The sequence below is a fragment of the Chelonia mydas genome, chromosome 2, assembly GCF_015237465.2.
Source record: "Chelonia mydas isolate rCheMyd1 chromosome 2, rCheMyd1.pri.v2, whole genome shotgun sequence".
NCBI classification, from domain to species: Eukaryota; Metazoa; Chordata; order Testudines; family Cheloniidae; genus Chelonia; species Chelonia mydas.
The window spans coordinates 202656797-202935639 of NC_057850.1; the positions used below are offsets into that span (position 1 = coordinate 202656797).

The 278843-nt window shown below is 41.5% G+C and overlaps 4 protein-coding genes across 6 annotated transcripts; 1 reads left to right on the forward strand and 3 right to left on the reverse strand.

Annotated features, from left to right (window-relative positions):
* The first annotated feature begins 9226 nt into the window (after positions 1-9226).
* IGF2BP3 (insulin like growth factor 2 mRNA binding protein 3) lies at positions 9227-173026 on the forward strand. 2 transcript variants are annotated; one of them, XM_043541060.1, is made up of 16 exons: positions 9227-9534; positions 10144-10321; positions 12143-12203; positions 38167-38215; positions 98809-98860; positions 98960-99023; positions 110001-110285; positions 114847-114981; positions 115530-115652; positions 126568-126703; positions 130750-130881; positions 156531-156650; positions 161493-161567; positions 167310-167441; positions 168640-168753; positions 170475-173026. In XM_043541060.1, exons 2-16 carry the CDS (start codon positions 10147-10149, stop codon positions 170574-170576), a joined length of 1755 nt encoding a protein of 584 aa, XP_043396995.1. In that variant the 5' UTR covers positions 9227-9534; positions 10144-10146; the 3' UTR covers positions 170577-173026. The 2 variants fall into 2 exon arrangements, with proteins under 2 accessions (XP_043396995.1, XP_037746468.1); XM_037890540.2 differs by having other exon boundaries at positions 9228-9534; positions 10080-10321.
* A 5237-nt stretch (positions 173027-178263) lies between these two features.
* Positions 178264-189712, reverse strand: MALSU1 (mitochondrial assembly of ribosomal large subunit 1). The gene is made up of 4 exons (XM_027828455.3): positions 189487-189712; positions 185281-185459; positions 180396-180477; positions 178264-178505 (listed from the first exon to the last, which is right to left on the reverse strand). The coding sequence occupies exons 1-4, from the start codon at positions 189677-189679 to the stop codon at positions 178348-178350; spliced, it is 612 nt and encodes a 203-aa protein (XP_027684256.2). The 5' UTR covers positions 189680-189712; the 3' UTR covers positions 178264-178347.
* Positions 189713-195053: 5341 nt separating this feature from the next.
* On the reverse strand, positions 195054-225742 carry GPNMB (glycoprotein nmb). Of its 2 annotated transcripts, none has more exons than XM_027828470.3 (12): positions 225499-225742; positions 214147-214299; positions 212699-212842; positions 210694-210867; positions 209642-209800; positions 207815-208123; positions 206807-206866; positions 204670-204792; positions 204001-204103; positions 202813-203018; positions 200478-200571; positions 195054-198654 (listed from the first exon to the last, which is right to left on the reverse strand). In XM_027828470.3, the coding sequence occupies exons 1-12, from the start codon at positions 225572-225574 to the stop codon at positions 198501-198503; spliced, it is 1755 nt and encodes a 584-aa protein (XP_027684271.1). In that variant the 5' UTR covers positions 225575-225742; the 3' UTR covers positions 195054-198500. The 2 variants fall into 2 exon arrangements, with proteins under 2 accessions (XP_027684271.1, XP_027684272.1); XM_027828471.3 differs by having other exon boundaries at positions 200478-200565; positions 225499-225685.
* A 33029-nt stretch (positions 225743-258771) lies between these two features.
* Positions 258772-270814, reverse strand: NUP42 (nucleoporin 42). Its single transcript, XM_037890541.2, has 7 exons — positions 270518-270814; positions 267295-267544; positions 265440-265534; positions 264736-264812; positions 260768-260854; positions 259760-259844; positions 258772-259632 (listed from the first exon to the last, which is right to left on the reverse strand). The coding sequence occupies exons 1-7, from the start codon at positions 270627-270629 to the stop codon at positions 259064-259066; spliced, it is 1275 nt and encodes a 424-aa protein (XP_037746469.1). The 5' UTR covers positions 270630-270814; the 3' UTR covers positions 258772-259063.
* Between the last annotated feature and the right edge of the window lie 8029 nt (positions 270815-278843).

Below are 278843 nucleotides of genomic sequence, written 5' to 3' on the forward strand. Positions count from 1 at the left end.
GGGAGACAATGTCACTTAAATCTGAGAATAGTGAGCATTTAAAAATGCACATTAATAGCTATTGAGTAGAACCTCTTAGGCCAGAATGTGCTTTGGTGAGGAACTGAGCAGGCACCTGTTGGCCTTTGACTTACTTGAGCCTGTTTTCTCTAACAGTGAACACTTTTGTCCTATTCCCACTCCTTTCTCTGTTTACCTCCCCCCACCCCTTTTCTCTCTTTCAATAAAACAAAACAAAAAACAAACAAAAACCCCCAGCATCACCAAAAAACTCCTAACGCTCCAGGGAAATATATTCATATAAAAATTAGACTATACATTGTCAAAAGATTTAATGCAACATTAAGACCTCACAGCTAAAAATCACAAGATCAGGAAACGAAAGTTAAGATTCACAGAACTAGCTTAATTTGACCATGTTGTCAAATGTACTATTTTCTATTCCTATTTTTCTTAAATGTATAGCTTAATATATTTTGATATTGTTAAATCTTAGAAGCATGTGGATTTTGGCTACCTTTACACATCCCTGGGAACTCTAACCTGAGTTTCCTGATTTATGGTTTAATTAAGCAACTTTAACACTGAATTAAATTAAATTATTTTGCATTTTACTTAAGTTAGTACTGAAGTCAACATTTTAATTTCCTATTTTGAAAAAAAGATTAAAGATCTTATTTTGCCCATGATCTTATGTTTTTAGCTCAACATTTTGATTTTAGCTTTGACTATTATTATTTTAACATTGTAACCGAAGCAGATATGCATATACAAAAGACAGTGATATAAAAAATACACTTTTTGAACCTTCTTGAGGTTGTTACTGAATTTCAAAGAGTGATATCCAATGTTTCAACAGCATCATTCAAGGTCTCCCTTTAAAAAACAAAAACAAAACAAAGAACAAACATAAACCAAAGTATTGGTATGTCTTTGTAAAAATAAAGTTATTTTAGCAATGTTAAGTTACAGCAAATAATGTAGATGTTATTCTGCGCTTAAACTACTACATATATGAATGTGTCACGGAATGTTTACATATAGGTTGAAGTTTTATAACAGGTCTGATGCTACAAAGCTGATTTCTTTCCCCTGGCCTCTGTGACCCCTATTATACTATTTTAGTATGCCTTCAGTGACCTGAGTTTTTAAATGCATGAACCACAAACCTCATAGAAGTTCACCATAAAATAATAAAATAGAGTGAATTCAGTATTAAACTTTCAGGCTTATCTAAACATATTGTTTAGCTTTTCTCTGTATTTTATGGTTGCTCACAATTCCAACTTTAGTTCACAGGAGCCTTTACATGTGAAGGAGACACATGGGTAAGCTGTTTCATTACCTATACTTTAGAACATAGGATTTTCACTTATATTAGACATTTAAAAACAGTCTTTAAAAAAAAATTAATCTTAATATACAGAAACCAGTTATTTATCAATAGAAACATCCTATTAGCCCAAATTTTACCAAGGACAACAAAACTCAGATATAAATTAGGTATTTTAAAATCAGAATTAGTTTGGGAGTAGCAGTATTTTTCCTTGCCAAATTAACTTACATTTACATTTATTTCCACACATTATAATTATGATGATGCAGGATACTTTTTGGATTATGGGACTTTTTCTTCCAGGGACAAAGAATTATATTGTTGAAACAGTGGTTATCAGTCTAATAATAAAAAAAAAAAATCTTTGTATAAGTCCTAGTTACTTTGTTGTACCAGATGATGTTTTACAACATCTGGGAACATAAGTAAATTTGTTCAGACTACTTAACACTTGCAGTGCCATAACTGAGTAAAAAGGACGGTCTATGTATTTTCATTATATATATTATTGTGCAGATTATTTTAGGTTGACAGTGGTTACATGAATACATCATTGGTAGTTTGATTTTCTTAACAATATGTTAAGCTAACTAGTTACAGAAGAAACAGTTATATGGTTTGTATGATAAACATACAACTGCAGAGGATTTGTTTAAAACTAAGTAAAAATAACTGAAGTGACAAAATTACTAAGGGTATAAGCACTACTGTCTTCAGGAGGAACCAATCTCAGCTGTTCAGCTAAATTGAGGAAAGAACTGAAGAGCAACAAAACTGGATTGCAATTAACATTGCTACCTTATGATCTTGAGAAAAATAAAAAAGTAGCAAGCAATGAAACCCTAATGTGTTTGAAAATTTGCTTTAAAAAAAATTACTGACCAATCGTTTCAAGTATAAAATTGTAAGTAACTAATTTTATATTATAAGCAACTATTTTGATTATTTCCTGGAAATTTTAATATTTCAATCTAATGAAATACAATTTGTAAAAGAGAGAAAACAAAATCTAAACTAAACATTAATGAACTGAGTTACACATATCAACCTCAGCCTACAAAATAAGTTACTTTTAAGACATGGGACTAATTTAAAATATTTTATTTGTAAATCCTAGGAAACTTTCCAACACTAGCAAGTTTAACTTTTCTTTTGTTGACATCACAGAATAGAGTATTATTACAGCTGTAAGTCTTTCAGAGTTTTGTCAAAGACTGGCGCTACATCAGATTTTTCTTCACAAATCTTGAAATAAGGTAAATTTTGAAAATCTTCCCAACAGAAATGTAATCTATAGATGTTGGTTATTTAGAGAGAAAGGATAGACCAAGATCCAACCACAAAGCAGTATTAAAAAGCAAATTTAAGGCTCTCTTCCTGTAACCTACAGATATTAAAGAAAGGTTTGGGCTGTGTTCATCAGGTACCTATGATGTTGAATACTAGCTGAAAACATAAGAATATGTTTTGCTTTACTAATATTATAGTGGAGAGCAGCTTCTTATTGTTCTCTCCAGTGAGATTTCATGCTTGGGTTGCTGTTCCATTTTACTCCATTAGTTAATACATTTTTCCCCTTGGCAAGAGACCTGCTGGATCAAATGAGTAGCAAACAAGAAACATATTTTGACTTCTTCCAAATGCAAATATATACATATATAAGATAAATTATATTTAAATTAGGACAAGCATTTTTATTGTCTGTGAAATAACTACTTAATTTTCAGTTCTTGATTTCTTATAAAGGGTCCATAAATCCTTTGTATATAGAGGAAGCCATATAAACAATTACTACTGTCACTTTTTGAATTTTCCTGCTTTTTCACTAGATATGTTTTACATGAGGTTTATAATTTCAGAGATATATTTTCCATACAATAACCAGCTTTCCTCCTGTACAGTACTATAAATTATCTACAAAGTTTCAGATATTAATACACTAAATATTTGTAAGTCATTTTGAAGCTCAAACTTTAAATCCATTTATGCCATGCAAATTAATATTGTGCTGAATATCTGTTTTACATATAAACAATCTTAAAGGAGTTTAGGCTACATTTATCTAATGTAAACATACAAAAATAATCAGGTTTTCATTTTGCAAGAACTGTTTTGGGAACGTCTAACAATTAGAAACACAATAAATAGAGAAATCAGTTACTGCATAAGAATATTCTTCCATAAAATGTAAGAGCAAGTTATTTAATTTTCCACTAAAATATATAGCACCACGTATGCATTGCAGTTATTTCTCTTTCAGATTATAATGGAATATTTACATTTTGTTTCTACCATTATTTTCATTTTTATCTAAACTCTTTAACAACTCTTCTTAGCATTACAAATAAATAAAGCAAAAATAAATAACTTTTTTGGTAAATCAAGCCACAAAAGTTAACTTCTATATATTTTCTTAATTTTTTATTAAGTGAAAAAATTAAACAGATTTCTTTGTTACAATTATTTTTACCCCAACCACTAAAACTTGATATAGTTCTCATTTATGTGCCTCATTATTAGTAAGTATCTATAGCAAATAACTGCATACATATACACTATACTGTTTATGTTCATTCACTTACTGTTATGGATTCAAGATTAAAACTTCAATACAGTAATTGATAACTAATTGTTCTTCAGGAAATGGTCTGTAAAGAATTTCTATACTGTTGTAACTTTGCTAATAGCAAAAAACAATAAAAGTGTTACAACTGCTTTCATCCAAGTTCACTACACAAGTTATGAATAGTTTCTTATGTTTATCTGGATTTCATATTTATTTATTTGATTAATTTTAGATAATTTTCTTAAATGTTTTAAAAGTTATTTATACTAGTACAAAATACATAATGTAGGTCTCAATGGATGTTTTAATTCAGTCTTATTAGCAACACAAATCAGTATGACAGGTATTGGCTGGTGTAAGTGATTATTCCAGTTAAACCTGCAAAAAAAAGCTGTATGTGCTTATATGCTTGATAGTTTTTGAATGCAAACAGTAGCAATATTGATCAGATATTGGACTGCTATCATGTAATCGAGTGACAAAATGAACCGCAGCACCTTGGTGAATGCACTTTTTCAGTCTCTCTGCTGTTCATCTTGAAGACTCCTATTTCATTTGTTTTCAGTTTGTCTCTGAACTGGATTTGTTTTTGCCTTACCACCCCCCACCCCCAAATTTTTACATCTTCACAAAACTAGGCTGGATCAGCCATCCTAGAACTAGCTGTTCAGCCATAAAACTGCAACATCCTTACCTACCCTGTAGCTGTTTCAAACAAAAAGGTTTTTATGTATTTTGTCCATGGCAAAATAATTATGTACTGTTTTGTTAGTCTTTTTCGGTTTTTTAAAAAATGTATTTTAAGATTTAGCTTTGGAAACTCTGGGGAAAGCTACTAATGTAGTTTCTTTAGAATATTAGCAGTCATGTTACAAAAAAATAAGAGAAAATAAAGTATTCTCGCTACCTACAACGGATCTTAACGGCTAAGGCAGAGTCAGAGCGTGGAAAAGAAAGAGGCACACGAAAATGGTGAGAAGCTGCATTGCTCGTCCTGCAGCGTGGTACAAACTTACACGTTTACAAAGCATCAGCCCAGCAGAACCCTCCATCAGCCATTAGAGGGTGAACGAATCGCAGGAAGAACTACACATTGTATCGCTTCATCCTACCCAGTAACACTTTGTTTCCTTTTTTTAGGGGCCCAACAGAACAATCAGAGGAAAGAAACAAAAACACCCGAGAGAGGAAAGGGGGCTGTTTTCGCGCCATAACCACTCCAGCGGCAGGGAGTGCACGCAGGAGGCCAATGAATGGGGAGAAGAGCAAACAAATCAGGCAGGCCGTGGCCCCAGCACAAACGAGGCTGGGAGAGCTGGTAGGTGCAGCTCTGAGCCAATAGGAGGCAACGCTCACTCACAGCCTCCGAGTCATCGCTGTGAGCTCAATGCTCTGCTTACTACGATTACTACGGCGGCTCCCTCCCAGGCGCCCTGCGCTTGTTGCTAAACTGCAACCTTGCTCCTTTGCTCTACGTGCTGAGTTTGCTCAAATGGCTTTTGTAGGAGGAGGCGGGTAGTTTCCAGCTGGCAAAGAACTTCTGCACGATCCAATCCGTTGTCTTTACAATTGATTGGATCATGACAAAAAGGTTGTTTGATATTTATATAGCATAGATGACTTCTGCAGCCTGGTTAGTCTGTCTCCATGTTAATGTGGTGCCAGGGTGGGCAGCGTGTGGGTTGTTTATTTTCCCCTCCTTTCCTCCTTTGACTGTTTTTGGGGTGTCCTCTTCGTCTACGGTGTTAGCTTCGTGCATGAGTCAGTTTTGCATCCATGTTCAGGCCAATTAAAGGTCGCTGCAAGCTAGAGGAAGCTTTAGTTGAGGCAAAGACAAGGCAGGGCCTTGAAGGGCGGAGGGGTTTGGAAGGGGGAGGGGAGGATGAGAACGCACCAGAATGCTAAACAATTAATGATATTTCTAACATTTGCTAATCACGGGTCGTGTCAATACAACCTTCTTCCCCCTTCCCCTAAAATCGTATGCATCTCTCTTTCCTTGTTTTGGGCCTTAATACAGTGAAAAAGAGAATCCCCTTCAATGACCTTTCAATTCCTTCCATGATATAAGCAACTGTAATAGTCCTAAAACAAGTACAATGCATATTCTTCATGCAGATTATGGATGCCAGATCTCTGATGTATCCTAACCCTTATCTAATGCCAGTTGAACTCGGTCTAAACAGGTAAGAGTTTGCTAAATCATTCACAGGCCCTTCAAATACCTCTACCCTATAAGTATATTATGATTTCTATTTGTTGTTGTTTTTTATGGCAGAAAGACCAATGCATTCCTCCTCATTTTCCACCGTAATTATCACTTAAACAGAAACTTATAAAATATTAAATAATGTTCTAAAATATAATTATCTTCAGAACGTACTCACCTGTATCTTTTTTTAAAAAGAAATTAATTTTTACAACCGTGACAGAGCAGTATTAGTTAAAGAAATCCACATCTGGTGGCAAATACTATTGCTTCATATCAATCTATTGTGTGTACTAGTATTATGAGGAAAATAATTTATTCAACAGTCTCTCTTTCTCTTTTTTCCTTGACATCTGTAAAGGCAGCACATGTTTTGTCACTGGGGGGAGGGGAAGCTTTAGCTAAATGATTACACTTTCTATTACACAAGTGATAAAACTTTAGTAAACTTTACTTTTACCTTTAATTTTCCTATGAAAATGTTTTAAAAGGAAATTGAGCCAAATAAAGGTTAGTCTTGTTCAGCTTTCTCATATGGGATAAAATTCAGTAACTTTAATTTTTGCTGTACATATTTTTTCATATGTTAAAAGTAACAGCTCAAATGTTTTGAATTTGGTAAAACTGGATCCTCACATTTCTAGAATACGAGGCTTGCTAAATATCTAGTTAACTATAAAAGGATATATTGTAAATTATTTAATTTGGGCTTAAAATAAATTACATATCAAATTATAAATTTTATATAAAAAAAAAGATGGTCACCTAATTAAATTTTGGGTGTTAAATTAAATTTGTATATGGTAATCAGAAGAGCCCTATTTATCTAATAGCATAAACAGAATGTTTTATGTTAATATTTAGAATTTAATTTTGAAAACACTAGCTATATTCTTCTTCTTTACCTTACAAATAAAACAATACAATATAGTTCTGTATGAACCGACTAAGCAACACTTTTTCCCTTTGTTATAAAAATATATTTTCAGTATGTATGGCTGATGTTAACATGCAGGCTTCTTCCTCCCCTCTAACAGTGGACAATTAAATATCTGTAACTTCTTGTTGTTGGACAACTGATGTATGGTTTGACTTAAATTCCCACTTCTGACTTTTCTAAAGAAAAAAGTGGGTAGCAAAACAGATTAGCAAACTAAAACATTAAATAAAATGTATACAGTCTACATTTAACAGTGTAAAGAGAAAATATTTGCACAATGCTTTTTAGACCACACACGTAGAAAAGAGCACATGCAGATAGATTGATAAATTCAGTACAAATCAAAGTTAAAGAATAACGCTAGACACTTTTAGAGAACACTGTTTAAATCACTTTGCAGTTTTGACTAATAGATCATTTTAAAAAACTTAACATGCATGTGTTCTCTTTTAATCAGACTTTACAAGATATTACAATAAATAAAAGTTCATTTAAGAAAAATGTCTCATCCAGAGCAGACTGCTGTAAACTGGTACTGTTGAGTGAAGCTTATCTAAACTAAGGAACTATTTGCCCATTTTCTACAAAATAGAAGAAGTTGTGTTTAAGGTCTAAAGAGTAGAACACAATAATACCTTTTGTCTACTACAAGAAAAGTAATCAAACTGACATTAAACAATAGATTTAAATTATAGAGATTAGTTTCTTCATAAGCACTAGTAAAATTATACCTCCTGGTTTATGAAAAATTATGCCTCAAAAGTTAAACTGAAATGTTACAATCCATATGAGATTATTTCATATTAACTACGGTTCTTATTTTAAGGAATGCCACATTGAATTATACCACTCTGTGCTAAATCTTCAATAACTGTCTTTACTGTGCCTTTTGTAAACCACGTGTAATAGTACATTCAGTCTGTAGTGTCCAAAGTAAACAACAAAAGAACTTGTCAACATTCATCAACAACATCTTTTCAGGTTAAATTAAATTACATGTATTTACTTATTTAGTTTGTAGAAGTGAGGTACAAAACTGTAAACCTTAAGGTATTTCTGTTTATGCGTATTTCCATATAAAATACAGCACATGTGGAAATTCATTCATTAACTAATACACGTACTTAACTATTTTCCATGGAATACCTATTAAAATCTACCACAAAAAAATCGACCATGGAATAAATGAAACCTTCCACTAAAGTGAATTAAATTATTAAACAAAACCTACTAGATTGCTATATTAAATACAGTTCTGGCTTTCATTTCCGTATCCTTTCTTCATCTTCAGGCAACATTTTGTTTGCACTGGAAAGGCTCCACACACCCAAACCCCTCCCCCCTTGCCCCAAACCCACCATTGTACTCTTTACAAATGTTGAAAATTATGAATGATTCTTTAAACCAAAGGGGGGAGGGGGAAATATCTCAAAATTCCTGGGTGTGTTATTACCATCCTAGGGTAACGCTGGTTGGTTATTCTTCACATTTTCTAAGATGCGAGCTACCATTAACTAGATTAAAAGAAAGAAGGAAACATTTTTTTTTCTTTTGGGAGGAACTAGAAGAACACGTTATTCTCTCACTCTGGACTCTCCCACTTCTCAATCATTCCCCAACTGTCCTCCGTCCACCCCCACCCTCCGCCTCTTTGTCCTTTTTTCCATGCTGCTGCGTTCCAGAGACACTGCAACCCACGCTAATCGACCCGCCAGAAACATTACCAGACGGGGGGCTCCTTCGAGGCTGGAAAGACCCTCATTTCCCCCTTCCCGCTCCCCTCCCTCATTTAGTCCCTTGTCTTTCTGCAGCGCGCAGCCAATGGCAAACAAGAACCCGAAAGCCACCAAACATGAAATCACAGGCAAAGATGCTGCGCATAGAGAGATCGCTCAGGGCGCTGCTAATAAGAATATTACCCCAGCAGCACGCAGCCTTCCTAAGTACCCCTCCCCTCCCCTCCCCCCCGGTGACCCACCCACACAAAGTGCTCAAGCCATCTTGCCAGAAGAGCGGAGCTTGCACGAACTACCCCTATGAATAATACGGTGGCTTCGCATCACGGGGAGAGAGGAGGAGGGGGAGGCGTGGGCAGTATACGGCATGTTTTCCCTCCTTCCTGGAGTACCCTGGGCGATTGCACCCGCCCCGAGAGACAGCGCGTCCTCGCCTCCCCCCGCTGTTTGTGCACGCTTGCAGGGGAGCGAGCTCGCAGCGGCTGGCCCCAGAAAAGCGAGGCCGGGCGCTATTTGTGAGTGGGGGAGCGCTCGGCGAGAGGGTCCGAGCCGCTGTCAGCAACGGTGGTGAATCGGGGCAGAGAGGGGACGCGCGCTCAGGGCCGGCGCCCATCAAACTCCCGAGCTCCCTCTTTCTCGTCCCCAGCAGCAGCCGCTCTCTCTAAACTTGCCCCCGCGTGTTGTGTGCAGGCAGCCTCTCTCCTCCTCCCTGCCTGTCCCTCACCAGTCTCTCCTCCTCCTCCTCCGGTGAGTGTGTGTGTGTGAGAGAGAGCGAGCCGAGCTGCAGCTACTATCTAATTGAGGCGCTGGGATTCCTCACGTGAGAAGTTGATTTGTAGTTTGAACACGTGGCTCATTCAAAAAGCCGGAATATTCAAGTAATTTTCTTCCACTCCCCCCCACCCGGGTTTTTTTTTTTTTTTTAATTGAGAGGCGGCGCCAGCATGCACGCAGTGTGACATTTTCATAGCCCGCCCGCTGCTGCTGCCGCTGCCAAACGGGCTTGGGGGCAAGACAAAAAAAGTAGTTTCTCCCCTCCTTTCTCCGCCCGCCATCCTGGTCCCCAAGCTGGGTGTTTCCCCCCCTTTCTCCCCTCCGCGGCCGGATCACACAGCAAACGCTCCGGATTCCGATTTGGATACAGTTGGTTTTTTTTTTTTACCCCCTGAGAGAGGGTGGGAGGGACTCAGGCTGCAGATCTGATTTTTTTTTCACCTCGCTCTCGCTTTCTCTCTTTCTCTCTCCTCCATCGCATTTTATTTTACACCCCCACCACCACCTTATTTTGCAAGCCGAGGCTGTAAGTTGTTGGGCGTGTGTGGATTGTGGTTTTTTTTTTTTTTTTAAACGAACGAGACCATGAATAAGCTGTACATCGGCAACCTCGGCGAGACCGTGAGCCCGCTGGACCTGGAAAGTCTCTTTAAGGAGTCCAAGATCCCTTTCAGCGGCCAGTTTCTGGTGAAGACGGGATACGCGTTCGTCGACTGCCCCGATGAGAACTGGGCTATGAAGGCCATCGAAGCACTTTCAGGTGAGTCCCTCCAGGCGCTCTGCGGCCCCCCGCACCCTCCACGCCGGCCCCGGGCACCCACCCCCGCACTTCTCCCCCTCTGTTTCCTGCTCACACACAGACAAGCTCTCCTCCTGTCCCCCAGCTTCTCTCTCCCACCCACATGACTCCCCCCCCTTACCTCGTCGGTTCAGCCCGGGGGGGGACCCGAAATCTGCCTCGCTGCCCCTTTCCCTGCCAAGCGGGTGGGGGCGAAGCGAGAGCCGGCCCCCTCGGGGCTGTGTGCGCTCGGGCTGCAGGCGGCCGGGGCTGGGGGGCTGCTGCGGTGCCCGGCCGCGGGAGCCGGGGGGCTGCGGATCCCGGGCACGCCGGCAGGTAACGTGCGCCCTGGCGTTTGACATCCAGCCGCCTCCTGGCCTTCCCCGCGCCCGGGGGTTGCGCTGCAGCCATGCGGGCTGTGGGAGAGGGCCCGGGGGGCGCTAGGCTGGCTGGCTCCGGCGGCGGGGAAGGCGGCCAAGGAGGTGTTTCCACCCCCATCGCTCACAACAGGCCAGGGCAAGAGGCAGCAGCCTGGGCCCAGAAACCTAGCACGCTGTGGCTCCCCTATTCCCCCCCGCCCCCGACGGAAAATCCTGGCTTCTCTGCGGGCGTGCCGGGAATTGGGGGTGGGGGGAGTACTTGGGGTGGGGGGAGGCCATGCGATTTAATGTTTGCATGGTGCGAAGGCAAGCCTGGCGATGTGGAGGGGAAACTGAGCCCTGCTTCCGGCGTAACGTGCAGGGACGGCGGGGCGGACGAGCCTTGCTCTGTGCATACAGCGCGCACCTATAGGCGCTCTTGGCCCCGCATCTCCTGCCCAGCGTGTATCCCCGGCAGCCAGGCTACGGGCTTGGTAGAAGCCGCCTTCTGGGTGCACTTGGAAGGAGTTGTCTGGCGGAGCTCCCAGCCCCATGCGGGTTGTTGCACAGAGGGGACGCGTGCTGTAGCTTTCCCTACAGGGAAGGAGAGTAACCCAAACTTGAGAGGGAAAAGCCATCGCCCCCTCCCCACCCTGGCCAGAGGGGCTGGCAGGGCTCGGGCCCTAGAGGGCTGCATTCCTTTGGGATTATTTATTTCGCTTTCCCTTTGACTGCCTCTCCTGCACCCATCACCGCTTGCAGCAGCCAGGCCGCCTCTCTGCCTCTACATCCTGTTTTTGTGTAAAATGTAATGTTGCCTGTTTAATACGGTTTGCAGAGGCTTCAGGGGGGAGGCACCGGGGGCTGCAAAAGCCCTTCTGATATGCGCTCTCTTCACCCCCATCTCCCTCCAGAAAATGCCATGAAGTTTAATTTTGAGGCCTGTCGCCCTGCGGGACGCGTTGGAGGTAGCCGGGGGAGGGAGGGATGCCCTGCCCAGAATAGGCAAGTAGGGAAGACACAAGCATTTTCACACAACCCTGAAGTATTCCCAATCCCTCCTGTCTCCTCTCTCTGAGCTGTAGGGCCCTGATCAGCTCATCCGAGCGAAATTTGTGAATCTATATTACAGAGCCCTTGGAAAAAATGGCTCAAATAAAGGAAGAAGTCCACTTTAAAATAGCGTCATTCACTTACCTCTTCGGACAATTATTGGACTAAAAGGAATTGCTAAAAGTCAAGTCCCTTGTCTTGTGATAGCAACAGTATAGTGGCAAACTGCAACACCAGTTATTAATGAATAAGCTAACATGTTGCACTTTTAATTTCCTGTGCTGTTTTAAAACACCACAAATTCAATTTGGGAAGGGTGGGGAGATGTAAAAGAGGGAGGCATTCAAACACATTTAAAAACACTTCTCCCTAATTTTGTTTGTATTTACAGGTAAAGTGGAACTGCATGGTAAACTCATAGAAGTTGAACATTCAGTCCCTAAAAGACAAAGGTAAATACTTTTTTTTCTTGCCCTCGATGACCAGTCTACCACAATTTAAAAAAAAAAAACAAAGCTTAAATTATGTTTGCCTTTCTTGTGGATATCTTATCTACTTTATTAAACTAAAACCCCACTATGATAGAATAATTCCAGAATTGTACCCTTATATTTTGAATGTAATGTATTATCAGCCTGCACTGGATTTATGGAAACCAACCCTCTTCATGGAGGAAGTAGGTTGTGATTGAATGACAAATAATTATTAAAAAATTTAAATTCCTGAGAGGAGTTAAATTTTGTGCATTAGCAGGAAATGAAATGGGATGTTTTGAACTGTGTAACAGGCAAGCATGTGAGCTTTGCTCGGCAACAAAAAGCATCTTGTAAATATACTTGTATACATACAGTTTTTTGATCCTGCCATGCTGGAGGCTGCAGCATTTTATAGCTAAGTAGTGTAAGTTTCATCTAGATTTAAGGAGGAATTTTTCTTTACTGTTTTGATCTGGCATGTACAGACATATGAGGAAACTCTGATTTCTCTTTAGTGAAGACATGATTTATGGTTCCTTTATTTAAGTGTGTGTTTAATTTTTGCAAAGTGAGTACTTCAGGGCTCAGTAGCATGTAGTTTTGTGGGCCTGATGTGAAGAAACAATGCTCAGATTCTTGCAGCAAAGCAGACTAGTACTTCTGTACTGCCTAGAGCATTGTATTCTGCTTTTTTCACGAATGTTTAAATTATACTGCACTCTAGGTTTTCTAGAGAGTAATAACAAAATAGATCGAACTTTGCACTTACTTGTTCCTGCCCTCCATTATACAAACAGCCATACTTCCCAGATTAAATAACTTTATTTAAAAAGTGCTCCGAACACATCCCTTAGACTTGTACAAAAATACAGAATTTCCTCAAACAGTTGATTAGAAAGGTGTGTATAAATATTAGTTGCTTTATTGTTGGGAATCTGATTGTGGGATTAATCTTTGTTTAGCAGTGGAGGGAAGCTTCACTTGAGAAAGTATGGTTGTGGGATTTTTGTTGGTTTAATGCTAGTAGGAAAGTTTTTGAATGTGTATTTATAGTGTCTGGATAGTTTTGTTATTTGGAAACTAATGTAATATGCAGTCTTGTTTATTATGCAAGATGAATGTGTCAACTGCAAATTACAGTAGCATATATTCAACTTTTTGAATGTATAATATTGATTAAATACATTCTTGTATATTTAAAAGGTTATTAGGGTTAAATAGAAGAAAATGCAGTGGCAAATGTAGGAATTGATCAGTCTCAAAAGTACATTCCAGTCTTTGTAATATATGCCAATATAGCAACTAAGTTGTAAACAGAAATTTATTAATCTGAAGGACATACAAAAAGTGCACTGATACATACGCCATTCTAAACACATTAATTTTATAATCACAAATATAGTTTAGAAAAACTTCTGTACCATTTTTGATGTGTTTAAATGCGCATTTCCCTGTTTTTAATAGAGTTCAACTGAAAGTATAAAAACACATTGTTCTTCGTGTTGGGGTTAGGCATGTTTTCATATTTGTGTGTGAACTAGCACTTTCTCTTCTACAACTTCCTTTTTTTGTTTGTAATTCTGTAATTTATTGGAAGAAATGTTATATAAAACTTGAGGGTAAAGTTAAGTTTCCAAAATATATTGCAGGGATACAGGTATATACCCATATTTGTATTTTTATGAATATTTAGTTACCAAAATGTCAGTATTATTTCCCACTTCAAATCATGTTTATTAAACATTATTTAAACATGGTGTGTCTGATCAGAATATTTCTGGACTTTTTAAATAGAAAATTAAATTGCATTTCTCATAATTGAAAATAAAAATTCTCACCTGTAGAAATCTACTTCAAAATTAATTCAGTAATGTCCATACAAAAGTAGTTTTCCTTGCTTTCCTTTGAAAACTGTGTAGTACTTCCCTTGCACCAGCTCAACAAGTTTGATTATTTTTTTTCTCCTACCATGGATCTCTCTCTAAGTATTGCCTAGTTATGTTTCCAGAGTTACTAGATATCTTTAAAAGTTAAGCCTTTAAATGTAGAGCTAAATAAGTAATTTAGAAAGAAGAAGTTATTTACATGTGTTCAAAGTATGGCTGTGAAAGAGATGTATTTTAAAAAAGCCTGTATATCTGTACATAGTAAGTGTGGCAGATATAGTTGTTAATGAGGTAGTTAGTTACAGTTCTGTGGAGAATCCTGTGTGGTGTTATTCAAAAGACCCACCCAGTTTGTTAGTATGTTGAAAGTCTAGGGTTAGTTTTCCATGGAGCCCATCTTGTACCAGTGTGTTTTGTCTGGTTAAATAGATGTTACAGGAAAGAAAATTATGTGGAATATAGGTCATGTCCTCCTTTTAGCATGCATAGCTGTACAATTAACAGCATGATCAAATTATTGCTGCATAAGAATAACAGCAAAAGTTGTTTGTAGTGCATTTAAATTGTTCAGTGTATACTGTTGTATTAACCTCTGTCACTGTGTAGCTGCTGAGTGGGAAGTTCCTACTCAATTTTTAAAAATATGCATTTTTGCATTTGTCTGCATTTTCCCTCCACACCCCCAGAGGCTGGTGAGGTTGTGTATTGGGGTGAAGGTAGGGAGCTGGTAATTCATAACCTTACCATGGAAAGGAAGGTCAAGAGGTGGTGAGTCCAGAAGACTCATCATTGTGAAGTGTGGTTTGTTATTCAGAGTGAAATTTTAGACCCAGTACTCACTGTATTCTGAACTTTTCAGACTGGAATGTCCAATAGTGGGAACACCCACATTTGCCAAAATCACCTTTATACCTGCTGTGAAAGGCAGGTTGGGACTATGGTGCTGTGGAATGCCTACTGAAGCGTTAAGACAGATGGTGGGTACATTGCAACTGTAGCTGGGATGGGGGAGGGCTGGTAAAGGTTTACTTGCAAGAAGGGTGGAGATTTTTGGGTGGGAGGTGCCTACTGTTTCATAAGCCAAAAGTTTATTCCTGATTTACTACTGAAATCTCAAGGGAATGTGAAAGGGAAATGTGGAATTTTTGCATTCAGACCTTATGAATCATGGAAGACTATTGCAGTACTTCATAGAACTTTAAGTCACTTCATTCAAAATTTGGAGAAGGCGTTGTAACAATTTTGAGTGCTAGTCATGCTTCTGAAGAGAACACAGAGCATTGTTAGTTCTGATCAACCCTTCACATTAATTTTGTTTTGAGAAACAAAAATGGAGCAAGATTGATATATATGTACACTTGTGATGGAGCCCTTTAGGGACCCCTTTTCTGTGACTCAAGAGCAGCTGGTATCTAGTGGGGCAATGTACATACAGCAATCTGATTATTCAGATATCAGTGATGTCACTGGAGTGATGTGCAGTTTAGCTTAGTGGGGGGTGGGGGGAGAAGGGTTGGGAGCTGACACTGGCCACCTGAGGATTGCACATTGAGTCAGTCCTTTAACATTTCTGAGAACATTCTTAAATCCCTGTAAAAAGAAAAGGAGTACTTGTGGCACCTTAGAGATTAACAAATTTATTTGAGCATAAGCTTTCGTGAGCCACAGCTCACTTCATGAAAGCTTATGCTCAAATAAATTGGTTAGTTTCTAAGGTGCCACAAGTCCTCCTTTTCTTTTTGCGAATACAGACCAACACGGCTGCTACTCTGAAACCTTAAATCCCTGTAAAATTTATAGACCTTCAACTAAAATTAGATTTTTTTTTTTTTTGGCTTTAGGGGAAAACTTGCTGTGACTTTCTCTTTAGGAGCTTAAAATGGCTAGTTTACACTTACAACTCAGATATTATGGTACTAGTGAGGCATTTTTCTAGCTGGGAGGATAGATACTGTTCCACCTCTGACTCTCTTGCTTTGTTTTTAAAAACAAATTAAGAATCTGAATCTGATGCCCTTTTAAAATATATATATATATTTTGTGATAGTGGGGGGAGGAATGATGAGGTACGGCAGATAGGTCACAGTCAGTGGATTTTAAACAGTCAGTTCATTTTAACCAGTCATTTTGGCCACTAGTAACTCTGTTACAGGAAACCTAAATAAGATTTTAATCCTAATTAATCTCAATTAATGTGAAGTTTGGTTTGAGAAGAAATAGACCTTTTCAAAATAAAATTGTTTAGTGAGATGCATATGAGCTTCATGCTGTTAGTTGTGGATTAAAATTTGTGTATAATTTCAACATGAGGGTGGTATGTGTGTTGGGAGTGAGGGGATGAATGGTTTATGTCTGAAATGCTAAAGGGTGATTGAGCTGTAGTGGTGATTATATTCTAAGTGATCAGATTTTTAAATTAGGGACACAATACTTGTAGATTTTTGTTTTTGATATAGTATGTGACTATAAGGCCGGGGTAAGAACACCATGCTAATGGCACATGGGGTTAGTACACTGTACATAAGTACATAAAATTGCAAAGTACAGAGCAATTTTTTGTTTTATGACATATTAGTCTGTTCATTATGCTCAGTGTCTGTTACATGGAGGGGGTGGAGCACGTGTGACTGAATATCTCACATGGCTCAAAATGAGCAAGAATCTGTTGCAGGAATTAGTCAAAATTCTGCTTAGCAAGTCTGGTTCTTAGTAGCCTCATATCTACATTTGTTTTTGCAGATGTGAATAGTGTTGTGTTTTTTTGTTTTTTTTTTTTACGGGAAGCTAATTATTGTTAATGGTGGAAAACATAAATTTGGCCAGTTGTTGTGGCTCTCGTGCATGCAGTATGTAGTTGTAGTGAGTATAGATTATTATTTACCCAGTTTATGGAGAATTATATGTAGGAAATTGCATTTCTGTAGCTCCTAGACTAGCTTTCTCACAATAAGATAGCAGTGCACCCGTTTTGTAGCAGTCTCTTAAAGTGGGGTGAACTATAAAAAGCACATGGCTCTTTATTTAAATTTTAGGTTAAGCTTTAAATGTGTTTTTCCTCGCAGCATTGTAGACCCTCAACTCTACAGGCATGCTAAACTTGAACATTTTAAGTAAAGTATAATTAAAGGACTGTAAAACATGGTCAGGGAGTGGTTAATCAGATTTTTTTTTCTATACAGTAATTAAACCCCCTGAAAACTACAGCAGTGCTCTCTACATGGGGGTAGAGCTTGAGGCCTTCCAGAAGCTGAAATTATTGCAGAATCCAACTGCCTACTTCGTAAGTGGTACTTTGTGTAGAGAACACGTTACTCGAGTGCTCTAGAGTCTTTCCTTGCTTCTGATTAATTTCTGGGTGGAGTTTAGGAGGTTGGTTTTGACCTATAAATACTTACATGGTTTGGGACTTGGCTACCCAAGAGATAACTTCTCTTTTTTGTGATACCTCTCCTAGTTGCAATCAGCGGAGCGAATATACCCACAGTTTAGAGGGTATAGGGAGCGTGGTGGCAGAGTATTTTCTATGGTGGATCCTCAACTCTGGAAGTTGCTTCCCTTCTTGGTCCAAAGAGTATCTTTCTTTTTTTTTTCTTTTGGCCTTTTGATAAGGCAGTGTGTGACGGCATAGAAAGCGGATACACGTATTATGATTTGCTGTTTGGGCAAGTATGGCATGTCAGGTGCAGAAGACTATTGGGGTGCGTCTACACTGCAATAAACACCTCTGGCTGGCCTGTGTCAGCTAACTCAGGCTCATAGGGCTGTAAAATTGCGGTGTAGGCATTTGGGCTCAGGCTGAAGCTCAAGCTCTGGGACCTGCAAGCGGGGAGGGTCCTGGAGTCTGGGCTCCAGCCTGAACCTGGATGTTTACACCACAGTTTTACAGCCCTGCAGCCAAAGCCTTGTGAGCCTAAGTCAGCTGACATGGTCTAGCTGTGGGTGTTTAGTTGCAGTGTAGACGTATCTTTGGTATATTTTGTGTATTTAACACCTTGTGTTGTACGAGCCACATAGGCTCTGGGTTAGCCATTCTAAAAAATGGTAAAGAAATGAAAATACATTGAAATTGATTACAAAATATTAGATGTTATGAAGCAGAAATAAGGAAATTGCTTTTCATTTTTCTCTGAGAATAAGACATAGGAAGATTTGTACCCAGTGCAGGTATTTACAAAAAGTTGAAATAAAGTTCCATAATACTTTCCCAGAAAACCTCAATGTATTCTTTCAATTTTGTGCTTTCTAAATTTCTGTATGCATAAAAATCTATTCATGTATCTCTGAGTCAGTTAATTCTTTGATTGTCAAATCTGCTTAAAGTGGTACATAGTAAAAACTGTGAGTTAACCTCTGATGAAAACTGGTATACAAATGTCTTTTGTTCCTGCCTCACTTTTGAAGGAATCAATATTTTTTTTGAAGACTGGTTTTGTCAAGTGGAATATTCCGGAAGTACGTTTAAACCTGAGCCTAAAGAGTCAACTGGCAAAATACACAAGTAATCAAGCATATATATTTGTCTGGCCTTCTATCCTGCGGTTGTTTCTGTGTGTGAGCCTTCCTTTTCCTATCTAAATAGGGCAAAATATTTCAAAATGCTGCAGCATATAATAGACTGTCATATGGTCTTGCATTGAAGCTTGTGATGTGCTGGGATGGAGGTGGTAGTAAGTAGTTCCATGCTTACCTGGGTCTGTAATTTCCAATCCACCTGTCCACTTAAGCTGCCACTGAGGCAACTGCTATTTCCTTTTCTCAGTTCATGTACTGAAAGGACCATTTTGGCTTTTAAATATTGTCTGTACAGTAAAACTTCTTTTTTACTTTTGGCAGGTTAAGACAATTATCAAAGCTTTTAAAATCCATTTAATGACAGTCATCTTTTTTCTTTAACCTACTTTATTATCAAGTCAAGATGCAAACTAGTTTACATATGTTTATTACTTACTGTAAAGTTTAAGTAGCTGTGTATATTATGAATCAATTACTGTAGGCTGCTGGAAATAACCTGCATTATGGGTTTAACAAAACCTATAGTGCTTTAGTGTCAAATGAATAATGTTCCCCTGCAGAAGAGGATATTCATCATATGTTTACAGTAGAAAATCTATAGTATAAACTAAAATACAGCACGCTCTTCTGTTCTTGTCACTTTGCTAAAGCGAGTTCCCCTTCAAAATGGTTATTGTGAGAAAAATCTGAAATACAGAATGTAAGTTACCGTGTGTTCTGTGTAGTTTTCAATAGGAATCTTCCCTAGCCCCCTTTCTGTTTGCATACCAACTGCTGTTAGATGTTGCCTCTTTATTTTAGGTATAGTGGGATTGTACTCAACTAAAAAATGGCCTTCTGTAAAGATATATTTACAGTTACATTAAATTGCTCAAAATAAGATGCTCTCTTCAAAATGAAGAGTATTTGGTTCTAACACTTTGGGTGGAGAAGTAGTTGTGTATTTTAATCATTTGACTAGAGCATAAATTATGAAAATTATACAAAGAATAATTCCTTTTTTGATTTAGGAAGTGAAATATTAAAATGTTCAAACATATGAAAGGTGGGAAAGAACTTCAGTTTCTATTTTAATCTTTACATTTTGGTGTGAGGAGTGTTTGATCACAGTATTTCAAAACAATCAGACAATAATATGCAGAACAATGTTTCAGATAAAATGCCTTTTAATCAAGATTACATCACAATAAACTACTTGCTATGTAAGTAGAAAATGGCTTAGTGTCTAAAGAATTTTCTCAAAATAGTTAAATTTCCTTTCTTCAGTATTAGTACAACTGGAGTTGAATATTCACTTTTGAAAGATTAATTTTCGTGCTCAGCTGAACTTTTGGAATGCTATTTTAAGATATGTAAGTCTACCTTATGTGTCAAATACATCTTTTCCCTCTGGCAATAGCTGATTTTTATTGTTTTGGTAAATAGATGTTACTACCATATTGTGTATATGTAGGTAAAACTCAAAAGTGGTATTTGTTCATGGTGAACTCTTGAGTTCTAAAATATTCTAGTGCATTGTCAAGTGCAAATGGAAATTCTGGTTATAGCAAACCTGCACTTATGGCGTTCCATGAGCAACAAGGTTTCATTGTGTCACTGTATGTCTACAAAACTTGGTTTTTAGTTGTGTTCCGATGAAATGTTCAGAAAGGCATTTATCTGAAATGTTAGCCTAAATAATTTAGTTTTAAACTAAATCAGAATAAAGCTGAGCTTTTAATGTTTCACTGTAATCATTCTACATTTATGGTATCAAAAAGGAATTCTAACCTGTTTGGGTATAATAAGCAAGGCTAGAGGACCAGTTAAAAGAAAGAGATTGACACACAAACACTATAGAACAACTCTCTCATCATGGGATCTGATCTTACAAAACTTTTTTCACCTATGTAGTCTTCAAAAGTCACATGAAGGCTTTTAGGTGAGTATGAATTTTCAAAATTGGATCCTAACTTTGGGACTGTGACCTCACAAGAAACTTAAGGAAAAATAACCTGGGTTTAATTAGGTTTGGTCTAGTCCTCTTTCTTTCTTTCTTTCTTGTTTAAAGTGACATGGAAGTTTATTTTGAGGATGGGGTTGTTTGCTTACAAATCTTTGGTGTTTACATTGTGGGGGGGTTCTGGATGTGAAGACAACTTGAAGGGTTGCTCCTAGTTAATTAACATTTTCTTTTTCTTCTTTTTTAGAATAAGAAATATTCAAAATTAACATTATTTAAAAGGGAAGAATTTTTAGTCTGTTCACTAACTTTCTTTAGCTTCTAAATTTAAACCATGCTGATGTCAAACACTCTTGTTTTGTAATTGCCCTTCTTTACTCATGTGAGTATAGTTACTCACATGAGTAAAGAATGTAAGTATAATTCTGGTGGAAACTACTGGAGGAAATTTCCTGTAAAAGTTTGTTGACAATATGAATATATCATGGCGGCTGTTGCAGCACTGAAATGGCAGAAGGAAACTTAAAAAAATCTCTTGTCTTTTGGAATCATATTACTCACTTTGAAGTTGCCTTCCAAATGTCTAGTTGCTAATATCACATGTACTGTCCACAGTCTGACTTCTTGCTGTTTGTGGGCTCTGTTTCTTATGTGAATTAGTACAGTATAGAACACTTAAGTTTATATCATCTTTCTCTTCCACTGAGTTGATTCAGATATCTTGTCAATGATAATATGCAGACTGAGTGGTCTTAATTGAAAAATTTAATATTCCAGTGTGTGAAGAGAGCTCTCCAGTGTGTGTTCCTTTTGTTAGTGTAAATTTTGGTAAATTTTCTTAAAGCTAACAAGTGAAAACAATTCAATACTAAAAATATCTTGCAGCAATGCCAGTCAGTCTTACTGCTAGTCACTAAAAAGCAAGAAAACTTGTTAAACCAGTATATATGGCATGCTTCACAGAAGTGATTTTTAATGAATGTTAAGATATTTCCCCCAGTTATATAATTCAGTAACAAAAAGCTAAAATTTGCCTTAATCAAGCAAAATTCTATTGAAGTCATCAGGAGCTTTCTTGATTAAGAATGTCAGAATTTGGCCCTAAAAGAAGCCATTTTTATTTAGCAGTTGTATTTGATTATATTTCATCATATGTGCAGAAGTTCTTAACCCAGAATGTTTGTAAGAGAACCAGTAATGTTTCTGCCAGGTTGGACACTTAAGTAAACATGTATAGATTTAGATTTTTATTTCATTTGAATTGCGTGTTACCAGAAACTTAAGTGTGTAGTTGAACATACAGTCTGTATATTTGAGAACAATTAAAATGAGGGGATCTGGAAGTCTAAGACTATATAGCAGAAAGCGAAAGTTATAAACACTTAGTTTTATTATAACTCAGACAAGACAAATGGGAAGTACAACAAAGTATAAGCAGGTGGCTGCCTTTCTAATAGATACAATAATTTTTTTTATTAGTATATGTTCTGTCTGCCAAGCTGATGATTCTCTCAAAACTCCTGATGAGTTTAATCCCACTTCTCAAAGATTCAATAGCAGAGTGATGTAACAAGGTCTCATATTGTGAAGACTCACTTTTACAAAACAGACAAACATTTACTAGTATACTAAGTATTATAACCCCACCCCCCACTAATCTACAATTTTCTAAAGTAAATAAGTATGATATAGTACTTTAGTGTGTATTATTGGTTCATTTATTCACTAAATACCCAATTTTGGTGATCCTCAGAGGACTTCCTAGCCATTAATGCAAATTAGTAAGGTTCTGCTCTACTTCAATAACCTTATTTTAGATTGATTATTACGTGCATGTTGGCATAAATCTACCTAACTACAAAAAATATGCATTTTTGGTAGGTTTGACCAATACGCAGTTGCAGTAGTATTTGCACAGATTGTCTAAATATCTATGTTGGGGCATTTGGCCACTGTTTCAACCAAGAAACAGTGTTTATTTTGCTGCTTAAACACTCTGAAAACCTTGCATTTAGTATAGAAATGGAAAGTGCACTCTAGTATAACTTTTAACTTGTGTGCACACATACCCACGTAGCTACTGTATCGGTCCACGGTAGAGTGCCACTAAAATGGAGTCATTGTCCGCAATGTGGGATAGTACTGCTAAGAATGTTTCAAACACAGAACATTTGAATAAGCAACAGCAAATTGTTTGCCAAAATAATAATGGCAAAGGCTCTAGAACTAAGATTAGTATGTTGACCCCTTTAAGTACATAGATGTTGGCTCGTAAAGATAACTTTACATGTGTGGGTTTCTTTTTGGCTTGTTAGGAAAAAGACCCACAAACTAATACGTTTCTGTACTATTTTTCTTTGACTTTCACTCTTACAAATATTTTTAAATTAATGTACATTGCCTTTTGTCCCTGCCCCCCACATTTACATCACTATGTATACACAGTTCATTTATTGCAAGTCTTAATACTGCTGCGTGTGTGGGATTAAAACTAGTGATTTAGAATTCGGGACACTAGTTTTGAATGCATGATCAGTAGTAGAGGTCCATCTTACTGCTTAGAGCTACAGGCAGCTTTCTGCTCTATGCCAGTGCTATGTTTTGAACCACAGCTTTTCAGAATGGCTATTGAAATGAACGTTTAAGATATTTTGACTCTCTCTAACTGTTGCGGGTTGCTTGAAATTATGTGCAGGGTCATGTGTCAGTGAGGAGTTCTGTTGAATAACCCTGACTTGCATCATTATAATCATTTTGGGCAGGACCTTAGGAAAGTTGGGCATGTAAGATACTGTCAAAAATGTAGTGGCACTTCAGCATAGAAAGTCCCTGCAATCCTGAAAATTTAGTGGGGAAGGAATGGCTTAGAATGGGGTCTAGTTTTCTGAAGACCAATATGGGTGCCCTGTCGCAGCCAATATTCAGACTTAAACTAGATAAAGCTCTTGTAAATTTTCGGTTAAGGAAAACCTTGCCTGGTTCTAGGGGTTGATTAGAAGACCTGACCCTGTTTCTTCCATCTTTAACATACAGTTTTATGAATTTTACTTGCACTCGCTACATAACATGCATATGTTTGCGAACAGTGTTCTCTATTAAACTGCTTATGTTGGATCAGTTCTCTGTCTTGAGGTTCATAACTATAGTTCTACTAATTGCTGCTAATTTGATTTATATTGCCTTGTCCAGTACTTGGTAGGAGTAGGCTTTCACTGTTCTGAAATAAACTAAATATTTGCAATCTTTTTGTAATGCAAACTAATGTAGAAATTGGACAGTAACTTCTAATAAATAGAGATAATCTTATGCTTGGGTTTTGAACATTTGTTAGATTCTAATATAGGTTTCCTCATGATGATCTTGGGTAATCCTGTATTTTAGTGCTCTATTGCCTCTTTAATGAAGCTTGATTTTGGCTTCTAACCTGTTCATTTTAGGATGAATAGCTGATTTTTCAAGATTCTAAATGTTTTCTGTTTACATTATTAATCAAGTGCAAGTTTCTGTCTAATGGGAGATGGGTGGGGTTATACCTAGCGGTACAGAAAGTGAACAGTTTTATCACATTGCTATGGCAAATAACACATCTTTGTTCATAGTGGAACTACTAAAATTATCGTGATAAAACTGTATTGTGTAATCGTTGAAGAGAAATTATGTTCTCAGTGTGGTAATATAGTTCCATAGCTAGAAACAGATACATTTTTTAAGTTTTTGATTTTTTTTTTAAATTGGTTAGTTTTCTTAAGTGTGGGCAAATAGTCATTGCAATGAGTACGTTCTTTCCTTGAGTCTTTAAGTATCCAGCAAATAAAATGGAGTGCATTTAGTAGACCTACAAGTCAATAAATACAAACAACCTTAAACTGTTAACTATATTTCTAAGTTAACAGGTACCAGGATAATATATTTGGTTGTGCTATACTCTAGTGAGTCTCAAATAAGGTAAAATAAATAAAACCAATTTAATTTTACAATGTTCACTGTAATTGAAAATATGTAACAAGTTAAAATGTAATTGATGAAGCTAAGATCAATTTCAGTGTTCCTTTTATGTTTATCTATTGGGGACACACAGATATAAAGATATCATTACTTTGAATAGCATAGTCCACGGAATAGTAGAAACATACTGTAACTTCTGTTGTAGTTCTCTGATTATACAGTAGCTCGCATGTTCTAGGTTTACACTGTACTGTAACATGAAAACCGCTTACATTTTTACCAATGCAGTATGTGGCTTAAAAAAAAGGTTAATATTTGTTATAATATTGTCTTTTGTCTTCAAAACATATTTATTATTTTCAGGAAAATAGGAAAGGAAATAAGTTGTCTGAAAGATGGTGCTGGGAGCTAAATTAGCACTTAATCTGTGTGCCTAATAAACTCCCATGGTAATTTTTCCTAGTGTTGTGAAGCCAATGGATGAAAATCTTTACCTTGTTAAATAGAATTCACAACTACACCTCTACCCCGATATAACACGAATTCGGATATAAAGCGGTCAAGCAGCGCTCTGGGGGGCTGGGCTGTGTGCTCCGGCGGTTCAGCATGTCTGGCTCTGACACGTTGCTCTGAGCGGCGTGTTAAGGGTGCTGGGCCGGGGCCGAGGGGTTTGATAAGGGACAGAGGGTCTCCGGGGGCGTCAGGAGACGGAGCGGGGGTGTGTGGATGGTTCGGAGGTTCTGGGGGCGGGGCGGTCTGGGAATGGGGGCACTGGATAGGGCGTGGGAGTCCCGAGGGGCCTGTCGGAGGGCGGGGGTGTGGATAGGGGTCGGGGCAGTCAGGGGACAGGGAGCGGGTTGGGGGTTGGATGGGTCGGGGATTCTGAGGGGTCAGTCAGGGAGTGGGAAGTGACTCTTAACAGAAATGCTTGAGGCCAAAAGCAAGTTCGATATAACATGGTTTCACCTATAACGTGGTAAGATTTTTTTTGCTCCCGAGGGCTGTTATATTGGGGTAGAGGTGTATTGTGTAAAAAGGGAACTTACATATTTTTGTATACGTGTAACCTTACTTTAATATAAACTGCTTCTGAGGGATAGCTTAAAATATAATGTAAAACTAAGTATGACTGAAGTATTGTGGAGTTAAATTTGTGAGCAGCTGAACTTATTGTCAATGGAATGGAATAAATTCTGTTAGTGACACTTTTTGTAAGGCCTGATGCAAGTGTTCAATGAACATCTTTACAGTTTCTGTGAGTTACAGTATTTAAATTAGTGGGCTAAATAAAGCTTATGTGAATACAGCATAAAAGTAAAACATTAAGTTATGGTAACTTTTATTGAATGTCATATCTGAAAAATACTATGACTAAAAATAGTTTTACATGAGTACTGAAGTAAGCTACCTTAAAGAAATACACTTGGGGGGACATGATCTAAACACAAATTGTATAATTTAACTATTCCAGTATAGTTAGAGCAGTAAGATACACCCCTCCTGCCCCAGTGTAGGTGCAAAGTATAACTGTGTTTAGACTGGTTAAACCTTATTCCTATACGGGAAGGGGGAATAGTCTATACTGGTATAATTGAATCCACACTGGGGATTGTACTGGTATAGTGATTTTGGGGAAGTGTGTGGTGGGGGCTCCTTCTTGAAATATGCGCAACATATGCCTCAGGTGTTACATGACCAGGATTCATCACCAAATTTGGTCCTCTGGTTGGATCATTAGCTTCCCCGGCCCAGGCCGGATAGTGGCCAGGAGTGTGACGTGAACGCTGATTCATGCCCCCCAGTGGCTCCTAATCCAAATACGTAGTTACATTAATACAAAATCTTGTCTGAGGGCCAGGCGTTATTGCATAGAGATTTTGTACACCTCCCAGATATCTAGAACTATTAAATTGTTAGATATTGGTTATCTTGCTGAACATGAGGGTTCATTCTCTTATTATTAAGGTCGTAGGGGATTTATTTACAATCTGAAAGCTCTTGGTCTTTTGCCCCTTTTTGTAGGGAAATGAGAAGCAATTTTTTCAAATGGTACGCTTAAAATAATAGAGAGATTACAAGGTGTGGAATAAATTCCAGTAGACTGTTGCTAATCTGTCTTTCCCATAATTCACACACAGTCCACTTGAGATTTCTAACCATAGAGAAAACGTAATGTGCATTTAGGTTAAAAATCATACTATGATTCTGAAAACTTCTAAGCTACGTTGTTTTTCACATGTAATTCTTAACTATTGACAATATAAAACTTGGTCTAGAGAATTATTACTTTTGTTTGTTTTTCTACTCTGCTTTTGAGAGTATTCTGCATTTGGGGTTAGGGAAGAGACACAGTAATTTAAGTTGATTTAAAAAAAAAAAAAAAAGAATAGATTTCAATTTGGTAGTACAATTGAATTGGGCTCCTAAAAGGGAGCAATAAACTGATGCTGTTTCCTCTTACAGCTATTTAGACTTTAGTATTTCTGTAGTAATTTGCTACAGAACAATTACTAAAGCATTATCAACTAATACTAAATAAACTTGCCAAAATATATGAACCATTTATGAATGCATTGGCTTGTTTTAATTTTGTTCGCTTACTGAATTTTGTGAAGTAGCAAAAAATTTACAATAGTTCTTAGTGTGGATTTATACGGTTCTACTAGTTTGAACAGAGATTTCTTTGCACTCACTCAAACTTGTTTAAAAAAATTAAAAATCTGTTAATGGCAATCTGCCTGGTAAATTTACCAGGCAATCTCTGCTGTTGCAGGATAGGTGAAGTGTAAATTCTGTTAAATTTATTCCTGTTCAGAGTTCTAGAAGATCCACCAGTAGCCATCCTCATTCCTTACTTATTTTTAATTCTTGGAAGGTTAATGAGTATAGGGTGGGAAGGAAGGAGGATATTTAACTGGTTTTGTTATATTTGGTAATAGTTAATCTCTTTTTAGAAAGAAAATATTGTATAGAAATATTAAATTGTGACCTCTGTACAAATAGAGCTTGTAGAGCTTTAAGCTTATCTTGTTTAACCATTAAATCATTGACCTAATGCAGTATGTTTTTAAATGCACAGCTAGCAGAATTTAGTAAAAAGTTACTCTTGTCATTAAATAGGGAGGTTTTATATAAAAATTAAGGAACACAAACAACATGTGTACGTATATCCGTCCAACTATACTTCCACAGTGTGTCCCTGTTGGCTAAAACTTCCAGTTACCAGAGGTGGTTAAAAGCTAGCTAGAACCTAAAACATAGTCACTAATCATATGACAGTACCTTAAACACTGTGTTTGAAGAACTGAGTGCTCTTATAAATTCTGCTTTTAGTCTTTCTTTGTGGTTAATACTTCTGTGTTTAAAAAACGATATTCTGAGCATTAAAAGTATTAAGATTTTTGCCATCTAGTCAAAGAAAAGAATCTGAATCTGGAGTTGCCTAATCAAATTAGAACTTTTCACCCTTATCAGAGGTAAACATAACATTAATTACAGATCTTCCAAAATGTCATGGTAAACTCTCTTGTCTCACAAACGTGAATTTCAACGGAAAATTATGTTTTCCTGAATGTTCGCCCACTCTTGTTACAACACCTAAGATTTGTTTTAAGTTTAGTTTGTGCGTTTTCCAGCACTCAGTTTAATTGTCTTCCCTATGTAGTCAAGTAGAGTCTGGTGATCTTCCATCATGGAGCTCGTTCCAGGATCAGGGCCTTTATTTCCCATCTTTGTCAGGGTCTCTCATATAGCAACATGAGAGAGAGAGAGAGAGAGAGAGAACATTTTTTTTTTTCTGTAAAAGGAAAACAAGTTTATGTATAAAAGTGATACTCAGACCTCAGTGCTTCATTAGCCAAATTAGTGATCAGCATTACCCAAAAGAGCCACAGTAGCGTGAATTCATTGTTTCATTTACTATAGTACTATATATTCATATTTAAACAGTATGACGGGAAAAGTCTGGGGTGTGTGTGTGTGTGTGTCTATAATTATATATATATATATATATATATATAATTAATTATCTCAGCAAAATGACTCAAGTATTATTTTATCAACTACAATTGGTTATTAACATAGCAAAAGCATCCTAACTGGTTGTTAATTAAATCACACAGTGTTTTAATATCTTGTGCTGCAAAGAGCTGCAGAAATGCATTGAAAAGCTGCTTGCGGCTCCTGAGCTTCAGTCTGAGTATCACTGGTGTATTAAAACAAACAAATCTCCAAACACTCTGGCAGGGTGATGGGGGATTTTAGGGACAGGTACAATGTTAAACTACTTTAAACTCACTTTAAATAGACATTTGTTTCAACATGTAACATTAAAAGTTAGAATCAAATTTGTAATAGCAAAGGAGAGAGACCAGAGAAACCTTAATTGCTAAGTTCATGCTGTTGAGACTGAAGAGCAGAATGTACTGTGGCCAAGTATCACAATATCTATTTTTCTCAAAGCCCTGGATTCTGGCGTCACATGACTGTGTGAGAATCTAAGATCCCATTGTAAAAAGTTTTAGCCCCTATAATTGTGGCGAGAACCTTGAAAATGTGACATTAAAGGCTAGGAAACCAGAAGGCAAATGTATTTTAATTAAGCCAATTTCATGATTTTTGAACATATTGGGATTGGTAATACTTAGAATAGTAGGTTTAACTATAAACATTATTGCACTCATCGATTGTTTAAATTTAATCTTCAGGACAGTTTAGTGACTCGTCCTTCCTGGATTAAACCCACATCATCTCACCCTCCAAAAATTCCCCGCCCCCAGACTTTATAACCACTGTCAATGAGATAGATGAATACATATTTACATCAAGCTTCTAGCTGATGGGCACACAGGCAATAACTTCTCTGAGAATATCTGTGAAATAGATGTTTTGACTGTTTCTGTTCTTCAGCTGCTCTTCGAAGTGAAGTAACTTGTTGACTTTTTTAATTACAGGCATTAGTGCCTATATTTGCCTAAAAATGGCTTTAATATATACTTTAGATTACTTTTTTTCCTCTTGTAGTGTAAAAATAGCAGAACTTGCTAGTAAAGATTGTAAATGCCCCCTTTCCTTTCACACAGTCCCTCCAAACTGGCTACAGTTTGCAGCAGAGACCTTGTATGCAAGTTTCAGCTTGGAACTGCTTCTTATGGCTGATACAAATCTGTGAAAACTGGGTTTGTAATGGAAATGCTGATGGCCTCAACACCAGCAGCACTAGTAGGCACCACTAAAATATTTCAGGAGGTAGAAGAGCCTTTAATTATGTAGGTGTTTAAAAAAAGGGGAAAAAAAAGTTGGGGGGGAGGGAGAAGATTAGCATTGTGTGCTATTACTAAGGGATTAGAAGGCTGTGCAGCTAAGATGGTTCATAAACAATCCTATTACATATTTGTAAGTGTCTTTCTGCTTGCAAAAGGCATTGTGTTTGGTTTTTCATGTAGTCTTTAAGTGGACAACTTACAATGATCCAGATAGCAGTTGGTGGGGAGTGGGAGGAAAAGTGGCAAAAGCTGTATAATTTTAAAGCATTCGGTCAGCAAAATGAGTTGAGTTAGAGGTACGGTTGTTTGAAGAATACGGATCCTTCATCTGAGTGGGGGGTGGGGCAGGCAGAAACTAGCTTTCAATAAACATGCAGCCTCTTTAAAGGAGCGGGGTGGGGGGAATAAGGGGGACTGTGGAGTACCATTCACAGATCCATTGAAAAATCAGTGCCTGCAAAATTGAAGACCATGTTCTTACTGATGGATGGTAGAACTCACCACAGCATACGTATAGTGGTGTATCATTTTTTAAATAAGTTAAAACTCTTAAAACAGCATTTCATTATGGTAAAACTCCTGGAAAATGCAAGTATCTTTCTTTAAATAACTGCGGATTTAAATTGAAATATGGTAATAGTTGCAGTGTCTTTTAATTATTTTCCATATTAAATCTCTTTATGGTCCACACTTGGGAATTTACAAATAATGAATATAAGATTTTAGTCTAATTAGAAGTGTGAAAAATAGTCAAAATTATGTCTTGAAGTGGCCTTAGCTGAAAGCCTGTTTATCTAATTTATTTTTATAAATATAAGGACTACAGGCTATGATTTGACTACGCAGTGTGAGCTAATTTGGACATGCTGATCAATAATAGCCTTTAGGTTTCATGCATTCCAAAGCAACTCCCACCCTCAAAAATCTAGTCTGCAAAACAAAAGGGGGGAGAGAGAGACTTGGCCTTTCACACCAAAATATTTCTCTTTTAGAATATAAGCCTACCCTGAAACTAAATTGTTGCATTGGTATCAAGTAGCATGGCTCGTGGTTTGTGATATAAGAATGGAGATGTATGAAACATTGGCCACATATGTACTTCAGGGTTACTCTTAAAAATCTCTGGTAGAGAGATCCAAGCACACACATGTATTGTGTACATCTGGGGTGTGGGGGAAACAATTGATCATACCTTGACATTTTTTTTTTGTAAGCGAGAGCGGAAAGTTCCTTTGTGTGACAACATAAGGGCCACATTTTCATCTTGAGTGTTGCATATAGACGTATGCACCTCTCCAGAGCTGCTTCTGTGGTTGGGTTTGTATGTGCAAAAGGAAAATGAGACATGCATCATGTCTGAGATTAGAATCAGATCCTCAAATTTAAATCTAGCATGCTTTGAGTTTTGAGAGATCTTACTTTGTTGAAACTTTAAAACCTTTCCTGTTCTGCATGTAGTGACGCATGGTGTTCTTAAACTGGGGGAGGGGAAGAGCGGTGGCTGTGTAACACATAGCTTGTTACCTAAGCCTCCATTTGTGTGAGTAATAGTATTTTTAATCTGAATTGCAGCAGTAAGATTTGCAGTTCAAGGATGCCCCCTCCAGTAAAATAAAGATGCTATGGTGTATCTGTGTTTTAATGTTCGAGAAACTACTTGTAGTTAGCAACTATCTCTTCTTGTTGAGCAGTTTGATTAAACTTACTCATCTGGTATTTTGAGGGGAAAAAATACTTCATTGTTTCAGGAAAAAATCTTCATCTTAAATACTAACAATATGATAACGTTGACAACTTAAGTATTTGAAGCCTGTTCCCCAGTATTCCTTCTGCTGGCAAGCATTTTGGTTGGTTTTATGAGTTTATGGCCCAAATTGGGTAAAATATAGCAATTATTCCCCTTAATGTGTTCTATAGAAATACACATTAGAAGTTGCTTAGCTTTTTATAGAAATAATGTAAAACTTCACTAGCCATTTGTCAATTCTAAACATAGTTTCCAGGGTAACAATCTCGTGTGTGTGTGTATTTTTAAAAGCTATGCAGTGTAATTCTCCTTTTAGCAAAAGGATATGAAAACAAAACTTGGTTTTTAAGACATTTATCAGAATTGCTCATTAGGAGCAAATGAACTGATGGGGCCACAATATATGGAACTTGTAGGTAACTTAAAATAAGGAGCATTTATTCAATGTCTTTATTCAAAGGATTTTGTTTTTTGCTTATTTCTTGCATGCTTTTTTAAAAAGCGGAATTAAATTTTAACTACTGTATCTTCCCAGTCTTTCAAAATCACTTACCCAACTTAACTAGCAAGCAAATTGACTGTAATATTAATTACAGGAGAAGCTATTCCATTGCTAGCTTAAAAAAAAATCCCCCACTGTGATGTTACTTTAGTTGGTGCTTGGTGTGACCGCTTTATATTTGCTACACAGAGAATATCGTGCATTCTTGTGAATAATTTAATTTTTGTAACTGTAGAATGTGGGCCTGATTCCTCCCTCTCACTGGTACGAATCAGGAGTAACTCCGTTGTCACGGTGGCTGAAACTGTTGCGGGAAGAGCGTTAGGCACTGTATAGATAGAGGAGCTTTTAAAAACAAAAACAAACAAACCCCCTACAGAGTGGCATTAATAACCATTTTAATTTTTGTTTTATGGTTAAACGGTAGGTGTAATAAATAAATATAAATGTCATGTTTATTTTTCCTGCCACCAGCAAAATCATTTGAAGTTTGATTCATTAACAGGAATTTGCTGTATTGGTACAAGAATCTTTATTTTTACACTCAGTGTCTGGTTAATCCAGTTTGAATATCTGGACAGCTTTTTAGATACTCCAGTCCTTTATTAGACCATATACTATTTGTAGCAAATCTCAACTTTAAGTTTTAAAATACTATTGTTCTGTGGGTTTTTTGCCAGGTCCAGTTTCTTCAGGTGATTAGCCAGTATATTACGACATGGGTAGTTGCAGTTTATCAATTCCAAATAGGCATAACTGAAATGAATTACCGTTCTATTCTTTACAAAGTTCTTAACTGCATAAATCAAGACAGCTTATTTCCAACTTCGTATGAAGTTGAATCTCTTGCAGTTGATTTGAGGTAAAATTGTAGATGTTGAGAGAAGAGCTGACTGCTCGTGACCCTTTCAAATGTACAAAGTCATTTCATTTCTGTCCTGTGTGAGAACCATCTTGACTTAAAATGCCATGGTTTTATGCTGACATCTTTCCCTTGTAAGCTGGTAATTTTACTTGTATATTTTTATTCTGTATGGTTGTTTAAGTCAAATTGAATAGATGGGTATTGCACTACAGCTATAACCACACAACATAATTTACAAAACAGTTCTCATACAAACACTGTGGGGTAGGGAACTTGTCATTTTTTGATGGGAGGTGTTTGTAAAAGGCTTTGCGCACAACGGCAGTGCAGAAGCAAAATCTTTCAGTTGCTGTAAAATGCTGGATATAAAGATTAGGAACTCTGAGCAAAAGTTGGAGATATTTTTGGTATTCCTTGTAAACATATTTGCACAGAAACATCTTAATCTCCCCTCCCCCGAAAAAAACCAAATGTCTATGAATTTGCCTTGGCCAGATATAACCCAGTTCATCATGCAGGAATGAGAATGCTGAAATGTTTTTAAGCCAGAGATATGTGCATGGCCAGTGTTTGAGCATCTTCGCCCCAAAAGAAGTTCTTGGGAGGTGGGAGCAAATCATTTCAGTATTTCCTTTTATTTACAATCTCTGCTTAGTACTGTTCTAAACCTATAGGGTTCTCCTTGGCCACAGGCACTGTGGGTTCCAAAACATGTTTTGACTGTACACTTGTTCAGAAGTTCTTTCTAAGATATATAAAAATTGCTCTATTAGTTGACTAATCTGTGTTACGCTACTTTAAACATACCACTGTACAGTTACTTAGTAAAGAACTGCACTTTTCTCTGCCAATGAGCACAGTGAAATCTGTAAGCATATAAAACTGATGTGGGCACAGTATAAATCTGTTAATGCACTTCAAGTCACGGTTGATACTTGTATTTGGATCCAGTTTCCAACACTGCACCAAAAGTGCAATTGAAATAATAGTATTAGAGTTTATCCAGTTCTTTTCTTCAGTTGCAGCTTTGGAGCAAGCCTAATACAGGACCTAAAAATGTGTATTTCATCCTCTGTGGTAGAGGGCTGTTGTGTGTATTTTGAGAGAGAGAAATGAACATAGTTTACATACATCTAACTTTTGAAAAGTATCTGAACAGCACATTATTAAGATCAGATGCATATGTCTGATTTTAATAAGTAACTAACTGTATAACTCAAGGGAACCAGAGAAATTGGTCACACTGACTAGATTTATTACAAAGATCTATTAAGATGCCCACGCACTCTTAGGTATCAGGTTATCACCAAAATTTCATTCAAAAAGTAAAACCTTCATGAAGTTAAGAATGAATCAGTCATTTCTTTAAATCTTGGGTGATTGCAGTTGGCTTAATTTTTATAAATTAATTCATTAATAAATATTAATATAACAAAAGTGATTGAGCATGACCCAGGAGCACAATCACATTATAGTATTAAAACTAGCATACGATACCTTGCCAAAGAGAGCAACATCGTTTAGAAGGGATGTACATGAGCTGATGGTTACTGAAATAGAAAAATGTCTCTGGAATGAAATTTTGACTTCCGTCCCTCCAGGATTGAGGCATCTTTTTAAAATGAGAATTCCACACCTTAAGCACCCTAAGCATGTATTTTCTTGGAGAAAAATCCTGGTCTAATGAAAGCTAGATAGTGGTGTCTGTCTCACTGAAATCAATGACCAGGATTTGTTCCTTACTATGGACCATATTAACAGATTTTGCATGTGGTTTGATTCATGATGCTTTCTCAGTAGTCATTAAAGTAAAGTTGTGTGGTGATCCTGCATAGGTGTGTGTACACAGATCAGATGAACGTAATTCAATAATATTTTATTGGCACGACAAGCTGTTAAACAATGTTGCCAAAGTGTACAATAGCGGTGGAAGGTACAATCCTGTCCAAGTTTGAGCAGCTGAGAGCTTCATGCATTTATCATTGGTGTACATTCCTGATCCCTGGTGAGGCTGCTATATGGCATGATATGGTCTCACTCTCTCTTTTTCCCCCTCCTCCCCCTCATTACTTTTGGGTGAAAAGCCTTAAACCTTTTTATTTCAAAGATATATTTTTTGCTCTCTTTTCTAGAAAGTGTCTGTGGTCTCTCCTGTCACATTAGTTGCATGACGAATCTGGGTTTGGACTGAACTGTGCGTGTGTGTGTGTGTGTGTGTGTGTGTGTGTGTGTGTTAACTGCATCTACTACAATACAACAGTAATGTGAATGTCCGACCCCCCAGACCTTCCTACTTATATTTTTGTGATCTGCATAAGAAATACTAGATGATGTAAAAGCCTTGTTGGCGGACAACAGAGATATGCTGTTATGTTTGGAGCATGGCTACTGAATGGTACAGCTGATTGTCCAGACCTTACTTTAAACTTACAAGCAACAGTGTGAAGTGTTCATTTAAAAAATGTGACCTTTCACTTTCACATGGTATTAATAAGTGTTTCACTATTGCCATAAATTCGGAAGTGCACAATATGAAAGATACACCTTTTTGAGGCTAGCTTTCAGAAATCTTTCCACCCCCATAGTTTTCCCCCATCTCCACAAATGATAGGGGATCTGGTCATTTAGGAATATGATCTTTTTTATTTTTTTTAATTTTCACCCAAAATACTTATCTCTGTGTGCAAATAAACTGACTGGCCAAGTTAACTTTCATCAAGTTTTTTTTTGTCTTTAGTAGATTAAAAAAATTGAGACTGGTAAAAGAGGCATGAATAAAGGTCATAAAACTAGATTTATTATGTCTGTCCTGTGTTTTGAGGTAAAATTGAAGAAACACAGGGTTTTTGTGCTAGATGAAATGGGAGGAGAGAACTGTGTTTATGAAATTCACTAGCTGATATACCTTCAGAATAACTATTGTCTAGTTTACAAAAAGAAAAGGAGTACTTGTGGCACCTTAGAGACTAACAAATTTATTTGAGCATAAGCTTTCGTGGGCTACAGCTCACTTCATCGGATGCATCTTGCCTAGTTCTGTATCAAGGATTGAGCTCTTCTGGTTAGACTTGTTGTCATGTGGTATATCGTGTCAGTACATTTGGATCCTTCTATAGCAAGTTGTGACACACTCTCAGAACTCTTTAGTGAATTTTAATTGGAATCTACAAATAAGCAAGACTATAACAACATACCTCACTTTTTAAGCACATCAGACAACATTTAGATGACTGGTACTTTGCCTTGAAATGTTCTAATACTTTAAACTGTGATTACAGACTTGACTATAGAATATACATTCATCAATTCAGTTTTACTGTTGTGTTGATGAGTAAGAATATTTTGATAATGCAGGACAGTGTATCACAAATGTAGACTTTTTAACCTTATTATGAAAAGCCTTTAATAATAGTTGCCCAAGATTGCAAAGATTTCTCCAAATATTCAGACTTTTCACATTGCTCCATAGGCTGAAGTAGCTCCAGACTTTTGCCAGCAGGTTTTGTTCTATAAATCTCGGAAATTCAAAATTCAGGGGGTCAAGTTTATTATTTATTTATTTATTTATACTGGAGACCACTTTTATTCTGTCCACTTGATTGTGAACTCCACCATGAGGTGACCAAATGTGTGCGTTACCTATTTAAGTAAGTAGATATATATACAATACTTCTACAGTTACATTGCAGTTGGTATCCATTCGTCTTCAGAGTTCACTTTTTTGCGAAAATAGCTGCTATTTTAGTCAGTTTAGTTGCCCATTAAAAATAGATGATATGGAAGTGGGCTGTTTACACAGTACAGCTAGAATACTGGGCCTGGTAATTACCTTCTGAGGGGAACCTTCACACACCGAAAATGTTAAGGATACAACTGAAGTTCGGTTTAACACAAGAGGCCTTTTGAACAGAGTATTTCAAGATGTAAAAACTAACTGGAAAGGTGAATAAGTGAGGGTGAGAGAAGGAATCAATTCTAGAAGAAATTTGCATAGAGAAAAAGAATGCCTTCCATGCCAGTGAGCTGTAGCTCACGAAAGCTTATGCTCAAATAAATTTGTTAGTCTCTAAGGTACCCCAAGTACTCCTTTTCTTCTTCCATGTCATTGTTAGGCAAGACTATCCCTAGCAGTGAGCATTATCTACTTCGTCCTAAGATACTACTTGTCTGTACATGTTTGTTTGTTTGTTTGTTTGTTTGTTTGTTTTTTTATTTTTAAAAATCGTTTGTTACTTTTTTGCAACACCGCTAAACTTTGATACAGATCACTTTTAAAAGTTTAAAGTTTGTTTATAAACATTGGAAAGGAAAGTAGTATGTGTTTGAACCAACCGTTACGTATTCTGAGGCAAAAATGTTTCTTCAGCAATTCTTAGCCAGCTAAGACTTAGTTGTACCCCATATCCCTCCAAAGGGCTTTAAGTGATTATTTTTATGGTATAATGTTATCAATTTTCATGATTTCTTACAAGAATAGCTTAACTGGTCACATGCACGCACATAGAGTACCTGAGTACAGCTGGAGCTGTGTTAATCTACACATTCTTGAGAATCCCAGGGGCTATGTGGCATCTCTGGCATTTATTTGTTCTCTTGCCTTGGGGGAAGGGAGGAGACAAAGGATTTGGCATTGAATCTAGTCAGTTTTGCTGTTGTACTTCAAAATAAATATGTTGTTGACTAGATAAGTGACTGAATGCTAATATAAATTTGACGTGAAAATCTAATGAACTAATTTCATGATTTCTACTTTGGAGGCAAAGAATGTCAGGAATTCAGGTGTTAAAATGTGATCAATTAGGCAAGCCCCTTAATCTCAAACCAAATCTATTTATTCAGGGTTTTTGTTTTTCTTTTTGTAGGTGCGATAGAATGCAGTAAATATTTGAAGTTTCCTCTCGGAAACCTCCTGGTATAAATTTTTTTCTCAAAAAGAGCGAGGGGTGGAAAACTAGTATTTTGTATATGCTTTTGTATACAAAGAGCTAGATACCCGTGTCTTGCTTGAAAAGGTTTAATGAAAATAGCTTTCAAGCTACATACTTTTATGAAACATCACAGCTGCCACATGTAAAACAAATATTACTCTAACAGTTTGATGGACTTGGTCTTACACTGGTTTTGATCGAACTTCTTCCATTTGCACTTCATTGTTTTGTCTTTGTATACTGTGGATCTTTCTGCCTAGTTTATTAGAAAACATGCTTAAATGTACACTTTTTTCTATTAATGATGCTTTTTCTGTGTTTTAACTATTTTCTTTAATTCGTCTGCAGGAGTCGGAAACTTCAGATCAGAAATATCCCGCCTCACTTGCAATGGGAGGTAGGATTTCACATTTTAAAATTAAGACATCCGTATCTAAAGCTGTATATTTCTGTTTCTCTTCTCCTCCACGAGACTTCATGCCTTTCCCCTGCCCTCCACTGGCTTCACACATGCCCTATTCTGTTCTATATGTGGTGGGGGGAGGGGGAGAATCCTTTGAAAGTGTGAACAATAGAGCCTTCTAAGCAATTCAGATAACTGCCTTCATTTCTACTCTCTGAGTTAACATAAATAATGTTGAAATAGATTCTTGGGTGAATGCTGACTTCCTGATTCAGTCAGTCTCTTTGACAGAAGGTTTATCCCTTTCAGAATTTTCTGGTATATGAACTCAGTAATCTTATGGAAGTTCAGAGTTAAATTATTGGCAAAAAACCTTTCAACAGCAAAACTTTAATACTAGGCCTTTGTCTTTCAAATATTTTTTTTTTTCCTTTCCACGAGTGGTGACATTATGGTAATTCTAGAAATAGAAACTGGTTTTGCTCATACAGTACAATTAAATCATCAACTGTGTCACCAGCCATTTCCATAGCAATTGCATATGATGCCACAAATAAACGATTGTGATTTTTACAGTAGGTAGGAACAGGATGGGTTGTTATGAAGATAAATCTTTTCGTTTATAAGATACACACACATACGGTGGGAAACTGTAGTAAGTGTATTTTTCAAGGATCCCTCTAGCCTAGCCTAGCTGATGGTAAGTCATCATGCTGGCAGATGGAGATCTGAGGGGATAGAGAGTTAAGTTCTTGTAATGTCATTAATCTGATGAAGCAGGTTGGCCGAACCTGTTCAGTTGTCTTTCTGTCTGCAACTACTTCATCTGCAAAATATCTACTGGGTTTTGCCCTGTTCTGGATTAGAAGAACGGAGACCAGGCTCTCTCCAGTTCAGGCTCCCCATTTAGGGGTTTGTGTGCTATGAACACAGCCCTGTTCACCTACCCCCTCCTTCTGGTTTTCACTGTCAAATCTGGAAGTTGCAAAATAAGATACTGCACAACATTTTGATTATCAGTGATAATTTTATGTTTTGTTTTTTTTTTAAAGTTTGCAGATGACTCAAAAACTGGGGGAGTGGTAAATAGTGAGGAGGACGGGCCACTGATTCAGAGCGATCTGGACCTCTTGAGAGACTGGGTGCAAGCAAATAGTATGCATTTTAATGTAGCTAAGCGTAAATGTCTAGGAACAAGATGGGGGATTCTCTCTTAAGAAGAGTTCGGGGTCGTAATGGATATCAACTGAACCTGAGCTGCCAGTGTGATGCTGTGGCTAGAAAGGTTGGTGTGATCTGTGGGTGGATAAACAGGGGAATCTTCAGTAGGAATAGAGAGGTTATATTGGCACTGGTTTGGCTGCTACTGGAATACTGTCTGGCTCTGGTGTCCACAATTTAAGAAGTGTTACAAAATTGGAGAGGGTTCAGAGAAGAACCAGGAGAATGACTTAAGGATTGGAAAACCTGCCTTATAGCGATAGACTCAAAGAGCTCAATATATTTATTTTAACAAAGAGAAGGCTAAGGGGTGACTTGGTTACGGGCTGTAAGTACCTACATGGGAAACAGATACTTAATAATGGGCTCTTCAGTCTATTGAGTCTAGCAGAGAAAGGTTAACATAGTCCATTGGCTAGAAGTTGAAGCTAGACAAATTCAGACTAGAAATAAGCTGTAAATTTTTAACAGTAAGAGTAATTAACCATTGGAACAACTTTTCAAGGGTCCAGGTAGATTTTCCATTACTGGCCATTTTAAAATCAAGATCATAGAGGCTAGAATTAGGGGTTGAAGTGGTTTCCATACCCAGGGTTTACAGTTTGGTTCAGTGGCTCTCAGCACCCCCACTGTATGAATTGTTCCAGTGCTCCTGATCAAGGTTTGTATGTTTTTGTGAGATGCTCTCGGAATTACTTTCGGGGAAGCTCTATGGCCTGTGTAAATGCAGGAGGTCAGACTAGATGATCACAATGGTCCCTTCTGGCCATGGAGTCTGTGAATAAGAATATCCATCACAGGTCGCTCCTGGGTTTCCCCCCAGTTGGACAGTAGCCACCTGTATATCTTAGCGTTTTATACTGCCCCCATCATCATGGTGACTGAATGCCTTCCATGTAAAGTCAATAGCAATAGCGAAGTCTCTAGTGGACTTGGTGGATTCTCTGGGAATACTACTTATTTTGGGGGTAAAATCTCTGCCTGGGTGGGTAGGGTTTTTGGCTTTGGTTGTGTGTGGATGTTTTGAACTTTTTTTAATAGTTTTGTTTTTTGGCTGGTAAGGGCTTAATGGGTAACAGGTCGTGTCAGTGTTATGCCATTCTTCAGTAGCAAACTTTTCCCAGATTTCTGAACTTTATCTTGCTGGCTGTGCCCAGTTCCTTGAAATGCCTCTGTATACCTCAATCTGTTGGTCTGAGTCTGTCTCCTGCTAAAAGGGTATATCATTACCTTTATATTTCTGACCTCACTGGTAGATGTCTGTCCTGCTTTCCCTCAACTCCTAGTATAATTAATTCCCCAAAATGTTGTAACTGTTTTATGGTGACATTCTGGTTGCATTTCAGTGAAGGTGAGCGTCTTTCTGTGTGGGGTTCCTAAGGCCAGGTCTATACTACAGACTTATATTGGTATAACTGTGTTGCTCAGGGGTGTGAAAAATACACATACCTGAGCAGTGAAGTTATACCCCCCACATAGACAGCGCTATGTCGAGGGGAGAGCTTCTCCACTTGTCATAGGGACCACTTCTCAGGGAGGGGTTCTGCGAGGTACCTGCTTAGCACAAAGGTGGGATGAGTTCAGTCACATAAAAACGCTTCTAGCAAGTGCTGAAGAGGAACATGTTCACTATTAATGGTATAGAAAGGTATAAGAGAAGTGTCCTGAAATTACCTCTGCAGTATCTTTCTCCTAAATGATTCTGCTTCCACACACATAGCCAACTAGACATGAGGAACTTCAGGGTCTCAGTATGTGAATAAGATGTTAAAAAGGCAAGGTTTAAATTCATTAGACACTTTGGGATTGTCTTCATGTACTGCGCTACAGTTAGTGAAGATGATCCTACACCAATGGGAGAGCTTATCTCATCTGCGTAGTTACCACATCCTGGTGCTAAAAGCCCTTTCAAGAGCTGCCTTTGAACTCTCTGTTGGACAGGTCTTGGATTTGTCTTCCTTAAAACTGCCTTTCTTGTGGCCACTTGCTTGGTGGGGAGAGTAGGAAAACTTTAAACTCCTTGAGCAGGGATCCCTGCCCTGTCTCTTCATAAGAACAACCTCTTTGCCTGACCTTTCTCTGTAGGTAGCCCTGTATGCTGCAGCTGGCTACTGCCCCATGCCCCAAAGTACCCAGTGTTTCTACTGAAGATGGGCATTGCTATTCAGGTGCCCACTCTGTGGGCTGGCATAACGGATGATGGAACAATTTTACCTGTTAGTTTTCTTAGGGCAGGCCTTCACTACCTGCCGGATCAGCGGGTAGTGATCGATCCCTGAACACGCTCCCCATCGACTCCAGAACTCCAGCTTGCAAGAGGCGGAAGTGGAGTCGATGGGAGAGCGGCAGCAGTCGACTTGCCGCCGTCCTCACGGCCAGGTAAGTTGACCTAAGATACTCCCACTTCAGCTACGCATCTTCGGTTGAGCGCCCCCCTCCCCCGCCCCCGGCCGCAGTGTAGACCAGCGTTTATAGTCATTCTGTGCTAATCCATTTATTTTATGGTTCTTTTGTTGTATTGGTGGAGTTGGGGCTGTTTTTAATTCTTATGTATTGTTTTGAAAACATTACATTATATTGCTGGTGAAGTCTCTAACCAGTCAGCCCCTCATAGAGAGAAGGTGTCGATGTACAAAATCGTTGCTTTTTCCTGTCTCCATATGCTGGTGAGAGAACTCAGTTGACTGCTTGCACTGGCATAGAGGGACTTGGAGAAACCAGGTTACAAGGGAAGAAACTAATATTCGTGTATAAATTTGGTTTATTTCCAATACAGTTGTTTTAAGGAGGTTACCCAATATTGTTGTTTTCTGCACTAAAGTCCTCTTTCAGTTCCCTTGAAAGGAAGGAATTCTGAGGGGATTTTAAAAATAGGCTGCATTTTACATAAGGGAAACCAGACCAATCTATCACTATATTGAATGGTCAGTGAACACATGTTATATACTTGTGCCCTGTAGTTTGTTGGTAATTTTGTATTGTGGTGGTACCTAGAGGCCCCTGTCAAGGATCAGGGCCCATTGTATTAGGTGTCCTCTCGCACTCCCCTCCTCACACCAAATAGGTGCCCCAAAGAGCTTACAATCTTATTTTTTTAAATACAGGTCACTGTTTCACAAGGAGCTTGGTAATCTGTTTTGTGCTAGGGAGACTTGGAAGAAACCTATATGAATTTGTGCATTTAGGCAAACACTTGAAAATGGCTTAAATGAAGTTTATTGCCTTTCGTCTGAAAGCAGTGGAATTACATAGTTGGAGGCCACAATCTCCCAAAATCAGGTCCTGGCAGGCCAGATCCTAGTTTTGTCTCCTCACTATACCATACTGGTCATAGATCAGATTAGACATCTCAACAAAAATATGCAAATATTTAACCTGAATGTATGTGTGTTAGCATTAAACAACATTTACGTTGTGGTAGCGTCTTCAGACTTCAACAGATTGGGCACTGTTGTGCTAGGCGTTATACAAATCTCAGCTCACTCTGGAATCAAGGAAGGACAATGACTTGTGGCTGAGCTTTCGTTGTCTCAGTTGATGGATTAGTCTTGGAAGAGTAGGATAACAAATGTCTTTACTTACATTTATTTGAGCATAAGCTTTCGTGAGCTACAGCTCACTTCATCGGATGTTATGCTTATGCTCAAATAAATTGGTTAGTCTCTAAGGTGCCACAAGTACTCCTTTTCTTTTTGCGAATACAGACTAACATGGCTGTTACTCTGAAACCTTTACTTACATTGTAGCGTTTGAAATTAACTGAATTTTAAGATTTTTTTTGAGATTCTTGTTTTTATCATATGGTAGCATCATGCATAGTATTAAAGTCCCTGCCACATTGTCAACCTCTTCTCTTTATTTGGAGGCATTAAAATGAATAGTGAAGGATAAGAGCTGTCCCTGAGCTCTTACAGAAAATCACTTGCTGAGAGGCTGCTGCAGAACTCTCTGGTGATATCAGATGCTCTCGGAGGCAAAATGTGATTTTACAGTTATCGATCATTGTTTTTTGAATTGTCTGTTTTGCTCATGAGTGGCAAACAAGAGGCTCCCCTATGTATGTGGCGTCTAAGCCATAAAATTTCCATAGAAATTTTAAACTTGGATGTTATAAACAAGGTAACTTTTTTAAAATGTGAGCCGATGCAAACTTTTATGTTGTCTTCCAGACAACTTCGGTGCCTCTGTTTCTAGTAGCTTTACTAAGAAGCAGCAGAGACATTTCAAGTCCTTGGGCAGCTTGACTACTGCTTCTTAGATAGCAGTAGTGAAACAGTTAAGTGTTAGATCCATTTCACACAGCTTATTTGGGAGACCTATGAATAGGACCCCAAAAAGGAAGCTAAGAGAGGGACAGAATAAGGGATCCATTTCTTTTTACCCTTCCCTTTACAGCAGTCTAGATCAGGGAGAAGAGAGAACTCCTTGACCCTTCCCAGCATCTACTTTGTGGATTTTCATGTTACTGGACATCTACTAGTTTGGTTACAGGGTGATACAAAGACAGAGCTAGCCAGCAGAGTCCACACACCGCAGCTGGGTAGAAATCCAGTGCCTGCCCTCCTGGACATTACTTTTCTGCACATGTAGCAGGGATAGTTCAGAACTGCCAGTCACAAACTCCTGAATGTGGGGGAGCCCTTTCTCCCTTAGATTCCCTACTGGCAGGTCTGCCTCCTATGTGGAATGTTGTAACTCATTCTGCGGTCTCTGGAAAATTGTAATATAGTGGAATTCAAAGCAGAGAATTAACTCCTACGCATTAATCTCTTTTGGTTCAATTGTATAGTTTTCATCCAAAAAGCCACAGATACTTAATTTGTTGCCAGAGTGCTAACGTTAATGGCAGGCAAACAGACTTTGTGGCAAGAGCAAGAAATCTTCTAAGTCCTGGGGACAAGGCAGAGCCACCTTTTGTTGTTTGTTATAGGTTGCATCTGCACATTATGCAGGCAGGGTACTTTTAAGGGGAGAAGTGAGACTGAAACAAGAGTGTCAGAGACACCCCTCCAGCCAGAGTTGTGTTAGTTCTGCTTCCCTTAGTCATGCATGCATTGCTTCATTGCCTTTCAAGTCCAAGACGTATCACCCTTACTCTTGAAGTGTTGCCAGAGGTTTGCTGTGGGTAAGTGACAATATCATACCTATTTTTAAGAAAGGCGGGGAAATGATCTAGGAAACTACAAGCCCGCTAGTTTGAACTGAATTGTATGCAAGGTCTTGGAACAAATTTTGAAAGAGAAAGTAGTTAAGGACATAGAGGTAAATGGTAATTAGGATAAAATACAACATGGTTTTACAAAAGGTAAATTGTGCCAGACCAACCTGATCTTCTTTGAGAAGGTAACTTATTTTATTTTTTTTATTTTTATTTTTTAAAGACAAAGGTAATGTGGTAGATCTAGTCTACCTGGATTTCAGTAAGGTATTTGATATAGTTCCACATAGGAATTTATTAGTTAAATTGGAGAAGATGGCGATTAATATGAGAATTGAAAGGTGGATCAGGAAGGAGACCACAATGGGTCATGCTGAAAGATGAATTTTAAGGCTGGAAGGAGGTTACTAGTAGAATTCCTCAGGGATTGTTCTTGGGACCAACCTTATTTAACGTTTTCATTCACAACCTTTGACACAAAAAGTAGGAGTGCACTAATAAAATTTGTGGATGACACAAAGTTGGGAAGTATAGCCAATATGGAGTTGGATGGGAATATCATGCAAGAAGATCTGGAGGACCTTGAAAATTGGAGTAGTAGAAATGGGATGAAATTTAATAGTGTGAAGTGCAAGGTTTAATTCACCTAGGGACTAACAAAAAGGGTGTTTGCTATAAGCTGGGGATGTATCAGTTGGAAGGAACAGAGGAGGAGAAAGATCTGGGTGTATTGGCTGATCATAGGATGACTGAGCTGCCAATGTGATGTGACGGTGAAAGGCTAATGCAGTCCTAGGATGCATCAGACGAAGTATTTCCAGTAGAATAGGGAAATATTTTTACCGTTATACAAGGCACTGGTGAGACCTCATCTGGAATAGTGTGCAGTTGTGGTCTGCCATGTTTAAGAAAGATGAATTCAAACAGGAATAGGTGCAGAGAATGGCTACTAGGATGATCAGAGGAATGGAAAAACCTACCTTATGAGAGGAGACTTACGGAACTTGGTTTGTTTAGCTCAGTGGTTGTCAACCTATTTGTGGGCTGCATCCAATACTACCTACATGGGCCACAGCTCTGCTAATTGGGCCATAAGTGGCTCGCGGGACACAGGTTGAGAACCACTGGTTTAGCTGAACCAAATGAAGGCTGAAGTGAGATATAATTGCTTTCTATAAATACATCATATGGATAAATAATTTAAATAATGCCTCTCCCTTCCAGGTAAGTGCCAGTATTCACACAGGAACAAATGGCTCTAAACTGGCCATTAACAAGTGTAGGCTCACAATTAGGTGAAGGTTTCTAACCATCAGAGGAGCGAAGTCCTTGAACAGCCTTTCAGGGGGAGTGCAATGGGGGCAAAAAACCTAACTGGCTTCAAGACTGAGTTTGATAAGATGATGAAGGGGATGGTATGATGAGATTACTACTAAGGTGCCACAAATACTCCTTTTCTTTTTGCGGATACAGACTAACACGGCTGCTACTCTAAAACCTACAACAGTATGTGTCCCATTAGCAATAGCTAATGGCAAAAATCCCCAGTGGCCAGAGATAGGGCACTAGCTGGGGAGGGCTATTAGTTATTATAGAGTATTCTTTCCCAGGTCTCTGGCTGGTGGGTCTTGCAGACATGCTCAGGGTTCAACTGATCGCCATATTTGGGGTCAGATTGGCAGAGACCCTGAAGTTTTTTTTCTTTCCTCTGCATCATGGGCATATGGGTCACTTGCAGGTTTAAACTAGTGTAAATGGTGGATTCTCTGTAACTTGAAGTCTTGAAATCATGAATAGAGGACTTCAGTAACTCAGCCAGAGTTTATGGGTCTATTACAGGAGTGTGGCCTGCAAGGTGCAGGAGGTCAGACAAGATCAGGGATTCTCAAACTAGGGATCAGGACCCCTCAGGGGGTCACAAGTTTCTTACATGGGGGGTTGCAAACTGTCAGCCTCCACCCCAAACCCCAGTTTGCCTCCAGCATTTATAATGGTGTTAAATATATTAAAAGTGTTTTTAATTTATAAGGAGGGGTCGCACTCAGAGGCTTTCTATGTGAAAGGGGTCACCTGTACAAAAGTTTGAGAACCACTGGACAAGATGATCATGATGGTCCCTACTGGCCTTAAAATCTGAATTTATGAATGTATCTATTGGGTCAAAAAGAAAAGGAATAGTGGAACTGGATGACTGAGATCCTAGACTTTTCTTATGGCCCCATTTAAAGGATCATGTATTCTCAAAGCATGGGTAAACAACCACTAAAATGAGAAGAATGTGGACAGAAGTTACTTTTTAAAAAAATACTGTACCGCACTTTCTTGACTTCCTAAAACACCTGCTTCTACTGACTTCTCTTCATACTGCAAAAAACTCTTAAAATAGTACAAGTTACTGGTTGAAACTAAAGTCAGATATGTAGCTCCTCAGCATTTGGGGGAACTTACATACTCAGAGTAAATAAACTGAAACTAGGGTAGAGGGATTAGATGGCGCCATATAGAAATTTATTGGAATCATATTCAAGAGAGGAAAATACCCTTAGAGAGATGGTGGGGGGGAAACTTGGCAAAAAAAAGGTGTATTTTTGGCAGGTAAATGGGATAAAAATTGCTGTCTTCTTTCTTCCATTCATCTATGAAGATTATCTTCCTAGCAGAAAAAAGAAAATTTTCCAGACAAGTAATTGTGGATCAGCTGATTTTCTTTCTTAAATTTTAACAGTCCAAGCCAATTCTGGTTTGTTTCCAAGGGTGCTGTAGATTTGGTATCTAGCAGAAGCCATGATGTTCAGTGAAAAGGATTTCTTCACAATAAACCAAAACTGAAGGAAGAAATGTCGAGATGGTTCCTGTAGCTCTCTGGGCAATTATATAATATATTCTTTGCCAAAGCAGACCTGGCTTTGTGCAACCAACAGAGACAAAAAATTTAAAATTCATTCTTAAAATTGATGTTAATGACAATTTATACAAATACATCCACAGCCTTCTTCAAATTAATTCCACACTACTAAATGTTATCCTTTGCAAGTGGAAAGGAGGTAGCTTACTCAGAGAAGCTAGGAAAATTGTTTGCTTAGGAGCTGTAGATACCAGAGGAAGATTTTGGATCCACTCTGTGACAAGCAAATATTGGAACAATAGGACGAGATAATCCTCTTTCTTATTACACAGGTTTCAGAGTAGCAGCCATATTAGTCTGTATCCGCAAAAAGAAAAGGAGTACTTGTGGCACCTTAGAGACTATCAAATTTATTTGAGCATAAGCTTTCATGAGCTACAGCTCACTTCATCTGTATTTTCCACTGAATGCATCTGATGAAGTGAGCTGTAGCTCATGAAAGCTTATGCTCAAATAAATTTGTTAGTCTCTAAGGTGCCACAAGTCCTCCTTTTCTTCTTATTACGCAGTAGCTCTGGTTCCAATGCACAACTCTCCCTGACATCTCAATTGTTGGCATGTCTAGTGGTCAGGCTGATGTGCTTTGCCGCAGAATGGGAAAAATTCCACTTATGCCAGGTTAGTCCTAGACATAAGTCAAAGTTTAAATGCTGAAAATGAATCAAGAATTTCTTGCTGTTTTGGATCTGGACACTGCAGAAAATGCCCCCGCCATTAGAAATTGTCAAGTGTGGCAATGTTAGGGAGATGCTAGCTCTCAGAATTCACTAAATATTTGAGAAAGTTGAAGTTTCACACACAAACCCTGAAGCCACTTCATTGGGACAATTATTGACCTGAATTTGTCTGTGAGAGGGATATCTGTCTGTTGCAATAGCACCATGCCTCTGAACCTTTCTGCTGATTCTGCTCAAGTAATTGCCATTTTGGTTACCTGAAGTAAATGCTATTAACCAAACTACTAATTATTGTGGTAGAAGAGTTCAAGTCCCCTGGTGTATCCGCACTCCTATTTGGACAACCTGTTTTTATCGGTGTTGCTACAAAGCAATCAAGTTGGCACTACTGGCACCTGGGTTAATTCTCTTGCAAGAGTTGACCAAATTCAGCCCAGTCATTGGAATACAAGGGTTCAGAGTAACAGCCGTGTTAATCTGTATTCGCAAAAAGAAAAGGAGGACTTGTGGCACCTTAGAGACTAACCAATTTATTTGGTGCATCCGATGAGGTGAGCTGTAGCTCACGAAAGCTTATGCTCAAATAAATTGGTTAGTCTCTAAGGTGCCACAAGTACTTCTTTTCTTATTGGAATACAAGGAGTTGTAGGAAAAATTCAGAAAAGGACTCTCACAGGAAGAGCCTCCCCCATAAGGTCTAGGCCTACTCTCGATAATGCTTTAAATGTGAGAAGTTAGGAGATTCCTTCTGCGGTAATGCACTTGGACTTCTACCACCATGAGCAGGAAGCTGGAGAGGCACATTTGTCTCCATATACAACTTCCAGTCTCTTTGACGACAAGGGAAAAAACACATACTGGCATAGACACCTTGACTCCCCCTTGGGAAAATGTTTTTTTCATTGAAGACTCTCATGCAAGACACCTGGTGCCTACAAGAGAAGTTATTCCATATAGACTGCCTAGAATTGAGCAGGCAGCACAACTTGCCAAACGACGGGCAACATTGTGTATAATGCTTGATGCAGTATTTTCCTAACTAATCTTGCTAATTTACCTGAGTAGTGAGTCATTAAACCGTCTGTGTGGCTGGCTGAGTATTGGAAAAACGTATTCACAAATAATTTACCCAATTGATGGGTGAGAGGGGAAGTTATTGAATAAACTATTAAGGAATACTGCAACTTGCCACAGCAAGTTGGGCTCCGAATTGCCTCATCATAGTTCTGTAAGAATTCAGTTAGTATTTATTGCTTATCAGGTTGGGCCACTGGGGTGCACACACATAAACAGGGAGGGAAAATGTATTCCATGTTGCATCCTAAAGCCGGAGTGCTGATAGAGTGGGTGGAGAAGTACCTAGCATCTGTAAAAGGGATCTTAAACGCGAACAGATCAGGTCAGCAGAAAATCCCCATAGCAGACAATGTGTCAGGCTTTGTGCTAACACAAGCAGGCATGGTCTCTGTCCCAAAGAGCTTACCCTTGAAAGTTTATTTTTAATTACCTTTTAATACATCAAAGAACACTTGGCTAGATTAGACTTGTGCCTGATTTGCTCAGTTGTGTTACCTGAGCCTCTCTCTCCATTCCTTCTCACATCAATGGGGCATTTTTTGGCTGAGTCCTATAGGTTGTGCCTGTGTCTCATTTTCTTTGGATTAAAAGAATGTTCACGCTTTCTTCTAGCTGCTTTCCTGCTAGGGATGACTGTAACTGCTGTTCATGTACCTCCTCTCCATGTATGAGGGAAAAGTTCTTTTTTCTCAGTAAAGCAAAAGCTACAGGTGTTCTAAACTAGAACGTTTAATACAATTTAATGGTTGCAGAGAGTTACTGTAGAATATTGTTAAAACAGTACGTCACTTGTTTTTTCTCTTGGTACAGCACCACTCTCTTATCGGAGATCTAATCACTGCCATATTTCTGGCTCTTTTCCCTCCTCTTATTAACCATTTGGACTCTTGTATTCTGGATAGGGGGTATGCAGTGTAGGAAAAAGATGTTTTATCTGTTAACTTCTCAAATGTGTACATATCCCTTTCCTGGAGTGTCTTTCTCCTTTGACCTTTATTTTGTACTGGTGTACTTTTCAAGTTTCATTTGGCAAGGGTAGTTGTACCTTGCTGAGCTATATGTTGGGAAGGACAGTACAAAAATACTAGATGAGCTGTATGTCCTCCAATAGGAGGAGGATATATAAGTTATCAAATTTTATAAACAACTTGTCCCATTACAAATGGAATCCCTATATAGAAGAGTTTTCTATAAATAGTATGCGCTCCAAACTTCTTGGTGGGTGGATAGGTGGCAGGGGGAGAGCCATTAAACTGATGCTGTTTTTTTTCCAAATAATAAATGTCAAAATCCTGATTCCAGGCTAAGAACCTTAATGCTCCGTTTAAAGGACCTCACCCCAAGCCTTTCATATTCTCCACCAATAGCAGTCTTCCTTCCCATTTTGGGGATTGCAGGTTTGGCTTTAAGGATTTTTCAGCACAAAACATGTCTTGCCATCCCTTCCCAGCCTGCAGTCACTTGCACATTAAGAACATGCTAGACATTTGTGACCCCTAATTCTTGTCTGCCATAGACAGGCCCCTAATTCTTGTCTGTTCAGCTTATATGAGAAAACTGGGGGTACATTTGTAAGGCAACACTATCGGTCGTTTAAAAGAAGGGTTAAAGTAGTTTTAAAACCAAAACGTTTAGAATTTGCATTCTTAACACAGCACACTAAGAATCTGACTTCCTAAAGTGTGCCATGTTCCCTTGTTGGGGCCACCTGAAAAGTAACTATGATGTGAAGTGTGGTGTTGCTCTTGTAAAATGACACTCTTGCAAAAGCATTTCTAAACTAATTTCCTCAAAGTGTAAGATGCTTAGAGAAACTGCCTTTCAAAATATATTTTTGTGTAAATATAACAAAATGAAATTAAGTGTCAGAAAGTGGCTTCTAAACTCTCTGGGGGAAGTATTGGAAACCAGCTCTCATAGCTCAGTGGAAAGCCAGCAGCTGCTGTTCAGTTCTCTCTCCTCCGCTGCTGTCTTCCAGTTTCCTCACCAGCTTACATGGAGCAGATAAACAATCAATGGCAGTAATTAACTTTGTTGTTGCCAAGTGAAGCCTGCAAGCCTGTGCAGAATGAAGGAACCAGATTGACTGAGCAGAGAAACCAAGAGATGCACTGATGTGTAGAGATTCTCAGCCTGGGCTTGGTCCTGCGACTTGCTGGCTGATTTTGAAGAAAGAGGGTGGGGGCAAAAGATGAGGAAGGAGGCGTGAACTGGTATGCTTTCTGCAGGTGCAAGGATGTTGCCAAGTAGAGCTTAGACCCACTTGCCCCTCTCTGTGAAGAGGGCAGAAGTGTAAAGCTTCTCAGATATATTGGGTATTCTGGGGCTGTGCAGCCTGTTGTATTGAGTACTCTATGTGTAATGAAGAGGGGATAAATGCGGGTCTCTGGACTATGTCTGGAGGATGAAGGGGGCTTGTACTGTTGGATTTCTGGCCCATGTTGGAAGAGTGAAAATAGATCAAGCTCTTCTGTCCATAGCATAGAAAGGACTCCGTGTTTTCTTTACTTGTGAAGGAACTTAAAATTTGCCCTTGCTGTGGATGTTACTGAATTTCAATACACATGCGTGCCTGGTAGTGCTGGGGCCACATGCAGGTTTGTCAGAGGTTTCTAGCTTGAGAGATCACTTGTCAGAAAAACCAAACTGTGAGTTAGTCTCCCTTTCCAGTATTGTTTTATATTTAAGCAGTGTTAAAGCTAATCTTGCTGAGCAGTGCCTGTGAATTCTGCCGTTGTAATGTCTGAATATCAGAACGCTGGGGTGATGGGGTAATGGCTAGTGTTTGTTAAAATGTTAATACTTAACGTATTTTTAGCATAATACTTATGCTTTATATAATCCTAATTCATAAAGTGAGTTACAGAGGGAGGAAGAGCCAAAGTAAGAGGGGAAAATTGCAGTAAAAGGGATTTTAGGAGAAGGAAAATTCAATAGCAACGGAGTATTAAAACACAACAAAATAAATGACTTCTAAATGAGGCTTGAGCCGATAGCTCACAGCTTAATCCATTACTGTATTACTAAAAAGTATCCCACACAATGCTGAATTGTGCAGCAAAATGGAATGTCAGGTGCACACATGAAGTATTCTCTCATAGTCAGCCATTCTGTTTAGGCATGGAAAGACTTCCACCCTGTTCCTTCTAGCACAGGCCGCGCCTGGTTTGCGTCAGTTCAGTCCCAAACCAACTTAGCTTGCTTGTGCTCTGTGCGGGTGCGTGCTTGGTCCTGGGCTACTGGACCTTGTGGCATAACACCTGGCTGAAGCCTATGTAATCAGGGTTAAAACACATTCTCAACTATTGAGGAGCCAAATTAGTGAGCAACTGAATGCAAACCTAGTCGCACTGATTGTGCTCGCATTGATCTTCATGGCCCTAAGTAGTTTGAGTAGAGCATCATTCATGTATGTGCTTTACTCAGGTTCCAATGAGGCTTCTGAGTACCTAAGCGCGCTCTCTCTCTCCTTTCTACCATCCAAACATGCATTAGAAGGGATGTCTGCCTGGTTCTGATGGCAGTCCACTGAATGGTTTCAGAGTAACAGCCATGTTAGTCTGTATTCGCAAAAAGAAAAGGAGGACTTGTGGCACCTTAGAGACTAACCAATTTATTTGAGCATAAGCTTTCGTGAGCTACAGCTCACTTCATCGGATGCATACAGTGTGCATCCGATGAAGTGAGCTGTAGCTCACGAAAGCTTATGCTCAAATAAATTGGTTAGTCTCTAAGGTGCCACAAGTACTCCTTTTCTTTTAGTCCACTGAATGGTGCTCTGTAGCACCCTTTACCATTAGCCTGGTGAAACTACTGGGTTCACTAGCCACTTCCCCCAGTGTCCTCATATTCTAAAAGTACTAGCTGCAGGATTCACAGGCACTGCTCAGCAAGATTAGATTTAACGCTGCTTAAATATAAAACAAAATTGGAAAGGGAGACTTATTTTTAAATAATCAGCTGTCCAATATTTTGAGCTGTGCCTGTCTCACAGCATGAAGCGGGACTTAAATACTACGTGGGCAATAGTTAGGGGATAGTGTCCCTGTGATAGACTGTCCAGTTCTTTTTATACTCCAACGTTGTGATTTATCTTGGGGTTTTAATCACTCAGTTTAATTATGGGGATGATGATCATAGTGAAGGTGTATGTGAAGCAATAAACACCATTTGCAACTGGCTATAAGTGGAAAAAAATGGAGGTTCTTGAGTAAACATGTAATAAACACGTTTGAACATCTGGAAAGATGATTATTCATATAAATGTGATGAATGCAAGGCTCTTCCAAGCCTAGGTTTAGTGTTGCTATTGTGACACTGTAATTACACGAACAAGAAAAAGATCTAACAAGCAGGAATCTTCATTCCTTTTTTAGATTAAAAAAGTAAGGAAGTTTCTTCAAGCTTTGCCACAAATCCCCAAAGTAGCTGCTCTAAAATGATCAAAAGTCAATGTTTAATAGTTCATAGTGATACTCTTACCAACTGTTTATCCATCACCATTTGGATTGAGTTAGCATTGTCACTGGGAGCAGGTAAACCCACTCGTGTAGCTGGAGGCTTAGGAAGACAGCACTGCACTAGTTCACTTTTGGTAGATTATTCCTATTCCTTACTTGTATTACAGTTGTTTATAGAAGCTGAATTGTGCTGGGCACAATACCAACGAGATAAGGAGACAGCGTTGCAGCTCTGAAACCATAAGGACTAAAACATTTAATTTTTGGTTTCAGAGAAACCAAAGAGGCCACGAAAGAAGTGCTGGTATAGCTTGCTAAGTTTGTATGAAAACGTATTGCTTTGTCTCTTTCAGCAGGCATCGTTGCAGGCATAGGTGGGTGATAATTGTTTGAACAAGTGGTCTGTGTGGAAATAGGAATTGTATGATTGAAGTCACTAGATGCTGCATCCAGTGTCCGAGTAGATGAGTGTATTCTCTTGGCTGTGATTGGCTAAAATCTTAAAATAATTAGCGACTTATACGAAAGCTAAGCATAACTAAGACAAGTAAAGGCTATACATCTTGGAAAATCGTATGTATAGTCAATATTTTTCTTTTTCCTGACAGTATCCCCTTAAAGAAATAACTGTGTTTAGTGCTTAAAAAGTCATTTATGGCTCTATTTAATAAATTAGTAGTAATTAATAAGTATCTGATCCAGCTTTTTTCCATATTTGCTACATTGTCTTGTAACTGAGGTGATATGAAGATTCTCCTTCTATAACAAATTCTCAATCTTGCAAGATAAAGGAGGACACAACCCGTGATTTTCTAATTTTCATAAATATTTTCCTATTTAAATGGCTGCTACTGTAAAAGAGAATTTTGACCTTACAAACCTTATGTCACCTGACAACATTAAAACAAAATTTGTTGCCCATAAACCTGGAGTAATACGTTCAATTGATTCGTGGGGTTTCTTCATATGCAAAACAAAATGGACGAAAAAAGCGGAACCAACCGTGACTAGGGTTGCCAATTTTAGTGGGACGTATTCCTGGAAGTTTCATCATATGACAGTCTTTAATTTAGTGGAGACTGCAGGACAATCCTGGAGGGTTGGCAACCATAACCATGACTCCAACTCTTGAAAAATCCTCCTGGCTCAAAACTTTAGGGAAAGATACAAACAAACTTCAAATATTTAAGATTTTTTTTTCCCCCATCCCTTTCAGTATTTTCAATTGTAGAAAGGTGATTTGTAAAGATCTTTGTGTCCTTTCATGAGCTCAGTGGTCAACATTTCATACACTTCCGCTGTAACCTTTACCAAGGAGTTTTCTTTCCTACACATCAAACTATTTAGTCAGCATTGACAATCATCCTGTAGAGTGTCAAGTCTTTTCTTCATTGTAGCGTTATTATTGGAAATTAAGTTGAACTTGGAGTCTTTGCAAGTCTGTCACCTGCGTGAGTTGGAGTGAAAACATCTCTGGGAATAGTAGTGAATCTTTACAGATGATCATTTATTTTTAAGTTGCAAAGTGCTGTTAGCTGTGTTCCCTTGAGCATTATGTTAAACAAGTGATACTCGGGCCTCAGTGGTTCAGGAGTCAAATTCGTGATCAGCATTACCCAAAAGAGCCACAGTGGTATGAATTCATTGTTTCATTTATTACAGTACTGTCTATTCGTATTTGAACAGTGCGATGGGGAAATATTTCGTGTTTATATATAATTATTCTCACAGCAAAATGACCGAACAAGTTTTATTTTATCAACTACAATTGGTTAATAATGTAGTAAAAGCATCCTGATTGGTTCATAACTTAATTGGTTAATCGTTAAATTACACAATGTTTTCATGTCATGTGCTGCAGAGGGCGGCAGGAGACACATCAGAAAGCCATTTGCAGCTCGTGAGTCTTGGGCTTTGTCTACACTGGCACTTCGTTGGCAAAACTTTTGTTGTTCAGGGGTGTTTTTTTAAAAAGAACAACCACCTCCCCTCCCCTTTGAACGACAAAAGTTTTACTGAGGAAAAACACCGGTGTGAACAGCACTTTGTCAGCAGGAGGGCTCTCCTGCAGACAAAGCTGCTGCCGCTGGTGGGGATTGGAAGTTTTTTTGTCATCAGGAGAGCTCTCTCCTGCCGACAAACAGCAGCTACGCTGCATGCCTTTTAGTGGCATGGCTGTCTTGCTAAAAGCCTCCTAGTGTAGCCATAGCCTAAGTCTGAGTATCACTGCATTAAACTAATCCATCTTCACAACTGCAACCAGATGAGGAGGATAAACAAATCTGGGACTGACTAGTAAGGGTGGAGTGCTGGTGACCCACATTTTGACTGCCCCATGTGATCTACTTTTTCTTTCTTGCAATTTTTTTTGAGTCAAAGCTGCTACAAGTTTTCATGTAGTAGAAATTGTGGCTGCCAGAAATGCCCATAATTTTGGATGCAGCTCCACTTGGGCAAATTACAACAATTGAGGCTTCTGATAACACCACTTTTCTCAACTTATTAGAGCAGGGGTGGCCAACCTGTGGCTCCTTGTATGGGCACTGACTCTGGGCCTGGAGCTACAGGCACCAACTTTCCAGCGTGCTGGGGGTGCTCACTGCTCAACCCCTGGTTCTGCCATAGGCCCTGCCCCCACTCCATCCCTTCCCGTGCCCTCGCTCCCCCCCCCACCCCCCCACCCCCACCCCCAGCCTCCTGCACACCACAAAACAGCTGATTGGTAGGTGCAGGGAGCGAGGGGGAGGTGCTGATTGGCAGGACTGCTGGTGGGCAGGAGGCGCTGGGAGCGTGGGGGGAGCTGCTGATGTATTACTGTGGCTCTTTGGCAATGTACATTGGTAAATTCTGGCTCCTCAGGCTCAGGTTGGCCACCCTTGTATTAGAGTTTGTCATGTGATTTCTGTGGTATCATCAGATGCAGCATCTCTTCCACAGCAACTTAATATCCATCATTTCCACTGCTCTTCAGGGTGCTGGCCTGTTAATTTTTACTAATTTAGTTCGTATCTTGTTGAAATAAGGAGCCAATACAGGGTGAGTCTTGTTGGCATTGGGAGTTCTGTGAAAGTGTTGGCTAGATGCTGAGATTTCAGTCCACACATTCACGATGGAAGGAATTAGATGAAAATAAATTTGTGTGTCAAAGCGAATAATGTGTAAACCTACCACTGACCTAAAGCTACATGCTCTTTAAAAACCACTAAAACACTTAAAGTTGGTTATTTATAATGGTGATTGATATTCTGCTGCTTAAGAGAAGCTCTGAAATGTTCTTCTGGAGCATGTGACCTCAGAGGAAGGTATCACTTGCTAGACCTGTTTCAGAGTAGCAGCCGTGTTAGTCTGTATTTGGAAAAAGAAAAGGAGTACTTGTGGCACCTTAGAGACTAACAAATTTATTTGGGCATAAGCTTTCGTGAGCTACAGCTCACTTCATCGGATGCCTTTAAATTTCACCTGTGCCTTTAAATTTACAAGTCATATAACTTGAAATGAATTAATAGAGATTAATTGTAAATGGCTTGGTATTTTGGGCACAAATACAGCTAATCTGAGCTCTTGGTTCTGGTAACCAGAGGAATAGAAAAACATTGAGTTGTGCTAATGACTTTTAAAACTTTCTTGTGTAGTCTATGCAGTGAACTGCTGTGTAAATATAAACTGAAATATTGCACGCCTTTTGTCCTAAGATCTGTGTGTGTGTATGGCTGTTCAGTTTTGCTACTGGATAAGTTAGTGAGTGATTGTAACCACTACAATAAAACTGGTGAAAATCTAACTTTCTGATAATTGGGATGGACATGGTGCTTTTGTCTTATTAAGATCAACAGACAATCTAGGAAACATCTACATTATCAGTGGAGCAGACCCTCTCTGGACTTGGTGGTTACCAAGAAATGTTACACTTAGGACATGTGGTACACACAGGATTAACTTGCTTTGTGTGGTGAAAGAAAAATAAGGTATGCTTATTCCCATGGGTCTGACTTCATGTCGTGTTTTGTTTTGTTTTTTTTTGAAGAAGCCTGCATGCTTTTTAGTTCTTAAATAAAACCCAGGAGTCCTTTTTTAAAGTAACATTTTGGTACTAATGGATGAAGCAAAGCAGAAGGTGCCCTCTAGAAGTAGGCAGAGAACTATTTGAGCTGCAGTACTTCTCTGTGAATCGGTTGAATAAAACAATCAAATCAAATGCATAGTCCTTGTTCCTATGTTATAAAAATGTTGTATGAAAAGGATGTGCAAATTATTGAGAGTGCCATTAACTGGCAAACTAACAAATCTTGTAACTGGAACAGCATCTGACATTCTCACTTTTTAAATTTCTCACTTTAATGGAAGTAAACACAACAAAAGTGACCTGCAACTGTCCCCACAGCATTTGGATTACTTTCTAATGTTTATGCAACAGAGAACATATTCTGTCAGACTTTAAATTGCATTTAGCCAATATCAAATGATTGGGGTGAGAGGGAGAGGAAACAGCTGGTTTACCTGTAACAGAAGGTTGCATTGCTTCATCTCCAGCAGAGTTTTTTCCAACTGACAATAATACAGTTAATGCCTGTTCTTGTGGTTTGTGCACTGGTGGCTTTCTACCAAATCATTCCAATAGATTTCTATCACCTCATTTATTTGGTGCTGCTGGCTTTTCTTTTCTGGTTGGCTTATGATGGTTGGCAATTTGACGTGACTTTTTTTGTCATAGTCTTAGAACTATAAAAATGGAGGCTTTAATGCAGTTTTTCTAGTGTCCTTGAAAGGAAGTCCTTCACACAACTACCTCTGCTTTATTTTTTCTTGAGTGTTCCCTCTTTGAGGTAACCTGTAACTTCTTTATAACCAAGTGGTGGAATACCATTTTAATCATAGGTTTCAGGAAGGTGATGCCACTGAAGTCAAACTGTGACTAGTGTGTTAATGATAGATGTGTATACAGTAATTTGGTTTTTCATTTTTATATCTTAAACTTGGCTAAAGAAAACTCGTGGGTTATAAAATGATTGAAAACTAAAGCTTATAAGTCAGTTCTAACATCTCATGCACTTTCCTTACAGTTAGAAAATGCTTTAAAATATATTTCAAAAGTGCTCTTCTGGTAATAGTGGTGAATGGTCCAGAGTTTTTTTTAATATTAAAAAAAAATCAGACTTTTATTGTGAGATGAGCAGTTTTAAAGGTTTTAAACACCATCAAATTGTTTAGTCCTCAAATTTAGTCTTTAAAGAAGAAAAATATAATACAGACGTTTGAAGTTTTTTCTTTACATAATGTTGTGGTTTAAAACTTGTTAATGCATATTTTCAACTTAACGTTAACCCTGCTCTGAAAGAAATCCAGCGAAGTTGTATTCATTCACAAGAACCTTGAAGTGAAGTGATCTACCTAGGTCAGTCCAGTTTCACTGTCCAATATAAGTGAAGAGCAAAAAGTGAACCAACACATAAAATCCTTTACAGTATAATGAGGTGTTAAGGACCAGTAAGAAAATATTTAAAACATATATGTGCACAAATAATGTGTGTGTACAGCATATATAATCAATACATAGTTTGATTATATATATAGCATATATGCTTTGTTCATTATATAGTTTTAAAATCCAATTCTCATATTGATATTGGAACCAGTAGGAAAATAAATTGAACTTTCACACTTATCGAGGCTTTCTTGCTGTGTCTCTTGCACATTAAAAGTTATTGGTGATTACTTGTGAAATGGGAGGGAAGGATAGTGGATAATCTACAGAGTTGATGATATATAGAAATAGTGCTGACAGTTAAGCAATCACGGTAGGAATGGATCATGGGAAAGACTGTAAATACATTTGCACAGTTCTTCCACTAGAGTGAGTTAGAACTGCAGTCTACAAGAGCCATGGGGACATGAACTCTTGAATCTTAACAGCTTTTGATTTTAGATTTTGGTGTCTACCAGCCCAAAATTGCTTTTTTCCTTTGGACAGTCCTTGGGAAGCTAATAGCATCATGTTGACTGGCTCATTGGTACTCACTTAGAGGTTTCTCCATTAGTGGGTGTTGACAGTGCTGGTACTATTTTACTTGCTGGTAGTGCTAAGTTAATTGGTTCAATCAAAACATAATTTTATCTTATTCCTTGAAGCAAACCTTTTTTTTGTGTGCATCAACAACAGGATTCCATAATCCCCACCTTGCTTTGGTTACAACTCTTTCAGGGGGTGGGGAGGACCACTTTGTTCACTTCGTCTCCCATGCTCCAGTGGCAGCAGCTATGTGTGTGGGGGGGGTCCTAGTAATCCTCTTAACCCCCCACCCCCCATTTTCCAGTAAACACTTGGAGATTTCAGAGTTGTGTAGTTTACAGCTTTTCCAGTACTCAAACCTAAAATGGAAGAGCTGGAGCAGGTAACTCAATCAGGCCTTTCAAATTCTCCTCCTTTTGTCCAGAACAAGTCAATTCTGATCTGATATTTTGTAAATTTAACTGGAAGAACCCTAGCTTCTTCATAGGTCTAGAAAAAACTCAACTTCAGAACTAGATTTATGGTGAGCTCCAGAGGCCAATCCAAAGACCTAATGCCTTCCAAATAATTTGATTTTGATTTTCGGATTTCTTGTAAAGACACAAGCAGCTAGCTTCCTATGGTATGTCTAAAAACTGTGTAGAGGTTCCAGCTAAGACAGAAGTCAGGCTCTGAAGCTCAGGGAGGAGGGGGACAGTTTAGGACCTGAACTGGAATGTCTACACAGCAATTTTTAGTCAGAGCGGGAGACTGAATCTGTAGATCAGGGCTCTGCGACTCGCTGACACTCTTCCCCTTCCCCTCCAGTGTATACTTTACATCAGGGGTCTCAAACATGCTGTGGCCTGCGGAGTTATTTCCTGTGGCCCGCCATAGCTCCCCTAACCCCCTGCCCCCCCCCCTCCCGAGCGCGCCATGTCCCTGCTCCTCCGCCTACCTCCCAGCACTTCCTGCTGCCCAACAGCTGTTTGGCGGTGCTTAGGACTTTCCAGGAGGGAAGAGGGAGGAGTGGGGACACTGCCCTCTCAGAGGAGGAGGCGGAAAAGAGGCAGGGCAGGGCGGGGATTTGGGGAAGGGGTTGGAATGGGGGCAGGGGTGGAGCCTCATGAAAGGGGTTGAGTGGGGCAGGGACAGGGACTTTTGTATCTTTGTATGAAAAGGTGTCAGTGATGCGGCCTTCGGGCCAATGTACTAGTCCTCATGTGGCCCTTGTGGTGGTTTGTTTGAAATCCTTGTCCTACATCTAGTCTCAGTCCTTGGCTTCTTTAAAGGTGGGGTGGGGGTGTGTGTGTGTGTGTGTGTGTGTGTGTGTGTGTGTGTGTAAGAGGCTGCAAAATACCATAAATCCATCTCCAAAGATAGGTGGTTCATCTTTTCATGGGTGGGGTGGACTGTTTTTTTTTTCTTTGTAGTGGTCTCTGTCCCGCTGAACCTGCCTGCTTTTTCCATAAGGGCAAGATGGTTTTCAAGACCTCCCTCCCCCCAACTTCATAATGTTGCAGAAACTATGCAGTTGTTTGTATGAGCAAGAAGTATTTTATTTAAAGGAATATTGTGAACCTTTTTTTAAACTTCCACTAATAACACTTCAGATTATTAAAACTGATTTTTAAATATTTATCTTCTATTCCTGTTTTCACATATCACTCAGGTTGGACAGTGAAACTAGACTGGTCAGTTTTGCTTGTTAGCTCACATGTGCTGATTTCACAACATTGCTGGGGAGACAATATCTGTCCTTTCCATTGAAAGTAATACTATGTTAATGAAAACGGATGTACCCCTGTTTTCTGAAAAAGAACTGTTGAGCCTAAAAGTCAAGTTTTTAAAAAGAATGGAGTTTCATTCAGACATGCTTATACTTTATAATGCTATTTAATATTTAAGTAACTTTTCTGGATTGAATATGTATAAAGAAATGTTTTTCATGGGGTGGGCGGAGGGCAAGAAGGAAATTCTAGTTTTGATCCCTCAGTAAAAATATGCTTGTTTTGACCAGTGACAAATCAGTGCTATTCTCAATTAAATTATCTCCCTGATCTATTCAAATCCTGCCTTGAAGATTTCTTGTATTAAGGCCACTCTCATGATAATTGGAAACAGACTGTTTAAAAAGTTGCTGTTTTTATATTTGTAGTTACAGTTACTTGGATCTCATTTTAATGTTTGCAAAAGGCAACTTAAATTACCTAATTAAATATATTTTTGTCAGACCGTTAATTTAGATTTGAGTGAGCTCTGTTTCTACACTAGGATTTACTACAGTGTCTTGAAATACATATGAAGATTTTGGATATGTGGCTGACTTTAATCTTCAGACAGTTCTAAATACTAATCACATCCCTTTGAGAAACTTTGAAAATATTTTTCATGTAATCAGAGTTGAAAGGGTATAATTGAAACATTTTGGACCACAAGGACTAGCTATACTGTGAATAGTGAATTAGTGTTAGAAATAACTTCTTTGGTCAAAACATAACCTTGGTTTATTTCCATGCTGAGTAGTTAGCAAGCTGTAACTTCCATAAACTTCAGCATTTTTTTCTTTCATAACTGTGCATGCTTGATTCCTTGTGGGTTTAATGTATGTGTAATGCAATTACTAGGACTTACATTAATAATTGCCAGCTTTCTTCAAAAAGCTGCACTGAAATGTAAAATATCACAAGTATTAGTTTGCTTAGCAATTGACTTTCAGTGCCTCAGTTTCATCTTGACTGATTTATCAATAGGAATGTCTTCTCAATTCAGTTTCTAGTGGACAGTAAAAGCACCAGGTATAATAATACTCAGCTCTCTTTTGCCACTCTTCATCCATAGCTTTCAGTGCTTTCAGAGGAAATAAGTATCCTTATTCCCACTTTTACAGATTGGGAAACAAAGGGACAGATGGTCACTCAGCAGGCCAGTGGAAAAGTCAAGAATAGAATACAGTATAAATGGGTACCAGTTACATCCAGGAAACACATAGCCAGTACTTCCCTTTACTGTCATTAATCTGCTGTGAGTGGAAGCAGAGCTCTGTGAGAAATGTTAAGGATTCCTTGCTGTTTCTTGCTCTTCCTCTGGTCACCCACCTCTAGAGAAAAATGGCAAATGGACAACATCAAGTTTACCCTTCCATTTTAAGGGTGTTAAAGGCATTGCAAACCTCATTGGCAGTCAGAGGGCTGCCTGTCTCTAGTGCTACATCTCCACCTTGCCACTGGACTAACTCTCATCAGGCCATAACTTGTTCTAGGCCATCACCATGTCATGGGATGCCGGCATTTGTCTTTTGACTGTGTTGTACTGACTTTGGAACTGGCAGAACAGTGGTAACTAAGTGGCAATACCTGTTCTTCTCTTCTATCTTTGCTAAAAACTTTACTCACCCCTGAGCTGTCTTGTTTGCTTTTATGGCTTGTGGATATCTAGCAGCATCTTTTGTAGAGGTGTAGCTTTTCAACTCCTTCAGCGATCTACCCCTCCCTGCTGTTTATCCTCACCTTCCTTTTGCTGATGGAAATGCATACCAAGCAATTCTCGGTGGGAGGGGAAGGGGCTTATTCTCAGACGTAGGGTAGAAAGCAGGATGTTAAAGTTAGGTGGGAAGTGTAGGAGGCTAAAAACACGTATAAATGCATTTACAAATCAAAGATTTGTCTCTTATCTCCAGTGATTATTTGATCGAAATGGTGGCTAAGGAACCCAACTACACATCAGCTCATCAAAATATCTGACAGCAGCTATAAACTAGAAAGAGACTGCTATACTTAGAGAACGTTGGAGATCTAAATTGTGATTACACTGTAAAACTGTCTGAATCTGTGTTAATCTATTCTAGCATCTCTTTTTTTAAAGAAGTCCTGATCCTGCAATATGTTGTGTGGGGGTAAGAAGGATCTCTGTACCCACGCTGAGCCTCACTGAAATCAGTAGGGCTGTTTGTGTGTGCAAGATACTACCAGCAAGCAAAATTTTTCCTGTTTATGGCCTTGCTCATTTTTAGGGTGTGGTTTTTATGCGTGGCGCAACTTTTCATTCCTGAAGTATGGTGTGTGTTTGATTAGAGACCAGTGGTAGTTTAGTCATCTGTCACTCTTCAGTATATTTTGTTTACAACTCTCCAGTCATAATTTATTCTAGAACATTAAACAGTACATATATAGTCTTAAAAGCGCACTTATAATTCCATTTAATATGAAGAACTTTAGTTGTTTATATATAAAAATTATTTCAGCTAGTATTTACATAGTCCCTGATTATGCAGTTTATGGTGCGTAGGAAGACTTCGGTGTCCACACAGAGTCCCCACTGAAGTCAATGGGAGCTAGTCCACCTTTGCTTTGTAAATTGTACTGGGACTTCTCGCTGTAAACTCTTTGGAGCAGGGACTTTTTTTGGTGTGTACGATTCCAGCACATTGTGACCCTGAACCTTAACTAGGGCTTCTAAATGTCATTACAAGTCAAATCTAATGTCGTGAGACAGGAGAATTGGGCAGCAGGATCCTTCTTTTCTTTTTTTCTTTTCATAAAATAGTTTTTGATTTTTCATTTTGTCCTTAAAATTGCCTTAATTTCAGGTCATTTAACTTTTCTGATGTTGCCTAGTTTCCAATCATTCTATTATGTTGCTATGACATAACTTTACGTGTGTGCGTGATCTATGGGCTTTACCTCCAGGAATCTCTCCTCCCCCCCCCCCCCCCATTAAAAAATATGTTGTTGTCCCTGGAGGAACAAAGCATCATCTGTTGAAACACACTTATTTGTAGAAAGATCAAGTTTATTCAAACTGGCTAATGAATGTGAGAGAAGAAGCCTGTGTTTTAGTATTCAAGTTCATTCTACAGAAGGCTTTACTGCCTTATGTAGGCATGTTACAAATAATAAATGACAAAATCTACAAAAAATATACCACTAATTGTTTTCCATATTCTTCCTCTACACCATATTATGGTGTCTTGTTCCTGCGCCATTGCTTTTGGTGGGAAGGCCTTCTAGTGGAGAGGAAGACTTTTTGTATTGGCTACTTAAGGCTTTTTAGTTTTGCTTTCAGGAAGAACTTAAAATGTCAATGGTAAATTCATTAGCAAATGCATTCAGACCATTAAGGAGATTGGAAAGTACAATTTAAAAAAAAAAAAACAAAGAAACCCACAAACTAAGTTCCTACATACCTCTGATTAGCTTAAGGTTAAAACTTCATAGCTTGTGTTAGAAATGTATAAAAAGATTCCCCTTTATGAAGCCCAGTTTACTGTCTGCAACACTCCTTATAAAAGTAGTGTGAAATTTGATGTGATTTAGTTAATGATTTAAATGTATGTCTCCAAACTGAAATGTACACTTGCCCCTGATTCTCCAGTCAAACTTTATAGTTTTACACCAGTTGTCTATTAAAATCTTTTCTCTTTTCTGCTGCTCTGTGGAAGACCACACAAACAGGGGACTGCTGACTCCAGAGAAAAGTGAAACTCTCCATACAAAAAGTACAGTCAAATGCATAACTTAAAAAAAGAAAAAACAAAACAAAAAAAGCCCATGCCAGCTGGAGAGGGAAAAAGAGCTCTTGCCTGTCTTTCAGTGATGATAGTCTTAAGAGTTACTTGTGACAATAGGAGGTGCAATATTTTCAGATGATTTTAAGTTGATATCCCTTTAACTTCACATTGTGTGTTGTGTACTTGTTATGGGCTAAACTTTATTGGGTTGGCTGACTTGATGATGATAGTGTGTGTTTTAAAATAGTTTTAGCACACCTTTCCTTCTAGATGACCAATAATTCTCTGATCCAGAAAGAAACAATTCCCTACCCGTAGGTAGCAATATTAAAAATCGAAGCAGAGAAAGTAAGTCTTAAATTAGGGTTGCCACCATTTTTAATGGTTGGTAACTGGACCCCCGAGGCTCTGCCCTCTGCTCCACCTCTTCCCGCCCCCCCACCGATTTAAAAAAAATGGACATGAGGGCTTGTCAGATGGCACCCAGACTGTCTGGGTGAAAACCGGATGGGTGGCAACCCTGCCTTAAGTGCTACAGAAAGCACAGAATAGTTTAGATGTCTGGGTCTTTGTTTACATCTTCTGTAATCCAGTGCTGAGACACTTTCTCTTTTGGGTCATAGAATCACATGAGTCAGTCTAAATTTTACGGTTTGTCTGGCAGTTCAGTGTAAGCATTGGATTTTGAGTAGTTTTATTTTGGATTCATGTATGAATTAAAAGTTGCACTAAGCTTCTATCAATGCTTAAAAAACAAAGTTGACCAAACTACCTATTCATTTGATTAAGATGGGGTTTTAAAAAGTTTTAAATCCTAACTGCATGATTACAGTTGCTAAGGTTCAGTTGTAAGACTCCTGAGATGTTCTAGGTTTATGGACACATCTCAAAAGATTGGTCTTTCCATGTAACTGCCTCTATACGGTGTCAGAGAGGCAAGGTGAGTGAGGTAATAACTTTCATTGGATCAGTTTTTGTCCGTGAAAGAGACAAGTTTTCAAGATACACAGAGCTCTTCTTCAAATCTGGGAAAGGTACTCAGCATGTCACAGCTAAAAATGTATACTGTATGTACAATACAGGTTTTATCTTTAAAATAAAATACTAACCATTTAGTGCAGTTTTTTTCACAGAATATCTATTTATTTACCAGACCTATTTATTTACCAGAAAGCACTTTTTTCCCTCAAGAAAACATTCACAATAAATGTTGATATTTCATTCCAAAAAAAGTCACACTTCACTTTAAGATCCCATATAGAGCTTGTTTATAAAGGGTTAATAAATGACTAATAGATGTTATGAGCATGTTATAGCTATGAGGAGTATGTTATAGATCAGGGGCTTTCAACCTTCTTTCTGAGGCCCATCCCAACATGCTATAAAAACTCCACGGCCCACCTGTGCCACAACTACTGGTTTTCTGCATATAAAAGCGAGGGCAATTGCCTGGGGCCCCATGCCATAGGGGCCCCCACAAAGCTACCTTGCTCAGGCTTTGGCTTCAGCCCCAGGTGGCAGGACTCTGGGCCTTGGGCTTCAGCCCTATGCAGGGAGGCTTCAGCTCTCTGCCATGGGCCCCTGCGAATCTAACGCTCATTCTGCTTGGTGGACTCCCTGAAACCTGCCCATGGACCCCTAGGGGGCCCAGGACGAGAACCACTGTTATAGATGGTTATAAGCCAGGGATTGTGAACAGTTTATTGACATGTTGCACTATAACAATTGATAAATAAGTTAACATAAAATGGTTAAAACATTATTTATAAATGAAACCTGAATTCTATTCTACATATAAAGTGAGCCATAAAATATATATATTGTATAATACATACCCCTTCTTTAAGGAACAATCTTAACTTCTAAAAGCAGCAGCATTCTGAGATAAAAGTGAAGAATGATTGTTTGAGAACAGTTCTTTCTACTGACTATTTTTAATCAACGCTGTACATTCTTTTTTTCCTCTGTCCCTCTAATCTCTTGACTTTTTTTTTTAAACATTCTTGTCTTGTTCGCTCCTTTCTCGTCTCCTTCTGTGTCTCTCTACCAATTAGTGACGTTCAGGCCACTCTCCACCTGTGTCACTGTTCTGGCTGCTGCAGGGCATGGCAGACAGTACTCAGCCTATGGATTGCGGCTTTGAGCTGTGTGGTTTTTGATAGTAGTATGTCCAAGAGTTTAAGAGCCTGACTTGAAGAGCTGCATGTATGTGATTTGCTCATGAAACGGGCACACTCAGCTTTGCATTTCATTTGCCTGTACAGTTACAATGACAGTGCAGGCAAAGAAGCAACTGCATGTGAAATGTGATAATCTTTTAGACTTTCTAGAGGAGAAGCTGCCGTGTGAGGAATCTACACAGCTGCAGCCTTGAGTTATTTGAGGGCTTGTGGCAATTTACAGCGCTGCAACTTTCTTGTTCGTGGGTGTGAAAAAACATCCCCCTGAGTGCAGCAATTTGCAGTGCTGTAAACAGTGCCCCCGTGCTGGGAGCCACACCCCTTGTAGAGGTGGGGGTTTTATTTATTTATTTTTAGAGTCAGGAGAAACTTTAGTCCCAGCGCTGTGCCACAACCACACAAGGCAGCGGCACTTTAGCATTGCCAGTGTGGACTAGCCCTTGTTAAAACTAGCATACAAGAACATCCTGTAACTTCCAAACTGTTCTCTCTCTCTCTCTCGTCAGTTCTTGCAAGTTTACCATGAGTGTTGCGATATTTGCTAAATTTTTCTTATGGACACCTCCCCCCCCCCCCCCCCCCCCCCCCCCCCCCCAAATTCACTTGGAGTTAAGTGAGAATTTTAGCTTTCATTTTTTAAAAAAAAAGGACATTTCCAGCCCTCATGGTTGCAGAGAACAGCTTGAATATGTGAACCTTAAAGGCTTAAAACCCAGAAAGCAAATGAAACCCCAACATATTTGGCTTTAAAAATCTTGAGGTTTTCAAAAAAAAAATCTCATGATTTTTTTCTCTGTTGACTCGTAATTTTTGAATGTTTGGTGTCTACAGTATTGTGAGAGTATAAGGTAACCAAACATACTCCCTCCCAGGGTGTCACCGTGAGTGCCTCATACCTCTAAATGTTCGGTAGTGCGCTGTGTGGACCGTGTGCTCAGAGATGAATGCTGTAGATTTTCCAGGCACGATGCTTTACAGGCTCAAGCCTCCTGTAGGTTCCCATAAGCATTGACGCACTTTGAGTAGCCGAAGATTCCTTTAGTAGGGCATCCAGAAATAAAGAGGCAAATACCCTAGGTTTTGTATATGTCTACACTGGAGTTAGAGCTGTATAGTTTCCTGCAGGGGTGGATATACTCTCTGGTAGAGCTAGTGGACAAAAACTAGAAGTGTAGCTCTGGTAGCATGAGTGATGGGATGGGTTAGCTACCTAAGTACATACCTCGGGTTTCAAATGGGATTGTACTTGGGGTAGCTAGCCTGATCTTCTGCTTGCACTGCCATAGCTACACTTCAGTTTGTAGTGCACTAGCTCGATCAGATCTAGTGTGGGTATGTCTGCCTAAGCTGGAAATTACAACTCCAGCTTCAGTGTAAACGTAGCCTCAGTTGCTTTAATGGTTACTTTAAACTATCACAGTAGTTCCGAACCCAGCCTCTAGGTTAGGAGTCCAGTACAGGGGTAAAAAGAAAAGTGTCACTGTAAGGCTTCTGTGCTGTCCTGCCTGCCTCTCAGCCCTGTGTCTACTGCTGATCCACTGCAAGCAATAGCATGTGGCTTTGTCCAGCTCTCAGGCACTTGAGTCCTTCCTTCCAAGCTGCTTGTTAACTGGCCTTGTCATCTCACCCTTAATGTGTACAGCACTGGACAGAATTGTGACTGAATGAATAGTACCTGGGACCCATTTTTTGATCCCCATGGAAGTCTCTGACAAATACACAATTTACATAAGATGGCATGTGGTCTACTGGCAGCTTGTTTTAATTGTTGCTTATAAGCAGATGGTCAAAAGATCTTCTTTCAGGAGATCTATTAGAGAACAGAGGTTTCATCCAAAACCATTCAAACAGACTGACTAGAGCTGCTGTGGAAGGTTTCTCTGTGTGAATAAGTTGGTTAGTTTCTTTCCCGGAGTTCCCTTTTCTGACTTCATAGACTGCAGTCCTCTTAATGTTTGAACAAATATTTCATCCAAGGCATTGGTGGATAGATGCAGGGGGCCATGGTTAGTGTGTGATTCCTTTTAATATAATTGAAATTAGAGAAATTCATGAAGTTATATTGTGGACTGTTACCATTTTATCTTCGGTGGTGTACCAGTTCTTCATTGGCCTGTGCCAATGTTATAGATGACACACAAGATAGATAGCTTTTATGTAGGCATGGGTCAGAAGACACATTTGGTCATGGAAATGTTCCATAAAAGTTATATGTGCTAGCATGGTACCCTCTATCACTCTTGTTTCAGGCTCTCTTCCTGCTATAACTCTCATGATGGATTAATGCCTTGTTCACATTTGAACACACTGTACATCCTTTGGCCAACCTCTCAATCTAGCCAATCAGTTTTTGGCTATCAGACATAGCTTCTTGCCAAAGCATTCATTTTAACCATCCACAGATGGTCAAATACAACTCTTCCAGCACTTGTTGCTGCAGCTTCCTAGGGTTGGTTGTTTACTTGCCTCATCTTAAACATCCATCATAAAGGATTCTGGCTACAAAATGGAGGAGGAATAAACTTGTGTTCAGCCTTCCATCCTTTCAGAGAAGCCGTATACATCTGTCATAAAGGGAATCATTCCTAGTTCTCGGCATTGCACACGTTATTGGTAAAGTCTATGTGTGATCTGATCTACTACCACTGTATGGTGAAAAATTTGCTTTCAAAACAAAGTATTTAAAAGCTGAATTTTATATTCAGTTTTGTATTGATATCCATAAAAGAACAAAGTCTGATGTTGAACTTGAGCAGCAGCTTTTATGGGAATACCTTTTCTGGGTTGAATACAGATGATTGGTGGTCTGCTTTTAAAGTAGAGATGACTGTATGAATATTGGTAATCTTTTCCACTCTGTAAGCCAAATGGGGCCTCTCTTTGTGCATAATTATTATGGCTAGTGTGAATGAACAAGATGCATATGGTGACTGGTCTTTTGTAAGTTCTCTGGCCACTGCAGCTTGAGTGCAATGGGGTTATGCATTGCAAGTCAATCTCAAGGTAAAGGCTGGGTCGTGTGAGCACTACATCTGAAATTATAAACCTAATGGCTTCCTTAAATGCTGCTGCACAAGCTTTCATCCACAGCCACTTTATACGCTTTGAAGCAATTGATACTAAGGGTACTGGATGACTGAAAAGCTTGACCAAAAAAACTTTAGTAATTATATAGATCCCGAAATGGAAAACACCTGTGTGAACTTTTTGTAGGATACAGGAATTTCTTTATAACAGTTACTTTATCCTCGGACATTTGCAGGCCATTTTGTTTCTTATCACATGGGCATAATACTTAATTTTCTCTTGAAACAATTGAATTTGGTCTTTTTTTTTCCCTTTCAACCCATACTGTCCCAGCCTCGGTAATGCTCTTCTAAGGTAGACTGTGTTCTGCATGAGTTTTCCCCTGTTACGAAAGTTGCACTGAGTTCCAGGGATTCCTTGCAACATTTGTTCCCTTTCTCTTTGCCATATTAATAGATTCAGATTCCAAGGCCAGAAGGGATCATTGTGATAATCTAGTCTGACCTCCTGTATAACAGAGGCTATATCGTAGGAGCTAATGTTACCCTAAAGAGCAGCTTATTAAACTGATGAAACAGACTGTTTAGGTATCACTGTGAACAGTGCCTGAGATTCAGGGCTCATCTCCACCAGTAAATAAGCATGTGCTTTGTCCACTTTTCTGTCCTGCCTATTGCTAAAATAGGGATATTTGTTTTTAAGAACAGGATTAATTTAGTGTGAAATTGCCACACGTCCTGACACTCCAATTTGTCTTAAAATACCCACTGGCCTTTTTGTGTTTATGTCCAAAGATAGAATAGAGTACACAAATAAATCCAGATAACGTTTTGTGATCCTACCGGAAGAGAATTCATGCTGCAGACCCTGTGTCCTGTTGTATTGTTTAAGGGTTCCTATCCATTTGCAACTCTAGTCAATGGGTATCTGAGCTTCTCTACAGCTCGATTAGCAGAGGACCTCTTACGTGTGATTCCTAACTTCTTTATTCTCTATAAATTTGTCTTAATTGTGTTTACTATTACGTGTGCTGAAATTGTCCTTTTTTTTAAAAAAAAAAAGGCACTTCTGTCACACCTCTCCTTTGAAATGACTTATCTGTCTTGTTTGCCACAGTGAAAATATTTCAAATATAAGTTGCCAATTCTGATTCCTAGCTAATGTCACACTGATTTTTTTGTGAACAATACCTTTACCTTGGGACATTTCTCCCAAGTCTCCATTAATACACAACAACATCCACAATTCTGGAACATGTAATACCAAACCTCTGTTAGCAAACACTGCTGTTTGGCTTTGTATTTCTGATCCCACCCCAAATGATCCCTCAGAGCACCGTCTGAACTTGCTCCCAATTCAGTGTGTCTTTAACTTCAGTTCTGCCACATACACACTTACTATTTGGACTCAGAAGGCTGTTGGATCTGCTTACAGAACCAGAAACCATTCTGCTACAAAAAGGTTTTGAAAACAAGTGCTGTTTTGTTTTTTGTTTTAAACTAACTACCTTGATCTTAGAATCATAGAATATCAGGGTTGGAAGGGACCTCAGGAGGTCATCTAGTCCAACCCCCTGCTCAAAGCAGGACCAATCCCCAATTAAATCATCCCAGCCACGGCTTTGTCAAGCCTGACCTTAAAAATTTCTAAGGAAGCAGATTCTACCACCTCCCTAGGTAACACATTCCAGTGTTTCACCACCCTCCTTGTGAAAAAGTTTTTCCTAATATCCAACCTAAACCGCCTCCACTGCAACTTGAGACCATTACTCCTTGTCCTGTCGTCCACTACCACTGAGAATAGTCTAGATCCATCCTCTTTGGAACTCCCTTTCTGGTAGTTAAAAGCAGCTATCAAATCCCCCCTCATTCTTTTCTTCTGTAGACTAAACAATCCCAGTTCCCTCAGCCTCTCCTCATAAGTCATGTGTTCCAGTCCCCTAATCATTTTTGTTGCCCTCCACTGGACTCTCTCCAATTTTTCCACATCCTTCTTGTAGTGTGGGGCCCAAAACTGGACACAGTACTCCAGATGAGGAGTCGAATAGAGGGGAACGATCACGTCCCTCGATCTGCTGGCAATGCCCCTACTTATACATCCCAAAATGCCATTGGCCTTCTTGGCAACAAGGGCACACTGTTGACTCATATCCAGCTTCTCGTCCACTGTAACCCCTAGGTCCTTTTCTGCAGAACTGCTGCCTAGCCATTAAGTCCCTAGTCTGTAGCGGTGCATTGGATTCTTCCGTCCTAAGTGCAGGACTCTGCACTTGTCCTTGTTGAACCTCATCAGATTTCTTTTGACCCAATCCTCCAATTTGTCTAGGTCCCTCTGTATCCTGTCCCTACCCTTCAGCGTATCTACCACTCCTCCCAGTTTAGTGTCATCTGCAAACTTGCTGAGGGTGCAATCCACACCATCCTCCAGAACATTTGTGAAGATATTGAACAAAACCGGCCCGAGGACCGACCCTTGGGGCACTCTGCTTGATACCGGCTGCCAACTAGACATGGAGCCATTGATCACTACCCGTTGAGCCTGACAATCTAGCCAACTTTCTACCCACCTTATAGTCCATTCATCCAGCCCATACTTCTTTAACTTGCTGACAAGAATACTGTGAGAGACAGTGTCAAAAGCTTTGCTAAAGTCAAGGAACAACACGTCCACCGCTTTGTATCTTTTCTCTTTGTATAGCTTTTCTCTTTTGGCTTCAGTGGTGGTGTTGAGTGTATGCAACCACCCATTCAGATTTCTTAAAAAAACCCAAAAACCTCAATGCTCAAAAGTGATGGCACTATTTTCATTATTAATTTGTCCGCTAAGAAGATTTAAAAACAAACAACCAAACAACCTTACTGCGCACACCATCAATGTAGTCTTTCAGTCCTGGCAGGCTTCATCGCAGCCTGAGTCCTGGTTCAGAAAATCTTTTAAGTAGAATTCAGTATAAAGCTTCCCCCCATTTCTGATTGCCATGTTGTTAACACAGATCAGTTATCCAGGAATCCCGTCTTTGCAGTCCTGTCCAGTGTTGCACATCTTACATAATGGTCTTTTGTTCAGTTACCTGGTATGCAGTTGTGTGTGCAAAGTAGGCATGCAGTTGCATATATCTATATCCATGCAGTTGCACACATTTTAAAAAATCACCTAAAAGATTTGCTTTAGATTTGATCTTCCATATAGAAGGTTGATCTATATTAGCTTCCTCATTTAGCAGTTGACCATTACAAGATTCACAATGGGACCCAATAGAGGATTCAGGTCACAATTTTCAAACCCACGTACCTAAAATTTAGGCTCCTAAATTCATAGTTGGCAACTAAATAAAATTGGCCTGATTTCTCTTCCCCCCACCCCCCAAAGGTATTGGGCACTTGCTGCCCCGAATGATTACAGTGGAATTTATGGTGCTCAGCCCTTTAATTGCCTGTATGTGAATATTTAGGAGCCTAACTTTTTAGGCACCCAGACCTGAAAACGTTTTTGCTCCTAGTAGTATGGTAGCTTGCTACCATTATATTCTTGCAATTTGTACATCCATGTGGTATCTAGTAAAGAGAGGGATACATAATGCACTGGGTTTTTTTTTCTATTGTCTATGCTAGTATTGAAGAGTACTGTAGATGAGAAATGTTAGAAAGTGTAATCTTTCCTCCTTTAATGCCTAATTTACTGGTCAGAATCCTCAAATTATACTTCTAGCAAAACTTTTAGATGGTAGATACAGAAATTGAACTAGTTGTGTTCTTGTCCTTTAAAGTTTAGAAAATGTAATGCGTTTTTAAATGAAAGGGTTTAATGTCAGTATCCACACTCTCTCTCTCTCTCTCTCTCTCTCTCTCTCTCTCTCTCTCTCTCTCTCTCTCTCTCTGATATAGCCACTGCTATATTATTGTATGAACAGTCTTATCTGGGGTGGTTGTTGTTACAAAAAGCACCATTCAGTTGGTGACTTATGTGCTTAGAAAAGGGCATCCGTGCTGCTCTGAGGAGGCTTCTCGTGATTGCGCTTCAATGACCCTATAAATGTGAAGTCATAGGTCAGAGGTGGGCAAACTATGGCCCGCGGGACCATCCTGCCTGGCCCTTGAGCTCCTGGCTGGGGAGGCTAGTCCCTGGCCTCTCCCCCTCTGTTCCCCCTCTCATGTAGGTATGTTGCCGTGCGGGGCAGCAGGGTTGCGAGTTCCTGCCTCTCTGAGCGGCATGGTAAGGGGGCAGTGGCAGCATGTGCGCGGAGGTGGGGAGGGGGGTTGGGTAGGGGTTACTGGGGGGCAGTCACGGTACAGGGAGTGGTTGGATGGGGTGGAGATTCTGGGGTGGGGCGGTCGGGAACGGGAGCGTTGGATAGTGTGTGGGAGGCCTATTGGGGGATGGGGGAATAGTCAGGGGACAGGGAACAGGGGGGTTGGATGGGGGTGCAGTTTGGGGACAAGGAGTGGGTGGGTTGGATGGGTTGGGGATTCTGAGGGGGGGCAGGAGGGGGTGGGGGCCAGGCTGTTCGGGGGGCACAGCCTTCCTTACCTGGCCCTCCATACAATTTCGCACCCCCATGTGGCCCTCGGGCCAAAACGTTTGCCCACCCCATCCTAGGTCCATCCCAACTTTCTCCACCCTAGATTGTTTTGAGATGCTTTATTTTCCCGAGGATTTTTAATTGCTAAAGTTTGGGGATTTTTTCAGCCTCTATTGACTTAACAGAAAACTAGCTTAATTTTAAATGAAGTTGTACTCTAAGAATCTAAAAATTTTATTAAAACTAATGTTAAAAAAATTACATAATACATAGGCTGAGAAATGAGTGTCTGTACATCTGGGTGTAATGCTTAGATTATCCACAAATACAAAGTCATAAGATTACATGGGGTGCATAATCAGCAATAACCCAAATTTAGGTGAATGAATTCAAGAATACAGTTTAGATATTTAGCATCCGTGCATTAGGTACATTACTCATGAAAAAAGTTATACAGAGAGTTGGTGAAGGAAAGCAAAATATATCAGTGAGTGAAAACTGTCTACGTAGTAGATGAACAGTTTGTGGTCTCCTATTGTAATTTACTATTCCATAATGTGCTGAGTGTTTAACTCGATGGTTGATTCCCATGCCTGTTTTTAAAGACATGAGAAGGCGGGTGGGTGGGGTGTGGGAGGGATGAGGGGAAGTACGTTTGAAAAAATTCTCATTTGACTTCTCTCACTATAGCAGTTTCTGCTAAGTTTCTTGAAACCTGGTACCCATCATGTTTGTTTCCTTGTACTGCTATATATTTGCTTGCTGTTTTTTCTAGGAATAGCTGAATTTAATACCTTAGCAGAACAGAAGCATTTGCGGTTTTGTTTTAATTCAAGGAAAGAGATGTTTTTTTATGGGATTTCTTAAAGGTACTTCTCTTTCCCAATAAAATTGTTACTTGTAAAACATTTAACTGCGTGTGGATTTGCATAGCCGTTTCATTCAAGTATGTAACTTTTGCAGTATGTGTTGACAGTTATCCTAAAAAGGACAGGATAATGGATGGTGACATCCCAGTACTTTTTTCTTTGTTTCAGTATGCATTTCCATATAATCTCAAATTGAAACACCCATCTTTTTGAAAAATATAATGCAAATGCCCTATTTAGTAACACAGTTGTGCTAGATGGAATTTTCACAATAGTCCAGAATAGCAAAAACTGGGACAGAAAGATGTTTCTCATACACAATAGGATTTTAAAAATGCATATGATTGAAAATATAGTGAATTCAATATATAGCTTTGTCTTAATCCGAATCTGGCTAGAAATTGCTTTTTTAAAATGCTGTATAACTTGAACTTTATATTTGGCTGCGGGTGGGAATGAAACTATGGAGCTTGCAAAATTGCAGTTTTATTTCTAAAGCGATAGCCAATGTATTGTGAACTATAATGTGCTCAGTTTATGGATTCACTTTCTAGAGGATCTGTGATTTTTATGTGAACTTTATGCAAGGTTTTGGTGGCTACAGACTTCCAAAGAATTCCACCCAAAATTAACATTTGGCTTGTTGCCAGGATAAGTTGCAAACACTGATAGCTATTTGTTTTATAGTTAATGATCTTTGGTCACTAAAATTAACTTGGTAGATATAAAACATTAGCAAGTTTTGTTTTTTCTAACATTAAATTTAGTACATTGTACTATTTAGTTTCTAGTGGAAATATAGTTCTGTTTATACTTCACTTCTAGATACTACAATAAAATGTTAAGTTTGCTTGTGAAATCTGAATATGTAAGTCAGAAGAACAAAAGTTTGGAGACAAGGAATTTATTTCTTTGTCAACGTTATTGTCAAAGGAACATGTAATGCTAAGACAGACAATTTTAAGAAGACTTAATTAATGTATAAAATTAAACTTTAAATGTGTAAACAGTAAAGGGGACAGAACAAAAGGGGAACGGGGAGAAAAGGTGAAGATGATACCATGCAGCATAGTAGAGCAAGAGGCTGGCCAGTGATTTGGGTATGAATGTGAAAGATTCAGAGAAAGGAAGGTAGAGCCAGATTTTCAAAAGTATTCAGGCATTTGAAGATGCAGATAGAGCCTAGTGGGATTTTTAAAAGTGCCAAATGGCCTTTGAAAGGCTGGGCCATATTACCTTGAGAGAAGAACACCATGCAAAAATGAGAAGAGAAGTAAATACTGTGGAAATAGAGTAAGGATAAAAGGAAAGGATAAAGAAATCAAAGTTGGGAATAAGTGAGTAAAGAGACGGATCTGGCACATTATTTATGCTTTTTTTTTAAATGCTTCATGTTTTCCTTTGTTTTGAGCATTAGATTGGAGTTTGTACATTTATATTACATAAGTATTCCTGGCTATTTTGGATTCTACAAGTAAACAGCTAGAGAAAAACAGAACCTAAAATTCAAATGTGTACAAATCTCTGTGGGATTTGGGCAGAGTGGATTAATTTAAACTCCTTTGATTTAAATTATTGATTTTTAATTGTGTTTTGTATTTGTACTGTTTAGTTATTTTCCTAAAGAGAGGTTGATTCTTATTGGTTGGTAACCATTTAAAACATGTTGATTTTGCAACGAAGTATAGTCTTTACACTAAACTTTTTGCTAACCAGGAGGACTATACTTATGCATATTTATTTAGCTTAATATACATTTATTCAAATTACTAGTTTTACATTTTGTATGTAGAAAATGGTGACTGATGCATTTCTTATTTAGTCGACTATTAATATGTTACTTGTAATTTGTGCCAAGGTCTCTTTGGATGGAAATTCAAATTCAATTAAAAATGCACAAAAGCAGTAAATAAAACTACCTTAAATATGCTGGCAAGATGAGAAAAAATTATCAAAACATGTTTTGCATTTAAAACTAACAGACTTATTGAACAAAGGAAGTATTAACTGTAGATAGTTAATTGAACTGTGTGTTTCTGGTCACTGTATCCTTCAAGCTGCTGCTTTTCTTCTTTTTCGACTCCCAGTTGGTTTCTTAACTTTGAATGAACTAGTTATTAAACTGAACTAGTTGAATTACAGAAACAAAGAAGATATTCTCTCTGGATCTGCAGAAGAGGCTACTGTTGACAAAATCTGGTTAAGCACTTCAACAAACTCTGGTATGAGGTGTTTAGCCAGTGACTTCTCCCAGTTCAGTGATCCGGCTTTCTTCAAAATTTGGCAGTTAATATGTAATACTTAACACAATTATTTGTATTTAATTTAAATGCTATTACTAGATTATAATGTTGGCTTTAACATAGGCGGTCAGTTTCCGATTGGTTTATTTGTAAACAAAAAAACCCCTGTATTTAATTTAAATAAAAAAATTATGATTTAAATTTTAAAAAGTTCAGTTGTTAACAAAATCGTTGTTTTTTATCAACCCTAGATTTGGGGTCTCTAGCTTCTAAGGACACTTATTTGCTTTTTCTTTTCTTTTTTTTTTAATATTCACAATCATGCATAAATCCAAGTACAAGAAGCTGGACTCTGCTTCTAGCGGCAGTGGGGGTTGATCATAGTCTGAAGATATGGGGGGAATGTGAAGCATCTTCTCAGTGACCCTCTTGAAAATCTTAAGGCTGGATTTGCTAGTACTTATGTTGTTTAACTACTGAATCACAGGCTGCAGGGCTTCTTGAATCTTATTGCACCAGGTTTCTGTCCATACTTACTGATTATTCAAACTGCTACTACTGCAAAATATGGTAATATTTCCCGCATGCAAATTTGTTAATGTGCTTATTTCTCAAATGTGGTTAGACTACTTCCTTTTCATTCATTCTCATGCAAGATGACCTGAGGGTACCATGCTAGTATCTTCTGATAATACTCTTTTTTTTAAAGGCCTGATTCAGCAGTGCTTATTCCAGCAAAAATTCTATTGTACTTACTAGAGTCACAGAGAGAAGGGAGAAGATGTACTATAACAGATACCAGTGTGTCTTCTACCAGAGTAAAAAAGCATGAGAGGAAAAAGTACTACTTGTTAATTTAGGATGGATCTGCATATTCATATAATGCACACAAAGATCTTTGCCTACACTTTAAAACAAAGCTAAATCAAAGTGTTTGCAGTTTTCCCATTTAATTGTTGTTTAGCGTGCTACTGTTTCCTGACTACTTGGCTAAAAGTGTAAAAATACCATAAATATGGTTGTTTTTATGGTATTTCTAATGCAGCCAAAACAGTGAGTTACTTGAGGTCTCAGGACAATTGTTCTTGTGAGATCAAGTCTGAATCTTGCCCATATGCTCAGGGTTTAGCTGATCGCCATATTTGGGGTCGGGAAGGAATTTTCCTCCAGGGCAGATTGGAAGAGGCCCTGGAGGTTTTTCACCTTCCTCTGTAGCATGGGGTACGGGTCACTTGCTGGAGGATTCTCTGCTCCTTGAAGTCTTTAAACCATGATTTGATGACTTCAATAGCTCAGACATAGGTGAGAGGTTTTTCACAGGAGTGGGTGGGTGAAATTCTGTGGCCTGCATTGTATAGGAGGTCAGACTAGATGATCATAATGGTCCCTTCTGACCTTAGTATCTATGAATCTAATCCCATTTTCAGATGAATGTGAGCAGCAGCTTTTCGTATTTGTACAGAGGAGAGGATGCTGGTTCTATGAGCTAAGCTTTTTTTCTTAACAAAGGAAAAAAGTTGAATTAAATTTGAGTCGGTAACCAGATGTCATGTATCACCTCAACCACTCATGGCTGCCTGGCATTTACCCTTTTGACTTCCACACGTTCTATGCTCTTTTCGTTGTATAAGTATATTAAGCAGAGCTCTGTGCCCTGGGTTTTATATTCCAGACAAGGCAGGGGAAAAAATAGGACCGCTCTCAGTAACTGGATGAGGTTGAGGAAATAATTGTAAAACAGGTACAATCTGGCAAATCAATATTCGCAAAGCTGGATTTCTACCAGTCTAGAGATAGATCACTGTCTGGTTTAGTGGTTCTCACTTTGAACAGGGCGTGAAAAAAAAATAACTCTCAGCCTCTGAGCATACAGAAATGGAGGGTGTACTCAACCCTCCAGAAAAATCTGCATCAGTAGATCCTAATCTACTAAAAATCAGATACCAAAGACTGGAGAAGAAACCATCAGAAAAGAAAGCTGTGTGAAGTCTGTTTAGAAGTAAATAAAGCTTTAGTTGATATAACCTATAGTGTAAACCACAGTGCGGATGCTGTTTTATACCTGTAGGTTAAAAGAAATCCAGTATTAGTAAGAAAGCAAACAAACAAAACCTATCTAAATCTAATCAGTCTCCCTTCACGCTTCTGTCTGTGCTTATTGACAGTGAGGAGGATGTTATCAGAATGTTAACCTCTGGATGGTGATGTCTGTACTGAGATTGAGAAACCACCAAAGCAAGATAGTGTGAAGGCTCGAAAAAGAGCAAAGAGTCTGTCTTTATGATATATAATTATTATCAAACAAGGAAACTTCTTCCTAGTATTCTCGTGAAATTCCTTCTGCCTTAGGGCTTGTCTACAGTAGCACTTTACAGCGCTACAACTTTCTCGCTCAGGGGTGTGAAAAAACACCCCCCTGAGCGTTGCAAGTTTCTGTGCTCTAAAGTGCTAGTGAAGACGGTGCACCAACGCTGGGAGCTGTGCTTCCCGTGTGGAGGTGGTTTTTTAAGAGCGCTGGGAGATGCTGCGACTACACAAGCCATGTTAAAGTGCTACCAGTGAAGACGTGCCCTGAGTCAGGCTTCATCTTTATTGCAAGGCCACTTGGGAGATTGGGGGGACCGTTTTTTTGTCTTCTGGGGGGAAGAAAGGAACTATTTGTGTCTAGTGCATCCTTATGAGAGAGCTCCCTGGTTCAATTAATGTTGAATGCTGTAGCTTCACTGCCCAAAAGGTAACAGCAGATAATTTGGAACCCACAACTAAGATGAGAATTGTAGAGTGTCCATTTACAAATCAAATATTGGCCTGGCCTACTATGCTTTTTAGGTGGTATACTAGGCCTCTTGTAAAATGGCAGCATAGCAGAGTTTGTCTACAAAATTGAAAGAGGAGGCTGGGGGTGGAGGAATTCCATCTGTCCTGTACTGGGCTGGTCGGTTCTACAGCACGTACCGGTACTGTGTTGCTGGCATCAAGTACCTAGTACAATTACAACAACACATTGTGTACAATTAGATAAGAGCTCAACAATAAAATGGAAAAAATCCACTTTCCATTCATGAGGTTTTCCAGAAGGCTAAATACGACCAAAGTCATCTCTCCAAATTATAATCTGGAAAGCAACTCAAGGGGTTGCCCGGCATCTGCAGCCAGACTTCATAAAGTTTTGGTTTCCACAGATTGCTGTTGCACACTGAGCTATACTACTCCATCCCAAGCATAAAATTATTCTCTGCCGTTGCTGTACTTTACTTTTGATGATTGTTTGATCAAAGTAAGGCATGCTTTCAGGCAAGCAGAAGGAAAAGTAATTTTGCCATCACTGTGGATAAGCAGCCAAATGCTTGCACATGTTTCTCTTAACAGTGAGTTTTAATCCTAAGGAAAGGGTGCTCGCATTTCTAACACAGCTTCTGGGCCTGGCAGCAGCACTCTCAGGACTGCCATTAGGCACAGGCAGTAATATATACACAGAGCTGAGTAGGGTGTCTCGGCCTTGGAAGAGAGAGTGGGGTCCTTCTGGTCGTACCAGCCTTAACCTGCCACACTTAACAGATTCCTGTAATTGCTACAACCTATTCTAAAGACTTACAAAAGAAAGCCAATGCAACAGGCTCTGCCTTCGCTTGAAGGCAGTGGTTTTCAAACTTTTTAGGCTGTATGCCCCTTGCCAAATAATGTAGTCCACCATGTACCCCCATCTGAGATAAGGTCATTATATACCTATGGAAACAGGAAAAAAAGGGTCTGTAAGGGATAACACGATACGTTGTCTGCCATTACAGGATTTTTCTTGCATGTCCCTTGACAAGAGCTTGCGTACCGCAGCTTCAAAACCACTGCTTTAAGGTACTGAAGAATCTAAACAAAGCTGTCCACAACAAATGCTCATAACATTGTAACTTTGTTAGAATGATGTAAAGGTCTCTGGGCTGTACCCTTTGTAGCACTTCCAAGAGTTATGAATGACTATTCTGTAACTTTTGAGGAAGGTGTTCTGTGAGGTGTTTTTGTTTTTGAAAGTTCCAGTTTCCCTATTTAAAAATTCTGGTCACCTATTGTAAAGTTAATTCCTAGTCTCATAAGGAGAAATTTAAGTAATTTTTTTCTGGCATTTAAACACTTCTGATTTTGATTAAGTGGCATGCTGAGCTGCACACTTCTCATGTCCGTTATTTGCAAAAACAACTTGAGTCTTGTCTCAAAACAGCCTCAAAGGATCCCCAATCAGATTGAGCACAACTCCGTCACACCTTCATTAAAAGGTCTTTTCCGTTAAGCACCCAGTTTTAGTTGCTCTTTGATAGCCATGTGACAGATTCTGCTATGTTAACTTTCACTGTCACGTGGTTTACCTTTCCTAGCTTTAGAACTGGTCACACCCAGTCACCGCTACATGTACAAATGGTGCCATGTTCCTGATTTCAAGAGGGTGGGGTGGATGCCAAACCTTACTTGGCACTAGATAGCGCAGCTGCTGCGGCAGTTTACATGTGTACAATAATCACTCTGGTGCTGCTGTCACTGCTTGCCTCCCTCTCTCAATTACATTATTTTAACTTGATACCTTACGTTAAGAAATCACTATTGCGCACTTAAGTGCAGATGTTGGTTTGAAACTGTTTCTACCTCTACCCTGCTCAACAACTCACTACAGAACATTCTTTAGTCACTTGGTATTGCAAACTGAGTATGCTACAGTCAGGTATTTTCTCCAGTTTGCCTGTGAATATTTTGGTGTCACTTTTTTTTTTTAAAGGTCCCTGCCCTGGAAATGAGGAAAGATTTCCCTTACACAGGTGAAACCTTTCCTACTTCTTACTACTTGTCTGTTCTGACATATGAATAGCAAAACATTTAGGTGTTCAGTTTTTCAGTTCTTAAAAACCTGCTTCCCTGTATTTCACCGAGTCAGTGAAAAATCTGAATGACATGCACACTCAACAAAAACGCAACTGATGACTTTCATTCCCACTTCCCTTATCTTATGTTGTTGGGTAGATGGTTTCTTAATGTCAAAAATTTAACTTTAAAGGTGGCTGTATTGACAGGGGGAGGGAGGGAGGCTGCAGTTGCTTCTGTGATGTATTGTAGGACTGAAAAGCCTCTAAAATTTTTGATTCCCTCATGTTTTGCCCAACTCTAGTCTTAATGTACTGTTCCTGTAGGGGAGTTATTGACTGCAGTCCATAGGGACTATTGTTACAGAAAGGTAAGAAATATCATTTTAGCAGAGAGATTCTTCAGAAATGTTAGTGAAACAAAACCGTTCAATCCATTTATCTGAATGCTTGCAGTTTCTATTTCAAGACTATTGGACTAAAAACGAACACACAGCCAAAGCATTCTAAAAAGAAAGCTCCTTCCTGCACCCACCCCACCAAAAAGGAATACATGTTGGAATGGAACTTTGAGTTACAAAGTTCTCAGATGTTTGCAAAAGAGTGTCTTTATTATTTGAGGGACTCCCCAACTTTCTCTTCAGTTGGCAAAACCCGATGAGTTGAGCAGAACCAGTTATTTAATCAAATGAAAACTTGGCAATAAACATAAGGCCCAAAAGGAGAGGTTTAGTCAGTCTTTACCCTTTCTCTCTTCAAAACTAACTGAACTTCAGTGCTTGTGAAAAGTGACAGATCCTCTGTTTCCAGGGCTGCAAATCTATCTAGCCACTAAAATGTCATTGCCTCCGTCTTGTTCCAGTGGGATTGTTTTTGTGGATGGGAAAGTAGTCTAGACTCCATGTTCATTAAATACTTATAGTTTTCAGATGTTTGAAGGTTTTTGCACATTATTGTAAAGTGAGAGAAGCTTATTAGTGAAAACCATTAACAAATACATCTCTATGCAATCACAATTACATTATATTCTGTAAAACTGTGAATGATTAAACATAACTAGAAACAGGCATTTATTTTATTTCTAAAGTTAAGTTAGAGTGTGTAAATTTATTTTGATTTCAGCTTTCATTCTCAAATTGCAGCAATAAGCAGGTTAACTATTTCTCAAACAGTTTGGAATGATTTAAATTTTTGAATAATTTGTAGTCTGTAGGCTGTTTGCAAGTACTTGGTATTGAATTATTGGTTGTTTTTGACTGGATACTCAGGTCAAATGGTATTTGGGTAGTGTAACTCTTGGAATCAATTTTCTGGTGCGAAGATACTTGCATTTATAAATTCAGAAGTTGCTTTACTGTGACTGTTCTGTACTTCACTTAAATTTTGATCCCACAGACATTCATGTCAATGAATATATTGGCCAGAATACCTGCATTTTCAGCCCATACTTTAAATCCTTATGCATTTTGAGGTAAAATGGAGTAATACAGTTTGAAAATTGTGTCATTCCATTGAACTCTGGTTTGTCTTAAGTTACTTTTTTGATATCTCATTGATATCATTTTGACGTCTCCGCACTGGTTCCTTTGGTACTCTTGTTTTAAAATTTGAATATTTTTTGTCTTAGGTTTCAGCAGCAGCCCCAAGAAAAATATCTACTCGAGATCTAGGATTGTCTGGCGTATAGATAATTAGGATCTTTCTTTAACCGTAAAAAAAAATAGTTCTAATACCCATTTACAATCGCAGTAGGTTAACCTACAAAGGTACACGTTTATTGGTAGCCAGAGCTACAGATGCTCTTGGGGATAGCTTTTTTTTTTCCTTCTGTATCCCAAAAGTATTTTCTAGTCAAAAGTACTTCCAGTATTCCAGAGGGTCAGGTTTTCTTCCATTTGAAGACTTCATGTCAGCAGTGGATATTTTGTTTTTGTTTTCAAGGCCTTTGTCTCTGCTTTACTACGACCAGGCTTGTTCTTATTGCAGAAGACCTTTTTATAATTTGTTTCTGGTTCCAATCTGTTCTCCCAGCTCAAAATACTTCCAAGTACATGATTCACTTGTGCTAAAGGTGTTGGTCTTAATACAGCTTTTCTGATGGGAGTTACACTAAAATTCTGTTCAACAGCAGGATTGAATGCTTTGCTTCCCTGCCCCATCTTCTTCCTTCTCTCTCTTGGGGTTTAAACCATAATCATAATCCCCACAACAGAGAATCCTAGAATATCAGGGTTGGAAGGAACCTCAGGATACATTTTATTTTTTCCTACCCAATCAGCTGGGAGTAGTTGGGTGGGTACAGAACTTCTCTTCTCCAGCCATGAGGTTTGGAGTATAGACTGGACAACTAACAGACCTGTCCCACATGGCAGCACACACTATTACCAGTAGTGCTTCTTGTTGCCGCAGTGACAGGCAGGTTATCAAAGTCGGCAAAAATGGTAGGTTGGGTACAAGTGATCATAACTTGATTACATTTATAATGTTCAAACAGAGTAAAGTCCAGACCAATAATCTATATATACTTGGTGCTTTAAAAAAGGTCATTTTTGTAAAGCTGAAAACGATTATGAGTCAGATCAGCTGGGAGGAAAAGTTGAATCAGAAAAATGTGAATGAGAAGTGGGAATTGTTTAAGAACACTTTCCTATATGCCCAAAAAGTCACAACCCTACAATCAGGGAAGACAGCCATCTTGGTTAAAAAACAACCTGATGCAGAGGGGTAGTGAAGGCAGCTATATAAATAATACATAACACACGAATGAAAGGGGAAGTTGGTAGTGAGTATATATCAGAAGCTAGGAACTGCAGAAAAATTTTAAGGGAAGCAAAGGGACCAAAAAAAAAAAAAAAAATCTGTGGCTAACAAAATTAAGGACAATGAGAATTTTTATATTGGGAACAAAAAGAATCCTAACAGTGGTATTGGTCCAATACAAAATGGAAATGGTAGAATTATCAATAATAATGCAGAAAAGGTAGAACCATTCAATAAATATTTCTTTAAAAACAGAGTATGTAATCTTGTTATATGATGATGATAACACTTGTTCCATTCCACTAGTATCTGAAGAGAATTTTATACAGCAGCTAATACAGTTAGGCATTTTTAAATCAGAAGGTCCAGATAACTTGCATCCAAGAGTTTTTAAAGAGCTGGTTGAAGAGCACTCCAGACCACTAATGATGGTTTTCAGTAAGTCTCAGAACATTGGGGAGGTTCTGGAAGAAAGCTAACATGGCAAAATTTAGAAAGGATAAAGGAGATGACCTGGGTAATTATAGGCGTGTCCATCTGACATTGATCCTTGGCAAGAAGATGGAGCTGCTGATACAGGACTTGATTAATAAAAAATTAATGGAGGGTAATATAATTAATCCAAATCAACATCAGTTTATGAAAATAGATCCTGCCAAACTAACATATCTTTTATTGATGAGATTATACATTTTGTTGATTAAAAGTAATAGTGTTGATCTATTATATTTAGACTTCTGTAAGGTATTTCACTGGGTACCACATAATATTTTGACTTAAACTAGAAAGATATAAAATTAATGTAGCTATCTTTTAATCCATTTGATGTGTGCCAACTGATGAGTCTCAGAATGTCATTGTGACTCAGGAATCGTCACTGAGCAGGTGTGTTTCTGCTGAGTCCCCACAGGAATCTGTTCTTGGCCCTATGCTGTGCAACATTTTTTTGAATGCCCTGGAAGAAAACAGTAATCACTGATAAAGTTTGCAAATGACTCAAAAATTGGTGGAGTGGTAGATAATAAAGAGGACAGGTGATTGATAACAGAGAAATCTGGATCTCTTGGTAAGCTTGGCGCAAGCAAACAATATGCATTTTAATGTAGCTAAATGTATAAACCCAGAAACAAAGAATTTAAGATGTACTTTCCAAACCCTATGTTGGGAAGCAGCAACTCTGAAAAAGATTTTGGGATCATAGTGGATAATCTGCTGAACAGGAGCTCCCAGTGCGATGTGTGGCCAAAAGGACTAATGTGATCCTTGGATGCATGAACAGGGGAATCTTAAGTACAAGTAGAGCAGTTATTTTACCTCGGTATTTGGCACTGGTGCAATCCCTGCTGAAATACTGTATCCAGTTCTGGATAAATGTTGAAGAAAGATGTTGATAAATTGGAGAGGATTCGGAGAAGAGCCATGAGAATAATTAAAGGATTAGAAAACATGCCTTACAGTGATAGACTTGAGGAGCACAATTTATTTAGTGCAACAGAGTTAAGGAGAGACTTGATTAATCTATATAAGTACCTACATGGGGAACAAATATTTGATAATGGGCTCTTCCATCTAGCAGAGAATGGTATAACATGCTCCAGTAGCTGGAATTTGAAGCTAGACAAATTCAGACTGGAAATAAGGCATAAATTTATAAATAGTGAGAGTAAATTAACCATTGGAACAACTTACCAAGGGTGTTGTAGATTCTCCATCACTGGTAATTTTTAAATCAAGATTGGGTGTTTTTCTAAAAGATGTTCTCTAGGAATCATTCGGGGGAAATTCTATGGCCTGTGTTAATACAGAAGGTCAGACTAGATGTTCACTATGGTCCCTTATGGCCTTAGAATCTATGAATAAGTAATTTTACTAGACGTTTCATTTTCCTTAAGTCCTAGTAAAAGTGAAACACAAACTGAAGTTAAACCCTTGGGTTTGTGATTTTAAAAATATTTACTTAGTGACCCAGTGTGTGTGTGTGTGTGGGGGGTAGTTGGAGTCTCCTGTCAAACTCTAGCAGCCATTAAGGGACGGGAGCAAGGAGCCCAGATTCCATGGTGCGCAGTTGGGCAATGCGTTGCTCAGTCAAAGTAAGAATAATGCTGCAGTAGTGTCATTGATGTTAGAGCTCCAGGCTGGGGGTAGGGGAAGAAACTCTCTCTCTCTTTCTCGACTTTTTCAGACCCAGCTTCCTAACAATGACTGCTGCAGTCACAGAGGCTGTACACTGTCACAGCTGCTGCTTCTCCTCCCCCCATAGTGATAGTCCTGCACTATGCACTGAATGTGAGGCGCCCCACCCTCCCCAGGTCCCAGAGGCTCCGTGCTTTAAGGACGGACAGGAAGTGAAAGTGCACTTTACCCATATGTATCTCTGTTGTCTCTGCTGTTTTGCTCCAGTCATATGCTTGAGCTACGTACCTGAGACCATAGAGACTGAGTGGTGGTTGGTGGAGCATCTCAGCCCCAGTTCCTTATTAAGGCTCTTTGTTTTCTGGGAATTCATGCTCCTGAATGGGAGCCTGAGAGAGCACTTGGACTGGGAGCCTCCTGGGGAGAACAGACAGGAAGCATGGGCGAGTGGATAGGGTTTTCCAAATGCAAAAACGGGACACTTGCAGGAGCCCCGCCACGCTCAATGGCCCTGCCTCCTGCTCCTCCTCTTCCCTGCTAAGGCCCTACCCCCTGGCCAGACCGGAAGCCGGAGCCACCCCAGGAACCTGGAGGCTGTGGGGTGTGCCTCCCAGGGCAGGTGGAGAGTCCGGGGCTCCAGGGCACCCCACAGCAGCCTGGACTCCATAGGTGGCTCTTACTACTGCCCATCTCTGGGGCATCAGGGGGAAGAGGAGGAGGGGGTGGGGCCTTGTGGCGAGGGGGACTAAAGCCCACCTCAGCTCCCCTTCCTCTCAGAAGAGGCTGGTACTGTTCCTGAGCCTTAGGCAGGCACAGAGTGGCGCTGCAGGAAATCTGGGACAAATGCTGTCCTGGAGTCATTCAGCCCGAGACTTGAAATACACATTTTGGTTCTGTTCCACCCAATTAGGGATGGGTGGTCCCCCAAGATAGGATGCTGGACTGGGCCTTGAGAGACCTGGGGTGAGTTGCCGTGGAGGTGACCCAGAGCCTGCCTGTGACTTTGAGCAAGACACTCAATGTGGCTCTTACCTCCACTGTCCATCTGTAAAACGGGGATAATACTTTCTGACCAGGTGCTGTGAGGATAAAATCCACGAATGATTGTGGGGTGCTTGGATACTAGGTGATGAGCCAGTACCTGGACAGTCAGTTCTGTATGTACTGTAGCTTTGCACTACGGAAATGGGCAAACACAAAAGTCACTTGTGGAACCTCAGTGGATCGATTATTCCGAATGAGTTCTTTCCACCTGGTATAATACTCTACTCTCACCTGGTAAGTCACTCTCTCTAATGCTTATTTTTCCAATGTATCTTATGCCCAATCACACTGCGTCTCCCTGAGCTGTAAATCAGGAAGGAAACCGTGTACTCTCCATTTGGGAGATAAGCAGCTATCTGGAGGCCAAACATTCTCTAAACATCTGGCTAGACCTTAGCAATGCTTTCCATTGGGAGGGCAGCTTGTGAGTGAATGGAAAAAATGGATATTTTTGCAACCATGGCTGTCTCACTCAGCTAACAGTTTTTGCCATTGTGTGCCTAAAAGCCTCTGGATGCCTTAAATAAGACATGTATAAAGTCAAAATTGATATGTAAATACCCAAGCAAAAGATAAATCCAGTGCAGGAAGGAGAAATTTCCTCTCTCGCAATAAACCAGATTTGAAATTGACACACAGTAGAAAGATACTAGAATGGTGCTGTGGCAGATGTTCTTAGGGAGACACAGAATATCTAAATTGAAGTAATATTTTTGATCTGAAATATGCTCACATATCTTTATACTATAAAACTAGAGCAGGTCAAAATTTCAGGTTGATGAAAAATGGCTTTTTAAAATGGGAATTTTGTATTTCTTGACATTTTAAAGTTTTTGACAAACTGAAAATCAAAACCAGATTTTTTTTGTTTTCAGAAACTTCCATGGAAAAAGTTAGATAAACAAAATTTGGTGTTTTAAAAAAAATTGGGGCAGGGGGGGAATACATAACTTTTTCTGACCTGCTTTATATAGTGTTGAAAAGAGACCTGAGATTTGCCAAACTGGATCAAAGCAGCATTCTGTCTAAACCCTTGTCCTGTCTCTGACACTGACCAATGTTGAATGCCGCCTCCCTAAGAAGATGTTAAAATGTGATTCAATTACATAGCACTGTTAGGTGCTTTATTGGTAGTTTAAGTACAGCTATGTCAATAATGCAGAAAATACACATTTCATCACTCTAACAAACCCCCACAGAATTTGCCACCTCCCCCACACTTTGCACATTCTCTCACTAGGACAGCATAATTTGGGCAGTATGAGTAGCACATTTAGCATTGGATCCTAATGTTACATCTAGTTACATGTTGATATCTACAAGGATGAGGTGGTGGGAGCAGTAAATAGAGTTTGCACTTGGATTCTGTTCTTCCTCATGAGATCAGATGGATAGATGTGACTTTACAGTCATACTAATGCTTTCCACAACAGCCCAGCAACCCATCTGTCAGGTGATAACTCCTTTACCTGGACATACTTATCAAAAGTTAGAGACTAACAAATTTATTAGACCGTAAGCTTATTTATTAGATTAAATAATTTATTAAATTTGTTAGTTTCTAAGGTGCCACAGGTACTCCTGTTCTTTTTGTGGATACAGACTAACACGGCTGCTACTCTGAAACTTATCAAAACTTGGAGAAAGAGGTTCTGGGAAAATTGCTTCACCTTTAAAATAAATAAACACATTTGTGGGTTGTTTTTTTTTTTTTTTTTTTTTTTTTTTTTTTTTTTTTAAAGTAGGGTCCTGTCTGTGCTGCAATATTTTATGGTGAGTTCTTCTTAATCCCAGATGGTAATCTATTTGTGCACTGAATCATAGACATTGATAGCTGAAGGGGCGGGGAATTGACTATAAAGTAACACATATCCTGAGGCATTTAGTTGGACAGATCGTACATTGGATAAACACATATTTGCCTGGGTTTGTTTTAAATTAGCTTTCTTTTACTGTAGATAAAGGGTAAATGGAGCTGCCAATTTGGCCATCTGTACATCTCTTGTTCATTTGCTTTTAAATATCAATTTTAGACCTTTTAATCTCCACGTTATCTGGGAAAATTTCAATTTGTATCAGCATAGTGTGGATTGGGTCATTACTTTTAAAAAAAAATATCTAAACTTACCTTTCTGTCTTGCTTCTAACTGTTTTGGTTTTCACCAACACCCCCTCCGCCCCGCCAAATTGTGGTATCCAACCAAGGATATTCTTAAGCAGCTTCCATGCTGATGAATGGGTTTTAATTTCCTAATTTTATTCTCCACAGTACATCTAAGGTGTTAATGCTTTTCTTAAAAAAAAAAAAAAAAAAAAAAAAAAAACCAAAAAACCCCAACAATCCAGCAACCAACAATCCAGCAAGTTAACTTAAGTGCCTGTACACAAATGCAAGAAGTCTGGGAAACAAGCAGGGAGAACTGGAAGGCCTGGCACAGTCAAGGAATTATGATGTGATTGGAATAACAGAGACTTGGTGGGATAACTCGCATGACCGGAGTATTGTCTTGGATGGATATAAACTGTTCAGGAAGGACAAGCAGGGCAGAAGAGGTGGAGGAGTTGCATTGTATGTAAGAGAGCAGTATGACTGCTCAGAGCTCAAGTATGAAACTGCAGAAAAACCTGAGAGTCTCTGGATTAAGTTTAGAAGTGTGAGCAACAAGGGTGATGTTGTGATGGAAGTCTGCTCTCTATACCACCAGACCAGGGGAATGAGGTGGACAAGGCTTTCTTCCGGCAACTAACAGAAGTTACTAGCTCACAGGCTCTGGTTCTCATGGGGGACTTCAATCACCCCGATATCTACTGGGAGAGCAATACAGCAATGCACAGACAATCCAGGAAGTTTTTGGAAAGTGTAGGGGACAACTTCCTGGTGCAAGTGCTGGAAGAACCAACTAGGGGCAGAGCTCTTCTTGACCAGCTGCTCACAAACAGGGAAGAATTAGTAGGGGAAGCAAAAGTGGATGGGAACCTGGGAGGCAGTGACCATGAGATGGTCAAGTTCACGTTCCTGACACAAGGAAGAAAGGAGAGCAGCAGAATACGGACCCTGGACTTAAGAAAAGCAGACTTTGATTCCCTCAGGGAACTGATGGGCAGGATCCCTTGGGAGAATAACATGAAGGGGAAAGGAGTCCAGGAGAGCTGGCTGTTGCAGGAACAAACCATCCCGATGTGTAGAAAGACTAGCTGGCTGGCAGGCAACCATCTTGGCTTAACAGTGAAATCCTTGCTGATCCTAAACACGAAAAAGAAGCTTATAAGAAGTGGAAGATTGGACAAATGACCAGGGAGGAGTATAAAAATATTGCTCGGGCACGCAGGAGCGAAATCAAAAAGGCCAAATCACACTTGGAGTTGCAGCTAGCAAGGGATGTTAAGAGTAACAAGAAGGGTTTCTTTAGGTATGTTAGCAACAACAAGAAGAAGGTCAAGGAAAGTGTGGGCCCCTTACTGAATGAGGGAGGCAACTTAGTGACGAGGATGTGGAGAAAGCTAATGTACTCAATGCTTTTTTTTGCCTCTGTCTTCACGAACAAGGTCAGCTCCCAGACTACTGCAGTGGGCAGCACAGCATGGGGAGGAGGTGACCAGCCCTCTGTGGAGAAAAAAGTGGTTCAGGACTATTTAGGAAAGCTGGATGAGCACAAGTCCATGGGGCCGGATGCGTTGCATCCGAGAGTACTAAAGGAGTTCGCTGATGTGATTGCAGAGCCATTGGCCATTATCTCATGGCCATCGGGGAAGGTCCCAGATGACTGGAAAAAGGCTAATTTAGTGCCCTTCTTTAAAAAAGGGAAGGAGGAGGATCCGGGGAACTACAGGCCAGTCATCCTCATCTCAGTCCCTGGAAAAATCATGGAGCAGGTCCTCAAGGAATCAATTCTGAAGCACTTAGAGGAGAGGAAAGTGATCAGGAAGAGTCAGCATGGATTCACCAAGGGCAAGTCATGCCTGACTAATCTAATTGCCTTCTATGACGAGATAACTGGCTCTGTGGATGAGGGGAAAGCAGTGGATGTGTTATTCCTTGACTTTAGCAAAACTTTTGATACGGTCTCCGACAGTATTCTTGCCAGCAAGTTTAAAGAAGTATGGGCTGGATGAATGGACTGTAAGGTGGATAGAAAGCTGGCTAGATCATCGGGCTCAATGGGTAGTGATCAATGGCGCCATGTCTAGTTGGCAGTCGATATCAAGCGGAGTGCCCAAAGGTTCGGTTCTGGGGCTGGTTTTGTTCAATATCTTCATTAACGATCTGGAGGATGGCATGGATTGCACCCTCAGCAAGTTTGCAGATGACACTAAACTGGGAGGAGTGGTAGATACGCTGGAAGGTAGGGATAGGATACAGAGAGACCTAGACTAATTAGAGGATTGGGTCAAAAGAACTCTGATGAGGTTCAACAAGGACAAGTGTATATTCTTGCACTTAGGACGGAATCCCATGCACTAGTACAGACTAGGGACCGAGTGGCTAGGCAGCAGTTCTGCAGAAAAGGACCTAGGGGTTACGGTGGACGAGAAGCTGGATATGAGTCAACAGTGTGCCCTTGTTGCCCAGAAGGCTAACGGCATTTGGGCTGTATAAGTAGAAGCATTGCGAGCAAATGGAGGGACGTGATCGTTCCCCTCTATTCAGCATTGGTGAGGCCTCATCTGGAGTAGTGTCCAGTTTTGGGCCCCACACTACAAGAAGGATGAGGAAAAATTGGAAAGAGTCCAGAAGAGGGCAACAAAAATGATTAGGGGGCTGGAGCACAAGATTTATGAGGAGAGGCTGAGGGAACAGGGATTATTTAGTCTGCAGACGAGAAGAATGTGGGGGGGGATTTGATAGCTGCTTTCAACTACCTGAAAGGGGGTTCCAAAGAGGATGGATCTAGACTTTTCTCATTGGTACCAGATGACAGAACAAGGAGTAGTGGTCTCAAGTTGCAGTGGAGGCGGTTTAGGTTGGATATTAGGAAAAACTTTTTCACAAGGAGGGTGGTGAAGCATTGGAATGGTTTACCTAGGGAGGTAGTGGAATCTCCATCCTTAGAGGTTTTTAAGGTCAGGCTTGACAACGCCCTGGCTGGGATGATTTAGTTGGGGATTGGTTCTGCTTTGAGCAGGGGGTTGGACTAGATGACCTCCTGAGGTCCCTTTCAACCCTGATATTCTACGATTCTCTGATTCTAACCTAAAACCCTGCAAAGGTTGTATTATAGGACTACCTCTCATTATAATCTCCCTTTGAAGATACTGACTTTTTATATTATGTCTATTGTTTGTTACTAAGGCTTTGTCTGCACTTAAGTTTTGCCCATATAGCTATGCTGGAAAAGTCCTCCTAGATAGTCTCAGTTATAGTGCCAAAAGCACTTATTTACCACTATAACTTTGGCCACACTAGGCCTTTTGCAAAAGAGCTGTGTTTTAGAAGTTAAAAAAACCAAACATTCACAGCCCTGACTGACATTACTGTGCCAGCAGAATAGAAGTGTAGACCTGGCCTTAGGGGCTGAAGTGTGTTTACCTTGACCCAGTCTCTCCCTCACCTGTTTGTCTTCCCTTCCTCCCCAATCACCACCTCTTTCTCGCCTCACCAGCTTTCTTGTCAACTCCTTTTTCAACGACACATTACAAACAACTTCATTTTCCCCCTGATTGTTTTAAAAATCTCCTGGAATGTTTACAAAGTGTTTGGGAGGTTCCCTGGCTGAATTCTAACTCTAGACTAGATGATCACAATGATCCCTTTTGACCCTTGGAATCCCTCTATCTATTAAGAGCCTGCAACCAAAAAAAATAAAAAATCCCCAAATGGTCATACTGTATGACCCTCATCTTCCTTTCATCTGTGCTGACCTCATTGTTTGCTATTTTGGTTGTGTTGTAAGCATGTTTGTTAACAAATTCATGAAAGACATTTGGACAAATTAATCTAGTTGCTCTATGTGAGAAGAAAAGAATTCAGAAGTTAATGTTAGAATTCAGCTCATTGGTGGAAGAAATATGGTGTGGCTCTTTAATCCTCTTTTGCTTGTGGTCTTGACATCTTGAGGCTGATTTGCCTTGCCGTACCACAATACAAGGCCGAGAGCTAGAGCAATAAGAATTGTGTGAAATACCATGTTGCTCTGAAAGTGCCCAGTCCTATGTTCAGCTGAACAATTTAGTTAGTTAGAAGTAGAATCCTTTGAATGAAGAAATAGGCAAAACCTGCATGGGAAATGAAATATTTGTAAACTGTAAATTTGAGTTACACTGCTACTCAAGAGTGACGTTTTCTTGTCGAGCAGCCTATAAAGCAGTTATGATTGGGGCTCAGTTGGTGTATGGTAACAGTATTTATAATGAAGCTGGAGTTGGCTTTAGAGTCTGATGAATGAAAGCCCACAGTATAAGGCTTCAGCTTTTTGTGAGAGAGACATCTGTGCTATAACAAGAGAGGGAGACCCAGTTTAGACACATGCTGGAACTAGGGCTTTAGGAAAAGGAATGACTTTTTCTTTTAGCTTAGATTAAATATTTATACAAATGAACTTTTCTTTTCAGCCGCTCATCAGAATTGCGGCTGCACCACCAACTTGGCTTTGAATTTTGTTCTGATTGCCCAACAAGGCTGTACATGGAGAGAGTGTTGCAGAAGAGCAGCTTAAACAAAACATGTTTGTTTTACATCAGAACTAGAGGCTTTGGGTTTTCGGGATGAAAATTAAGGGGGGGAGGGAGAAGGTAAGGCAAAACAGAGAGTGGGAAGTAAATCTGGAAGAGGAAGGCTGGGAATAGAAACTAGAGTTGATATAAAAACATATGGTGGAGGGAAAACAAAACAAAGATGAGCGAAAAGTACAAGAGTGGAGTATGCTATCATGATGGCATGTTTCTTTGACCCAAAAAGATTACTACTATTTTCCTGAAAGTATGTTAGATCTGCTTCCAGTCCTTTGAGGGAACTTCTTAAATCTGTTTGGTAAAGCAATTCTTTTGAGAAAAAGGGAACTCAAGTTACTTGAGTGTGTTCAAACCACAACTGACTTTGTCCCTGTTTGTGGCAGCACAGAAGGGAAACAGGGATGAGTGGTGGTAAAGAGGAACCTGGGTGAAGAGGGTGGGATGCTGAATGTGCAGGATGGGTATCTTTATTAATCAGAAAAGTGTTGTGTGTTTCAGATGTGACTTCTTAGAATGAATAAGAAGCTCCTGTTGCGTGGGTTTTTTTTGTTTTGTTTTGTTTTTTTTAGTGTTGTGTAGGCAACATTCTGAAAAAAATGAAAGAGGAGTTTTTGGTTTTTCCCCTGAAGAATGCAGTATCAGTTATGTTTTGTTAGAATGAAATAAATTAACTATAACTCTGGAACATCATTTCCCCATCTCCTTCAGAGCTTTCCTTCCCCTCAAAAGCTGGTGGCATTTTCTGAATTGTGGTGTATATTGAAAAATCTTTGGGACAGGACACAAATTTAATACACACACCTATAACTAGTTTACAAAATATTGGAGAAATTTTATTCTGCAGAGCTGTACAGAACACTGGGAATTTCAGTCCTGTTCTTATAACAAATAGTTAAAATAAAAACAAAAATTCAAATGTAAGATGTTGCTGTTTTGGACCTGGGTGAACTTGACTTGGCTGATCATTACAGAGTTTAATTGTAACTTTAAATGTAAACTTGTGAAAAAACAGAATAGTACTATAAAATAATGTAACTATCAAGTCAGTAAAAAGAAAAGGAGGACTTGTGGCACCTTAGAGACTAACAAATTTATCTGAGCATAAGCTTTCGTGAGCTACAGCTCACTTCATCGGATGCATTGAATGCACTGAATGCATCTGATGAAGTGAGCTGTAGCTCACGAAAGCTTATGCTCAAATAACTTTGTTAGTCTCTAAGGTGCCACAAGTACTCTTTTTCTTTTTGCGAATACAGACTAACACGGCTGCTACTCTGAAATCTATCAAGTCAGTGACATTGCAGTGGTGTTGATGTAATATAGAAATGAAATTGCCTTATCAGACAGTGGACTTTCTAGTCTACTATCCTATCACAAGAAAAACACTTAGAGGGTTTTTGAAGCAAGGGCCTGCTTTGCTTTTGCATTTTGTACAGTGCCTAGTACAGTGGGACACTGAAGCTAATGGGTGCTCTGGATATTCCACTTATTTCTAATGTGGCAAAGTTATTGCATAAATTATCTAGGGGAGAAGTTTCTCTAATCCCAGGCAGAGAGTGAGTAGCTGGTTTGTGTCCTAAAGCATGTCGTCAGAAAATCCCATGACTCTTTCACATTTACTCTAGTTAATTAGTTAGTTAGTTTCCATATATATATTTCCTATATAAACGTCAGATCCCTTTTTTAACCCTCCTGAAGTCTTAGCATCAGTGATACCTAGTAGTAGTGTGTGTGTATTGAAAAAAAGTTAGTGTGAATCAGTTTTAAATTTTGGAACTTCAGATGGGTTTCAGAGAATTCTCCAATTTCTACAGGATTGTCCCAAAAGGAGCTTGCTTAAATTAATTGCACAGAGTAAACAAATTTCTAGTTGTATGAAGGAAGAGTTTAAACTTTTAACTATTGTGTAATGGACCAAGTGCTGTCAGAAAACTCTTTAATGGTTTCTAAATGAAGTAGAAGGGAAAATACTGCGGTTCAAGGTGGTGCTTCGTGACTAAATTTGGGGAACTCTGTACTGCCATTTATGTGTCTGGCTAGAAAAGTTACATTTCAAGTGTCTGCATACATTTCCTATGTAATAAATGGCAGAGGAAGGAATGAACTGCAGTTCAATTCAGAATTGTTTTTTACTTTGTACTAAATGTCTAAAGTACATCAATACATATTTTTCTTGGTACACTTTTAATTTCTCATTGAAACATACCATGTTTTGAAGTCTTCTTTATTTTATTTTAAAGACCAGTTATTTTGCATGTTTTCTTAGTTGTGGTTGTTAGAGGTTTATAGGAATTGTGAGCTGTGCTGTTCTGATGCATGTGGATTTTTTCTTCATACCACATGGTTTTCCTCCCCTCATCAGTATTATGCTACATATTTTGCATTAAGTGACTTTGTAGAGAAAATGGTGTATGTGACACCTCATAGGTTGCAGATTTAGTTTGTATTGCTCAATGTGAATTGTAGACTGCTTAGGCATTGCTTTAATTCCTTAACAGGACTTATGACTTGAGATAAAATGTTAAAATCTGATGAACTATAATAATGTGATTGCTTGCCTATACCAGTTACTGCTGTACAGTTGTTTCTATTATTCAACAAATTCTTAATGGGAAGAAAATTAAATTTTAAAACAATTTAGGTTTAGGAAAAGGTTAAAGGATTTTGATATGGAGGAAAATGGGATGAAAACTGAGACTTTTAACTTTACCAAATATATTTGAAAACTGGCTCTGACTGGAATATTTTATATTTTCTCACCCTTTTCTAAAATTATGACAATATTTTCCATTATGATTATAGAGAAGGTGATTGCTCGAAATTAAACTTTAGTTATTAGACAAGGAGCTAATTGGAATTGTGGTGGTTCTGCTTAATCTCTCTCCATACCTGTTTCTCCTCCTGCCCTTCTTCCAAAATACAAGGCCGCCATGACTTCTACATGGTTGTCAAGTGATTGCCGCTTCTGGGTCATCCATGGCTTGTCTACATGGGGAATTTGACCAGAATAGTTATTGCAGAATAGCTTATTATTTTTGTCAATCTCCTCATGTAGATGAGAGCTCAGGAAAAACCAAATATGAGATTTCAGATGCAGATCTTGAAGTTGGGAGGGTTGGAAGAAAGGAACAAACTGCATGCACCCTTCCATGAATATCTTCCATCCACAAGCCCAAAGTGGGAAGTTCTTTTGAATATTATGCATTCTACAATTTACAAGTTCTAGTGTATAGTGTAAAGACAGGTGGTGCCGTTTTGTCAAGTAATTTTGAAACTCAAATTTGTAACTTCTTTTCCCTTTGATAGGTGCTGGATAGTTTGTTAGCTCAATATGGAACAGTGGAGAACTGTGAGCAAGGTACACACGCTCTAAACTCAAATTGCTTTCAGATTTATAGAGGGTGAAGTGAGTGGGAAGTGAACTTAATTTTTTCTTCTGTTGCATTTTCCCCTCTAGTGAACACTGACACAGAGACTGCAGTAGTAAATGTAACATATGCCAATAAGGACCAGGCTAGACAGTAAGTATATTTTTGTTCACTTCGTTTTTATAGTTTAACTCATAAATCTGAACTCAGCGTATCTTGCTGTAAAGTAGTATGTATATTTTTGCTTCTGTTCAGTTGCACCTCAGGAAAGCTTCTCCTCTTTACCTCAATTTGCTGTCAGTTGTACACCAACTTTATCTCCTGCTTTTTTTAATATTTGAAATCCTGAAGACATGTAAATTCAGAATTGGGTAAAATTATTTACCACAAATCTCTCTTAGGAACTGATCAAAATCCCACTGACTCCAATAAATACCCTCATTTTCTGGCAGTGGGCTTTGTATCAGGCTTGTAAAAACATTGCTAAAAACCTAGAGGCCTGGTTTTGCCCTTGCATTTTCATTACTTCCTGAGGGTATACGCTCTCTTGATTTTTGCTAAATTTTGGTTAAAATCTCCCCTGTTTTGTCGGTTGGAAAGTTGCTGCCGCTTTTAAATAAATGCGTAACTTGAAATGATCCATTTGCCTTATTCTGATTATATGAATTATTCTGTCTTTTTTAACTTAGCATCCATTACCTGTTGATTTATTTGCTTGTATCTACGGTTTTTGGCATCTTTTAATCCACAGCTATCATATTTTAATCTTCTTAAATTTTTTTTTATAATTTCACTTACTGGAGAGGAGAAGATTGCCTTTGTATTAACATTTTGTATTACATTAGGCATATTAATGAATGTATAATTTTGCCTTTCCAAGATGGATGAGGGAGTGTCTTTCTTGAGACATCTCAGATATTCCGTTTTCGGATCTGGGGCATAGGCATGCTCTTTCACTCTCTGCTCTTAACCACAACAGTACAAAAAACATACAGAAATGTTGGGCTCTTTTTACTTTGAAATTCCTGCCACCTTGTGGCTAACTGTAAGCAGCAGTTGAGATGCACTCTTACTTCTTACAGTACATAGTGATATATTTGCACCAACCCATAATTCAGGAATTCCATTTTGCTCCCCAGAATTTAAGTGTTTCTGCTAATTAATGCAGTCTAAACTAATTTCACTTGTGGAACATGTGACATAAGCAGTTTTCCTTTAAGAGGAAGTGCATCAGGGATGCAGAGATTGAGTTGCTCCTCAAATTTGCTGTTTTAATTTTCTTTTCTTTTCAAAACTTCCATGTTTTAGGAGTCCATCTTGCCTTGAAATTCTGTCTTAATGATTTTGTAGTAAAATTTGTGAATGTTTAGCACCAAAAGAATAAAAGATATTGGACCCACATTTAAACTTTGTCACGTGTCAGAGCATGGCTTTGAGAATATTAGAACCAAGTGTCTCTGAAAAGACCCCATGGAATTGTATAATCCATGTTTTGGATCTAGAAATTGTGACATGACTTCTTGAATGTTTCATGTCTGTTGCTAACCTTAGAGGTGGGTGCAGCAACTGTCAACTGTCTTGCTGCTACTGTACTGCTATATATATTACTTATTAAAATACAGTTTTTAAAGTTAATCACAAATAGACACAATGATAAGACAGCCAGTCACTGGTCCATTGGGAACAAACTTTGTTATGCATGGGGAGAGGAAAACAAATAATTGAATATTGGATGCAACTTTTGAATAATGAAGGGTTGTGTGGAATTTGTAGTACACTCTAGCATAGCTGTCAGTACTTGTATTGGGTAGAAACCTAATGAACAGATGGATGTAGAGAATGTGTGTTGTGGATGTTAAAATGTGGACTCGCAGGTTACAAAGGGCAAGTTATGGTTCCTGATAGAAAGTGTGGTTAGGCCTTTAACTATGGTTGGGTAGTTGGATATGAACTCTCATCTTTTAGAGACCACAAACCGGAGAGGTAGCCAGGTGCGTGTGTATATATATTTAAAAAGAAAAGCTCTGTGAGGCCTCTGTCATGAAAATTAACTGTTGAAAGGGTACACGTGGCTTTTCTCTTTTATTGACTGATGTTGAGTTTCAGTTGTCTGGATTTCGAGGCACAGCTGAAGTTTGCTACTTGAAACAGGTTCAAGTGGTAAGTAATGGCTATAAAATTAATGAGCTCTGATTTCACTAAGATAGTGGTGGTCAGTCTGAACATGAATGAGAACTGGGTTTTATGAATCTGCTTATGGACAATTGGGACTCAACAACTGATATTGGTTTCATATTTAGGATATGTTTAGGATTAATAAAGCTCTAAGATTGCAAACTGCTTTGAGCAGAGACCATGTCTTCATGTGTATTTATAGAGTGCTTCTAACTGTGGGGCCTTGATCCTGATTGGGGCATCTGGGGGCTACTGTAATGCAACTAAATATAAAGCTAGCATTTAGTAGGGTTGGTTTACAAGCTATGGCTGATAGTAACATATAAAGCTGGCCACATCTCAGCTGCAGCACCATTTGCTTAAGCAGTAGTTGAATTTTATAGTGTATTGCCTTGTTGAAGTGTGCATTAGCAGAAATATATGACAGCATGTGTGTTGGTAATGCTGTAATACAAGACTGAGATGATATTAAACCTGTTTGCAGTTGTTTGGAATCTTGAAAAGCATTATTGTTTTGAAATAAAACGTCTTTGTTTTAGTTCAGAAATGAACTTCCGACACTGCATTTTGTGTCATCAAAACATGGGGGAAATTGCCAAGTTAGTTTTCTTCAGGTTGTGATCAAACAGCTCAGACGTGTATGCCTTGGTGTTCTTTGTATTTAATGTTGGCCTGCAGTCAGTGCTGAAAAAGGGCTGGTGCCTTTTTTTTCTGCCAGAAGAAAACTCTCTTTCAAGAAAGACAATGTTTTGAACTTTGAAAATAGTAGACTGAATAAATGCAGGACGTCAAATTCTGGATACAAGAGTGGATAGGGCTGCTGTCAGGGGGCTCATTCCTCCTTTGCTGTGTGCTCCCTGCGAGCTGTTTTGGGTGGGCCATTGCTGTTCATTCCTAAAGGTGGTGTCATTTGGAGTCCCACAGCATTCCATCTAGTCTCCTCTCTTGTTCCATGTTTATTTACAGTTGATGAGGATGCATGAGCTGTCCCTCAGCTCTGTATCCAGCTCAGCCTTTTTAGCCAGTGCTGTCAAATGCTTAGCCAGTATCTGGGTGAGACAGGGGGCATGGATGAGTTAGCGGGTGGAGATGATCCTTGCATTCTAAGGGAAGCATTCAGAAGACAGGCTGAGCCATTCTATCTGCCCTTCTGATTGAGGATTTGTCTGTTACTGATGTCGAATCCTCACTGGCTGTTACAGTGTAGCAGTAGTGACCAGAAATGAAGGGTGGTCCCTGTCTCTCCCCTCCTCTCCCTCTTCCCCCACACCTCCCAGTCTTCATCTGGCTAGAAAATTCTGACTGTTCCTTTCAGATGCTGCAAGCCTAGCTACCGTGATTGTGGTGTTTGCCATCTCAAGACAGGAGTCCTGTAACATATTGTAGCTGGGGCTACACATCTTAAATCAATCCAGATACTGATACGGAATGCTGCATCCCTCTTCAACAGCATATCTCAGTGGGAGCATATGAGCCCAGTGCTCCATGACTTGCATTGTCGGCTTATTGATTTCAGGGTAGAGTTGAAGGGAATGATTTTGACCTACTGTATAAGCCCCTAAGTGGCTTCGGACCTGCCTATTGAGAGATTACCTCTCCTTGTGCCATATTGACAAACTCACAATCAACATAGGCACTGGAGCCCATTTGTGTAACAGAGGAGCTGCCGGCAGGTCATTTACCGCAAGGGGCATTCAACTTCAAAACCCTACTCTTATTTCCCTCCTTGGTCTAAAATAACCCACATTTGTTGACCCCCAAGGCATGTTACAGAATCCATCTCTTTACCCAGACTTTTGCGAGAGAGGGTCAATTTATGGGTGAATGTTTGGGGGTGAAGGGAGGGGAAAGGGTATTGTTTGGATCTGGTTTTATTGTGGTTGATTATTTTCTTTGGCTTGGGGATGAATACCTGCTGGCTCTATTTTTGAACTGACTATATTTTAATTTTTGGCTACAGTGCCTAGACCTTAAGGATGTATGCCTTTTCAGATCTAGTATAACCTGATAAGTATCAACATCTGAAAGCTGTACTGAAGTATGTTTGTTTTATGAGACGTGTGTATGCATTAGAATACACTGTTATGATCCTGGGCAGTATATAGCGCAAAGAAACCATACCTTTTTAATGCCTGGTACGCATCTGAAACATTTTGTGTTATTTCATAAATTCTTGATCATGTATAAAATACTGTTGCAATACATGCTGCAAGGGGGCAGAACTAAGGTTGCTATGGGAACCAAACACTGAAAATCCTGAGTTTTGTGCAGTTACAGTCTGTTATATTTCTAGTGTGGTTTTATGTTGTTTTTTAATGTTGAAAACTACTTATGAAAGAAATACAGGTATTTAAATATAGAAGACTATAATTATACAAAAGAAATGCTGCCATCAAAGACCTTCATGCAAATGTGTCCACTGGAAAAATTTTCTAGTATTGTAGACACGGGTTGGGCTTGGGAGTGATATACCTTGCCCACCTAGTCTTGAGTGCCAACAGAACACCAGTGAATAACTGGTTAACCATAAGACATGGAACCTTAAAGGGGAAGGTAGTGTGTTTAGCAGTTAAGACTATTGTTCAGCCTACCACAGCATGAGAGGGACAGAGTGACGGACACACTTGCCTGGAGAGCTGATGAGAAGACCATAACAAGACCTGCTGCTCTTGATTTGAAACCAAGAACTTACATGAAAACATGATATACTTAATATTTCTTTCATTCTAATGCAGGAAGCCATTTATTTCTGAGTGAGTTAACTGGTTTTATGTCTAACAGGTTATGATCAGTGGCCATCGCCTTCTTCTACACATCCTGTTTTAGTACCAATCTCTGATAAAATATTTGTACTGTGAGCATCCTGTCCAGCTGATCACACCTTCCCACTCTTGCAGTTGACTGGCATAGAGGTGTTTATTTACTTTTTTTAACTTAGCAGACTGAATTAAACAAAATGTGGGGTGTAACCTCCTGGTGTTAACAGGTTCAGTGCTCTCTATTTAACTCTTGTCTCTCATCCGCTCCCCTTTATCTCCACCAAGCCACTTTTATTTTTTTCACATCTGGGTAGTAGATAGTTTGTAGGTCAGAGTTTGGCAGGCACAAGTGGTGCCTCCTGATACAAGTTCTTCACCAGCCTTCCATTAAACAGGTCCTTCATGTTAACTATGCAGAGTCTCATGAAATTTGAGCTGAGGATGAGTAAGTAGCATTTGTCCTGTATGATCACCTCATTTTTGCTCTATTGAGTTGGTGTATTGAAATGGGTTGCAAAGAACAGGAAACATTTTCACCCATCGGATTTTTTTTATCCTTTGTTCCCTTCCATCTGCAGACATTATTATTTCCTATTTGCTTTGGCTGGAAGGAGCTTCTAGTGGGATTGACATACCACTTATTTCCATCCTGATACCATTGAGATCAACAAAGGTGCTAGAATCCCCTTGTTGTACATGAGTGGGAGCTTCTGAAGTGTAGTTTTCTTCCTCACTTGCTCCACTGAAGCCTGGATTAGTTAACCTTCTGGTCATGCTGCAAGGGCCATCTTTTCTCCCAAGGATTTGGGAAGGAGGTGGTTGAAGAATACAGAGATGTGCTAGCTGTTGTGGTTTGGTGTTTAAATTGTGGGGGAATTCATTGGCTCTGAGAGGAGCAACTTTATTACAGAAGGTGGGTTTAAAATGAACTTCAGTGGTCTGTTAGGGCTTCCAGAGCGTGGGATGGCCACTGACTGTAGTTTTAATTAGTAAAAATAAGTAAATCTAGTCCAGTAGTACACTTCTTCTCACTCTAGCCCCTACTCATCTTTTAAGTTTATTTCACCCTCACCCCCACCTCCCTTTCCAATTCTCACTACTTTCTTTGTATTTAAGCTATGTACTGACTTAATGAAATCACTGCAATAAGTTCTGATCTATATATTAATTAGAAAAATCCTGCTTACATTGCACTGAAAACACACAGGGCTGCGCAGTCATTGCTGTGTCATGTACAGTGTGTAGAAGTGATCTGTATGCTGCTGAGATGCGGGCAGAAATATTTCCTTACACATATGTAAGAAAGCTATGCACTGGTTTGGTGTAGGGTTGCTCATGACAGTGCTGGGATTCTGTCATAAAGCTTTTTTCTTGAAGCATTTTGTTTGAGGGTTAGAAGGAGACAGTGCGGGAATTTGGCAAACAAATGTAGGAAGGATTAAGGCATGGGGGAGGGAGAGAGATCAACAATGGGCCTACCTCCACCTTTTAAAAATTACATATTTTCCACTCAATCCCCTCTTTATCTTTTTATTAAGCACAAAATATATAAAAACTTTAAGGTTGCAAAGTCAAAGCACTCAGAAGTTGGGAAATGTCAGAATTAAAGTTGCCTGTGCAATCTTAATTTGGCCACTTGTGCATTACGATACAGTCTTTAATTCCATGATCACATGTTGCCCTTTTTTGCAGGACACCTGCCTCATTCAATGCGGAGGATGGATGGTATCAATTAATGAGCAGCTAGTCAATGTGTGGCCTGTGCCTTATTTACTGCACACTATTCAAACCCCAGAATTACTAATTTCCTCATTGACTTTTCTATGGCAGTCCTCACTGTATAGCTTCCTGGTGCTTCCCAAATATTAATTTATTTTCATAACGTCCTGTGAGGTCAGGGGTGTGTGGTATCCCTGTTTTACAGATAGGGATCTGAGGCAGAGAGAGATCAAGGTTAAAAGTATCCACTAATATTGGATGCTCAATCTGAGACTCCTAGGGCCAGGTCAGATGGCTTCCTCCATGCTGCTTGCCCCAGCAGGGAGGTGTTGAGGAGCACAGGAGAGAAAGTCTCTCTACTCTCAGTTTGGGTGCGTGGACCTGCCTGGCATGGCCTATAGCAGCCCAAAACTGCAAATGCAGGGAAAGTCCTGCTCTGCTCCAGACTGGAACATGCTCAGTGCAAATGGAATCTTTGAGGAATTTAGCTGCTAAAATCCACTGCCCTGTCTACACTTAAAAATCAGATCAACCTAGCTACGTCTCTCAGGACTGTGAAAAACTTAATGCCCTGAGCACTGTAGTTAGGTTGTCCTAATGCCTGGTATAAATGCACCTCAGCTGCAGAACAATTCTTGTGTTGCCTCTCGGAGAGATGAATTAATTACATAGACCGAAAAACCCCTTCTGTCAGTGTAAGAAGCATCAGCGGTTCTCAGACTTCATTGCACCGTGACCCCCTTTGGACAACAAAAATTACTACATGACCTATAGTAGGGGTGGGGGGCTGAACCTGAGCCCGGCTGCCCAGGATGAAACCCTCAGGCATCAGATTCAGCCCAGGGTAGCAGGCCTCAGGCTTTGGTTTCAGCAAGTCTAACACTGGCCCTGGTGACCCCATTTAAATGGGGTCATGACCCACTTTGGGGTCCTGACCCACTGTTCGAGAACCGCTGAATCTACATTATGGCACTACAGTGGTACAGTTGCAGTGGCTGTAGTGTGCACATGCCCTAAGTATTTACTGCGCATGTGTGAACTGGGGTTTTCTTGGTCTTACGACCCTGCTCTAAAGAATGAAGGCACGAGAGCTTTTCAAAGAAAAGGTTGCCAGAATTTGTAACATGGACAAAATTATGCATTTTTCCTGTAGTCTTGTTCTCAAACTGTTCTGGCTGAAGTCTTAAAAATTTTTTCCAGGCTAGTATCTGCCTCGTGTGTATAAAAATCAACATGAGGCAGACATGAGCATGGAAATCTTCAACCCAAATGGATAAAGTTTGGCAAAGTTACAAACAACTGAAAACAGGGTCTTATAATGGGAAGTGTCAGAAAACCTTAATAATAGGCAGCACTGCCAGCCCCACCTATGTCATAGCAATAAACCCTCCCCACAAATAAATGTAACTTTTTTCCAAGCAAAGCTAAAATTAGTGAACAGATATTTACAGCATTATGCAGGGCACTCTGGTTTCTCCTAGTTTCAGTACATCTCCCAGTTCATCCACATTGCTGACTTTTTCTGCTGTAAACTGTCATGGTGTTGAAGTCCAAAAGAATCCTGCTCTCAGAAAGATTTTCTATTCCAGGGCAATCCTGGGCTATTTAATAATAATAATTTTTTAAAATGATCTTTCATTTCCCTGGAAGTAACACTGTCATGGAAAGAGTATACTGGGGACACTTTATACCTATGTGCTTTCCCTGAAACTCTTTTGACAGGCACCTTTGGTGGTTAAGGTTAGTGTGTTCCTCCCCTGCTTTAATGGGAAAGGAACAACGCTGTCATACTTGCCCCACAAAGTGGGTTTGTTTTTCAGTGTCCAGGGTCTTTCCTACACTAGGAAAGAACATTGCATTGATAACACATTAACACAAAGCTAAACAGAGCATAGTACTTGGTGTAGACAACGAACATTTCTACACTAGGAGCACTATAGCAGCATTTTGGCGTAAACACTTGATATAGCGACAGGAGGGGGTTTTCCATTGCTGTAGCAAATACACCGTCTCAAGAGGTGATAGCTAGTTTGAAGAATTCTTCCATCAGTCTAGCACTGTATGTGCTGGGGCTTAGGTCAGCTTAACTATGTCTCTCGGGTGTGAATTTTTCACACCTCTGAGTGATATAGCTAGGTTGATCTATGTTTTATGAATAGACCAGGCTGAGGACTGTTTATTTTAAAAACGTCAGCTGGTTTTGGCTGACCTGAGATGGACTAAACTGTTTTGTATTATGGGTAACTGGGAAACAAAATGGCAGATGAAATTCAACACTGATAAGTGCAAAGTACGGCACATGGGAAAACATAATCCCAACTACACGCATATAATGGTTTCTAAATTAGCTGTTACTGCTCACAAAAGAGATCTTGGGGTCACTGTGGGTAGTTCTCTGAGAACTTCAGCTCACCATGCAGCAGCACTCAAAAAGGGTAACAGTATGCTGGGAACTATTAGGAAAAGGGTAGAAAATAAGTCTGAAAATATCATAATGCCACTATATAAATCCATGGTGCACCCACACCTTGAATACTGTGTCTAGTTCTGGTTGTGCCATCTCAAAAAGGATATAGTAGAACTGGAAAAGGTTCAGAGGAGCGCAATAAAAATGATCCAGGGTATGGAATGGGCTCCCTATGAGGAGAGACTAAAAAGATTAGAGCTGTTCAGTTTAGAAAAGAGCTGACTAAGGGATGATATGACAGAGATCTATAAAATCATGAATGGTGTGGAAAAAGTGCATAGAGAAGTGTTGTTTATCCTTCCCCACAATACAAAAAAACAGGGGTCACCCAAAGAAATTAATATGCAGCAGATTTAAAACAAAGAAGTACTTTTTCATGCAGTGCACAATTAACCTATGGAACTTGTTGCCATGGAATGTTAAGATGGGCAGAAGTATAACTGGGTTCAAAAAAGAACTAGATATGTTAACGGAGGATAAGTCCATCAATGACTGTTAGCCAAGATCAGGGATGCAACCCCATGCCCAGAGTGTCCCTAAACTTTGACTGCCAGAAGCTGGGAGAGCAAGATGGGGTAAATCCCTCCAACTGCCCTGTTCTGGACACTCCCTCTGACGCTCTGGTAATGGCCACTGTTGTTAGAGACAGGATCCTGGGTTAGATGGACCATTGGTCTGACCCAGTATGGCCGTTCTTATGTTCTTCATGTTAAATGCACGTTTTATAACACAGTGTTACTTCCAGGAGTAGATGAGACTTGGTGAAGGGAGCTCCACGCCATGCTCTGCCTCTTGTATGGGGCAGAGGAGGAATGCTGTTGTAATTGCTCTGTTCCTCCTTTTGCCCCAAAACAATGAGAATGAGGAGGAAAGTGGGAATTAGTGGAGCTTAGTGGGAGAGGCTTGGTGTTAATTAGTGGGTCCCTCCAAGGGGGAAAGTGCCCTTTAAAAATATATATATATTCCAGCTAGCTATTAGTATTTAAAACACCATTTAGCAACTAGTGCAAATGCATTTCAACACCTTTCTATTGTGTCAGATGGCTGCTTTGTAACCTATGCTCCTGACCAAGTGAATTTCTTCCGCTAATTTTCTAACAAGGTTACAACATAATTGGTTGATATGATTGTAAAGGTGTTAAACTCTCTAAAATAGGTGCTGAGTGGTACTTCAAATCCTGTTAGCTAGCTGTGTTTTAAAAAAGCACTTTTTGTCTTCAGGTTAGTCTACGCTGCAAAGGCTTTGCCAGTATAGCTCTGTTAGTACAGCTAATACTGGCAAAGCCTCAAGCGTAGACTTGGCTTGTACTGGCAGAAAGAGCTAATTTGCCAGTGTAGTTAAACCACCTGCCTGATATAAGATATACCAGCAAAAGGAGACAAGGCTAATGCCATTCTGGGAGGTGGTGTCAAAGTGTAGGCTGTGTGTACACTAGGGGGCTGTACTGACACAGCCATGTGGGCTTAGGCTCCAGAGTGTAGACATACCCTCAAACTTGGCAAGAGCATATTTGTAACTTCGTGCATAGTGCTGTCTCTGTATAATTGTATATCATGGATTTTGGGTTGTATAAGGCTTGATCTACATTTAAAAATGCAGTTGACGTAAGTGTGGCACTCAGGAGTGTGAAAAATCCACACCTCTGAACACCGGAGCTGTGCTAGCCTGAGTCCTATGTAGACACAGCTAGGTTGATGGAAGAATGCTTCTGTTGACCTAAGTACTGTTGCTCAGGGAGATGGAGTTCCTACAGTGATGGAAAAACTCCTAGTGCCCTGTAGTCGGTCTCAACACTCTGGGGTTTACAGTGGCTCAGCTACGGTGCCATAACTATGCTGCTGTAGTGCCTGTAGTATAGACAAGGCCTAAGAGACTAACTTTAATGTCGGTGTCAGTCTCTAGTTTCATTCGTGCAGTTTACAATGAGCAGAAGCCCGTAACTGAATGATTTTTCATTTCATACGGTCCCATGTATAATTCTCATATTTTTCCCCTTTGCAACTGTACAGAGCAATAGAAAAACTAAACGGATTCCAGCTTGAAAACTATTCCTTGAAAGTTGCATATATCCCAGATGAAATGGCAGCACAACCACCCACACAACAGCATCCGCAAGGGAGACGTGGATTTGGACAGAGGGGTCCTCCGAGGCAAGGGTCACCTGGTGCGGCCACAAGGCAGAAACCGCAGTCAGATGTTCCACTGAGGATGCTGGTTCCCACGCAGTTTGTAGGAGCCATTATCGGGAAAGAAGGAGCAACTATCAGAAATATCACAAAGCAGACACAGTCCAAGTAGGTTATTCTACAGAATTGTGTTGTGGGCTTTAATTTTTCTTTTGGCTGTCTTTGTCTTTCTCCCTATACACCCAGGAAAAGCGTGTGTTCTTTCCCTTCCCTCTCCCCCAAATGGAGTGGTGAATATATTTGTGGACTAGCCAAAAGTTCGGTCTATCTGGCACATTTTTCGTCCTAAAAACTTACCTTGTTAATTCCCTCTTGTCTGATGTGTAAACTTAAATGTTCCCCTGGGATTGATTGCCACTTTCCATGTCTTCCAAGATATTTTTGAGAAAAGCTTGGTTTTACAAATAGAACACAGTACAACTTACTGTTTGGACAAGCATATGAAACTAGTTTGTCAAGTATGTATCATGTCTTGTCTCCTCTTTCTGGAACGCTTGGGCCAGATCTACATTTTAACAACACTTACACAGGAACCATCTTAGTGTAAATGCAGTTATACCAGCAATAAAGTCCTTCTGTCAGTGTAGCATGTTTCATTTGGGGAACTGGCATAAGCAGCAGCTGTACTAGAAGGGTATTTTTGGTATAACTATACCATTATAACTATACTGGCAAAACCTTTTGAAGTGTAGACTAGCTAAGTGACATCTCTGTTACATTTCTACTGCCTTGGAGGTGTCATTTTGGAGATTTGGTGTTTGTATTTTATGTTGAGACAGCCCCTGCAAGGGTGTTGCCTTGCCAAACTAATATGGCAATTAGGGTTACTCTAAAAACATGCAATGCTTCATAATTGGCTTATGTGGTAAAAGGGCAAACTAAAAGAAGTGTGTGTAACAAACAAATTAGCAAGTTGTGTTTAGGGGCCACATTTTGTCCTTCGTGTGTTTTTCTTCAGTACTTTCACTTTGACAGATTTAATTTAATTGAAAGCTGTGAGAAACCAGCAGTACTAATAGAATGGTCTCCAATTACAGAAAGAAAAGGAGGACTTGTGGCACCTTAGAGATTAACACATTTATTTGAGCATAAGCTTTCGTGAGCTACAGCTCACTTCATCGGATGGATTATGGAATGCATCCGATGAGGTGAGCTGTAGCTCACGAAAGCTTATGCTCAAATAAATTTGTTGGTCTCTAAGGTGCCACAAGTCCTCCTTTTCTTTTTGCGGATATAGACTAACACAGCTGCTACTCTGAAACCTCCAATTACAGAGACATTTTGCTTCTCAGGGTTCTAATTGTAAAGTTCTGTGTCTAGAACGCACCTTTGTTAAACAGTAGCTATCCGGTGACTGGAAGGGCTATAAGACAGTGATTCTGGAGCTATGGTCCATGGACCACTGGTGGGTTGCAGAGCACACCCTGGTGGTCTGGGGAACCAAGTCTTCAAGTAGTAATGCATCCCGCTAGCTATAGCCCTATCCAGGGTGCTCTCAAGACTGTTTTGTTTAACTAAACACAGGGGGGGTGTGTGTGTGTGTGTGTGTGTGTGTGTGAAAGAGAGAGAGAATTTTGGGCTTTCATGTCCGTCTGCCCTGCCCTTCTCCCCTGGGGTTTCTTGGGCTACGTCTACACTACCACTTATGTCGGTATAACTTATGTTGCTCGGGTGTGAAGAAGCCACCCCCCAAGTGACATAAGTTACACTGAACTAAGCATTGGTGTAGACAGTGCTATGTTGGCGGGAGAGCTTCTCCTGCTAACATAGCTACTGCTGCTTGTTGGGGATGAATTAATTAAGTCGATGGGAGAGCTCTCTCCCATCGGCTTATGAGCAGCTACACTAGAGAGCTTACAGTGGTGCAACTGCATCGGGGACAATATGTTGGTATTTTAACCTTGAGTGATGGATTTTCTTGGGGTTGGGAAGGGAGATCGGCTGCAGATATGTATCATGTCAATGACTTAATGGGGGAAGTGTAGTTTCTAAAATTAGATGGGTGTTCTTTCACGTCAGACCTCTGAATTTATTATTTAACGAGACTTTAACGGATAAATGCTTACATAGCCTAAAAATCTTGTTAGTGTTTTTAATTAAGTGGATTTAAAATACTGAAGGTGGACTAATAAGATTGTTTAATGGAGAGTACTCTACACAACAAGAAACTAATTGTCAGGGGAGCCCTACGACTTCCAATTCTCAGACCAGCAAAGGCTTGGGAAGCATTGCCTAGGGCATGTTAAAGATTAAGACTATGATTTTGGTGCAGAGGTCATGGTGTTCATGGTAATCATGCATTATAATAAAGCAGTAACAGCTCCTGTGGGTCTGGTTTTCCACTCTGGGCATTGTGACCTGGCCCATGTGATCGCAGTGCCATTCAAGTTTGGCACGTGCATCCCTCCATAGATGGAGATGGAAGGGTGGATGTGACAAGCCTGCGTGGTGCTGTGACCTAGTGCATAGAATTGTGACGCTCAGGGCTGGGCCTACCTCCCTGGTTTTTGGAACAGAAGCCACTGCTGCAGGGTGAGTGTGGGGTGGGCTTTCTTTCTAAGGTGGGTTCACACACTCATGCATGTTCTCATGCTGTGACCTTTTTTGTGACTTGGGCTTTTCCCCTGAACCTCTGGTGTGTTTTAAAAAAAAAAAAAAAAAGACGCATGACACATAGAAATTTGCATGACACAATCGCCAACTTACTCATGATCTCTGAAAAGGGCAGACGAGAGCAGAAGTACTGTCACTGGCTGTAAGCAGATATGACTTCAGAGGATGCTGTCTGCCCTTTTTGTCACTTTGGGAAGGCATACACAAGAGAAATGTCGGCTTCCTCTTCTTCTCCTGACAGTTGGTTTTGTGGACTTTTCACAAAATGCTGCACTATGAGCCAAAATGAAATGTCCATATCCAGAAAGGGTTGACAACTTGGAGGGAGTTTAGAGCAAAGCAATACAAATGATTTAGGAGTTTGGAGGAATTGACTCATGGTTAGACTTCAGAAAACTGGAGCTTTGAACCAAGGTATTTGAAAGGTGCAAACACTCAGGACCCTATTGTCTCTCTACAGGCCATCAGTAATTCTTAATTTTATTGAGTTACCTTTTGTGGTGCAGATGTTTAGGATGGTACAAAGATATAACTAGAAGAAATGGGATGACACTAAGAATAGAAACATTTAGAGTTGAAAACCAGGAAAATATTCCTGATGTGAACATTAGTAGGATGTAAAATAGTCTTTTAACAGAAGTGCTGGAAAACTAACAGGTGTTCCCTTTCTAATTTTGTGATAGGAAAGCTAGGTGGAATGCAACACATGCTTACTAATTGAGAAAGTAATTTTCTATTTTATATAAAAATCTCGCCAAAATGTGTTGGATAAAATCTGGTGGGGAAGGGAAAATCCACTTTCTAACGTGTGGAGCATCATCCAGCAAAACCAGAATGTGTATCTTTTAAAAAGGAAAATATTTAATGGAGTTTTGAGTTTTATGTGGTGTTAATACAGTAGTTCTCAAACTTTTTGTACTGGTGACCCCTTTCACATGCAAGCCTCTGAGTGCGACACCCCCCCCACCCCCCCTTATAGATTAAAAACACTTTTTAATATTGTCAAGGTTCCTTCCCCACTCTGAACCTTAGGGTACAGATGTGGGGACCTGCATGAAAGACACCCTAAGCTTATTCTTATCAGCTTAGGTTAAACGCTGCCGCCACCACCAAAGTATTACACAAAGAACAGGGGAAGTGCCCACTTGGAAATGTCTCCCCCCAGAAATATCCCCCCAAGCACTACACCCCCTTTCCTGGGGAAGGCTTGATAAAAACCGATTTGCATAGGTGAACACAGACCCAAACCCTTGGATCTTAAGAACAATGAAAAAGCAATCAGGTTCTTCAAAGAGAATTTTAATTAAAGAAAAAGTAAAAGAATCACCTCTGTAAAATCAGGATGCTAAATACCTTACATTGTAATCAGATTCAAAACACAGAGAATCCCTTTAGGCAAAACCTTAAGTTACAAAAAGACACAAAAACAGGAATATACATTCCATTCAGGACAACTTATTTTATGAGCCATTTAAACAAAACAGAATCTAACGCATATCTAACTAGATTGCTTACTAACTCTTTACAGGAGTTCTGACCTGCATTCCTACTCTGGTCCTGGCAAAACATCTCACAGACAGAGAGACCCTTTGTTTCTTTCTTCTCTCCCCCCCCACCCCCCAACTTTGAAAGTATCTTGTCTCCTGATTGGTCATTTTGGTCAGGTGCCAGTGAGGTTATCTTACCTTCTTAACCCTTTACAGGTGAAAGGGTTTTTCCTCTGGCCAGGAGGGATTTAAAGGTCTTTCCCTTTCCCTTTATATTTATGACAAATATATTTAACACCATTATAAATGCTGGATGCAAAGCAGGGTTTGGTGTGGAGGCTGACAGCTTGCGACCCTCCATGTAATAACCTCGTGGCCCCCTGAAGGGTCCCGACCCCCAGTTTGAGCACCCCTGTGTTAATAACTATATTTGTATGTTTCACCAAATGAAACCTTGGTTTTGGTTTTAAAAAAATCCATATTAACTCAAAATAAAGTGGATCTATAATCTCAGTTCTCAATCCAAACTAGAATAAATGCTTACAGCTAATGTTTTTTCTTTCCTCAAGAATTGATATTCATCGTAAAGAAAATGCAGGTGCTGCTGAGAAACCAATTACTATCCACTCTACTCCTGAAGGCTGCTCGACAGCTTGTAAAATTATTATGGAGATCATGCAAAAGGAAGCTCAAGATACCAAATTGTAAGTAAAGGGTTTAAAGAAAGCAAAATTCCAAATCCTTTTCCAGTCCCATTAAAGAAGTACTCTTAGCTTTATCTGTCAACAGGTGAAGGTGAATCTTCTCCTGGATGTCTGGTAGCAGCATTTAACTTTTGGCTTAGAGAACTTTAATTTTATTTTCAGTGCCACCCTCTTTGCTTAGGGCTTATGTCAGTGTAGTTAGGACGGTGCAGTGTCTGTGTAGACACTGTGTTACGTACATTAGCTGTTGGCCCTGGCTCTCAGCTCCTCACACTGCCCCCCTTCAGTCAGTGGAAGTGCTCCTGGTGAGGATGCACACCACTGACAGAAGGAGGGTAGTGTGGACATGAGCTACTGCAGTAATTACATGGAGCTGTAGTGTAGACATGCCCTCATTTTTAATCTGTTAGTAAATATTTATGTGTATAAGTTATTGCAGCAAACAGTTAAGATTTTTCATTCAAGTGATATTACATTTAAAACCTTGCCTTTTTCAATTGCTTTTTAATAGTTGGCCATTTGTCTGAATTCTGTAACTTCTATTACAGTACAGAAGAAATTCCCTTGAAGATATTAGCACATAACAATTTTGTTGGCCGTCTTATTGGAAAAGAAGGAAGAAACCTAAAGAAAATTGAACAGGACACAGATACTAAAATCACAATATCTCCGTAAGTGTTCAGTTGCCTAAACCTCGAAGTGCTGTGCCTCAGAAATAGTTCCTTGGGTTTTGTAAACCTTACTAAGTTTTGTCCATTATGTAAAGGCTGGGGTACCAACCATTCAGACCCCCATCCACGCTGGGACTTAAACGGTTATTTTAGCTGAATTTAAACACTTCTCAACTTGTCTAAAAATAGGCAAGGGCTGGTCTAAAAATAGTATTCTAGACTAGGCAGAACTCTAGTTTAATCCATGTTTATAAAATGCTGTCTTGAAACTGTTATATGCTGGACAGGCAAGCATGTTTTATAACTGGACTAGTTTTGAAGTGTGTATAAAATGAGTTGAAATAACATGGTTAAATCTCCTACATTGGCTGGAGTTTGGAACAAGGTAAAGGAGAAAAGCAACTGAATAAATAAGAACAGTAGTATTTTAGGTAGTAATTTTCTATTTGGGTCAGATCCCTTTCTGCTTCAGCCTCTAGCAGCTAAACTGCAGTAGGGTAACCAACCTGCTGTTCATTTAGACAAATGTCTAGGCAAGAGCTCTGCTTTCTGCTATGAGCTGGTCCTCACCCGTGGGTGGAAGTGACCGCTGCAACGAGCTAAAAAGTCTGAATACTGCTCTGTCATGGAGTTACAAGTGGGCGAGAGGAGTGTGAACTTCTCCTCTTGAATAAAGTTTGGGGAAGTGAGAGCAATAAAGGAGTGGACACACCGAAGGAGGAGGGACAAGAGGGAAGTGAGTTAGGAAACTGGATGAAGGAGGGGGAAACAAGAAGTGTAATTAATACAAAAGGGAGAAAAATAAAGGGAAAGAGGAAAGTAAAAGAGTAAATAAGAATTTCTGTAAAGGAGAATCGGAAAACAGTCTTGGAGATGAAAGAAAGAACCTGATAGTTTTTTGTAACATGGGCAAAATGTTTGAGAGCAGGGAAAATTACCGGAAGGCAGAACAAAAAGATGCTTGTGACTGTTATAGACTCCTGCTGGAGACTCTCAGGACAGAACTGGGAGCAAAAGCCATTTTGCCCCTGATTGAGATGAGGGAAGTTGCTGTGGGGGCAAGGAGGCAGAGGACCCTGCCTGACACAACAGAGATGATCCCGCCCGCCAAGGTCTCCCCAGGGACTGGTGAGCTAGTGAGGGATGTTGCATTTATGATGTCTTATTGTTTTATATAATACTATACTCTCCTGTGCTTTATCTGTTAAGTAAAGAGCATAAAGATGTTAGACTGGACTGTGTCTCACTACTTCACAACTGCTGCGGCTTGTCCCTTAGAGAGTTAAACTGTAAATCAGAAGGATCGCACATTTTGGGTGGAGTTCCAGGTGAGGGGTGTCTTTAAATACTGGAGAGTCTGAAGGGTCAGCGCTATGCCTCCGGGCTGGACAGCAGGTTCCAACACTCAGGTGGGGGTGCCAGATAGAAGATCTGAGAGTAAGCCTAGGGATCTTTAGATTGGAGCAATGGCTGGACTTCATTCAGACTCCAGAGGCCTGAAACACCCTTGTGATCCAAAGCACAGGGGTTTGGATTCCCCGACGGCAGCCCTAGTGGGTGGCCAGGAAGGGGTAATTCTTCTTCAGGTAGTGTCCCTGTGAGCGCGCCATGTGCGCACCTGTGCGCTCTTCATCTGAAATTTTTGTCAGCAGTCTATGCTCCTGCACCCCAGACACCCCTGTGCCTGAAAAAAGGATTTATAGGGAGGAGCTGACCTGTCGCCACTCCAGTGACTTTTCAGCTGCCTGTGGTTAGAGCCTGAGCATTGCAGTGTTGAGCCTTGCGGCTTGCTATGTCTTGCTTTCTTTATACCTTTTCTTTTAGTTATTAGTTCTTAATTTTTTTCTGTTATTAGCAAAAGTTTGTCCTTTGAGGGAATTTCTCCCCTTCCCTGATTCTTGTTTGCCCTTTGGCCTCTAGGTTTTTTTCCCCAGGCCACATTCACAGCCTTGAGTGCAGGTTTATGCCCTGCGAGACCTGCTGCAGGTCTTTTTCGCTCAGCAACAGACATTCAAGCTGCCTTTGCTGCTTGGGAGAAACCCACATTCCCTGTAAATGTAATCCTTCGGATTTAAAAACAGATCTAAAAAATGGAGGGAGGACAGACTTGAACTCCTATTTACGGAGGGCTCCCTGAGACCCATAAGAGCCGAATTACCTCCATACGTCTGTTCCACCGACCACCTCTGGTTCAGCAGTCCTTGGGAGTTGTGAGGCTCCCATTCCCTCTGATACTGCGACCACGGTACCAACTAAGGAGGCTATGTTGTATATTGAGAGAGCATCTAGAGCGGGACCAACATCCCGGCACCTGTCTCAGTGCCTTCAAAAGCCGGAACCAAGGTAAAGTCTTTATCTGTACTATCTTCCATAGCCTGCGGTGAAAAGCATGCCATGCTTATTTTGGTGCAGTCTTCAGGACCGCCCAATACGTTTACTCCTGAGGAACCCTCTCCAGGGTCCCCAGTATCATCTAGGCTTCTCGTTCAAGGGAACCTCTGAATCCTCAAAGAACCTAAATCACTGTCATTTAGATGTCCTGAGAGATACTCCTCCCCGGTACCAACTCACCTCATGGAGCCTACTCACTTTCTGTCCATTTCTTCAATGGTGACTCACCCTCCGATATTGACACTGTCCCCACGCAGACTCTTTGAGGGTACCGAGGGATACTTCCAGCTGGTACCATTACAGAATTTGCCATACCACCTCACCAGTGTCCCTGGCTAACCTCGGTAACAATGGAAGCGCATATCTGTTCTCGGAGCTTGGTATGGACCCAACAACCAGTACCTACACCACTGGCCCACTTTATGGATACAGAGGTCTGTCATGGTTCCTCCAACTTCCAACCTCCCTTCCTAAAGGTTCACACTGCAGAAGGAGCTCATAGCAGGAAGAATACCTGGTTATCCTGTCAAGGACAAACTTGGGGTCCTGCCCCATTCCCTTATGCTTCATCACAGTTGGCTTACTGGAATCTGTGGACTGCTTATGGATACCCTTTCTACAGGATGCCATCCCAAAAGACCTCACGTCAGAGACCTCAACCAGTGCCATAGGTCCTGTCACCCAGATACCTCCTGCAGAGCAGGAAGCAGTGGAAGAGGAAGAAGCACCTCCTTCCCACAAATCCTCCTCCTCATCAGATGAATCTGTTGTGCCTCCCCGCCATCTTACCCTGACGACTTCTGAGCTTTTCAAGAACTCCTAAAAAGTGAGGCAGACACCTTACAAATTCCATTAGAGGAGATTCAGGAAATCCACCGTTCTTTGGATGGATATCCTTCATTCACCTCCTCAGGGCAAGGATTGCCTTGCCCATCAATGAAGATTTGCTTACCCCAGCATGCACGGTACAGCAAACTCCAGTCACATGTAAACAAGCTGACAAAAATATGACATCCCTCCTAGAGGCTCAGAGTACTTTTTTCTCCCATCCACCTCCCAACTCTTTGGTGGTGGAGGCTGCCAACCAATGAAACAGCCAACTCCAGTTCCATTCAACACCATCTGATAAGCAGCTGAAATGATGGGACCTTCTCGGCAGAACTACTCCTGGGCCTAGTTGCGATTCAGAGTGGCCATTTATCAAACACCGATAGCAAAGCGTGACTTCACAGTCTAGTCAAAATTTTCATCTTTACTGAACACCTGCCTCAGAAGCAGAGAGAACAATTTCAGGCCCTCATTACAGAGAGACAGGCAGTTGCCAAGGCATCTTTCCAGGCCTCGCTAGATGCCACTGGCACAGCTGCGTGTTTTATGGCGATGCGAGTAGTCATGTGCTGAGCTTCCTGGCTGCAGTCTTCTGGCCTCCCCCAGAAGATACAAAATATGGTCAAGCACCTTCTTTTCAAAAGCCCCAAGTTGGTTAGTGATGCCATGGATGGGTCCCTCCATACATTCAGAGCCTCCCTGGTGACACTATGATCTTTGAGCATCTATAAATCTGTGATGAAAAGAAAATAGAGCAGGTCACAGACAACTCATTTCACTACCACCCCAGGAGACTGGCTGAACTTCATGACGAAGCCTAGATTCCCTAAGAAACAGCCCTCTCCCAGCCAGTAATGTCTTCAAAATGTCTGTTTTGACCCGTTGGTCAAGGATCACAAACTACCTCTCACTTTGGATCTTAGGTTGCATTTGTTCCCTTCCTACCTTTATGGGGGATCATCTCTTCCATTTCCTACATTCCTGGAAGTTCATTATTTCAGACAGATTCTGGAAGTGATTTCTATAGGCTATTCCATTCAGTTCAACTCCTTACCACCTCCTCTCCCCCATCCGTCTTCAGGGAACCCACTCACAAAGATCTCTTATGAAAGGTACAGTTCCTTTTAGCTGGGCATGATCAAATCTGTCCCATGGGATGTCATTGGGAAAGGGTTCTATTCTGAGTATTTCCTTGTCCTGAAGACAGTGAGTGGAGACCAATTCTGGATCTCAGGACCTTAAACACATTCATCTGCTCCCAGTGGTTCAGTATGGTGACCCTAGCAACAATAATTCCCTTTCTGGATCCAGGAGGTTGGCTTGTTTCCCTTGACCTCCAGGATGCTTATTTTCGTGTCATTCATCTCTCGCACAAACCATTCCTACGTTATATGGTGGGCAGGGGCCAGTACCAGTGTCACATCCTGCCCTTCGGCCTCTGAACCACCTCAAGGGTCTTAACCAAAGTTCTCTCAATTGCAGCAGCCTATCTTCTCCAGATGAGCATCATCATCTTTCCTTACCTGGATAATTGGTTCCTGAAAAGACGCCTGCTTCTTAAAGCACAGCTAGCAACCAGCAAATCTCCATCTCTGTTTCGCTCTCTGGGTCTCTGTCTGAATATGGAGAAGTCTGCTCCAACACCCACACAACATGTAGACTTCATCAGGGCCACTCTGGACTCCTCTTTCTCCAGACCATACTTTCCCAGGGACAGATTTACCACAATGTCCAAACTTGTTTCAACAATACAAACAGAGCCCACAAACCACTGCAAGGGTTTGCCTACAACTTGTGGGCTGTATGGCAGCCTGTATGTTCATAACTCCCTTAGCAAGACTTCACTCTTGATATCTTCAAGCCTGGTTGAGAACTGTCTACACCCCCAACGGACACAGTCTGTCCAAGTGGGTGTCTGTACCTCAGAGTCCTTGTTTCTCTGATTTGGTGAAAGGACCCACAAAAGCTGTGAATGGGAGTTCAATTTATGCAGCTTCCTCCCACGATTATCAATACAGACTCCTCCCTCATAGGTTGAGGTGCACACTTCCAAAACTTCACAGGTCGGGGCAAATGGACCCCTCAGGAGCTGATCCTCTGTATCAACATATTGGAGCTCAGAGCAGTCCGTTACACTTGCCAACAGTTCCTACCACACATCAAAGACCTCCCAATCAGAATAATGCTGGGCAACAGAGCAACAATGTATTGCATCAATCGGCAAAGAGAAGCAGGTTCCTCGTCCTTATGCACCGAATCCATAAAACTATGGAACTGGTGAATATCACACCGCATACAGATCTTAACAATTTATCTATTGGGACTACAGACCACAGTGGTGGATTCCCTCAGCCGACGCTTCAGCATCAGCCATGAATGGGAACTGAACAGTGAACTGTTCCGAGAGAGATGTCTTACCTGGGGACATCCACAGGTAGATATCTTCAAAACTCCATCCAAGGTGAAGTGCAGACAGTTCTGCTCAAGGGGAGGGTGTGGCCACAGCTCATGGGAGAGGCCCTAGCCATTACCTGGCTTTGAGTTCTGATATATGCTTATCTCCCAGTCCCTCTACTGTTCAAATTCCTAAACAATGTGAGACAAGAGATGCTACTAGTCATCCTCATAGGCAGGAGCAGCAGGTTTGTATAATTTTTGGTGCTGCCCAGGATGGGTCTAAGTCTCTTTCTCTCTCCGCCCACTCCCTCCCCGCCCCCCCCATTGTAAGCCGATATATATTTTTTAAATAATGTAAAAATGGACTGGAAACAGTAAGCATTTAACCGTTTCCCTTTATTGCACAGTATGATTATCATAAGAAATGTATTTAACTAAGAATATCAACTTTATTAATACTCTTTTGAATATGGAAACAACCAAGCACTCTTGGATCAATAACCCTCAAAAGCAAATATTTCTAAAATTAAAATAGCCCCTTCTTTTGCGATGTTCTTCAGGAGGCAGCAAATACTTTTTGTCATTGTTTGGTTCTTGAATGGAGGCATCCAGGAGACTTGCAATGTCCAATTCAGAGGCAGAGTTATGAATGTGTAGAAATGCCAAGTGATTTAGACGTTCTTGTCCCATTGTCATTCGCAAATAATTTTTCAGTCTGCGCAGGCAACTGAATGATTGCTCAGTGGTGCAGGTTGTAGTTGGAATTGTGTAGAATAATTTCAGAATTGTAACTTCTAACAACAAGTCACTCAAGCCTTCGTTTTGTTTCAGAGATTGCTTCATTTTTCTCACCAAATTAAGCTGGAAATTTCTCGATCTGCAAATATCACTCAACATTTCTAAATGAAGAAATAGCCTCTCTGTGTTAATGTCACCATGGAAAGCTTCAGTTATTGGGACAGTGTCCTGTTTCGAGCCATTTGCTGCATCGGTTATATGCTTCTCCAATTTTACTGTGAATGTAAAGCTTTCTGTTGAAAACCTCTGTTCAATGGCAACTTTGCAAACATCAATGATCCTGACATATATTTGATGAAAATACTTTTTGGGGTCACTAAAGGTATGCGGAAGGCTTCCATGGTCAAGCCATCTTGGTGGCTTGCATTTTCTTGGGAGTGTAGGATCATCTAAATAAAGATTTTTTTGCCTTCTCTACTGTTGTTTCCCAGAAGTGATTATATGATGAGTTGGTGCGCATCCCGCTCAACACCTCTTGCAACAGGCCAACTTTCTTTATAACACTTGCCAGTGATACATTTGGGCTTTAAATTTTTGCATTAGCTTCTTCTACAGGTCCCGTGGTTTTCACGAACTGTTAGTGTAAAGTACGTTGAAAAAGACTGAAGTTGCTCCGAGAATCCACTACATTTTGAGCCAGATTCATCAGAAGAGTAACTAAATTCATCCTGGCTTCCTAGTTGTGGAACAGTGATTTAATGCTACTGATCCTTGGTGTCCATCTTGTCGGGCACAATGGTCGTAAAGAAGGCTCCCCTTCACTCTGAAACTCTGAATGCTGCCATACGACTCCCTGAAGGCACTGATGAGATCTTTCACTATCGAAAACGTACCACGACATTCTAGAATATTATGCATGTCATCCTGCGTGGCAAGGTTAAGGGAATGTGCAGCACAGTGCGCAAATTCTGCTCCTGGCTCTCGATCCCTCACTGTGGCTTGGACCCCAGTAAATTTGCCTGACACATTACTGGCCCTGTGGTAACACTGCCCCTGGCAATCAGAAAAGGGCAAATCACACCTGAGAAGCGTATCTTCCACAATTTTGAAAAGAGAAGCAGCATCCATTGCGTCAGTTTGGTAAAACCCAGTGAACTCATAAATCTCCCAGTCTTCACTAGAAAAGAACCTTAAAGAAAAACTTACTTGTTCTTTTCTTGACAGATCAGTAGTCTCATCCATTACAATGGCATAAAACTTTGAAGCCTTTATCTTTTGCACAATTTGTCTTAGCGCCATCATTGCGATTATTTTGTTAACTTCATGTGACAGCCACTTGTATTTTGTGCAACTAAGCCACTGTCTCAGTTCCTCTCAATCTGTACTGCATAGCAACAAGACCTACATCAAATTTGAATCACTCTCATTATGGCACGTAATGCTATTCCTTGTTGAGCTAGGTTCTGAACACTGTTAAAAAATTTTGTGCAGTGCATTCCTGGCTGATCGTGATTCTTTTCTGTAACTGGCCAACATTAGTGCAGAAACATTTACCTGTGATTGCAGAACAGCATGCTTCATTACCGCTTCCTTGTGACAGGATGATTTTTCGTGTGATGTAAAACCATGCAATGCATGTCTCCAATCTTGAAATCTGGACGAAATAAACGTTGGTTCGGCCTTCTTAGAAAATATTAAGATATTCTTTTCAGAACAACTTTTGCAGAGTGAGCAAAAAGCTCTGTCTAATTCACTATTGCACTCCAACCACGTAAATCTTGTTAGCCAAGACTGCTGAAAACTCCTTTTCTTATCTTGTAGATTTGCCGCATCTTTCTTTTGTATAACTTCAGTTTGAAAGCTGGGTGTCGAACTCAGGCCGTCACTTGATGAACTATCCATTTCTTCTTTTTCTCTGGGTAACTTTATTAAGAATTTATCCATTGTTGATTATTACTGGTCCTACAAATCAAGAATTTGTTGCTGGGATAAAATGAAGCTACAGTGCGCCAGCGCCACAAGATTACAAGGGCCAATTAAAAGTGGAAAGTAAGAAGCAGCACTCGCCTGCTTCAATACATTATATTTTGTTGTACCCTTATACAACACATTATATACTTTAAAGGATGTAAAATAAAGTGCCTTTAAAGCACCACCTGCTGGAGCTGGGCTCAGGCAGGGATTTAAAGGGCTCGGGGCTCCGGACGCTGCGGGGAGCCCAAGGCCCTTTTAAAGCACCGCCAGAGCTCTGGCAGTGGGGCTCGGGTGGTGCTTTAAAAGGCCCGGGGCTCCCCTGCCACTGTGGGGAGCCCCCCGGTCCCTTTAAAGCGCCACCGGAGCTCTGGCAGCGGGGCTCAGGTGGGGGCTCCCCGCAGTGGCCGGAACACCAGGCCCTTTAAATCCCCACCTGAGCCCGGCTGCTGGAGCCACAGGGCTCTGGCATCCGGGCTCCAGCAGGGATTTAAAATGCCTGGAGTGCTGCAGCGGCCAGAGCCCCGGGCCCTTTAATTCACCCCTGAGCCCCGGTGCTCCCAGCTGCCTCTGCAGGTGGTAGCTCCGGGGTGATTTAAAGGCCCCAGGTCTCCCAGCCAGAGCCCCAGGGCCTTTAAATCACCTCTTCCACTCAGGACTCCGGCGTACCAGTAAGTCCTTTAAGTTACTTTCATCCCTGGCGCCTCCTCCCCCTCCTCAGGTGCAGCAGCAGCAGCCAGCAGCGCAGTGCACAGCAGCAGAGCAGCCACCTGCTTTCAATCAGGCAGGGATGGCGTGGGAGAGGCACACTGGGGGGGGGGCGGCAGGCTTTGGGTTTGGTCACATACGACAGTCTCACAACACTTTGCCTCAGTGTGGCTATTCAGTGGCTGGCTGGTATAGAAGAGATCTGCTCTCCAGAAGTTAAAAGGGTACTGCTTAACATTGGGGCCAACAACTAGGAAAACTTACCAGAGAAACAAGGTGGGTGAGGTAATATCTTTTATTGGACTAACTTCTGTTGGTGAGGAGACAGACGTTTGAGCTGAAGAAGAGCTGTGTGTAAAATCGAAAGCTTGTCTTTCTCACCAACAGAAGTTGGTCCAATAAATGTTATTTCCTCACCCACTGTGTCTCGCAAATATCCTTAGGCCAACATGGCTACAACGACACTGAATGCAGGAAAATTTACCTGCGAAAGTGAAAACGCTTCCAGGCTTGGTGCAACTATCAAGCTATGCTTTCTCTTGAGTTCTCTTTGGCTCACATCCTTGATTACGTTCTGAATTTAAAGACCACAGGCTTATGGCTAAGCTCCATCAAAGTTCAGCTAGTTGCCATCACAGCTCCTATAGAAGTGTTCAGGCTTCATTCACCCTACTGCTGCAAGATTTATCAAAGGCTGTTCAACCTCTTCCTTCCTGTCAAGGAGTCAAGTCTGCCGTGGGACCTCTCCTTACTTCTCAGTGCTCTGAGGAAACCCCCATTTGAACCTATGGGGATGTCCACATCCTTGTTTCCTTCCTAAAGTGTCTTCTGAATTTCACATTAATCAAAAGATTCAGTAGCCACTATTTTACACCAAGCCTCACTCACATGGGATGTTAAGAGCTCTTGCCTCTTACTTTGACAGGACCAGGCCCTTTGGGTTTCTCCTAGACTCTTCATCTCTGTTGCAGAATGAATGAGGGGACATCCAGTCTCCTCCCAAAGATTGTCCAAATGGGTTCCATGTTATGTTGTCATGCTACAAAGCCTCATTCCCCTCCAAGAGTTATTGCTCAATCTATCTCTGTAGCTCTTCTAAAAAATATACCCATTGCAAACATCTGCAGGGCAGCCACCTGGTCTTCGCTGCACACATTTTACCAGCATTATACTCTCATGCCTGATTCCAGAACTGACGTTGCCTTTGGTGACACTGTCTACAGTCCATATTGAATCCACTTCTTTGGCACAGAGAGTCCCCTGACCTGGGGTACCCATAGGGACACTACTTGAAGAAGAAGAAGAAGGAGATTACTTACCTTGTGCAGTAACTTGAATTTTTCAAAATGTGTGTTCCTATGGGTGCTCCACTACCTACTCTTTCCTCTCTGCCTCAAAATCTCTTTCTTCGGACTTCTGTGGTTGAGAAGGAATTGGAGTGGTAGTGCACCTGCCCCTCTTTTTGGGGCCCAAAGGTGTCTGGAGCACAGGTGTGGACCTGCAGACACTGCTGACAAAGATCTCCAATCAAGAGCAGATGGTGGGTGTATATCCTGATGTGAGGCACCCAGAGGGACACATCTCAAAGAACTCAGGTTACTATACAAGGTAGGTAATCTCTCCTTGCTAGAATCTATGTCACGTCCAAGCAAATCTTAACCATTTGACACTGAATCACATTGCACTAATTTTAGTCCAGTCTTTTGTGAGGGAAGTATTCTTTCAGAGTCTGTTAAAATCATGTTTGAGTTTCGCTGCAAATTGATCTTGTATGTTCCAGGGCAAACCTGCCCGTTTCAAAATTCCCCAGCCTCAACTGATACGTTTTCATTACAGTCTACTGTTTGAATGGTAATTCATTGCATTTCTGTTTTGCCTGCAGACTGCAGGACTTGACACTCTATAACCCTGAGCGGACCATTACAGTTAAAGGCAGTATTGAAACGTGTGCCAAGGCCGAGGAAGAAATAATGAAGAAAATCAGGGAGTCCTATGAAAATGATATTGCTGCTATGAACGTGAGTCTTTTTCTATGGCTTGGTCATTTTTGGATGTTTATTTCCGAGAGATTCTTTACGTCTATATTTATATATATATATTGGATCTCTTTTTGGTCGGAAAAATTGAGAATATTCACTTAGATGAAGGACATGAAGAATAATTTTACTTCAAAACTACCTTCCTTTGTTGTGGAGACTGGAAAGGAGTTTTTATTTGTATTATGAATGTTCATTTGATGCCACAGTAGTATGAAGTACTTGAAGGAAGTGCTTTCTAGTTCCCTGATACTGTTCTGTTTTTAACATAAGAACCATCTTTTTATTTGGTAACTTTAATCTGTAAATGAGACTTTCCTTAGTTTCCTATTTTCTCATGTGTAGGACTCACTCTTTAATTTGGGAGCAGAAATATGTCCTTTTCAATTTGGAAGGTAAAGAACTGTACTCCTATGAAGATAAGGACAACTTGTGGCACCTTAGAGACTAACCAATTTATTTGAGCATAAGCTTTCGTGAGCTACAGCTCACTTCATCGGATGCATTGAGCTGTAGCTCACGGAAGCTTATGCTCAAATAAATTGGTTAGTTTCTAAGGTGCCACAAGTCGTCCTTTTCTTTTTGCGGATACAGACTAACACGGCTGCTACTCTGAAACCTGTTCCTATGAGGATAGTTGCTGATTATCTAATGCAAAAAAGTATTACCCTGTAATTTGACAGTGTCACAGGTAGAGATCGGTAGACCAGAGAAGACTTGGGTAAACCATCCTACCAAATGTGGAAACATGGGCAAATTACTAACTTTTAGAACAAAAGAACAGTACAAGCATGTAGGCAGAAAATCAGAAAGGGTAAGGCACAAAATGAATTACACCTAACAAAAGACATAAAAGGACATAACAGGAGGTTCTATAAATACATTAGGAGCAATAGAAAGACAAAACAAAGTGTAGGTCCACTACTTAACAGAGAAGGAGAGCTAATAATGGACGACACCAAGAAGGCTGGGAGTTTAATGCTTATTTTGCTTCAGTCTTCACTAAAAAGGTTAATTGTAATCAGATGCTTTTACACAATAGTAACAAGAAGGGGGAAAGAACACAAGCCAGAGTAGCGATAGAAAAGGTTCAAAAATATTTCAAAAGTTAGATGTATCCAAGTCGGCAGGACCTGATGAAATTCATCATAGTGTGCTTAAGGAATTAACTCGAGCAATCTCAGAATCACTAGCAATTTATCTTTGAGAACTCAAGGAGGACAGATGAGGGTCCCAGAGGACTGGAAAAGGTCAAACATAATACCTATCTTTAAAAAAGGCAACAAAGGACCTGGGGAATTTTAAACCAGTTACCCTAACTTCGATACCTGGAAAGATACTGAAATAAATTTATTACACAATGAGTTTAAACACCGAGAGGATAATAGGATAAGTAGTATCCAATATGGATTTGTCAAGAACAAATCATGCCAAGCCAACTTAATTTCCTTCTTTGACAGGGTTACTGACCTAGTGGATAGGGGGAAGATGTAGATGTGATATATCTTGACTTTAGTAAGGCTTTTTATACAGCCTCACATGACATTCTCATAAGCAAAGTAGGGAAATGTAGTCTAGATGAAATGACTATAAGGTGAGTGCACAACTGGTTGAAAGCAAACTATTCATAATTACTCCGAATACAGCCTGTCAAACTGTGGGATGAATCTTGTGGTGCCCTGCATGGGTCTGTCCTAGGTGTGGTACTAAACATTTTCATTAATGCCTTGATCGATGGAGTGGAGAATGTGCTTATAATATTTGTGGATGACACCAAGATGGGAGGTGGTGTAAGTACTTAGGAGAACAGGATTGGAATTAAAAATGACCTTGATAAATTGGAGAATTGGTCTGAAATCAACCAGAAAAAATTCAATAGACACATGCAAAACACTACACTTAGGAAGGAAAAAATCAAATGCACAACTACAAAATGGGGAATAACTGGCTAGGCAGTAGTGCTGCTGAAAAGGACCTAGGGTAGTGATTTTCAGCCTGTGGTCCATGGACTCTTGGGGGTCCACAGGCTGTCTGAGGGGTCCACAAAAGGTTACCACCATAGAACAATGGTTTTTACCCTGTGATCCACAGAACCCTATGGGTCCACAGACTATGTCTAAGATTTCCAAAGCAGTCCACATCTCCATTTGGAATTTTTTAGGGGTCCACAAATGAAAAAAAGTTGAAAACCTCTGATTTAGGGGTTATAATGGGTCACAAATTGAATGCAAATCAGCAGTGTGATGCATTTGTGAAAAAGGCTAACATCATTCAGGGGTGTATTAACACAAGTGTCACACTTAAGACACAGGAGGTAATTGTTCTGCTCTACTCAGCACTGTTGAATCCTCACCTGGAGTACTGTGTCCAGTTCTAGGCACCACCTTTTAGTAAAGATGTGGACAATTTGGGGAGAGTCCAGAGGAGAGCAACAAAATTGATAAAAGGGAATGAGGAAGGGTAAAAAAAGACCTGCGCATGTTTGTTTATTCTTGAGAAAAGAAGACTGGGGACTGATAAGTCTTCAAATACGTTAAGGCTGTTATAAAGAGAATGGTGATCAATTGTTCTCCATATCCACTGAAGGTAGGACAAGAAGTTGTCTGCTTAATCTACAGCAAGGGAGATTTAGGTTAGATATTAGGAAAAACTCTAAAGATAGATAAGTACTAGAATAGGCTTCCAAGGGAGGTTGTTGAATCCCCATCATTGGAGGTTTTTAAGAACAGTTTGGACAAACTCCTGTCAGGATTGGTCTAGGTATAATTGTTCCTGAGTCAATGCATGGGGCTGGACTAGATGATCTCTTGAGATCCCTTCTAGGCCTACGTTTTTATGATTCTCTGAAAAATTCAGATATATATCAACACTTAACCAAAACGTTCTGTTCTGGATGTCAGGTGGGAAATGTCTTTCAGTTGCCAATGTTTCCTGATTGTCCAGATGGATCAGAAATACCAGGGCTGTTCTTCACCACCTTCACAGTGGGTGGGAATTATGTTGTTTTTTTTCTAATGCTTTATTGGATGGATTTTGACCAGTCATTCCAAGTTAGTTTGTTGCCCTTTAACTGCAGTTTTAGCTTGGTCTTTAGCAATAAAGGAAATCCTAGCACCTAATGTCCCACAGTTTGTGTCTAGTGATGGCCTTAAATGGGGTCTCTGTCCTAGCTGTAACAGGTTTAATATGTCAAATTGTATTGCAGGGAAATAACTTGGCGGGGGAGGAGGGGAGGAACTGGGGCTTAACTGAAGATTCTGGTGTGTTAGAATGCTACAACACCTCCTACTAACTAGGCATGGTCAAATTGCCCAGGAACAGTCTAGTCCAGTGGTTCTCAACCTGTGGGCTGCTTGCAGCCCAATCAGCAAACAGCTGCGGCCCATGTGACATCCTCAGGGCCATACAGGTAGTATATATATATTGTGTGGATGTGGCCCACATAACACGGAGCGTTGCATATGTGGCCCATAGTGGTAAATAGCTTGAGAACCACTGATCTAATAAGTGACATGTAGCTTCATTATAGTTAATGCTTATCCTGTGAGCACTGTGGGGGGATTTCACGCTCAACACTCTGCAGTCCACCTGCAGTTTTAGCAGTATGGGAGGCAGGGAGAATTAGTGGTTATGGGTGGAGCCGCTCTGTTTCTAAAGGACTGTTGAATTTCTATCACAGAGTCAGGCGGGTTATTGTTTTTGTACTAAACCTCATTCTAAGCATGTGGTCGAAAGGTCTGCCTGTCACTTGGATTTCTTTTCTACAATCTTGTGGGTCACTTCATTGAAAAATAAAGTTGTAGTGAGAGACACCTGACTGTCTGTCACATTAGAGCCAAGCTTTTAACCTTATTGGGCTAAGTGAGTTGTCTGGGTATTAGGTCTGAAATCTGAATCCTCAAGAATGTAGATTTCAAGTAAAACATTGGCATCTTTACAAAAGAGGCTATTCCATTATCCCAACTGGGATTTTGATTAAGTTTAATAACTTGCATTGTAAGGCTAAATAATTTCTTCTACCGTTGCAGCTTCAAGCACATTTAATTCCTGGATTAAATCTGAATGCCTTGGGTCTGTTCCCACCTTCTTCTTCAGGAATACCACCTCCCACAGTGGGTGTTGCCTCTGCTGCCGCTGCTACTTCGTATCCACCATTTGGGGTAAGAAGTCTTCTTACTTTTGGCTATATTATATTGGCAAAAAGGGTGCTGTCAAAGTTTGACTACTGTTGAAGGGTAACAGTAACTATAAGGTGATGCTGGTCAAAGCTGGAATAAAAGAAAAACTTGGCAAAGACCCAGGTATGTCAGTGCTCTGGCAACAGTTTACTGGTAGCACAGTCCTTTTGTGTTTTTGCTTGATGTAATGTGCAGGGTTTGTTTGCTGAATGCTTTCAGCTTGGCTTGTTTGTTCTGTTTCCACATGAAAATTATCTAAGGTGGTTGTGGAAGAGTACAAACACTCAGTGACTGTTCCGTAAAATTATCAGTGATGAAATTATCAGTGAAATCAAACAAGTGAGATTTGGAAAAGTATGAAACCCTGTTTTCTAAATAAATGATAGAGATTTTCTTTTATATCCCTGCAGAAAAATAAGTGCAAGTTTATACTTCACTCTTAAATGAGTTAGAAAAACACTTGGTCAGAGGTTACAAGAAATAAAGCAATCTATATAAGCCTGTCCTTCCTATCTGAGTTCCTAACCTGAAGAAAAATATGGCATTTGATAATAGATTAGAATTCTGTGTAGCAAAAACAAATTTATGATTGAATACAGCATTTTTGTGTATGTACGAAACCTACTGGTATACAACAACACTAAGTACAGTAGAACCTCAGAGTTACGAACACCAGAGTTACGAACTGACCAGTCAACCATACACCTCATTTGGAACCAGAAATACACAATCAGGAAGCAGAAGAAACAAACAAAAACCAAAAAAGCAAATACAGCACAGTACTGTTAAAAGTAAACTACTAACAAAAAAAAAAAAGGAAAGCAGCATTTTTCTTCTTCATAGTAGAGTTTCAAAGCTGTATTAAGTCAATGTTCAGTTGTAAACTTTTGAAAGAACAACCATAACGTTTTCTTCAGAGTTGTGAGCATTTCAGAATTACCAACAACGTCCATTCCCGAGGTGTTCATAACTCTGAGGTTCTACAGGATACAGGTGATGGTTTATACATATTAATCTGTTGGAAGGTGTGTTTGCATAGTATAATGCTCTCTGAAAAATGTGTGAGGAGTCGTGATGTGTTCTTGTTCGAATTCTTTGCTCCTTAATGGTCTCAGGGGGACTGTTTGCCTGCTCCATAACACTATTTTGCATCACCCTGACCATCTCGGAATCATTCTAACAAGGGAAGGTTCTTGTCTGCAAACTCTGCAGTTTTTGGAGGCAGGGAGGAGGTAATTTTTCACCAACATTCTGTCGCTAGCCTCCATGGTTACCAACTCAGTAAAAGATGATTAGGTTTTCAAAATGAACTATCAGAACAAGCAACTTGTAAGATTTTTACAAAGCCCAGAGACCTGACAGAACTCTTCACCATCATCTTTATTGAGAATCTCTTTGAGTTAACTTTTACATTTATTAATATTGAGCAACACTCGATGGGCAAAAATGCACTGCCGCATATTGGCTACAAAGGCCCACAGACAGTGTGTTCAGGACACTGGTTGCACTATATATTCACCCCCGTGTCAAAGTCAAGGCTTGGTTACTGCTTTGCAGAAGGCTTTCTTGACAAATCTCTCATCACTATATTTGCCATGCATGCTGTACATGAAGCCAAATCCACCATGAGATAAGAAATTGTGAACTTGATCAAATAGCTGCACTCAGATGGGCTAAATAAGTATACATACTGTACTAGGGGTTTCTTTAATATTTTTCCCAGAGAAGTAAGCCAAGAAAATGTCACTGAAAGAAAGAGAATAAATGCCACGCTCATAACATTGTTCATGAGAATGAATGATTTGAGTGTAGGGAGGTTCTATGTTGAACATAGTTTATAATGTTCGTAGCCTTATCAGGAAAATGTTCCAAAAGAGAGCCTGGGAGGCAATCTTACTATTAAAAGCAATGCTTCCATGAAAAATTTCATTAGCGTTGAAGATGAAACTAATCCAAAAATACTTTCTCTGGTTGAAAACTAAAACACAGCCTTGGCTTCATTGCTTTGCATAAAAATGTCATCTGTAGAAGCTGATGGTTTGTGTTTTGGAAATGAAGGAAGGTTTTGTTTATGCTGGCAGTCAGTATATCTGTTTACAGTGGTAGTAATTATAAATGCTACTTTTCTCCTTTACCTGAACTTGCAAGCTGTCCTACTACTCCTGCAAGAATTCTTACTTCAACCCCATATTCCTGTTCTGTCTTATTCTTCTCTCGGTTCTTTGTTTTGCTTTTCCTTCCTTTTATTACTGTAAATTGCTACTGCCAGTATATGTCTCTCTGAGTGCCGAGTTTAAGAACTTCCTGCTACCTTTTCTGAAGATGGCAATGTCAATACACTTTTGTCCCATTTTTTTTCTCTTGATCCATCCTCACCCTTCTGTCCCCCGCACTCCTTACCACCACTGAAAAAACCCCATCCAGGTTACCCTTTAGAATTCTGGCCGGTTTCCAGGTGGAAGATTTCTGGAAATAGGACATCAAAATGCTGGGAAAGCCTATCAAGAAGCAGGTGCTATTTTGTAGCAATGTAGCATTTTTGCAGCTGGAAAGTGGGACAGGCTATGGCATGCGTTTTTAAGCAGATTCCTAACTTGCTTCCCCATTGTGCTGCTACACTCTCTCCACCTCTTAAACATGCTGTTGTCCCAACTGTTAGCTCAGCTGGGTTTCTGGCTGCATGGTAAGTAGATATGCAAAAAGCTCAGGAATAAATCGGTGGAGACAAAGGGTAGATAGCTGGGAACATCAAGCTGGGGTTCTTTTTTGGAGTTTGGGACTGGGGACTGGCAACAGGAATGGGTGAGGGTGTAGACCATTTGCATTGGGGTGCCTTGGTAAGGCCTGCATGGCTCTGACCCTTGGTGCTTTGATCAGCCCTGCTGCTTGAAGTCTGAGCAGTTCATCGCTTTCTGGTGGCGACGGGCGGGGCTGAGCTGGGAGAGTTGATATAAAAAGTCACTTACTAGGCAAACTCGAGCAACAAACAGAGGCAACTAACAGGAGTGTTTTGGAGGTAGGTTAGAGAGAGAGGCTATCCTCCCAGGTTCAGCTCTATGCGATTTCACAGTGGCCAGTGATGGAAATGTGATGGTGACCTGCAACAGATGTCCCATGTTTTCTTTCTTGCCTGAGCTGGAAGGGATTCCTATGTATGAAATGCAAGTTGGTGTCTGTGCTGGAAGAAAAGATTCTTGGGTTGGAAGGGCAAATAGAGATGCTACTGAAAATCAGAGAAGCTGAGTAGTTCCTAGATAGCCAGGTTTGGGAAACATTAGTACCCCAGGTTCCAGGAACTGATCACTGTCTGAGACAAGACACTGGGCTAGATGGACCATTGGTCTGACCCAGGATGGCCATTTTTATGTCCGCTTAATGCTCTGTTACCCAGCTCCCTTTCTTCTTCAGTGTATCTACTAGTGGAGCAAAACTTGGGCAGCAATGCAGTAGGATTGATATAACGATGCACAGGGCAGAGGGTAAGGCTAGAGGGAACAGGCTCTATTGGGTGGGGGAAGGGAACAGGGTCTGGGAGAGGGGGAGGAAAACAAATGGGAGCAAGTCATAGGGGAAAAGTTTCAGGGGATAAGAGAGCAGATTGAGATGAGGAAAATCCAAATACGTTTTAGGATGGGAAGAAGGATCACAGAGGTGGGGCAAAGGGCTGGCAGAAAACATACCAAGGGAGGTTAATGATAAGGACCAAGGGGAATGAGAGGGGCCTACAGGAAAAGAACCAGGGAGATCAGGAGGCAGTGAGGCTTTTTAGCTGTAATTTTCTGCCAGAACTTTTAATTTAGAGATCTTGATTAGCAACATCCTCTTTCAACAGGAATTTGGTTGTTTGTGCAACCAGGTGGGGTTTTCATTCCACTGATATGAACACACACTATGCTTATTTTTCACAACGTCCTCAGTTTACCTGAAAGTAAAAGCACTGCATACGTAAACTGCCCTGCACCAAGTGAACGAGCTGCTAAGGTTCTCCTGGAAGGACCTCCTGTCGAGAAGCCATCTGGCACCCTTTCCAGGCAAGGTCAGGGAGCCCAATGCTTTGTCACAGTTCCTTTTTAAAAAGGGAAAGTAGCTTGTTGTGAAATAAGTACAAATGTTTACTTCTTTATGTTTTATTTGCACCCCTACATTTTGAGTTACATGAGATCAGAGTGGATTTGATTTAAATCATGATTTAAATCACTAGTCAGGAAGATTTAATCATGGATTTCTACATAAAAGTGCATTCTTGTTGGTTGTTGTAACCTTAATACATATTCTTCACAACTCAGAGATAGATATAGGTTTCATTTTTAGAAGGTACACACTATACATTTTTAAAGTGATTTATTTTGAAAACTTTTCAGATTAGTTTTACAGCTATATCAGAAAATGAATGATTGTTTGGTTATTTCATTTAGCAAAGGTAATTGAAGCAGATAATTATGAAGTCACTGGGAGGTGAACTACCTCCAATTCAACAGGTTAATCATTAATATTTGCAAAAAGAACCAGGAGTACTTGTAGCACCTGAGGAGGCGATCACCACCAGACAGATATTTAAATTGTTTTATTTAACTAAAACAATAATGTTATGTATTCTGGATTTTTCTCTTCAATAGCAAACATATAATATTTTAACCAAACAAGCATATGAATTTTTGAATTTAGTTAAACATTCAAGTTTTTTAAAATCAGGTTTATTTTTGTTAAAATTGTTTTTAACTAAAATAGTTATATCAAATATTTTTTAAAAACAAAAAACAAAAGTCAACCAGGTCAACATGAGAAACTTAAAATATTGGCTTCTGCAGCTAACTCAGTCGTCTTCACCTTCGTTTTCCTGTTTGTTCGTAATGTGGAAAAGAAAAACAAGCTTTCCTGCTTTTTCAGGTCCCAGACGATTTCTCAATTTGGAATGAATTAATCCAAATTAAGAAAATATTCTTGCTATACCGGCAGAAGAAGCTACTGCTGTTAAAAGTGAGATTATCACTTCACCAGTCTCTGTATCCTAGTGCTTAAGTGAATTCCACCAGTTGACTTGTGTGACTTTCTTTAAAACATAAGCAGCAACCATATGTTTCCTGAATGGTTCACCCTTAGCTCTGAAGTTTAGTATAGTTGGCATTATGGAGGGATGATTGCTGGATGTCCATGTCCTAGCCAACGCCTCTTCTTCAGCAGTTAAGGTTTGACCCTGGTACTGAGTATTGAGAAGAAAATGAGCTGGAGAAAGTGCTTGACCCATTTGTTTTTTTAATGCTTGTAATTTAACTCTGTCATTGCATAGTTCTCTTTTTAAGATCTCACTTGGTTCCTTCCCAGTTTCAACAGCATCAGCAATAAAACAGCAATTTCCCTGCATTTTGTTCAAGGCTACAGAAATAGGCTTCAGGGTCACTTGGCATGAGTTCAGCGTTTCTCTTCAGCCCAATGTTGTGAACTTTGACTGTGACAGTGCCATCTGTTTTTTCACAATTTTGTTCACAAACTGTGATCAGATTAGGCCAGTTCTTGATATAGTGCTCAAAACAGTCCACTACTGAGTTCCATCGCACGTCTTGTGGGAGAGTTAGCTTGGTTCCTCCCACTTTTTTCAGAGCAGCTGCTGCAAAGTGGTTGTTATAGAAGTATTTTGCAATTTCAACATTAGTCTTTATTTCTGTAACACTGAAGTCTTTGGCTAGGAGGTGCATCAAATGAGCACTGCAGCTGTGTTGTTAGCTTGGCGCTCTCTTCACTCTCTCCTCAATTTCTCCTTATCGTGGATACATTTTGCAGCATTGTCTGTAACCAAGCTGTGTATTAGACAGTTGAATTTTTTCCCCAGTTTGTTATAGCTTTTACTGCTACTTCTTGTAAGTATTCTGCTGTGTGTGCATTTCCTGATGTATCAATTCTTTCTGTAAGGAAGACATTCCCTTCTCCTGTTGTCACACAAGCACATACAACAGGATCATTGTGGACATTGCTCCATCCATCAAGACTCAGGTTAACAATTTCACCCTCTAGACCTTTTGCACACTGCTGAATTTCTCTTTCATACACTTTACCTTTTCATACAATTTGCCTGCGACATCTACTCTGTTGGGTGGACTGTATCCTAGTCCTAATGACTGAACCATGTTAATGAATTGTGGATTCTCAATCTTACGGAAAGGAGAGTTTGTTGCATAAACAAACGGGGCAATATTTTCATACAAAAGAGGTATTTTTTGTAATCTGCTGGTTCTTATCACAAACTTATCTATGGTTGTTTCTGGATGATGGAGATTTTTTTTTCTTTTTGCTACAGGTGATACACTGTGGCTATGTGACATACATGATGTGACTGAAACACTATCATTGGCAGATAACTCTGAAACTATAGAAAATGATGGTGATCTTGAAGGTATATAGTCTTCAGAATCCTGTGTGTTGTGGATGGATTCTCCTAAACAAAATAAGTCAATGCAGATATTTAATTATTATTATCACACTGCTCATTTAGTATTACTCATTGCATTCCCTGACACTCGGTACTATTTTAAAGGTGAAATTGTAAAAGGAAGATCTGCCTATTTCCGCTATTTATTTTTTATTACAACTGCATCTAAAATGACAGTTCCGTAGAGTAACAACTATATTTTTTGCTCAAACATGAGAATTCAAGAATAGTCCAGAAGGACGACAGGCAGTCCTTAAGAAAGAAGTATGAAATAAAAAAGTTGACCAACCTGAAGATCCTGCATGTTCAGAAATGTTCCTTTCATCATCTTCAACACAGCTTCCTCCTGAGAAGGAACACTTCTCACGATGTTGTTTCATTTGGGCAACCAGGCCTTGCATTTCTTAGTTGCACTGTTTGCATTTTGCACGCATGCCTGTCTTACCCACAGGTAAAGGAACTTCATTAACATATTTCCAAACTGGGTCTCTCTTACGGCCTGCTGCCATTATAGGTTTTCCCTTCTAGTGAGAGAATGGTATGGTAGATCTCAAATCAATGAAGGCTACACTCAAAAAGACCTCAGGACTTCTGGAATATGCTGCTCAAACAGTTTCACTTTTGTTTCTACTGCCTGTCCGTCCCTTCTCACGTTTATCTCCAGACTTCTCCTCGTCCAGATCTGTTCTGCCGCCAGCAATCTTTTCTATTCATTGAACTTTTTGAAACTTTGCACTTTTAGAGAGAGGTAAGGGATTGACTCTGTGCACACAAATTTGCAGAGGGACAATAGGGTTTAGGTCTGTTATTTCTCAACTCTATCTATTTTTTTATTTTATTTAAAACATTTTTGCTGTTAACAAGCATGTTATCTCTGGAGAGAGAGCACTGAGTCCCTTTGGGTAGATAGAAAGATTAACGTAAACAATCTATACAGAAGCCCCTGGAGCCCCATAAGATTAGGTCCCTAATCCATGAACTATTGGAACTCATTTACAAAACTTTTCTTAAACATTACATTAATATATTGTCTCATACTATAGAATTAGAATGTATAATCCCTATTCCATGATGAGACATTATAACTCAAAGATAATCTTTATTAAAACTATATTTGGATAGGTTTTTTCCTCAAAAAGCATTTTATCCAAAAAAAAAAAAAAAAATCCGATTTAAATAAAAAATCTGATTGTTTTAATTTAAAAAAATCATTGATTTTTATCCATCCTGCATGAGATCAATTCAAAATGATGCATACAAACCCCTAGTTGTTGTTGTTTTTTTTTTTTTTTTTTTTTAAAAAGGCCATCTCCTGTACCAAAAGAAAGCAAGTGCTGGGCTTGAAGGCCTTCTCATCTCCGTGTGCCCTCATTAGTGAGTCAGGCTGCTAGGTTGTGCCTCCTTTCACTCGTGCACCCCTCCTACAGAATGGGAGACTTGGAGAGAGCTTTTTGTAGCCATGTTACTTTTCTGCAGAAGAGGTGGTGAGCAAGACAGATTCCCCCCTCTACTTTCTCATCATAGGAAAAGAGCTCTGAGGTGTCAAGCTGGAAGGGGTCTCCTATCTCACGTCTGTGCATGTGAGGAAATGCTTGCTGCACTGCTTCTCTTGGAGGAAAGATACTTTTTAAAATGAAAAATTGCTTCATGAAGGATCTAGAAAATAGCCTGAAGTATTGGGCTTGGGTGAGGGGAAGGAAAGTAAACTGTTTCTAACCCTCCAGCAACTTCCATGTCAAGTCTGTCTTGGAGTTTGACCTTTTGAGAGAGAGAGAGATTAGTTCCTGCAATTCTGTGTTTAAAAGCAGCGTCTTTAACATGTGCAGGGTTGTGTGTGGTTGGTAGACCAATTCATTTAATTAACTGTAATTCTTCTGAGTTGCATTATACCCTAATCATTTTGGGTAGCTTAGTAAACAGCAGGTAGTGTTGTTGTGGGGAGTCGTTCTACAGCCAAAAGGAAGCAGGGCTTCAGATGCAGTTGTGGGGAGGATATGTATTTCTCTAACCTTGTTCACCTGTCAGTTGGGCATCTATGGAGTGGAGACCATACTTTATTAACACCAGAAAGAGCCAGAGCCAACGAGCAGTCTTGGTGGATTTGTGTGAGGTTGAAAAATTGCCTTTAGTGATTGATTCCAAATGATTAAAACTGTGGATTTTCCGAGGCTGCAAGTTCAGTGTCTAGATTGCCTCAACATCTTTTTTTTCTTTCTAAGTTCGCTCATGCTGCTATTGACACCTTACAACATGTAAGAAAAATTTTCTCCACCCTGCTGCATCCTGCTCCACCCTGTCTGATCAGTCTACCTCGTGGAGCCAAATGGATGGCTCTCACAGCAATGCAAAACTCTCATCCCTGCCATGCTTTTGACTCCTTCCTTGCTGAATTGGCATTGCTCCTGGTGAATGAATGACAGGAAATACTGTTTCCAGAAAAGCTCAGACAGTAGGGGAGAAGGACTGGCAGCCAGTGGAATGGACAACAGTGAAATTGGCACCGTGAACAACAGAGAGCTGGCAAGTTAGCAGCTTGTTTTTTCACTGTCTTGGAGCCTCTGGAGCTATTCTTGGTAGCTGCTTTGAACAATTTTAAGGCTGTTGCAATGCTTCTCGGCATCACTGGCTAAACATAGATCCCAACCATTTTTAAACAAAAATAATTACGCCTTCCTCAATGCAACTTTGAACCAGTTTGCTCAAAGTTGTGTTTGAGGTTCTCTTACTCTGGATCAAGAAATGGAATTTTTTAGGTTTAATTGGCTCTAATAAATTTCTTCCCTTTCATAAAGTTTAAATGGAATAAAATATATTTTCCTGAAGGTCCCCTAAATCCTGAGCCATTCTGTAACTGCCAGCTTCAGCATCCTCTAACCCAGGGGTCTCAAACTCCCGGCCTGCGGGCCATCTGTGGCCCGCGAGTCTCCCCAATGTGGCCCGCAGGGCTCCAGCAGTTTTGGGGCCAGGTCTCTCCCTTGTCCCCACCTGCTGACCCCGGGAACCCTCTCCTCTCCTGCCTGGTGATTTACAATGGCCTGGGCCCCTGGCAGCGCAGTGGAGCTGAGTGGTGTCTGCCTGCTCTCTCCATGTGTCTGCTGGCCCCTCCCTGCGACCCCAGGGCTGGGTGGAGCCGTGCCTCCGCATGCTGCCCCCACCCCGAGCACCCCTGCGGCCAGTGGGAAGCTGTGGGGGCGATGCCTGGGGGCAGCAGCGTGCGGAGGCCCCCCCAGCCTGCCCCGCCTTGGAGCCCCAGGTAAGTGCCATACCCCCCGCTCCCCTCCCAGAGCCTACACCCCCTCCCGACAAACCCCCTCCCCCTCTCCACACACCCCCTCCCAGAGCCTGCACCCTTTCCCACACACACTCCCAGTCTCCAAACTCCTCCCAGAGCCTGCACCCCCTTCTCCTTCCCACACACCCCCTCCCTCCCCAAACTCCCTCCCAGAGCCTGCAACCCCACACCCTCCGCCTGCACCCAGCACCCAAACTCCATCCTAGAGCCTGCACCCCGACCCCCTCTCCCACCCAATCTCCCTCCCAGAGCCCAACCTCTCACCCCTTCTGCACCCAAACTCCCTCCCAGAGCCTGCACCCCAGTTCCCTACCCCAGACCTCCCTCCCAGAGTCTTGGGGGGGGGCAGCATTTTGGGGGGTGGGTTCTGGGCCGCATGAGTGACATTATTGGCCCTCTGGGAGGATTTGAGGACTGGCACTGGCCCTCAAGTAATTGAGTTTGAGACCCCTGCTCTAAACTAAGGACTAGACGGGACCTACTCCCTGGAGCCCGTGAATGCCATTTTTTAAGTTGACCAGTGATTGTCTCTACTGTGCACTCAGTCCCTGTTGGCTTGCAGCCAGAAACCAGGAACAGAACCCGGAGCGTATCCCACTTGGTGCAGATACTGCCACAGTACTTCTGAGCTGGCCCTAACTTTCTAAGGAAACATTTTTGCTATTTTAAAACTTGGTGGGACAATTGATCTTTGGGGATGTTTGCTCAGATTGATCAGAACTTGGTTCTTTGCTCGCCAGTTCCTTAGAAACAGCAGAGTTATTACAGACCAGAATTTGTGGATACTCAGATCCTGTAAACGAAGGACTTCATGGGCAACTTGCCAAGAGCACAAGGGACATATTCAGCTTGCTTGTACGCTACCACACATTTTAAATACAAAGAAATTGTGTCTAGAATAATAGGCATTTCTGTTGTGGCCGTCAACACAGTATTTAAGCACTAAATACAACTTCATGAACTTATTGAATTTGTTGATAATAGACCTGGTTCAACCCTAGGGTGACCAGATATCCTGATTTTATAGGGACAGTCCCGATTTTTGGGTCTTTTTCTGCTATAGGCTCCTATTACCCCCCCAAGCCCTTCTCGATTTTTCACACTTGCTGTCTGGTCACCCTATTCATCCCACTCCATGACTCACTGTTACCTTGATGATTCCCCTGTCACCTCATCTGTCCAAAATTAAAGAATGACAGGTGGTTCTTTGTCTTCATTGCTGAATGTTAGCTTTTGTGAAAACGTGGGATTTGTCATTTTCTGAAAACAGACTTGTTTCTGTTTGGAATGCCCTATTGCAAGATTGTCAGAATACTTAAGAAACTAGCTGAAGCAATCTCAGAACTACTATCAGTTGTCTTTGAGAACTCATGGAGGGCAGGTGAGGTCCCAGAGAACTAGAGAAGGCCAAACACAATACCTATCTTTAAAAAGGGAAACAAAGAGGACCCGGGTAATTATAGACCAGTTAGGCTAACTTCGATACCTGGAAAGATACTGGAACAAAATTTTAAACAATCAGTTTATAGGCATCTAGAGGATAAGAATGGTAAATAATAGCCAATATAGATTTGTCAAGATAGATCATGCAAAACCAACCTATTGTCCTCCTGTGGCATTGTTACTGGCCTAGTAGATAGAGGGGAAACAGTAATTGTGATCTATTTTGATTTTCAGTAAAGCTTTTGACATTCTCATAAGCAAACTTAGGACAATGTGGTCTAGATGAAATTACTAAAAGGTGTGTGCACTACTGGTTGAAAGACTGTACTCGGAGTAGTTATAAATGGTTCACTGTCAAACTGGGAGGACCTATTTAGTGGAGTCCTGTAGAGGTCTGTCCTAGGTTTGTTACTACAGTAGAACCTCAGAGTCACAAACTGACCAGTCAACCATACACCTCATTTAGAACTGGAAGTATGCTTTAAAAAAAGGGGGGGGGGGGGTTAATTTTTTTAACAAGGTAATGAAACTGTTTCTCTGCTTGTTTTATTTAAAGTAATATGGTTAAAAGCAGCAGGTTGGTTTTGGTGTAATAAAGTTTCAAAGCTGTACTGAGTCAGTGTCCAGCTGCAAACTTTTGAAAGAAGAACCAGAACATTTTATTCAGAGTTATGAATATTTCAGAGTTATGAACAACCTGCATTCCCGAAGTGTTTTTGTAACTGAGGTTCTACTGTAGTCAATATTTTTATTAATGACTTAGATGATGGAGTAGAGAGTATGCTTATAAAATTTGTGGATGGCAGCAAGCTGGGTAGAGTTGCAAACACTGTGGAGGATGCTACTGGAATTCAAAAGGACTTTGACAAATTGGAGAATTGGGTTTTGTCTACACTAGCACTTTTGTCAATCAGGGGTGTGAAAAAACACCCGTTCTTCCTCTCCTCCTCCCTTCTCCCTCCCCATCCCCCCCGACCGACAGAAGTTTAACTGACAAAAGCCCCAGCGTGGACAGCACTGTGTCAGCAGGAGATGGTCTCCTGCCGACATAGCTACCACCACTTGTTAGGGGCAGTTTAATTATGCTAGCGAGAGAGTCAGCATAGAGCAGCTACATGGGAGACCTTACAGAGGCACAGCTGCAGCGATGCAGCTGTGCCACTGTAATGTCTGTAGTGTAGACAAAGACTTGGCCTGAAATCAACAAGATGAAGTTCAGTAAAGACAAATGCAAATTGCTACACTTATGAAGGAAAAATCAAATGCACAACTATAAAATGGGAATTAACTATCTAGGCAGTGGTACTACTGAAAAGAATCTGGAGGGTATAGTGGATCACATATTGAATTGAGCCAACTATGTGATACAGTTGCAAATAAAGCAAATATCATTCTGGGTATTAAGAGGAGCTTTGTATGTAAGACACAAGGCAGTTGTTCCTCTCTATTCAGCATTGGTGAGGCCTCAGCTGGAGTATTGTATCCTGTTCTGGATGCCACGCTCTAGGAAATATGCAGAGAGAGTCCAGAGAAGAGCAACAAAAATGATAAAAGGTTTAAAACAGGGGTTCTCAACATTTTTCTTTCTGAGGCCCCCCTAAAAACTCCATGGCCCATATGTGCCACAACAACTGTTTTGTGCATATAAAAGGCAGGGCCGGCGTTAGGGGGTAGCAAACAGGGCACTTGCCCACGGCTCCACACCACAGGGCACCCCGCAAAGCTAAGTTGCTCAGGCTTCTGCTTCAGCCCCAGGTGGCAGGGCCCAGGGCTTAGGCTTTCTGCCATGGGCCCCAGCAAGTCTAACACTGGTCCTGATTGGAGGATCCCCTGAAATCTGCCCGCGCCCCCGATCCTTGGTTGAGAACCACTGGTTTAGAAAACCTGACCTATGCATGTCTAATATTCAGAAAAGAAGACTCAGAGGGGACTTCAGGGCTCCTCTCAAGAGGATAATGATCAGTCATTCTCCATGTCCACTGAAGGTAGGGCAAGAAGTAATCTGCAGCAAGGAAGATTTAGGGTTAGATATTAGGAAAAATTGTCCAACTTGAAGGGTGGTTAAGTACAGGGATAGGTTATCAAAGGAGGTGTGGAATTCCCATCATTGGAGCTTAAGAACAGGTTAGACAAACAGCTGTCAGGGATGGTCTAGGTTTATTCAGCCCTGTCTCAGCATGGGGGGTCTACCTCTACATTTCTATGATTGTGTGACTATTCCTCCTCGGCTTCTGAGAATTACACTCTGGGCTCTATTAGCAGCATTCCTGATGGGTACAAGTCTATTGGTGGTTTGCAGCAATAGAGGATGCTTCTTAAGATAATCAGGCTCTTGTCCATTAATGGCTTTAAAGCTTAGGGCCAATGTCTGGAGTCAAACTGAGGCAGTGGAGTGAGTAGAACACTGATGTGATTTGCCCTTTTTCTTAAAACTGCTGTATAGTATTTGAGTAGGTCTCAATGTGTCCTTCAGTGCCAGGGGTTAAGTTACAATAGTCTGACCTGGAGGTGAATTGTGTGCTCATTGGCTGGATGGATTGCAATAACCTGGCCAACTAGATTGTGGAAAAAGGCTTCTCTAATCTTGGTGTGTTCCGTGTCTGGCCAGAACCCATGGGTCATCCAATAAAACACGCAAACTCTGTACCACCTTAGTGATTGGAGAGTAGCTTATCTCAATGGAGGGCAAAGTTCATATCCCAAATAACTCCTTAAGTGTTTCCCTGCTCCTAAAAGCATTACTTCTGTATTACATGGGTTAAGAGTGAGCCAGGTGTTTTCATCCATGTGGTGATCTCAGACATGGAATATGTGCGTCAGTGTGGTGGGAGGTGTTGCCTTTATAGGCACTGAAGTCTCAAAGGACATCTCATCTAAGAGACCCCAGTGCCATGCTGGAATGCAGTTCAACTTAACTCCAGTAGGAATACTACCAAGCTTTGGGGAGGTATGAGTGCTACTAAGAATCCTATTCTTCCCCCGTCTCCTGGACTCTCCTATCAGGTAGGGATGGACACTAAGATTTTGTCTCCAGGGTGGGGGCTTCTCTGCAGTTGAAGTTAGTGATGAACAGCATTCTTTCTTTAATTTTCTTCTTGGCGGCATTCAGCATTGAAATCAGCTTTATGCCTTCAGTTGTTACCCTGAAATTACAGAATACTCGCAGATGATCTTAGAATTGGAGGATAAATCATAAATTAGTTATATATAAACTAGAAATCTGGGGAACAGCTGACTTGGGTTCTAGCTTGTTAGTCTCCATTGGCTGCATCACTTTATCTAGTACAGTAAGTGGTGACGTAGGAGGTATTTACAAGGAGGTTATAAAACTCAGTGTATGGCGCACTAGGCCTGTATAGCAAAGAAATAAGCGTTTCTTAATGAGCCTCTTGTTTCCAATGAAGGCTTTAATATTAAATATTGGTATGGGGGTGGGGTGGAATAAACTCACTTTTTTGACCAATGTCAAAAGCATTATTTTGTATTAATGCATTGATTCTTACTGGAATGTCTTCCAGGATACTTGGCTTAATGTTAGTTTCCCCTTGCTGCAAACTTTTATTACTAAATAAATAAAAGCATTTACTATAGCTGTAGGCCAGTGTAATTCTTCAAAGCACATTGAAAAAGTGTGGTTTAAATTTTGGTTTTGGGTCTGGTAGGGATTGAATAAAACAGTTCATCAGTTTCTGATGAAGTTTAGAGCATTCTGAAGACCAAGTGAGTCACTTATGCTGAAAAATATAAATCTGCTTTGCCTTAGTGGAGGTGATTGTGATGGGGAGGGGGGGAGGGGAAATGGCAGAGAAGAGCTTTTTAATATAGTGCCTGTTGCACACAGATTCTGTTCCATTAAGTGGATTTGCTCTGTACATTTTTAAAAAATAGTATGCTAGGTTGGAGCCAAACACATTGGCTGAGACTGTTTCAGGCAGTCTTAAAATAGTTTTGAACTATTTCCCTCACAACTGAAAACTGACCCTGGCTGAGAGTGAGTAACGTGACCTGGTGATTTTGAAATAGATGCCTCCTACTAAGGTAACTGTGCTGCAGCACATGTAGGGTAAATAAACCATATAGTGGAGGTACGTAACAGAGGTAGAATGCAGAGAAGATCCAATTCCTTTCCCATGGCAGTATGGCAAAAATTCCATATACTTCAGTGTTTGCAGGATTGGGTCTTAAAAGAGATATAAATTATAACCTGAATGTTGTAATAGACTGCACCAGTATTGGGAGGAGATATGAGCCCATGAGAAGTTGGTAAATAAAAATTCTTCACACCAATATCTCTGGGAGGTTTCGCAACAAGGTTGTGAGTAACACTGAAATGCTGAAGCTAGTAAGAGGAACAGAAATGGCAAAAAACACTTCATGCTTCCTAATCAAAGATGGGTGGCTGCTGGTGCTCTACGTGTGACTGAGGGAGTTGTGTGACAGTTGAACCTCAGCTCAGTAACCTCAGCAGCAAATAGTTGATGCAGCACATTTGGAAGAGGAGGGAGGAAATGAAACTGCATTTCATATATATACAAATCTGACAAAATCCCAAATCAGAACCATGTCCTGCCCCCTTATATTTGCAGGGATTCTGACCAGTCCTTGTGGCTTTTGTTTTTTTCCCCTTCTCTAGTCTCACAATATGTTCTCCAGTTTCCCCCAGTTTCCTTCTTGCCTGGTCCCTAGTTATACACTTCCTAGAGCCTTCTCACTTTTGAGGTCTTCCTGGGGGCAGTTCACTACTACCCCTACTAGATTTTTGGGGGAGATAGTAACTACCCCTCTTCCCATCCATATTTCTGTGGAGGTGGGGAATTGGTAGACCAGTCTTCTTCAGCTATCCCTCGATGTGAGGATGATCTCTGCCAAGGGGGTTCATTGGTGAGTTTTTAAGTGGCTGGGGAGTCCAATTCTTGCCCTGCAGATTTTCCCACCAAAGTGACAGGTGTAATCTTGGAGGAGACATAGTTGTTGGCTGGAGTATTGTACCCTTTCTTTCCTCCTTTGTCGCTTCTCTGTCTCATGAGCACATCTGTTCTCCTCAAAGTGATCTGTGGCTTGGGGTATGGGAAGGCCTAGACAACAAGAATTGCATTTAGGGACTAACAACAAGAATTTTTGTTATAAATTGGGGACGTATCAGAGGAGGAGGAGGACCTGGGTATATTGGTTGATCACAGGATGACTGAGCTGTCAGTGTGATGCAGCTGTGAAAAAGGCTAATGCAGTCCTGGGTTGCATCAGACGAGGCATTTCCAGTGGAGACAGGGAAGTATTAGTACCATAATATAAGGCACTGGTGAGACCTCATCTGGAATACTGTGTGCAATTTCTGATCTCCCATGTTCAAGAAAGATAAACTCAAACTGAAGTAGGTGCAGAGAAGGGCTACTAGGATGATCCGAGGAATAGAAAACCTACCTTATGAGAGGAGACTCAAAGAGGTTGGCTTGTTTGCTTAACCAAAAGAGGGCTGATGGGAGATATAATTGCTCTTTAGAAATACATCAAAGGGATAAATACCAGCGAGGGAGAGGAGCTATTTAGGTTAAGCACCAGTGTGGACAGAAGAACAAATGGATATTAACTGGCCATCAACAAGTTTAGGCTTGAAATTAGATGAAGATTTCTAACAATCAGAGGAGTGAAGTTCTGGAACAGCCTTCCAAGGGGAGCAGTAGGGGCAAAAAATACCTAATTAGCTTCAAGTCAACCTGATAAGTTTATAGAGGGGATGGTATGATGAGACTGCCTACAATGGCACGTAACCGATCTGTGACTGCTAGCAGCAGTTATTTCTAATGGCTGGGGACGGGACACTAGATGGCTCTGAGAAAAGGAGTACTTGTGGCACCTTAGAGACTAACAGATTTAGTTACTACAGAGAATTCTTTCCAAGGTGCCTGGCTGATGGGTCTTGCTCACATGCTGAGAGTCTCCCTGATTGCCATATTTGGGGCTGGAAAGGAATTTTCCCTTGGGTCAGATTGGCAGAGACCTTGAGGGTTTTCCGCCTTCCTCTGTAGCATGGGGCATGGGTCACTTGCCGGTTTAAACTAGTGCAAATAGTAATTTGTACTATTCTTCTCTGTAAATTGAAGCAATTGTCCAGTCTAAGTGAGCTCAGAACTGAGTCAGGTTTTTTTAATTTTCATTGTTATACATCTCACTGTAACTATATCTGTACGTAACAGTGAAATATGGGCAGATGGCTGAAGACAGGTAGCGTTAAGGAGGAGACACAAAGTATCAGTGATGAGAAGGGTAGGGTTACGTGGGCAGCTGGTATAGCTGGAAGGCGGTACGCAATAAGAAAAGTTTGGGAACCTCTGGACTAGATGATCATGATGGTCCCTTCTGACCTTAGTCTATGAGTCTGAGACACAAGCAGCCTACCAGGGCCCAGAAACCTTTCCATCTGTGCAGCTATTAGTGGGTCCTGAAGTTCAGCAGTGGCTCCAGCGTTTAGACCAGTTCCTTGCTGCCTACCCAAAAGGTGCTTGGATGGAGAAGGTCCTTACTTGGTAGCTATATCTCCTGGAGGTCCGGTGCGGAAGAGTAGCTAATTAGTTCCTGCTGAAGAGCTTGGGAGCCCTGTGGAGCGATGACTTCCCAGTGCGTGTACATGTGCATGCTATGCAATGATCTTTCTGTGATTAGAAGTGCTGTAGACTTGCCTAAAAACACATCATCTTTGTGGTCTTGAGAATCTTTGTACTAAAGCTGGGAACGGCTCCCTCTTTGAAAGGTGAGCTGGAAAGGAAATTATTGAACTCTTTTCTTTGTTCTTTTCATAGAAATACATAAAGATATGTCGGGATTTTTTGGCTTGTTCTTTTTACCTTAGTAGATGCCCCCCATTTTTGGTGCAGGACTCTGGAGGATTGGGGGCATTGTTGTAGGCCAAAACCTATGCTAAAGCTATTCTGGCCTTTTAGTTAAGAAGGGAGGGAACATTGAATCTTAGACTGCACACAGTGGAGAATGATTTCAGTGGATTTAGTTCTCATGGTGTATTTGTAAGACTGGGAATTTAATTGTGATACCATCTCCAGGCTAGAGGTTCCTGAAAAGCAGCATGACTAAGTGGCATGGCACTGAGGAAACTGAATGATGATTAAATGCGTAATATGAAAGATTGTCCAAGAAATTCCAGTAATTTGCATAGGTAATGATGTTGGGTGGCTTAGTCATCACACTATGTGCTCATGCTTTTCCAGTGGAGGACAGTCTTCCAATCAGTACAAGGATATTTGGTGTGGGGAAGTAGTAAAAATTCAATTTGAATCTGATGTTCCCCTGACTTGTCTGCACTACGGTCAGACCTTGCCAGGGGAGCAAGAAAACCCTCATCATTTTGACATCTGTGCTTAAAACAAACAAAACAACACCCACCCCCCCACCACCAACAACTTTTTAACTTATTTATGTTGTAGACCAAAATGACTGGTTAGAAGAAATTAAATGGAAATGCTTCTCTCAAATACGGTACCTGGTGGTAAGATGCCTTTTATATAACTGCAGAGTAGAATTTGAAAAACACTGATAAATTAGAACATCACTCATTACAGACATCTTCCTTTCTCCTCCCCTAGATTCTATTATTATTGTTCAAGCACCCGTATATATTCTAGGGCACCTCACTAAACTAGTAAACTGGTCCCTACTTTGAAAAGTTTGCAATCTAAATTTAACATGAGATGAGTGAAGGTTGTAAACAGATATGAATAGGGAGGGAGGAGAGGCAGGACAAGAGTGACATACAACACTGTTACTCGGTAAGGCGTGTAATTATCGTGATCGTTCATTTACCTTTGTTCATTTTGTTGCCCATCCTTCACTTATCAAAAGTGAGATGACAGAAGTGAGGTTTTAGTAGTGAATTGGATTTAGCCAAAGTAGTTTGAGGAGGAGGAATAGTGTTGCAGACATAGGGGCAACGTGACCAGATGGGCATGGAAATGCTTATTAAAGAAGAGAATGAAGTTGGTTTCACTGGCAAGGCAGGGAGGGTGAGGGAAATGCTTAGGAGATCAGGTCGGAGATGTAAGTAGGGACTGCGTGATGGAGGGTCTTAAATGCAAACTTATTGATGTTGCTTTAGATTTGAAGCACAGTGCAGAGCCAATGAAATCACTCAAAGGAGTGCTGGAGGCGAGTTGTTGAAACAACTTAATTGGTGGGAGAGATTATTTTGGCAGTTACATTTTGGATGGACTGGAGTGGGGCCAGGTTGGTATTCAAAGAGACCAGAGAATTGGAGAAGGCAGTAGCTGAGATGAAACATAGTGAGGATGAGAGGTGTGCTGCTTGGGTTGGAAAGGAAGGATTGCTGCTAAACTGAGTCCAATTTATGTAGTACTTTGATAGCAGTGGTTCTCAACCAGGGGTACGCAGAGGTCTTCCAGGGGGTACGTTAGCTCACCTAGATATTTGCATAGTTTTACAACAGGCTACATAAAAAAACTAGCAAAGTCAGTAAAAACTAAACTTTCATACAGACAATGACTTGTTTATACTGCTCTATATACTATACACTGAAAATGTGAGTATAATATTTATATTCCAATTGATTTATTTTATAATTATATGGTAAAATGAGAAAGTAAGCAATTTTTTGGAAATAGTGTGCTGTGACACTTTTTTTGTATTTTTGTATCTGATTTTGTAAGCAAGACGTTTTTAAGTGAGGTGAAACTCAGGAGTATGCAAGACAAATCAGACTCCAGAAAGGGGTACACTAGTCTGGAAAGGTTGAGAATAGGAATAGGACTAAAAATGCTGATTTCTTTCAACAAATTGATACTGCTTCTGAACTACCCATCTTCACCGAAGATGAGATCAGATGAATCTCCAGCAGTGACTCCAAGTTACTTTTCTAATTACTGGAAGGCTTAATGGATTAATGATGAGTGAGTGGCGTTACCATGAGGTCTTTCACGGGATCTGATGTGATAATGAGAGAGGGAGTTCTGTTTCCTTTAAGTGATTTAACATGTAGTTACCTTACTGCTGATTTAAATTGAAATAAGCAGTTTAATATTCCAGTTGCCCATGTGCCTGTGAAGAAAAACATGTTAAGTTGTGTGTCAAAGTTATCGGAAGCAACTGGCAGAGTTTATTTTCATTCTAAATATGTCTATTTCTATACTCTTTACCTGGTCCTTGGACCTGTGCCTAGAGGAGTGTATCCTCTCCACCCCCAGATTATAGTTGGCTTGTGTTTTATCAACAATGGAAAAGTAAAACTTGAAACAAGCATGTTTTTCTTCAAGTGCTTGCTCATGTTGATTCTATTCTAAGTGTGCGTGTGCCCATGTGTGTGGTCGTCAGAGATTTTTGCCTTGGTGGTATCCACAGGGCTGGCTGTGGTGCCCCCTTGAGTGCCGCACTCATGCGTCGATATATCAGGCACCGCTGTCTCTTCACCCTCTCAGTTCCTTCTTAGCACCCGTTGTGGTTAGTCGAAGCACCTTTCCTTGCATAGCAAGGGCTAGCAGTTTTGTCTCTTCTGACTTTGAGCCTTAGGACCTTGTAAATAGTTGTTTATAGTAGTTAGTGTCAAGTAATTAAGTGTAGTTAAAAGTTAGAGTCCCAGCGGGGACTTCGCCCCAGGTGGGGCATGCCCCGGTATCCAGCCTATGGCTGTAAGTGACCCCCACAGCAGCTGCCACAGGTGCTTGGGGGCATCACATGTGAAGGACAAGTGTCATATCTGGGGGAAAAAAAAAAGAATTTGACCCAGGACTCAGAAAGATCGGGATATTCGTTTGAGGACTCTCCTTATCGAGGCTGCCTTCCATCTGGCTTCCGAGCCGTCTCGCCAAGACTTGACTCCTGCTGCCTACTGCACAGCACACCCCCGGCACTGAGCTCCGCCTGGCACTGCTCCCCATCGCCAGTGCCCAGAAAGAAAACTAAGAAGCACAGCTCCCCGGCACCGGACAAGAAAGGCCATGGGGCATCGGGCAAACGATCCAGTTCGAGCCACCTGGCCGCTCGGGAGCCACGCGGACGTGCCTCCCCAATCTGGACCTGTAGCCCCTTAAAGGATCCACCACCGACTCCCGGGAGTGGCAGGTGACCCAAACTTGTGGCAACATTGATGCCTTCCCAAGCTTCCCTGCCGCTGAGAGAGCAGAAGCCTCCACCTGTGCCGCTGGCACCGCACAGCCGCAGGAGGCAGCAAAGGCTCCCTGCGAGGGCAAGCCAGCTGCTAAGACCCCCCAGAGGGCAGTGGCGCGCTGCTGATCCCCTGAGCCAAGCCCGTGCTCTCCGTCTGCACATCACAGATCTCCAGTGTCGCAGCCCAGGCCCTCTTGGGCTCACCTTCGCAGGCACCACCATCTTGACACGGATCACTTAGGGGGAGGCGCTGGTCTCTGTACCACTAGCACCGTTTGCCCTCCTGCTGGTTGTCCTCTTGACACAGATCTCCATTGCCTGCCCTGTGGGAGTGCTCCCCCTTGCGATAGTGGTCCCCTCCGGCCCCGGCACTGATCTTCCTCCAAGCACCGGTCTCTGGCAGGTACAGTTAGCAGGCAGACACAGGCTGCAACGGCCCCAACATGGTCACAGGTAAGGGATTCCTCCAGCATGGAAGGGCAATTTAGCCCCTTGCTGATACTCCATGGCACAGTTGGGCACCTGAGGACGCGTCAACGTCCATGCTGCTGCCTTGGCAGCACAGCTGGTGCCGGTGATGACGATGCCCCCTTCGCACCACTCATCTGCCAGCACCTCGGAGCTACAGGTGATGGCACCAGGCTCAGTGCATGAAGCACGCTCGGAGGTCAGGGTAGAGGAGACAGCACCCACCCCAAAATCCTCCTCTCCTTCCCCCCCATGACACTGAAAATTGTCAAGGCCCTCTGACAAACCCCGTCATCCATCCCTTCCACCTCCAAAAGGGCTGAAAAGAAGTACTTTGTTCTGGCCAAGGGGTTCAAGTACCTTTATACCCACCCACATCCAGGCTCGCTGGTTGTCTCTGCGGCCAACAAGAAGGACAAGCAGTTCAACTCCCAAAAATAAAAAGGCCAAAAGACTGGGCCTTTTCAGGATAAAAATTTATTCAACAGCCAGACTGCAATTCCAGGGGGCGAACCACCAGGCATTCTTAGTCAGGTACAACTTTAACTTATGAACTCCCTCCATAAGTTCAAGGAGTCCCTCCCTCAAGGTTTGGCTCAGGAATCTGGCATCCTGGTGGAGGAGGGTACCGTGGCAGCGAGATGCTCTCTCCAAATGGCATGGGATGCGACGAACTCAGTGGCTGGGGTGGTCGCTCTGGCGGTAGTCATGAGGCGCCACTCTTGGCTTCAGACCTCCAGCCTGTCACAAGAGATGCAGACCTCGATCCAGAACCTCCCATTTGATGGGAATGGACTTTGCAGTGCAGATGGATGTGAGGCTGCATGGGTTAAAAGGACACTCAGGCCACTCTTCACTCACTGGGTATGCATATGCTGCAATCTGAAAGGATGCAGTTCCAGCTGCCCCACCTCCAAGGGCTTGGCAGCCTTGTCAAGGGTCTTCAAGAAGAAGGGATAGAGACACGAGCTTTAGTCATTACCACCCTCCTCCTCCAACTCAGCCACACAGCCCAGCCCACCAAAGCATCCTGGGGGCCAGAAGCACTCATTTTGAAGGTGTGCTCGAAAGCAATGCCCCAGTCAACTCCCAGGATCCACCTTGTTCTTTCCTCGACCGTCTTCATCCTTACCATTTGGCCTGGTCACAGGTCACCTTGGACTGCTGGGTGCTGGACATAGTATCTCAGGGCTATACCCTGCAATTTTCGGCCGCCCCTCCGTCCCATCCCCCCAGTCCCTCTTCAGGGATCCTTCTCATGAGCAACTCCTCGTTCAAGAGGTCGAGAACCTCCTGTGTCTGGGGACCGTGGAGGCGGTTCCTTGAGACATGAAAGGAAAGAGGTTCTATTCCCGCTACTTCCTAATCCTGAAAGCAAAAGGGAACTTCAGACCCATTCTGTAGAAGAGAAGAATGAGGGGGGATTTGATAGCTGCTTTCAACTACCTGAAAGTGAGTTCCAAAGAGGATGGATCTAGACTATTCTCAATGGTACCAGATGACAGAACAAGGAGTAATGGTCTCAAGTTGCAGTGGGGGGTGGGGGGGTTAGGTTGGATATTAGGAAAAACTTTTTCACAAGGAGGGTGGTGAAGCACTGGAATGGGTTACCTAGGGAGGTGGTGGAATCTCCTTCCTTTGAGGTTTTTAAAATCAGGCTTGACAAAGCCCTGCCTGGGATGATTTAGTTGGGGATTGGTCCTGCTTTGAGCAGGAGGTTGGACTAGATGATCTCCTGGGTCCCTTCCAACTCTGATATTCTATGATTCTGGATCTGCGTCACCTCAACAAGTCTCTCAGAAAGTTGAAGTTTCACATGGTCTCCCTGGCTTCCGTCATCCCTTCCCTGGATCCGGGAGACAGGTACATGGCCCTTAACTTGAGGGATGCTTATTTCTATATCTCCATATTCCAAGGTCACAGGCTTTTCCTTCATTTCATAGTGGGTGAATGCCATTTTCGATTCTGCCCTTTGGCCTCTCATCGGCCCCGAGGGTGTTCACAAAATGTATGGTACCAGTGACTGCTTACGTGAGACATTGAGGGGTCCAGGTCTTCCCATATCTCGACGACTGGCTCATCAAGGGCAGGTCTCGGGAACAAGTGCAGAGGAGCCTTGATCTGGTGTGTTCCACCTTCTGCAACCTGGGCCTGTTAATAAATGAGAAAAAATCCACCTTAAGGGTGGTGCAATGAGTAGAGTTCAATGGGGCAATTCTCGACCCCACATGAGCCAGAGCCTTTCTTCCAGAAGTGCGTTTTCAGACCATGGTTCTCACCTGCCTGCAGTTTTTGGGCCACATGGTCAGTCATGCCTGGCTCCATCTTTGGCCTCTGCAAGCGTGGCTGGCCTTGGTGTATGTCCCAAACAGTCACGACCTAGACTGGGTAGTCAGGGTGCCAGAGCATATCTGGAAGTCCCTGAATTGGTGGGTGGATCCAGGGTCGGTGTTGGAGAGAGTTCCCTTCTCAGCCCTATCCTCGTCGCTGACCCTGGTCTCCGATGTTTCAGACCTATACGTTATTCTTCCAGGATAAAGTCCAGTTGCGACCACACCCAGCGTTTCTGCTCAAGGTCATTTCCTAGTTTCATACTGGCTAGGACATATACTTACCCATCTTCTTTCCAAAGCCTCATACATCAGATGAGGAACACAGGCTACACACCCTGGACGTCAGGAGGGCATTGGCCTTCTATTTAGATAGAACAAAGCCATTCTGTAAGTCATCTGAGTTGTTCATTGCCGTGGCAGACAAAATGAAAGATCGCCCATTATCTGCTTGGAGGATTTCATCCTGGATTACAGCCTGCATCCGCTACTGTTATGAGCTGGTGAAGGTGCCTCTGCCAGCAATCGTGATGGCACATTCGACTAGGGCACAAGCATCGTCAGCGGCCTTCCTGGTACAGGTAGCAATCCAAGAGATCTGTAGGGCTGCTACTTGGTCGTCTGTCCACACATTCGTCTCTCATTATGCGCTTACCCAACAAGCTCAAGATGACGCTGGCTTTGGCAGAGCAGTGCTGCAAGCTGAAAGACCATGAACTCTGAGCCTACTTCCATTGACACTGCTTGTGAGTCACCTAGAATGGAATCAACATGAGCAAGCACTTGAAGAAAAAATGGTTATCTACCTTTCATAACTGTTGTTCTTTGAGATGTGTTGCTCATGTCTGATGATGTCTGATATCCTGTGGTGAGATGGGATGGTCCTTGTGATTTTAGAAACTCTTAACCTTGCATTTAATTTAGAAACTCTTAACCTTGCATTTAATTTACTGTTTTGGGATTGCTGCCAAGACTCCAACTGTTACATAATCTTACACACGAGGGCTCATTGGCAGTTTTAAAGTTGGTTATTTATCATTCCAGATCACTCCTACGCAAAGGAAGCTGTAAAATGTATGTAACTCTAAGGCTTGTTATGCAATTTACGTGTCAAGGTCAGTGTAATTTACCTTCAAAATTAAACAAAAAGGAAATCTAGAAATAGTTCACTTATTTAACCTTCAGTCCATTTAGTTTTGCACACTTGCAACCATCTAATCTGCCCAGTCATAAACTGGAAAAACAGGAAAGTAGAGTTGATAGGCAAAAATGAGACATCCCTTTAAAAAAATCTCTCAATTATGGTCTTAAAGTGGAAATGTTAAAATCACAACTTTTTTTTTTAAGACTGAAAGAATCATCTTGGACTTGAATTGTTCTTTAATGTAAGGTTGGATTTCATGATCTTCATTAAACATTTAAACTTTACAGGGCATCAAAGATTTCTCTCATTTCCCTGCATGTGTGCTCCATACCTCTTTTCTGTCAGTCCGATTCATAATGTTCAAAAACATTCATGCCATATTATTTCTTTCCTCCTTCTCCACAGCAACAGCCCGAGTCTGAAACTGTTCATCTGTTCATCCCAGCCTTGGCGGTAGGAGCCATTATTGGCAAGCAGGGACAGCACATCAAACAACTTTCTCGTTTTGCAGGCGCATCTATTAAGGTACTGTTAACTTGACAAGATTTCTGTCTATTCCACATGATACTTGCAGCAAGTTTTCACAAGTAACATTCAAATGAATCTGTATTCTCTCCTTCCCTGCACTCCCCACATTGAGTTATGTGATAAATGGTATATTTGTTTATAAATTAAGCTTTAAATACCGGAGAGAGAAAATAATTAGAATCCTAATGTTTTCAAACCTCTCTTGAGGTGTGAAATATAAGCTATAAAGAAAGCCACCTTGGTGGTCTCAACTTAGAAAAAGCCTTTAGTCAAGCCTTAATGATGTGTTAAAGGCTTTCTTGCCACATTGTTAAGGCAAAAAACAGTACCTCTGAATTTTCTCTTTTAATAACAAATAAGTAAGGAAAACGTTTCACTACTGTGCTTTGTCTCCGGGTGCCCAATAAGGATCAGTCTGAGGTATTAAGTTCTGGTGGCTCCACTCTGAAGTACTGGTGGTTGAAAATCCGTGCTGTGTATGCTAGACTCCTGTGGCTGAACCTGTTATTTATCACCGGGTTTAACTGACATGATAGCTAAAAGAACCAGAAGCTGCTGGATCCTTGTCTGCACTCAGGGGATAACCCCAGTTCAGCAATCTGTGTATCTAGCTGCACAAATGCTGACCCCTGAACGTAGACAAGGCCGAGTGCATATACCAGAGGAACTAATCCAGGGATTAAGCTTGATTTAGTTCAGACAAAACAATCCTGGCTCACCCGTGCCCACCTGTAGGGTTAGCATCAATGCAGCTCTGTCAGTTAATGTGCTGGTGCTATTTGGGCTCCCACCAGTGCTGACACGAAGGCTGTCAAGGCTGATTCCCCACTCTGGCGCTTGGAGTGCAGAAGTGGAGGCCCACAAGGATTCTAAAAATTAATACTGGCCATTCCAGGCTTACATTAAACTCCCAAGGTTGCAGTTTCTCTCTGACCTTGAATGGCTAGATGCTGCCACCACCCAAATACAAAAAATCCCTTTGAAATCAGAAAGGCGCACTTGGGAATTCCTTCCTGTGGGGTACCCACTGGGGAAGAGTTGAGAAAGAAGAACAAAGGGGTTGATGTGGGACATTGAGTGGGACATTGTCTATAAAGCCAGTTAGTTTGATTCAATGCATTATAAAATGTATCCAGAAGGAGGGCGATCTGGGCTCTATGGTGTAATGTGCTTTTGTAGAGCAATATTAGAAGTATAGCTGATCACAGTTAGCAAGGAGCCTCTTTTTATGAGTTTTTCTCACACAGCAAATTGAAATTCTCTAATAAGGAATGATTATATTTCTCATGTTGACCATGGTGGTTTTGTTTCCTGGTGTGAAAATGTTGCCTCTCCAATCTCTGTTGACAAGCATAGATGCGTCTGAGTACTTTATAAGCCTCCACTCTGGCTTCATCCTTTATTGTAAGAAGTTTCTTGTCCAAAGGTAATTCTGACAACTCTGTGCAGGCTCGCTCGCGCTCTCGCTCTCTCTCTAGACCCAGAGAGCCCTGAATGTGGAAGACCAAGTGCAAAGTTTGAGGAGAGTGTGCAGGAGTTGTGGAACTCCTGCTTGAGTACAGCTCTGCAGGGACTGACGTAGGCCCCATTTCACAGTGCATGGAGGGATGAGGCTGGTGGATCCATTATTACTCTGGCTGTTTTCCCCATCTCATTTCCGTATATGTCACTGCGTTAGTGGTAGCTACTACAGCCACAGAGTTGCAGCTTGGCTTGTGTAGGGATGAGGTTTTGACCAAACTATTGGTAGTACATCTGTTTTAAAGTGAAGATTGGTTGCAGCTGGATTCCTTCTCTTCACTTGCCACAGATTCTCATTCTGTCACATAAATCAATCAAATGTTATTCCCTTGTTCTCAATTTACTTATTACCACTTTCCCAGCAACGAGGGATATAGGGGCCAGGCAGCTGTGGAATCTGTGGGGGTGTGTGCATGCAGTCAGTGGGTCGAGACACATCGAGAGGTAGGGGCCTGTCTTGTTCTGCAATGCTCTTTCAACAGGCATCAGATTTGGGAAGAGCAGGGACTGAGCATCCCTGAGTTGGGGAGCAGGAGTCAGGTAAGAGGAGGGAGGTCACTAAGTTTTCAGAAGCAAGAGAGGCTTGCACCAGAAGGTGAAAATTTGCCTATTTTTAAAAATAATCCGGAAATCATGCTGCATAAATCTTAGTTATGAGGTGCTACAGGGAGCCCAGATTTTTCTTTATTTGTGTAGAAATAAACACACACGATAACAGTGGGCTTCTCTTAAAAATCTTTGTTCTAATATTTCAGCAAAGTAGTATGTTCTGAATTATGAAACAACCTGTTCAATCTTACCTAAGAGTTTAAGGAACACTCGAGTAATTTTTAGATGGCGAAACTAGAAATCTGATTTTTTTGTATGCAAGAATTGGGATATCCCTCTGTATATGGCTTTCTGGACCTGTTTTAGGTATGTACAGGATGGTGTTCATGTAAATATGTTTGAATCAGTATAATATCTACTTTTGTGCAGTGCTGAAGTTTATAGATCCAATAAAAATATTCAGCCATAAAATGGGATTTCAAGAATATATTGAATGTACATGTTGCTGTTGGAGGGAATGTATAGGGATTCGTCTGTTTTTCATAGATGCTGTGAAATTTTAAATTAAAACGTCAGAGAAAACATTTGTGTATATAGACCTCCAACTTACACATTTCAAGGATAAGAAAGACAAAATTAACATTGAAGCTTTTGAATGTCCCCCCCTGCAGGCACTGTAATATTAATAGTGAGTGCTATTTTCTAGCCCCCAATGCTGTTTGTCTCCAGCTATACAGATAAAAGGGAAGAGTCTAAGATTTAGACTCTTCCATTCTGACCTGCAACCTCAAAGAAATTGTAAAAAAAAAAAAAAAAAAAAATTTTAGCATTAAAATAATAAAAAATACAGAAATGAAACAGACTTTATAGAAAATACTTTTCCAACATCGAATACAGGGGTTAGTGGCAAAAAGGATACCCTGGTATGAAATATCGAGTCTGTGTACAAATAAAATGTAAAGTGTCTGCACGAAAGGGAAACAATCTCAAACATGTCAGTCTAACTTGGACAGAAATTATCTTCTCAAGCCATGTTCAGTAAGCTAACTGCAAAGGTGCCTTGAAATTTGGCACCATTTAAATACTTTATGAAAGTGCAAGGATTTGGTCTGACTGTTCCTGCTGTTGGCGCATTTCCTATTTTGGTAGCTTAATAAACGTGCTGCAGTTATACCTGTATGTAGTTATAAAATAGCTAGTTAGATTACAGGAATTAATGTGCAAAGTAAATAGCTAGTGTGTGTTGTATTCTCCAGTGTAGGATATAATGTGAATGATTGTTAACCAAATGTTTGCTAACTATACTGGAATTGGAAAAGGTTCAGAAAAGGGCAATAAAAATGATTAGGGGTATGGAACAGCTGCTATATGAGGAGAGATTAATAAGACGGGCACTTTTCAGCTTGGAAAAGAGACGACAAGGGGGGATATGATAGAGGTCTGTAAAATCAGGACTGGTTTTACTCCTTCTCAGAACACACGAATTAGGGGCCACCAAATGAAATGAATAGGCAGCAGGTTTAAAACAAACAAAAGGAAGTATTTCGTCACACAACGCACAGTCAACCTGTGGAACTCTTTGCCAGAGCGTGTTGTGAAGGCCAAGACTATAGAAGGGTTCACAAAAGAACTTAAGTTCATGGAGGATAAGCCCATCAACAGCTATTAGCCAGGATGGACAGGGATGGTGTCCTTAGCCTCTGTTTGCCAGAAGCTGGGAATGGGTGACAGAGCATGGATCACTTGATGATTACCTGTTCTGTTCATTGCCTCTGGGGTGCCTGGCATTGGCCACTGTGGGAAGACAGGATACTGGGCTAGATGGGCTTTTGGTCTGACCCAGTATGGCTGTTCTTATGTTAACCACAGTTACGTAAAAGTGATACATGATGACTAGTAATTTGTTTGAATTAAACTACAGCTGTTAAAGATGAAAAATGTCCCTTGGCTGTTGGCAAAGATGAAGTCCTGTACTGCTTAATACATTACCTGTTCAACACTGGCTATGAAATACTAGCTGCAGCAATGGAAATGTCAGTTGTGATAAACAAAGGATTCATCCACAATGTCAGAAGCTGGGTTAAATTATTTAATGCTATTGGAGTCTGAGAACAACACTCACAGAAATCTTATTTTATGATGAAATGAACTATTGAAGACTCTGTAGGCGTCTGTGGCTCAGCCCTAGTGGAGCTTAATTTTTTTTCCAGAAGACAAAAACATCTGTGTATCTCACAATCTGGAGGACTGTTTGGATATTACCAGCTAGATAGGTTGGAGCTTCCTTATCCTGATCCTCCAAGGAAAAGTTTTGCTAATGGGCAGAGTTTGTTAGAAAAATGTTTCCCCCCCCCCCCCTCGTTAGGACTTGTTTGACGGTAGCAAGTAACATTAAAAATCTTGGTTGTTCAACCATGTCCTTCCCTGGAAAGCTCTCTCTTTATACTACGTACACACTGTCTATGAGATTTTACCATGGGCTACAGATCTTTTTGAGTGGCTATCCTTTTGTTTCATTCTCATGATTTTTCAGCAGTAAATTTGCTTGCGACTTAGCCATTTTTTCCGATAACAGTACATTCATTTAAAGAAAACAAAAAAAAACCTAGCATGACCAAAGCTTAATGCTGCTGGTATAATGAATGATTTTGCACTTATGGCAGAATGGAACAGTTTTACTGAGATGGAAAAGTTCTTCCTTAAACTTAGCTTGCAGTTAGGCATCTGTCAAAACTAAGAAGCTGTGTTAATCTGAACTTTGTGTTCCAGATAGCTCCTGCTGAAGGACCAGATGCCAAGCTCAGAATGGTTATCATCACCGGACCTCCGGAGGCTCAGTTCAAGGTACTGTGTATGAAAACTTCCATCCCATTTGTCAATTTGTAGTGGGCTTTGCCCTGTAGGAGGAAACATACTGAAATACTTAACTGGAATGCACCATTTTACTCAGAATTTTAATAAATTGTTGGTATGCAGTGTAATTGTAGCCATGTCGATCCCAGGATATTAGCGGGACAAGGTGGGTGAGGTAATATCTTTTATTGAACCAACTTCTTTTGGTGAGAGAGAGAGAAGATCTCTAGCTACACAGAGCCCTGTGCGGCTTGAAAGCTTGTCTCTCTCGCCAACAGAAATTGATCCAATAAAAGATATCTCTTCCACCTTGTCTCTCTAATAAACATGTTGGTCAAATCATTCCTGTATTTTCTCCCCCGTGCCCCCCCGCCCCGCCCAAAGGAAAGTCATAAACCATGTGGGTAAAGAAACATATTAAGGGCCACAGCCCTTAAAGTTAGTGGAAGTTTTGCATCATTTCATTGTGATCAGAATTTGACCTTATAATAATTGCACACAAGAAAAAATAACCATATGACACCCATAATGGCAGGTTACTAATTAGTTCTAGATAGAAATGCCTTTTTGGGCAGCTTTTCCGATGAGTGGAATGATTCCGATTGTATTTAAAATTAAATTACGCTAGGATGCCCCAATCATCATTTGCCTCTGTTAAACATATCAAATGGTTGAGCTGCCTTCCACTTGAGCAAGGGTAACAGGTGAGTAGGATATAAGTGCAGATACCAAGTTAATTTCAGTTGGAGAACACGAGGTAAGAGTGGAGCAAAGGCTGAAATAAGTCACTCTGTCATATAGCAGCCTGATTGCTTTGCAGGTAAGGCCTGTAGCAGTCGGAAAAGTCACTCACAACTTCATATCATTGCAGTGCCGTCTTGCTCACATGGGTTTACAGCCATGCTTGTTCCTTGAGTGTTAGTCCCTATGTATATTCCGCTCTGGGCATGCATGCACTGTACGTGCTTGGAGTTGGAAAATTCTTGAAAGCAGTGATTGTTGGTCCATGCACGTGTCCTCCTTTTCTTTGTGCCTACAATCAAGGAGATAAGGGATAGAATGGACTGACCCCTGTTCCAGTTCCTTCTTTCCACCGTGTCGCCTGGGTCAGAACCTCCAGTGTCCAGCACTTTGTCTTCCTTTATTCTTCAATCTGCAAATATATAGTAAATAGTTTAGAATTTTATTCTATAGTTTGTTTTATAATTACATAGATTCCCTGTACCAGGGAACTCTGCCCCATTCTCCCCTCCAATTACGAGTACTGGACTATGCCCAGAACGCTGGGCTTCAAAATCTTTGCTGCTTGCCTGTGCTCCTTCTCAGTCCACGACAACCATCAATATTGCCTCGGGGAGGCTCACCTCATGGCAAGCAGCAGTATCTGCCACTCGTTCCCCAGTCATACTTGTGAGGGTCTGAAACTTCATCTTCAGAAGTACCTAATGGAGAAAACAATGAGGCTGTAGTCAGACCCAGGCCAGGGGAGCCCCCCCATATGTCAGCCTGACTCAGCAAGGAGTGCACCTTCTGCCACGAGGTCTGACTTAGCAGCTAGGGAATCTACTCCCACAGATCCGCTGTTTGGGTCTTGTCAGGAAAGCAGGGAGTGTTCTTATAAACACGAGAGCAGATCCTTCTCTAAGTCCACTTCAGAGAAGTCGGATACAGCTCTGCCTGAGTCAAGCAAGTCTTCCTGCTCAGACTTAGAACGGGGTGGACAAACTACAGCCGGTGGGCCACATCTGGCCCATCAGACCATTTAATCCATCCCCCAGCTCCCGCCAGGAAGCAGGGTCAGGGGTTTGCCCTACTCCAGCCGGGGAGCGGGGTCGGGGGCTTGTCCCACTCCTCGTGACTCTCAGGAAGCAGCCAGCATGACCCCCCTCTGACTCCTACCTAGTACGCAGAGGCATGGCCAGGCGGCTCTGTGCGCTGCCCTGTCCGCAAGCGCTGCTCCCTTAGCTCCCATTGGCCGTGGTTCCTGGCCAATGAGAGCTGCAGGGGTGGCGCCTGCGGATGGGGCAGTGCTCAGAGCTGCCTGGCCACGCCTCGGAGCTGGAGGGGGGACATGCATCCGGGAGCCGCTTGCAGTAAGTGCTGCATCCCTGAGCCCCCCCAGTGCCCCAATCACGTGCCACAGCCTTGATCCACCTCCTACCCTCTGAACCCCTCGATCCCAGCCCAGAGCCCCCTCTTGTACCCCAAACGCCTCATCCCCGTCCCGCACCTCCAGCTGGAGCCCTCACACCTCTCCCCCATACCCCAACCGCCTGCCCTGATCCCCCTCCCACCCTCTGAACCCATTGGTCCCAGCCTGGGGCCCCCTGCTGCACCCCAAAACCCGTGTCCCCAGACCCACCTCAGAGCCCTCACCCCTCCTCTCTCCCAACCCGGAGCCCCCTCCTTCACCCTGAACTCCTCATTTCTGGCCTCACCCCATAGCCCGCACCCCCAACCAGAGCCCTTCCCCCCAATTTTGTGGGCATTCGTGGCCCACCATACAATTTCTATACCCTGATGTGGTCCTCAGGCCAAAAAGTTTGCCCGCTCCTGACTTAGAATGTCCCAAGTCTGAGTCATGACAAGACAGTCCACAGATCCAGGGCTCGGTTGGTACCAGACCACAATCTAGTGGCAACTGTGTGTCCGGTAGCAACTAAGCTTAAACACCAGGAACTGATGGCACTGACAAAAGGCAACCACTGGGAGCCTCAACCAGTGATAGTACCGGCTCTGCCTTGCCTGACCGTGGTGCAAACTAAACTCTAAACACTACCGCTCCATTGGTTTGGGCGGACAGGACCTCTTGCACTCCAGGGAGAGCAGACGCTTACATTACACCTGATGACATTTTTGATCTCCCTGATCCCCAATCTCCATTGCCATCAGGTCCTTCCTAAGGAAGGTCTTGACTCCACCAGGAGATGCAGCTAATGGGAGGGGTCTGTCCCCCATTATATCACCCAGCCATGGTTTCTCTCTGACAAAGCTGTTGGTACCACCGATAGATCCAGAATCTGCATTTTCTTTCTTTAGAGGCTCTAAGGCTGTATCTACACTACAGCTTATGTCGGCATAACTTTTGTCGCTCAGGGGTGTGACTAAACCACCCCGAGTGACCTAAGTTACACCAACATAAGTTCTCATGTGCACAGTGCTATGTCAGCAGGAGAGCTTCTCCCTCTGACGTGGCTTCTGCTGTCTGCAGAGGTGGTTTTATCATGCCAGTGGGAGAGCTCTCACCAGACGTGCCGTAGCAGCGCAGTTGCATTGGTACAGCTGCAGCACTGTATGTGTAGACATGCCTGAAACCAGTGGTTCTCAACCAGGGTATGCGTACCCTGGGCGTACGCAGAGGCCTTCCAAGGGGATACGTCAACTCCTCTAGATATTTGCCTAGTTTTACACCAGGCTACCTAAAAAGCACTAGTGAAGCCCGTACAGACTAAAATTTCATACCGACAATGACTTGTTTATACTGCTCTATATATTCTACCATAATGTAACGTGCATATACACATTGTCTTAGACATGCGTTTTATGTCAATTACTGATGTGTGCAAGTAAGTTAATTACATTGAAGTTGTCTTATGTATGCAGTTGTGATGTAAAAATGGATAGTTGTTGGGTTGGTTTTTTTTTTTAAATGAGTTGCTGGAAGCGGCGGTAGTAGTGACAGTGGCTTAAGATTTTCTTCAAAGCAGTGCAGGGGATTTAGTCAAACATCTTCCTTAAATGCTTTACACTGCTTTGAAAATCTCAAGCAGAAGAGCGAGATTGAATGATTTCTACGGTTGGGCCTCAAGTTCCATGCCTTCTGATGTGTGCTTGTGAGTTTGAGACTAAATGTCTTTCCACTCAGGTAGTTCTTCCTACAAAGACAAATCTAGCCCACATCTTTTTCTTTAGATAATTTGTTTGACAAGGGTTTAAATAGTCTTGTATGTTAAGATCTTGAAGACAGGTCCTGGATTTATCCAGCTATGAGCTGCTTTCAAATTAGGATGGTACGGTAACTTCAGATTCCTTGCTTTTTGGCTCTGTTATGAAAGAATGTAATTGAAGTCTAAAGCAATGCCTCTCAATCTTTCCCTACTACTGTACCCCTTTCAGGAGTCAGATTTGTCTTGAATACCCCAAAGTTTCACCTCACTTTAAAACTACTTGCTTACAAAATCAGACACAAAAATACAGAAGCGTCACAGCACACTATTACTGAAAAATTGCTTACTAACTCACTTTTACCATATAATTATAAACATAAATCGATAGGAATATAAATATTGTACTTACATTTCAGTGTATAGAGCAGTATAAACAAATCATTGTGTGACATTTTAGTTTGTACTGACTTCGCTAGTGCTTTTTATGTAGCTTGTTGTAAAATTAGACACATATCTGGATGAATTGATGTACCCTCGGTTGAAAACCAGTGGTCTAAAGCACAAAGCAATTCATGAAGTTTATCTTCCCCTGTTGTAGAACAAACCTTCATGGGAAATGGACAATGGAGACGTTTACTTGACTGGTAATTTTGTATCTCTGAAGTTTTAAAAGAACAGAAGGTTTAATTTGGCACGTTTTAAGATGTTGGGGTAGTAGAAACAACATAAAAAACCCCTGCCCTGATTTCTTTCCTACCCATCACTTTTTGTGTTCTAGTCCTGCTGTGTACTGATGTGATTGAGAAAGGGGAGGGAGGTAATGTGGTAAATGGAAAGTCTCTATGACCTTTAATATACATCTCTTGGAGATTCTTTCCACCACTGTCCCATTGGACTCAGTTTTTGATACAGCATGGGAAGCATCAACCTGACGTTGAAAGGCATAGGGTGTGGAAGAGTGACCTAATATTTCTCAAGATTGCCTGTGAATGACAGGCAACAAAGAAATAGTTGCTTGACAAGCCACTAGAATTATTATATCAACTCAGAGAAAATTGGAAAGGTAAGAGATTCAGCTTTCCACTTGTAATGGGCAAACTCTCCTGCTCTATTGTCTTATTGCCCACCACTTCTACGTATCCAGTACTGCAATAGGGTGATGCATGTTGGTTAAAGTGACACAACTTCCAAGGTGCCACTCATCTCTATACTGAGAGACTTAATCTCCCACATTAAAAATGAAAAATCAGAGCTAACCTAAAGTAATATACATTGCATTTAATTACTTGGTAATTAAATGTAAAGGCATAAAACCTGGTGTAAATTAAGTCTTTGTCATGTGGTTTTGCTTTGAATTCACCATCCTCTGGAGGATGAATTTCAGAAACTTCTACTGCTTAAGCCAATAAACTCCTTTATGTTCACCCTGGTGATAATAAAAACATAACATTGGCACATGGTTGTCTTCCCCCTTTGATTCTTTACTGCTGCTTTACCTCTAGAGAGAGACATTCTAACAATAATTCAAATGGCTGGATTATTTTACTGGAAAACAGTAGAAGGTTGTTCATTGTTATGCCGTTACTTGATATTCATTGATGGCTTGTCAAGTCTTCTTTCAGGGTTTGACTATGGTATCTTCTCGTTAGGAATGTGAACACTCCATTCATTTAAAAATAAATTACCAACTACTTTGGTAAGAAAAAATCTTTTGCATTTGTACATAGTAGATTTGCGCATTTGTACATAGTCAGTTTCCCTTTGGGTGGGTTTTGGTTTGCTTTTTAAAAGGTGACTTGATTTCAGAATGATGCTGTCCCTTTAAAAATATTAATTACTTTTGCAGGCTCAAGGGAGAATCTATGGAAAACTTAAAGAAGAAAATTTCTTTGGTCCTAAAGAAGAAGTGAAACTTGAGGCTCATATAAAAGTGCCATCCTATGCTGCTGGTAGAGTTATTGGTAAAGGAGGCAAAACGGCAAGTACTTGAGCAAAACCTAAATAATGAGACACAAGAAATCTACCTGAAGGACATTCAAAGTGTAGAATCTTCTCTTTAGCTAATTCACATTTTAACTCTTTTGCATGTTAATTTCAAGCCTGTATGCTATTTAAACTTATTTCATTCTTTGGGTTTTTCCTTTCTGCAGCCTGCAGTTCAAGTTGGGTCAATTTAATAGAATTGCCTCTTTAAAAAACACAGGTGAACCACTGCACCTGCATGGATCTGCTTGTCGGTTGCAGGGCTTAAAATGGAAATACAGTGGTTCTTCCATTCAGAATAATAGATTCCTAATTAGAGATCAGATTCTGTAAAGTCTCTCATTCCAGTAACCCTATTGACTTCAATAGGATCAGTTGCTTGAGTAAGGGTTTACAGGATCGTACCCAGTATGTATCAAGCGGCTGGAAAATGAAACATTGCTGGGCAAAGTTTTCCTGTGTGAAGCACAAATAGAAAATTTTGCTTTTGCCGTTGAGACATCCACTGACTATGGAGTGCAGAATTTCACCCTGTTCTAGGAATGGAACTAATTTACCTTGACCTGCTGCCACTGCATAAAAATTAATTCTGTGAGGTACTGAATATCCTTGAGTCTTCCATAGATTTTTAAGTCCAGTAGGGACCACTGTGATCTAATTTGACCTTCTGGAAAGAAATTGCACAATTTTCACCAGCATGGATCCATCCTGTGGCATAATGAGGCCTACACTCCACCTACTAAGAGGCAGGTGACTAGTACCTGCACTGCTACTGTCCCATCAGACCCAAAGGGAGTTGAGGATTGTCAGGATTTTAGCCCTTCTTTAGAAATCCCAATGGGAACAAACATACAAGAGAGCTGGCCTTGAAGATGGTGCGTATGCAGTAGAAACTTTCTAGGGTGATGGGTCTGCAGTTGTCTGTAGCTTAATGTGCGCATTTTGCTCTATTGTGATGTTCACAGGTCTATGCACCGTGGATTGAGCACCCTACATTAAACCCATGATGTCATCTTTAATACAGTAAATGGTTAGAGCAATTCACTTAGTCATCATAGAGCATTTGAAGGAGTTTACCTTACCATTATTTGCACATTCAGATAGCCAAGCATTTTTTAAAAATTCTCATGAATTAAAGATGGCTGCATTTTGCTGATTTTTTTTTTTTTTTTTTTTTTTTTTTTTATTTACAGGTAAACGAGCTTCAGAATTTGACAAGTGCAGAAGTTGTTGTCCCTCGTGACCAGACACCTGATGAAAATGATCAGGTTGTTGTGAAAATAACTGGCCATTTCTATGCATGCCAGGTAAGCAGGTTACGGTGGTGGGAGTAGTTATTGAGTTGGAGTGAACTCTAAACGTATCTGTGAATCTTAGGTTTACACACATCACACAGATCCCCCAAGGAATAGTTGCTACTACAGTAGAACCTCAAAGATACGAACACCAGAGTTCAGGACTTACTGATCCACCGGATGCCTTCTGGAACCAGAAGTAATCAGGCAGCAGGAGAAACACACGCAAAAAAGCGGGGAGCAAATACTTTACTGCCTTGGTGCTTTAGCTCTGGGGCTCAGGGATTCAGCCAGGAGTGGGGAGCTGAGGGCTTCTGACCCTCGGGAGCACGAGGGCTCAGGGCTTTAGATCTGGGGTGAGTGCTGAGGCTTATGGCTTCAGCCCGGCTCCGCTCCGAGTTTCAGCTACGCTTGGGGCTTCAACCCTATGGCTCCGTTCCCAGCTTCAGCCCCCCAGTGGGTGCTGGGACTTGGGGCTTGAGCTATCGGGGGAGTGCTAATCAAGGCCTATGTTTCTCATTTTTCTAATTTCCCCAAGTGTTAATTTTTGAATAACATTTTGATAAACTTTGTATACTTCCTTCAATGTGGTTTTTCTTTCTATGTTTGTATTACGGTAGCATCTAGGGGTCCCCATCAGGGCCCTCTGGTGCTAGGCAGTTTACACAAGGCAATAATAACTAAAAAAAAAAAAGAGAGAGAGAGATTATTGCCCAAACAGTGTACAGTCTATATGTAGAGCTCTGCATGAATACAAAATTTGTATCCGCATCTGATTCGCAATCCGCAAAAATGGTCTGTGGATATTCGCAGATTTGCATGGCTCTAATAACAGCTCCACAGGTCACTGCACACCAATGACACAGGGCTGTGCCAAGCCCCCAACTCCCCACCGTCCCCTACTTCTCCCCAGAGACCATCTGCTCTGTCACCCGCTGCACCCTCCTTCCCCTCTTTGGGCAGGGAGGCTACAATCCTGGGTCCTTGTGTGCAGCGCCGCCCGCTCAGCCCTACACAGCCCGGGTGGCTCTAACACACGCAGACCCGGCTGGGACAGACGACAGCAACAACTTCTCTCCTCACAGTGCCCACAGTTGCCACCCACTAGTTCAGAGTACAATGACATTTCTTTCAAAATGGCACTTCGCTCACTGCACAAGGGCACATGGTCGTGCTCCCATTTGGGAGTTGTGGTTTACCTCCTCTGTCCAAGCAAGCTGGGGACTACAACTCCCAGAATGCCTAGCAGGCTATTGCCACATATTGCAGCCCGCTGTTGCATGATTCAGAAAGCCAAGCTGGAGCCTGAGGGCTGGGAGATAGCTGCTCCGTTCAGGTGCGTGTATGCTGCAGTCAGAGCTCCGTTCCCCCCTCCTCCACCCGCCACCTGCCCACCTCCCAGGCCCCTCACACCTTCTGCGGTTGGGGCCAGAGCGTCTGCCTCGTCCCCTTCCTGTCCATTACAGCATCACCCTGTTTTCTATGGGGAGATCGCGAGAGCCCGGCACGGATACAAAATGTGTATCCGCATCCAAGCCACGAGCTGCAAAAATGGCCCCCGGATATCCGCGGATTTGCAGGGTTCTGTCTGTATGATAAGGGACAACGGGTAAATACGACAAACAAATCATGGCGGGTGGAAGAAAAGGGCAAAAGTAACAGTGAAATGACCGAGTGTAACATAACAAGGAACCGTTGCAGCACAGCATAGACTTTTTGTTTATATCCTGCAGCTTGCCCAGAGGAAAATTCAGGAAATACTGGCTCAGGTAAGAAGGCAGCAGCAACAGCAAAAAACAGCGCAAAGCGGACAGCCTCAGCCAAGACGAAAATAAAGGTTTAGGGAATGGCCCATCAGAGACAGATGCCAGACCAAAGACAGACTGTGTAACAGACAGGTTTTGAACACCTGTTGGAGTTGTATGCAGAAGCTTCACCAAGCCAGTCACCTGTTTGAGGACCAGGCAACCATTGAACGCTGTCTCTGAGAATGTATTCTTTAGGCTCTCTCAAACTTTTGAAACCCAGCTTTAAAATAAGGACCCCTTCACTTCCCTTTTGTTCTATTCTCACAATTTAACATAAACTTGTTAGTCTTTTTTATTGTTCTTATTATTCCCCAGCAATTTTAGAACTTGGTTTAATGAAGCTTTCTCTTCTGAGTTCACTGGTTTAAAAAAAAAGAAAAGGCATTGCTCTTATAGGCCCAGTTGTAAAAGAAGAAACACAATTGGAGGGTGGGATTGGGGCTGGGGTAGGGTTAGCGCAAGGGTATTGACAAGAGTTTAAGTGTTAGTCCCCATGTTAAACAAGTGGCATTTTTTTAAAAATTTGGTTGCATTTTTACATAACACTGCCATGAATAACCTAAGGGAAGTGTTGAATGGTGTTGGCCAGGGCATAAAAAGATAAATATGCATTTTACTAAACTACCTCAGGCATTTAGTACCTCAATGAGAAATTGTTCCTTTTTGCGCTTTTTTTTGTATACTTTATAAAGCTAATAGTTCTTGAGCATTTTATTTTTTTAAAAAAAAATTAAAATTTGATCAGCCACCAGCCAGGAGTACTACAGAATTAGTGGGGGTGGGGGTGGGGCTATAGTAGGATACTTCTAGCTGCTGGCTGATGGGAGTAAGATGGAGAAAAAAAAAAAGTCTAACCTCAGATTTTCTGAGCGTTTCAACACCATCATTTGTTTAAAAAAAAAAAAATTCAGTGAATGTTCAAAAGATAGCGAATGATGCCAACATTCTGATAGCAGCAATGCCGTTTATTTTTCTTTTAAGATGGGATGAAAAAGTTTGACGGTACTTTTTTGGGAACAGAACAAGGAAGTGATGGCAAGAGGCTGGGGTTGAGGGAAAAATTAGGAGACTGAATTTTTTTATTATTTTTGTGCTACTTTGATTGAATGCATGAACCCTTTGTGCCTTTGACCATCACTACCTAATAATGCTACATGTAAACATTTGCAGCCCATTTGGACTTTGCCATTCTGTTCAAAGAGCAAGCTTCATCTTCAGTTTGATAGAACACTTGATCTGCTGGAGTAGTTTCAAGGCTGTATGGTCTCTGCTTCCTGCAGGTCGCATCATCCTGCTTTCAGTTACCACGATGGGGGAAGGTCAAACACTGTTTGATCGTGTTTAAAGATAAGGAAAGGCTAAGTTTACATATCCAGCCGCTGTTATGGGCCACACTAAGCCACTTTGGAAGGTTTTAAACGATATAAAACAACCTCTAGTCTGGCTTATATAGATGCAGCAGGATTTATGCACATTCTGCAACCAACCATTAAAGGAAGAGACGAAATTGTCAAAAGGCAGGGATAACAGGAAAGCTACCAAATTTTTTAATTTCAGAATGTAATTTGAATAATGATTGTGGTAATATAACACATTCAAGTTTCTACAATAAACTTCAGTCTACCTCAGTTTTAAAGATGTGGCAACACATGGTGCATAAAGACTGCTGTGTGTGTGCGCGTGTGCGCCTGTATGTGTGTGGTCTACAGAGCCATGCTATTACCTCCGAACCTTTTTTTGTGTGTGATGTTTTTGTGCATGAGATGATCAGAATCACCATGCTGCACTGATTTGAGGGGCACAACTAGCAAAAACGTTTCATCATTTTGTTGATCTACCTCTTAGATTCATATTGAAATAGAGGCATTTCACATAGAGTAGATAATTTTCCCAAAGATCATTGTTGTACAGATTAGATAATTTTGAAAATGGTCTGAAGTGTTTTTCCTGCATCTCTTCTTTACTAATTGGTTTAAAAACCACAAACTTATGTTGTAGTTTTAGCAGAGAAAAATGAGGGTTTTTTTTTTCCTTTTTTGACAGTGACCATCTAGTCTTTAGGAGAATTTTTTCTTGCAATGAATTTGAAATTACTGAAGTATAAAAAGTCATAGCATTTTAATTTTTGTTGAGGCTTAAGTCTAAGTCCAATTTTCCTTTCTTAACATTTGAGAAGGATTTGACTTTATTATTTTCCATAAAAGTTATTTTACAAATAGGCAATGCATTTACATTTGCTGATTTAAATACTGTCATCTCTCTTAAATTTCTATACTTAGTGTGGTAAATCATGTTCTTATTTTCAATTGAGATTTGGTAATTTGGAGTATTTGGGAATAGCTAGAAAGTAAATACTGTAAATTATTTCAATATCCGCAAAGTATGGATCATTTTTTCATCTGTAATGTGCCCCCCAACGCAGCTCCACTTGCCAGATGCCTCTGAATGGAATAAAGAGTTTAACTCCTATCATCAGATATAGTTCTGTGGTTTTTTTGTTTTTAAACTAAAGATGTGATACGACTAGTGCAGGCATATGTTTGCTCTAATGACCAGGGTTTTTTATGGCTTTCTTTCAATTCGTCTTTTTTATTAATAGTATTTATATAAGGAACTCTTCAGCAGTCCACAGGTATTCCACAATCTTTAGGGTAGCCAGCAACAGTCTGATGCAGTCAGACTTTTCACCTGGCCCAACACCAGCATTCATCTCTCTGGTTTATAACTTTTTCTTCTCTTCTCCCCTCCCCTCCATCAATATTATGCTGCCCACAGTACACTTTGCAATTAATGGCTTCATTTTTATTGTGAGGGATTTTGTTCTAGGTTGCCTAGATCTTTTTCGAAAGGCTCTGTGCCTGCCTGTCACAACCAAGCATATGAATGCCAAGGAATATATAACAGCCCTTAGGAAAGAGATCTAGATTGTCCACTTGGAGTTGCAGACATTTTATTTTTTGCTGCCGTTTGTTCTGGTCTTCTGCTTATTATGGATAAAACACACAAATAGCACTTCCCTGAAATTTGGAGGGCAGATGGAATCTGTGATGGTAGTGTGCAAAAAGTGGCAATCTGTATCTCATTCCTTCCCCCCAACTTCGGTGAGGTGGGATCTACTCTTGATATTTAGGCTTCATTGCTGGTAATGTTAATGGAGAATTGAAAAGTGAAGTGATTTGTGTATGTGTGCGTGCGAGAGAGAGCGAAAATAAAGCAATTTTACATTCTGTATCTTTAAAGATGAATTGCAAAGCAAAATCTAGAACTGCGTAGCAAGATTTATTTTCCTCAAACATCTTATTAGTTGGAGGAAGGATTCCCAAACTTTCCCCCTTGTATAATAGCACCCACCACTAATTGGAATACCCAGAAAATGGTTAATTCCTGGTATCTTTCACACTGTCATGGGTTTTATTACTGGTAATTTTTAAGTCTGTACTCTTCTAAACTCCTTGGAATTCCTGTCCAAAGCCCCATGACAAAGTAAAGCCTTCCTCATTTAAGTTATGGAATTTTGTGTCTTTGGTCTCAGAGGCAGTGTTATTTCTGTATATGCAAAAAGAAAAGGAGGACTTGTGGCACCTTAGAGACGAAAGCTTATGCTCAAATAAATTGCTTAGTCTCTAAGGTGCCACAAGTACTCCTTTTCTTTTTGCGAATACAGACTAACACGGCTGCTACTCTGATTTCTGTATATGTAACTTCCAAAGACGCCAGGACATGATTTGATGAATCTTTAGGGAAGGTTTTACTGTATAACAAGCTACGGCTTTTCAAACCATTTAGAATGGACAGAAGACAATGAGAACAAGCGTCCTTCAAGAGTTTTTTTTAATACATAGTCGGTAAGCTAATACTTAGTCACTTCCACTCCTTACTACTAATCTAGTGCTACAAGTGTAAAATTTCATGTGTGAATCTTGGAAGGGTTCTAAGCCTAACAGTGTTAAAGTAGCCATAAAGACAAATCTGTCTAAAATAATGTAGATCAGCACAGGCAGATACCTTGTAATTTGAGGCACACCAAAAAAGCAATCTGCAATACGTTTTGCTACTAACATATTTCATTGTAACGTCTGCTCAATTTGTGTACCAGTCTTGTCATCAATTGGAATATTTCTTGCTTCAGTGGCTTATTAGAGAACCGTGCAGACTTTTCATCATGTTACAGAAAATCCTGCCAAAGGCATCTTTATTAGCATTTCTCTGAACAGTTATTGCAGGGGTGGGCAAAGTACAGCCCACTGGCTGGATCCGGCCCACAGGCGCCATGCCACTCTGGGAAACGGCCACACCATATCCCTGCAGCCGGTGGGGGTGGGGGAGCAGAGAGCTCCGCACGCTGCTCTTGCCTGTGGGTACCTTCCCCACAGCTCCCGTTCGCCAGGAACACGTTACCGCAGCCAATGGGAGCTTCGGGGGAGGTATCCACAGGTGAAGGAAAACACGTGGAGCCAGTGATGAGCTGCCAAAATCTTAACAACGGGTTCCCTCCTCACCCCGTGAGGGGGTCATTGCCCACCCCCGCTCCCCGGGACTCCTGCCCCATCCAACCCCCCCGCGTTCCTTGACATCCCCCCCAGGATCCCTGCCCCATCCACCCCTGTCCCCTGACTTCCCCCAGAACCAGGCAGGAGGGTCTCGTGGGCCACCAGAGTGGGTGCCCACCCCACCCCTAAGAGCCAGAGGCACCTGCCGGGGGGTGAGGTGGGGAGTCTCAGCGGTGCTGACCTGGGGCAGCTCCCAGGAAGCATCCGGCAGGTCCCTCTGGCTCCTAGGGGCGGGGGAGCATAGCGGGGGGGGGGGGGGGGGGGAGGGAGCAGGGGCAGTGGCCGCTCCCCCACTGATCACATCAAAAGTGGCACCTTAGGCGCTGACTCCCTGGGTGCTCCGGGACTGGAGCACCCATGGGGAAAATTTGGTGGGTGCAGAGCACCCACAGGCAGTTCCCTGCGCCCGGCCCCAACTCACTTCCGCTCCGCCTCCTCCCCTGAACCCACCGCCCCGCTCTGCTTCTCTGTGCCCCCCCAGCTTCCCGCAAATCAGCTGTTAGGCAGGAAGCCGGGGAGGGCAGAGAAGCAGGCCACTGCTTCCCGCTCAGGCTGAGGGTGGTGAAGGTGAGCTGGGGCAGGGAGTGGTTCTCCTGTGCGCCCTCCCTACCCCCCGGGTTACCTGCTGCTGTGCGGGCAGCCCTCCTCGTGCCCCCTGCCCCAGCTCACCTCTGCCTCCCTGGGCCTGAGCAGGAAGCTGCCACTTGCTTCTCAGCCTGCCCCAGCTTCTGGCGCGAACAGCTGATTCATGGGAAGCCGGGGGGGGAGAAGCAGAGCGAGGCAGCGCATTTGGGGAGGAGGTGGAGTGGAGGTGAGCTGGGGCCAGGGAGCTGCTGGTGGGTGCTCTGCACCCACCAAATTTTCCCCTTGGGTGCTCCAGGGCTGGAGCACCTGTGGTGTCGGTGCCTACGGTGCCACTTTTGGCAGGTTAAATTTAGAAGCCCTTTTAGAACCGGTTGTCCCTTGCGGAACAACCGGTTCTAAAAGGGCTTCTAAATTTAACAACCGGCTCAAACTCACCACTGTGTGGAGCCCTCTGTGCTCCCCAGGCATCGCACAGGGACGTGGTGCCCCTGCACGCTGCTGACACCCTGGATCCGCTCTAGGTAAGCAGTGCCGGGGCAGACCTGAACCCCTCCTGCACTCCAATTCCCTGCCCTGGCTCTGCAAGCAATTTCCCCACCCCAAACTTGGGCCAAAAAGTTTGCCCACCCCAAGTTACTGTGCTAGTCTCTCAGGTTAAACTTCTTCTTGGGCCTAGCATTCATTAATCATTAGCTCCTGCGTTCATGGCTTTTACGGCTGATTTTTGATTTGATCGATAACTAGTTTTGTCTGAGTTGTCTGCTATGTTGGTGGTAGAACTCTGCCATTCATAGGACAAGGACATGTGGGGCTAGTGCTGCACGATCACCTCCAAGGTAGGTGACAGAGTACCTGGATACATTCCAAAATTGCATTGGCTTCATAGCTACAGTGTAGCCCAACAGTTACATAATTTTTGGATGCAACTAGACCTTGTGTGATTTCTACTTGTATGCCTGCAGGAGCAGCTTTGTGCTCCTGTTTGGAGCTAAGAGCTAGCTGTGGCTGTCTTTGTACTAGTACTCAAGACTTCAATGTAGTTTGGTACAGTACCTGTCAGAGGACTCTTGGCTCACCCTTCCGTGTGTTTTGACTAAATCTGGGGATGCCTGATAGAGAGAGTAAATTTCTACTTCAATTTGTTTCACATAAGAGCAGATTTTATTGGCAAAATCTTGAAAGGGAAACTCAGTAAGTAATCTGGAATTCTCTTTGGACTGGGTGCTTTGAAAAGCACCAGCAGGCATCCAGAAAACACAGTATCACAGTATGGTAGAACATGTCTTCAATTCTGAGCATGAGTGAGCCTCAATTAATTGTTACAGGATAGCACACTATAGTACAGGTGGAATGTTTCTAATTTCAAGAGCGCAGTGCTTCTGTTTGAAAAGCATCAAGTTATTTGTAATGTTGCTTTTCCCCAAATCATTTTTTCTGCCTTGACTTGCCCTCTTTAGCCCTATTTAATAGGACTGGCCCATCTCCTCTTTACTCCTCTCCCGCTCCGTTCTTAAATCAGTGACCTTTCCCTACCTTAATGACTTCAGGGGATCCCTTTGGAATGAATTTGGGCATACCAGCTAGGCAAAGTTCAACATTAGCCAGAGTGGTTTTAAGCATTGCTTTCCAAGTTTCTTCCTTCTGCTGAATGTGTAGGGTTTTCTTTTCAGGTTCGAGCATTTGAGAAAACGTTGAGCTATAATGCACAGGGGCTGTTTGGTTTTAGGTACAACATCTCCTTACTTTATCACAAAGTCCCCTTTAGGGCTCATCTACATGATCAGTTAATGCACAGCAAGCCAGGTTATAAATCTACAACACTCTAGTCTGTCACCCACAAAAATAATTTCAAACAGCAGTACAACAGCATGCGCTTTGGAACTCTTAGTGCATGGCATATTCGTACAGTGCTGTAGATTTACATCTTAGCTTGCCCCATGCTAACTATCAGTATGAACAAGCCCTTCTCAATACTACTTTGCTTCCCCTAGTTGTACTTTAACCTCAAATTAAACAAGGTTTGAGCTCTGCTCATGATGGATCCATGCTAGTAAATGGTGTTAAAGGGACACAGTAGATTAACCTTCAAACCAATGCAATTTACATAACACCTTGATTATTGACCTAGAGCAGGGTTTTCACTTTCACATACAGCAACAGCAGAGGGAGACACTTTTGGTATTAAAACCAAACACTGGTAGGAAGATTCAGGGGCAGGTATAGTAACTGAAGTTCCTTTTAAACTGAGTTTCATGTTGACTGTCTCTATGATGCAAATAGCTGCTACTCTTCCTTAGTATACTTTCAGCTACAACTTCAACTGAGATGCTGACGACTACAGTCACAAGGTCCCCCTGCACTTCTGGAAGAACAAGGGGGCTAGAATCCACTCCTTCGAAACAATTACCAACTTGAATCATAATACCCACAATTCCAGACAGATTCAATTAGGTACTTTGTGTCCTAGAGCTGTATTGCTGTAAGCCTTGTCCCTCACTAACTGCACAACAGTGGAGGGGCATTCAAGCAAGTGGCTCTTAACTGTGTCCCCTCTCCCAAGAAGTAACCACAGAAATTGCTTGTTTCACTCTTTTAATCCTGAAGTGGTGAGTGCTCTAACTGCATTATTTGTATGTATTCCTTTCATGACGGAAAGATTTTCGTCAGTGCTGCTGCTGAGTAAGTCCAAATATGAAGTCTTCTGGTAAAGACTCTGGAACCATCTGTGCTAACTGGTCATCATAAGAACGGAGCGTCCATAACTTTTCCAACTCATAAATCTCTCGTGTCTCTGGAAGCATGAAATGGATCACTGTGCTACCTATACAGGACAGAAAGACACAATAAAGACAAAAATGGCCACAAACACAAAGTACAGGTTAAATTTCATGTGTACTATTAAGTTGCCAAAATCTTTTCACCATGCCAACATGTATGCTGCACTTTTTATAGAAAAATGTAACTTAATTGCAATACTTTCATATCCTTCTTTATGTAATGCTAGGTCACTGCACCCAATTATAATGCATTTTAAAAAACAACGGTGACCTATACTACCTTTTCTGTACTACAAATGTTCCGAAGATGTTGGTATGTTACCCTAAGAATGTCCAGGGCTAGAAGCAAGAGCTGTGACATCTACTGGAAAGCTGGGAATCTAACTTCCCGTGATACAAACTCTCATTTCTAGTGTGGGTTGTGCGTATAAATTGAGTATATATGATAATATATATAAATTCAATATAAGTTGAACAAAACACCAGTTTAGTCTATATCCCTTAGAATACACAACATGCTACCACATTATGTAGGATGCGAATCTAATGTGGAAATTTGAAAGCCAGGCATCTTCCTCTGAAATGGTGTAAGCACACTTTAATGCCAAAAGTGTATTTACAAAATATAGGTGTATTCAAGTCTATAAAATGGAATAACCATGGCAATGAAGTTTAAGTAAACTTTTAGAACAGGGGTTCTCAACTTTTTTTTTCTGAGGCTCCCCCAACATGCTATAAAAAACTCTGTGAAACCTGCTTGCAGCCCCCCCAATGGGGCCCCAGATCCCTGGTTGATAACCAGTTTTAGAATGTAGTTAACTACATTCAGATTAACATGTAAAAAAATCTCTTTACTCTTTAGGCTTTTCAGCTGGCTTGCAGAAAATTGACCTTTCTGTGAAATAGGGAGGGGGACATAAAGCGCTGATCAGACTTAACACCTGAAAATGAAACAAATCCACAAGGCTCTAGCAACAAGGACGTTATATGTTCAGCTACCTTATAAAAGTTGTAGGGGGGAAAAATGCCTTAAATGAGTTTCAAACAGAAAGCCTATGTAAATGTGAACACAGTGCAGAAACTGCACTATGTGAAATTGTGTAGTAATTTTATAAACTAAGTCTATGAGAAATCATTACCGTGAACGTAATGTAGGATTCACATTTCTCAGCATAAAACGCTCTTCACGGCAGATGTCAAAGTTTCTGATCACTGATTTTAGAGCTCAAAATCTCACTGAATTAGAGTGTTTGTGTAGGATGTCTCACTAGTGTACTGTTGTCCAGCAATAATACGTAAAAAAGCCAACTCCAACTAGCCATCTCTGGAGTTGTACTCTAGGGTAACAAAGTTTGTCCAGACTTGGGTCGTAATTATCATTTCATTGTTGCATACTTTGACACACAGCTTTTAAAATGATAGATCTGGTTCCTCTCACTTTGACACATATTCACTAGAAAATTGTATATTTATTAGAGGAACAGGGAAATGCAGAATCTATGAGCCAGAATCTTGGCATTAATTGACAGTGAGAGTCTGAATTTAGTGAAGTACTGTTAATCTAGGCAAAAAAGCCATCAATTGAATAAGAGGGTTTATATAATGAAAGTAACATTTTTAGATAAATGTATAATTATTGAAACATCCTTGCATATCTCCTTCCACAACTTTCGATCCTCACTCTTGAGAATTAAGAACTATTTTTTAGCTACTGCAGAGTTGTTATTCCACAGTGTTCAATGCCAATGTTCTTCTCCAGTGAAACTTAACACTGGGGAAGGACTCAATAGAGTTCAAGCAATAAAATTATACTTGGAGCTAGAGAGGAGCTAAGTATTAGGACCTATCTGCAACAACTTAGTTTTACCAGTGAAATGCTGCTTCAACGCATGGCTCACATGGAACTAGCATCTGTGAAATTTGTAAATATTTACCAAAATCAATGCACATCCAGTCATCTGTGTCTTTCCCTTCAATCTGAATGTGAGGATCATCTTCTTGTTTCAGCTGCTTGTACTGTAAAAGAAGCAGCAAATCAGTGTGAAGACAGATACTTCCAAATGTTCATTCTAAAGTGTTGAAGCCCATCAGGCAGCTGAAGCCTGACAAATTGTCTAAGGAATTAATTTTGAATACGTCACTGGTGAAACGGCTACTGGAATCTATATCCAGTTTTGGTGTCTGTGCTTTCAAAAGGATGTTAAATTTGGAAGAGATTAAAGAATAGGGTCTGGAAAACATGACAATCCCTTTCAAGGAGCTACATCTATTTTGTTTATTGAAAAGAAGTTAAAAAGGTGACTTGATCATAGTCTATAAAGAACTACTGGACGATTTCTCTTTTCTAGGAGACAAAGACATAAAAGATCCAACGACCAGAAGTTAATGGTAGAAAAATGTAAACTGGAAATAAGATGTAAATATTAGCAATGAGCAAAATTACCCATTGGAACAGATGACCAAAGAACATGGTAAATTCTCCATCTGAAGTCTTTAATACTAGATGCCTGTCTAAAAAGTAGATTGTAGATTATTTTTACCCTTCTTTTAAGAACCTGACTGATTTTTTCCATTGTTCCAAGATCCAGGGGTTTGGGTCTTTGATGATTTTGTAACCAATTGGTTAGGATATTATTCTCAGCAGAAAGGCCTGGCTGGCTAGGGAGGGTGTCTGACTTCAACAGAAAAATGGTATCACAAATGCAGTCCTTATTGGTTTTGGCAGCATACAGACACCCAAGATGGTAAAGGGCCTGTGTTTACAAAGCTACAAGCTAAAATTGAGGGTAAGAATAAGTGGTACAACACATCCCAGTAAAGAATAAGCCCTTTCCCTTGCTTGCCATCATATACTTCTAATATTTTCCCAGTCGGTCTTTAGCTGTTGAAATACTATCTGAATTTTTGCCTAAACTAGAGCAAGGGTCAGCACACACTGCTAAGTGGGTAGCAATGCATGGAAAGGTTGAGTTGAGGTATTAGGGCTTTTTAAAATATCTCACTGAAAGATAAGTCAAAGCTGCAGTAGGGCAAGACTCTAAGATTTAAGCTCCCAAATGCATCTGCCCTGTGACTTTTTTTTTTTTTTTTTTAAAGAAAGGTAAAATAGTAGTTGTCGTCATGCCGTTTACAAGAGGTGGGGCTGGGAGAAGAAATGGACCTAACTAGCTGCCATGCTCTCCTGGCCCATGCTGTCTCAGGTTTGTTAAAATCTGTGGTTTGTCCAGAAGACTCCCATTTTCAGGAATTCTCTTGTGGGTGCTCGAGTGGCTGCCCAAATCCAACCTTTTTCAGGTTACCCAGGAAAGGGGAGCCCAAATCTCTTCCGAGCTCTCCCCTTTCACAGGGACTTCCTCCTCCTCCTGTAGAGCTTCTGCTCAGTAGTACAGAGCTGGTGCTACAAACAGTAGCCACCAGGGGGAGGAGAAGGCTGCAGCCCAGAGCCAAGAAGCCCTTTCCATTAGGCTGGAGAGGAAGGATAGAAAAGAAGACTTTCTAGACTTTAGGTGAAAAGGCACTGCTGTCCATAGAGGTACATGCAGTGATGAGCTGCCAAAATCTTAACAAGGGGTTCCCTCCTCACGCCACGAGGGGGTTGTTGCCCATCCCCTGGGACTCCTGCCCCCATCCAACAACCCCCCCCCCCGCATTCCTTGACGCCCCCCATCCCCAGGACCCCTGCCCCATCCATCCCCCTCCCCTGTCCCCTGACTGCCCCCAGAACCGGGCAGGAAGGTCTCGTAGGCCACTGCAGTGGATGCACACCCCACCCCACCCATAAGAGCCAGAGGCACCTGCCGGGGGGGCGAGGTGGGGAGTTCTGGAGGTGCTTACCTGGGGCAGCTCCCAGGAAGCAGCCGGGAGGTCCCTCTGGCTCCTAGGGGTGGGGGAGCAGCTGCTCCCCCAATGATCACATCAAAAGTGGCGCCTTAGTCGCCAACTCCCTGGGTCCTCCAGGGCTGGAGCACCCACAGGAAGAATTTGGTGGGTGCAGAGCACTGACCGGCAGCTCCCCGCCCGGCCCCAGCTCACCTCTGCTCCGCCTCCTCCCCTGAATGCACCACCCCGCTCTGCTTCTCTGCGCCCCACCCCCAGCTTCCCGCAAATCAGCTGTTCGGTGGGAAGCTGGGGAGGGCTGAGAAGCAGGCAGCGGCTTCCCGCTCAGGCCGAGGGTGGCGGAGGTGAGCTGGGGCAGGGAGCGATTCCCCTGCACCTCCCCCCCCCCCGGGTTACCTGCTGCAGCGCAGGCAGCCCTCCTCACACCCCCCTGCCCCAGCTCATCTCCGCCTCCCTGGGCCTGAGCAGGAAGCTGCTGCCTGCTTCTCAGCCTGCCCCAGCTTCCCACGCAAACAGCTGATTCTTGGGAAGCCGGGAGCGGGGGGGGAGCAGAGCAGGGCAGCGTGTTCAGGGGAGGAGGCGGAGCGGAGGCAGGGTGGGGCGGGGAGCTGCCGGCGGGTGCTCTGTACCCACCAAATTTTCCCCGTGGGTGCTCCAGGGCTGGAGCACCCATGGAGTCAGCACCTAAGGCGCCACTTTTGGCCACTTAAATTTAGAAGCCCTTTTAGAACCAGTTGTCCCTCGCGGAACAACCGGTTCTAAAAGGCCTTCCAAATTTAACAACCAGTTCTAGTGAACCGGTGCGAACCAGCTCCAGCTCACCACTGGGTACATGGAAACAGCAGGACGGACTGATATAGTACTGACCATGCAAATGAGGTAATGCTGGGTAAGTATTCAATTTAGTATGTTAAATCACATCAATACAACTTCCACAGCTTTAAGCCAAATGCCTGCTTGCAGTGATGAATGGAGTATGGCACAGAACACAGGTGCCCCTAGTTTGGGGCTTAACAGAGTTCAGCTCTCCTGTTCCAGTCCTACTTCTCTCTGTTAAAACCCACCATTTTGGAAGAAGAAAAACAGGAGACAGCAAGGAGCGAGTGAGTAGGATGATAGGGGAGGGGAGATTCAGAGGAGAAAAAAGGAGAGGTAATAAGGTGGGGAGGGGTTAGAAAGAACCCAAATGCTTAAGTGATCAATGTCAGACTGCAGAACCCACCCTACAGCCAAATAGGAAATAAGAAGGAAAATTGTGGTTCACCTTTTGGATGTTTGTGGCTGGCAGGATCAGCAGCAAAGGCAAGAAGAATACAAAGCTAATGTCAACAGCTACCACTGGTGAAGCGTGTAAGTTACACAGTTTATGTGCTGCACAAGTAAGAGCAAACCAAGCTCTTACAAGACATGAAAGCTGCTCCAGCTGCTGTAAATCTTGGGGAGACCTGTAGTGCTATAAGCCTCTTCAACCCCATCTTTGTTTTCAATACAAAAATCCAGCCAGAATAAAAGCTCCCAGGATCCAGATGTGATGAGCAGATGGACTATTTCCTTTCTAGATTTTGCACAGGCTGTGTGCTGCAAGAGATTAATAGGTATAATTCCAACTAAAGGAGGACTGCTGTTCTCCCTTTCCCTCTAGACAGGCACAAAGCTAACTCCCATGAGCAAACCTTGGAATGTGTAATTTTATAGCAATTGCCATTTAAAGGGAGCTAACTGTATCCTATGAAGCTTGTCCGATTCATAAGTAGTATGCACTTAATTTAAGATGATCTAAAACAGCAGTACTCAAACTGTGGTCCACAGAATTAAATATTTTTGAGAACCAGACTGAAGCACCAGGGGAAGGATTTGGGTGTTATAAGATGGGAAATCTGTAAGATCCAAAAGTTGTTTGCAGAATCCCTGTTCCAAAGTCAATAACCATTATATCACTATCCAAGCGCTTTTAGATCTTCTCACAGAGAGACAGAAGAGTTGTGTTTTATGGAAGAGGCCGGAATAGTTGACCCACTCTTATGAAAAATCAAATCATGGACAGGTCAATACAGCTCTGTGCAGGTTTTTACACGAGGTACAAGACAAGAAATTGAGTCTACACATCTAGGTTTCCAACACATCGTAGTATTAGGATGTGTGTGATTCATCTCGCCCTCAAAACTGGAAGGTAGTCTGACCTTCTAAATCTCAGATCCCATGAGACCCATCCTTTACCATGCTACCATGGGCTCTCAAAAGTGCCCTGAGCACAACGTTGCTCCAAAGAAGATGGGGCTGCCACTCAGCGCAATGGGGAAGCAAAGAAGAAGATTCTTAGTCAGCTAAGTTAGAGGTGAGTATGATGTAGACAGCCACATTCCCATCCCCAATACTTCCACCGGGTGGCTCTAAGGTCAGGGGAAGTGAAGGCAATTCCATGAAGCTGCTACTGTCCGTCTCCCCACACCGGAACTGGATTATGTTTATTTGTACAAAAAGGGACAATCTACTCCAGTGTTTAAGGCCATGCCTTCCTTTGAAGAAATATGGTATTTAAGTAACAAAGCCATTTTTGCTTAGATCGCTCAACTGCATTTTAAACGTTGAACATTCTAGGATGTCACATATAACCAGAACTAGCATCACTCCACCACCAGTTACCATCCTCTCTGTATTGGGGCCCCAGATTCTCATTCCACAAAACTCTGCACTGCAATCACCATCATTCCTTGTATAGAGAGGTCTCCATTCACAGTCTACGCTTTACATTTTATTTCCTTACCTAAGAAAGCAGATTAGGTTCAGCATCTCCTATTTGTACAAAGGGTAATACTGCATAAGAACAACAAATCTCACCTTGTCTGGTTGCTACTTTAACAGATAAAATGTACATATTTTGCTATGTTTAATTCTCACTTTTGCAAATATTTCACAACATACATTTCCAATTAAAACTATTCAGAATCTAAAGCAAGTGAAGAGTGGAAATAATTGTCCTACCATTTTCAGCATGTAGTGTGCCATAGCATGGAGGTGTCTTGAAGAAGCTCCACTCACAATTATAAAATAATCACTGTATCTCATTTCTGGAGGCACCTGGATAACACAAATGTTGCTAGCATTTTCTTGCCTCAGTAGAGCTATGATAAATTCAATATTGAACTTGGAAAGCGCATGATCTGAAACAAAGAACAAAACTTCAAATTATGATTTCTCTTTTCAAACAAATTACAAAAACTGTTTACTTAAACTTGCTGAAAAACAATGAAGAGTGAGGGTGAACTAAATTATAATCTATAGCCATCCATTCTGCAATTTGAGATGATGCTAAAAAACAAGGATTGAAATGTGAATTCCAGTTGCTAGAATAATGATATTGAGAAAAACCAAACTCCTGGAAGTTAAAAACAGGGAACTAAACTGATTCTTATGGTTAATAATATTCTGTTACTAAACATCAGTTATTTATATAGCATCCACAGTGTGCTAGACACTTCTCTGACAGCTACAGTAGAACCTAAGAGTTCTGAACACCAGAGTTATACATGGATTGGTAAACCACACACCTTACTTGGAACCGAAAGTACGTAATCAGGCAGCAGCAGAGAAGCACAAAAAAAAAAAAAAAAAAAAAAGTACAGTACTGTGTTAAAAATAAACTACTAAAAAAAAGGGAAAGTTTTTTAAAAAAAGATCTGACATGGCAAGGAAACTGTTTCTGTGCTTGTTTCATTTAAATTAAGATGGTTAAAAGCAGCATTTTTCTTCCACATACTATAGTTTCAAAGCTGTATTAAGTCACTGTTCAGTTATGAACTTTTGAAAGAACAACCATTACGTTTTGTTCAGAGTTTAGAAAAATTTCAGAGTTATGAACCACCTCCATTCCCAAAGTGTTTGTAACTCTGAGGTTCTAATGTAGACAGGGCGCATTAAGATACACTGTTTCTTTAGGTGACTTGTAAGACTTAACAAGAGATAGTGACTTAGTTATTTGTAATTATTGGATATAATATTTCAAATCAATGCTTGTTAAGTTCTAAAAAGCCTGTGATAAGGACATACTAGGCACAATGGGAACAAGTGCACTATAAAATCATAAGTAGGATAAACAAACATCAAAATTGACCTAGCATAACACGCACACTGTGGAAACAAATAATCTTATAAATAGGGCCCTACCAAATTCACAGCTGTGAAAAACATGTCACAGAGCGTAAAATCTGATCTCCCTGGTGAAATCTGGCTATTGTAAGGGAGATCAGATTTCACAGAGCTGGGCAGCTAAAGAATGGTGGCTGCTGGCCAGAAGCCCAGCTCTGGAGGCAGCGCAGAAGTGAGCGTGGCATGGTATGGAGGCTGGCGTTTGTCACTTTTTGGGGTGATATTGCTGGCCTTACAGGCGAGCTACCACCCAGGGCCCCATGATCAGGAGGTGCCATGGTCAGTCTCCCCACACACAGCCAGACCAAGGCCCCTTTAACTCCTGAGCACTAGGCCTGGATTCAGGGAGGGGCAGGGCGGGGGTGCCTCTGCCAGGGGCTCATACAGTGCGCTGGGCTTCAGCTGCTAGTCCCAGACAGGCTGGGGAGGGATAGGACTTCCTCTTCCCCTGCACAGGCCCCTCCCAGGGCCAAGTCAGACCCACCTCTGGGATCCTCACCTGGCTGCAGGAAGTTCCACAGCTGCTAGCCAGCTGTCCAGCTCCGAAGGCAGCAGTGCAGAAGGGTGGCAATACCATGACCCCCCTACACCAGCACACACACCCCTCTTTTGGATTGGGACCCCCACAGTTACAACACAGAAATTTCAGATTTGAATATATGAAACCATGAAATTTACAATTTTAAAAATGCCATGACAGTGAAATTAACTGAAATGGACCATGAATTTGGTCCTGGCCTACTTGTAGTCCTAACCTGATCTCATCATTTCTAACAGACCATAGAGCCTTGTCTACAGACCCACTCTTACCAATTTAACTAAATCCATTCAGAAACTGACATAGATCAGCACAACCCCCTTGCATGCACAGTTTTAACTAATTTGTTTCTAAATAGATTTATTCAAATGGGTACAATTTGTGTGTGTAGCTAAGACCTAACTAGGTAAAACAAGGTCTGTTTCTATCTGTCAGTAAGGTGCAATGCCACTTCCCCTACATGGAACTGTAAAATTAACAGAGCATTGCTGAGTTCATATTCATCACCTATCAACCTTAATACAGAGAAAAAGCCAAATAAGGAGGCAATAACCAGATGTGTATATAGCATGAAACTGATCAGAGGCCAGTAAAACAAACAAACACATGAGCCCCTCGGCTCCCCCAGGCACACAATCACAATGACTGCTACAGCCAGGTCTACTCTAGAAGAGGTTTGCTGATATAGCTATACCAGCAAGCTCTCCTAGTGCAGACACCGCTTATTCTCTAAGGGAAATAAGCTATAATGGAAAGAGTACTTTTATGCCAGTATGAATAAGTATACCCTAGGGTTTTTGCAAATACGGAAATGTGAGTTTGTTTGGTTCACCATGCCCTCCTCCCATTGATATTATATCAACAATAGTTTCTAGGGGAGACCTGGCCGACATCTGTGGCAAAAGAGTTTACCTTCTTCAGCAGAGATGTGTGAAACAGTATACATACCTGTACCTACCAAAAGCTATATTTAACTTGAAAACTTCACTAGAATGCTCCACTCATGTTTTGATCCCTTTTGATCCTCCCCCTTTTCTGCCAGCCTGAAGCCTGAGTCGTCAGCAGAAATTAGAATGTATATACAAAAACATTAAATACAAATCATCTTCAAAGATTTGGATTCCACAGCTGAAGAGGACCCTGAAAACCAATAGTTTTACTCTGTCTCATCTTTGACTGTAGGACACAGTATATTTTTCTTTCTTTTGTCCTGTATTTTATTAACCCTGTTCCACTGGCTTGCCTGAGTGGGGATGGTTTTGTGTCACAAAGCCAAGACATACAGGTCAGAGGAGAGGGACCTTCAATTCATACAGTATGTTCATGCCCAAACTTGCAGAATCTTCTGTAACAATATTTTATCTACAGCGGAGTTGGAAATTCTTGCTAATCCTCTTTTACTTTTTATTTACAAAAACACTAATTTTGAACAGGTATTGAATTCCTAGCAGTGAAACACTGTGCTTTATTGGAAGAAGGATCTTAGTGGCGTGAAATGACAGACTTTAGTAGTACGACTGATCCCACTGAAGATTCTTAGGATCAGAATTAGTTTTTAAACTAATCATGCATACATATCACATGTGGAGTCAAATAAGACCACCAGCACTGTGTGTGTGTAGACAGCTGTCAAGATTTACTCTCTGGGAAAGGAGGAAGGGAGACAGAACCCCATACTGTCATGGCCACTGGGGGTGGGGGAGGGAGGAGAAACTGTTTTTAAGACAGTATTTACACACATCCACTGCAGTGACAGAAGATTTTGCTCCCTCTTTCATAGAGAAATTAGAACAGTTTGCATTTACACCCAAGAAGTGCCCAGCCAGTTTACTCCAAATGGGTCTTAGAACATGGGGAGATGATGCTGTCTGCAAGTCTGGGGACTTTTTCCTATCTGAGGTGGTATGGACATGGACTAGCTGCTCTACAGTGCACCAGGCACCTTCTAAAATGTCCCAGAATGCACTGTTTCTGCAAGCTGTGGGGCAGGTGCCCAGAAGGAACTGCACAGACACTGGTTACAGACGCACTAGCATGAGCATGGAGCAGCTGGCCGTCCCCGAACCAGGTGCAAGCAGCAGGCAGTATGGCTGTACTGACCCATGTGCCCACCCACTGGCTTTCTCCAGTCAGTTCAGTTGCACGGCCCAGCACCCCCATTTGCCTGGGTCAGAGCCCAGAGCTTCCTGGAGCACATCTCGCTGGACACCCCCACGGGGCTAAGCCCCCACGCAGGGTGGGAATGGCTGGGGAACCCTGGTTCCGTGCAGGGGCAACCAATCCTCAACTCCCTGGGCTGAGCTGCAGTGAACAGGGGCTTGGTCTCCCCCACGCCAGGCATTGCCCCGTGGGATAGGAGCAGCGGGGTGGGGGACGGGCGCGGTGTGCAGGGCAGGGGTCGGGCGGCTCAGCCCGGGGAGGGGACGAGGACGGTGTGCAGGGGGCGAGCAGTGTCTAAGGCGGGGGCGGCACTGGCGCCCCCCCCAGCCCGGCACACGCCGTACCTGGGGCCCTGTGCTCCTGCTCGGCTCCTCCGCCCGCCCGCAGCTCCGCGCTGGGCCCGCCGCCGAGGGCCCGCCGCGCCCAGCAGGGAGCGCAGCGCCCAGCGGCCCCCGAGGCCGCCCCTGCAGGGCGCAGCCGCAGCCCCCTCGCCGCCGGCAGCACCAGCCCCCGCAGCCAGCGGTTGCCCCGCCACATGTCGCCGGGAGTCGGGACAAGCAACAGAACTCCGGCTGCGGCAGCGTTCTGAGACACGCCCCCATGGCGATCCCCGCTCTGATTGGCTGCCGTAAATACCGCCTCCTACACTGACTGGCCGCGCACCGCCCTCTGGCCCGAGGAATGGCGCAGGCGCAGTGACTGCCCGGAGGTGGGCGGGTGGGGGAGATGGGTTGGGTCCCGCCCCCCAGTGGGAGGTCGCTGATCTGAGTCCCGGGCCCGCTCCCCATTGGGGCGGCTCCAGGGGCTCGGGCGCCGCCTCGGGTTACGCCTTTGACCCCTGCAAAAAAAACGGACACCCCACCCCTGACCAAGCCCCCCCTCAGCCAGCCAGCGGCGGCGCCGCAGCCCCCTTCAGCAGCCAGGTCTGGCGTGCGGGAGACTCAGAGACTATCAGGGTTGGAGGGATCTCAGGAGCTCATCTTAGTCCAACCCTCTCCAATCCCCAATTTTTGCCCCAGATGGTCCCCTCAAGGATTGAACTCACAACCCTGGGTTTAGCAGGCAAATGCTCAGACCACTGAGCTATTTCTCCATCCTGCACCTTGGCTTGCTGCAGGGTTCTCTGAACAGCTCTGGCCGGTTAGCTTCAACTGGGAGAGCTTCAACTGGGAACAAGAAAAGGAGTACTTGTGGCACCTTAGAGACTAACCAATTTATTTGAGCATAAGCTTTCGTGAGCTACAGCTCACTTCATTGGCAGCTGGGCACAGAAACGTTGAACAGTCGCTCACCGAGGCTGTTGTGATAATAATGGAAATCTTTAAAAAAAAACAACCCGACAGACTAAATTATTTTTTTGGCAACTGGCAAAATCCATTAAAAAAAAACAAACAAAAAAAACCTGGCCAGGCCAGTCAAATACTGGCCGGATGGTAACCCCAGCAGCCATTGCTTATAACCCTAGGCACCAGGGGTCACCACAGCAAAGAGCCCCAGGGGCTGTCGGTGCCTCAGTGCTCTAGGCCAGGAGGGAGCCTGCTGCCGACCCCTGGGGCATTGCGGGGCCCTTTGCAGGGGTGCCGTGTGTGCCTCCCCGGCGGTGGCAGGAGGATGCTGAGGAACAGTGCCAGCGCTGCCAGGTGTAGGGCAAGTCTCACAACCAGGGAGGTTTTCCTGACCGCCCCAGCTCCTGGCGTCATGTTATCGCTTAAGCCATGCGGCTTGCCAAGCAATAAAAGTGAATTCATAGCCCTGATGATTGCAGCAGTGTTTAATTTGTGCCAGGGCTGAATCCTGACACCTCTGGGCTTGGTACGTCATAGCCCTGGCACCTCTGGGCTTGCCGCATCAGTTATGAAAGTAAAAAAATTGTTTGACCCCAGCACCTAAACACTTGAGCCCTGGCCCCTCTTCCATGACACATTAAGCACTACATCCAAGTGCCCCCAAATGGTTTGAAAAAAATAAACAGAGCAGAGGGAACCTACATGCCCCCGACCCCCAGGGTTACTCTTTTTTTAAAATATCTCAGGATTTATAAACCAATCTCAGGCTTTTGGGGGGGACTGGCTCATGATTTTTGACCACCTGGGTTGGTAATACCCCCACCAACCACACACGGTGTTCCCATCTTTGCCCTCTGACTTTGCCCTATGAGTGCTGCAAGATGAAGAGATGGAGGGGGCGGGACTGGAGAATCTAGTCATTTGTTCCTCATTTTTTTAAAGTAAAATCTTTTTTGTGGTCAGTCAAGAAAGGAAGCAAAAAACACTTGCCAAACAGATTTATGTAACGGACCTGTTGTCCGCAATGTTTATACTTTGTTCCTGAAAAACAGCCAGAGCATATAGATAGTATAGCACTATTGCTCACCTTGTGTGATTTGAAATGGGTGAGAGCTCCTGTGTGGAACATCCCGTGGCACATATTTTGTGGAGCTGATCAAGAAAATGGAAAAATGTATGTCAAAGTTGTTTCCATTACGTAGTGTTCTAAGTGGAACCATTGTCTGTTTTTTTTAAAATTATTTGGTAAATGGGGACTGGGCCGGGGACTCAGATCAGCGAGCTCCCACTGGGGGCGGGACCCATTCCATCTCCCCCCCGCCCACCTCCAGGCAGTCACTGCGCCTGCGCCAAATTATTTGCTCAATTTTTTTTTTAAATAAAGCAAAAATTCATTTGCAAACAGGAACAAAAAATCTCAAAAAAACCCTCATTTTTCTTTAAATTTTTAATTTTCGTTAAAATTTCAACTTAAAGCCTGTGAAAATTTCACCTAGCTCTAATATTTTGATAACACCTGCTCTGTGGCAAACTCTGATCTATTCAAACTATGAGCTTCAGGAGTAAAGCATCAATGGAAGTGGAAAGGGTTGCATTATAGTTACTAGGATGTTGAATTTTGCTTAACGTTGGAAGGCCCAGTCTTGTAACTCTTGTTCATATGTCAGTCTTACTCGTGCAAGTAAGTCTTCTCAGCATTAATGGAAATACTTGCGTGATGACTAAACGTGTAAGGATTTGCGGGATCAGGTAAAGCTGTCACTTTAAAGAAAAACAACATAATAGTTTGAGAACTCAGTTGTTCTTCTCTTTTGCTTTCATTGCTACACATTTTGAAAATAATGATATTCTTGAAGGAAACTGGAGCTCTTTACACATTGATATATAAACTCTATGCAAGTATCAGTTCATCCACCACTGAAATGCAGCTAACTCTGGGGTGTATTTAAAAGTACACAGCAACACTACACTATGGTGTAGGTTAGGAAGAAAAAGAATACATTTTCCAAGAGAACTAATAGGGTAGATTTATATAGACAGGATGAAATGATCAGAGTTGCAGTTGAAACGATCAGTTAGTTGCAGAATTAACAGCCTTGCTCTTATGAAGTGTGTGTTGGACTCTTTAATGATCAACACTGATCACCACAGTGTACATAGCCTGATTGCAAATCTTGGGGACAGGTTAAATAATGGAGACCACCCAGCTGTTGCCACATACACTCTGATCTGCAAACTAATTAATGGCTTGGCCTAACCCAGTTTAGCTTGTGATTTCTGTGAGGATACTGTACATCTAACATGTGCTATGCATAACTATGGCACTAAATAAATAATAATAATAGGATCAGACTACAAGGCAATTAGGCTGCACAGTATAAAACTAAAAAGCAAACATATTTACATGGGGTGGTTGATTACTCATAGACTTTAAGGTCAGATGGGACCATCATGATTATTTAGTCTGACCTGCATGTTGCAGCCCACAGAACCTCACCCATCCATTTCTGTAACAGACCCATACCCTCTGGCTGAGTTACTGATGTCCTCAAATCATAATTTAAAGACTTCAAGTTACAGAGAATTCACCATTTACACTAATTTAAACCTGAAAGTGATGAACGTAGGCTGGAATCAGGGCAAATTCCCTGTGTAGACAAAGCTCAATACCATCCTGCTGAGAAAATCAGGCCAAAGCATCTACCTTCGCTGCTTCCTCCAGCCTATTTTGGAACAACCACTTCAGTTAAATTATAACACTGATTTAGTAATATATTGCGGTGTTAAAGTACACAGTAACAAATATACCAGGCTCTGGAAATTATTTTGGACTGAAAAAAATTGTATTAACATGTTTTCGCTGGAAAAAGGAAAGGATCAGGAATTGGAGTAGTAAACCAAAGGAAAGAAAAGTCTTGGGCAAACTATAATCATGGACTCAAACTTTTTGTACCCTTCTTTCAAACAATCCAGCCTCATATAGGGAGCCACAGTTGGTACAAAAACAGTTTTTGTTGTTTCTTTTAATGTAATATGAATGTGTTTATGCACTTTATGAATAATAGGTGCCTACAAAATGCACAATTTTTAGTCATATAATGCTAATTAATATGCTTAGCATAATACAGACTAGTCTTGCTAAGGCAGGCTGAAATCAAGTGTTAAAAAAAACCAAATGTCAGCAGTTTATGATAACAGAAAGTATAGCAGAGTCCAGCTAATGCTGAGCTCCCCCCTCACACATTTACTGAAACAGAACACATAGGATCAAATGCCACCAATTGTAGAGGAGAGAAAGAAAATTACCCTACAGTTATGAGACTTGTTCATAATGCAGCATATGTCACTGGGCTGAAGCGAGTGAAAAGATACTTAGAAGAAACAAACTCTGAGACAAAAGGCATCATGAGACTGGAAATAATTCCAAGCCAGCTCTTCCTTTGAAGGAAACTCCTCCCCCACTCCCAACCCAAAGCTAGCATCATGAAGTATTGACATCTCAGTGTGTGTCTGTGCTAAAGAAATTGTTTGGTTCAAACATATCTTGAAGCTGCTGCAGACTCAAGCATGAGCTAGTATCTAGAAACATCTGCTTTTGTTCTGCAGGCCACCCGCCTGCATCCAATTCCCCCCTCACTTCTCCAAGAAGTTAAAGGGCGCTTCTAAGTTTACGCAGCAAGTTATTCCCTGGTGTAGCTTGAGAGTCTTTATCTTTGACAGTTCATGTGCATACATTAGCATATAATATTAGGGAATACCAGTTCCATGGTGATGGAAGATTAACACTACAGCACAGGCTGGAGTCACAGCACGCCCATACTGGATGGTTGGATGAGCAAATCTATTCTAACCTCTAGTTTTCACTCCATTATAACTGTCTGAGAAAATGCCTTAAAGGAGTGAATTTTCTTATGCTTAGCATCCGCCTACATGTGACTTTTTTTGTATGGAAAAACATTAAATCTGATGAGGCATTTTTTTTAGTTAGGCTGCTATGAAAAATGTGTGCTTCTGTTTTCTAAAAAGCTTGTTAATAATAATGCACTCCTGTAACTCAAAGCCAGCTTGCTCAACAACATGTCATACAACTCATTCTTGCTGGCATGTTTGAAATGATCTTGTTTCCAAATAAGAGTTTTATTCATGTTTGAATTCCCTCTTCTTTTGAGGTAGAGATTTTTGCTAATGGTGGATCTCCTAAGGCTTGCATGTGAACTGTACATCTCCTAGTATTTATGTGTTTTAATCTTCATCACTTGCTGTTTCTTTTAAAGGTGGTGAGTTCCATGATTATTCTGGTTCTCTTCTGGAAGTGGGTTCCACAGTCATGGGTCAGTTGCTGAGAAAGCTCACCTCACTCCTAAGATTGATAGCGCCTTTGTTCTAGTTAAGGTTGAAAGGAAAAAGTGCAGCAGAAGGCTTAGATTCCCACCACCAAAAAGGCAATGGGATGATAGAATGGCACGGGTTACTTTTGATTCACTTTACATTTACAGTGTAACTGCAGGTCCCTTTGGGTCATCTCTTAGGAGTAGCGACTGTCCTGGTGCCCAGTAAGTAGGTAACTCATTTGACTAGGTCACTCATTTGACTACATCTCCTTACAAGACAAAGGTAACATCCTGTTTGAAATCTCCAGATAGTTTATTGTCCAATACAGCATCAGATCCCATTAGATAAAAACAAATATGTATTTACTGGAAGTTACAGCAAAGAAGATAGAAAATAAAAAGGAGTAAACGTTAATCCCCTAACATGAGATGTAAAGGAAGATTCTCTGAGCTTTTCCATATACACAGTTTAAAGTATCAAATGTATTTCTTTTCTAAGCATGGCTGAAAGCAGCCCATTGTATAAGAGCTGATGATGCCTCTGAATTCCTGTATAGCACATAGTATTCTCTGGGAAGTAACATGTTGTCTGCTTAGAACCTAGGTCACCAAGAGCCCACATCAGCTTTGATTCAAAAGTTATACAATTGCACCAGAAGTGAACTGCTACTAAATTTTTATTAAGAACTTTCTCCTGTTTCAAGTCAGGGAAATGCATAAAAATTACAACTGTCCTCTTTCCTGTCACTAAATCCGTAATTACTTTTATTTAAAACCATATCTTTATTGTGCGCTTTCAACCTGAAAACAGGATCATGTGTATACACAATGTATTTCACTAACTCTCTTTGTAAGGCTAAAAGTTGCATTTGCTGACTTTCTGAAAGGAGTGCCATCAACATGCAACTGAACCAGTACTCCCTGTTCTGTGCCACTAGTCGTTTTAGTTCCCATCTGCACTACCAAATGATATTCCTCGATTTTGTACTAGAAAAATGCAAACTAAGTGTCCTGTCCTGTCAATACTTTCTACTCCCATTAGTAAATGTTTGAAGGACTGGGTCCTTAAAACTCATGGGCCAGATTCTTAGCTGCATCAGAGCTCCACTCAGTTCAGCTGAGGGGCTAGGAATGGGCAAAGGTCACCTTTAGCTTCCTTGAACTCTGGAGTAACTTAGAGCTGCCTAAAGTTTATCTTATGCCTGGCTGCAGTGATACCCAATGGGGCACTTCCTCAGCCAAGGATCACTGAGTATGGTAGAGTTCTGACTGTGCCCCGACATAATCCTTGTGCCAGGTCTGGTGGGTTCCATCAGCTCTACACCAGATAGGGATTCCCCTACACCAAGGCAATCCCAATGACCCAATCAGCTTTAATCAGGTGTTGGGATCTAACCCGATAAGCATAGCTATCAAACAGAGTCATACTGATCCAGTTGTTCCAACTTGCCGCAACTGGTTTAACTAAACTACTCCCAGCTTTTGAAAAAGCTTCTAGTTTGGATTAAGAGATGGAACTGTTCTTCCATTGATGATTAGTTGTAATTAAATTAGCACTTAGCTATCAAGTTGATTGATGGCTCAAATACCTATGATGGGAAGCTAGACTGTAGTGCATATGTCAAAAAGCAAACATTAGAGCGGATTTATCCAAGATTTGTGTGTGTGTGTGTGTGTGTTTAAATTCAACTTTGTTTGCAAGATTCCTCGATTTGTCCGTTTTATCATCAGAAGGGACCATTATGATCATTTAGTCTGACTTCTGCATAACAGAGGCCATAGAACCTCACCCAGTAATTTTTGCATCAAGCCCATAAAATAAGTAATTTAATCTAGAAGGAGGGCAAGAGAGTGACCAACACAGGTTTTTTTTAAACTAATATTTGTGCAATGGCCAGAGCAAAACTAAAAAATACTGCATCCTGAAAGGTTTCAGAGTAGCAGCCGTGTTAGTCTGTATTCGCAAAAAGAAAAGGAGTACTTGTGGCACCTTAGAGACTAATAAATTTATTTGAGCATAAGCTTTCAAATAAATTTGTTAGTTTCTAAGGTGCCACAAGTACTCCTTTTCTTTTTGCATCCTGAAAGGTTTCTAAGGAAAGCACTAATCCCATAAGTGTTTGTACAATTATTGATATTCTCAAACTATTAACAAGTATGTATGGTGGAGTGTAGGGTTTATTTTAGGGCATCAGGCAACAGCTACCAGGAAAACAGCAAAATATGGTTATGTTTATATTGCCCTTCAGAGCCTGAGAGAGGAAAGATGTATTAGGGATGTTCCAGATTAGAAGGAATAAAGGAGAATCCAAAATTGTTCACAAATCAAATGATTAGGTCTTCAATGACTGGTGTTTAGAAATGGGTAAGTGAAATTAGCCACCCACTCCCAAACTAAAAGTTAGTTTTGTTCTGCTTTAAATTGTTATGTTAGGTATCAGGTTATTATACAGAGGCTCGCATTTAGAGTATTTCTGGCTGTCTTCCCCCCCACAAGGATTGAACCTTCTCAACAACACTCTTCTCACAGACAAGACACTCTCCTCTTTTGATATCCCCCTGTGATCCAGTCTTCAGAAGGGTGTTTTTATTTCTAAGAGATAAGCAGAAAATTGCATCCAGGGCTAAACTCCATGATATGGAATTACAAGAGTGAGTGGCTGAAAGACAGGGTTTTGCTAGCTCACTTGAGAAAGATATCAAAGTGAGTTTGTAGTTGAAAGTTAACACAGCACAGCAGCTGCATTAAGCAAGAAAAGGCACATCACCCTTCTAGATATTGACAGTTTCTCAGCTGCTTAGTGGACAAGCAGAAACTGTAGAATATTGCCCTACCCAGCTTGGGGTTTTCATTTATTTGGAGGGAATAGTCGAAGAAAGAGGGACAGGAGGATCAAGCAGAAATTAGTGGCTGTTTACAGAGAGCAAGATGAACTTGAAGAGAAGGAGGAGAAAAAGCCCCTCTTAGTTCTCTTTACTAATAGTTGAATGATATAGAATCTTTCTCCTGTTACCGCCACTCTGCTGGGCCTCATCTTTGTCTGCCCTCTGGAATACAGCAGGTCCTTCTGACACAGATAGGACACGTTGTTGATGGCAGTCAGTTCAGATGGCACAAAACCAGTAGAAACAACAGCTACCAGAGGTAGCAGCAACAACTACAGTAAGAATTTTAAAGGGACCGTTTAGTAGTTGGTTTAGGAGGAGCCAAGTAGATTGGGTTTCTTTGTTCACCTGTTGTCCTGATGTCAGTGATCTAGATTTATAAAATGACTGAGGGTTGGCCATTATGGCATTTCTCCATGTCTTTCAACCTCACAAAGCCCAGACTGAGGGATGCATACAGAGGGGGAGTAAACTAGGACACTGGGACTGTGCAATTCTTACTAAAGATCTAAATACTGAGGAGGTAAAAAATATCTAGCCTCTTCTCCCAAGCTACAAATTAACCTAGGTGAATTGCATAATCATGCCCAGTCTAGAGTGGTTTATTATTCAATATTGTGTGACCCAGATCATAAGCAAGAACAGTGAGTAATCAGTGAGTAATCACAACTCCATTTTTGAAAAGAAGCCATTTTCCATTTCTAAATAAATTGAAACAAAATGTACCGACCCATCTGCGCATATCTGGAGGTTTACCCTAATCCCTTGTTTTCATACTAAGTAGTCATCCATTGAAGTACAGTTCAGCCATAAACCCCATATATAGACTCTAATATCAGAGGTTACACTAAAGATTTAAACAATTCCTGGTTTGGTTTTCAGCAGAGGATCTCTCTCATTGTTCCCAGGGAAGAGAACAGCCTTGACATTGTTGAAGTAAACATTCAGTCCCTCCCTGTTCTCCACTTGTTCTGCACTTCTTTCAATAGGTTTGTACTCTTTGTATCTCCTGCAAGGAAAATTGTAAAGTTAGTTACTGAAGTTAACATGGCACTGGGAGTATGTGAGAGAGCCAAATATTGACACCATGTCTTCCTCCATCCTCCCCCACAACTGGAAACCACCATAGGAGGCTGTTGTGACTAATTCTGAATGATCGTGTGAGAGCTGCCAGGTCTAGAGAGGTTATGAAGGAAAATAATAGCGGTCCAGAGAGGATTTTGAGTTGTTATGCACACAGTTCTGAGTTCACTCGGAAAGAGAAGTTCTTGTACACCCTGCCTTACCACACTGCATTTTGGGGCAGTGGCACTGGAACAATTTTTACAGGGGAGGGGCTGAAAGTCATTGAACAAAACTGTAAATCTCGTATATGGTGGAAACAACTTCAAGCCAGGGGATGCTACCGCACTCCTTGTTCCAGCACCCCTGTTTTGGGGGCAAATACTTGAACTCTCTTCAGGGCCCTGCTCACCATGGAAGCAAAACTGTGCTAGCTGTGACTTTGTGTAAACATGTTTTGTTCTGACAAGGTTCTAGCATGATTTCCCTGGCCACTGTGAGTATTGTAGCCAATCTGTGTTCTCGACTACTCCCTTACTATGAGTATAGTCCAGGGGTGCCGGAAGAGGGGGGCCCAAGGGACCATGGCCCCCTGTAGATTTAAAAGGCCACAAAGGCAGGCGACGAGGGAGCGGGAAGAGGAGTGAGCGTGGGAGGGGTCTTGGGGGGAAGAGGTGGTGCTGGAGTGGGGCATTAGGGGAAGAGGCAGCACAGAGGTGGAGCCTCGGGGGAAGGGGTGGGGCAGGGTCTCAGGGAGAAGAGCAGCGCTAGGGCGGGGCATTGGGGGAAGGGGCAGTGTGAGGGTGGGGTTTTAGGGGAAGGGGCAGAGGCAGGGCCACGGGGGAGGGCCCGGGGAGGCACAGATTGGGCTCCTGTGGCCCCCCCCCACACACACATACACTTTTAGGGCACTTCCTCTGCTCCTGGTATAGTTTTATAATCTGCTTCTAATACAGTTCACAGACAAAAAATCTCTGTTCATACAGGCTCAAAGAAACTGTACTAGAAACTTGCTAGTAACAACCATATTTAAACCGCTGTGATAAAGGACAGGGTAAATGCATGCAGATGGTAATAAAATGTAAGCCTGAAGAACAAGGTACTTAGTAATTAGAAAGAGTGGGAATACTCTTAACTAGAGCTATGCAAATAATTTATATGATGAATTTGACTGTCTTTTTTTTTTTACTGTAAGCTCTTTGGGTCAGGGAATGTTATTCACTATATGTTTGTACAATGCCTAGTACAATGGGATCCTGAAGGCCTGATACTGCAATGTAAATGTATCTGTTTGTGAATTGTCTGCAAGCCCCTTACTATTTTCTCAAATGTATTTATTAGTTAAAGTTATTTGGTGAACAATTTTGATGAATATTCTTAGTCTGCAGATCATTCATACACATTTTATTATGAGTATTCTAAATCTGAAACTTAAGATGTGTTGGTTAGTTTTGATTGGACACATAAGTCACCTTGTATTATTTCCTCTCTCTGATTAGATGAGTAAAATTTTTAGAATCATGTTTCCAGTCTGACTACTTGTGCTGATGAATTCAAAATTTGTTTTCCATGATATTCTTTAATATTCACCCACAATGGTTTTATGAGCATTCTGGCCAGTAAACTCATTTGTTGAAATATATGTGGAAAGCAAACCCAAAAAGGATGCAAACATAGCCAAAGCAAATTCAATTTTTTATCCATCTGAATATTCATGCAATCATTTTGTCATCCTGATCTATTTCTTAACTGTTGGAACCAGCAACTTACTTGTGAAGAAGGAGAGTCACAAAGATGAGAAACGCCACCAAGAAACCTGAGGTGATCAAGACACCTTCCACTGTCCTCGAAGATGACCCTGGAGCTTGAATAACAAATTTGTTTTAAAAATTCTATACAGTGAGGTACAATTTTCCAGCAGCACCATTCTTTCTGCCACGTGACTCTAGAAGGTGCAGTATATTTAACACTCCCTTCACACTAAACAGTAGGGCTCAGCAGCATTCACAGACTGTAGGGTCCAATTCATCTTTGATGCCAGCCGAATTATACTAAAGGTGAATACTTTAAGAGTGCCTTGTATGTTTCAATATGAAATATATTGTTTGCTGACTGTAACATGCAAATACCTTTACAATGTGCAAAGGAACTGCAGGGCTAGCTGGCATCCCACAAGATTTGGAGTTACTTTGCTACTTGCCCTGTTGGTATGCTACAAAGGGAATGTTTAAATTAAGAGTACAAAGTAGTTAATCATTTTATAACCCGGAGAATAAGAATTAGCATGTCATTGAGGAGTAGGGTTTGAGGGAGGAGAAAGAATGGAATCTCTCTGGTATCTTTTCATTTGCCCTAGCCGTGCGTTCTAGTGATTCCCCTCTCCGTCCCAGGATTGGACAGGACATCCTCCTGAGAGGACTGAGTGGCTGTAGATGACGTGATTGTTGGTGATGATGTGATGCCCCTCCTAGGGGTTGAGTGTTCTGCCTTTGTAATACTGGCACCTTGGGGAATTAACTCTTGACCCAGCCTGTGATTCCCTCTGTTGTTCTGCCACCAAATTTTCAGGCCACCTCTGAGACTGGCTTCAAATTCAGAGACCATTGCGCTTGGGTGCAGTTCTAACCCTACTAGATCTGGCACAGGTGAAACTGAATAAATAAATACTGTTAATTATTATTTACTTTTATGATCTGTATTAAGCTTCTTAATTCTCCAGTCCAGAGGCTGCTTTTCAATCTATGTGGTGAGTTTACTGATGCTGAGTCATGCTCTTGCTTATTGCATTCACAACTATTTTTATAAAGCAGAGTAAACTAGAGATACACATTGATTTGGACCTAATTTATTAATCCATAATTACTATGTAAATATATTCAAATCAAGACTTTAAATTAGTTTTAACAGTTGACTTAATCTATGTAACCCATACCATCTTGCAGTGTGTTATTATAAATATTTGGATAAGCCTGACAGTAACGCTAGTTTACACCATCGTCCTTGTGAAGACAGCAGCCAGGGATGTACATTCCTGTGTGAATCACATGTACCCTTATGTGATTTGGAAAACATTATACATCCAAGGGGCATGTATACATTGTGGAACTACATCCTATCTAACAGTAGTTTAAATACACATAAACTGGACTTTTGTTAAACAGTTGTGCCGAACGCCACACCAATTTAGAGAGGGCACAATCCTGCAAAGCACTTAGGGCCAGATTTTCAAAGGCATTTAGGCACCTAAAGATGCAGATAGGCACCCAGTGAAATTTTCAAAAACACCTATGCCCCTCTCTCCTATTGAAATCAATGGGAGTTAGGCTCTTAGGTGCTTGTGAAAGTCCCACTAGGTGCCTATCTGCATCTTTAGGCAGCTAAATACCTTTGAAAATCTGGCCCAGAGTGCCCCCCAGCTGTTATGGACTCACCAGATCTGGAACAAACTAAATAAGATCTGCTGAAAACAGTGTTGTGAATGAACACCAAAGGTCACTTCCTCAGATTATGTAAATTAGCCCAGCAATACTGAAGTCCATGGTGAGGCAGTGTAGTCTAGTGGCCAGAACACTAACCTAGGACTTGGAGACCAGGCTGCACTTTCCTGCTCCACCCCAGATTTCCCTGTGTCAGCTTGGGTAAATTACTCAGCCTCTCTGTGTCTCAGTTCCCCATCTGTAAAATGGGGAAAATGGCACTTCCCTGCCTTACAGGGCTGTTGGGAGGAGAAATTCAATAAAGATTGTGGGCGTATGAATACCTTAGATTGATAGACGGCCCTGAGTTCTAATCCTGATTTTACCACTCTCCTGCTGGGTAACCTTAGGTAAGTCACTTTCCCTGTCTGTGCCTTTGTTTTCTCCTCACACCCTTTGTCTCTCTTTTCTGTTTAGATTAGAAACTCTCTGGGGGAAGGGACTATCTTTTATTATGTGTTTGTATAGTTTCTCACATAATGGGGCCCAATCTCAGTTGAGGCCTCTCAGTAGTGTCATAATGGCAAATAATAATACACACACACACACACACACACACACTTCCCTGTGAAATGGCCTTGAAGAGAAGCTATTCACAGATCTTCAACATCTGTTCCATTTGGACTCACCTCCATTTACAGATATAAGGGCACTTGTGAGGGCTTGGCTTGTATCATCACCCAATGTAATGTTTACACAGTAGGTTCCGGGCTCGTTGAAGGCTCTTCTGATGGTCAGTAAGCATTGATCAGTAACTTCAACAGGGTCACATACCACATTCTGTGACACCTGGCATGTGGGGTCAGAGACTATTGTACAGGCATCTGTAGGAAGACTGGGGGAAGTGTGAGAGAGAAAATGAATGTATACTACTACTAATCTAAATCATAGATTCAGTGGGCCTGATTATCCTCAGCTGGACCTGTTTTGTGCTGGTGCAACTCTATTGGAATCAGTGATGTTAGACCAATATGAAACTGACCCAGTAGCCTTACTCTTCCATTAAATTAGCTGCTTGGCATAACACTCATTATTTTCTGACTACAGAGGACTTCGCATTTTCCCCACTTCACTCCTACAAGCATACATAATTTCACAACTATGTCTGGCATCATTTAGACTCAGTTAATATAATGTTACCAGCAATTACACTCATTTCTCAAAGCACAGTATCACCTGGCCTTTACTTAGTTGATAAAATCTGTTAATTTTGGTTCAGTTCACCAGGCATACAATGTAAACCCTTTGGAGAGTCTTAGATGTACTAGTACATGTAGCAGGAATGTCTTGCTAGTTTTAGGATTACTTTCAAAGTGATTATTTCCCAGTTAAGTTGTCAAGACTCATCTGTACTTCTCAGTTCTCTCAGATCCATACATTTTCCAGTGGCTACGAATATTAATGCAATGCTCTTTGCATCCAAGGAATTCCTTTGACACAAGTTTTTATTCCAAATATCAAAAAACCTATGGCTAGAAAGATGGCTTCCTCCCAGTTTGAGCAAGCCACTTCCCTTTTTAGTGTGAGTGCTGAAGTCCTCCATCTTTGCCTGGAAAACAGAGATTTGCTTCTGCCCACCAACTAGTTCTATTATTTTTGCTTAGGTATGTCATTTTCGTCTGAAGCCAAAGAACCGGGAAACAATTTATCTTGATATAACTCACAAATGAGACTTCCATTATCTTAATTTCAGTCAACAGATGGTCATTGCTGTGTTTTCAACTATTGTTCATGCAACTGCATATGAATGTGGGTAGCATACTAGTAACATCCAAGTACCTAATTTTTTAAAGAGGGAAATTAGTGAATACACTTACCTCCCTTGGCAGGTAACAACAAAGTCAACCAGGGAGTTTTCACCTTGAGCCACTGTCATCTGGACACTTGTCATCTGAATAACGTTTACCTGAAGGATTCCCTCTAAGGACAGAAAGAGCCCATCAACCTGTTAGGTTACTCAGGCAACGACATGATTCAGCAAAAATAGTCCACTTAGAATCATAGATGAACTGTGTTTGAATTATCCTGACTGGATCTGAAGACTACACATTTAAAAACTCAATAAGATAAGTGGTTTTTTAATAGTCAGCTGAGGTCTGGTCTCTTTACTATTCTCCATCTCACCCCAAAACTCCCCTTAAAAGATCTTGGAAATTTTAAGATGTTACAATGCACATAATCTTGCACCCCATACGGAATTGTTGCCCTCCACTCTAAGTGACAAACTCACTCAAATCCTCCACTATCCATATATTTTGCGCTTAGCAGCTGGATAAACCAGGTTGTAAAAAAGCAAACAATGCCAGTCTGTTGACTGTATGTTAAATTATGAAACCAGACCCAAGCCTGCAGAATAGGTTCTTATAGTTCCTTCTTGTGGTGTTTACACAATAGATAGCAGGTAAACTGAACAAACAAGGCAGCCCATATACGTTCAGTACCATATCAACCAATTTTCCTATTCTCTTATTGATGTAGGCACTTACCTACAATGGAGATAGTAGTTTTATAATGTCCATATCTGTAAATATGGCAGCCTCCATCAGGAGTGTCTTCCATTACACCAGCGCTGGTGGGAGAGTCCAGGTTAGAGGGTGGTTTAGTAGTTACTGTTGGATTGAGCAGGGGAAAGAAACATATTGCTAATTACACTGCTTAGAAAATATTTTGCACAATCTATGTTATAGAGACAAAGTCTAAGTGGATTAATTTCTTTCACACCACCAATGAAGGGAAGCCAAATGATTAAAAAATTAGGTTTTTGCCTTCTGCTAAATGCACGGTGAGTAAATAAGTGATGCAGTTTATCTCAAAGAGATCTTGTGCAAAACTGAAAGAAAACCTGCTTGGCCCAGCGTTCTGCAGAGCCAGGCAAGAGGAGTAATTTGGATTTCAGATCCCTAGGCCAGTAGGAGCTGTAGAAGTAGCATATTCAGCACATGAGGTGGGGGAAAGGAATTTATGCCCCTGCTCACAGGCGATTAAAAATGGAATCCAGCATTCTGCGCAGAATGAGTTTGCCACTCTTCTCTCTTGTTTTCCCCTTCTTCTTTTTTTTTTAACCTTTACTACTGTTAATCATGTCTGTTCCACCCACCTGCAGATACTTTCATTATACGATATCAGATGCATTCCAGCCTCCAGATATATTGTGACACAGTATATAAAGGCCTTCCATTGTCTTGGTCTGTCTCTTGCTGCATACAGTATAGGTTTTACATTGTACTTGTCTGTGAGATGTGTCATTTCATGCCCATATTGTTTACACTGTTTGGATATTTGTATGTACAATGAATTACAGCCATTAGATTGAGTTCAAACAGTTGCGTTCATCAAAGGCCTAGTCCAACACCCATCAAAATCAACTGAAAGACTCCCACTGACTTCAGTGGGTGTTGGACTGAACCGTAAGTTATTACATGCGTCTTTAAGGGGTATTTGATATAAATTAGCCAGAAAGTGGGGCTATCTCCATTTGCATGGTAATAAATCATTCTCTTCCAAGAGATGTTGAAAACAATCAACCAGCTAATGATTATATCCAGAAGAAGGTAGTCAGATACCTTTCTGGGACAACACACACAAACTTGCAGGGACAGACATAGGTAGTTAGAGCTGGCAGTGTGCTGCTTCGTCAGGTTCTAATCTTCTTTAACCAAAGGGGTAAACTAAGCTTAGAGCTTAAGCAGCTCCACTCAGCACAGTGATTAGTTTAGCTAATGAACACTAAATTAGCCTAACTAGTGAGCTTTAAATAAGCAACTCTTTTTATTTTTGTTCAAATCCAAACAAACCAATAGCTAGGCCAGAATCACTGCTATCACCCCTTTTCACTGCTTTGATGGTTAAAAGGGGCCATAAAGCTTCATTAAAAAGCTTCCTACAGATTCCCTTTATATAGGGGGATTCCCTCTAAGTGTTATTGAATCAGCATAGAGGCTCTAAGCCACTTCTCTCGTAGCTACTGAGCTAAGGAGCATGTCTGGCGTGGGGGTGGGGGGAAGGGGATGACTGGAGAGTCATCTGCTCTGCATTTGGCCAACAGAACAGCACCTTGAAACCAAGGGCAACTGGGGGAGGCTAGTCTGAGAGGCACTGAGGGCCAACCCCAGGATTAAGGAGCCACAAAAACGGCACAAAGACACCTTTGCCCCCTTCCCTCTCTGGTCCTGAGTTGAGTGACACTCAGCCAGACCAGAGCTCCTGCATCATTTGCTCTATTCTTTGTTTAATCAACGAGATTGTTTTTTCTTTTACTTTCGCGGCCTCTTTCCCCTCTACACTCACGCCTACTCTGTGCCAACCAAACTTTTATTTAAGGTAACTGGGATTGGATGTTGTGACTTGATGTTGGGGGTTTGCCACTGGTGTCCTACCTGGGAAGGGAGGACTGTGCTCCATGTCCTGAGGGGAGGCTGTCAGAAAGAGAGGGGAACAAGCTGAGCATGCAGACAAGGCAAGAGGGTTGCAATCCCTTCCTCAAATTAGTGTTGAGAGGAAACTGCCTGAGGTTAGTAGGAGCTAATGAGCCCCTGGCATTGTGAATCAAGCTGTAAGAATCATAGAAAATAATTTATTATAAAATGTTTCTAATAGTCTACACAAGAAGAGATATAAACTTACTTGCAGGAGTGGTCAGTTCAGTTTTGTTTGCAGTACTGGTTGAGTTTTGAGTTGTTGCCCCTGTAAAAGATCATTGTGATAATTAACACAGCCAAAAATACAACAGCAGTATAATTACCTTCTATTTGGTGTAAAGGGTCATTCTGGCACAGTGCTGGATTAGTTTGTCTGAATCACATACATTTGGTAGCCACCCACTAAAACACCCACATCTTAGCCCTGGTCTGTGGGAGAAAATTAGGTTGGCTAAACTACATGGAAAAATCCACACTCCTTAGAGGCATAGTTAAGTCAGCCTAAGTCCCCTTGTAGACAGCACTAGGTCAACAGAAGAATTCTTGTGTCAACCTAGCTACTGCCTCTCGGGGAGGTGGATTACCTACATCGTCGATGGGAGAACTCCTCCTGTCAGCGTAGGTAGTGTCTACACTGCAGTGCTACAGTGAAATTCACTGAAGTGAGCTGTAGCTCACGAAAGCTTATGCTTAAATAAATTGGTTAGTCTCTAAGGTGCCACTAGTACTCCTTTTCTTTTCATAAAGGCTTGTCCACGCTAGGAAATTGTCTGGAATATCTATTGCAGAATAAGCTGTTCCACAATAGCTATTCTGGAACAGGCATTGCGCTTTAAATTCACACCCTACCTTATTCTGGAATAAGTTCCCCCAGTACACACTCCCTGCTCTGGCAGTGCTGAGGGGCCATAAAGTGAGTGCACATGTAATTTACTCCCCCTTGAAGGCTCCTTTACACTGTCAGGGTATTGTAAATTGGTTTTAGCATAAATTAGAATCCTTTTATATCTGTAACTTTAGACTACATACTTATCCTGTTATTGATTCAGACTCTTAAGTAAGTATACATATGTTATGTTTACAAAAGCTGTGTAGATCCAATTTTGCTGACCGTAAAGCTTTTAAAGGTATGTAATTTTTAAAAACCAAAATGTTGGTGTATTAATGATCATTATTAATTTCCTAATATTCATATTGATTGACAGACTCTGACCTGGCGAGGTAGGAAGTGGTGGGGTAGGTGTTGCAGGCTCACAAGGTACAGGTATAATAGCTTGGACGGTCAAATTCAGGCTGAAGTTTCCCTGCAGTGTATAAGTGTGAGCTGAAATAGGGCTGTTGGATATAAATGAGCCACTGCCATCTCCATAATCCCACTTGTAGGAGATAGCAGAATTGTTAAGGTAGTGGCTGGGATCATGGATCTTGACATCAAATGTGATAGGAGAATCCTTGATGAAGACAGAGTCTGAGGCATTGCGATCATTCTTCTGGGATAGGTTCACATATAAAGGAATCTGGTCTGCAGGAAAAATGAAAGAAAGTGAAACAGGTGTGTATGGATGCAAGTAACAGACTGCTTCACAGCCCTCAGACTGCAAAGGTCACTGCAAAGTGTAAGACACAAGCCTGCATCATGTTAACTGCCAGGCTTAATTTCTTTAATACAGGTTTCTTCTTTAACTCACTTTTCAATATATTACAGTAATAAAGTGAAACACTGCAACCACGTAGAGTGTCATGTGCATCTACTGAAGATCCTATATCTAGTCATCTGGAGGTTCCCTGTCCCATTAATATTGTTCTATACCTGCCATTTGGTGCAATCTGATGCATTTAGAAAGTAAAACATTTGCTTTTCAGTAGTATCTTTATTACATCAATTGTTTCTAAAGGTCCTATTGTAATTTCCTACGTATTTCCCCCCATCAGTACAAAAGAGGAGGAAAAGCCCTTGAAACTCAATTCATTAAGGAAATGTAGTGAATTTGGATTGGGGGACATTATAGGACCTCATCCTGTGACCACTGAAGTCAATGACAAAACTCCCATGGGCTTCAGTGGGACCACTTGTGGTGAAAGTTGCTACTTAGCATGAGCAAGACTGCCAGAGTGTGGCCCTTCATGAATAAGATACTTTGCCTTCATCATTATTTTGTCTGAGATTGTCTAGATCACAGATAAGGAGAGCCTGAGAATGAGGTATAGTGAGCAAATCTCATGCTCAGTGCGTAAGGACTGGTTTGTCTGTTCCAGTGCTGCAAAAAGGATCCATTGACTGAACTGTTGCAGTGTGAGCATTTGGGTTGATGTTGGTGGGTTACTTAAATTTAAGAGACAGCCAGAATGAAGAGATAGAAATAATCCCTGGGATACTTTAGCCAGCCTCATCCAGAGAGGGGTGATGAATTTCATCCAGAGAAAGGTTCAGGAAGTCCCTCCAATTTCTTTTCTTTGGACTATTAGTACTAGGGATGCATGTGGGATGCAGACAAAATAAAGGACAATTTGCATTATATCCATAAATTTAAGCTTAGATTCACATTCTGTATGAAAGGTAAGTTAGTTTATGTACACCACAGATTTCTGTTGCTTATTCAAACATTTCAGACAAAGAACAATAAGTAGAAATTGATCTTAAATTTTATTTGGGACAAGTCAAATTGCAGGATAGCATGAGGTAAGCCTCTGGCATATCAGATGTTGTAGCATAGATAAAAAAAGTATTCTCTATAGCGTTCTGGAGAAGAATTATTAGCATAATTCATTTCCATCCTTACTTATATATTTGCAGTGTTAATATCTATAGTGAAGAACACATTTTTCAACTAGCTCTTCACAAGTCTGCTAAGAGGGCTTATTCCATACTGCTCAGGGTAACCTACTAGAGATTTCACATGGAAGTTAAAAGCATCACTTGTTCCAATCCCTCCTTACATCCCTCACTACTCTTCCAGATAACACTTTAGTTGCATTTATGTAAAATCTCCACTACAAGCACTGCCAAGTATTTAGTTGTGGTTTAGTCCAGCACACTCACCTGTCACAACATAGATGCCACTTGCTGTTGCAACTGGAACATATGTTCGATGACCTCTTCTGTAAACGGAGACCACCATCATCTGTTCGCCAAGGGTGATATTTGTTGTGTTGATGGAAACAATTGCTGAAGAGCCTCCAGTTTTTTGGTAGTACTGGCCTGTGAACAGGACATGAACTCATATTTTCCTCTTGTGACGAGATGGAAGAAGTTTTATAAAGAGAAGTAGTATTTCTGTGAAATTTTGGATTGTCTAAATCAAAAGTGTGTATTTTATGCTCATCCTTCATTTGCGTGAAATGTTCTTTTCAAACACACTTCATGTCATTGTTATGTTCCCTGCCATTAGGTTTTTTTTCTGAGTTTCAGCAAAGCAGCCAAAGGCATTCGAAAGATGGGCCTGCTCCCAGCAATCCAAGAAAAGGCATTTGCCAAGGCACCTTCATTTCCCCAATGCAACTAAATTAGATTAATACCTAAAATAATTTTGCCAGTCAAAGTTAGGAGCCTAAGATTTACAGTATAGTCAATAGCAAGGGTGGGCCAATTATTACACATTCTGTTGCCGGAAGTCACAACCTGGAGAGGAACAGATCTATACTCAACCAGCTTAGGAGTGCTTTAACAAAATGCACATTGCATTTTCTTTCTAGAGGTGAAGAAGCCAGTCTGAGGACCTACAGGCACAAGATCACTCCTGAACCTCAGACTGCTACTTGGTAGTGCTAATCACTAAATCATCTGGCTTCCCCCACCCTCTTTGCCCTGAAGATTTCCTCTAAATGTTCTATCCGAATTGTGATTGAGAAGGGAGTTCTTTTCAACAGTGGCAGCTCTGTGCATTTGCAGTTTTACAGAACATGTCATGGTAGTATATGACTTCCAAACCTCAGAGGAATTAACAGAGCAGCTGCTATTCTCGCTTAGCAGCTCGGAATGTGTTTAGTATTCTTTCACTCAACAACTGTTGAATTCCTCTTTGGGAATTCTAATGCAAGGCATTAGGGAAACAAGTTAGGACACAAAACCAAGATACATTTTACTGGACCCACCAGCTGTATGAAACAAATAGACAAAGTTCCTCCTTCTCCAGCCAGGATGATGAGGGAAAGGTCTCCCATCTGGGAACACATTATGGGTATTGTTGCTTGTGCAGATTTCCCAGCCACAGTCATCAATCCACTCAGTCCAGTTGTAGACATACTCATCAGGAAAGTCTGAGGAATCTAGGTGTAGAAATAGATTACCGTTTATTAAGTGACAAATTTATATGTGTTTTTATATAAAAGTGGAATGTTTCCCCTTCTTTATTTCTATGGGGCTCATTCATGGCAACAAAGATCCTCAGACACGTCCATTAACTTATCTTTACAATGACTCAATGAGGCAGGAAATGGAGGTATTATTATTTCAATTTCATAGTAGGCACTATGGCACCACATGCTTAATGACTTGCCCAAGCTCACACAGGAAGTCTGTGCTAAAGCCTGACACAGACTGCAGATATCCTGCGTTCCAGTCCAGTGCTTTAACCACAAGACCCCTTTTTCCCGGCACAATATTAAGACAGATTAAGTGAAAGCTCATGTTGTGCCTCAGTTAGGTGCTCATGAAACTGTCTGGACTATTGTACATAAGCAAATACCAAGGACTGGATTATGTAAAGATGTGGGAACCACATGCCTATGGTACACCATGAGGAACAAGGCCGAAGACATGGGGCCCACTCCTGATTGCACTGAAGTCAATGAAAAATACCTATTAACTTCAGTGGAAATGATCATGCCCAGAGAACTTACACCACCAAAGCAGAACATTTATTACATTTAAACCACAATATTACTTTTCAGTCATGTTTTTAAATATGGAGCAGGAGGAGAGGGCATTTTCAGAGTAACGTTCACTACATCACAATTCCTCTGTTCTTTCTAATTATAATCCTAGGTATTTTCTGCTTGGTATGTTTTTATTCTGACAAAAGAATGTGGTTGTTTTCAAGAATTCTGTTGGCTCACCTAGAAGATGCCAATTGAAGCTGTTGTTCCAAATTCTGCTGCCAGTCCCATAGGACAATGCCGTCTCATTGAGGTCAGTGGGGTTGCACCTGCATTCTGGCCCAATGGGAGCTGCAGCTGTGAAACCCGCAGTAGAATTTGGCTTGCTTTTTATTTTTCTTTCTTTCTTTTGTCAGAAGAGCCAGTTGTGTCATTTTTAAATAAGTGCCATGTAAACTGCAAGCACCACTAGAACCAGAAAAATATATGTTTCTTCATTGGAAAAGCACAAAATTAGTAAGCATAAGACAGATACTCCACAATCTAATGCCTGAGATGCCTGTAAGTAGAAGCTATGCTATTCAAGTAGTGATTGACATCTCTTGAAATTGATCGGTAGAAAGTGTTATTTAATCTATCTGGATGTTGGAACAAAGGTTTATTTCTGCCAAGCTGCAGCAAATAAAAACATTGGGTTTTTGACCAGTTTTCCTCATTTAAGAGATATAAAGAAGGCCAAAAACGTTTTTTATTTTAAAAGATATTTTCCCCTGCTTGTTTTTTATGTTTGAAATATCAGGAATGTAAGATCGGCTCTTCCTTGGGAGGCAGCCATATAAAGATGTTATTTAGTGAACTCTGGACTCCTTATTGAAGATTCTCAGTTTCACAAACCTGGTTAGAAAAACCCATGTTACTGATGTAACATGCCAGTATTCAGTCCAGTGACTGGGCAAACTTGCAACTGAGCTGAGCAGTAACAGTTTTTCTGGGAGCCAGATAAAACACTTCATTTTGCAGTGGAAAAAAATCCATTTAAAGTTCCTGGCCATTCTATGTAGTGGGTGCAGATGGGTAAAAATAAGACAGTCATCTTCTGAACAGGACTTTTTGTGTGACACAAATCAGACATTACTGTCGTTCTCAATTTAACAGGCATAGAACTGCAGCCTGGAAGCAGAATGCTGATGGTTCCAGGTGTGCATGATGCTTTTGTAGACCACAAGTGCACCAGTACCATTGCCACACTTGTTCACAATATAAGGGTATTGTTGTTACCTACCATTCCTGCAGTTCCTGTCATATACTATGTTGCTGTCATTATCTTCTTTCTGGCACCTGGGAAACTGTAGGTTCACAGCGAAGGTCACGTTTGATCCTACTAGAGCTGGGCTGTCAGAGGTCAATCTGGCCACCACCTTTCCTCCTGAAGAAATTAAGATGAGATTTCATTTATACACCAGTTTTTTTGACAGGTTTCAGAGTAGCAGCCATGTTAGTCTGTATCCACAAAAAGAAAAGGAGTACCTGTGGCACCTTAGAGACTAACAAATTTATTTGAGCATAAGCTTTCGTGAGTGAGCTGTAGCTCATGAAAGCTTATGCTCAAATAAATTTGTTAGTCCCTAGGTGCCACAAGTACTCCTTTTCTTTTTGCAGTCTTTTTGAGTAGCTATTACTTTTATTTGTGCACCATTTAAACAAAAAAGTTTAAAATCAATCATGTTAAACTTATTACAAAGACTGTAAGAGCCAGATCACCAGCTGCATAAACTGGTAACACTCTGTAGGCTGCAAAAAGAGCTACACCTATTTACACGTGCTGAGGTGATGACCCTAAGTGTCTCTGTCACTTCTTACAACATACTATACTGCATTGTACTGACCTTCCTGAAGAAGCTCTTTTGCCCCTCATTTAACCATCTGAGGTACTGGATGCTCTTACTATCTAACCAGAACAACAAAAATTAGAAACTTTTTACTTAAATAGTTTAGAGGAGACCAACTGAAAATTATTAGTATGGGTTTTTTTTAAAAGTGCTAAGTGACTTTGAGGCACAAGTCTCATGTACTTTCAGTGGAATTTGTGATCCGAAGTCACTAAGGTGTTCTTCAAAATCCAAACCTATGCCAATAAATTAGACTTAGTGGGCCAGATTCTAAGCCAATGTAAATCAGTGTAGCTACAATACAGTCAATTGAAGTTAACCATTCTCTAGACATTCCCCTACTATAAACTAAAATCACATTTGTACACAAAAGAGGCAGCTTATACCAGAGGACAGCTCTTTTGTCTCTATCAGAAGGTGTAGCCTTTAGTCCTGGGCTCATAACCAGTGGTGATAAAACAGTGGCATACAATGTGCTGGTTCTTCATAGAAAGTGTTAAACTGATCCAGTGATGTGCCTTGCGGTGGAAGTTGAAGATCCCAACCTACTGGCACTTTTCACAGAGAACAAGGGATTTTCCCAGTGTCCTGGCTAATGTTCCTTTTCAATAAACCAGATTTCAATATCTGAGGCTGTGAATTATTACTGAGCAGATTTTGTAATGGCTGCCATGGCCACTTCATCAGACAACGTATTAAGTACTAGTATCTAGCGCATTACTGCAAAGAGCAATTCTGGGATATGTACAGTACAAAACACACTATCTATAACTTTCTATTCTATCTTATAGAATTTCTGGCTACATTTCCCAGAGCTTTAGGGTTGCATATCTAGACCTACCTCTCCAGCAGTCATTCCATCTAGGATCTCCTTTTTCCCAGAAAGGATAAAGCTTTTCATTCCACTGATTTTGATCAGGAGACCAGCCATGTAGCTTTTTATGGGACCTGACATGAGAAGAAGATCTTCCATGGCTCATCACATCTCGAAACTCTAGATAGAAATATGAGCAACATAAAGTATGACTATTTCCCCTGCTCCATTTCACAATACTAAATTCTTCACCGAATGCAAAACTCTTAATCAATGGACATGCTTGGAACTTTATCATTATAAACAAAGCTTATGTCTTCCAGTCTACTGATAATGGAAATTCCTCTGAATTTAGGCTATACATATTTCATCCATTCCTAACTTTAGGACATGTTCCAGTTAAATTAAAGGGTTCTTGGAGGGATAAGATCACATGGATGAACATTTTCCAGCCCTTCCTTTGCTCATTTATACTTTCTCAGAACTTTAAAAAATATTTTCAATGGATTATAAACCAAAAAAGTTACATGTAAACTGTCAACAGGTGATTATTAAAAGAGACATTAGGGAATGTAATAGTGAGCTATTAGGCCCCAATCCTGCAATGAGTTCTACACAGGTGGACCCCTGCATCCATTAAAGTCCATGGGAACACACATGAACATAGGGATCTGCCTACATGGAATGCATTGCAGAATTGGGGCTTTACTTATAGTTTAGTACTTAAGGTTCCTGAAGCATTCAATAGAAAAGTCTAATGTTTCTGTTGTGGACATAAAAGCACAAGCATTTAAGGACAAAATCAGAAAGGCTAAGGCATAAAATGAGTTACACCCAGCAAGGGACATAAAAGACAACAATAAGTAGTTATATAAATACATTGGTGCAAAAGACAGATGAAAGATAGTGTAGGTCTATTACTTAGTAGGGAAGGAGAATTACTAATAGATGACACTAAGAAGGCTGACATGTTTAATGCCTATTTTACTTCAGTCTTCATTAAAAAACTTAATTGTGACCAGATGCTTAACACAATTAATATTAAACGAGAGGGAAGGAACACAAGCCAGAATAAAGAAAGAACAGGTTAAATAATATTTAGATAAGTTAGATGTATTCAAAGTTGGCAGGACCTGATGAAATTCACCCTAGAGTACTTAAGAAACTAGCGGGAGCAATCTTGGAACCATTAGTGATTATCTTCAAGAACAGGACAGGTGGGGTCCCAGAAGACTGGAGAAGGGCAAGCAGAGTAGCTATCTTTAAAAAGGGGAACAAAAATGACCTCAGGAATGAATACTAGTCAGCCTATATTCGATACCTGGAAAGATCCTGGAACAAATTATTAAACAATCAATTTGTAAGCACCTACAGCAGGGACTGGCAACCTTTGGCACACGGCCTGCCAGGGAAAGCCGCAGGCCAGCTGGGCTGGATTGTTTACCTGCAGCGTCCACAGGTTCAGCTGATCGCAGCTCCTACTGGTTGCAGTTCGCTGTTCCAGGCCAATGGGGGCTGCAGGAAGCGGCGCGGGCCGAGGGATGCGCTGGCCGCTCTTCATATGCTTCTCAATGATTATGATGACCAGTGGGCTACTGGCTCTTGGCAGAGACCTCACATGCCACCCTTTGGTGAACTATTATGCATATATCTGAGCCAGGGGATCCCGTAAAACCTCATGGACCCTTGTGCAATTGTGCCCTCTCCCAGTTGGGACCATGGGGTCCCTGGGACACACATACCCACACATCTTACTGTAATCTGTTTAGAAGAGACCAGAGCATACTTCCCCCTGTCCCAGTTCAAGCCCTGGCAAGAAATATTTTACATCCCAACGTTTTAAGACCATCTGTACATTTTCCTAGATGCTATGCTGCATTATCTTATCTAGCTGAAGAGAAGAAAGTTTCAACAGGCATTTTTTACTGTGAAATCTGCAGAAATTGTTCATATCACTGGACATACCGTTGCAGTTGTGGCATTGGTTCACTTTATAAAGAGGTGGACTGCTTTATGGATGGATCACAGAAAGCCATGAGAGTAGCCCCTGGACCATGTCCCTGCCTCCTGGAGCACACTGCCCAGGGCATGTGGAGGGACCAGGGCTCTCCACAGCAGCCTGGGCTCCCTGGGTGATTCTTAGCATGGCCCAGCTCTGGCTTCCAGTCTGGCCAGGGGGAAGGGCCTTGGTGGGAAGAGGAGGAGCGGGGGGCAGGGTCCTGTGGCAAGGGGCGGCTATGGGCCACCTCAGCCCCCCACCGAGAAGAGACTGGCACCACTAGCAGGGGCTGTGCTTTGTGGTGGGGAAGCCCCTGCTGCTGCCACTCCACCACTGCCCAAGGCTACTATGCCCATGTTAAAAAAGGGGGGGCATGACCCCCTTGTTCCCCCAGTTCTGGCACTCCTGGGCCCCTGGAGTGTAGGGGAGCCCAAATGTTCTTTGTGCCATGTCATAAATATAAAGGGAAGGGTAAACACCTTTAAATCCCTCCTGGCCAGAGGAATTTCACCTTTTAAAGGGTTAAGAAGCTAGGATAACCTCGCTGGCACCTGACCAAAATGACCAATGAGGAGACAAGATACTTTCAAAGCTGGGGGGGGAGGGGGAGAAACAAAGGTTCTCTCGGTCTGTGTGTTGCCTTTACCGGGACCAGAGCAGGGGTGCAGGTCAGAACTCCTGTAAAGGGTTAATAAGCAATCTAGTTAGATATGCATTAGATTCTGTTTTGTTTAAATGGCTGATAAAATAAATTGTGCTGAATGGAATGTATATTCCTGTTTTTGTGTCTTTTTGTAACTTAAGGTTTTGCCTAGAGGGATTCTCTATGTTTTGAATCTGATTACCTGTAAGGTATTTACCATCCTGATTTTACAGAGGTGATTCTTTTACTTTTTCTTCAATTAAAATTCTTCTTTTAAGAACCTGATTGCTTTTTCATTGTTCTTAAGATCCAGAGTTTTGGGTCTGTGTTCACCTATGCAAATTGGTGAGGATTTTTATCAAGCCTTCCCCAGGAAAGAGGGTTTAGGGCTTGGGATGATTTTGGGGGGGAAAGACGTTTCCAAGTGGGCTCTTTCCCTGTTATATATTTGTTAGACGCTTGGTGGTGGCAGCAATAAAGTCCAGGGGCAAAAGGTAAAATAGTTTGTACCTTGGGGAAGTTTTAACCTAAGCTGGTAAAAATAAGCTTAGGGGGTTTTTCATGCAGGTCCCCACATCTGTACCATAGAGTTCAGAGTGGGGAAGGAACCTTGGTGGCAGAGCAGTGGGATTAACTTGAAATCATTTTGAGATCAATTTGAGATTCTTTGAACCAGAAGCACAGATTTTTTAAAAGGAAATATTTTTTTCCTTTGGGCTGCTGGAAAGCAGGTTTTAAGCTGAAAGCAGTTAGAGTTTTTTTGTCTCTGCTTGGGGGCCAGAGCAGAGACAAAAGGGAATTGTCTTTTGTGAGCTGGAGTTTTCTCTACCTAAAGGCAGGGTAGTTAACCTCCTGCAGGGAAATTCACAAGTCTTCACAGACCTGAAGTTGTTTTTTACCTAAGAGCAACTAGAGGGATTTTCTGTCTATTTGCCTGGAGATAAAGGTGTTTGGGGTTTTTTTAAGGATTTTTCTGTAGGCTGACAATCACTATCAGAGAACATAGGTATCCGGTTACAGCACAACCTATTTTTGTTTTGACAAGCCAAGTTTTTTGTTTGTTTGTTTTAGTTCTAACTCTCGGGTGTAAAGTTAGTTAAAAACAGAGGGGCAAACATGACAGAAACCAAGGAAACAGCCAAAGAGGCTGCCCACAGGAGAGCTATGGAGGCAAAGGAAAAAGAATGGAAGCATGCTGAGGAGCAAAGGGAGGCTGCCCACAGGAGAGCTATGGAGGCAAGGGAAAAAGAAATGGAGGAGAAGGAAAAAGAGAGGAAGCATGCTGAGGAGGAGAAGGAAAAAGAGAGGAAGCATGCACTGGAGATGGAGAAGGCAAAGGCTGAGCCGAATCTACTGGATAACCCTAACCATCCTTCCCCAACAATCCACAAATGGGATAGACTATGTCCACGGTATGATGAATCCAGTGATATTGTTGAATATTTTCTCACCTTTGAGAGACTGTGCACTCTCCATAAAATTCCTGAAGCTAACAAGATGACCACATTGGTCACAAAATTAACTGGAAGAGCTCTGGACATATTCAATAAGATGCCTATTGATGAGGCTTCTGACTATAATAAGTTCAAGGATTTGGTTTTAAAGCAATTTCAAATTACATCTGAAACATACAGAGTAAAATTTCTATCCCTTAAGAGCGGCCCTGGACTAAGTAATGTGGCTTATCTAAACCAGATGAAGGTTTAGATAAACAAATTAGATAAATGGGTCCAAGGAAGGGGTGTTACTAGCTTTGACGGAATGTGTGATTTGACAGCTCAGGAACAATTCCTGAATATGTCCAAGGAGGAAATAAAACAGTGTTTATGGGATAAGAAAATGGACTCAGCAGAAAGTCTTGCTTCTTATGCTGATCGATACAAGCAGTCCCAGACCGCCAGAGAGGCGGGACAAGCTGGAACAAAAGAGGTGGAGGGAGGAGAGAGGAACAACCCTGGTTGCAGTTGGAGCAGATACCGGAAGGGACACCATCAGACCACACCCTACTACCGGGGGCAGCCCAAGGCCCCAACTACACACCAAGGAATACTCGGCTTATCGTCCTGCCACACCGTTCTCCAGCAACCCACCTTGCCCCACCTTGCCCCAGTGACCCGTCAGCTGGACAATGTTTTAAATGTAACGAGCCGGGACATGTGAAGGCCAACTGCCCCAAGAACCCCAACCGATTACAGTTCATTACACTGGAATCACACCAGATGTCTTCAGGCCCAGATACCTCCCAGATACCCTCGGAGCGCAGGGAAACTGTGAGTGTGGGCGGGAAGAAGGTCACCATATGGAGGGACACCGGAGCACAAGTGTCGGCTATCCATGCTTCCTTAGTGGACCCCAATTTAATCAACCCAGAGATCCAAGTGACAGTTCAACCCTTCAAGTCCAACTCTTTCAATTTGCCTACAGCCAATTTGCCTGTCCAGTACAAGGGCTGGTTAGGAATGTGGAATTTTGCAGTATATGATGATTATCCCCTCCCCATGCTGTTGGGGGAAGACTTGGCCAATCATGTGAAGCTAGCCAAAAGGGTGGGAATGGTCACCCGCAGCCAGGCTAAGCAAGCCACCCCGCCTAGCTCTGTTCCGGAAACTTCTACTAGGACCCAGTCAGAGGTGATGGACCCAGACCCCATGCCAACGTCTGTAACAGCAGTAGTGGATCCAGTCCCAGAGACCCAGTCAGAGCCAGTCCCAGAACCGGAACCGGCAGCAGCCAATAACCCTACACAAGAGGCTCAGCTGGAGCCTGAACCCCAACATAGAGCACCAGTGGAGAGTGGTTCACAGTCAACGGAAACAGCCCCATCCCCTACATCACTTTCAGAGGGACCAAGCCAATCCAATGAGGAACTGATGTCTCCATCAAGGGAACAGTTCCAGACCGAACAGGAAGCAGATGAAAGCCTCCAGAGAGCTTGGATGGCGGCCCGGAGCAACCCACTGGCTCTCAGCTCTTCTAATCAATCCAGGTTTATTGTAGAAAGAGGACTTTTATACAAGGAAACTCTTTCTGGTGGACACCAGGAAGACTGGCATCCTCAGAGACAGTTGGTAGTTCCAACTAAGTACCGGGTAAAGCTCTTGAGCTTGGCCCACGATCATCCTAGTGGCCATGCTGGGGTGAACAGGACTAAAGACCGTTTGGGGAGGTCATTCCACTGGGAGGGAATGGGCAAGGATGTTTCTACCTATGTCCAGTCTTGTGAGGTATGCCAAAGAGTGGGAAAACCCCAAGACCAGGTCAAAGCCCCTCTCCAGCCACTCCCCATCATTGAAGTTCCATTTCAGCGAGTAGCTGTGGATATTCTGGGTCCTTTTCTGAAAAAGACACCCAGAGGAAAGCAGTACATACTGACTTTCATGGATTTTGCCACCTGGTGGCCGGAAGCAGTAGCTGTAAGCAACACCAGGGCTAAAAGTGTGTGCCAGGCACTAGTAGACATTTTTGCCAGGGTAGGTTGGCCCTCCGACATCCTCACAGATGCAGGAGCTAATTTCCTAGCAGGAACTATGGAAAGCCTTTGGGAAGCTCATGGGGTGAATTACTTGGTTGCCACCCCTTACCATCATTAAACAAATGGCCTGGTGGAGAAATTTAATGGGACTTTGGGGGCCATGATACGTAAATTTGTAAATGAGCACTCCAGTGATTGGGACCTAGTGTTGTAGCAGTTGCTCTTTGCCTACAGAGCTGTACCAAATCCCAGTTTAGGGTTTTCACCATTTGAACTTGTATATGGCCGCGAGGTTAAGGGGCCATTACAGTTGGTGAAGCAGCAATGGGAGGGGTTTACACTTTCTCCAGGAACTAACATTTTGGACTTTGTAACCAACCTACAAAACACCCTCCGAACCTCTTTAGCCCTTGCTAAAGAAAACCTACAGGATGCTCAAAAAGAGCAAAAGGCCTGGTATGATAAACATTCCAGAGAGCATTCCTTCAAAGTAGGGGACCAGGTCATGGTCTTAAAGGCACTCCAGGCCCATAAAATGGAAGCGTCGTGGGAAGGGCCATTCATGGTCCAGGAGCGCCTGGGAGCTGTTAATTATCTCATAGCATTCCCCACCTCCAACCGAAAGCCTAAGGTGTACCATATTAATTCTCTAAAACCCTTTTATTCCAGAGAATTAAAGGTTTGTCAATTTACAGCCCAGGGAGGAGATGATGCTGAGTGGCCTGAAGGTGTCTACTATAAAGGGAAAAGTGCTGGTGGCGTGGAAGAGGTGAACCTCTCCATGACCCTTGGGCGTATGCAGCGACAGCAGATCGAGGAGCTGTGCTCTAACTATGCGCCGACGTTCTCAGCCACCCCAGGACTGACTGAATGGGCATACCACCCCATTGACACAGGTAATGCTCACCCAATTAAAGTCCAACCTTACCGGGCGTCTCCTCAAGCTAAAACTGCTATAGAACGGGAGATCCAGGATATTTTATAGATGGGTGTAATCCGCCCCTCTGGCAGTGCCTGGGCATCTCCAGTGGTTCTAGTTCCCAAATCAGATGGGGAGATACGTTTTTGCGTGGAGTACGGTAAACTAAATGCTGTAACTCTCCCAGACAACTATCCAATGCCACACACAGATGAACTATTAGAGAAACTGGGACAGGCCCAGTTTATCTCTACCTTGGACTTAACCAAGGGGTACTGGCAGGTACCGCAAGATGAATCCACCAAGGAAAGGTCAGCCTTCACCACACATGTCGGGCTGTATGAATTTAATGTACTCCTTTTCGGGCTGCGGAATGCACCCGCCACCTTCCAAAGACTTGTAGATGGTCTCCTAGCGGGATTAGGAGAATATGCAGTTGCTTACCTTGACGATGTGGCCATATTTTCGGATTCCTGGGCAGAATACCTGGAACATCTACAAAAAGTCTTTGAGCTCATAAGGGAGGCAGGACTAACTGTTAAGGCTAAGAAGTGTCAAATAGGCCTAAACAGAGTGATTTACCTTGGACACCAGGTGGGTCAAGGAACTATCAACCCCTTACAGGCCAAAGTGGATGCTATCCAAAAGTGGCCTGTCCCAAAGTCAAAGAAACAGGTCCAATCCTTCTTAAGCTTGGCTGGTTATTACAGGCGATTTGTACCGCAATACAGCCAAATCGCCGCTCCACTGACAGACCTAACCAGAAAGAAACAGCCAAATGCCATTCAGTGGACCGAAGAGTGTCAGAAGGCCTTTAACCAGCTTAAAGCGACACTCATGTCTGACCCTGTACTAAGGGCCCCAGACTTTGACAAACCATTCCTAGTAACCACAGATGCGTCTGAGCATGGTGTGGGAGCAGTTTTAATGCAGGAAGGACCGGATCAAGAATTCCATCCTGTAGTGTTTCTCAGCAAAAAGCTGTCTGAGAGGGAAAGCAACTGGTCAGTCAGTGAAAAAGAATGTTACGCCATTGTCTACGCTCTGGAAAAGCTACGCCCATATGTTTGGGGACGGCGTTTCCACCTACAAACAGACCATGCTGCGCTACAGTGGCTTCATACCGCCACGGGAAATAACAAAAAACTTATTCGGTGGAGTTTAGCTCTCCAAGATTTTGATTTCGACATCCAAGACATCTCAGGAGCTTCTAACAAAGTGGCTGATGCACTCTCCCGTGAAAGTTTCCCAGAATCAACTGGTTAAAATCGTCCTTGAGATGTGAAAAATATTGTTAGTCTTTATATACTTGGTAGTATATTTAGAGGTGCATGTGTCTTATTAACTCTGTTTTCTCCTAGAGCTCCAGGAAGAAATCACAGTCAGCGTTTCACCCTATCTGTGATTTGGGGGGCGTGTCATAAATATAAAGGGAAGGGTAAACACCTTTAAATCCCTCCTGGCCAGAGGAAAAACCCTTTCTCCTATAAAGGGTTAAGAAGCTAGGATAACCTCGCTGGCACCTGACCAAGATGACCAATGAGGAGACAAGATACTTTCAAAGCTGGGGGGGAGGGGGAGAAACAAAGGTTCTCTCGGTCTGTGTGTTGCCTTTGCCGGGACCAGAGCAGGAATGCAGGTCAGAACTCCTGTAAAGGGTTAATAAGCAATCTAGTTAGATATGTGTTAGATTCTGTTTTGTTTAAATGGCTGATAAAATAAGTTGTGCTGAATGGAATGTATATTCCTGTTTTTGTGTCTTTTTGTAACTTAAGGTTTTGCCTAGAGGGATTCTCTATGTTTTGAATCTGACTACCTTGTAAGGTATTTACCATCCTGATTTTACAGAGGTGATTCTTTTACTTTTTCTTCAATTAAAATTCTTCTTTTAAGAACCTGATTGCTTTTTCATTGTTCTTAAGATCCAAAGTTTTGGGTCTGTGTTCACCTATGCAAATTGGTGAGGATTTTTATCAAGCCTTCCCCAGGGAAGGGGGTATAAGGCTTGGGATGATTTTGGGGGGGAAAGACGTTTCCAAGTGGGCTCTTTCCCTGTTATATATTTGTTAGATGCTTGGTGGTGGCAGCAATAAAGTCCAGGGGCAAAAGGTAAAATAGTTTGTACCTTGGGGAAGTTTTAACCTAAGCTGGTAAAAATAAGCTTAGGGGGTTTTTCATGCAGGTCCCCACATCTGTACCATAGAGTTCAGAGTGGGAAAGGAACCTTGACAGCCCAGGGCCCCAATAAATCTTAATCCACCTCTGTGCCTATAGTGGTGTGTTACGTGCTCAGGGGTCCTGTCATTTCTCTGTAGTTTAGAAGAGGCACCGTGCAGATATAGCTGGATGAAGTGGTGTCTGCACAGCACTGTGACGCCTGAGGTGGAGGCAGGGAAGCAGTGCTGAATAAGAGGCAACAGCTGCTTTTTTTCCACCCACCTTATTACCCATTGAGGCTGCTACCAGACTGGAGTTCCCTTTGACTGGTCCCATAGTGTGCACAGATCTCCGTGCTCAGCCAGCGCTGCTGCTAGCCCCTCCCTGCTCTGTGGGGAATTGTGCCCTGCACGGTCTTTAGTAGGGAGCAGTCTTTGACCTCAGAAGTGTGCAAGGGCTGCAATTTTGCCTGGCCTCTGCAAAGGGGGTAGAGCACTGGGGAAGACTCCCGGCACCCTTCCCTCTTCATGCACCCTCTCTGTGGCCAGTCACACCCTCACGCTTAATGTGTGAAACAAGTTGTTATTGCCAAATGGATAATATCTGGATTCAAACAAAGTGCCCTGCAACTTTTGGCCTTTGCTCCATGACTGGACTGTGGCTTGTATGTTTTTTCCATGACAAACCATCAGCCCTAATCATAACTTTGGGCATCACAAATTCTAACCAGGTAAGCTCCTATGGCATTTCTTCACTCGCTTGTAATATGTTTATCTCAATCAAATATAAGAAGTTCCACAAGCTTTTGGATTACACGGACAAGGCATTTTTCACCCTAGCCTCTACTTTGGCACCAGTCCCTCTAAACCATATGGAGGTGAACTGAGGGGTAAGAAAAAAGAGGCTTTAGAGAAGTTTTTTCCTCCACTTAACTATACACAGTCTTCATAAGCAAGTGTCAGTCATTACCACATGTGGATCAACTGAGTCCAAAGCAGCCAGTCCAATAATAAAACCCAAGAAAGTGATTCTTGTGAATAATGACACCATACTTTAGTTCTATTGGAAGAGAGGAGCTGGCGCTCCTTGCACCCTGCTCCCAACTCAGCTGGGCTCCCGTCCCTGAGCTTGTACGCTATCTCTGGACTCTGGAAAGTGAGAACTTTGGGGTCTGATTCTGCAAACCAACTTCCAGGAGCATCAGATGTGCATCTGAGAAGGCCCTGCTCCCTCCTCATGTCCAGGCCACCTGGCCAGTGGCTTGACATGAGCAACTCTAAGGCTGGTAACTATGATAACAACCTTGCAGAACCCGTGTGTGTGTGTGTGTGTGTGTGTGTATGAATGAATGTGTGAATAAATATGAGATTGAATGGAATGTTACAGCTGTAACTAACTGCTTACTATGATTCTTTCTGTATTCACAATAAATGTGGTATTTTGCCTTTTCCCCTTTAATAAGATCCTGCTGGTTTTTATTTTATTGGTATAACAAGATGGGGAGGTGAGGAGTGGTTCAGCATTCCCTGAGACAGTGTGTTGCCCAGGGAAGGGAAAGGAGGCCAACTGCGGCTCAGTCCCCACCCCTAGACCTCTATCCCTGAGCCAGTAAGTCAACCCTGGACTCCTGGAAGGTCAGCAATAGCTCAGTCCCAAACGGTCCTGCCCCTCTGTACTTGAGAGGGTCTGTCAGACCTGGAAGAGAGAGAGAGAGAGTTCCAAAGAAGCTTAATCCCCTCCCCAGGATCCAGGGCCCATTGTCAGTGTGGAGAGGGAATGGGATCCTCCCTGAGACCCTTGTTTCCGAATTGGTGAGTCACAACAAGAGCTAAGGTCAGGAAATCAGCAGAGGCTCATTGTCCCTGTCACCTAGCTGGTGTGTCTCATCTGGAGGTCTGGGGAGGTCAACAGAGGCTCAGGACCCATCAGCCTGTCACCGTGCCTCTGGTGTTACAACAGGTAGCAGAATAGCTCTCCTCGTTCCTATCCCAGCTCAGATCACATGTGCAGCCACAGAAGCAGATAACCCCCAGCTAGGTAGGATGCAGCCTGAAAACACCCAATCCCTGAGCTGCAGCAACCAAAGCAAAACACATTTCAAAATAGCAGCATAGTTGTGATCACACCATCTCAGCAAATTAAATCTGGGGAAGTTGGGGGAAATGAGGGGAAGGAATCAAGGCACTCACGTTTGGCAGCAGCATGCAGAACCCTTTCGGCCAGAAGCAGGACTCCGAGGAGGAAGAGGAGGCAGAGACCCTTCATGGTGTGGGAGTGTGAGTGTATTGTGCCCCCAATTCCAGCACAAGTTAACTCTCTTCAGAGAAGTGAGAATACTGTTTATCTGCTGCCCTCCTCCTCTGTGATTAAATGGAGAGCTCCAGGGCTCATCATGTGATGGCATTAAGCAGAGATGCATGATTTCTTGTCTTCAACTCAACTCCCTGCTCATGTGCTTATGACTCACTCCTCTCACTTTAACATTCACTGGCATTTTTAAGAGACCCACTTAGAAACATGCCATTCTCCCCACAGACATTCTTAGATCAATTTTGCCCTGTTCCCAGCTTTTGTAGATGTTTGTTTTCAAATTAAAGCCATTTCCCTTCAGTTACCTCTCGCCTCAGCCCAGTTTGTAATTGTTACTGCAGTTGCTCGTTCCCCTTCTGTAAACTTGGGAGTGACTCGCATCATGTTAGTGCATTAACATTTCTGGGTTAAAAGGTGAATGCTTGATTCCAGTTCACCACCAGGACTTGGGCTTATATTTAATGCTCATTTTAGGGAAATCATTCTTAAAAGTATCTTCACTGCGGGAGTCAGGACACGCTCATGCATCTGATGTTGCATTTTTGTGATATGTGATGCTACGTGGCGGCACATTGTGATGTTGTGATGAAATTGCACTGTCCCCCAAAACATTTGCTGCTATTATTATAAGGTTTATTAAGACAGCGTGTAAGGCCCAGAGGGTTTCGAACACAGGTCTGCAGGGCTGCGAACACCTCCTCTTCCCCTCAAGGCCCTTCCCCCATGCCACCCCTTCTCCCTAAAGCCCCCATCCTCGTGCTGCCCATTCCCCCGATGCCCTGCTCTTGCACCACCTCTTCCCCCCAAGATCTTGCCCTCCCTCCCCGCTCGCTCCTCTCCGCTCTCTTGCCCCATTGCTCGCCCTTACAGCCAATAAAAAGTGGCGGGGCCATGGTCCCTGAACCCACCTTGTTCCAGTGCCTCTGTCCACTACCTTGATCCATTGGAGACACAGACCACAGAAAGTAGCACTTTTGTGAAGACGCTCCTTCGCTGACGAGAGAGCTTCTCATGTTGGCGTAGTTAATCCGCCTCCCTGAGAGGTGGTAGCTATGTTGACAGGAGAAGGTCTTCCATGGACATGGCACTGTCTACATGGCGGGTTAAGTCGGTATAACCACATCACTCAGGAATATGGATTTTTCACACCCCCTGAGTGGCGTAGTTATATTGATATAGGTCTGTAGTGTAGACCTGGCTTCATTCTAGATTTTGTGCATTTTCTTTTTCCATTTACTTATGTGGTGGAAATCAGTGCTTTCATGGACATCCGTGTAATTGGAGGAGAAATCCAACTACACTGTGAGTTGAGTCAACACTGAAATGAAACAGAAAATGTTTGGATACTTTCACTCTTTGGTTTGGCCAGCAAAGTTAACAAAGCTAAAAATGATGTAACTGGCCCTCAGCTCTCCAGACTGAATTGATTGCCTGAAAGCTGGAACTTCTCAAAGGCTGAATGATCTGACAAGTCTTCTGCTAGCCCACTTCAAGTGACTTCTTATTATTTGTGTAAGTGTAAATTAATTCCTCTGAAATACACTGCAGAACTGTTTAAATCAGTTTTCATCGGACCAAATTAGTTCATCACTGCCAAAGCTTTCATTCACTTTATAGGTTTCACATGAGAGCTAATCCTGGCTTCCCATTGAGAAGTGGATTTGCAGTCCAAGAAAAGTTCATGTATAATTACAATTTGAATAAAAAATTCGATGTCTATATCAGAGTTAAGGAAAAGAGGAGTTAATGAAAATTATCTTAAACATCTAGATAAACAAAGATAATACAAATTAAGGGAAGTTTTAAGGACTTGACCTTACAAAGAGCTGAGTGTGCAGGGTCCTCAGAATATCACAAGAAGTATTAAGTATGTCACAGGATAAAGCCCTGATTGTGACAGAGTTGGCATGTTCTTGTTGTTACATCTTTCCATCTCCTCAACACCAATACAAGAGTGATTATTCTGACCTTGGAGAGGGTGACCATATTTCCCTATACTGAATACGGGACACCTGGTAAAATTACTCATACTCAAGTGAGTTCAAAGGCAATCAATCATACAAACATTTAAATTAACATCAAGTTGACTAAGCCCCTGTTAAAAAGACATATTGTGTAGTTGGATTCTTTTTATTTACCTACTTATTTTTAAGGCTTTAGGGTTCACACCACACAGGGAGGGGTGACACATACCTCCTTCCCACCTCCCCACCCCCAGACACTGAGAGGTGACACACACACACACACACTCCCATACACCTCTCTCGCACAACAGATGTGACTGACCAATCTGATCCTCCCTGCCCGGTGCTCTCCACCCTCCATGCCTAGCTGGGCCCCCGGGATGGACCTGCCTCTCCTGGTACCTGGCATCACGTCTTCCTGAGGCAACACGTGGATTTCTGCCAGAGTTCATGCCAGTATGTGGTCGGCACTGTGCGGGAGGGAAGGGATGGGAGCTGCTTCCAGCTGCAGGGGGGGATGACCTGCCCCCTGTCTTTGCAGAGCTCATCTCTTCCTTCCCCCCTGCCCCAACCTGTGTGGCTGGAAGCAGCTTGTCCCTTCCTGCCCGCACAGTGTCAAAAGGCAGTCAATACCTCCAGGTTGCTGTTGGCCACCAACATAACCCAGCTGCCTCCTGTCCCCCAGCTGCAGCATGGGCAGGAAGGGGTTCGGCCCTAAGGAGGCATTGTGCACCAGGGCCCAGGGAGCCTGACTGCAGGGGCTTCAGTGAACCCGGCCAGAGAGGTGGCTCAGCAGAGGAAGGTGCCTAGGGGATGGAGCAGCCTCATGCTCCCTGGGGGCAGGGGTGTGTGTGAAGAGGGTGCTAAGTCCCTGCCCCAGGGGCTGCTGTGGAACCTGCAGGGTCGGGGCACAAAGAGGCTGGAAATCGCTTCCCTCCCCCGTTGCTCCCGAGCTGAGCTGAGGGGCGGAGAGGCTTCAACATGCCAGCGCTGTGCCGGGCTTTGGCACATGCAGGGCTCAGCTCCTCCCAGCCAGAGGCAGTGGGGGAAGGAAGGAGGCTGCAGGCCAGGCTGTTGGTGAGCTGAGCACTCCGACCAGGGGCTGGTTCTCCACACAGTGCTGGGAACAGAATGCGCCCCGCCGGGTGGGATATGGAGGAGCAGAGCGGCTGGGGGGCTGGGGGGAGAGGGAAGAGGCAAAGCAGGGAGTGGATAGCGGGAGGGGGAGCACATAAAGGGCCGATGGGTGGGCAGCAGAGATGACATGTAATCAGACACTGCCTAGCGCCTGCCCACACTCACCAGCCACTGCAGCTCGCAGCACACAGCTGGTGCCGGAAGGAAATGGGATGGGGGGGGCGGGGTCCTGCTGGGCACACAGTGGGGGCTGTGGTGATGGACCAGCAGGAGGAGTGGCTGGTCCCACACAGAGCATCTTCGCCCCGCCACCAGCTTTGCACACCCACCCTTATCATTAGACCCCCCTGCCCCATCACCACTGGTGGGCAGGCAGCTGGCGAGCAGGGATCCAGCCAGCGGCAGGACCTACCAGTACTGATGTGGAGAGAGAGAAAATACAGGACAATTTGTCTGTTTTTAAGAAAAAGTTGTGACACATGCAGGAGGGCTTGTATACAGGACTGTCCCTGTAAAAACAGGACGTCTGGTCATCCAAAGCTTACAGGAATTGTGAGAAAACTGAATTTAGTTTGTTATTGTTAAAATAAACTAAATGAGGGAATCAGCCACAACAAAATGCTGTTTGCTAAACATTATTTGCCACCCTCAATGTGCTTACTAGGGAAACCCATGGTCAGGCTACACATGCTGCCCTTCTGGTGAAACGTCCACATCACCCTCTGCATGTGACAGCTGGACACCAGCTGACCAGTTTGAAAACAAACACAGCCACTTTTGCCTTCTAAAATCTTTTTCGAAACATACCAGTCACAAGCTTTTGATTGGTATTTAGAACATCCAGATCAGTAAGAGCAAAACCTTGCTAATGGACGACCAGATGTATAACAATCCACTGGGATCATCTAGTCTGACCTCCTGTAGAATACAGGCCATGGGACTTACAATAATTTAGATATTTCTATCATCATTTTTGGGGTACCTAATGCTACAGTTAAGAGTGCAAAGCCAGGATTTATTAGAACTCATTTTCACTCAGTCATACCTGTCTCTACATTTCTTTTTTTTAGGCTGATATTTTCCAAGCTTGGTCTCTGTCCAAGTGAATTCTTTTGGAATTGTGTTAATATATATATTTTACTAGAGAGAGATGCCAAATGACCAGCAATTTAAGGGACAGCTCAGCACTTTGAAGTTTGAATCCTCTAAAAGTATGAACCCTCCAAGTCCTCCCCCTCCCTCCCCCACCACACACACATTATTTTTAAAAGTGCATGAGTGTCAGGGAGGAGTTTTCTTCAGTCTCTTTAGGGTTGCTACTTGCTAGAAAGGGTGTCCATCCCAGGAGGATGTGTAGTTCGAACAGAAGACTGGTCAGAACTCCTGGGTGCTGTGACTGATGGCCCCACTGACTCTCTGGGTAACCTTAGGCAAATCATCTAATCTGCCTGTGCCTCAGTTTACCCATTTGTAAAATAACAAAAACTACTAAACATGCGTTATTTTTCAGTCTAAATATTAGATTTATTATATTAAATTTCTAATAGATTTGTGAACTGCAGATTACAGGGCTAGAGGACCTGTTTCACAGTAGATACATAAACAGAGGTTATACATGGTTTATATTCATAGTGACTCTTCAAAGTGCAATCATCATTCAGTCTGCAGGGCATATAATTACTTTGAAAGAACATAGTTACTACTCTGTTGTATGCCATTTTATATGCTTCACTACATCACTTAATAATAACATCTATTCAGCCATCTTTCATTAAAAACCGCCAAGGTTTTGCTACTGTATATCTTTCAGCTACGTACAGTGCAACCAAATTATTGCTGAAAATGTCACCCTGATATTTCTAAAGGCATTTATTGATATTTTGGAGAAAGAGAGAATTCTTTAAAAAGACCAACACTGGAAGAATTGGACTATGGTAGGTGAGTAGAAAGAACTTAGCAAGAGCAAACCATTGGATAATAATTTTTCTGTTGAGACACAAGTGAGAGAAGTGCTGTCTCAAACAACCAAGATCCACACCATTTTTTTTTAGACAGAATAAAATCTGTATGTATTGTACTGCGTCTTATTTCCCTGCACACTTCCACCCATTTGCCGGGTTACATTAGTGTTAGGCTGTTATGGGGCTGAGTCAAAGAGTTCAACAAGGAAGCTCAGCAATGGGTCAAAGGGAAAAGCCCAGAAAGTTCAAAAAAATATCTCTGGTACCTCTCCTGAATGGAGGCCAGACTAGATGAAAGTTTTGGCTGCTGAACCTTAGCATACTATATAATATGTTAACTACAAAGTACATGGCCAAAATCCTGCCTAATTTTACTCCCACTGAATCATGTTAATGAAACATGTTAATTCAGAAAATAATTTCCAGCAGTGGCCGTCCAGGCCAGATTATGCAGAGGCCCTGGAGAGTAAAAGGTAGGGATCTGCACACACTTATTGGCAAGCAAGGTACACAAGACAAAGACCAATATTTAGAGAATAATATTTAATGGCACAAAAGGAACACATGCATTGGATAAGTCATGGCCACTGCACTCTAGCCTACTGCAGTGGTGATGTCCTGCCGCTACCATGGAACTTAAATCTTCTTGGAGCTGGCTTCCCTGAGAATGCCCATTTGCTTTTAGGAAAGGCACATTCTTTGGGGGAGCCTACAAGGCAGTGGTTTGAGTTATGGCCACACCTCCTTTTTCAAAGCCCACACCTTCTTTTCATGGGCATGCTGTGACTTGCACAGAACTGCCAAATAATGCTGCCTACCTTGATTTACGCAAGGAAACACCATACTAGCAATTCACTTTTAGTGTAACTTGCCCATTGGTCATGAGTGCACAGCCCCACTTCTATTGTTTTTGTCTGTTGCATAGCAGGCCAAAGACAGCATGATCAGGCCCCGATATTAGAACAAGAAGACTAAGTTACAATGATGAAAACTTTTTTTCTGTCAATACTAAGATGCATATAAAATGTAACACAAGTTTTCTCTAAGTGCTACCTAACAAAGCTTAAAACTAACAGAATTATGATGACAGGAGGAAAGGAAAATGTTACTAAATATACTAAATGTACTATAAGATATACTCCAAAAAATCCTGTTTTTAAAGAGACACTCAAGCAATCTGAATCACCAAATTTTATATTTGCCATAATATGACTAGGTTTGTTTTCACTTGTTAAAAAATTGTATATATATGATTTGTATTGAAACGTCGTTGTTTTATCTAAACCTTCTTCTGGAATGTTGGAAAATTCATTACTGTTATGTAAAGCCTCCACTCAATTCAGCAGAATGCGATTGTAAGATTTGTAACTTTTCAGTCATTGCTAGTATGATCATTAAGTTCTGTAACCTTTTGCAAACTTTGTAACTTTAGAGTAGCAACCATGTTAGTCTGTATCTGCAAAAAGAAAAGGAGGACTTGTGGCACCTTAGAGACTAACAAATTTATTTGAGCATAAGCTTTCGTGAGCTACAGCATGCATCCGATGAAGTGAGCTGTAGCTCACGAAAGCTTATGCTCAAATAAGTTTGTTAGTTTCTAAGGTGCCACAAGGCCTCCTTTTCTTTTTGTAACTTTAGTTATTGTTAGCATAGCCTTTTAAGCTTTGTAACTCTTGCAAGCTTTGTAACCTTTTCAGTTACCACTTGTATAAACCTCCAAGCTTTGCAATACCCCATCACGCAATCAGTGAGGGTATTAACAAGGGAGTATGTGAGGGAGGTAAGGGAGTGTGAACAAGGGAGTGTATGTGGGACTGGGTGGAAAGGAACTGCAAGAATAGAGCCCGGAGCCAGGAGCCAGGTGTGTCTGATGTAATCTGCCCTGAGAAGGCAATCATGGGGGGGCTGTAAAGAAAAGAAGAACCTGGTATGCACGAAAGGAGCGAGGCCTGGGAATGCATCTCCGTGACAGACACAGAAGGGAAACTCAGTGTATGTGACAGAAGCCGCCCATTTCCAGCACAAGGAAGAAGGCATAGACACAAGCCCCCTGCTTCTTGACCTGTTCGCCGGCCGGGATCCGTGACCGCAGGCAGACGCACCAGATCTACTATGCTTTGGCTTCTTGCCTTCCTCTGCTGTCTCCAGTAACTCTCCACCTGTGTGAGAGTGAGGGTGCATGAGGGTATGAATGCGATGAATGTGTGTATGCATGAATCCATTGGTTTGATCCAACAGCGGTATTTAATAAAAACAATATAAGTGTAAACCTGGGTTGGTTTCTAGGGAAACTGAGGTAACAATTACAATCTTATATGAAAGCCAAAAATAGAACTAACAGACCAGCTGAGTTTCCCTCTCTGACCTAGGTGAACTACAAATAAACATCAAACGGTAAAAAGCAAAGTAGATTTTTGCAGTGCTTTTAACTTTAATGATCTAGAGTGCAGCTTGTAACTTAGAAAAGGAATTTCTTTGAAAAATCCATCTAGCTTCTAGCCTTCTAAAATGCAGCAGTCACCATAGTATCTAGCTAGATGTTTCTTGGCCTGATAGCACTCACTACAGAAAATGCACATGAATCACCAAAATAAATAAAAAAGCCAGTTCTTTCTATCTATAGCACAAAAGATTTGTTCTTAGAAAGAGCAGAATAGTGTAGGAAATCTCCCCCAAGAAACATGTGATTCCTACTTATCGCTCAGGGTACTATTGTATCCTGTACAACAGTAAATTAAACAACCAAGGGGGATGCTTAGGCAGGAGTGAATAAGGTTGGCTGGAGTGTCCCAGCTGGGAGCAAGAGACTTTTGCAGAAGCCTGCCAAGGCAGGGAATGGCTACTGGGAGCAAGTGGACTCCAGCAGGGAAAAAGCTCCAGGAAGAAGGCAGGGAGACTGGGATAATGGATTTGATGGGGGGTTTGAGAACTTTAATTTTGAATATTTTGTTATGTTAATAAATCCAGGCCGACGGAAGGGTATTGCTGAACTTGAGAAGAGTTTGTTTTGGTACTATGACTGCCAGAACCCGAAAAGAAGGGAAATTGAGGCAGGGCACCTGCAGAGTAACCTCAGGCCATGAGGGGGTGCTCAAGAGGTGGCTGGCCTGTTCACATAGCTGAAACAATTACACTTTCAGTACAAATAGTGCCAATGTACACATGATGGAGAGGAAGCTTCACAGTTATTAAATGTACATTCAGACCTCCTGTAAAACAGTTGCAACTGCCTTGAAGCCAATGCCATTGCACCCATTTGAACCAGGTCTGAATCTGACCTCGTACTACATGTTTCCTCCAGGAGCAAAGGATTATACATAAACTAGTCTTATTCCAGAGCAGCATAAAGAAATAAAATTAAAGGGCTGAGCAGTGTAAAAATAGAGGAAAAAGTGGTTCATATATTCAGAGCTCTCCAAAGTTAAAGTGATTCTCCAGGCTAAAGTCAAGGCGAGTGTCCAAATGAAAGCAAAAAGATTGATTTGCTTTCTGAAATAGGGGTAACATAACAAAATGAAAACCATTGCAGGCCATTTCAGTTCTGAGCTGCTGGTGGTTTGTCATTCTCTGGATGTTTGCCAGAGCCAGTTCTTGTTTCTTACATGCCACAAAAGATTTTGCTTCCTCTGATCCTCTAGTATGAAAAACCGGTGCTTTTCCAGGGTGGAGGATAAAGGCATATAGAGGCAGTACTGGTGAAAGGACTAGAAGCCAAGAGAGCCTGACTTCTAATCTCTCTCACTGTATAGATTTGGACAATTGACTTAACTGTTGTGGCTCAGTTTACCCATCTAAAATGTTGATGATAAATAATACCTACCCCACAAGGATGCTGAATGGAGGAGTAAGTAGTTATTATTTGTAAAGTTCTTTGAAAGTGTAAAGAACTGTAGTGTATAAGCACCAAGTGTTATTTTTCTTTTTTCAAGAACACTAATATAATGGTCAGTCCATGAAGTTGCTTCTTTATCTTTAAGTGCTGCTTTCTAGTTCAAGAAAGAGCCCAGCTCTGATGCTGAGAGATCAACCTCAATGAAATTGTTCACCTTCATTCTGGCAGTTAAGTTCTTGTCCTTCGCACATGTACGTATTGATGTTCTGCTCTCACTGTGATTGGGAAAGCCTCCAGGTTTGTGCCACAAGACAGACTCTTTGCACTTCCCATTGCAGTAACAATCTGTTCACTGACAAGGCTCACTTGGAGGTGACTGTGATTATTGAAAATAAATAGCACAGCATGAGCTTTCTCTGATTCATTAACTGTGTGATAGTGCCATTTAGTAGCGAGATGAGAAGTGTAAATCAGACTTTCAAGGCATTGTGTCATTTATGGCTGACCTAGTATTTGGATTCAGATCACTGGCAGTAGTCAGCATGCATTCTGATCCTTGCTCTGAACAAATTCACATTTTATGTCTCTGTGAAAGGAAACTACATTCCAGAGTCAGATTCTATTAGAAGCACTTCACCATAAAATGCCTCACAATCACCAGAGATCTATTAAACCATTAAGTCACAAGGAAGTATTAGCTATTTTGCTTTATTTTTCCACCTTTAACTGGACACTAGTAATATGAAACTGACCTGTACTGTACATTTATTTGTCTAATAGAAGTACAGCAATTAACTTTGTAGTAAAGACCTGGGGACTGGGTGACTCAGGATTAATAATGGGATAGAGAGATTTTCACCTCTGGGTGGGTAATTCTGCTTCAGGTAAGTAGAGATAATAAATCACTAGCATCTGATGGCTGTTTGCTGGCCTACATACAATGAGTGGGTGGTCTGAGTCCAGCTCCCAGGGGGAAACTGTCTACATCACTAAATCATCATTACATCACTAAATCGTCACTTGGCATTAGTTGGCAGTTGAAGCAGGGGGCCAAAGACTGAGAGAGTCTGATGGTCGGAACACCGTCTCACCTCAAAGTGGTCCCTCTAGGAACAAGACACTAATTTAGCAGGATAGTGTGGAGAAGCTTGCACTGCTGCTGCCTCAGCTGGATGGCTCTTTGAATAAATAAATAACTTCATGTTCCAGGCTTGCTACTCCAGCTCTAAAGTAATGAACAAAATTGAGGTGGAAGGAAGAATTAGTAATACATAAGACAGAGGGATCATTATAAAGACAACACACAAAGACATCACCCATTGCATTGTACATAAAATAATTACCCATGGACTCTGCCTGGTATGCTGAGGAATGCAAGCATTTCTTCTGAGCACCTTGCCGTAGTTGCTTATTGGAACCTAACTCTCTCTCTCGCTTGTATTATGTCGCACCATTAAATCTGATCCCATCCCATTAACTCCTCTGAAATGCAAAAGCTCTGATAAAAGTGACAGATAACATTTTCAGTCTGTGGACCAGCTCACTACTAAGCCATGAAACAGTGACTTACCTCCTTTTGCTTCTGCATTGCTCCACTAGATCCTTCCATGAGCTAAGGCATTTCTCTCCTTGAGAAGGACACAGTAGAAGCTATTTTTTTCCTCTGATGAAGACAGGGATTAAAAGCCTTCAATGAAATTAAACAGTCTAACAATGGCATGAAAAGCACAGAGCATCATAGTCAGAATATGATGCCAAGAAATCAAGGCTCTCAGAAATAAAGCAGGTAATTTAGGGCTTGTCTTCACGTACACCACTGTTACACTTTATTGAAAATGCTCCTACACTGATGGGACAGCTTCTCTTGTCCCATCAACACAGCACATGTCCATGTCGGTCAGGGGTGTGGATTTTTCACACCCCTGAGCAACGAAATTGTACCAATATAGGTCTGTAGTGTAGACCTGGCCTGACATCATTATGAAATGTTGTAGATCTGCAGTTATCAAGTTATGGTCTGCAGACAACCCATAATCTGAGAAACCCCTTCTATTAGTCCACAGAATGAAATGTTTGGAGCAACAATATAATAAATAATATGGGGGACTAAAAATTTGGGAGAGGAAGTGGTCAGGGAGAGGATCTGTTTCATATAAACTAGTTCACATCATGAAAAATTAGGAGAACCACTGCTGTCAATCATGCAAGTGAATGGCTGGGTATTTTAAGCTACCACAGTTTATGCATGCATTTCCCTGTTCCAATAAAAATAACATAGGAATAGCCGTACTGGGTCAGACCAATTGTCTGTCTAGCCCAGTATCCTATCTTCCAACAGTGGCCAGTGCCAGATGCTTCAGGGGGAATGACCAGAACAGGGCAATTATCAAATGATCCATCCCCTATCATCCAGTCCCAGCTTTTGGCACTCAGAGATTTAGGGTCACCCAGAGCAGGGGTTGCATACCTGACCAGCGTGGCTATTCACCACTGATAGACCTATCCTCCATGAACTTATCTAATTCTTATTTGAACCCAGTTATACTTGTGGCCTTCCCAACATTCCCTGGCAATGAGTGCCACAAGTTGACTGTGCCTACTTGCTTTTGTTTGTTTTAAACCTGCTGCCTATTAATTTCATAGGATCTTGTGTTATGTGAAGGGGTAAATAAAACTTTCCTATTCACTTTCTCCATGCCATTCATAATTTTATAGGCCTCTATCATATCCCCGCTTAGTCATCTCTTTTCTGAGCTGAACAGTTCCAGCTTTCATGTCTCCTTGTATGGAATCTGTTCCATACCCTTATTCATTTTTGTTGCCCTTCTCTGTACCTTTTACCATTCTAATATATCATTTTTGAGATGAGGCGACCAGAACTCCATACAGTATTCAAGGTGTTGGTGTACCCTGGATTTATGTAGAAGCATTATGATATTTTTTGTCTTATTATCTATCCTTTTCCTAATAGTTCCTAACATTCTGTTAGCTTTTTTGACTGCCAGTGCACACTGAGCGGATGTTTTCAGAGAGCTATTGACAATGATGCCAAGATCTTTTTCTTGAGTGGTAACAACTAATTTAGACTCCCATCATTTTGTATATATTAGTTGAGATTATGGTTTTCCAATGTACATTACTTTGCACTTTGTGACAGGTTGGACCCCCCCTTCTGGGATACCACCTGATGTACTGGGGTTTAACTGAGCCTCTCCTGCTCAACCACCCTGGGTTCCCTCTCCCTACTTTGCTGAATTAGGCTCTCTGGCCTCTTGCAGCACACACACACAGATAGGGCCACACCCTGCTGCAGACACAGACTGAAGTCAGCTCTGTGAGAGAGGACTTCCCCAGCACTCACACGCACACCCCTTTTGGGAGACTGTCTTTCACTGTATAGAAATATCTGTACTGCGCAAGCTCATAACTTTTGTCCTCTTCCTCAATGTGCACCACTTCTTTCCCCCCAGTTAGAAATTGCATAAACTGGGTTTAATAATAGACACAACAAATTTTATTAACTATCAAGATTTTAAGTTGTTAAAGGGATAGCAAACAGAACAAAGCAGATTACCTTAGTAAATAAACAAAAGCTGCAAACTGAGCTTAACACACTAGATAGGTAGGACATAAATTAGCAAATTCTCACCCTGAGTGATTAACAGGCTAGCAGATTCTTAAGGCACAAGTTGCCTTGGCTTTCCCAGGTTTTCATACACAGGCTAAAGATCTTAGCTTGGGACCATCACTTTTCACAGTTCAGTCTTTGTTCCTCAGGTGTTTTCAGGTGTGTTGTTGTTGGGAGAGTGAGGACCCCTCATGTTGTCATTGTCCCTCTTTTATATCTTTCCCCTACTTGCTGGAAAGCTTTTTTGCTGTGACCTGAGTCAAACAGTTCCCATTGTGTAGGGCTATCTCTGAGAGATTTCTATTGCACAGAGTTCCTGGGGTAATCCTTACGCTTGTGTGCATTTCTTCAATAAGCCACTAACATTGTTTGGCCTCATCCAATGTAGCACATTTGAACTACAGAGACATGGTCAATATTCCTAGCTTCAGATACCAAAATGATACATGCATACAAATTGGATAAACACATTCAGTAAATCATCACCTTTCCAATGATACATTACATGAGTCATCTTGCATAAAGTATATCTTAGTTATACCATATTCATATCATAACCATATTTCCATGAAGAATATGGGGTGTAACGTCACACACTTAGCAACACTGAATTTTTTCTGCCATTTTGTTTTCTAGTCATCCACTTTAGTGAGATCCTTTTGTAACTGTTTGCAGTGAGCTTTGGGCTTAACTATCTTGAGTAATTTTTATTGTCAGTAGACTTTGTCACCCTTTTCCAGATCATTTATGAATGTGTAGAACACCACAGATCCTTGGGGGACCCTGCTATTTACCTCTCTCCATTTATTCTTACCCTTTTTGTTTGCTATCTTTTAACCGGTTACTTATCCATAAGAGGACCTTCCCTTTTATCCGATGACTGCTTACTTTGCTTAAGAGCCCTTACTGTAGGTCCTTGTCAAAGGCTTTCTGAAAGTCGAAGTACATTATATCAAATGGATCACTCTTGACTACATACTTGTTGACACCCTCAAGAAATTCTAATAGGTCCCTTTACAAAAGCTGTGTTGACTCTTCCCAGATACATTGTGTTCATCTACCTGTCTGATAATTCTGTTCTTTACTATAGGCTCAACCAATTTGCCTGGTACTGAAGTTAGATATACTAGCCTGTGATTGTCAGGATTGCCTCTGGAGCCTTTTTAAAAATCAGCTATCCTATTTAGCTATCCTCCAGTCATCTGGTACAAATGCTGATTTAAGCGACAGGTTACATACCATAGTTAGTAGTTCTGCAACTTCATATTTGAGTTCCTTCAGAACTCTTGGGCAAATACCATCTGGTCCTGGTGACTTATTGCTGTTTAATTTATCAATTTGTTCTCAAAGCTCCTCTATTGACAGCTCAGTCTGGGATAGTTCCTGAGATCTGTGATCTAAAAAGAATGGCTCAAGTGTAGGAATCTCTCTCAAATCCTCTGCAGTGAAGACAGATGGAAAGAGTTAATTTAATTTCTCTGTAATGGCATTATCTTTCTTGAGTGCACTTTAAGAACCTTGAGCATCCAGGGGCCCAATGACTGTTGGCAGGCTTCATGCTTATGATGTACTTAAAATTTTTTTTGCTGTTAGTTTTTGTGTCGTTTGTTAGTTGCTTTTCAAATTCTTTTTTGGCCTACCCTAATTATACTTTTACACTTGATTTGCCAGAGTTTATGCTCCATTCTATTTTCCTCCCCAGGATTGGACTTGCAATTTTTAAAGGATGCTTTTTTGCCTCTTGTGACTGAGTGCCTGGGATAGATCATACTGATAATGCTACACTCAGGGCAGACTGCAAGAAATAGGGCAGACAATCCCCCAGACTGGTGGTTTCCTCTATAGCCAGATTCACCAAACCAGCAACAAAAGAGCTCCTGCGGTACCACACTGGTTAACTAGAAGCCAAACACATTCCAGCCCTTGTCTCCCATTCAGGCACCCCAATTTAATATAGCGAGAGGTCACTGAAAACCATTTCACCACATATGAGGTTCTTTCTAATCCCAAAGGATCAGACACATCCCCAGCTCAATAGCACGCTGTCAGCCAATCCTTAGTAAACTAACTAAAGATTTATTAATGAAAGAAAAGAAGAGTTATACATGGTTAACAGATCATATACATACAAATGATCGCAAAGTCCTTAGCTCAGGTGTGTAGCAGTGATGGAATAGCCTGCCAGCTTACAAAGTCTCTCTGGTAACTTCCAAAAGGTCCATTGTTCAAGGTGCTCCTTTTAGTTGTAAATTCATAGTCCAGAGAATTAGAGCAGGAAAACAGGCAACATGGAGATAGCTCAGGTGTCTTTTTATATTATGTCTTTTTATATCTCTGTCATGTGCATGGAAAGTTACTGTCCCAAACAAAACCCACAGCCCCAGAAGTTGGAAAGTTATTGGCCCAAGATGGAATCCAGGCTCACATGAGTATATCACATGTCCTTACAAGGTTTGCTGACTCACATAGGCTCTTTGCTGTCTGAGGCATCTGCAGGAAGACCTACTGGGTGGAATGAGTTTCTTCAATGGCCCATTGTGAGAGAGCTGAGTGTCTTTGATGGACCATCAATATATAGCTGTCTAGCCCTGATGTAAATCCATCTGATGGGTGTCACCCACGAATACAATACAGGTTTAAGATACCAGTACATAGCCAATATTCATAACTTCAGATACAAAGATGATATATGGATTTAACCAGGATAATCACACTTAATAGAGGGTAGCTTTTCCATTGGCCTCTTACATGATACACTTTGTACAAGATTTATGGTAATTGTATAACAGTGGTAATATCAGTGATATAAATGGTCATCTTTAATCATACAGCATCACACCTCTAACCACTTTTTACTCCGCTGTTTAGCTATGGTAGCATTTTTTTTTTTTTGGTGCTCTGTTTTTTTTATTTGGGGTTATACATTTAGTTTGAATCTCTATTATGGTGTTTTAAAATAATCTCCATGCAGCTTGAGGGCTTTTCACTCCTGTGACTGTTCCTTTTAATTTCCATTTAACTAGCTTCCTGGTTTTTGTGTAGTTCCTCTTCTTCAAGTTAAGTACTACTGTGGTGGGTTTCTTTGGTATTCTTCCCCCTCTACAAGGATGTTAAATTTAATTACATTATGGTTGCTGTTACCAAATGGTTCAGCTATATTAATTTCTTGGACCAGATCCTGTGCACCACTTAGGACTAATTCAATAATTGCCTCTCCTCCTGTGAGTTCCAGGACTATCTGCTCCAAGAAGCTATCATTAATGGTGTCTAGAAACTTTATTTCTGCATCCTGTCCTGAGGTGACATGTACCCAGTCAATATGGGGATAGTTGAAATCCCCCATTATTATTGGGTTTTCTGTTTTTGTAGCCTCTCTAATCTTCCTGAGCATTCTACAATTACCATCACCATCCTGGTCAGGTGGTCAGGAGTATATTCGTACTATTATCCTCTTATTCTTCAAGAATGCAATTTCTATCCACAGAGATTCTATGGTAGTTTGATTCCTTTAAGATTTGTACTATATTTGACGCTACACTTTCTTTCACATATAGTGCTACCCCGCAACCAGTGCGACCTGTTCTATCATTCCTATATATTTTGTATCTTGGTATTACCAGGTTCCATTGATTTTCATCATTCCACAAAGTTTCTGTGATGCCTATTATAGCAATATCCTCATTTAATACCAGGCACTCAAGTTCACCCTTCTTAGTATTGAGACTTCTAGCATTTGTATGCAAGCACTTATCAAATTTGTCACTATTTCATTGACTGCCTTAATGTGATGTAATTGTTTCTCTTCCTGTGCTTTATCAACTTCTACCCTCTCCTCTTTACTAGGATATAAAGTATCTCCTTTAATAAATCCTCCCCTAAGGGATGTCTCTGAACCATGTGCTCCTCTGCATCTATTGGCTTTCCCCCAGCCCATAGTTTAAATATGCACAAATATATTTGTGATGTTAGGGCAGTGTCAGTAGTGACTTGATAGCTAAGGCTGTGTTTGGTTTATCATTTAAAGGCTGGGCCTACACTAGACTGCTGAAAAATCGCACACCCCAGTGGTAGCAATGGTGGGAGCTACTGTAAAGACAGAATTTTGGGTGGGTACCAGCATGTTAGGCAGGTGTGGTATAACCTTACTTAGATCAGATGTCTACACATCACATAGGTAGAAATGCCAATGGTCCAGAGAGTCTTGTCTGCACTGGTGCTCCCTCTGTAGCCATCACCAGTGGAACTTCCCCAGCACAGAAACAATAGGAAAGTTTGGGGTTTTTTTAAAGCCAAAAGTAGACAAGGCTTAAGTATTATTTGAATATCTTGAAAAATTAGATACAAATTATTAATTGCTTTAATAAATACAGGTAATGTTGGGGAGCAGATGAAATGCATAGGAAAGTTTCAAAGTTCATGCAAGTAGGAACTGGAAACAGTTAAAACCATCCAGATCCCTACAGTGGAAATAGGCCACTCAGACCTTTTAAGTTGTCTATTTATCTACACATGTATTTTTATAGCTCTGGTCACTGTAGCCTCTCAGTACCTTTCACCATTTTTGGATTATTCAAGAATCTGTAGCAGAGGGTGCTTTGTAATAATTACTAATTTAAAAGGAAGCTTCAGGTTATTCACAAATAAAAATAAAGTTGTTTGTGGTTCATACAATCACCAGCACAACGGCACCATTGTTGGATAGCTGAGCTGAGAGGCTAAGGACTGGCTGGGCATGCAGACTAAACTATTTTGTTCTGGAAGTTAAGAGAAAGGCAGGGAAATGGAGACTCCTGGATAGATCTGATGGGGTAAGAGGGGAAGTTGGAGGATGGAGGAGGCCCATAAAGGGGTTGAGAAACATTGGGAGGGCAATGCAGTGCAGGGATGCTTGTATTATATCTGCATATGCTGTGCCTATTTTGCCGATAAAGAAAGGATTTCTATCTCCATAGCTATCAATCCATAGCACTAAATTTACTTGTAGGTGGAAAATATCCTCTTTCCTGTATGGAGACATTTAGCTATAGCTGTGATGTGAAAGCTATGTTATTACTACGTATGGTGGCACTGATGATGAACAAGCCACCTACTTGACAAAGTAAATGGGATCCCAAGCAAATTCCAGCTAGGAACAGTTATGACTCAAACAGATAAACAGAAAATTTCTCATGTTCATATCAGAGTCTCTCAGTACATTTTGTCTTTTCTGTGCCAAATAACACATCATCAAAAAATTGTGCTCTTAGAGTGAAATTTATCTCAACATGGAGAACCTGCACAAATCCTTTTCACCCCTTACGCCACATCCTGGGATGTGCATTGAGAGCCAAAGGCAGAGCAACTACACAGGGGACCTCTGCATACTGTGGATGGTAGAAACAGGGGCAGAATAATGGAACATACAACTACATAGATTCAGATGGCCTAACAAGCAATGCCAGGGACACATAGGGATTGCAGTTACTATTCCAACCCATGCCAGGAGTAGTGGCTGTGAGAAGAAGGCAGCAGCTTATTCTGTACCTGATACCAAAATAAGGATGGATTGCAAGCCTAGACCTCATGCATATCAGCCACACGAAGCCTGATTTCATCATCTTATTATGGGCGATGTGAATTTCATCCTGAGGGTGAAGTCAGAGATGATGTGCACATCACATCTAGCTTTGAGCCCTTTGTACTAAGTTAGATTCCCTTGCTTCAGTTAGATTTCAAGGGCCAAGCTCAGAGGTGATGATGTACATATAATTTTCACATTGGTAAATTGATATGAGTCTATATAAATACATCTGTAAAGACAGACAGTGGGAGGGCATGTTTCCAGAACACACACATTGGGAGGGCCAGAAGAAGGTGTAAATCACACCAAATTAGATTAGATTAGGGTCACTTCTAAATTTGGTCCGTAGTTTTTAAGGTGTATCCTATAGCATGTGTTTATGAGCATGGTACTAGAAGATATTATACCAGTTAACAAAAAAATGAAATTAAGAGCCCCCAGGTGTGTCCATGACAATACTTCACTCTCCAGTACTGCTCTTTCATCAAAATCTTTTACAAGGCATGATTTTAAGTTTCCTAAAAACTTGGAGTGCTTAGGTCAGCAGTCATGCTCTTTTGCATGAGGTTTGTGTGGTGAAAGAGCTGACGGAACATGTGCCTTTGCTAATAAGTAGTCAAGGAGAAAAAGCTTTAAGCAGACACATTTCTGCTCCAAGTTACATCATACATTTTTGGGGAAAACTTTTTAATCAGGATCAGCAGCTTATACCGTTCAGTTGTGTTTATTTTATTTATTGGGTGCTTGAAAATTATTGAAGGGAAGAAATTCTAGCTTGTTAGTATGTTATCTTTTATGACAAGTAAACTGTCCTAGTTCATACAGTTTATGAGAGAGATATTACATATTTCAGTCTCCAGTTAATCTGGTATCCACATATTGATTTAAGTTATTTTAGATTCTGATATAATATAGTAGGTTCTCAAACTGCATAGAATTGGGGAGGGTTTTTTTTAAAAACAGTTTTAGGAATACAGCCAGAAGACATATCTGGAAGATTCTTTTGATAATTTTGATGTTCAGCCTTCACAAGTTGCTTTGTAATTAAGAACTCATAATATTTATATCACAGTAATGCTTACAGATTGGGCCCCACTGTGTTAAGCACTGTATAAACATAAAATAAACAACAGTCCCTGCCCCAGAGACTCAGCTGTTTAAACTCAGGTTCTAATATTTATGGAGTGTCTGGAATGGCACTATCATTGTCAGATTTAACTGCACTGGACTTGGCTGAGCCTCCACTCTTCCATTTCTGTTTTCGTACCATGGATAAACACAGACTTACCTGACACTTGCTTATTATTATCCATATTCTTTGCTGATGTTAATAAAATGATCATATTATGACAACTTCTCTGAGTTAGCTCAAGTTGTCATGGCAATGTAGGATTAAGCCTGGTGGTTTCTGGCTCATCTCACACAGCTGGCAACACTGGCTGGGGAGGGAAAGCTTGGGGGCTAGGAAGGAGAGAGAAAGATTGAGAATGGGTGTCATATGCGTCTATCACGGGTGGATAGTATCTCCTTTGATTTGAGGTCAGAGCACTCTTCCGTTCAGAGAAATATTTTGATGAGCCACCCTCTGAAATTAATGGAATCCATGCACCTACAGATGACTGGGAGACAATACTTTTTTTCTAATGCATCACTCCCTCAGTGACCTGGGAAGACTTTATAATGACCTTGTTGCCTTCTAGCAATGCAGTGGGCTCCTAAACATCCTTTTTCTTTCCTTCATCCTCACAGGTCACCATGTTCCACAGCTGAAACAAGTGAGGAGACAAGTATCCCCAGCTAGCAATTTGAGCTTTTCAGAGAGGCACATAAGAGATAAAATGAGGCAGAGGAGTGGGCTTTTCTTCTTATTTTCTTCTTCTTCTTCCAGTTTCTCTTGTTTTATACTTGGCCACTGTACGGGTGACTTAAGTGTTATGTCACAGTTGACTGTACTATAAAGAATTTATGAAGTCTTACACCATGGCTGTGTAAGGGGTGAAGAAATAACCATATGGCACTAGACCAATCAGAAATTTAAGATACTGGAGATGCAGCTGCCTATTAAGTGGCATTTCATATAAACAACATATTATAGCAGTGCTTTGTAGGTTGCACTAGCTGCCTCTCAGTTTCCAGATGGAGTTTAAAGTTCTGACTTTGATCTATAAAGTCCTGAATGTTTTGGATTCTTCCTTTGTGGGAACTGCCTCTTTCCCCATATGTAACAGCATCACATTTGTGATCAGTTGATGCACATGAATGATCAGCTCCAGGATTTAAAAGGAAGGGGTCCAGTAGCGAAGCATGTTCTGTGAGAGATCGCTGAGTCTGGAACTCAATTCCACTTTGGGTCAAAATAGCCTACGTTTATTGATGTTCAGAGCAGGGTTCCAGGCTCATTTATTATCTCACTGGTTTGGTGAGGTGCAGGAGTGGTTTTTGGAGCATGGGATGATTGGGAACAAGGTGAGTTTGAGAGTCAGTTTGGGTGATCTATATTTTGGGAGCTTGTGTGACACTCGGTAGCAGTATCTTTAGAATAATTCTGAAGATGCACTAGATAAAATGTCCTTTAGAAGTCCGGCCGTATTTCAGGAGAGATTCCTATTGGACAGAATGGGAAACAATAAACAAACATGTCGTATGTACAGAATGGAGTGGGGTGAACAGTTATAAAAGAATAGGCTAGAATATGATTAGAAGAAAAATTTCATTGTGGTAAGAAGCACTTGCCTAACTTACCTCTACGAATATTTTAAAAGGTTTTGTTTATTTTCCAAGGAAAGTGTACCAAGATTCATGTTCAGGTGCAGAAACCTGTTTGGAGCTCACCTCCAATGATTCAGTTCATTTTCCCTATGATCTCAGGAAGGCTGGATACAACTCCCTTAGAAGCACTACTCTTATTGGGCCTGTGGCCAGTCTAATAATAACAATCCTCCCGACGTGAAAGGCTAAGCAAACTGCTTCTCCTCCATTGCTCCCACTCCTGGCGGCCCAAACATGGGTTTCTTTTACATATTGCAATAGAGGTTTTGTCTTGTATTTTTTAATTTAAAAATGTATTGGATTTTTAGAAAGTTCAAATATAAAGCAGAAAATAAATACTCTGGACCAGCCCCTCAGCCTTGCTCTATCCCTTATGTGCTGCCCCAGAAAGCTTAAACTGCTAGCTGGGAATTCTCCTAGCACAGGGAAATCTTTGGGTAGCATAGAGCTGGCTTTATGCTGCTTGCTCCTGGGGCATACCATCCCCAGCACAGAGGGCATTCAGGAATAGGACTAGAGAACACTGTGCTCTAGTGGTCCTGGAGTGCCAGCACAAGTTGGAGCAGCCCTAGGTTGCACAGGGGCTAAATGGGCCCTGGCTAGCCCCAGGATCAGGGTAAATGTATGGTAGAAAACTGCCTATATCCCCCTCAGGTGTACCGGTACTCTAATATATTCATATACTGACTCACTTCTATATATACATACAGAATTAAGTTACATAGCTATAGATTACAACACCTGTTTGTGATTATGAAAATGCATTATGACTTTAGATGAGAACAATAACAGGGCTCCCTCTGTTCATGAATGTTCCCATTCTGTTGTTGTTGGAAAAATAAACCTTTTCAAAGTAGACCATCATAAGAATGGAATGCATCCAATGAACATCTAACTGGGAGGAATTCTCCCAATGCTGCCAGAACCACTTTTATAGCAGCTGTGGTCAAGATGTCTGTTGTGTGTATTTATTTACTTGTTCTGCAGTATTGAATTTAAATACCAAGCAATAGGAACAATGTTAATCTTTTGGGGGAAAATATTAGATTACATTCTAAGTGAAAGTGTAGATGAGAAGGAGAGAAAAATATTAATAAGAGTGCCTGGATCTCTTCAGCACAAATCAGTCTGACAGTCCAGGCCTGTATACCGACAGATGTCCACATTGCTTTATTATATTTTTATTGAAGTAAAATCAGCAGCCATATGTGAAATATATTTCCTGATGTAAGAATCAACACATGGTTAAACCATGCACTCTTTGGCCTATTTCTTATATGAAATGTGCCCTTCATAAACATTACTCCGTAGATCTACTGTGGGAGGAAGGATGGTCTTGTGATTAAAGCACAGGACCCAGAGTCAGGAGATCTAGGTTTTCTCCCTGGTGGTGTCTTAGACTTCCTGTGTGACCAGAGGCAAGACACATAAGTGCTTTGTGCCTCAGTTTCCCCATCTGTAAAATACAGATGTGGGTTGCAGATGCGGACAGACTGTAGGGAAGTATGAGAGAATAGGATGAGAGGAGCCTACAAATGCTGTCTGTGGGGCATTCAGGGGAGGGTAGCTGGCACTAGACTATGAGCACCTACTAGTTAAAGCCTTTTCTGAGTGCAGGTCCAGAAGCTGCAGGTGTAGTCTGAGAACAGTTCTGCAACTGGAGGGAGGATTCCATTCCTCTCTTTCCACAGTGCCTGCACAACACCAGTGCACAAGGACTCTGCCCAAAAGAGGCAGGATTTACCTTTAAAACTCACAGCTAGGCTATGCAGTGTTCTGAATTGGTCATTGATGTATATTTGACAGAGATAACTCTAAGAAAACATGAGCTCTGTATCCGTAAAGGCAGACTGACCTGGATTCAGCAGTTTATTCCCTCCACCCAGGACACTTAAAAGCATTGGCTACTTATCTAGACCAGGGATCGGCAACCACTAGCACGCAGCCCACCAGGGTAAGGCCCCTGGTGGGCTGGGCCAGTTTGTTTACCTGCTGCGTCCGCAGGTTTGGCCGATTGCAGCTCCCACTGGTCGCGGTTCACCGCTCCAGGCCAGTGGGGGCTGCGGGAAGTGGCGCGGCCCGAGGGATGAGAAGAGAACAAGCTGGATGCCTTTTTTTTAAAAAAAAGTCAAGTCACTTCCATATGTTGTTTTGAAGGGGAAGTAATGTTTTAACCTCTTCTGGACAGGTGTCTGGGAGAAAATAGTATCTACCTTGGAGCACGCAGTTAAAACAACAGCTTCAGTGCCACCTGCCCACTGGCTGTGATTAGTAGGAGCACAGGGAAAGCTGGCTGACCTGAAGGAAAAGCAGTAAGAGGGGACCAAAGGTTACACTGGCTATTTAAGTCAAATTGGGTTCAGATTTATTTTGTTCCAGCTGAAAGACCCACATTTTAAAATCTGTTTCGATCCAGTCTGACCATGTAAAAGAAATGCTGCAATGGGACAGCAACTTTGAATAACTCCAACCTGAAACACAAGTTGTGTTAGGTAGTGGCACTGCCCCTCTATGGTCTTGTGCAGCACTGAGCCCTTTGCTGGCTGTTTCTGCCTTGGAGCTGCCTGGAATAATTTAGCAATAGTATATCTGGGCTGGATCGTGATATTTGCTGTGTGCATATGTTTGAGTTAATTCGTAACAGTTTTGTCGGGAAATGTAGTCAGGAAGAGAGGTGGTTCCTGATATTCCATCTCTCTGCAAACACTGGGAGGACAATGCAGAGCAATTCACTTTGAAGCCCTGGCTCACATACCGCCTTCAGGGCCCTCATGGACCAGACAGATGGGTTTTCTCCAAGAGGGATCCAGTTCCTGCGATGGGTGGACAGGATCAAAGGCCTCAGAAGGGTTGAAAGACACACACACACATTCAAGGAGGGCAGCTGGTTAATGGGGACACTGAGGCAGAGACTGTTGTGGAGTAGACTGATCCCCAGACTCTAGAGGTGGGAGTCAGGGGTAACTATGCCCGTAAGTAAGATAAATGTGTGTATCCATTTTGTTTTAAAATACATTTCCTCTTATGCTATGCTGAATTTCTACTATTAAGATTAAACAATAATTTGTTCTAAGACGGCTGTGTGGGAACACTGTATTCACCACTGATCGCAACTCCTATGTGTACCGAGTCCAGTAGGCTCTGCTGGGTAAGCATGGTTGGTACACAGGGTACTGTAGCACTGGGCCCAGGCCTGGTCTTAGAGTCAGAGAATTGTGGAATTCTGTCCTAGAAAGGTGAGGGCACAATGCCCAGGACTAGAAGGGGAAGCACTCACAAGAGACCAAGGAAAGGGCTAGAGGTGCAGCTAGCCCTGAGCTGTGATACCAGCTCTTCACAGTGATGACTAGCAATACTGCACAGTCGGTACTACAACCAACCAACCTATGGCAAATAAACTACCAGCAACTGATGCAGGAGTCTCTGCTCCGACAACTGTAGATAACTCCTGCTTAGTTGTGGTAGAGTTGCATGCTTTGTGTTCAATGGACTGAATACCATATGTGCAAAGGTAGGGGACCAGAAGAGACCTTGCACGGGGGATTTAAGGAATTTTTCAAAACTTTTCTAAACCGTTCTAAAAGTGGATGTTGGTAGATAAGGTCTAATAATGTGTAAGATGTTCAGAGCAACAGCTATTTTGTCTCCCCTTTAGAAGGAGGAGGAATGTTATAATTTCAGTTCGATCATTGGGGCCAGTAGTTATATGCTCTAATGGTGTAAATCCTTGATCACAGCAAGAGTTAAAGAATATCTAAGGCAGGACTATAACTGGATCTAATCTGAAATGCATCTGATGTGCAGAAACCATGTGCTACTTATGATGTTTTCTTAAGTTTATCCCATTATTATAAAATGCCATTCCTGAACAATGGTCGCACTTCAAGGGAAACCTGAATATGTTCTTCATTGTAAAGAGAAGGCCACCATCATGAGAGTGGAGTAAACAAAAAATTCTCCTTTGTTTTTTAGGAGCATTTAACTGCATAATAGTCCAGAGCTCACCAGTATTTCAAAGACTTGCCTAGCTGAGAAAATTCAACAACAGGTGGAAGGTAGGAAAGCAGAGTAGCAAACAGCAAGAATAGTGCCACATGTGACCCCTTTCAGAAGAGGTCTTATACACGTTACTACACCATGTATTTTATATAAACACACTAAACAAAGTAAGAAGTAAAGCAGTATTTGTAGAGTACATTGTTCCTAATTACTTAAATGCACCCAATCTAATTAGATAGAACACATGATGGAGCATATGCTGCAGCCAGATTTCATGTGATCTGCAAGGATAAAGCAACAAAGAAGTCTTATAGGAATGTGACTAAGATGCTGACTAGAAAGTATTTAGTTTGCTGAGAGGGATGTGCAAAGCTCTGTTTAACAATGAACAGAAACACAGGACCTGCAGGAAATAAGAGCTGCATGTACTTTTAACCACCACGTCTCCTTTCCAGTGGCCACTAAGTTATATAATGAACACTTTTACAGCATTCGCTGCTTGAAGGGGACAGGGCATGAAAGTTGTTTCTAATATCTATCAAATTGTGTTTGAATATTGTAAACTAAGTAGAATAAAATCCCACCCACTGGTGTGTAGCCTTCTGGGAGAAAGCATGAACAAAACCAAATCAAACCAAAAACACTTTTGATGTATTTGTTGACACTAAAAGAACTTTCTTCACCTTTGTTCCTCTTCTCAACATTTCGAGCTGTTTCATTTTGTATGGGGAAAAAATTACACCCAGTACCTTTTTTTTTAAAAGGTGATATTGATAAGAATCTGTCTACTCCTCCTGCACAGAGAAAACTCTGAAGAGCTGCAGCAGCGATGCAGACTATGTCCGAGTATTGCCTAAAGTTGATTTGTTAAGGAGAGCTACTCCTCTTTTTTGTACTTGAGTATTCTCAAAAGGAAAACTACAAACAGTTGTGGGAGAGAGAGAAAGCATTCTTCATCCTGACACCAAATTATGTATATCATTATAGAAATACATTAGGTCATCTATTCCTTTTACCAGCCAGAGCAGGATTGGTCCCTATTGTACACTGTTTGGTGGGTAATGAAGTTTTAAATAAAGAAGGAATGGGACTTCTAGTCGTCCCAGTGGGAACTATTGGTCTAATAAAGCTGACAGCAAGTTCTTCATTTCACCTATTATGACTAGTTATATCTCCTTTAAAAAGTCCATGCCTCCAATTCCCTCTTCAGTTCACTTGCTCTCCTCTGAATTTTATTCAACTGTTTAAACAGCTTTGTGGTTACACCGTACTTAGAACCAATACTGAGCCAGGGTTAGAATGAGACTTCTTTCTCTACTGCCATACTTAATACCTGTGTACTTCAAAAATTGTATTGGCTTTTTCTGTTGACCTAGCCCATTCCAAAGTCATATCTAGTTTGCTGTCCAGTGTCACCTAACATCTTCCAGAATCACAGATTTACAGGTTTCTCATTCTCACTGAATACATAGTACAGATTTCCCACCAGCTCTTAGTTTGCATTTTTCAAGATTAAGTATAATTGTACACTTATTTATAACCTCTAAATACATTTTTGTATTATTTCTCTGTCCACATGGTCTAGTATATTTCATTAACGTGCTGTCTACCACTACTTCCAGATCATTAATAAAAGTGTTCAATAACAGAATTAACACGGACCTTTAGCTGTCTCCCTCAAACTAGATACGGTGTTATACCAATAAATTAAAAACCAGCAGGATCTTATTAAAAGGGAAAAAGGCAAAATACCACATTTATTGTGAATATAGAAAGAATCATAGTAAGCAGTTAGTTATAGTTATAACATTCCATTCAATCTCATATTTATTCACACACACACAAAGGTTCTGCAAGGTTGTTATCATAGTTACCAGCCTTACAGTTGCTCATGCCAAGCCACTGGCCAGGTGGCCTGGACATGAGGAGGGAGCAGGGCCTTGTCAGATGCTCATCTGATGCTCCTGGAAGTTGGTTTGCAGAATCAGACCCCCCCAAAGTTCTCACTTTCTAGAGTCCATTTTTATAGAAATTTCTTCCTAGGCCAGTCTATGGGAATCGCTTCATCATGCTGTTGCTGAATCAGTCAGCAGATGGCACATTCCTGACGGCTCCGTGCTGCCAGATGTTATCTTGTTCTTTGGTTCTCCCATTCTTGAGGCTGTTGGGTGGATTCCAGTCTGCCCTCCGGGGGTCCTCTGGTTATTTCCACTTGACGCCTTCTTCAGCTGATGGACACTGGATTCTTAGGCTGGAACCTCCCTGATCATTCAGTTATTATCCACACCAAGCATCCATCCACATACATCCTCTATCTCTATTTTAATCACAATTGTTAATACAACAAAAGGGCGGGGAGTCTCTGGGTGCTGTTTCTGTTGTTAGAGTATTGCTTTGAGTCTCTCTCTCTGTGAATTGCTTTGAGAACAGATTCTGTCTTAGAATGTACTAACGCAATTAGCAGCTTGCAAATTTCACACACAGAGGGAGAGAAACAGTACCAAAAACCAAGAGACCTCTTAATTAGTAATACCCTGGAATTTAAACTATGGGGAATCAAACTCGTTTGTGATTTTAATACAGAACTTCTTTAATATGATCCAACAATGGAAAGTAGACTATAAATAAATGGCATTCCATCATTTTCAGTACACCAAGCAACGTTCCTATCCAAATCACCTTAAAACAAACATATCATATTTTTTTGGGATACGCTATCAGACACTTTACTAAAAGTCAAACAACCCATCCATGGAATTCCCTTCAATTATTTTGTAATTGTCAAAAAAGCAATTGTTTGACTGCTATTTTCTCAAGTATATCCCTATTGCTCCATAACTTATCAAAATGACTGTCAGTGGCACAGTAAGTGCATTAGCTCATTCTCTTACTACTGAAGAAGATATACCATCCGGACCCAGTGATTTGTGTACAGTAGGTTCTCATTTCACATTAGCTACCTAGATTCCCTTAGCTACCTTTTATCAACAACCGTTTTGCATCTCCATTGCCTTCCTCCTGGCCAGTTATTTCAACAGTGTTTTAAAAAATGATCTTTCAGCCATTTCAGAATCATCAGTTTCATCTCACTGTTCCTTTATTAACAGACTCTTGTATTTCCTTAAATATATTTATAAAAGCCCTTATTTCTCTTTCCCCTTTAACTTATTATGTTTTTGCTGCCCTTACCTTTACAAGTTTTAACATTCTCAGTTCATCACCTCCTTCCTCTTGGATGGTCAGAAGCGTCAGCCTCTGATTTTTCAGCAGCAGTTAGTGAAGCCACATAAGCTGTTCCTACTACTTTCCTTTCCTTTTATTACATAGACTTGAAAGTCATTCCAATTCTTATTTCCTCTCCCCCTTTAACTGCTTACACTTGAGGCCCCATGTTGCTGCTACTAATATTTGGTTGAATAAGCCTCGAGAGAGTTCCAGTCGTTGTCCATTAAATCTGGTCCTTTTGCTTGTGCAGTAGAGGGATGCCTTTGGATGACGAATCTCTTGGGCGTACAGCCAGCCCATAGCTGCTGCTATCTGTGAACTGCACCATCATCTCCAATGAACCAAACTTCAAAGTAGGTATTCGTACACACCACAGGAATTTCAGTGACTCATAAATCCGGTTATATCAAAGCAAGGGAAATACTCAATATCACATGGAGCCAGACCCTGGGTTGAGTGCTTGACTCTACATTTGTATCTAGTCTTCTGCCAGCGATCATGACACTTAAATCTCTTATAGCCCTGCACTGTGATTTTTAAACTATTACCTGAACTAAAGCTAAATGTGACAATGAGATCAGTGAATCTGCTACCGTGCTCCATTTTCTTTTCCATATGTCAAGTCCAAACTTTTATGACTACCTGTATGTCAGCCAAACAAGGAGGTAGGCACAAGAGGGAGCTCTCTAGTCATCAGGAGGATAAAAGAGGGATATAACTGCTATGAATTAGGAGTTTCTCGCCCCCTTCCCCATGTTGACAGTGAATTTTGAAATCCTGTTCTGCTTTCACTGTACTTGATTAATAATGGCAGTGTGACAGGGGGTGCATGTGGGGGAAAGATTTTTGTACACAACTGTTCAGTTGGATAGACTGACTTACTGAAGAAGTTATGTCTTATGCAGTTTAGCAAGACTCCAGATGGTAGGTATATGAGCAGCCAAATCAGAGACTGCTTTACTGGGGGAGAGTAAAGTGGGGTCCAGCTGGGTCCACTCTTTCTTGCCCCAGCTCTGCCCCAGACCCAGAACTATGCAGTGGACCACCCCCAGCGGGGGGCACTAGAACCCAGGTGGTGCTTCTCCTCTCCAATGGCTTTGAGGAATAACTGCAGAGAGCAGCCAGCCACTGAGACTCCAGCTGGTAGGAACAGGAGCAGCCAAAGCAGGGACCTTTGGACATGCCAGTAGCATGTTCTGACTTTCTCTGCCCTGTACTGACTGGCTGTTTGCTCCAATCCTCCCCCACCATCTCTTAACTCCACACCTGCCATGCCCCTCTCTTCCTCCCCACCCCCTTCAACTTAGCCAATCCCCCTTCTAAGAAAACCCACCTCCATAATATATAAAGGGATTAACATGCTGCTTGCCACCATCATATTGTTCACTCTTCTAGTGTGTTCTACCCCTTCCCGCAGCCTGTGTCAATCTTGTCTATTCAGACAATAGTGTCTCATTGTTTCTTTGCCCTCTCTTGCTGTGGTCTTATATTTAGATTTTAGGCTCTTTGAGATGGGGGCGCTCTCATTGTTCGGTGTTTGTACAGAACCTAGCACAATAGGGTTCTGGTCCAAGATGGGTTCCTAGGTGCTACAATAATACAAATAGTTATAATATTTATGCTCATTTTAGCATTGTCTTGTCTTCTGTTGTATAGGCCACCATGCTCAGATGCTTGACTGCTACCAGTTAAAAGAAAAGGAGTACTTGTGGCACCTTAGAGACTAACCAGTTTATTTGAGCATGAGCTTTCGTGAGCTACAGCTCACTTCATCGGATGCATCCGATGAAGTGAGCTGTAGCTCACGAAAGCTCATGCTCAAATAAACTGGTTAGTCTCTAAGGTGCCACAAGTACTCCTTTTCTTTTTACGAATACAGACTAACACGGCTGTTACTCTGAAACCTGCTACCAGTTAGAGTACCAATTTTCTATTTAGCCCCTTCAAATGTGTTATGAATAACTAAAAAGATTGGGGATGAAGAGGTGGGGTGCTAGCTCAATGGGGATTGTTTTTATCTTAAAGAAAGTTGATCAAAGCCACCTCAGTTGTACGCCCTGATAATGAATTGTACTTTCATTCCTTTTATATATTTATATTTCTTATGGCCTTAAAATAATTGAAGTTAAAACACTGAAAACTTGGCTTTTTTACATCCCTCAGCATGACAATATCATCCAAGTTTGAAAAATGTCATTTCAAAGTTGGCATTTTGGCTGCATGCAACAGACTTTTCTACTCCAAATTACAGTGTCGTATAGCTGTTTAGAACGTGGTATGTATGCAAAACAACTGCAGCTCAGAGAAGCCTTTGGCCACATAAGCCTTTAAAAGTTCTTAAAGCAGCTTAGTAGCAGCCTGCGAGACACCCTAAAAGGGGCTAAAAGACTTAGGCAGCTCACCACTTAAGTTCAATGCTAAGCAGCTAAAAGGATCATCTGCACTACAAATACAGCTAAAGTCTTGTAGTTGCCTCGTTTTTTCAGTGTTATGAAGGTGGCTTAAGCTTTCAGCAGATGCAGCCCACCCTCAGTCGGGCTACTTCAAGGATCCCTGTCATTACTATATCAGCCATTTAATTGGACAAACCATTAGGACAGATGTGAAGAATAATGTATTGAAAGTTGAAATACATGTAATTTCTAGATTATAACCACCCTTTGTGGAATTTTCCCAGCACACAATGGTTAAGAATGGTTTCAGAGTAGCAGCCGTGTTAGTCTGTATGCGCAAAAAGAAAAGGAGTACTTGTGGCACCTTAGAGACTAAAATTTATTTGAGCATAAGCTTTTGTGAGCTACAGCTCACTTCATCAGATGCATTCAGATGCATGCTCAAATAAATCTGTTAGTCTCTAAGGTACTCCTTTTCTTTTTAAATGGTTAAGAATGAATCTCTTTTAAAACATACCAGGCGATCTTTAATGCCAGGAGGACCTCATGTTTCAGCTTTATTTCAAACTATAACCTCTTGTGCAGTCTACCATGATGCATGGGTTTAAACACTAGTTTAACAGAAAGAATATCACCACCATCTCTTACTGGAGCACCTGGTTTCGTTTTTCCTTGGAAATCTCCCATGCAACTACTGACTTTGTTTTCTAAATTAAGCACCAAGGCTAAAGTTGGTCTAACAGTCTTTGTCATGGTTTTTATCTACAAGTAATTTTACAAAAGTGAGGCAGTGAAGGCTGTGAGGGTGCATTTTTTTAGAATTACAAAGGCAAGACAATTGACATGCAAGTAGGTTTCATCATCTGGTAAGTCCGAGAGCAAGGATATTTCAATCTTATTTCTGTTATGTGCCTTGGCTTCTCCAAGAAGAAATCTTAACACAGAAGCCATTGGTGTAAGAAACCCATAGCTATGGCAGTTCTAAACGAAAATGTGCATGCCTTAATTTGTACAAGTATCAGTATTCAAAAGATGCAGCATGTTATGTAAACACACTTTTCACAGCAGCTAGGTAGCACCTTAGCATAATGTAATAGCCTTTCCTTTGAAAAGTGAACAGTTCAAAACTTGTTTTGGGTCAGGGAAAAAAAATGCTTCCATTCTTCTAACCTATATCAAAGTCACCAGAAATTCTGTGCAAACAACCCAGAACTACTAGAGAAGCTGTTGAAGATCAGGCTTGACATCCATGAGTCTTTGTGGTAAGCCTGTATAGCACATACTTGTACTCTGCCTGTCTCAAGTTCGCTTTCATGTACACCAAATTCACTCCCCTTATTTAAACAAGCCATCTTCTGTATTAATTAATTGTGCAAAGGCTATGTGGTCCATAGTAAGATTTAAGGCAAAATGTCTTCAAACTGCCCAATTACCTCAGCTTATTAATGCACAGCCTGGAGTGGGTTTATTATTTTGTTTTCCAATTAAAGCATGAGGGGCTCAAGTTTAAAACAATCTTAGCCAGTTTTAGGAAGGATTTGTGCAATTTATCCTTCCACTATGAAAAGTGGTTCCTAGAATAATCACGCACCCTCCTCCCACCCTTAAAAAAAAAAATACACGCAACCAAAAACACTAGAGTTTTAGGTTTCTTTCTTCATGAACAAAGAGTGGAAAGCGTCTTCCCTGCTTGCTGAAGAGGACCTAATTATGTAAGTTGGTGCAAAGCTGCGACATCTCCATGGAGAGTTCCAGCCAATCAGAATATGGCTCTGGACAATCAGAGTCCCAAGCCACACATTTATGAGGTTCATCCTGTAACTATCAGCGATAAGAAAAGTATACCAATCCATGCACTAACTGTAAACTGGGAAATAGAAAGGCTTATTTGCTTACACAGGTCGTTCCATTCACAGATATCTAAGCAGTTACCTCCATTTTACAGATAGGAAAACTAAAGGCAGAGAGAAGTGATGTGATTTGCTCTGCTCAGGGGCACATAGTATGTGGCAGAGCTGCACAGGAATGGTATTGTGCTTAAGGCAATAGATCTGGGTTCAGTTCTTGGCTCTGCCACACACTACACAGATGATCTTAGTCAAATCACAACCTTTTTTGCCTGTTTTCTTCCCTGTAAAATAGTTCATGGGAGAGAATTTATTTTGACATCCTGGATTTTTTAAAAAAGTTCAAGTTTTTTCTAATAAAGAAGTCTATTTTCTTGTTTAAAGTTCCAAAACAAAGTTATTTTGGAAATTTAATTTTTAGTTTAAAAAAAATAAAAAAATCTAAAGTGGAAGTGAGCTGTAGCTCACAAAAGCTTATGCTCAAATAAATTTGTTAGTCTAAGGTGCCACAAGTCCTCCTTTTCTTTTTGAAATTTTATGGTTATGAACTGACTGTAGCGTAAAGAAACAAGGTTAGAGCCTATGAGTAGATGTACTTGTACTTGTCTCCAATTCACAGACGCACCCAGTAAAATTGTCAGTTGCCGAGGAAAGCATGTCCCTTTCTTTAAAGGCAAAAGAAGGCAAGGGAAAGGAGGTGATTTGAGGGTTAGAGCAGTTTTACTTTGTACACATTTCACTATCAGTTGGTTGACTGTATAGCTCAAAAGTACTCCCATTCCACTTCAGATTTTCTTTTCACAGCAGAGAAGGAAAGATTGAGACGATATCACTCTATTTTTGTTAATTCACTATAAAAACTTTATTTTCAATTGTAAACTTCTTGGTTTTAAAGACTCTTCCAAAGCAAACAAAGAATATTTGAATATTTACAATTGGGATCCTACCTTCCTGGAGCAGCCTTAGAAAGGAAATTAAAATTTAACTCACAAGAAGCTATACAGTTTAGTGCCAAACCTCAAAAATATATATTTGAATTGTTAAAGTGTCAAGTTGCCTACTTACAGAAAATTAAAAACATTCTGTGAAAGTTTAATTTCAGAATTTGCTTACTGTACATGTTATAGTTTCAAACATTTAAAAGCTCTATTGGTGGTGGCTTTATAGGAATCTTTCCTAGTGTAAACTTCTTTGCTTCAAACTGCTTCAACTCTTCAGGTGACAGATCAGTCTTTGGTGTGAATAACTTATCTGAGGTAACAATGCTTGTGGCTGCAGGAGGTGCTGGTGCTACATTATATCCAAAGGCACTAACAGACTGTCCAAATAAAGAGTTACCTGATTCTGAGGCAGGGGCAGCAACTGCTGCATTAGCAGCTCCAAAGGCTGGAAGTGAGGTTGTGCTTGACAAGTTTAGAGCAGAGGAACTGCCAAACCCTGAAAATCCAGAGGCTCCAAAACCACCCACAGTTTCAGGCTTTTTAAATGAAAAAGAGGCTGCAGATGAAGCTGGTTGACTGCCAAAGGCAATGGAAGGGGCTGATCTTGAGGAAGATGTCACACCCAAAGCTGAAGGGTCTGGAACCATAGAAGAGCTTCCAAATGCAGTGGTGCTTGCAGAGGATGCACTGACAAGTTCAGTATTTGATTTAAAGGAGGAATTGCTGGCACTCCTATTGCTGCTGCTGAGTGGAAAGCCTGCAGTTATAAAACACATACAGAAACTTTTAGAACAGGCACACTTGCAATATTAAAACACTTACGAGAATACTGCAGAAAAACAAAGGCAATATTTAACAGTTAGCTATTAATATAGAAAACTTACTTGATGATCCAAAGGTTGATGTTTGTTGTCCACCAAATCCAAAGGCAGGCAATGGTTGATTAACCACATTTTTCAGTTCAGATACCTTTTCAAAAAAGTAAAATGTGAATCCTACATTTACAAGTGAGAAAATGTGTCTCTTTCTATAAAGATTTATAACTAATAATATAAATTCCTCTGATAATTAAGTCATTGAAGTCAAAACTAGTTTCAACTGAAGAAGTTAATTGGCATGGTTCTTTTAAATAGGTTGTCATATCATGCCAAGTCTAAAAATATTGTGTGGCATGGGTGGAGCGTGACACTGTTTTCAAATCCAGACCACCACCTTCTTTCTCTCTTACCCTCCATCTGTTCTGTCATTCTTCACCCTCCCCTGACCCCCACATATGTTCCCAAAGCATTATCCAAGACCTGACTCCAGACCACTATCAACATGCCTCTCTCATTGCTACTTGGCCAGGCCCTTTGACATGGATATCCCTGCATGGCAGTAATATGAAAGATAAACACCATAGTTGAGATTTTCAAAGTACTGCAGAGGTTTTAGCCACATATCTTCTATTAAAATTGCCATAGCTAGACAGCAAATATTTTCAAGTCTTGGCTATTTAGTGCCAAGCAAGACCATTCTAAATGAGTGCAAAGTACTTGTTCTTAAATAATAAATGTTGAAATTTTCACAGCCAAGGAGGGGGATTTAGAATTTAATGTGAATAGAAGATGGATGGCTAAATCCTATGACTATATTATCTATATTTTCTACACATGGAATGCTACACTAAGATCAATTCATGAGGTCGGCAAATATGGATTCCATTTCTTCACCCATATTATGTCTTAGAAATTGGTTCATTAACGATCACTGTCAAAGCAACTAACTTTGGTATGTGTAGCATATTTTGGCATGATGTGTCTAACACTATCTTGAATCCAAGTTAAACATTCCAGTTTAAAATTAGGAGGAGGAGGAGGAGAACATATATTTTACTTTTCAGTAACACTCACCAATGCTGCTTTGGTAGATGTATTTAGAGTCTTCAGCTCAAGCAATCTATTTCTCCATCGGTTTACTAATTGCTGGACTGAATTTATCTAAAAAGGGGAGAAAAAAAAAAAGACAAAAAGGACATTTTAAGTCTGTGTCAATGATGCAAATAAAAAATGGCAATATTGAGTAATTTCATGATTCAACTGAAAAGACATAGCTTTCTCAAATTATGTTGGACAACCCAACTAGCCCAAAAGAAGTAAGATACCTACCCCTTCCCAAAACCTCCACGCTACAAATTTGAGCAGGGGAAGTCTGAAACTCAAGATTCCTTCAACTTTCTTTACACACTTGCTCTCACACCAAGCATATTACTTTGTAGGCATATGAACCATGAGAAACTGCAGGACACTTTCCCTAATCCAAGTTTAACCAATTAGTAGTATTAACAGAGGAATTCCAAATTCCAGCTCTACAAGAATAAAACTCTTCAATCCTTCTTTTATTGCTGGTATAGTTGACATTGTATGTGCTGAATCATGAAGTTAAAGTACCAAGAGTTGACCTAAGGCTCCTGTTGCTTTCTAGCAAAAACACCTCCTTTTCTCTCAGAATAATTTAGCACTATCACTCCATACTTACCAATTAAGGACTTAAATTCACTAATATAATCAATTCCCTTAAAGTGGGGAGTGGATTACTACACACAATTCTGTAGTGATTGCTAAAGTACAGTAAATTAAACTTTTAATAATAGAAAAAGGTATTTAGTAATGATTATCTAATGTTTTAATCACATCACAATATTGCGTATATCACTATTCCACATTAGTATAATTATTAACAAATGCGAAAGCACATCTATTTAAGTAGCTATAGCTTAACTTTCCGTAAAAAAAACTAACAATCTCAAAATAAGAAAAGCCTTTTGATCTGCCAGCATCCTGTGAAAGTGGAATGTTTAATCTTTTACTAAAATCTTTGCACACTTTCAAAGGGTCTCATCATCATAAACACCACAAACACATCAGCAATTCTATTCAGCATGGTCACATGCTGGAAGATCATATTGTCTGACATCAGCTCTTATAAGACACAGACTGGGAGATTCCTAGTTTATATTTTGACTCAGTTTATGAATGAAACATGATTTGGATGAGAATATCTCATGGAAGGACTATATAAGGTAAATAATTATGACATATTGACAACTTCATGAACTTGCATTCAAACATTCTGTGATGCTCTCCCACAAATCTTAAAATCAGTTAATATACTATCCACCACCATAAAGTTTGATTATAGCTTACTAAATATTAAAGGTTTTACAAAAACTTCAGTATAGCAGCAATACCAGATACTAAAAAACATGCAAAGGTGATAAAAATAAATGTACATTTAAACCTTTTTTTTCCCTTAAAGGTGAAACATTTATAGATTAGAAAGTTATATTTGGAAGGCTTACTTCAGAGATTTGAGAAAGCAACCGTTCCGCGTTTGACAAAAACATATAGTATCAATATCTTTAAAGGGTTATACTTTTTGTTTTCGTATGATTCAGCCTTCTCTAATCACTTCTGCTACTTTAATATCTTCACTGGCTTGTTTGACGAATACTAAACAATGTTTCTGGTGGGACAAAATTTTCTCCTGCCTCCCAAGAAGCAGTGTGCATGCTAAATGTTAAATCCTGGTGCTTCCTGTTAATGTTAAGTGCTTCCTGTGTCTAATAAGACTAGTGATATTAGCAATTCTTGCTGAAATGCTGTCCCAAGGGGAAGAAAAATTGTGCAACATCAATCAGATTAGGCTTGGGCATCCAAATCATGATATTCCAGAATAAAACAGTTTGCTTTTATAATCCCATCATATTGGATTCTGGACTGCAGCAATATCCAAAATGTACTTAAACGAAGATAATTAACTTGAAATCTAGTCAATTACAAAAGGTTTGAAGTAAGGTAGTTTCAATGTCAGTAATTTGTGGGTTTATGACAACATTCTTCTATTTTTAAAAAATGTTTTCAGTTCCCTGTGTGTGAAATATCCACACAAACAGGAAATCTTGTTATTGATTATCACAAAGTGTTAATTGCACAAAATTTAAAAAAAAAATTTTTTTTTCCTTTAATCTCTGAGTTAACACTAGGTGTTACTTGGGGCAATACATCAAATACTTTCAAAGAGAAATTTGACTTCGGATGTCGTTAGGGTGCTATAAAATGAATTTCTTGCAATAGTGTAATTTCCTGTTTGTGAACTGAGAAAGAAAGAACAGAGGAAAACAAATTTAAAAATAACATGCTTTAATTATTGAGGGTGTTATAAACAGCTATATTATTAACCATACTACTGCAATTGATTTTAGTTTAACAAGCAAGACTGGTGGTAAAAGACAGATACATTGACTCTATACCCCTCTGTTCTTTCCAGTGGACACATTTTTCTGACTGGAGACAGAGACTAAGGCGAGGTTTACTTGTGGAATTTTTGCTGCTATAGTAATGTCAGTCAGGGATTTAATTTAATTTATAAAAACAAACAACCAAAGCCCTAGTGTAGATGCAGTTATACCAGTACCAGATGCTTTTGCTGATATAGCTTACTTCATTTGAGAAACTGTTATTAGCTATACTGGAAAAGCACTTGTTTGCCAGTATAAGCTGTATCTACATTAGGAGGCATTGCTGATATAGCTGTAGAAAACAAAAAAACAAAACACTGTCAGCGGTATAGAGGAAGACTTTTTGAATAAGAGATGAGGAAAAAACTGCTTACAAGAAGGGAGTCTTCACAGCGCTATACGTTTGTAATACAGATAAACTAACCTGTTCGTGTCTGAGAAATTTGACTGAGTCATCCTTTAGGCATTTGTACATTGGGTAACTTGTATTATGAAAGGACACGGATGAAACTTTAATCTGACTGGTGCAGGTGGTACAAAACCCATATAATTAGCTCAAATACACACTTTTTTGACTTTGTCCTCTTCTTCACCAGCAAGATCACTGTACCACTTCATAGTACATGTCATTTTATAAAACTAAATTATTATTATTATTTTAAGTGCATGATTAGTGATTCAGGTGGCTGTTTTCCTCCCAAGGAAATCTGAGCTGCTGACACTGCAAGAGAGGTTGACTGTAGCAGATCAAATTGAGTCTAGTGACTGCATTCAGGGTAGGCCTACCACTACCTATTATTTCCCTTTGCAGTTTTTCTATTTCCTCACATCTGTCAAGCAGCCCAATTCCCACTATGAGACTCCAGTGTCAAATTGTCTCCATTGCCAGGCTGGTTCCCTTGATACTTACATGGCTTTAGGGGCAGCAAGGACATCAAATTAAAATGAATAGCTGTTTAACTGTACTGGTACAAGTCCTCTGCTCTAAAGGGTAAACTTTAAACAATACATGGAGTTTATCTTCATTGTGCCCTATGCTCTGCCACATCAATATCAAATTACCCAGCAGAAGAGACATTAGTGTCAAGCTCTCAGGCCATGAGTCAAGCAGTTACACAAATAGTACAGAGAATATTCTAAGGGCTAGCAGAGAAGAAGCTTGGGGAGTAAGGATAAGTGTGAACAGAGGAAAATCTAGGCAAAGAGCAGCCCCTACATTTAATTATGTGGGATTAGCTAAAGGCCCTCTCCCATTGCTTCCCATAGAGCAGCAGCATTAACAAAGCAAGTGCCCAGCACGTTAGGAAATCAAACACTTTTTTTAAGCTGCCTAATTTTAGGCACCCAGGTGTGACGGTTTTGGCCAATGTTCTCAGTGAAATTATTAACTGAAATTGGAAAGTATGCACAGTATAAATAAAAACAGCCAATTCACTGAGAGTGTATTTTGGCATTCTGAAAATTCTTTGGAATTCGTTACACAAATCAAATGAGCCACCACTGTATAGTTATTAAAAGTAGCACTACTCTGAAGTGCGTATGTTACATCAGAAAAGTTTACAATATTTTTAAAAAGCTTACATAGTTCTGAATATTATTGTTTGTTCTGCAGTTATAGTATTCAAGATGCAACTCTTCTGGTGAGAAGTCTGGAAAACCTGCAGGGAAAGGAACAATCAAAATCCTCGGAGAAAGATATATTGTTTGAGAGCACTTTTATGAAGCTACAATAGGCCTTGCTGCAACATCCATAATAAGTCAGTTACAGTATGGTTGAAAAGATGCAAAAATTGGGAATTGGTCCTGCTCTGAGCAGGGGGTTGGACTAGAGGATCTCCTGAGGTCCCTTCCAACCTGATATTCTACGATTTTATGCAAAGGTCACTTGTAATAGAACCTCAAGGTTGCACATTCCAAAAATGAGGCACCATATCACTTTATCGTTTAATTTTTGTTGCATCACAAGTTAAGTCTAGATCCTGCAAGATCTCTACATGGGTGGAACAAGTGGAAGGTTTGAGGCTTTAGCTTTAGGGGAAGAGCTTTTGTCTTGTGCATTTCTGCAGAGCAACTGGCACACTTTTGGACCCTAAAATAAATATAATGCAATACCTTGAGAGAAAACAACAAGGAGTCCTTGGGGCACCTTAGAAATTCTAAGGTGCCCTAAGGACTCCTTGTTGTTTTTGCTGATACAGACTAACACAGCTACCACTCTGAAACCTGTCACCTTGAGAGAAACATTCTTGGTAATAAATGTATGATGACACTAGGGAAGTTACTACCTGAGACGTTAGGCTTTTCTTTCATAGGTGAGTAACAGGAAAACATCCACTGTCCTGAAGATTCCCACATTTCCATGTCCTTTATTATGCCTTCACTAGAAAAATTATACCAAAACAAAGAAAAAAATTGAATAAATTAGACTAATTATTTGATTAAAAAAAAGGAGAACAACAAGGTATTTCAAAATAGTTCAGGGCCAGATTCTCATACACTCCCTCACCGAGCAGCACCATACTCCATGAGCAGTCTCTCTGACTTTAATGGAGTAAGCATTTCCACATCCTAGTAATAAAGCTGAACCACAGAAGTTAATGGTTTACACATGTTGAAGTAAAGCACTCCTCACCATGAACAGTGGGAGAACTGGGCCCTCAGTGAACAACTGTGATAACTTATAGGAATGGGTGCTTTTTAAATGTTTTGCTAAAGTATATAATTGCATAATGAATTAAGCAAGTTGGAAAAAGATTGGCAGCCTGAAGTGCATACTTCCCGTTAAACGATTCCCTCTGAGGGCTGCAGATCATTATCTCAACATTCCTATTCGAGAAACCTTGAAAATTACAAAGTTAATTCTACAAAAATAAGCTAATATGTATAGCAACAAAAAGTAAAATGCAGAAAGACTGACTAGAGGAAAACAGCTGTCTCAGGTCAGAAGTCCATATACTGTAGAAGTAATGAAATAATAGGGATAAAGGACAATTAACTGAAATAAAACAACATGGAAGGAAAACATTTAGAAACAAAACACTGAAGAGCGCAAAAGCAAGAATACCATACTGTGTAGAGTGATGATCACTAAGTATTTGAAATTTGCTTTTATTACTCTGGATTTTTTGTAATAAAAATACATTCATATGAGGTAACCAAAATTTAGGTAAATACCAGCTTTTAAGGATTTTAAAAAAATGTCTTCATCCTACTCTAGAAAAGTGACCTGCAAAGGGGAAAAAAAAATTATATGTATAAAGAATGTCTGATTTCCCCTCCACTCCCCCTTAAGAAGCGGGAGGAAGTTTTTACTTGTTATCTCCTTAAGTGTCAGGAAAGTCAAGACAAATCTTTCCTTCTTTGTTGGAGAACTTTTTGAAGGACTGAAATGCATATTGGGAGCTCTCAGCCCTTAATTAACATGACTGGCACATCAAAATCTTAAGGAAGTGTTCCCCTAGATCTAAGTACATTAAAACTTTTTCAGAACACCTGTTTAACTAAAAAGAAAATAAAAGCCACTTCTGGCCTCAATCAGTACCTCAATTCCTTAATACCCGAGATATAAAAATCCTACCAGTACTCCAGTCATCCAATATCCAAAACCTGACTCTTTTTGGTTCAAAAAAGCAAGGGGGGAGAGGGGAATAAGCAGGGTTTTTTTTTTTGTTTTTTTTTAAATAAAAGACTTCCAAAACCTTCCAGGTGTCCTTTATGGATGAGAATAAAGCAAAAACAGGGGGGGAAAAAGGGGGAAAAAAAAAAAAAAAGATACAAGCCCAATTTTTCCCCTTTGCAGATCATCTTTAAAGAGAAATGCAAGTTGTTAAAACAGCAATTTAAATTTATAAAGGTGCATTTTAATGTAAGGTTCACTGAGGTTTTACTTCCAGCTCTATTGAAGTCCCATGAAAATAATTTCACTACAAACACACTTCTTTATTACCCCCTAGTGAAGACATTCATATTAACAAATGATCTATAATGTATAATAAATATTTATGCATTAGAAGAAGCCTCTTTAGACTTCATTATCGGGAAATTACATAATACACACAAGTGCCTCCATACAAATCTACACTTTTAAAATTCATTTTTCTAAATACTTATTAGGTGCTCAAAGACAGAACAAGGACTTACAGAAGCTTCTCCTCTTCATCTTTGTAGCTACTGCCAATATTTTGCTCAGAGCTTAATGCAGAGAATCTGTTTTGAGAAAATCCTGAACTTTTATTGCCACTGCCTGGTGCGCCATAGTCACTAGAGGATCCAAAAAATGCCTTTCCATCATCTCTGCTGCCACCCCATGTAGTGGGTTTAGAAAAGTTAGAAGATTGGACAACATTGGTGTATCTCTGGTTATGGGCACCCCACCCTCCTCTGCCAGTACCTTACAATAAAAAAGAAAAAACAATAATTAAATATTCTTTCACATTTTACACAGTTTCCTCACTACTGTGAATCAAGTAAACCAAGCCCAGCTGTACATGGTAGCACTGAAAAGTACAACAGAGCATGAAGACAATCAACTTCTCAGACAGTCAACATTTTGAGAGTTGTGTTTAAATGTGATCAAAGTTTATTTTGTTTAAAGATGTGACAAACTAAGAGCCCAGGCCTGCCCATGTAAGCAACTGTAATCATGTGAGCAGTCTCAATGAAGCGAATGGGACTATTTATGCACGTTTGCAGAGTGGGGTCGTATTGGAAAAACCTGGGAGGTGGGCAGGCGCAAGCCCACCCACTGCTAAAGGCCCCTCCCCCAGCCTAAGCGGGAGGGACCACTGGACCCAGGGACCAGCTGATTGCAGGCTGCAGAGTGGAGTCTTGAGGTATCCCATTCATATCTCAAAACCTTTCAAAAGGTCAAAACCAAAGTAAAATAAACCATAAGGGACAGCAATAAAAACTAAAAACAAAATCACACATACACCAATATGACATACGATTGTTAGTGCAAGTAACACTTAAGATTACTGTATCTGAAAGATTACAAAAAATTTTCACTATTCTTTTTTCAGTTTATTTTGCCCCTTTGACAACACTTTGTGATAGGCTCCAATTTAGGCCCCAATCCTGAAAGATGATCTGCGTAGCTGCACCCCTGGCCCTGCCAAGTCAAGTCCATATGTTCAGCTTAGAAGAATGAGGCCCTCATTTTCACACTGCTTGTGAGAGATTTCACAGAGTAATATGGACAGAAACATTAAAAAAAAACCCCACAAGGGAACATGTGACTGTAAGCTACAAACATTTGCTGGGAGATTCAGGGGCAGACAAGCACCTGAAACAACTTAACATATTTTTTTCAGAGTAACAGCCGTGTAAGTCTGTATTCGTAAAAAGAAAAGGAGTACTTGTGGCACCTTAGAGACTAACCAGTTTATTTGAGCATGAGCTTTCGTGAGCTACAGCTCACTTCATCGGATGTGAAGACCTAGTCTTCTGCAGTTTCCACGATATGCTATGCATCCGATGAAGTGAGCTGTAGCTCACGAAAGCTCATGCTCAAATAAACTGGTTAGTCTCTAAGGTGCCACAAGTACTCCTTTTCTTTTAACATATTTTTTGAAACAGATCAGATTCCAAGTTGGCAGCACCCCTGACAAATCAAACATTAATGATATATTTAACAAGGCTTGGGTGCTTGGAAGTTCCCTTTCAAACTGTCCACTTTGGAAACAACAAATCACAGCACTGTGATGTGTGTGTGTTCTGTCTATGGAAGAAATAAGGAAAAACCATATCTGTGCAATGGGAATTAGGGAAGGTTTCTCTCCAGTGTACCTGTATCTCTTCTCCCTTAATACTGTGTCAGAATCCTATTAGTATACCAGTCATCCAGTAATCAAGAATGGAGAAGCCTTTTTGCTTTGAAAACAAAAGATTTTCTGAAAATACCCTCCAGAAACTTTCAGGCCTTGCTTATGTTTCAGAATAAACCAAAATGCATCTAGATGGGCTAAAGTTTCTAATACGAAAAAAAGTCAACTTTTTGTTTTACAACTATTACTAGCCCCAAACTATTAATCATTTACAATAAACCCAACATGAGCTATGTGAAATAGTGACCAATGGCAAGGATGACAGTGAAAGATAATTCATAGTACAATTCCACAAGTAACATTTATTAAAAAAAAAAAAAAAAAAAAGGTAAAATACTGAACTGTTTGATATTAAGTAAAAGAAAAGGAGTACTTGTGGCACTTTAGAGACTAACAAACTTATTTGAGCATAAGCTTTCTTGAGCTACAGCTCTCACAAAAGCTTATGCTCAAATAAATTTGTTAGTCTGTAAAGTGCCACAAGTACTCCTTTTCTTTTTGCGGATACAGACTAACACGGCGGCTACTCTGAAACCTATTAAATAAAGTTTTCCTATTTGAACTGACAGTTATTTAACCCTTTAAACTTCAAGTTCCTGAGAAACCCTACAGCATTTGAAGCACCTAAATTCTGTATTTATATGTGGTGCAACACAATTTGTTTCTTTCAGAATCTACTGGTTAAGGAGTTGGAAAGAGACGCCCCCTACCAGCCTCCTGTTCATTAAGGAGAGAGGAGAGTTCAAGATGCCAGTTGTCCGGGATTACACATTACGCCACCGCAGTAACCACTCTGAAACAGCCGGTGCTAACAGCAGCACCAGTGGTTACATTGTTACGGCACAGAAGAGAGACAAAAACGTTTTAGCATTCTTACAATAATTAGGTCTCTACACAAATGACAAGACGATCTAGCATTGTAATAGTAAACGTTAAGAGAGGAGTGTTGGCAGGATATAAATCTACACGCGTTAGGGCAGAAGCCAACCTCTAAATTTGGGGGGGAGGGGGAGGAGAGGAAGAGAAGAGAGAGCAATTCGAAAAAACCGTCTCTGGGCACAGGTTATCCCATGCCCGCGGCAGGGCTCCTCGTTTGGACGGGTCAGACCTGAGCTCCAGCTAACAGGGCAGCTCCGGTAATTACTTCTCCTGACAGCGTCTAGGGCCCCAGCCATGGATCAGGGCCCCCGGCGCTCGGCGCTGTGCAGACGCAGGGCAGTGAGCCGCGCGGGGCTAGATTTGCCGGGGGGGGGGGGGGGGGGGAACTGGCACAAACCCCATACGGGCGGGGGGGCGCAGTTAGGGTCCTAGACGTTTGGCCATTGAAACCGCAGCGCGAAGCGGGGCGCTGGGACCCGGCCGGCTCCCCACGGGCCCCGACAGATTCAGCCGCTTCAAACCCGGGGCTCGGAGCCCTCACCCGCCGGCTCCCCGCCCGCAGAGATCGGGGGGGGGGGGGGGGGGAGCCGATCGCCGCGGGCGCCAGGTCCCCGCAGCGCGGCCGGAGCCCGTAGGCGGAGGAGAAGAGACGCGGGTACCCTGGGAGGGCGGCGCGGCCGGGCCCGAGCGGCCCCCGCCGCGGGGATGTTCGTTCCAGCACCTCTCGCCGAAGCGGCAGCGGCCCTGCAGGAAGAAGTGGCAGATGGTCATTGTGGTTGTCAGGCGCCCCCTCTTCCCTCAACCAACCCCTGCTGCGTCATAACAACCCGCCGGCACAGCTAACGGCACGAGTTTACAGAGCCGCCCACTGCCATCACGTGACGGGGCCTACAGCCGCCTCACCGCAGGACATTACGGCGCTTCTTAATGACGTAAGACCTCGCCCTAATGCCAGAGGGGCCGTAAGAAGAAGGCGGTACCCGACTTTCAGCGGTTGAGGAGAAAACGGCCAGTTAAGCGGCGTAAGAGCAGCAGAGTTGTTGCTCCGCCCCTTACTCCCTGTTTAGCGTAACAGCCAATCAGAAGGCGTTAGCCTGCCTCAATCTATTACCTGCACGTGCGCTCGTCCCCACCCGCCGTTCCTCCCTTAATCGCCTGACCCCGCCCCCCTCCAAGCCCCGAGTCCGTTCCATTGCCCACCTGTGCCCGGAGCGGCCGGTGGCGCTGAGTTCCCGCCGCGGCCCGTCCTGGCTAGAGCGCGCCCAGCACTGCAGCACAAGGGGGAGACCGTGAGCTGCACCGTGCTACACAGCCACCCCGGGGACTAGACCCCAGCTCTCAGCCACGTCTCTTCTGCGCCCCACAGGCTGTGCCCCACTTCGGCAAAATGTGATCCTTAGGGAGTGGTAGCCTTCAAAAAGTTAGAGAACATGGTTTAGAACAATTCTCTTTTACCCTATCCAGCTGCTCGGCCAGCTCCATTTTAATCAAACGTAATTTTAAATAATCCTGCATTATTACAAGTTATGTAAAAAGTCAAAATAATATTTTAAATTGCCAGATAAACTATCAAATTATCTTGATTGCAGGATCACTCCGGCTTCACAGCTGCATCACCAAGGGCACATCTAAACTGGCAAAGTTATAGCGCCGCTCAGAGAGCACTGCGGGGAAACCTCTGTTGTGTGTTCATAGTGTCAGCTGCCTGCGCAATAGCGTGTTCACACTTGCAGCGGTATTTGGAAAGGTGCACTCTGGGCAGTTATCCCAGAGAGCACCTCTTTCTTTTCTGCTGCTAAGACTTGTGGGAAGGCAGAGAGGGTCACGTGACATCCTGGATCCTGTCCCAATGACCCGTGATGCATTGCTTTGCACCCCAGAAATCCGTGCTTCCGCTCACATTTGGCACACTCAACAGTTTGTGTACTGTGCACCCTGCCTCTTCAGGCTGCAGGAATGGATCTCAAACTGTTGACACATATGCTGCTTGCTCTGATCAATGGAGTTATTCGTTAAACCTCAAAGTCAAGAGGAATGCGACGCTGATCTCGCCATGCATAGTAGCTACAACATGAAATTGCTTGTGGTATTCACAGAGGCGCTGACCACAGTGGAACGCTGCTTTTGGGCTCAGGAAACAAGCACTGAGTGGTCGGATCACATCGTCATGCACATCTGGGATGACTAGCAGTGGGTGCAGAACTTTTGCATAAGGAAAGCCACATTCATGGGACTGTGTGATGAATTTGCCCCAGCCCTGCTGCGCAAGAACATGAGAATGAGAGCTGCCCTGTCGTTGGAGAAGCGTGTGGCGATTGCACTGTGGAAGCTGGCTACTTCAGACTGCTACCGCTCAGTCGCTAACCAGTTCGGAGTGGAAAAGTCGACCGTTGGACTCGTGTTGATGGAAGTGTGCAGGGCCATTAATCGCATCCTGCTCTGAAAGACCGTGACTCTGGGCAATGTGGATGACTTTGCACAAACAGGCTTCCATAACTGCGGAGGGGCGATAGATGGCACACACATTCCAATTCTGGCACCCGACCACCTAGCCACTGAGTACATTAATCACAAGAAGTATTTCTCAATGGTTTTCCGGGCGCGTGTGGATCATCATGGGCGTTTCACAGACATTAATGCAGGCTGGTCTGGAAAGGTGCATTACACATGCATCTTTCGGAACACTGGCCTGTTCAGGAAGCTGCAAGCAGGGACTTTCTTCCCGGACCAGAAGATCACCGTAGGGGAAGTTGAAATGCCCATTGTGATCCTGGGAGACCCCGCCTGCCCCTTAATGCCATGGCTTATGAAGCCATACACGGGGCAACTTGACAGCAGCAAGGAGTCGTTCAACAACAGGCTGAGCAAGTGCAGAATGACTGTGGAGTGTGCATTTGGTCGTTTGGTGTTGCCTGTATGGGAAGCTGGACCTGGCCAATGACAATATTCTTATGCTTATAGTCGCGAGTCGCATGCGGTAAGCTCCATATTTGTGAAGGGAAGGGTGAAAGCTTCACTCAGGGCTGGATCGCAGAGGCTCAGTGGCTGGAGGCTGACTTTGAACAGCCAGAGACCAGGGCTGTTAGAGGGGCACAACTTGGGGCCATAAGGATCAGGGATACCTTGAGGCAGCAATTTGAAGCTGAAAGCCACTAATAGTTGTTGCTGTGCTCAGGATTGGAGTGCTTGTAATGCTAAGAGGTGATTGGTGCACATAATGCATAAGGGGGTTTAACATAATTATATGTTCCTTTGCAGTGCTCTTTTTGCTTTCACTTAATAGAATAAAGATTGCTGTCAAACCAACACAATTCTTTTATTAAAAGACAATCATCAGAGGAGAGAGTCAAACAAAAAAATACATCAGCAGGGAGGGGGGAGGGGAAGGTCCCAGGAAAGAGGTGTGGGGGGGGAATCCCGGGACGGCTAAAGATTTGTGTATGTCCAGGGATCATATCCAGCCTTCTCCTTTGGAGTACAGTGCAGCAAGTACTGTATGTGAGCAAGGCCAGAATGCAGAGGGATGGGTATTAAGTGCAGTTGGTAGTGGGAGTTCACAGTGCTGGACTGTGAGGAGGGAGGAGTGGCAGGCTGTGGGTAGAGACTGGAGAGAGGAGGTTGATACGAGTGTGTTGGCAATGTCTGTTGGGCGCATGGAAAAGAGTTCTGCAACAGCGGCTGCAGGGGAGGGTGGGCATGGAGCTGCTCAGTTTGAAGAGCTAGTATCGCCTGGAGCGCGTCTGCTTGGCACTCCGTAACGTTTAAGAGCTGCTCCATGTCTTCTTTCTGGTGTGCCACGTTCTCCTTCCGGTCCCTCTTCTCGCTGTCCCACCACTCCTTCAATTCCTGTTTCTCGGTGGCAGAGGGCATCATAACCTCACACAGAAAGTCCTCCTTAGTTCTTCTTGGCCACTTTCTAATTCTGCACAGCTGTTCTACGAAGAGGGAGGCTGCACTTCCAAGGTCATCTCTGCGAAGTTTAAAACATTTTACAGAAGCAGTATTGTTTTCAACACAGACAACACTGATTCAGTGCTTTAAAACACAGCCAGTACTCTCACACCTGTCAGTAACTGGCTGACCCCAGGCAAGCACACATGAGCCACAAGACCCCCAAAATGGTGAGTAGCCACAGGGCAGGGTAAATCACTGTTCCCAGACCCTGCTGTACACTGGGCATGTGGCTCTTGGGGAGAGCCACACTTTCCACAGGATGTAATCATAATGGAAGATATCTCGCTGCTGAGGGTGAGTAGGGAATCATGGGAGGGCCTTCTCCAAGCCTGCAGCTTCTGCCCTGGCCCCTACACAGCTCACCTGTGTGCTGCAATGTTTCTCCGCCCCCCATGACGGCACAGTGGCACAGGAAAGTTACTGTTAATGGGGCAAGAAACAAAGCAGCTCTGCCGAAGAACCTGTGGCAGTGGATTGCCCAGTATCTCCACGAGAGTTTCCTGGAGATCTCTGAAGGAGATTCCCATGAAGTGAGGGAGTCAATCAACAGACTAGGCATGTGGTGGGAGACAAGCCTGCTTTCTGCAATCCTCCTGCCCCCGACAACTCGCTTCAGCAATTCCCTAAATCAGATCCGCTTACCACGGGCCTCCTTTCCTGTTTGCACTTCGCCAAGATCCGACTGCTGTCAGAGCTCCTGGCTGCATGTATCTCTGGCCTCCGGAGTCATCCTCGGCCTCTGGTCCCCCTCCCATTATCCAAGATTTCCTCCTCCTGGTTCGGTCCACTGTCAACTGGCATGCGAGCAAATGAAGAATCCACAGGGGCCTTTGCAGCGAAGGCAGGGTCGCCATCGAGTATCACATCCAGCTCTTTGTAGAACCAGCAGCTCGTGGGCGCAACACTGGAGCTGCGGTTTGCCTCCCGCACCTTGTGGTAGGCGTTCCGCAGCTCCTTCACTTTTACCCTACGTTGCAACGTGTCCTGGTCATGGCCCCGTTCAATCATGCACTGTGAAATCTGTCCGTAGGTATCATAATTTCCACTGCTGGAGCGCAGCTGGCACTGGACAGCCTCCTCTCCCCAAATACAGATGAGGTCCTGCAGCTTGGCATTGCTCAAAGCGGGGGATCACCTGGTGCATTGAGCAGGCATGGCCACCTGGAAAGATGTGCTGAGACTACTGCACGCATCACTGAGCAAACAGGAGAGGGACTTTCAAATTTGCAAAGGAATTTATGGGATGGGGATGACGGTTGATCACCTGAGGGCAGGGCAGCAGAGTTCAAAGCGATGACCAGAGAGGCGAGAACAGGCATTGTGGGACACCTCCCAGAGGCCAATTGCAGCGCTGTAATCACCACAGTGTCTACACTGGCACCGCAGCACTGTAGCCCCGGTGCAGAAAGCTATACGCCTCTCATTGGGGTGTTTTTTTTTTTTTTTGGAAGCATAAACAACTGCGTAGTTTCTGCACACTAAGTGGCTTGGCCATGTGCGCACCTCGGGAGTTACAGCGCAGAAAGCTGCTTTACTGCGCAGAAACTTGCCAGTGTAGAGACGGCCTAAGTAGGGCATATGGATTTGTCACTACAATACTAAGTGACAAACAGTTGTGGTTTTTTAAGTTTTTGTGGTGAGATAAGACAAGCATTAACACTTTACTGGTAGTACTGAAGAAAACATTTACTGAACAATGTTTACTGATCCACAAGCTTCACTGAGGTATTTGTTTCATTTCCATCAGGAAGTTTCAAAGGGTGCTTCTGATACTGAACACAGAAGCCATACTTAAAGTTTATCAGTACACGTGCTTGATACACAGAATTATCTACAAAGAAAAGTTTTGTTGAACTCTCAGTAATGTTCAAATACCAATACCAATAATTCAGACAATGAACCAGGTTTAGCATGCTCTAGACTACAGGCTAGATTACATAGCATGAGAAAACCCAAATAAGCTCTAACAGATGAAGTACATAAGCAAGATCTTCATTACTTTACACTAGTTTAAGTCAATAAATTATAGAAAGCATTGAGATTGACTGATTAATAAGAGGTGGATTGATCTTCTAGAAAAGACAAAGAAAAGGCTAAAACCAAAAATATTGTATAGCAGTTCCAACAAAATATCCAGCTGAAGCTGCTTTTTAACTGTGCTACACCACAGTCAAATTTGTTCAAATTCTTTCATTCTTTGTATTTATAAATTTGTCAGTAGTTTAAGAAAATCATCAATCTATCGAAAATAAAATTAGAAACATATGCTTCGGAATTTTAAAAACATACTAGCAGTTATAAAAATCAGCCTTTGAACCCAGAAAATGTAGGATTTAGCACACAGAGATTCTTGAAAGACAGGGAGATCTGGAAGCCGGGATTTTACCAAACTTATAAAGAACTTGGAACAGAGCATCTTTTGGACATCCCATTTTCCTTTTGACAGAGTATCCATTAAAAAGTATTTTAGCAATGTAATTATTAAGTCATTGCTTTCTTAATAGTCTAACAGGGATGGGTCTGAAAAGGATAGGTTATAGAACTGAAAAAATTAGGGTGAAAACTCATGAACTAACTGAACTAATGTGCACAGCAGTACAAACTTATGCATACCAGTCTGTAGTTTTTCAAAGTGGGAAGTGTATACAGTATTGACTTTGATAAGTGTACGAGAGGTTACCTGACAAGCATTAACACTTTAGCTTATTTGTCTTGTAAACTGGAGCATGGGGGAACTGGAAGATATATTGTTGCCATGTTTACAGTGAAGTTTTTGATGATTTGGATACATTTACAGTACTGTATGCTTCTAGTCCACAGATTTTTCAAAATCTTTTCCAACTTTATGTCTCTATAAAATTATTGTAAGGATTTTTATGTTTATACAGTCAATTCCAATAGGAAGAAAGTCAATATAACTATCTTACTGACTACTTTTCCACCCCAAATCTTCACAAATGGGTTGGCCTCCACAGTGCTTACAGCACATTTGAATGGGAAAACAGATTGGGAATTGATCCCAAGTGCCCAACCTGGTAGTACAGAACACTATTATTGTTGATGAATTAAATATGCAATCAAACTTCAAGATTCTGAGTTTTGTGATAATTTAGAGGGTTTTTTGTATAAGGCCCTCAAAGTGCCAAATCAAATATCTAGGCATCAGTGTTTCTGTAGTGTACATATGGCCTGTCTAATTTTTAAAATCAGTATGCAGTGAAATGGTCATGAAGGTGAGGAATGAACAGCACGGGAGTAAACCAGCCACAGTACAGACAAGCACTGTGCAAGTTATCTGCACATCACTCCTAATCCATTATACCCTTGTGTTGCAAGATCGGGTACTTACAGTTATATAAGTAGATTCGTAGTTGTGCAGAGTGCATCAATGAGAAAGAATAGTATGAGCAAATTCATTTTTGCTTGTGACCCAAGCTATATTCACTCACCTTTGGTATCTGGAGAATCTCTGTGTCTGAGCTGTAGAAATTACATAAGAATGGGTATACTGGGTCAGACCCAAGGTCCATCTAGCCTAGTAAGTGGTCTTCCGACAGTGGCCAGTGCCAGGTGCCCCAGAGGGAATGAACAGAACAGGTAATCATCAAGTGATCTATCCCGTCACCCATTCCCAGCTTCTGGCAAATAGTGGCTAGGGACACCATCCCTGTCCATCGTGGCTAATAGTCATTGATGGACCTATCCTTAAGGCTACGTTTTAGTCACAGGTATTTTTAGTAAAAGTCAGACAGATCATGGGCAGTAAACAAAAATTCACAGCCTGTGACCTGTCCATGACTTGTACCGCTAACTAAAACTTGGGCAGGAGGGGTGGGGGGAGGGGGCTGCGGGTGCTCGGGGTGGTGGTGGTCCGGGGGTGCTGGGGTGTGTGGCCCAAGACCCCCGCTGGTTCTGGGGGGGGGCAGCACATGGTCTGAGACCCCCACTGGTGCTGGGGGGTGGGCAGTGGCATGCAGCCCAGGACCCCTGTTGGTTCTGGGGCGGGGGGGAGTTGGTTGGGCTGGCAGACTCCCTACCCAGCTCTGCATGTCCCTGAAGCTCCCACTGGGGCAGGGAAGGCCATGGGGGCTCCCCGCACTGCCCCCGCCATGAGTTCCAACTCCATAGCTCCCATTGGCTGGGAACCGCAGCCAGTGGGAGCTGCGGGGGCGGCACCTGTGAGCATGGGTAGCGTGCAGAGCCCCTGGTCCCTCCACCTAGGAGCTGCAGGAACGTGCCGGTCGCTTCCGGGGAGCCACCCCACACCCCAAGCTCTGCCCCCAGTCCTGAGCCCTCTCCCACACCCAAACTACCCCAGCAGCGGCCAGTGCTGCTGGCTGAGGGGCTGCCTGATCTGCTCGGGCAGCCCTGGAGCCAGCCGCATCGGACCCTGAAGTCACGGAATTCATCATTTCCATGACCTCTGTGACAGACAGACACACAGCCCTTACCTATCCTCCATGAATTTATCTAGTTCTTTTTTGAACCCTGTTATAGTCTTGGCCTTACAACATCCTCTGGCCAAGAGTTCCACAGGTTGACTGTGCACTGTGTGAAAAAATACTTCCTTTTGTTTGTTTTAAACCTGCTGCCTATTCATTTCATTTGGTGACCCCTAGTTCTTGTGTTATGAGGAGTAAATAACACTTCCATATTTACTTTCTCCACACCGGTCATGATTTTATAGACTTCTATCATACTCCCCTTAGTCGTCTCTTTTTCAAACTGAAAAGTTCCAGTTTTATTAATCTCTTCTCATACAGAAGCTGTTCCATACCCCTAATCATTTTTGTTGCCTTTTCTGAACCTTTTCCAATTCCAATATATCTGGGGTGACCACATCTGCACGTAATATCCAAGATATGGGCGATCCATGGCTTTATATAGAGGCAATATATTTTCCGTCTTATTATCTATCCCGGTCTTAATGATTCCCAACATTGTGTTAGCTTTGTTGACAGCCATTGCACATTGAGTGGATGTTTTCAGAAAACTATCCATAACGACTCCAAGAGCTCTTTCTTGAGTGGT

What these genes read in the sequence shown, in the direction of transcription:
- IGF2BP3 (XM_043541060.1), top strand. Translation starts at nt 10,147, where the DNA reads ATGAATAAGCTGTACATCGGCAACCTCGGCGAGACCGTGAGCCCGCTG. An exon ending in CTTCGTATCCACCATTTGGG is followed by an intron (nt 130,882 to 156,530) that starts GTAAGAAGTCTT and finishes CCTTCTCCACAG; the next exon opens with CAACAGCCCGAGTCTGAAAC. An exon ending in TTGGTAAAGGAGGCAAAACG is followed by an intron (nt 167,442 to 168,639) that starts GCAAGTACTTGA and finishes TTTTATTTACAG; the next exon opens with GTAAACGAGCTTCAGAATTT.
- MALSU1 (XM_027828455.3), bottom strand. Translation starts at nt 189,679, where the DNA reads ATGTGGCGGGGCAACCGCTGGCTGCGGGGGCTGGTGCTGCCGGCGGCG. An exon ending in CACACTACATGCTGAAAATG is followed by an intron (nt 180,478 to 185,280) that starts GTAGGACAATTA and finishes CTTCTTTTACAG; the next exon opens with TACAAGCAGCTGAAACAAGA. An exon ending in CTGGATGTGCATTGATTTTG is followed by an intron (nt 178,506 to 180,395) that starts GTAAATATTTAC and finishes TGTCCTGTATAG; the next exon opens with GTAGCACAGTGATCCATTTC.
- GPNMB (XM_027828470.3), bottom strand. Translation starts at nt 225,574, where the DNA reads ATGAAGGGTCTCTGCCTCCTCTTCCTCCTCGGAGTCCTGCTTCTGGCC. An exon ending in GTTGTTACCTGCCAAGGGAG is followed by an intron (nt 203,019 to 204,000) that starts GTAAGTGTATTC and finishes CACTTCCCCCAG; the next exon opens with TCTTCCTACAGATGCCTGTA. An exon ending in GTGACTCTCCTTCTTCACAA is followed by an intron (nt 198,655 to 200,477) that starts GTAAGTTGCTGG and finishes TTTTCCTTGCAG; the next exon opens with GAGATACAAAGAGTACAAAC.
- NUP42 (XM_037890541.2), bottom strand. Translation starts at nt 270,629, where the DNA reads ATGACCATCTGCCACTTCTTCCTGCAGGGCCGCTGCCGCTTCGGCGAG. An exon ending in AGAAAAGCCTAACGTCTCAG is followed by an intron (nt 264,813 to 265,439) that starts GTAGTAACTTCC and finishes CTTTCCCTGCAG; the next exon opens with GTTTTCCAGACTTCTCACCA. An exon ending in CATCTACCAAAGCAGCATTG is followed by an intron (nt 259,845 to 260,767) that starts GTGAGTGTTACT and finishes TTTTTTGAAAAG; the next exon opens with GTATCTGAACTGAAAAATGT.